This window comes from Maniola hyperantus, chromosome 9, assembly GCF_902806685.2.
Source record: "Maniola hyperantus chromosome 9, iAphHyp1.2, whole genome shotgun sequence".
Taxonomy (NCBI): Eukaryota; Metazoa; Arthropoda; class Insecta; order Lepidoptera; family Nymphalidae; genus Maniola; species Maniola hyperantus.
This window is the reverse complement of record NC_048544.1, coordinates 1114761-1374597: the sequence shown is the minus strand read 5'-3', so window position 1 is coordinate 1374597 and position 259837 is coordinate 1114761. Positions and strand designations below refer to the sequence as shown.

General features: G+C 38.5%; 10 protein-coding genes and 1 long non-coding RNA gene across 20 annotated transcripts; 5 read left to right on the top strand and 6 right to left on the bottom strand.

The window, feature by feature from the left end:
- Window positions 1–14223: 14223 nt before the first annotated feature.
- Window positions 14224–19726, bottom strand: LOC138402781 (uncharacterized). Its single transcript, XM_069500833.1, has 8 exons — window positions 19406–19726; window positions 18914–19085; window positions 18513–18605; window positions 17838–17972; window positions 17353–17727; window positions 16332–16432; window positions 16108–16151; window positions 14224–16030 (listed from the first exon to the last, which is right to left on the bottom strand). The coding sequence occupies exons 1-8, from the start codon at window positions 19483–19485 to the stop codon at window positions 14634–14636; spliced, it is 2397 nt and encodes a 798-aa protein (XP_069356934.1). The 5' UTR covers window positions 19486–19726; the 3' UTR covers window positions 14224–14633.
- A 3936-nt stretch (window positions 19727–23662) lies between these two features.
- e(r) (enhancer of rudimentary) lies at window positions 23663–27267 on the top strand. The gene is made up of 3 exons (XM_034972402.2): window positions 23663–23826; window positions 23902–24087; window positions 24987–27267. Exons 1-3 carry the CDS (start codon window positions 23824–23826, stop codon window positions 25107–25109), a joined length of 312 nt encoding a protein of 103 aa, XP_034828293.1. The 5' UTR covers window positions 23663–23823; the 3' UTR covers window positions 25110–27267.
- A 1578-nt stretch (window positions 27268–28845) lies between these two features.
- LOC117985625 (uncharacterized) lies at window positions 28846–41551 on the bottom strand. The gene is made up of 6 exons (XM_034972394.2): window positions 39005–41551; window positions 38150–38444; window positions 37510–37684; window positions 36113–36265; window positions 32543–32641; window positions 28846–31546 (listed from the first exon to the last, which is right to left on the bottom strand). The coding sequence occupies exons 1-6, from the start codon at window positions 41406–41408 to the stop codon at window positions 31316–31318; spliced, it is 3357 nt and encodes a 1118-aa protein (XP_034828285.1). The 5' UTR covers window positions 41409–41551; the 3' UTR covers window positions 28846–31315.
- A 1462-nt stretch (window positions 41552–43013) lies between these two features.
- On the top strand, window positions 43014–49698 carry LOC117985627 (uncharacterized protein C1orf198 homolog). Its single transcript, XM_034972396.2, has 3 exons — window positions 43014–43358; window positions 43650–44250; window positions 47233–49698. The coding sequence occupies exons 1-3, from the start codon at window positions 43227–43229 to the stop codon at window positions 47364–47366; spliced, it is 867 nt and encodes a 288-aa protein (XP_034828287.1). The 5' UTR covers window positions 43014–43226; the 3' UTR covers window positions 47367–49698.
- Window positions 49699–50301: 603 nt separating this feature from the next.
- LOC117985628 (protein dj-1beta-like) lies at window positions 50302–56394 on the bottom strand. Of its 4 annotated transcripts, XM_034972398.2 has the most exons (7): window positions 56242–56361; window positions 55383–55434; window positions 54766–54874; window positions 53344–53463; window positions 52409–52523; window positions 51441–51583; window positions 50302–50544 (listed from the first exon to the last, which is right to left on the bottom strand). In XM_034972398.2, exons 2-7 carry the CDS (start codon window positions 55430–55432, stop codon window positions 50440–50442), a joined length of 642 nt encoding a protein of 213 aa, XP_034828289.1. In that variant the 5' UTR covers window positions 55433–55434; window positions 56242–56361; the 3' UTR covers window positions 50302–50439. The 4 variants fall into 4 exon arrangements, with proteins under 4 accessions (XP_034828289.1, XP_034828290.1, XP_034828291.1 ...); XM_034972399.2 differs by lacking the exon at window positions 55383–55434 and having other exon boundaries at window positions 56242–56394; XM_034972400.2 differs by lacking the exon at window positions 55383–55434 and having other exon boundaries at window positions 56238–56374.
- A 272-nt stretch (window positions 56395–56666) lies between these two features.
- On the top strand, window positions 56667–68897 carry LOC117985385 (uncharacterized). The gene is made up of 3 exons (XM_034972082.2): window positions 56667–57006; window positions 58128–59052; window positions 65587–68897. The coding sequence occupies exons 1-3, from the start codon at window positions 56938–56940 to the stop codon at window positions 66921–66923; spliced, it is 2331 nt and encodes a 776-aa protein (XP_034827973.1). The 5' UTR covers window positions 56667–56937; the 3' UTR covers window positions 66924–68897.
- Window positions 68898–87056: 18159 nt separating this feature from the next.
- Dbx lies at window positions 87057–114607 on the bottom strand. Its single transcript, XM_034971866.2, is given in 6 exon segments — window positions 87057–87477; window positions 99602–99747; window positions 100652–100723; window positions 101705–101827; window positions 113776–114361; window positions 114363–114607. Coding segments are annotated over 6 exon segments (1419 nt in total). The 5' UTR covers window positions 114495–114607; the 3' UTR covers window positions 87057–87117.
- A 6899-nt stretch (window positions 114608–121506) lies between these two features.
- Window positions 121507–139258, top strand: LOC138402721 (wee1-like protein kinase). Of its 4 annotated transcripts, none has more exons than XR_011237064.1 (12): window positions 121507–121883; window positions 126074–126183; window positions 126372–126557; window positions 126808–126893; window positions 128447–128664; window positions 129224–129370; window positions 129990–130141; window positions 130973–131098; window positions 131541–131668; window positions 132589–132755; window positions 133817–134377; window positions 134440–139258. XR_011237064.1 is itself a non-coding variant. In XM_069500521.1 (11 exons), the coding sequence occupies exons 1-11, from the start codon at window positions 121642–121644 to the stop codon at window positions 134052–134054; spliced, it is 1800 nt and encodes a 599-aa protein (XP_069356622.1). In that variant the 5' UTR covers window positions 121507–121641; the 3' UTR covers window positions 134055–139258. The 4 variants fall into 4 exon arrangements, 1 of the variants encoding a protein (XP_069356622.1); XR_011237066.1 differs by having other exon boundaries at window positions 133817–135326; window positions 135386–139258; XR_011237065.1 differs by having other exon boundaries at window positions 133817–135355; window positions 135386–139258.
- A 5145-nt stretch (window positions 139259–144403) lies between these two features.
- LOC117985172 (SID1 transmembrane family member 1-like) lies at window positions 144404–186078 on the top strand. Of its 2 annotated transcripts, XM_069500840.1 has the most exons (20): window positions 144405–144721; window positions 145306–145375; window positions 145835–145931; window positions 146740–146862; window positions 148649–148919; window positions 158399–158525; window positions 159824–159907; window positions 160965–161134; window positions 162030–162172; window positions 163959–164093; window positions 164745–164847; window positions 165665–165776; window positions 166421–166603; window positions 168811–168931; window positions 170489–170611; window positions 171275–171391; window positions 177338–177470; window positions 178649–178774; window positions 181776–181854; window positions 182435–186078. In XM_069500840.1, exons 1-20 carry the CDS (start codon window positions 144624–144626, stop codon window positions 182609–182611), a joined length of 2592 nt encoding a protein of 863 aa, XP_069356941.1. In that variant the 5' UTR covers window positions 144405–144623; the 3' UTR covers window positions 182612–186078. The 2 variants fall into 2 exon arrangements, with proteins under 2 accessions (XP_069356940.1, XP_069356941.1); XM_069500839.1 differs by lacking the exons at window positions 168811–168931; window positions 170489–170611; window positions 171275–171391; ... (2 more) ...; window positions 181776–181854; window positions 182435–186078 and adding an exon at window positions 147488–147529 and having other exon boundaries at window positions 144404–144721; window positions 166421–167109.
- A 624-nt stretch (window positions 186079–186702) lies between these two features.
- On the bottom strand, window positions 186703–191374 carry LOC138402788 (uncharacterized). Its single transcript, XR_011237123.1, has 2 exons — window positions 187165–191374; window positions 186703–187116 (listed from the first exon to the last, which is right to left on the bottom strand). It is a non-coding gene; the product is annotated as an uncharacterized lncRNA (long non-coding RNA).
- A 3-nt stretch (window positions 191375–191377) lies between these two features.
- On the bottom strand, window positions 191378–245075 carry CdGAPr (GTPase-activating protein CdGAPr). Of its 3 annotated transcripts, XM_034972070.2 has the most exons (25): window positions 244313–245075; window positions 231802–231902; window positions 230697–230776; window positions 229349–229455; window positions 227262–227394; window positions 226034–226193; window positions 225005–225189; window positions 223940–224031; window positions 223496–223553; window positions 222148–222274; window positions 221192–221370; window positions 220035–220230; window positions 219212–219340; window positions 216619–216769; window positions 216332–216421; window positions 214559–214789; window positions 213736–213796; window positions 212973–213079; window positions 211626–211747; window positions 209653–209791; window positions 208193–208290; window positions 202249–202356; window positions 200852–200926; window positions 193909–195876; window positions 191378–192627 (listed from the first exon to the last, which is right to left on the bottom strand). In XM_034972070.2, the coding sequence occupies exons 1-25, from the start codon at window positions 244364–244366 to the stop codon at window positions 192549–192551; spliced, it is 4830 nt and encodes a 1609-aa protein (XP_034827961.1). In that variant the 5' UTR covers window positions 244367–245075; the 3' UTR covers window positions 191378–192548. The 3 variants fall into 3 exon arrangements, with proteins under 3 accessions (XP_034827961.1, XP_069356923.1, XP_069356924.1); XM_069500822.1 differs by lacking the exons at window positions 226034–226193; window positions 227262–227394; window positions 229349–229455; ... (1 more) ...; window positions 231802–231902; window positions 244313–245075 and adding an exon at window positions 225350–226005 and having other exon boundaries at window positions 222148–222292; XM_069500823.1 differs by lacking the exons at window positions 226034–226193; window positions 227262–227394; window positions 229349–229455; ... (1 more) ...; window positions 231802–231902; window positions 244313–245075 and adding an exon at window positions 225350–226005.
- Between the last annotated feature and the right edge of the window lie 14762 nt (window positions 245076–259837).

Below are 259837 nucleotides of genomic sequence, written 5' to 3'. Positions count from 1 at the left end.
TGCGGTTCTAAATATTTCTATTTCTGATAAATTTATCTGACCCTGCTTTGTTTACTGGACTCTGTGTTTCCTTTAACCACCTCGATAACTACCTAAGGATTGATTTACGGACTCGATTCATGCCTGAACGATTGACCACGGCTACGGATTACGGACTTGTTTTTGCTTTGTGAAAAGATTTTCTGTCGATAGATTTGTGCAGGGAAAATGCCACGGAGATCTCGATGTGTGTTCGGATGTGAGCAATTCGGTAAGTTTAAAATCAGCTCACTTGTAATCTAACACAAATCTCTTAAACGAGTCAAACTCTATGCTCCATTAGTACATTAGGTATTTTATCATGATACTAAATAATTCCTGCGATTTCGTCCACGTGGATAACATCCAAAAAACCATTTTAGAAATCCCGTGAGAAGTCCAATTTTCCGTGATAAAAGTAGCCTACAACCGTCTCCGATGCAAGCTATCTCTTCACCAAATAGATGATGCCCGCCACTTTGTCTACGTTGGTTTAGCGTTTTAAAGAATCCCATGGGAACTGTTTGATTTTCCGAGGCAAAAGTAGCCTATGTCCTTACCTGGATGCAAGCTTCTCTGTACCTTCTAACTTTTATCATAAACGGTTACACAAATTGACTGTGAAAAGCTAGCAGACAGACAGCCTGACATACTTTTGCAATTATAATATTGGTAAGGATTATTGACTACTAATTCTGTACATTTTTTGTTTTGTAATTAAGTGTAGGTACGTAGGTACAACATTAGATATTATTTTGAACTTTAATGACTATGGTTTTTTTATATTTTACTAGCTGCCCCAGCGAACGTCTTACCGCCTAGTCGATTTCGGGCAATTCCATAAAAACCATCCTCATACTTCAAGGAATATTATAAAAAAAGAATTAGCGAAATCGGTTCAGCTGTTCTCGAAATTTGCGCTTAGCAACACATTCAGTGATTCATTTTTATATATATATTATAGAGATTAAGTAAATAAGTACAATAAGTATAGATAATACAATAATATATTGCATATTTTATGTTACTACTTTTTCAGATGTTTTGCATCACTTTCCAAAACCTGGCCACTCCTCTTTGAAACGATTTCAACAATGGAAAGAGATAGTAGGACAAGATTTAGAAAGCAAGACTGATGATGAAATATATACGAATTATCGAATTTGCAATCACCACTTTGAAGATCGTTTTTTATACCATCACAGTAAAAGACTAGCAAAGACAGCATTTCCTTCTCTTAACCTTGGTGAGTTTTATTTATTAGTTATTACAGTAGAGAGGATTTTGAGAAATTACATTGATTGACATGTCAATAATAGGTCAAAGCACAGATTGTAGAAGCTTGAAAACACTGGCCAAGTGTGGGTCAGACTTGTGCACAGAGGGTCCCATACTTCAGTCGTATTTTTCGACGTTTTGCACGATAAATCAAGAACTGCTATGTAGAAAATAACTGGCCAAGTGCGAGTTGGACACAGCACATAGGGTTCTGTAATACACAAGAGTAAAACAGATCACTTTTCTTAACAAGCCGCAAAACTGTAGAGGTTTATTGTTAATATCAAAAAAATCGACTTGGCAGCGCTACGGGATACCCCACTTGGTATCAAATGTAATAAGTACAAATGTTTCTATGGAATCTTCAAAACTGAAATCTCCTAATGAAGTTGCAGACAGAAACTAACTATGTATAACTAATAATTATAACATAAACACTTCTTCTAAAACTCTATTTTGCATATTTCAGGTGCCATTGATTCAAGTCTAGATGCTAATACAATAAATCAAACAGAAAGTTCTACACATAATCAATCGGTCGCTCAAAGTACCCCATCTGTGGTTCACAACATCCAAGCAGGATATTCTCAAACTCAGATTCAGAAAAAAATAATTACTAGTAAGTTGTGGCCATAAACAACAAATAATACACATACACACATACACACTGGGAGGTTACCTGGCTGGCACCCCACTAGACCTAGGTCTACTTAATTGTTATTACTTGTTTTTATCTGTATTATAAGTATTTTTTGTGTTCCTTATATGTAATTTAATATGTAATAATATCCAATATATTTAATTTAATTTATTTAAATAAGAGATAAAAAATCTTTACTGTTTAACAAGATTTTAACAAGAATAGAGTATTGAAAATTGTCTAATAGTTAATGTATACTTAATAAAAACACCTTTTTTTTTCAGGAAAAGCTGGTCAAAGACATGTGAATCTCAAAGTTCAGAAATTGTTAAGGAAAATAGTTAATTTGAAAAATAAATTATTCGAACAAAGAAACCAAGTAAAGATAGCAAAAAAAATGTCAAAAACAAAATTATTTAACAAGGTTCTAAAATACTTACCTATGCCTGCTCAAACACTTGTAAAAATGCAATTAACACAGCATAACAAAAAAAGCCGTGGAAGAAGATTTAATCATGCAGAAAAATTAATGTCACTCTCGATATATAAGAAAAGTCCAAAAGGCTATAACTTTTTGAGAAAAATGTTAACTTTGCCATCAAAACGAACATTACTGGATGTCCTTAAACAAATAACAATTAAACCAGGCTTAAACCCTGCGATAATTAAACTTTTGAAAAATGCGGCAGACAAATTGGGGATGGAGCAACGATTATGTGTATTAATCTTTGATGAAATGTCTTTGTCTCCATCCCTACATTTCAATACAGCATTCGATCAAGTAATCGGATTTGAAGATTTTGGGGGAAATGAAATTACAGAGAATATTGCTGACCATGTTTTGGTATTCATGATAAAGGGGCTAAAAGCTAAGTTCAAACAGCCAATTTGCTATTTGTTTTGCAAAAGTGCCACAAAGGCAGTAATATTAAAAAGGTGTATTAAAAACATAATTACACAAATTAATCAAACAGGATTGGCTGTCGTCTCAACTGTCTGTGATCAATCTACAATTAACAACAAAGTTATAAATGAGCTGATAAAAGAGACTAAAGTAGATTGTCTTAGATTAGGCAACGAGCCTAGGGATAGTAGTTTTGCTGTAGAAAATAATAATATATTCCCCTTATTTGATCCCCCACATTTGTTAAAAGGAATACGAAACAATTTACTGACAAAAGAATTAAGATTCACACAGGAGGACGAAGTAAAGACTGCTAAATGGATACATTTAAAGCTTCTGTTAGATATTGATGCAGGAGAAGATGACTTACGAATGTGCAACAAGTTAACAGAAGCTCATGTACTCATAGAGAAAATTCCGAAGATGAAAGTAAAACATGCTGCACAAGTTTTTAGTCAGCGTGTATCAGGAGCGCTACGATTTTGTGCAAGTAAGTACTGTTAATGTTCTGAAACTTTTAAAGACCTGATATTTGAAGACCTTCTTCACTTTAGAATTAATTCATCAGACTTTGGTACTACTTGACTAGCAAGGACTAATCTTATTCTCAATAATTATTTATTAGCAACATATATGGCGCTATTTTACATCTGTAATGTGATGATAGTGCAACTTTAAAACATCCACAACTCCATACTAATATTATAAATGGTTGACGCCAGCTCACTATTGGCTACAATGCATTGTTGCAACAAGAATCGCACAAATTCAGCCAATCACAACAACTGAGATTGTAATAATGATTGATGCCGGTTTTATGAAATCGACCCACAGCCCACCCAATTTTGACGTTTGGTATACAAATAACTTCTTAGGGAAGGACACTACTTTTTTCTCTGAAAATCATAGAGTTCATAGATTTTAAGAAACCTAAATCCACGCGGGTGAAGTCGCGAGCATCAGCTACAAATCCATGTAAATGTGGCCTGACATTTATGTATAAAAAAATATATTTAAGTATTTATTTAAGTATTTAATTTTTAATCTTTTTTCTTTTTCAGAAAATAATTTACTACCACAAGAGTGTGCTGACACAGCCGACTTGCTGCTATTATTTGATCGTCTTTTTGACTCCTTTAATGGAGGGTCTTATAAAAAGACCCATAAAATATATAAAAATTGTTTGAAAATGAACTCTGACCATTTTAAATTATGGGATGAAAGTGTGCCAATATTAAAATCAATGCGATTTAAGATGGAAACAAAAAAAAAAGATGGAACAGTAAGTATTCGTTATGAACAGGTTCCATCAATTAAAAATTGGATCCACAATATTAAAGTTATGAAAGAATTGTGGCTATATCTAAATGAAAAACATAATGTAACTAGTTTGTTAACGCGCTGTTTTAACCAAGATCCTGTGGAAAACTTTTTCTCCTCTGTGAGGAGCCACGGGGCTAGAAACACAAACCCTACCTGCCAGCAGTTTGAAAGTATTTACAAAACATTACTTGTAAATAATTTAAATTCAAGTCACTCATTAGGGGCTAACTGTGAGGAAGATCCTAACAAAATGTTACAAAATTTAGATTGTCTTTTGATAGAAAATGACATCAAAGAGCCCCCGATGAGCAATGAGCCAATGGATACAGATCTAAGTATAGAAAATTTGGCAGATAGTAGTTCAGAAATTGGAGACAAATTAATAATCTCTGAAACTAAAAAGTATGTGACAGGGTTTGTCATAAAAAAGCTAAAAAGGAATGTGTGTAAATCTTGTATAAAATGCAATAATGAATTGTGTGACACCACCCCACCTCAAGCAGATGAATACATACATTCTATCGATATCACAAGGAGATCTCTTTACCGACCCTCGCGTAACTTTTCAAATTGTGTGAGAAATATAATAAAAATAGTAAAAAGCATGTTAAAAAATGATCCTGGGAAAAGTGGCAAAAGTCAAATGATAAATTATTAGTTGATCAGAGTACAAGTTTTGATTTTTTAACATGTGATACACACAAAGTCAATTTGAAAAATTATATAATAAATTTTGTGATCAAATTGATTATTCACAGCTGGTGCAATAATGTAAATAAAATTTTAAAAGGTAAAAATTCAGATACTGAAAATGATAGCATAAAAATTCAGGCGTTGAGATATTATCAAACACATAAAGGTAAATAATCTATTTTATGCAATCTAATGAAATCAGTAGTTGAATTACAGACTTCGTTTGATAAAACTAGCTTATGCTCGCGACTTTGTCCGCGTGGACTTCACAAGTTTCAACCCCCTATTTCACCCCCTTAGGGGTTGAATTTTCAAAAACCCTTTCTTAGCGGATGCCTACTTCAAAATAGCTATCTGCATGCCAAATTTCAGCCCGATCCGTCCAGTAATTTGAGCTGTGCGTTGATAGGTCAGTCAGTCAGTCAGTCACCCTTTCCTTTTATATATTTAGATAAGGGGAATCATTCAAGCTTCTGTCAACTATTGCACATTCGTAAGTCATCTTCTGCATCAATATCTAACAGAAGCTATATCCGTTTGGCAGTCTTTACTAAATTGTTTTCTTTAGTAAATTGTTTTGTATTCCTTTTAACAAATATGGGGGATTAAATTGTTAATTGTAGATTGATCACAGACTCTTGCCAATCCTGTGTGATTAATTTGTGTAATTATGTTTTTAATATTACTGCCTTTGTGGCACTAGTCAAATATAATATAATCTATATATAAAAGGAAAAGGTGACTGACTGACTGACTGACTGACTGATCTATCAACGCACAGCTCAAACTACTGGACGGATCACGCTGAAATTCGGCATGCAGATAGCTATTATAACGTAGGCGTCCGCTAAGAAAGGATTTTTCAAAATTCAACCCCTGAAGGGATAAAATAGGGGTTTGAAGTTTGTATGAAACTCTGTCAGTTTTGAAGTGTCTATAAAGTTTTGTAGTTAATATTTTTGCAATTTGCAGTATGACATATTTTATTAAGCTCATATGTTAAAATCTCATTGTTAAAGATCAACTCTAAGTGTGTGAAACAGGGGTTCAAAATTTGTGTAGTCCACGCGAACGAAATCGCGGGCATAAGCTAGTAAACATAAATTCCCATCAATAAAATCAATCTAGTAGATTGGTTTTATTGATTACTTGATTTAGTATAATTTATGTTTATTATTTTACAGTTTATTTACAGGGAATTTTATTTAATATAATTTATGTTAATTTTTTTATTTTTAATATTACAATAAAACTTAAAGCTAGCTTTATGTTAATTATCTTTGGCTCATATAACAATTATTTTATTGTTTTCTGACTACACAAATACACCAATTGTGGTAATAATTTGAAAATTATTAAAAGTAAATAACCGAAAATGTTAAATTTGAATAGTAATTATTTCACAATCTTGCGGGTCTTGAATTTGGGTATGTATTTTATAGTGTTTACATACACTTCGTATTGTTTTCTATTCTATTGTATTTTATGTATCTACCTAGTTACGAATTTATGATAATAAATATTTACAAAACCTTAAAACCTTTTTCTTTCTATAATATAGTTATAATTAAGTAGCTCAAAGAGTCATAGTCTTGTAATATATATTTTTAAACATGTTTTAAACAAACGTTAATGGAATTATTAATGTTTATTTAAAACGTGTTCCAAAAATATAAAATATTCTAGTAAAGTACATTTAAATAGCATTTAAATTTTCGCGCTCTCGCACGCCTAGCGCGCTTTTAGTGCCCTCTTGATGTGAGTACACGCGTAACTTTGAAAAAGAAATCTAGAGTCGCACATCTATTTCTAGTATATAGTAGATAATCTATGATCATAGGTCTGTGTTCAATATTCATAATCACAGACCAATAACACATAATGTTTTGTCTGTGGTTTTGGCTTTACGTGCTCTCCGAGGCACGAAGTGTGTGTAACAGCATCAACTTTCTACTCTCGGGTTGCCTTTGAGAATTTCTTGTCAGAAAACCCCAATCTTTTATTTCTGGTCGGTGACCCCAATGACTTATGAGGATAACCCGGGACCTCATGCTCCGCCGCCGAGTAGCCACGGTTCCAACAGGGCAGTTAGTTAGTTTTTATTTCGATGACCATAGTCGAGATGTAAGTCCTTGGGGTGCGGGTGGTCCCTACCCCGATTACCATCTCAACTTGTCGCGTAATAATATACAGTCAGTCTACTACTACAGTCAGTACTAATCGGTTTCCTAAGTACATCGCAACGGAAAGCGTCGTCGCTTGGCGGCACGGCTTTGCCGATAGGGTGGCCACTAGGCAAACTCAAATAATTTATTCAAAATATAGGTTAAATTACGCCGTTTGATGTTCAGTTGTTGGATTTGTAAAATATAGTAGTGATAATTATTACGCGAACTTAGAACTAAAGCTACGAGGGTTCCAAACGCGCCCAGGTCTGACAGGAGCCCACAACAAACTAAGCCGGGTATTCTTTTTTAAGATCACCACTTTACAATATCACTTATACTTGTTAGAACTAACACAACTAATTTATTCAGAATAGGTAAAATGTCACGCTTACTGATGGTCAAAATTGTTAATTTGTAAGATGATAAGTTACTTTGTAAGGTGAAATGCTAAATTCCCAAACTACACGTGCGGGGAATCGTACCAACTAGCGGTTCCACTAACTCCACGCTACTACCACTGTGCTACCACTACACCATGGAGGTCGACAAACCTATAAAAACTACGGTAGGTACCTAAAGAATATATCACAAATAATACACAGGTTTAATTGTTAAGTATATTTTAATTATTATTTCACATTAAATCATCTGCAGTGGCGGTCAGATCGTAGAGTTGCTCATTTCATGACACTAACCATATCGTTGAATCGTCAACGTTTGTCAATTTGGCCATAATATTTCTGTACATAACTACATAGTATAAAATAAAGTCTCTTCCCGCTGTCTGTATGTATGAACGCGTAGATCTTTTAAACTAAGCAACGGATTTTAATGCGGTTTTCACCAATGGATAGAGGTTTTTTTTTAAATTTATTTATAACTAGCAGATGCCCGCGACTTCGTCCGCCTAAAATTTCTGGTTTCTCATGAGAACTGAAATTTTCTCGCTGCAAAAGGCCTCACTTACCTACTCACTCAGTCTCACCTTAAGACACGGATTTAAAGCTAATAACCTAAATGTCGATTTTCACGTCTCTAACTCCAAAAACTTAGGACTTTCATACAACCTTCGACCCCCCCTTTCACTCCCTTAAGGGGGGAATTTAGTAAGATCCTTTCTTATCTGATACCTACCCCCTAGAAAGAACCTACCTTCCAAATTTCAAGTAAAAATAACAACAGTTAAAACTTTTCTATAAAAACTTCTCCCCCCTATTTTACTACCCTTAAGGGGGGAATTTACCAAATTGACTTATACAGATTTTAATTACTTAAAGCTAATAACCTAAATGTCGATTTTCACGTCTGTAACTCCAAAAATATATGACTTTCATACAACCTTCGACCCCCCCTTTCACACCCTTGGGGTATTTTTCAAAACCGTTTCTTAGCTGACACCTACGTCCTAGAAAGAACCTACCTTCCAAATTTCAAGTTTGTAGGCTTTATAGTTTCTGAGATTTCGTGATTAGTCAGTCAGTCAGTCAGTGAGTGGTATTTCTCTTTTATATATTATTATTTAGATAAATTACAAGCGTACACCAAATATATACATTATTTTTCTCTCGCCAAACTGGTGAGCCAGTTTGTTGGCGAGCTGGCGCTCCTTAAAAATAATTAGAATCTACGTATTAAATGATATTCTAACTTATAAACTTATATTCTAACTTAAATAGGTACCTACTTAAACTCATAACACTAATCAATACTCAGATTAAGGATTGGTCGCTGCAGCGAATTGAACGCTTCAGAGATCAATCCTCAATTTGAGATAACAAACAAAATAAACTGAAATAAAATACAAATAATAATAATAGATTAAACAGTGATTCAAGAGGAAGGTTTATAGGTACAGTTTAATATTAGTTTGTGTTAATTTGTTGAAATATCACGATATTTGAACAAAATGTCGGAAGAATCACTGATAGACCACATTAGTATCTATATTGCACCCATGCGAAGCCGGGCGAGTCGCTAGTATATGATAAAATCTAAGATCTGGTCATGATATACCTATATATTTATAGCCTCGATAGCTCAACGGTTATAGGAGCGGACTGAAAACCGAAAGGTCGCCGGTTCAAATCCCACCCGTTGCACTATTGTCGTACCTACTCCTAGCACAAGCTTTACGCTTAATTGGAGGGCGAAAGAGGAATATTAGTCAGCAATGTGGCTAATATTCTTTAAAAAAAAATAAAAAAAAATATACACTTCTTACTACTACTACTTGTACTTACTTTCTGACGAATAATAATATTATGTAGCGTCTTCATTAACAACATAGGTATAAACCTTTTGGAACCCTTCGTATGCGAGTCCGACTCGCACTTGGCCGGTTTTTTTATTTAATTATTATAAATAAAATAATCGTTAAAAAAGTATCAAAATGATTCTTGTATGGTTCAACGCTCAAGCACACAGAGACCATCGTATGTGCGTCAATACTTCACCGTTCTACGATCGAGTACATTTTAACATGCGCTAAATGGTTCCCAAAGCGGGCGCGTCACACCCAGACCCTCCAACATACACTCTACACAAAGCACACCACTCGCTGTCTGTTGTACACTTCTTCTCCAGCGCCTTCTCCGGTGGCGGAGTGAGACATGCAGCTCACGAACATGATAAAGGCACACCAGTGGTAGTGTGAGCTCTCATGTGCTTCATTAGATTACTTTTATATGCACATTTGTATTCGCATATCTTACAGGAATATGGCTTATCGCCAGTTTGGGTTCTCATGTGCGTCACTAGAGTACTATTTGTAATACATTTGTAATCGCATAACTTACACGAGAAAGGCTTTATACCTGTAGTTCTTTGCTTTCTCAATGATTGGAAATAACACAAACTACGAAATTAACACAATAACGTTTATTAACTAAGTAACTAGTTAATTACATAGTTTATAACTGTAAATGGGCAGCAAGACGCAAAAAGTTACTATTAATGTCGTTACATAAGTTGTATTAATAACACGCTCGTTAAATGATCGTGAAAGTCTCAAAGACCGAGTAGATGCTCTTAAAATAACGTCGATGCACCAGCGCGCTGGTCGCGACTGGCTCGCACCTCGCGTAACAGTCGGTGCCGGCGCGGGCGCATAACGGGATCTGTCCGCCCTCGCGTCCCGCACCGCGCCCCGTACTGCATTCGCATTGTACACGACGCGCGGCATCCGGCGTAATTGTCGGACGTTATCTATTCGTGTGTCAACCACATCACTCCTCCCCAGAGACCGTGCTACGGGCGAAAGTAATCAGGAAATGTGACCTGTCGTCCCGAGCGTGTGGTTTTAATATTCGCGGGAGGGGTAGGTGTTGAGTTCGTTTGAGGTGGTTCCGGTGTATTATTTGTATCTGATAGTATGTAGGCTGGTTTCAGTCGGTCTACTGATACTGTGACAGATTTGTCTTTAACCCGAATTTTAAAGACCTTGGCACCTCTCTCGATCACTTTATGAGGACCAGTGTATGCCGGTTGTAGTGCACCTCTTAAGGAGTCATCTCGCAGGAAAACATGCGAGCAAGATGAAAGATCTTTATATATAAAAACTTTGTCCTTCGCGTGATTGCTAGTTGGTACTGGGCGTAGGTTGTTGGCAAATGCTCTGATACGAGCTGAGAAGTCCGTTATATCAGTCGTATGATTGTCAAGCTTATGACCGAAAAATTCACCTGGGAGCCGCAACGGTTCCCCGTAAAGTAGTTCGGCTGAGGAAGAGTGAAGGTCTTCTTTAAAAGAGCTTCGTATGCCAAGAAGTATGAATGGCAACGACTCTGACCAACTACTATCAGCATGACACGTGATTGCCGCTTTCAGTTGTCGATGAAATCTCTCGACTATACCATTACACTGAGGGTGGTAAGCGGTAGTTTTACGGTGTATAAAGCCGAGGGTCTTTGAAAGCTGCGTAAATAGTGTGCATTCGAATTGTCTCCCGCGGTCTGTGACCACGACAATTGGACAACCGAATCTTGCAACCCACTCGGACAAGAACGCTTTGGTCACAGACTCCGCCGTGATATCGGTAAGAGGGACAACTTCAACCCATCGCGTAAAGCGATCGATGGCTGTCAGGCAGTACCGATACTCGGCAGATGGAGGTAGTGGTCCGATGAGGTCCAGATGGATATGTTTGAAACGCGCTGGAGGTAAATCGAAATTTCCTAAAGGTGACGAAACGTGTCGGTTTACCTTCGCGCGTTGGCAAGCCAAACATGCCTTAGACCAATCGCGACAGTCTTTCCTCATCTGTGGCCATACGTAGCGTTGTGCTACTAATTTAGCACTAGCGTTAGCGCCGGGGTGGCTCAATGAATGCAGGCTATCAAAGATTTGTTTGCGTAGGGTTTGGGGTATGAAAGGCCTAGGAGTCGCTGTGCTGACATCGCAGTACAATTCAATGTGGCTCCCAGGTATTGTCAACCTCTCTATGCGCAGTGCAGACTGGTCGCCGAGATACTCAGCGAGCTCAGGGTCCGAGCTTTGGGCATCAGCTATCACCGCAAGATCTACGGGGCTCTGCAGTTCTTCGACGCGGGAAAGTGTGTCGGCGACGACATTATCTTTCCCTGCAATGTGTTGTATGTCCGTCGAGAATTGTGCTACGTAGTCTAAATATCTGTATTGACGCGGTGAGCAGTTATTTTTGCGCTCAGTGAACGCGTAACACAGAGGCTTGTGGTCTGTATAGATGGTGAAGCTGGTAGCTTCTAGCCAGTGTCGGAAGTATTTGACATTCTCATAGATGGCGAGGAGCTCTCTGTCGTACGGTGAGTATTTCCGCTGTGACGGGCTTAGCTTGCGAGAGAAAAAGGCTAGCGGTTCCCAGTTGCCATCTTTTAGTTGTTGCAGGACTCCACCGATGGCGAGGTCAGACGCATCAGTAACTACTCCCAATTTACACGCTGTGTCAGGATGTGCCAACATAGCTGCGTTGCAAAGGCTGTCTTTGCAGTCCTTAAAGGCTTTCAACGAGTCCTCCTTTATGTCCACGGGCTGTGAGGCTTTTATGGAGCCAGTCAACAAGGCGTTCAGGGGAGCTTGGATCTGGGCAGCGTGAGATATAAATCTCCTGTAAAAGTTTACCATGCCCAAAAATCTTCTAAGCTGCCTGGCGGTTTTAGGGACTGGAAATTCCTTTATTGCCTGCACTTTGCCTTCCAGAGGTTTGGTGCCATGTTGAGAAATGTGGTAGCCTAGAAACGTTACTTCTGTTGCGCCAAAGACGCACTTGTTGGTATTAATGAGTATGCCATAATCCCTCATTCTGGTGAATAGTTGACGAAGGTGTTGCTCATGCTCTTCCTCATTCTTGGAGAATACCAAGAAGTCATCTAAGTAAGGGTAACAGAAATCTAGACCACGAGTCAGCTCGTCAACGAACCTCTGGAAGGTTTGGCCTGCGTTACGCAACCCAAATGACATAAAAGGGAACTCGAAGAGTCCAAAAGGTGTTGAAATGGCTGTTTTAGGGATGTCCGGTTCGTGCACTGGTATCTGGTTGTAAGCTTTAACTAAGTCAATAGTGGAAAAAAATTTACAGCCAGATAGGTTATGTGCGAAATCATGAATGTGCCTGATAGGGTATTTATCAGGTATTGTTCTGGCGTTAAGCATCCGGTAATCTCCACAAGGACGCCAGCCTTTATCCTTTTTGGGGGCTAGGTGTAGTGGTGAAGACCAGGGGCTTTCTGATGGTCGAGCGGTTCCGCTCGCTAGCATTGCCTCGAATTCGGACTTAGCTATTTTTAGTTTGTCCGGGGCAAGGCGGCGTGGAGAGCACGACACTGGGGGGCCTGGTGTGGTGCGAATGTGGTGTGTAGTGTTATGTTTCGGTGTGCGTGGAGCGCCAGCGGGTCGTGTGATGTCTGGAAATTCCGAAAGTAAATTATTATATTTAGAGTCGCCAGTCACTACCTTCACGCTGGAAATTAGTTTATTATGCGCAGCGATCTTAGCAATCGAGGACAAATTAGTTACACTATCAATTAATCGCTTGTTGCGAATGTCCACTATAAGGTTGTAATACGAGAGGAAGTCCACGCCTATAATGGGTTTGGTGACGTCGGCCACAACAAAACGCCACAGGAAATTTCTCCGTAAACCTAAATTTAACGTGAAGTCCACAAAACCGTATGTGCTGATAATGGTCCCATTCGCCGCGCACAATGTGTATTCCGTCTTCGCCCGTTGTTGTTTGAGCGCAGTTTTGGGGAACACGTATATGTCACTTCCGGTATCGACCAGGAACTGGATCCTTGAACTGCGGTCGGTGACAAACAGGCGACCAGGCGTGGAAGGGCAATCATCGGCCGCCATTACAGACTGCCCCTTGCGTTTCCCGCCTTGAAATCACAAGGCCTTGTACACCTCTTTGCGTTGTCGCCGAACTTATGATGGTACCAACATACCGGGAACTTCCTATAGTTCGACTGAGATCGGTGAGATGGCGTCCGACTTTTTTGACGTGACGTCTGTCGACAGCGGGAACGGGATCTATCATGGCCGGCGGTGGCGAGCGCACTTACTTGTTTGGTCAGCTCTGTTATTTGCCGGGCCATAGTGTCGATTGTCGCTTCCAATCTCGAAACTGATGTAGCTGCTACCTGAGGTGAAGCTGGTGCGATGTCATGGACTCTGTCTGCCAAGTCTGCCAGTTCTTGCAATGACAAGTTCGCTTGCGACGCTATTATGGTTTGCAGGTTATGGGGTAGTCTACTCGTCCAGACGTCTGTTATGAAGTCGTCGGGCATGTTTGGTCCTGCTAATTGTTGCAAATGTCTCAAGAATTGGGAAGGTTTGCGGTCCCCTAATTCCTCCGCTTGCAACAATTGCTTAACTTTTTTTTGTCTGGACAGAGAAAGGCGCTTAATCAGTTCAGTTTTTAATTTTTCAAATTTACCTGTACTTGGTGGGTTTTCTATGATATCTTCCACATTGGCTGAATATTGGCCGTCTAGATGTGAGAGGACGTAATAGAACTTTGTGTTGTCATCTGTTATCCTAGCAATGTTGAACTGAGCTTCAATTTGGGCGAACCATATGGAAGGTTTCTCGGCCCAAAACGGTGGTACACGTATGCCGACGCGAAATAATTCTGCTAACGGATCTGTTGTGCGTGCACTTTTGTGTGGACGTTGTTTTATGCTTGCTCTGTCCGTGTCACTGCCGTCGCTGCTCATTTTTGCGAGTGTTCTTGAGGGTCACCACTTGTAGTTCTTTGCTTTCTCAATGATTGGAAATAACACAAACTACGAAATTAACACAATAACGTTTATTAACTAAGTAACTAGTTAATTACATAGTTTATAACTGTAAATGGGCAGCAAGACGCAAAAAGTTACTATTAATGTCGTTACATAAGTTGTATTAATAACACGCTCGTTAAATGATCGTGAAAGTCTCAAAGACCGAGTAGATGCTCTTAAAATAACGTCGATGCACCAGCGCGCTGGTCGCGACTGGCTCGCACCTCGCGTAACAGTCGGTGCCGGCGCGGGCGCATAACGGGATCTGTCCGCCCTCGCGTCCCGCACCGCGCCCCGTACTGCATTCGCATTGTACACGACGCGCGGCATCCGGCGTAATTGTCGGACGTTATCTATTCGTGTGTCAACCACATACCAGTGTGGGTTCTCATGTGCCTCACTAGATGGCTATTTGTTGTACATTTGTAATCGCATAACTTACACGCGAAAGGTTTTATGCCAGTGTGGGTTCTAATGTGCCTCACTAGATGGCTATTTGTTGTACATTTGTAATTGCATAACTTACACGCGAAGGGTTTTATACCAGTGTGGGTTCTCATGTGCGTCACTAAACTACTATTTGTTGTACATTTGTAATCGCATAACTTACACGCGAAAGGTTTTATACCAGTGTGGGTTCTCATGTGCGTCACTAAACTACTATTTGTTGTACATTTGTAATTGCATAACTTACACGCGAAAGGTTTTATGCCAGTGTGGGTTCTCATGTGCCTCACTAGTAGGCTATTTGTTGTACATTTGTAATTGCATAACTTACACGCGAAAGGTTTTATGCCAGTGTGGGTTCTCATGTGCCTCACTAGTCGGCTATTTGTTGTACATTTGTAATTGCATAACTTACACGCGAAGGGTTTTATACCAGTGTGGGTTCTCATGTGCGTCACTAAACTACTATTTGTTGTACATTTGTAATTGCATAACTTACACGCGAAGGGTTTTATACCAGTGTGGGTTCTCATGTGCGTCACTAAACTACTATTTGTTGTACATTTGTAATTGCATAACTTACACGCGAAGGGTTTTATACCAGTGTGGGTTCTCATGTGCGTCACTAAACTACTATTTGTTGTACATTTGTAATTGCATAACTTACACGCGAAGGGTTTTATACCAGTGTGGGTTCTCATGTGCCTCACTAAACTACTATTTGTTGTACATTTGTAATCGCATAACTTACAAGAAAATGGCTTATCACCAGTGTGAATTTGCATATGTCTCTTCAAATCACTTGGATATTTACATTTGTACTGGCAAATCTTGCAAGTGAACCGTCTTACTTCAGCGTGAGTCTTTATGTGTTTAACTAAGAGCCTTTTTTGTGTAAATATTTTTCCACAAATATCACAAATGAACCCTCCTTCCCCAGTGTGTGAACTATTTCGTAACGAACGTATATTAACGACATTCTTCAAACAATCAGTTTTACTTTGTACAGTTTTCGATATAATTACTTGTACTGTATTAGTGGAGTCTGTATTAGTAGAGACGTCATCGTGACTTGTTGCCTGATAACGGATATCTTCAGATGCAATGTTTTGATTCAAACAAGACCTAACAGCTGTTCCGTCTCGTCTCGGTACAACTTTCGTAGAGAAAACATCATATAATTTGACAAAACAATCTGTTAATTTGTTGTAACGGCAACTGACGGTTGTATCGGCTTCTTCAGTTGGAGGCACTTTTTTTGCTATTTCGCTACTTGTCGCTAGACTCCCGGGCAGAGGAACGACTGAAATGAAACATTTTAATTATTACCTTGTTTATAAATGTCTAAAATGTAAAATGTTAAACAACGCCGTATCTTACCTAAGGTTTGAGCAGAATGTGCCGAAGGGCTGGGGCCTGCCTGCCTGTGAAATAATCAGAATGTATCTAGATTGTACTGGGGCGCTACCAGCCAGCGAGTAGCTGTACTGCATATTATAGCAGGTTAGAGAAAATGAAAGAGCATTATGTTTTCTGATACTAGTACGAGTGTATTCTAACTGTAACTTGAACTAAACGTTATTGGTACTGGCAGGTATACTGACTTGTTCCCAGTGATGAGTGAAGAGTGTGAAGTACTAGAGCTCACAGCTGTATGAGGCTTGCGTACTTGTGACGTGTCACATTCAGCATCACTGTCACCGTTCTGCCAAATAAAAATAAAAGTGCAACTTTAATACACGATTGAACTATGTTTAACTAACATTGCGAGGGATTCCATTTTTAATGTTAAAGCTAGGTTAAGATTAAAAGGTATGGCACTAACTGAAAAGCATCTCTGCCAAGAAGCTGCTGGGAACTGTAAAATGGGGGCGAGCACAATAGATCGGCAACGGTCAACGTGATACAGGGTCTGGAGGAGCCCTGCACAGCCGCCAATCACCGAGAAGAACAAGAATAGCACCAACTACTTGATACCACATCAATAAAAGATAGCAGCCTCAAAACAACTGATCTGTTTGGCGGCCATTTTCAGCGGAAGTGACGTGTGAATGTTACTTCCACTGAAAATAATCTGCAAGCTATCTCTCAAGTCACGCTGAAAGAACATAATAAACTCCAAAAAAAATCCGGCCAAGTGCGAGTCAGGCTCGCGCACTAAGGGTTCCGTACTACAGACGTATTTTTTCGACATTTTGCACGATAATTCAAAAACTATGATGCATAAAAATAAATAAAAATCTGTTTTAGAATGCACAGGTAAATCCATTTCATATGATACCCCAGTTGATATAGTTATCTCACTTCGAAAGTTGAAAATACTAATTATTAGTTCATGACCACAATTTAATTTTTTTGTGTGATCTAACCCTAAATTCACGGTTTTCAGATTTTTCCCCGAATGTCAGCTATAAGATCTACCTACCTGCCAAATTTCATGATTCTAGGTCATCGGGAAGTACCCTGTAGGTTTCTTGACAGACAGACAGACAGACAACAAAGTGATCCTACCGTTTTTCCTTTTGAGGTACGGAACCCTCAAAATCATTCCCGTCCACTAGTAAACAAGCTAACATATGAACTTACAAGTTGATGAATGTGTATAATAATGGAAAACTATCTCACCTCAACATTTGCATTCATATGTTTCATCTTGAGTGCTTTGTAAAGAGCTTCATCAATTGCTCTTCCTTCCACCATAATGCTATAGTCGGATATGTCTTCATCATTACAAGTTACAAACTCATCTTTGATATTGTCTGCATTGTTGTCATCTTCATTGACCACATCTATGTCCTCATCAACCGACATAGAGTCATCACTTCCTTCAGTTTTCACTACAACTTGGTGGCCTGATTCCTCTAATTCGGTTTGTTTGTCTTCTGAGGGGTGTTCTAGTACGTGTAAGTCACATTGGTCAGGTCCTAGCGTTGTCAACACCATATTACTCTTTAGTTGGTGTTTTGTGCGGTTTATCATTTTGATATGTTGTCGTGTTATCTGTCGAGAGACAAGTTAAATGTTCAATGTGTGTTCAAGGATATAGAAAGAATGCATGTTTAAGAGCAAAGGTGGAACTAATAAGTTCACATTATGTATTCAGTACTCACTAATTCATGTTTTTCAACTAAGTCCATCATCAGTGCACGAGCTCTCAAGCTCTTGTCTCTAAATCTACTAAAGTTTATCAATCTCTGAGCACATTGTACACAAAGTGTCTGTTTTAGGTTTCCTAGATCACACAGCTGAAACAACACACAATTAAAGTAATCAGACATTCCTTAAATAATCCTGGTTTGCCGTGCACTGTTTACAGATTTATCAAAAGCACCAGCTGATGCCCGCGAATTCTTCCGGGTGGAGTTGTCTTTTTTAAAAATCCTGTGGGAACTCTTTGATTTTCCGGGATAAAAAGTAGCCTTTGTCATTTTCCAGGTCCTTATCTATAACCATGCAAAAAATCATGTCAATCCGTTGCACCATTGCGACGTGATTGAAGGACAAACCAACAAACAAACACACTTTCGCATTTATAATAAGGGTACTGAATTGACAGTGTACAGCGAGGTAGGTTCAATCTAGGGATTCAACTTTAATATACATGGCTCTATCCTGTGTGTGTATACAATATACATGGCTCTATCCTGTGTGTGTATACAATATACATGGCTCTATCCTGTGTGTGTATACAATATACATGGCTCTATCCTGTGTGTATACAATATACATAGCTCTATCCTGTGTGTGTATACAATACATAACAACATCATAGATTAACAACTTACAGGATGTCCGGTTAACTTTTTATATGCTCCGTCCAATTTGTGTTTATTCATTAGAAACAGCTTGCTGTCAGTGTCTAGGCATATCATGCAAACCTGTAAATACATCTGTAACTTGTTACTTCTACATTACTGTTTCCATACAATGTTGCAACAGGTGAGGAAAAAGAGACAAAGGGCAAACTAAATGTAATCCAAATTATGTAGATGAGTGAATAAATACTGCGTAGGGGCATCATCGAAATTATTACTACTAGTTACTTCTACACTTCTGTTTCCATACAACGCTGCAACAGGTGAGGAGAAAAGACACAAATTCCTTCTTGCTCAGCCACACTTGATCTGATTTAGTTACGTTTGATTTACTTACAACTAACAATACATAACATGACACTATGAGTTACCTGCACCGTTGAAGGAATAGCACCAGTACCAAGTTGCCTTAAGCCACTTTCCGTTTCATAAATGTCGTCATGTAGAAAGTGCTGTGAGCAGACCACAGCAGAGCCTGGTAGGTTATCCTGTTTGCCGAGAGCTCTGAGCCACGCAGCATGGAGATGCGCTTCACTGGGGAAACTGGAAATTACCTTTTAGGTTATACATAACAAACCTGTACCCATAGTATTTGTGTTTCACAGTAAAATACATACTCATGTTTTATGTAAGTACTGTAACATATTTGATAACCACTTGAATGCTCTTGCTTTGCTGCAAGTGGGCTGCAGGACAGTGTTTCAAGGAGCACCAGCGTGACTAGCTGATCTGTACTGACTGACTACTGCTCAGACTGGCTCAGACGCAGTCAGCACAGAACTGACTACACAAGTGAGAACTCGACTATGGTTACGACTACTTGCGAGTTCAAATCATGACTATGACTCAAATGATATACTCACCCATGAAAACTAATCTCCTTCCCTGTTCCCTCTGATACATTGTCGGAAGTATTTTTGCAGAAAGGTACACAACACCGCATTGTCGATGTTTATTGTTTTGCCTTGAATTGAATCTCAAGCTCGAACTATTATAAACTCTGTGAGCTCGATAGATATAAATCACCGACCAGAAAAAAATACTTCAATATTAAATTTTTCTTAATGATTATTTCACTCCTCACTAAGAAATAGAATAATCAAGAAATCAAATAATAAACTTTTCAATTCAATTCAATTGGCTTTTAGGTTTGGTGTGCCATGCCAGCTGGGCACAGAGTGTTTCGCCAGTGTCACGAGGTATACATATTAATCTATGGTGTCACGTTTATGGAGAAGGCACGAAGGAGATTGTTCGGTGAGACATTACAAAGTACTCTGTGGAGCAGGTTGTACCACCGTGTACAGTTAAATTTTGAATAGCTTTTATAGGTAGGTAATAATAACAACGACGCGACCACCCACAGAACACATTTTGCGACCACCGACGGACGCGACCATAGATTATCTACTATATACTAGAGACTAGCTGATCCCCGCGGCTTCGCCCGCGTAGATTTAGGTTTTTAAAGATCCCGTATAGCCTATGTCACTCAGGAATAATGTAGCTTTCTACTGGTGAAAGAATTTTTAAAATCGGTTCAGTAGTTCTAAAGATTACCCCCTACAAACAAACTTAACGACATCGGGCCGTGCAGCAGAAATCGTAATATTTTAATTTCGCCATAACTTCAAAACCAAACGTCCAATTTTAATCATTCAAAGACCAAATATTATCTCCATAAACTGTTCTTAGTGATGAAATCATTTATTTTGATAAGGATTAATAGCATGAGTAAAATAAACGCGTTTAAATGTAGTCCAAAAAAAATTCAAGATTTTTAAATAAAAAAATGGTTGCTGTGCCTCACTCGACATAGATGGGTATAGTGTGTCGCGGACTTTTTTGTAGATATTTATAAGATCTACAATTAATTAGAACATTTTATGGTTCTATCTTTTATAGTTTAGGCAGCGTACGCAAAATAAGTAACTTTTCTGGTTGATTTTTTACACCTTGTGTCCGAAAAACCCAAATATCTTACGGAACCCTATTTTTTTCCAAAATAAAATATAGCCTATGTTACTCATGGATAATGTAGCTTTCGAATGGTGAAAGAATTTTTAAAATCGGTCCAGTAGTTTTTGAGCCTATTCAGTACAAACAAACAAACAAACAAACAAACAAACAAACAAACAAACAAACAAAGTTTTCCTCTTTATAATATTAGTGTAGATGTAGACAACAGGCCGTGCAGCAGAAATCGTAATATTTTAATTTCGCCATAACTTCAAAACCAAACGTCCAATTTTAATCATTCAAAGACCAAATATTATCTCCATAAACTGTTCTTAGTGATGAAATCATTTATTTTGATAAGGATTAATAGCATGAGTAAAATAAACGCGTTTAAATGTAGTCCAAAAAAAATTCAAGATTTTTAAATAAAAAAATGGTTGCTGTGCCTCACTCGACATAGATGGGTATAGTGTGTCGCGGACTTTTTTGTAGATATTTATAAGATCTACAATTAATTAGAACATTTTATGGTTCTATCTTTTATAGTTTAGGCAGCGTACGCAAAATAAGTAACTTTTCTGGTTGATTTTTTACACCTTGTGTCCGAAAAACCCAAATATCTTACGGAACCCTATTTTTTTCCAAAATAAAATATAGCCTATGTTACTCGTGGATAATGTAGCTTTCGAATGGTGAAAGAATTTTTAAAATCGGTCCAGTAGTTTTTGAGCCTATTCAGTACAAACAAACAAACAAACAAACAAACAAACAAACAAACAAACAAACAAACAAACAAACAAAGTTTTCCTCTTTATAATATTAGTGTAGATAGATGTGCGACTCTAGATTTCTTTTTCAAAGTTACGCGTGTGCTCACATCTAGAGGGCACTAAAAGCGCGCTAGGCGTGCGAGAGCGCGAAAATTTAAATGCTATTTAAATGTACTTTACTAGAATATTTTATATTTTTGAACATGTTTTAAAAAAACATCAATAATTCCATTAACGTTTGTTTATAACGTGTTTAAAAATATATATTACAAGACTGACTCTTTAAGATACTAAATTATAAAACACTATAGAAATAAAAAGGTTTTAAGGTTTTGTAAAATATTTTATTTTCATAAATTCGTAACTAGGTACATAAAATACATAGGTACCCAAATTCAAGACCCACGAGATTGTGAAATAGGTAACGCTCAAATCCAAAATTTTTGGTTATTTACTTTTCATAACTTTCATATTACTACCACAACTGGTGTATTTCAACGATCTTCAAACTGGTGATTGCAAATTTGATAATTCGTAACTATATATTATTTCATTATCAGTCTTGCTTTCTAAATGTTGTCCTACTATCTCTTTTCATTGTTTAAATGGTTTCAAAGAGAGGAGTAGCCAGGTTTTGGAAAGCCATGCAAACATCTGAAAAAGTAATAACATAAAATATGCATTAGTCTATACTTACTTATTGTACTTAATTAGTTGATAGCTGATACCTATAATATAAAAATAACTTAGTCAATAAAGTTCAAAACAAATGTTGTAAGTACACTTAATTACAAAACAAAAAATTTACAGAATTAGTAGTTAATAATCCATAGCAATATGATAAATGCAAAAGTGTGTCAACCTGTCTGTATGCTAGCTTTTTACAGTAAATTTGTGTAACCGTTTATAATGAAAGTTAGTACAGAGATAACTTGCATCCGGGTAAGGAGATAGGCTTCTTTTGTCACGGATAACTCAAACAGTTCCCATGGGATTCCCAAAAACCCTAAATCCACGTAGACAAAGTGGTGGTCATCATCTGTTTGGTACAGAGATAGCTTGCATCAGACGGTTGTAACTTGTAGGCCACATTTATCCCGGAAAATTGGACTTCTCACGGGATTTCTAAAATAGTTTTTTCGAGCGGACGAAATCGCAGGAACTATATACCTAGTATCATGATAAAATACCTAATGTGCTAATGGTGCCTTAATGGTGAATAGAGTTTGACTCATTGAAGTAATTTTGAGTTAGATTACGAGTAAGCTGATTTTATACTTACCGAATTAGTCACATCCAGACACACATCGAGATCTCCGTGGCATTTTTCTGCACAAATATATTCACAGAAAAATCATTTCACAAAGCAAAAACAAGTCCGTAATCCGTAGCCGTGGTCAATCGTTCAGGCATGAATCGAGTCACTAAATCAATCCTTAGAATATAGTTATCGAGGTGGTGAAAGGAAATACAGACTACAGAGTCCTGTTATTAAAGCAGGGTCAGATAAATTTAACAGAAATATAAATATTTACTACAGCACACGAAAACATGAAAACTTGGTTATAATTTATTAATGTCATTAAAATTACACCAATGTGCCCGCCATCTATTGACGTCTTTTGTAAACTGTTCTCTATTTGTTTAGCCGTGCTCGCGCTTAGATGGCACCACAAGCGATTTTCAATTTGCGATTTTTTAATGTTCTAGAGTTGCACCCCTATGGACGCGACGTTGACGTCACAGACTATGTATATAGGTTGACGTCTATTTTCAACACCTCGGCCGATTTTCAATCCAAGTTCCAACGTTTACGTTTTAACAAACCTGACATTGGCTAATCTGTGTAAAGCCAGAAGAAGAAAAAAAAAAAAACGTTTACGTTCCATTTTATGAATATGATAAATGATGATAAATTAGTTAAACTTATACATAATTTTAATCTTTTTATCTTCACAGTACAGACTTAATAAACATTGTTCATTTTTTATTGAATTTTACGTTTATGTAGGTAATTATTTCAAATCATGAATGGTTAATTTGAACAAAAAATATATTATTATTTTGAATAATACATTCGCTTTTTGGTAAACTATAAGCAAATAACGAAATGTAGATGAGTTACGTTTAGAAACCACATATTTCATTTAAATCAAAAAGTTAATTTTATTTATTCTTTATTCGAATTATTGGATTTTTCTTATTAATATAGGTAAAAGTATACGTTTTATTTAACGCAATTAATTACCTAGTTCTATTTTTAGTAAGTAAAAACCGTGTGCCTCATTAATTTATTTATTTTCATACATTTCAATTTTTCCATATCAACGTAAACATTCAATGTACTCTGTGACGTAAACTGAACTGAACGCTGTGGGTCGCTGGGTTCACTACAGCCACAGACTACAGTGTAACTACAGCCAACTACAGCTTTTATCGGTGCACTACAGCAAGTGGGAATATTTTTGGAAAATAATAGTTCGGCTGATTTTTTCTAAATTCTATCATTCAAAGTTGTCAGTCGTCTAAGCTTAGATAGATATTTGTATAAAATGGTAAGCAAAACTGATACTTAACATAAAATTTGACTGTAAAAGAAATGGCGCTAATGAAGGTTATATTTTTTTCAGTCTCACACAATTTTGCTAGTTCAGCCGGGTCCTAGGCCTGAAACAAGGACGTATTCGGACTATGAGAGCGTCAACGACTGTATGGAAGGCGTTTGTAAGATATACGAGGAACACTTAAAAAGACGGAATCCAAATACGCCGACGATAACATATGACATTTCTCAATTGTTCGACTTTGTTGATCAGGTAAGCAATTAAAATATCGTTCTCTACAGAAGCAAGTGGGTCACCATATTAAGTGATTACTGCCCATGAACATTTGCAACATTAGAGGAACTGACACTGCAATGCTGGCTTAAGGAATTTGTTGATCTGCCCCTTGGATAATTGCCACTTTTTATTCCAAGAAAACCCTTATTAATGTGATTAATGGGTAGGGGACGAACCCTCAGCCAGGATGCAGAGAGAGATTTTATTGATATTTCGGAGGGTGTACTCAGGAACTTTTCGATCTTGTCCTCATACACCTTTTAAAAATCATACTGCAAGGCTTTGTTGACATTTCATCTACAGCTACATGTACAAAATGTGTTGCATCATCATTTCTCACATGCTTGGCTAAGATTTGGAAAACTCTTCTGCAATCTGTGTTTCTTACCAATTACAACCAGGTATCTTTAAAACTAAGCCAAAAAATAAGCTGTGATAGCCTAGTGGTTAGGACGTCCTCCTTCTAATCGGAGGTTGAGGGTTCGATCCCGGGTATGCACCTCTAACTTTTCAGAGTTATGTGCGTTTTAATTAATTATCACTAGCTTTAATGGTGAAGGAAAACATTGTGAGGAAACCTGCATGCCTGAGAGTTCTCCATAATGTTCTCAAAGGTGTGTGAAGTCTACCAATCTGCACATGGCCAGCGTGGTGGACTATGGCCAAACCCTTCTCACTCTGAGAGGAGACCCGTGCTCTGTAATGAGCCGGTGATGGGTTGATCATGATGATCTTTAAAGCAAGAGTGAATAAGCATCTTCTAGGTAAACATGTCCCATCTTAGACCACATCATCACTTTCCATCAGGTGTGATTGTGGTCTTGATTGGCAATAGTGAATAAACAATATTTTACCCTGTACATTTATATTTACAGTTGGCAGACCTCAGTTGCCTAGTGTACCAAAAATCAACAAACACTTATGCACCGTACAATAAGGACTGGATAAAGGAGAAAATCTATGTATTACTACGCCAGGCAGCCGGACAGAGCGACTGAGTTCACGCCATTTAGTTTACATCTATAAATATTTACCATTGGTATGACTCACATTTTGAATTTTGAATATTATTTTGAGTACATTAAACACACTGATTTTAGGCTTATTTCGTGATTTATGTAAATATTATAATGTATATATTGGGGACGATTCTCTTGTACACAATCACTAAAGTAAATTAACAGGTCTAAATCTGGTGCTATTCTTTTCCACAAGCAATATTATGAAAGGGATCGCAATAGATTTAGAGGTGACATTTTAGTATAGTTTAGATCTTGTGTACAATGGAATTAGCCACAATAGGTACATAGCATTATTAATACGATGATTTCGAATTATCTATATTTTGACCCACCACTGGCTTTTGGTAAGATGTTTGCATTTTAGACTCCCCGCAAATGATACTGACCACAGCCACTGGTAGCTGTCGCGTCCCACGTCCTTTCGTACCACGCAAACGAAGGTGGTCGGTGGCAGCTACAATTTGTAACACTACTACCAATTAGTTACTATTTGTAATTTGCTTCTGTTAAGTAGCAAGTGGCCGCCAGTCGCCACTGACGATGACGTGTCACGGACACGCAGTCGCTAGTGGACGCCACACGTTACACGTTTACAGCAATTCAGCTGGCCGACAGACCCTACAATTTCCCCTGGCCCTTGCCCTATGGTGACTGATTGACTGACTAACTGACTGACTGATCTATCAACGCACAGCTCAAACTACTGGACGGATCTGGCTGAATTTTGGCATGCAGATAGCTATAATGACATAGACTCAGCTAAGAAAGGATTTTTAAAAATTCAACCCCTAAGGGGTTTGAAATTTTGTACGCGGACGACATCGCGGGTATAAGCCCGTTAGAGATATAAGAGAAAAACAAATTCACGCGGAATTTTGAAAAACCCTATATTCGCGCCAACCATTTGGGCTAGAATTCGCGATATTACGAATCATTTGCCGAATTACGATAGTGGAACCGTACCAATAGGTATAGGAAATAGCACTGTACAAAAAACTTGATAAAAACTTTCCTTCACATGAAAACTTGTGATTAATGAAACTGAAATGTACAATACGATTTCAATTATCAAATTGATAGAAATTAAAAATTTCAATAGTCCAATGATATAAAATTAATGTACATCGACTTTTAGAAGGAGATAGCAGATTTGTAGAGCGTTGTCTCTGTCGTTGTAACCGACAAAACGTCATATATAATAAATAAAATCTTTTTATTCAAAGCAACTATGGCTCAATTTGTTAGTAGACTAACTTAAACACTAATGTTAGTAACTACTACTATATTAGTGGCAAAAAGACAGGTTTTTTTTTACATTTACATATAGGTATGAGTGACAATGCTCTACAAAGCCGAAATGTCAATCTAAAGGCCGATGTACATTAATATCTGTGTGTCCATAGTTAAGCAAAATACCTAACAGAGAGTTTCCACTATGCTGCACTCTAGCAAATAAAGTTTGACAAGCAAGCTTTTCCTGCGGGGTGATTCGCTAACTCAGTGTCTAACACTATATGTGTGTGTGTGTATATACTTTATTGCACCACAGAAACACAAATGACAGGTTACAAAAAGAAATCTTAATAAGTAGGTACAAAAAGGCGGTCTTATCGCTAAATAGCGATCTCTTCCAGACAATATGATAGCCACCGGGCTAATTTGACATTTATTTTTAATCCATTGAAGGTTTTCTATGAAAAAGCATTTTACTATCACTCGGTGAAACAGCAATGTAGAAACAACTAATGTCGAATGAGATTGGTGGCTATCATTCAGTGTTAGACACAGAGTTAGAGAATCAGCGCATTGGGCTGAGTAAGAGGAGTTGATTCGTAGTGTGCTCTAATCACGTTTTTTAGCTTTCATTCAAATATTAACCAATCAAATTCCAAAAAGACCACTATAAAAACTCATTTTCAAATGAGAGCTAAACTACGTTTTTATGGGGATATGCCTATAGGGGGAAGAGGGACAGAAACATTGGTCGATGCTTTTGTAAAAGTAAGACAGAAAAACTTTTTTTTTTTTCAAAGTACAAACATGGACTTGTGCGTTTCTGTTACTTTCTTTTCAGTCTGTTGATTCTAATAATAAGTTAAAGAATTAAGATTAAGAATAAAAAAATTACTAGTAAGTTTTGGTTTTTTATTAAAATCCGCATAAAATATTCTTGATTAATAACCAATTACGAAAAGACGAAATATAAGGCTGAGATCTATAGAGTGCACTTTGACTTTGCTAAGACGAAGACACGAGTTTTAAAACGAGACAGAGTTATATCACTCACATAAATCTGTCTCGTTTTAACACAATCTTAAGTCTGGGCAAAGTCAAAGTGCGCTCTATAGATCTCAGCCTAAGCCTTTGTTCTCCAACAGCGCCCCCCTGTCAATGTCATTCAAGTGCCAAGAGAGCCGTGTCGCACTGTAAAGGTGTTTAAGAATGTGAGTAGGTTTTCAAAACTAGAAGGAAACAAAATAAAATACAAGACAAGGAGTACACATAAAACAAATATTTATTTTCTGTGACAAAGACAATTAATTTTTTTGTTGAAAATTTTGGTAAATTCTTAAAATACCTAATAATAATAATAATAATTTTAATTAATTGTCTATAAACTTTACATTAGGTACAGCTAATTAATAAAACACACGACGTAACTTCTACAACTACCTTTTCCTTTTCTTATAAATTATAAAATAAAGTGCATCTATAAATGTTTAAGCATGTAACTTAAATATACATATTTTTAAGTTACAAATTGTAACAAATGGTTCTTAAAATCTAAGTACAGGACGCGGCCTAAAGTAATATACATCGCCCTTTAGAAGGAGATAGCAAATTTGAAGAGTACTGTCTCTTTAGTTGAGACCGACAAAACGTCATATAGATATAGGTATGAGTGACAGAGACAACGCTCTACAAAGCCGTAATGTCATTCTAAAGGCCGATGTACATTACTTTCGGCCGCGTACAGTAATATATTATTTTAATATATTTTTTACAAAGTTGGTTTTATTGATACTCATGCAGTCCCAGATTAAAGAAAAAACCTAGACGGAACGTGTGTTGAGTCAATTCAAAGTGTGGTATAAGACTGCAGACCTGTAACTAGTGCTATCCTTTTCAAAATGGTTCCTGAGGAAAAGGATAGCACTGGATAGGTATATATTTATGAAAACCTGTTTAGTTTAGAGATTTAGATACAAGTAGCACAAATGGCACGATTTACGTACTTTAGTTTTCCTGTTTGATTGAAAGTTAAACAAATAGCAGAAACCCTTTCGGAGAAACGCGTAAGCGACGGCGGCGGCCTGTCGCTTCGGACCTTCCTGAGTTAAGTTTTTCACTCGCATCGCGATATCGTCGTCAGTTCGCGGCAACAAGGTACAGTAGCCGACAGGAAATATTGTACATCGACCTTTAGAAAGAGATTTCGGCTTTGTAGAGCGTTGTCTCTGTCACTCTACCTATGTGAAGTTTTGTCGGTCTCAACGACAGAGACAGGCTCTACGAAACCGTTATCTTTTTCTAAAGGTCGATGTACAATATTTCCTACCGACTATTGTAGTATTTACGCATTTCAACAAAGAGCTAGGTATAGGCAGAAAATATTGTACATTTAGAGTTACCTTTAGAGTGAGATAGCGATTTCGTAGAGCGTTGTCTCTGTCGTTGAGACCGACAAAACGTCACATAGGTATGAGTAACAGAGACAATGGGGCTGATTCTCTAGTACACAATCTCTAAACTAAACTAAATTAACAGGTCTAAATCTAGTGCTTTCCTTTTCCGCAAGCAACATTATGAAAGGGATAGCAATAGATTTAGACGTGATATTTTAGTTTAGTTTAGAGGTTGTGTACAAAGGAATTAGCCACATTGCTTCACAAAGCCAAAACCTTACTCTAAAGGTCGATGTACAATATTTTCTGCCGCCTACTGTACTTGTTTACCTTGTAAATAAACTATGGAAAACTAAAACAGAGAAAATGCGGCATTGGTGTAATGTGAAAACACTATAAAACAAACAAAAGGCAAATTAAAAATTTATTATAACAACACCTATAAACTAACTCTGCCAAATATCTAATAGATCCAATGTATAAATATATTACAACATGATATTTATCAAGTATATTTTAAATAACTACATAGGTACATAATAACTTTAAAATTATTTATCTATTCGATTATACACCACATGACTTTGAAAAAAAAAATGTAGGTATAAGTCCGTCAAATTGCTATTTGACGGATTTTTATTTCGACGTCAGCCGAAATAAAAATGTACCATCCGCTCGAAACTTCAGTCTAGTGCTGAAGTCACTAAAATGCGCATTAGAAATTTGCGGGGACTTATGGCGCCGTGTGCTTCGTATGGGATTTCACATAATAAGTATTATCACTAACGTTGATAAAATTCGAGTATCGAAGCACAATAGCGTCAGAGTAAAATAGACCTAAAGCTACTTAATTTAAAGTCAAAAATTCAGTACCATACATATTTATTTCAAAATGTTTCCGCTTGGAGCGCTAGCTGTGATGTGATATATGGGCGAACTTGAGCCTTAAAATAAGACATCGAAGGTTCATTTTACTTTAACACTGAAGTTAGATGGAAAAAGAAGTAAAAAGGAAATATAAAAGTTCAAAAATAATTTTGGAATGGCGCATAATTTTATATTAGAACATTTTTCCCGAACGCCAAAGTGGCTTGCACAAGTCAATAGTTATCGGTTAGATTAATAATTTTTAAGTTATCATTCAATTTAAATTCAGAAGAATAGAATTAGTATTTAATTTACTACATATTTATTTTATCGACTTACCGCCGTACGCAGAGTCGTTAATCGTTGCTTAAGATTGAGTTAAAACGAGACAGATTTATGTGAGAGATATAGCTCTGTCTCGTTTTAACTAAACTTAATTAGTAACGATTAAGCAACTCTGAGTATTGTTTTCCAATATTTACCTAACACCTAGAAAACTTGTTAATAGGCGTGTTATACTAGCAAGATCAAAAACTTATTTGGAATATTCGACTTATATTATTTTATATTATTATACCTTCTTCACTAAATAATTAATTATTTAAACCCTTATTTAATTTTGTGTAAAAATTCGGGAACTAACTTTTTATTTTGACTTTCAATACTCTTGTGTAGATTACGATTTGTGATAATCGATTACAAATTTTACCTATAAAAATCGGATATTAAATCGATTGCATAAAAACAGAATATAATCCAACGAAAATAATATAACTACATACAATGGAAATAAATCAAACTCACATACGTTATGAAAATCAATGTGATAACAAATCGATCATCCAATAACTGATTCGCATAAATCGATTCCTAACAATCAAGTATTACAAAAACGAATAATAAAAAATCGACTTACTAAATCGATTAATAAAAAATTTATACATAACAATCGATTTTATATTGCCCCTTTTTCTTCAAATCGCATAAGGAGTGTACTTGGCGTTTATCTAAGGTTGAGATCTATAGAGCGCACTTTGACTTTGCTCAGACTTAAGATTGAGTTAAAACGAGACAGACTTATGTGAGAGATATAGCTCTGTCTCGTTCTAATAATGTCTAAGCAAAGTCAGAATGCGCTCTATAGATCTTACCCTATGTCTTGAGATTTTCGCAGTCAGCATTTGACTTTGAAGTCCTCGAGATTGCTATGGTTCGATTATTATTCTACAAATAGTTTATTAAAAATCAATTTTCAACAATAATAAAATTACTATTGAAAAAGCGATACACAAAATCGATTTAAAAAAAAAAACGATTTTAAACAATTTATTCTGAATAGGATTATATTTTTCTATTTTACCTTTGTGGTGTACTTTGTACATGATTGTTTTCTAGTCTTTCAGCCGTACTCAGTGTCGCTTAATCGTTACTTAAGTTTAGTTTAAACGAGACAGAGCTATATCTCTCACATAAATCTGTCTCGTTTTAACTCAATCTTAAGTAACGATTAGCGACTCTGAGTACGGCAGTTTACCTTGCATCTTGCAAGGGGCGCGAATTTGAAATCCATCACGTTGCCACGGTTATGATTTTTATACAAATCGACTATTAAAAATCGATTCTTAGTAATCGATTCACTAAATCGATTAATAAAATATATTGATGCACAAAACTCGATTGTAAAACGGTTTATTCGGAATCGGACTGCCCCTTTTTCTTCCTCTTGCCTTTGGGGTGTACTTTGTACATGTGTTTTCTCAAGTCTTTGAGCTTTAGGTACTTGCAAGGGCACTGTTTGCAGACGAACTTGAAGTCCTCCGGGTTGCCATGGTTACGCATCGCGTGGCGGTCGCGGATCGCCTCCGAGATGAACGAGCGGTGGCACGTCGAGCACTCGAACGGTTTTGACGTACTGTGCGACTGCAAAATGACAAAAAAAAACCGGTCAAGTGCAAGTCGGACTCCGTTCTGTCGAAGGGTTCCGTACATACGTCCATTGAATAAAGAAATAACACTTTGATCCCACACCTAGCCCACTCGTATAGTGCACTCGTGCAAGCTAACGATGGACAACGCCATCTATAAGTGATTTAGTAAACTAATTATTCGGGAACACATTTTTTTGTGATGTAACCACAAATTCACGGCTTTCGGATTTTTCCTTTGCTATAAGACCTACCTGCCTGCAAATTTCATAATTATTTTATACATGTCTCACACCTGGCTTTACTCATGATTCTTGGACAACGGGAAATACCCTAAGTATAGGTTTTCTTGACAGACACGACGGACAGACAACAAAGTGATCCTATAACGGTTCCTTTTTCCTTTTGAGATCATCATCATCATCAACCAATAGACGTCCACAGCTGGACATAGGTCTCTTGCAGGGACTTCCACACGCCACGGTCTTGCGCCGCCTGGATCCAGCGGCTCCCTGCGACTCGTCTCATGTCGTCCGTCCACCTAGTGGGAGGTCTTCCAACACTGCGTCTTCCGGTGCGAGGTCGCCATTCTAGCACCTTGGGACCCCAACGTCTATCGGTTGTACGAAATGTGCCCTGCCCAACACGCACTGTTCAAGACTTTGGTCTTCAAGCACTGAGGAATTTAGGACAAGAAGACATCTCGAAGCTTCCTGAACGCAGCCGAACCGAGTTGGATTCGGCGGTTGACCTCTTTCTTGAAATTGGACCTACCCAACTGGATTGTGTGTCCTAGGTATATATACTCGTCTACAATTTCGAGTGCAGAGCTCTCAACGATTACTGGGTGGGGCCGGACATAAGCGTTAGATACGTTAGACCTTTTGAGGTACGGAACCCTAAAAAAGACCTTGGCGACGCCTTGCGGTTTGTTAGTAAACTGGCGAGGGGGGAACTACCGAGCTAGCTTTAGACGGATGCAGATACTCACGACTTTCAAATGTCTCTTCAGGCTGGAGTTGGTTCCGAAGCTCGTGTTGCAAATCTCGCACAGGTACGGTCTCTCGTTGCGGTGCGTTCTCTCGTGCACCTTTCGAGTACAACCACAGGGTATTATAGCGCATTCAATATTAACTGGCTGTTAGAAGCTGTGGCAGCCTAGTGGTTAGGACGTCCGCCTTCCAATCGGAGGTCGGGGGTTCGATCCCGGGCACGCACCTCTAACTTTTCGGAGTTATGTGCGTTTTTAAGTAATTAAAATATCACTTGCTTTAACGGTGAAGGAAAATATCGTGAGGAAACCTGCATGCCTGAGAGTTCTCCATAATGTTCTCAAAGGTGTGTGAAGTCTGCCAATCCGCACTTGGCCAGCGTAGAAGACTATGGCCAAAACCCTTCTCACTCTGAGAGGAGACCCGTGCTCTGTAGTGAGCCAGCGATGGGTTGATCATGAATATTAACTGGCGTGTTTCCACTTGAGGCCGCGGCTAAGTGAATCGCGGAACAAAGGGGTAGAAGGGTCAGAAAAATTATGAAAGTGGTTAATTCTTGCTGAAAACAAGCTGTGACAGCCTAGTGGTTAGGACTTCCTGATCGGAGTGATAGAAATTAATTTATTTCCTTTGCCTTTAAAAATATCTAGTCTATCTAAGCGAATCTATGGTAATAGAGTAAAGAGTTAGTTTAAGATATTTAAGAAAAATAAAGTTGTCTGTGGTCTATTGGACGCCAAGTAAAATGGTTTCATTTTAATGATCCGTAAAATTAAAAACTAATATACAATAAAACTCAACATGGTAGCAGACCAGTGGTTCCGATAAACGTAAAAATAAATAATAAAACACCTATACCGTAAAAATAATAAACATAAAACTGTGTAAGAAAAAGTTGTGAGTTGTGAAAACTCGTGAAAACCAAAATGGAGGAAAAAGACGAAATTTCTCGTATACAAAGGCTTACAAATGAAAAAACGTTTACCTTATGGAAATTTCAAATAGATATTCATCTCCGAAGTACTGATTTGTATGAAATCACACTTGATCCGACAGACAAAACGTACACCTCCAAAGAAGAAATAAAAAAAGATGCCCAAGCTAAAAAAATTATCACCAGTACAGTTGACCGTAAACACCTACCATTATTACTATCATGCAGTACTGCATCTCAAATGTATAACAAGCTATGCTTTATCTTCGAAAAGAAAAGTGACCAACAAAAATGTAATACTTTACAAGAATTCTTCCAATATTCTTATAACAAACAACATGATATGACCTTCCATATTAGCTCGCTTGAAAACATAGCATACCAACTGAATTGTCTTGGTGAACAAATAAATGAAAACATGCTCATTTCAAAAATTCTGTCCACATTACCTGAGCAGTACAATAGCTTCATAACAGCATGGGAATCAACTATAACCTCTGACAAAACTATTAACAATTTAATTTCAAGAATATTAGCTGAAGAAAAGCGCTTGTCAAACACGAATAATACTGAAAATGTTGCATTTAAAGCCTATAATAAAAACAATAACAATAGAAAGTTCAAATCTTGCAAATTTTGTCATAAAAATAATCACTTAGAAAAAGACTGCTTTCATAAAAACAAGAAACCTTTTTGCACTGTCTGTAAGAAGAACAATCATCAAGAAAAAGATTGCTTCTGGAAAAAGAAACAAGTATCTTTTCTGGCCGTCAATGAAAATTTCATAATCGATTCAGGCTGTACCAGTCACATGACAAATAACGACTTAATATTACATAATAAAAAACAATGTGAAATAGAAATAAAAACCGCAGAAAAGAATAACACAATAACAGCAAGTAATATAGGCACAATAGAAACTAAAAACTGCAACTTTGATGATGTGCTTTATGTTCCAAAACTTGAAAAAAACTTACTGTCAGTTAATGCTATAACGGAGAAAGACGGAGTTGTCATATTCACAAAAGATAATGTTATTATTAAAAAGGACGATGAAATAATACTACAAGGCGAAAAAAATATTAAAGGTTTATATAACATAAATATCAACACAAATACTGAAGAAAATGTCTTGATTTCATATAAAAAAGAAACAGCTGAAAAGTGGCACCGTAGATATGGCCATCCTGGAAAAGAAACATTGAAAAATATTATTAAATCAGTAAATGGCATAAATATAACAAGTCAGGAAATAGATACACTTACCTCTACTTGTGACATATGTATGAAGGCAAAACAAACAAGAATACCATTTCATACTAGACAAAAATCTGAAAGAAAATTACATACAATACACACAGATGTGTGTGGGCCGATTTCACCCATAACGTGGGATGAAAAGAAATATATATTAACATTTATTGATGACTATACAAATTATACTCAAGTCTATCTATTATCTAATAAAAGTGAAGTATTTATGTATTTAAAACAATACGTTCAAGAAATGGAAAGACACACAAACCAAAAAATCAGCATCATACGCTGCGATGGTGGTGGAGAATATTCTAGTAATAACCTGAAAGAATGGTGTAAAAACAAAGGTATAAAAATAGACTATACAATACCCTACAGTCCACAACTTAACGGCAAAGCTGAACGTTTTAACCGCACCTTGATGGAGAAAGCACGAGCTATGCTATATGAATCTAACCTAGAATTTGAAATGTGGGGCGAAGCTGTACTGTCAGCAACCTACTTGTTAAACAGAACTCCACGAGATAATCAAACACTAACTCCAATAGAAATGTGGTCAAATAAAAAACCAAATGTGACAAATATTCAAATATTCGGTTCAGAAGTCTATACAAAAATATTAAAACCCCTAAAAAAATTAGACGAGAGAAGTGAAAAACTTATAATGATTGGATACGCTCCGACTGGATATAGACTCTGGAATTCTGAAAACAGAGAAATAATAATAAGAAGAGATGTCAAATTTGTTCAAAGCAAAAAAGAAGTAAAAAGTAATAACCTAGAAAATGATGAAGATATAGTTGAATTAACTCATAGCTCATTACAAAATAAAGAAAATATGGAAAAAAGAAAATTGTGTAAAAGACAAAGGAAACAAAATTAGGGGAGTGTGATAGAAATTAATTTATTTCCTTTGCCTTTAAAAATATCTAGTCTATCTAAGCGAATCTATGGTAATAGAGTAAAGAGTTAGTTTAAGATATTTAAGAAAAATAAAGTTGTCTGTGGTCTATTGGACGCCAAGTAAAATGGTTTCATTTTAATGATCCGTAAAATTAAAAACTAATATACAATAAAACTCAACACGGAGGTCGGGGGTTCGATCCCGGGCACGCACCTTTAACTTTTCGGAGTTATGTGCGTTTTTAAATAATTAAATATCACTTGCTTGTGAAGGAAAACATCGTGAGAAACCCTGTGTGCCTGAGAGTTCTCCATAATGTTATCGAAGGAAGCAAATCGTTAGCGAGGGTGGTAGGTAGACGGTTTTCGCCCAAAACCCTAAGCCTTTTCACCCTAAGAGGAGATCCGTGCTCTGTAGTAAGCCAGCTATAGGTTGATGATAATGATGGTTAATTGGGGTTAAACTGCAGAATACCTGTAAGCTGTAGGACTCGAAGAACCCTTTCCCGCAGTAGGTACAGCGGAACGTGGCTCCGCGCAATGCGCGCTCGTGTGTTTTCGAGTGTACGTTGAGCAACATCGCCGACCCGAACTTTTTGGGGCATTGCGGGCACGCGTGTGTTTTTTCCTGAAACGTTACATCACTTTAGAAATATAAGAAACTCGCTGACCCGCTGGGTGATTACGTATCTCGTGACAGGCTTGCGACAGGCGTAAATCTCGCGATCATTGCTGTTAAACATCCGGCTAGAGAGAGACAGCAATAGCCACAAAGCAAAATAAGAAGAAAAAGAAGAGAGACAGCAAATGAACTGTCGCATTGCTACTGCTGTCGCTACTGCAGCGTTTTACGTAATCAGCCCGCTGGCCTGACTTCCCTCAAGTGGATTTTTTGAAAATCAGTGAAGGGATAAAATTTCCAAAAATTCTTTGTTTAGACACATACTTTATCATTTTAACCGAAAGCTCAAATACCAATTTTTATCGATATAACTTGAATAATAACGAACTTTCATACAAACATTCACCCCCGATTTAATTCCCTTAAAGGTGAAATTTCAAAAAAAAAAAACTTAGTGGGTGCCTACATCACAAAAGGAACTTCCTGTCAAAATTTCAAGTTTCTAACCTTAGCAGTTTAGGTTGTGTTGATAGATCAATCAGGACAAGTCTTTTTATATGTAGAGATAAAGCTAACACCAACAGTAGGTACCCTGCTTTATCGCTGGATGAAAGCAGAGCGTAGTTACGAGTGGTAAGTATAATATATACTTATAAGTCCCGCAAATTGCTAATGCGCGTGGCCGCCATTTTAGTGACGTCAGCACTAGACTGAAGTTTCGAGCTGATGATATATTTTTACTTAAATATTCGTCAAATGACGTCATTTCGTAGTTGAGACAAGGTTCCAGCGCAATAGCAATTTGCGGGACTTATACCAGATGCGTGTCGCGATGTGTGGCCGGCGAGTGAGGGTTCTTGAATCGCTTAGGGCAGTTTGAAACTGATAGTCATTGTCGCATATAAATTGCTGCGGTAGTCCACATTCTCAACATTCGTAACGCGTAGATGTAGCAATACTCAGCAGATGCGTGTCGCGATGTTTAGCCAGCAAGTGAGGGTTCTTTAATCGCTTAGGGCAGTTTGAAACTGGTGGCCATTGTCGCACATAAATTGCTGCGGCAGTCCACAGTCTCGACATGACGCATTACATATGTAGCAATACTAACCAGATGCGTGTCATGATATTTAACCAACGAGTGCGGGTGCTTGAATCGCTTAGGGTAATTTCAAACTGGAAGCCATTGTCGCACTCAAATTGCTGCGGCAGTCCACATTCTTAACATAACGCGTAGATGTAACAATACTCACCAGATGTGTGTCGCGGTGCTTAGCCAGCGAGTGCGGGTGCTTGAATCGCTTAGGACAGCTGTCGCACTGGTAGCCAGACTCGCACGTATGAGTTGCCATGTGAGCGCGCAACGCCATCCAACCTAGCATGGTCTTGCCACAGATCTTGCAATCGCGGACTCGTGTTGGGTGGTATCTATGATCGTAATAAAAGCAACATTACAAAAAAATAAACCAAGCGAAACAAGTGTTACATTTTTGATACAACTTTTGGCCTTCATAAGTCTCTGGTGTCAGAACGACTTCAAAGATCCCCCTTTAATAGTATCTACTAAGATGATCCCCTTTAATATCTGTCATGAAAAAGCGCTTTTAGCACCCCTGGAGAGAAAGCTTTCGGCAACCCTCTGTCCCCCCTCTTATCCTTATGCAATTCTATTCTTCTGTTTGCTCAGTACAAAGATAAATCATGCTAAATCCAACCATAAGACCATAGCGGTACAGTTCTTGTTCACAAAATTTGGAACAAAGCAGAAGACTTTTATGAAGTGTAGTGCCCTGAAAGCTTCAAACACAATTATTCTGGCAGATGACTCTTTTCATCTTGCATAAGCCAGAATTGTGTAAGGTTAGTCAGAAAAGAGGAATCAAATCAACTTACCTCTGCCGATGGTTCTTCAGACTGGCCTTGGCAAGAAACACCTTGTCACAATCCCTGCAGTTGAACTTTCTCCCCGGCACAGACACGTCACTCACTTCACTCAGATTCATCCTCTCTATCACTCTCGCCTCTTTTCGTATCTGCTTTCGCAACTCCTTTTCTTTCTGCAACTCCATTCTCTTCTCATTGGTCAGCCCAAAGGAGTGCCATTTTGTGTGAATTAGGAACCTCTTTGGGTGATTGAAGTAGAGATTGCAGTGAGGGCATTCTAAATACGCTCCTTCGATTGCTGCTCCTACAAAAGAAACCAAAAAAATATGGGTTGTTAAAAGGGCTAACTATAACTAGCCTTTCTCTTGAAAAAAGCATATTATAAAATCGAAGATCATAATGAATGATGAAAAGGCGTGGAATTGACTTGCAGCTCGCTCCAGGAATGCACATGACTGCAATTGCTTGTATCTATACTAATATTATAAATGCGAAAGTTTATTTGTTTGTTTATCCGTCCTTCACACCCTAAATAAGCAATCAATCGATTTGATTTTTGGCATAGAGATAGTTGAAAAGAGAGAGTTGAGAGAGTACCATAGGCTACGTTTTATTCTGGAAAATTTTGATTTCTGGAATAAAAACCACTCTTTGGTGTACCCACGGAAATTTTAAAAACTTAAATCCACGTGGACATAGTCGCTGGCATCAGCCAGTACGGTATAATATTGTACGGCACGCGGACAAACAGACAGCAGAGTAACATTAATAGGGCTCCATTTTACCATTTGGGTTAAAGCACCCTAAGGCACCTTAGTAACAAATGAGGAACATGCAAGCAAACAATAAGTTAATAATATTTACCATTCCTGATAACTTCCTTGGCAACTGTAATACTGGTCTCAGAATCAATAATATCATGATTCTCCATATCCTCACTTTGGATTCCAAAAACATCCCTGTAAAACGGATTCAAATGTTCCACATCAACGAGATTGGGTACAATCTCAACTTTCACGACAACTCCCTCGTCAGACTTATCTTCTGTTTTAATATCATTTTCATTTAACAGATCCGTTGGTTTGACATCCTCATCTGATGAGGATTCTTCACTCTCAGATTTTACATCCTCAATTACTACATTATTTGTTTTTATTGTTGGTTCCTGACTTTGGTTAGTAGCTTCATTATTAACATCATCAGTTTCAATTTCTGATTCACTCTCATCATTACTTTCATTTTTATCATCCATTTCCTCATCTTCATTTGCGTTATCATCCAATTCGTTGCTAGTGTTTGCATTGGATTCATCAGTTTTGTCGCAATTTGATAAATTATCAATACTGGAATCGCCTTCACCCGTTGTGTTGCTGTTGTTGATATCACTTTTATTTAAACTGTCATTCTCTGCATCTTTTACTTCCGGCGTGTCTTTTACTACATTCTGTTCAGAATCTGTAGATTTACTTGGATATGAGTTTGATGAACTTTTTCTTGAATTTGACGAATGTGAGAGTATATTTTCAATCATCTTGACGGTATTCTCCAAACTTCGGCGCCTAGAATCTTGGTCTTTATAGAATCTTAATTCCGAGTTAACACTTTGGTAATTCGTTATTAAATTTTCAGGTTTTGGTAAATCAGTGTTTGCGTTTTCAGGTTTTTGAGTCTTAGACAAAATGGCTTCTAGATTTTGTGACCTAGCCTCTTTGTCCTTATAATATCTTAGATCGGAATTTTCCAACCTTTGTGGTTGTGGGTCATTCTTATACATACTCAAGTCAGAACTAACTTTTGTCAAATTTGCTGTTATATCTGCATGTGTTTGTGGGAATTTTTGCAATGCGTCTACATCAATTTGTGGTCTTGACTTTGTTTCACTAAGAAATCTATGTTCAGAAGTAGGATTCGAGAAATTAATGTTCAAATTCTCAGGTTTTGAGAAGCTAGTGTTCAAATTCTCAGGTTTTGAGAAACTAGTGTTCAAATTCTCAGGCTTTGAGAAACCAGTGTTCAAATTCTCAGGTTTTGAGAAATTAGTATTTAAATTCTCAGGTTTTGAGAAATTAGTGTTTAGATTTTCCGGTTTTTGAGTTTTAGCTAATATCATTTCCAGATTTTGTGACCTGGATTCTTTGTCCTTATAATATCTGAGATCTGAATTAACACTTGGAAAAGATGCATTTAAGTTTTCAGGTTGCGGCTTGACAAGAATCTTTTCTAAATTCTGGGGTAGTTGGCTTGAATCCTTATACATTCTTGGATCTGATGTCATGCTTGCGAAATTGGTGTTTAAGTTACTTGGTAGATGAAACCGTGGCAAGGCATCATTACTCTGGGCCCTTATCTCGTGATCCTTATAAAATCTATGATCTGCACTTAAATTCTGGTAGTTACTGTTCAAGTTACTATGTTTTAGAGACTTGGATAAATCTAACTCACTCTCCCGATATCTACCGTCCAGACTCAGCTGTGATTTTATACTGTTTGCAGTGTCATAGTATGGATGCTTGTCTTTTGTCCTCTGGAGTTGCACACTGAGATCGTTATTTATATTTACACCGCTAGTATCATGTTTTTGAGGGATGAGAGATTTTGCCGTGGCAGTTTCTAAGTATGGTCGAGTGAAATTATGCATTTTCTGCTTATTACTCAAGTCAATTTGTTCCGAGTAGTGCGGACTCAGCGCTGCACGCTCTTTACTGATATTTGGATCAAGAAAATGCCGGACATCATCAGTTTTGGGTTTTGCACTCAAATCTAAATTGTAGTCAGCGTACGGTCGGTAGCTAGGGTTCAAGTTGTAGTGATAGTTAACGTCCATACCCATTTGTTTGTGAAAAGCCTTTGTGTGCACTTGAGGTACATTTAGCATGCTCTTATTGAAACTCTGTTCGCTCACATCAGGTTTGCCGTATTGAGCGAAGCCTAGCATGGCATGCTCGCTCTGCATATTCAGATTCATAGGCAACATATTATTCTGCCAGCTGTCGGGGATCGAACTTTGGGCAATCGAATTTTGTTGAAAACCAACATGGTGAAAATTTTGAAATGGGCTCAAACCTGCGTTCATATTCAACCCGTAGGTCGGATAATCCGGTAAGTGAAAGTGCGGGTTCGCCGTCTGAGGCGACTGTTGCGGGATTTTTGCCAAGTTGTTCAAGTTATTCCCGATATTCATCCTTCCACTCATAGAGGTCATGTTTGGTTGCGGATTCACATTCACCGGCACGTCGTTCGGCCCGAACGGGCCCGTGTTATGTAACATTTTTGATTACAAAACGCTCACTGGAAACTTTTCACCTTAAATGTATTTTATGAGTTAAATTCACAATATAAACAGCTCTGACGAGAGCCATTTTGACATTTTCTATTCGATTACCACTTTGCAACGCCTGTAGAAAAATATTAACCGGCTGCAGAATTAGTGCTTTGCTGGTCCATAAAAAATAGGTATTCACATCCTTTTCTAATCAATACGATAGGTGTTAGAAAGAAAGAAATAGCACAGTTTGAACATTTGTCTTCTAAAATTGTTCAGGTTATAAGGCATAGGCCATAGACAATTTTAGTTCTCAAACCTCACAGTGTAAAAAATTACGGGTTTTGGTTATGGAGGTATCACATGCTTGCAACTACCTTGCGATAAACAACAGCAATCTGAGGGCTGGGCCATAAAAGTACCAAAGAGTTACAATCAAGGTACAATCTAGGGATGTCAGAATGTATCAATATTGATTTCGATATATCGAATAAAAAGTATCGATGTAGTAACTGGTAAGATTTTATAAGAATATTGCCTAGTCTAGCACATTATTAAATGAATAATTAGTATCTAGTTAAATGGGTCTTTTTCTTCTTCTTATTTTGCTATAATATGGCTTTTAGTAGTGCCACACCAACACAATGCCAATGTCACGTAAAAAGGAATTTGTTAGTTCACCCCTTGAATAAACCCATGTTGTAATCAAGTTGGTTCCACAGTTTGCGTATGTGCGTGGAGAAAAGGATCTGTGCCACAAGTAGTCGAACTGCACCAGGCACCCAGGTGGTGAGGGTGATATTGCTTATGGTGGCGTACGGTGTGGTTGTAGGAAAAGGAGTTTGCAAGGTATTATAATTTTACTATCGCCAATATAATATTCTTAGTAATAAGTTTTGTCTACATGTAAATAATATATATACTAGTCTACCAATCCACACGTGGCCAGCGTGGTAGACTATGGCCAAAACCCTTCTCACTCTGAGAGGAGACCCGTACTCTGTAGTGAGCCGGTGATGGGTTGATCATGATGATGATGAAATATATATAGATTAACTACCTGTATCGCCAAAAAACATCGAACTATCGAAAACAAATATCGATATTTCTACACAGCGATATTTTACAAGCCTAGTGAAACCACAGTTGCACAGCTATGAAGCCTCAACAGCTCAACCGGTAAAGGAGTGGACTGAAAACCGAAAGGTCGATGGTTCAAACCCCGCCCGTTGCACTATTGTCGTACCTACTCCTAGCACAAGCCTGACGCTTAGTTGGAGAGGAAAAGGGAATATTAGTCATTTAACATGGCTAATATTCTTTAAAAAAAAAAATAAAAAAAAAAGCTGCTCGATTGCGGGAAAACTGCATCAATCATTATTACAGTCGCAATCGTTGTGATTGGCTGAATATATGGCATTCTTATTGCAACAATGCATTGTAGCCAATAGTAAGCGAGCATTAACAAATCAGAGATGATTGCGATCGTGGCATTTAGCTGTCATTCGACCGCAATCGATGATGAGATGAGTGATGACATGACAGAGATTAAAACGTAGTGATTATATTCTCTTTGACAGAGATGACAGATGTCAGTGTGTACTGTTGAGGTTTAGGTAGTTTAGATTATTTTAATGCATGTGCAGGGTGCAACTTTTTTCCTGCATTTCTCAATTTGCAATTTGTAATCGCAAGTCTTGATAAATGCGAAACAGTACCCACTCTTGCGATAGTTACGTGCATAGATAATATACTAATACGTGAGTACATAATGTAACAACGATTGAATTTTTTTTTATAAAACTCTAAAATTACCACGCTATCATGGCGTTGAGCGCTATAGCGGAAGAGTATTTTCGGTCAATGAATCCAATAGCTTCCAAAATTCACGAAGATATCACGGAGGCTAAAAATTCATACGAAAATATTTGGGATACACTCACGGATAAGGAAAAGGTAAACTCAGTTTTTGTTTTATGTTTGAAATTAAAATACCAGCTGTACCTAGCTTTGGTTTGTATTTAAACTTTATCTATTTGTCCAATCTGTTTCAATAATTAATCAGTTAACATATTTTTACTTTGTATTAAGAAATTAGCAGGAAATAGAATTGAACGAAATGATTTTACTAAATAGGTACCTAATGTAATTTACTAATTGCAATATATGCACATTTTTCCTGTACATTTTTTATCAACATTTACTGACTAGCATTAATTATTACAAAATTTATTTTGTTTGTTACAGTCGGAAATAATAAATGAATCGATAATCAAACCCGAAATTGTGTTAAAATATGCCCTGCTGGACTCGCTAGACTTTGATATAAATGATCCGCCTGTTCGCAAAGACAATTTGATGTCTTTCTTTGGTCGCGAACATGGTTTGAGAATCATACAGGACGAGAATACGTCTTACAGAGATGAACATTCTGCTCCCTTCTTATATCAGACAAAGAGTCAACTTAATTTATGTATATTAAGTGAGCATAGAGTGTCCAAGGACGTTAAATGTACGTCACCACCACCTATTATGACCGAACTGGCATTATCACACTCAAAAGTTGTGAACGAACTAAAAAACGCATTGAAATCTCATGAATTAAAAAGTACGCACAAGGAAAAAGATAATCATGAGAGAGATATGATCTCTCCGACAGGCTTTATAAGTAAATTCATGGGTAACTTCAAGTGTAAAGATGAGGAACGGGAGAGTTTGGTGCCCATACTACCACAGACTCAGATTGTGGCTTCATCGGAGAACTTCTTTAGAACGAATTTCAAAAGTCCACACAATGAAAGCAAGTTTGATAAGGATTATAGGAGCAGCGTAGCTAAATCTCATAGTGGTGAGTTTAACTTTTCCTAAAATAGCCCTAATCACTACCCCTATTATAAATGTGGGAGCTGTGTTTGTTTGTTGGTTTGTCATTCAATCACGTCGCAACGAATCGACGTGATTTTTTGAAAGGGTATAGTTTAAGACCTGGAATCAATCAAAGAGTTCTCGCAGGATTTTTAAAAACCTCAATCCACACGTACGAAGTCGCAGGCATCAGCTAGTCTCTACATAGTATGAAACAGTCGCTTCCTGCTGTCTGTCTCCCTGTATGTTTTAGATCTTGTACTACAAAACAGATTTTATTGTAGTTTTGATCAATAGATAGAGTGATTCAAGAGAAAGGTTTATGTGTATAGTTTAATATTGTTTTGTGTTAGTTTGTTGATATATTAGGGTTCCGTTCTCCAAAAGGAAAAACTGAATCCTTATAGGATCACTTTGTTGTCTGTCAAGAAAACCTATAGGATACCTACTTCCCGTTGACCTAGAATCAAGAAATTTGGTAGGTAGGTAGGTCTTATAGCACAAGTAAAGGAATAAATCCGAAGACTGAATTTGTGGTTACATCACAGAAATAAAATTAAAATGTGTTCATGAACAAATATTAGTATTTTCAATTTTCAAAGTAAGATAACTATACCAAGTAGGGTATCATATGAAAGGGCTTTACTTATGCATTCTAAAACAGATTTTTATTTATTTTTAGGCATAATAGTTTTTGATTTATCGTGTCGATAAAATACGATTGTAGTACGGAACCCTCAGTGCGCGAGTCTGACTCGCACTTGGCCGGTTTTTTTGTATGAGAACATTCCTAAGATCTAAACTCATAAAGTGACTAAAGAACAATGTCACTGATTAAACAATGATAGGACGCGATGACCCACACTAATTAAATAACGGATCTTGTGGGTACAGTTACGAGATGCACCGTTTAGTTAGTTTCCATTGTATTATAAAACTAGCCTCCGCCTGCGGCTTTGCCCGACGTAAACATAAATCCTCTTCATTTCCTATCCCGTGAGAATTTCTAACAATTCGGTCTTATTCTTTGTCTGACGTTATGAAGGGAACCTTTGGACACAAATTCAGCCGATCCAAAACCGATGTAATTTGGTAAAGAGTTAGTTTACATAGGCTAAATTTTATCCCGGAAAAGCAAAGTTCCCATGGGATTCATAAAGACTCATGAGTTTAACGATATTATATTATATGAAACTAGAGAATGCCCGCGATTTAGGTGTTTAAAAATCCCGTGGGAACTCTTTGATTTTCCGGGATAAAAAGTAGCCTAGTAGCTTTAGTTTTAAGTTTGCGTAATAATTATCACCACTATATCTTAGAAATCCAACATCTGACCATCAAAAAGAGTTATTTATTACCTATTTTGAATAAATCATTTGACTTTGACTTTGACCTATGTCCTTCCGCGGGATGCAAGCTATCGTTGTACCAAATTTCGTCAAAATTGGTTGAACGGATGGGCCGTGAAAGACTAGCAGACAGACAGACACTTTCGCATCAGTACCCTTATTATAAATGCGAAAGTGTGTTTGTTTGTTGGTTTGTACTTCAATCACGTTGTAACGGTGCAACGGATTGCAACCTAGAGAGTGACATAGGTTACTTTTTATCCCGGAAAATCAAAGAGTTCCCACGGGATTTTTAAAAAACCTAATTCCACGCGGACGAAGTAGCGGGCATCAGCTAGTTTATAATATTATAGTATGGAAGTATGCATTAAGCACGCTTAATCAATGTTTATCTAACAATGGAATGCACTGTGTGCGTTACAAGACGCATGTAGTTAAACAACGCTAGGACACGCTATGACTAACGCTTATTGAATAATAATTGCTCATCATTCTAACAATTAGAATAGAACGCGATTGGAATACTAGCAATTTGTTATGCTGCCGCTACATAAAGGTTAACACAGTTAAAGGAAACCCATAACCCCTTATCGGTTTCTACACGGCATCGTACTGGAACGCTTATTCGCTTGGCGGCACGGCTTTGCCGGTAGGGTAGTAACTAGCCACGGCAGAAATTTGGAAATTTTAAAATTCCTAATCCCTACCAGGAATCGAACCAGACCAGAGACAGTTTTACGCTTTACACATTACCAAATCGCTCCAGCCGGGAATTGAATCATGGACCTCCCGTTTATAAGACGATGTGACGGCGCCCCTGCACCAGGGAGATCGTACATTAAAAAAACGTATTAGCCAAGCCATGTTAATGATAACATTAACATGGCTAATCCCTTTTTGCTTTTCATGCATGGGATGGCTTTTCCCTTCAACTAAGCGAAAACTGTGATAGTGATGCCTAGTGGTTAGGACGTCCGCATTCTAATCGGAGGTCGGGGGTTCGATCCCGGGCACGCACCTCTAACTTTTCGGAGTTATGTGCGTTTTAAGTAATTAAATATCACTTACTTTAAGGGTGAAGGAAAACATTGTGAGGAAACTTGCATGCCTGAGAGTTCTAAATAATTTTCTCAAAGGTGTGTGAATCTGTGTCTACCAATCCGCACATGGCCAGCGTGGTAGACTATGGCAAAAACCCTTCTCACTGTGAAAGGAGACCCGTGCTCTGTAGTGAGCGTGCTATGGGTTGCGAAAGCGAAAACTTGTGCTACGAGTGGGTACGACAACGGATGAGGTTTGAACCCCCAACCTTTCGGATTTCAGTCTGCCCCGTAACTGTTGAGCTATTGAGGTTCATTGTTTCAAATATAGTGTTGTATAGAAGCAGGCGTTACTTTGCGGAAGTCCATGATATACAGTGAACCAAAAGCTTGCTATAATCCGCTGAAACTGATCTGGCTGGCTGCTTCTTCTTGCATGTTTAGCAGTGGGAGGGCGGGCGGTGCATTTCGCATGCTGCATGTTGCACCATACAGATTCGACCTGTTTCAGCGGATTATAGAAAATTAAGCTTTTGGTTCACTGTATATCAAATATAGTGTTTTATTTTGTTTCAGATCTTTCCGAAGAGAATCGTGGTCTGCTATCTTCAAGCCAAGCCTCATCAGGAACAGATTTCCAATCCACGGAAACCCTGACAGACAACACTAACCTACCAAAGACGGGATACGATTTCTTAGATAATTGGTAAAATTCCAAACTGAATCTCATAGTTCTTAACTAAACTCATATTTTATTGTTATAATTAAAAGCCGAATATTAATAATTTATTAATATCAGGCTTATTTAGTAGAGCACGATTTAAAGTTGAAGTAAAGTGATTGTATCGATTTCGAGAATCGATTTTCAAATAGAATAGAATGTAGAAAGTTTTTAGGGTTCCGCAACTCAAAAGGAAAAATGTCTGTTTGTTAAGAAACGACGGTGGCGGCATGGCGGTCATTTTGAAATTTTTATAATTTGTTGTTATAGGGGAAATAGAAATACCCATTCTGTGAAAATTTCAGCTCTTTGCCTATAACGGTTCTCGAGATACAAACGCCAAGAGCAAGTACCGAACGAACGCCCTCCCGCGATTCGGCCCATATAACCGAAAGGTTGGTGGGGCCATGGGAGGTAGAGGGTTGTCCCAGGTTCTCGAGATTCAGCCCACTGGCAAACAGACATCAGAGGCTTAGTAATAGGGTCCCGTTGGCACCCTTCTGGCGTGGAACCCTAAAAAGGCGTGACAGTAAACTTTTTACTTCTCTATGGCTCTTTGTACTGCGGTTTTGTAGTCCGCAATAATTCTGCCAATGTCAATTCAGTTGGCTCTTGAATTCCTTTCATGAGAGACCTTTCTTTCAATCCTAAAGTAGGCTGTACACTCGCCCGCGAATCGCGGCCAAAGTCCGCAGCCGCGATTCACGCGTGAAATATATGCCCTGTACACTCGTAACGTTCACGTTCTCGTTCGTAATAACGTTCGCGCCTTTGATAGAAATGGACGTTGAAGTTGCTGCTGCCGTGACTCTGTGCGCTCTAGCGTGTTACAATTATACGCATATTAAAAATACTTATTCTCATCCAAGCATCATGCACCTTACTTTTATTCTTATGGTCTTTGTGTTTTGACTGCCAAATCACGGGTTCTGCTTGATAACATTCAAGGAGTGCTATTCCACGAAACACTCATGAGTCACGTCCGCTCGTCACTACGTGTCGTATGCTACTGCGAAAACAGTGCGAGTGTAGATGCGCTCGCAACGTTCGCGTTCACGCAGTGTGAACCAAGCGCGAATCCTTTGTCGCGGGACAAAATACCGACATCGACCGGGGAACACCGCGAAGCGCGATCGGGAAGCCGCGAAGCCATCTACACTCGCGTTTCACGGCATTCGCGGGCTTTCGCGCCGTGAGTGTACAGCGCGCTTTACGAGAAGAAAAAATATTTTTCGGTGCTGACTCAAGTATCCCTCATTAAATTTAATAGTAAGTATTTTAAGCCAATTCGAGTGAAAATGCGTTTTAGAGAAAAGAGACCATTTACGCTTTGCTTGTCTAGAGAAGTGTATAATGGGGCAGACTCTCTTGTACAATCTCTAAACTTAACTTAATTAACAGGTCTAAATCTAGTGCTATCCTTTTCCGCAAGCAACATTATGAAAGGGATATAGCAATAGATTTAGACGTGCCATTTTAGTTTAGTTTAGAGATTGTGTACAACGGAATTAGCCACATTGTTCTCCATAATTATTGATAACACAAAATACTCGATTACTAGGTTAAAAAGTATGTTTTCATCATACAGACCATCCTTACTGGATGTAATCATTGTATTAATTATTTATTGGCGTCTCGCATGAACTGACAATTAATATTGTAACTTTACTCAAGTAAGCGAAAAGCATTGTGATTTTAGTTGATTCGAATAATTTGTACTCCTTAATTTGTTAGCCACTCTGTAGTTTAGGAAAATAAGTAGGTAGGTACGTATGTAATTATAAATACATATCAAAAATTGTGTAACCGGCAGGAATCGAACCTGCATCTTCTGGGTTCGCGCCCGATGCCTTGACCACTCGCCCACGGTCTCGCTTACTGCCAGTGACGAAATTGGTGATATGTATGTGAACTCAGTACTACACTTAGTACAGCAATTTTTGATATGTATTTAAAATTATTTAGTAATTTCCTTGAAGTGTAGGTAAAACACTAAAAAATTATAAAAATATAGGTACGTATGTGATGTCAAGCTGTGGTAGCCTAGTGGTTCGGATGTCCCCCTTCCAATCGGAGGTCGGGGGTTCGATCCCGAGCACGCACCTCTAACTTTTCGGAGTTATGTGCGTTTTAACACGAAATATTTTGCAAGAATGCAAGTTAAAAGTTGTTCATAATTTATAACAAAAATTTGCATGCTCTCAAGTAAAAATGCATTTATTTTTATTTAATTAAAATATTCTCAGTCATTATTATTATTTAAAATGTGCTATTACATAATATTGTTTTTGTATTGTAACTTTGTAATAAAAATTAATTACACATGAGATTTTCATTTAATGTTATATATTCCACATCAATAAAGTTGTTAATGTGTTTGCAACTTTTTCACAGCTAAACCACGCCCCCGTAACACTGTGACTCAACGGGAATTTTTTGGATTTGTTGTCCCGTTGAGTAACACTGTGATGTGACTCGATGGGAATTTTTGAAATTGTTTTCCCGTTGAGTCACACCCAAGTTTGGGAACTAAAAAAGGAAATGCCCAGTCGAAAAAGTAGTTTTGGCCAAGGTACGTCCACCTATGAAATAATTTGTAGGCATTAAAGACTGAAATCATAGGTATAACAAGTATATATAGGTAACTAAACGATACCCGCGACTTCGTCCGCGTGGATTTAGGTTTTGAAAATCCTGTGGAAACTCTTAAATATTCCGGAATAAAAAGTAGCCTATGTCCTTCCTCGGGATGCAAAGTATCTCTGTACCAAATTTCGTTAAAATCGGTTGAACGGTTAAGTCGTGAAAAGCTAGCAGACAGACAGACACTTTCGCATTTATAATATTAGTATGGATAGAGCTCTGGCGAATTTTTGTAAAGCATATTGTATAAACATATTCAAGTTGCTATAAAGCAAACAGAGTTTTATTGAATTAAATCTTTATTGTGATTAAATCAAATATCACAACAATATTATGCAAGTAATTAACAAGCCAATTTATCACTTTTCACTTATACATATACTATAAGATTGCTGTATCGTTTTTGACATGGTTCCGGGTTAGTAGCCTGAGATAATCATTCCTTTCTCGACCTGGTCAGCCTTCTCCTTGCCAGTCAGCATCTCAATCAGCTTCAAGCCAAACCAGTAAGCTGTTCCGGGGCCCTGGAAGGTAAAATTCAGTTTTAAAATACAGCAGCAGCTTTAACTCTAATAGGACTTCGAATGGGTACAAAAGCTTAAGACCAATTTTTTTTACTTCATTGTTTTTTAGGGTTCCGTAGTAAACAAGGAACCCTTATAGTTTCGCCATGTCCGTCCGTCTGTCTGTCCGTCCGTCCTCGATTAATCTCAGAGACTTAGTGCTAGAAATCTGTTATTTGGCATGGGTATAAATATTAATCACGCCAACAAAGTGGTGCTATAAAATTTTGATAAATATTTTTTTTAGGGTAGTTCCCCTTACCCCTACGTGTAAAGTGGGGATTAATTATTTTTTCTCGCCTACCCCATAGTGTGGGGTATCGTCGAATAGGTCTTTTAAAATTACCATGGGTGTGGGAACATCATTTTTCGATTTCTAGATCTGTTTGTAAAATATGATGTTTTAAAGTGCTAATTTTTATTACAGTCAAGTGTGTCCGTGACGTACAGACGTACAGAAGTAGGAACGTGAAAAAATTCACAGCAGTAGTATATATAATCAATTTTAAAGGAAAACTAATATGGCTAAGTAGGGTTCACAGGTTAAGGAGTTATATCTGTTTTTCGAGGATTGTGACTACGGAACCCTACATTTACACACACCACCATTAAATGTAAAATTAAATTTAAAAGCATAGTTCTTTGAGCGGCGTTGAACCTTAAGCGGCATAGTGGGCGAAAGTTGGCGAATCCAAGAAACAAGGCTCGACTTATCAACCAATGGCGTGCGCCCGCGCCGACTGATCAACCAATCGCGTGCGTGCACCCGCCAATCGGGTCTATGTTCAAGTTGTTTGCCGAGCACTGTACTTGATCAGGTTAAGGGGTAAAATCGTCACAACTCTGGCAACACTCACTCGGCTAGTAACAATGTTGCCATCCACAACCACTCGTTCTCCCTCGACGTAGGTGTAGTCTGACGTAATCTTCTCCTTGGTAGAGGGGTAGGACGTCACACGCTTGCCTTTACCCACGCCGTGTGCCACGAACGCAGTTGGGGCTGGAAAAATATGGAAGTGAAGCTGATCAACCACTGACCTATTAATACACACTGGACCTGCGATTGCCGACCTGTTTTTGAAGCAACTTGATTTCATCCATTTTGGCGCTGATAGCAGCATTGAACGTCATGCGAGCGTACTCGAAACTATATATTAGTGAGGAGACATCTACCAACTTAAGTGTCAGTATGAAGACCCTTTGAGACAAAGAGTCAATTTTAATTCCTGGTACGCTCAGTGGGGCGCTTCGAATCAATACAAAAATAACTCATTAACCAACTTCAAAAAATAGAGGAGGTTTTCAATTCGTCGGAATCTTTTTTTTTTGCACATCTCTTTCAGTGTACTTGTATATTATGTCCGTTTCAGCCTTATCAACGGACATTTGACAACTTGCAAAAATGAAATTAATTGATGCAATGAAAAATTAATGAACGAGTCGTGTAATTTCTTGGGCTGATATGGGTAGTGATGCGGAAGAAGCTTCACTTCTGTCAGGTGTCTCTAAACGAGTGACTAGTTTTTTCATGTCTTGTATTACTTAGTTATTATTGTCATAATCTGTTTGTCTCTGATCTTCTAAATATATAAAAGGAAACGGTGACTGACTGACTGATCTATCAACGCACAGCTCAAACTACTGGACGGATATGGCTGAAATTTGGCATGCAGATAGCTGTTATGACGTAGGCATCCGCTAAGAAAGGATTTTTGAAAATTCCACCCCTAAGGGGGTGAAATAGGGGTTTAAAATTTGTGTAGTCCACGTGGACGAAGTCGCGGGCATAAGCTAGTAAATAAAATCAAACGAAATGCCACCTTACCAGCGCATATGGCAGCCACAATCTTGCCAGTTTTCTCGTGATCTTTGAGAAGAGTTCCCACCACATCAGACTTAGAGAGACGGTCCGAACCTTCTAGACCTCCTGGCAGTATTACCTGCAATACACATTGATTTCATTAAAGATTCACGATTCATTTACTTATATGGAGAAGCGTGTATCTAATGATGAGTGAATGAACGAATGATATATTTATTCAATAAGATGCAGGTACAATAGGTTGAAACAATGTCTGATGAGCCTAATACATTTTGACGACCTCCGTGGCGCAGTCGTGAGCGCTGTGTCTTATTAGTGGGAGGTCCCGGGTTCGATTCCTGGCAGGGGTTTGGAATTTTATAATTTCTAAATTTCTGGTCTGGTCTGGTGGGCGGCTTCGGCCGTGGCTAGTTACCACCCTACCGGCCAAGCCGTGCCGCCAAGCGATTTAGCGTTCCGGTACGATGCCATGTAGAAACCAAAAGGGTACGGGTTTAATAAAAACTGCCATACCCCTTCCAGGTTAGCCCGCTATCATCTTAGACTGCATCATCACTTACCATCAGTTGAGATTGCAGTCAAAGGCTAACTTGTATCTGAATTAAATTAAAAAAAAAAACCTTTGTGATAGACAGGTGGTACAATCACCTGTCTTCGTTTTTGCTAGCGTTCTACTTACACCATGTATTTTCGATTTCATGGGCGGTCGTTGGTCTTTAAATCTAAACGCATATATAAAAGGAAAGGTTGACTGACTGACTGACTGATCTATCAACGCACAGCTCAAACTACTGGACTGATCGGGCAGAAATTTGGCATGCATTTAGCTATTATGACGTAGACGTCCGCTAAAAGAGGATTTTTGAAAATTCAACTCAAATTTGTGTCGTCCACGCGGACCAAGTCGCGAGCATAAGCTAGTGAAACATAACACTCACCGCATCATATTGTGATTTCTCGGCCAAGGCATCAGACAGTGACCGGTCAGGCACCAGGGTCACTTGTCTTGAGCACAGCACTGGCTCAGATCCATCCAGACCAGCTAAAGTCACTGTCACCTGAAATTTTTTTATCTGTTGCATTACAAACTAAAAATTTGAACAAAATATTTGTTGTGTTTTAGGCAGTTTTTTTTTAAATTTTTACAAGTATACCCCAGCTGAGTGCAGCAGTGTTAGCCTAGAGTTTCTTGTGCAGCAGTGTTAGCCTAGTGGTTAGGACGTCCGCCTTCTAATCGGAGGTCGGGGGTTCGATCCCGGGCACGCCGCACCTCTAACTTTTCGGAATCATGTGCGTTTTAATTAATTAAATATCACTTGCTTTAACGGTGAAGGAAAACATCGTGAGGAAACCTGCATGCCTGAGAGTTCTCCATAATGTTCTCAAAGGTGTGTGAAGTCTACCAATTCGCACATGGCCAGCGTGGTAGACTATGGCCAAAACCCTTCTCACTCTGAGAGGAGACCCGCGCTTTGTAGTGAGCCGGTGATGGGTTGATCATGATGATGATGATGAGTTTCTTGTGGGCTCTTCTCAGACCTGGGCGCGTTTGGAACCCTCGTAGCTTTAGTTTCAAGTTCGCGTAAAAATTATCACCACTATATCATCTTACAAATCCAACAACTTCCAATCGGAAGTTTTGACGAACTCCCTGGCGCAGTGGTTAAATGCTGTGGTCTTATCAGTGGGAGATTCCGGGATAGATTCCCGGCAGGGGAAATTTGAATTTTTTTTATTTCTTAATTTCCTCTGGTCTGGACTGGTGGGAGCCGTAGGAGACTTCGGCCGTGGCTAGTTACCACCCACCCTCTCGGCAAAGCTGTGCCGACAAGTGATTTGGCGTTCCGATACGATGCCACAAAAACTGCCACACCCCTTCCAGGTTATCCCGTTTCTATCTTAGACTGCATCATCACCAGGTGAGATTGCAGTCAAGGGCTAACTTTTATCTGAAAAGCTGGTATCAGTACCCACATTAAAATTAAAAAGAGCAACCGCCGAGTTTCTTGCTGGTTTTTCTTGGTAAGGAACCGCATTCCGAACCAGTGGTAAATTAAATTAGAACTACCTGACTATTCATAAGCACTTGTAAAAAGTTTACATGAATAAAAAACATATTCTATTCTTTTCTATTCTATTATAAATTCGAAAGTGTGTTTGTTTGTTGGTTTGCCCTTCAATTACACTGCAACGGAGCAACCGATTGACGTGATTTTTTGCATGGGTATAGTTAAAGACCTGGAGAGTGACATAGGCTAGTTCCTAGAGTTCCCACGGGATTTTTGAAAACCTAAATCCACGCGTATGAAGTCGCGGGCATCAGCTAAGCTAGTAATAATATAAGAAGCAGTTAGTCTTACCCCAGCCCTCCTCAGCATGTCCACCGTGATGACAGTCTCCATCTCTTCAGCACCGTGCGCCAGGATCACGAGCGCCGACTTAGACATTGTTGCAGAGGTGGATAGACACCTACAATTAGATCATTTTATTTAAAGTAGGTACAGTAGAATCTCCTTTATCCAGCACTTCCAGAAAACAAATAACAGAAAAGAAGATTTCAGTGTACATAGGTAGAAAAAACAACACTTCCTTTTTGAAAGTTGGTTAAAAAGTAGCCTATGTTACTCCTTTAATCCTCTACTTGTCTGTGAAAGTCCCGTCAAAATAGGTTCAGCCGTTTCGAGGATTAGCCCGTTAAGACAGACAGAAAAAAATTTAAAAACTTAACTGATTCATTTATGGTACAGTTTTAATAACTATATGAGCTTAATTTGTGGTAGTTATTTTGAAATTACAGACCTATACTAAGTATGTATATGTATGTATAAGTATGAATATAGATTAGACAAAGTGAAAATGTTACATCATACTTTGAAGAACTTAGGTTTTAGTCAGCGTTAAGTTTGTGCTTTATAAGAGTGGTAGGTAAGTATTGTTAATATACAAACAAACTATTGTCACAGCCAAAAATAGTGACCTGCAAATAAGTTGAGCAAAGAGCAGCGTAGAGGGAGAAAATTGGCGCATCGCTGGAAAGAAGGGGTGGCTATCAATTAACCATATATGCTACTTCCGCAAGGTGAAAATAACCTCGCTCTTCTTGAATCTGCTAGAGTACCAGACAACGATGGTTGCTGCTAGCTGTACATGAGACTGTAGTATACTGTGAGATGACTACTCAGGCTGAGATCTATAGAGCGCACTTTGACTTTGCTCAGACTTAAGACTGAGTTAAAACGAGACAGATTTACGTGAGAGATATAGCTCTGTCTCGTTTTAACTCTGTCTTAAGTCTAAGCTAAGTCAGAGTGTGCTCTATAGATCTCACTATAAGTAATTACTGAGTAAAATAACAAAAGTTTCCCTACCCCTGTCTGTTTTGCTGTCTGACACTGACTGTATGAAGTTTACATCTTTAGCCTGTGCTATTGTGCTACAACACTGCTACAAACTACAACACAAAGCGATCAGAGTAATTTTCGCCAACCTTGACATGTTCAAGCTTCATAAACTTCAAAATTTATAAAACGATAACCCATCATGAACCGGCCGGCAAGAAACATATTAATCTCAGAACAAATACCTTATAATAATATTTTAAACAATCGGCTTTTATCAGGTATGTATTCATTCAAAATAAACCACTATCTATCTCCTTGCAATCTTTTAAATTGGACAGTAATTATTCATCGGTGGTAATTACTAAATAATCAAAGATCGCATAAATCTATTTATTACGAAAATATTATTTAAGGTTACCGAGATAACTAAAGTTATATTTAGAAATAAGTAGTCTATTATGTACAATGATTCTTAGATAGTAAGTACTTACGTACTTTGTTTGTAGATTCCAGGAATTTATGTGGGTAATTTTTAGAGGAGAGTGTTAAGAACACGGAATTGAAGTTTTTCGTGAAAATATTTTTGTTTACACACCACAAGAAAACATCTATGGGAAAAACAAGGAAGGAAGATGATAATAAACGTCAAAAAGTCAAGACTTGAGGTCATGCCACGATGAAAATAATGCATTCAGATTTTACGTTTCGATACTTGGATGTATTATTATATTTCTATGGGTTCACCTTTAAGATAAGAGTTAAGACACACAAAGTTAAAAAGGTGCGTGAGCAGTAGTTTTTTACGAATTATATAGTATTAATTTAATATTTAATTTTTATGATTTGATCAGATAATTTTAATCACATATTTTTACAAATAAATCATAGATAAATAGCGACAGATGTTCGTTGACGGAATTTCTACTTTGTCTCTGACCAGCTTCCTTTCTTTCTCGATAACGTCAAGCGAGTAAAAAATATTCTTTTTTGTTTTATTAGTTTTACGAATAAACTTGACCTTTATCCGTGAAACATGTAATTTCGTAACCCCGCTAACATTTGGTTTTTTCCAACAACTTTATGTGATTGTTTTATGTTATTACCAAGTGTAAATAATATTGTTAGGTTAGGAACTAAACGTTTTAAAATATAAGTTTTACGATTAAATAATTCAAAAATTACGCAATAAATATGGATTTCGTGAAGCGAGAAGAAAGCAATATACTGGATGAGGAGAACTACAAAATTTACATGGAAAACGTGAGTCCAAACAACTTGTTTTTTATAATAAAGGCCTTTACTTTTTCGTATAATAGCTTAATTTAAAACTTATTGTGCTTTTTTTCAAATCACTCTTCCTAATAGTAATTAATTATATATTAATTTTCATAGTGATTTACAATAAGACCTTATCATTTCTGATCAAGAGTATGACCTCCTCCTATGATGTAACTTTGTTATTAGAAGATTAGGTAGCATGTTAAGTAGAAGTTTCAGAGTGGCGGAGCGGAGGTCAGATTCTTATCACTAAGTGTAAAAACTGTCAAATATGGATTTTATAATAATAAACCCTGCTACTGAGAAAATGGAAGGATTAGGTTGATTAATAGAATTTAATTTGTGAACTCTAAACAATAAGTGTTATTTTGTTACTATTTAAAATTAACATTAAACTATTTCAGTAAAATAAATAAGTGCTTAAGCACCATTAAAATCAGGATTCATTATTCATAAAATAAAATTGAATTGAATCCATTATTCATATTCAAGCTAAGAAATAAAACTTCTGTATTTCAAAGTTCATCAGTTGGTATTAGATTTGATTTCAGACCTTCTAGTTTTATAGGAGTAGCTTTACTAGCTTCTACAATTTCAGTCAAAAATATTAACATAAGACAAAAGTCAGAGACATAAAACTGTCTTGTTTTAACTCTAAGTAAAGTTTGAGCAAAGTCACAACATTTAGATTTTAGCCAAGTTTAATCTTGAAAAAACATTATATAAAGCTTCCCATGACTTTGTCCACTTGGATATTTATTGGTTTTTAAAAGTCCCTCGAGGGGAATTCTTTGATAAACTTGCACATTTAGAGCTAGCGTTCACCACGTTGCGGCGAGTTACTGTGCGTTATAAAATCCGTAAATTTGAATTTAAATCTATCAAAATGCGGTGCGGAATTAATTCCGCAGTGCGCGTGATTCTATGTAATTCACAGATTTTGCCAGGAAAAAACGTATGGAAACTTACCGTGGTGCGCGCTAGCTCTTATAATAATATTGCTTACTAAGATTTCTTTTTTAAATTTTGTTTTTGTTAAAACTGGACTTTTACCAACATGACAATTTGATTATTATTTTTTGATACATGATTATTTTTTGCAGCTACAAAAGTCGCATCAAATCGACCCAACAGACTACCAACACACAATATCAATGGAGCAACTCCACCAAGCAGTCGTCCAATCTTCCTTAAACTCCAGCACCATCATGCACAACTTCCAACTGCCCATATCACCTCGACAAATGTCCACACTCATGCTGAAGACCAACCATCTGACCCGCTCCTTAAATTTTAATGAACTACCCACCCATTTACCAAAAAACTTAGCAATGGATATGGAAATACTCGGACTGCCCAATGATCTATCGCAGAATTTAAGGCACGAAGACTTATTAACTCAAAACCTGTCTAGAAACGTAGATAATATAATGCTAGCGCGTACCTTGAATAACGATTTAGAACTACAGAATAGTTTAGCTCACATACAGAATTTGCAGGAACAAGAACTAAGTAGAAACTTAAGCACAGAAATGACCCATAATTTAAATAGGATAAACAATTTATCCCATAATATTAATCGTGAAATATCCCATGACTTGGGCAACGAAATTGATCTGACACATCTAAGTCGACAGAATTTAGAGCAAGATATTATTATGAACCAGGAAGAGTCACGGAGGAGTCCGTTGTGTCAAAATGTTGATAGTAATTTATTGGAACAGCATATAACACAAAGGTTGGAGCAGCATATGGCTTTAAAGTTGGATCAGGCTGTGGAAAGAATTGACCAGAATCAGAGGTTTGATCAAACATTGGCTCACAGGTTGGACCAGTCGTTGGCTCAAAGGTTGGATCCATTGTCACCAAGGTTGTTGAATGGGAGTGTACTGCATGATCAGAGAGTGCTGGAACAACATGAACATTTGTTTCCGTTGCCGATGCATATAAAGTCGGAGCAAGAGGATGATGGTTATTTCTATGACAATATCAATCAAGGAATGAGCAGTAGCAATACAGGAATTAATGGTGAGATTTTTGAGTTTTTAATTTCATAAAATACTACATTGTCTGAGTGCATTTAGATTTTAAGATCTCATGGGAACTTTTTTCTAGATAAAAGTAGCCTATATAACTCTCTAGGTCTTTAATTATATCCATGCAAAAAGTTACATCAATCCATAGCACGGTGATTGAAGGACACCAACAAAGAAACACCCTTTCACATTTATAATATTATAGTACTTATGCTAGAAACTTAAAATGAAATAGGTGTCAGATTTACAAAAGAGATATAATATGGGATACAATCAAGTTAAAGTACCTTGGCACTCTTATAGACATTACTGACTACATGACTATCTGGACTACACAAAGGAGAATGACAGATCCTGGCCCACCAATTTACACACGATATAAATTAATGATAATTATCCTAGTGTTAAATAACCACTTAAAAATTAAAAATTGTGATTTTGAACTTGCAGATGTTTTCATTAGTTTCCATTTAGTTTCACAAGATTATAGGTAAATTGCATATAATCAATAATATAATTGAATCATTGTGACTTAAACTTAGATTTAATGAAAAACCGCAAGTTCTAGAGGTGTTAAATCCTATGTTTAGTTATCAGTGATGAAACAGCAACAAAATGCTCCATAAAGCATACGTGTAAATGACTTTTATATAATACTAGCTTATGCTCGCGACTTCGTCCGCGTGGACTACAAAATTTCAAATCCCTATTTCACCCCCTTAGGAGTTGAATTTTCAATAATCCTTTCTTAGCGGATGCCTACGTCATAATAGCTATCTGCATGCCAAATTTCAGCCCGATCCGTCCAGTAGTTTGAGCTGTGCGTTGATAGATCAGTCAGTCAGTCAGTCAGTCAGTCAGTCAGTCAGTCAGTCAGTCAGTCAGTCAGTCAGTCAGTCAGTCAGTCACCTTTTCCTTTTATATATATAGAAAATGGGTCACAGTTCTATAGAAATTCTGTCATTGTCCTTTGAAACTCCTATTACACCCCATCTGAATTTAAAAAAATGTTTTCAAAAGTTAGGAAGTGTGGTATCCACACTTGGTCAGCGTGTTGGACTACACCCTTCTCATTTTTGAGAGGAGACAGTGCTGAGTAGTGTGTCGGCGATGTGTTGTGATGATAATGATAATGATAAGAGCCTCAATAGCTCAACGGTTAAGGCGCGGACTGAAATTCGAAAGGTAGGCAGTTCAAACCCCACCCGTTGCACTATTGTTGTACCTACTCCTAGCACAAGCTTTACGCTTAGTTGGAGGGGAAACGGGAATATTATTCATGATTACCATGGCTAATATTCTTTAAAAAAAAACACACGCAACTTAGCACAGAGGTACTCGAAGATCTACGTGACCTTGTACCTAAAGGTCACATCTCATGCCTAAGATCATAATATTTTGAGCATCAATTTCTATGGCGGAGTGAAAACATGACCTTTACTGAATACAGGATAATTAAACCAGTGATATTAGAAACTTGTTCACATCTGACCTTTCAGACTTGGCGCTAAATATTCATGATGTTTTTAGGGTTGTCACTCATATTTTGAAGTAGAACTTTTTTAGTTTTTTATGACTTGAGAGATTGTATGAAATGAGAGTAACTGGGATCTGTTATTATAGAATGGAAGTAACGTTCATAAATTATATCCGATGAAAATGGCCGCCAAACAAACCCGTTTTGAGGCCGCAATCTTTTATCGAGGTGGTAACCAAGTAGTTACGTAGATTAAAAGCTCTATTTTTCAATTTAAGAAAAGTTAAAAACTTTTGTGATTTATTTTTTAAAAATGATTGAAAACGCGAGCGCGTTTATTTTTTTCCAACCGCCCGTGGTTTCAACCACGTGTCTTTATTGTTACAAATCTATACTAATATTTTAAATGCGAAAGTATGTCTGTCTGTCTGTCTGCTAGCTTCTCACGGCCGTTTTCAAACCCGGCCGGGAAGGGGCCGGTTTCAGTTTAACAGATTTAGATGAAATTTTGTACAGAGTGAGAGTTAGCTTACATTCCGGGGAAGGAGTTATGCTATTTTTATTTTATGCTATATCCCGGAAAATTGAAGATTTCCCACAGGATTTTTAAAAACCTAAATCCACGCGGACGAAGTCGCGGGCATCAGCTAGTGTACTATAAAACATAAATTGACAACCCTAGCTCCTATTGACACTATGTATAAAAGTTAAAAAAAAAATCACGTTTGATAGCAATTAATTACCATTGGCTCCATTATAATTACACTTTGGTGACCATTTATGGCACGAAGGTGCGGATGCTCGTCTATTTGTGCTGAATGTTCCGGGTTCGACGTCCGATTATGTATATTTTTCAATGTGAAGGTTACTTTTCGGTTGTAAACGAATTTTTGCTATTTGCCACAAGGATAGATTTATAGTCGAATAACAATTGCATATAGTCTGTTTGTTTTAACTGGGACAGTGTGGCTAATTCCGTTGTACACAAATTCTAAACTAAACTAAAAGTACACTATTGTTAACCCTTTCATAATGTTGCTTGCGGAATAGGATAGCACTAGATTTAGACCCGTTTAGAGATAGTTTAGAGATTGTGTACAAAAGAATCGGCCTAAGTATGTGGAAATCCAAAACCATAGGAGATACAGGGAAACTGTCTTTAGAACCTTTAGGTCTTTTCCTAAGACCATCTCTTATAGTTTTGGATTTCCCCATACTGTCCCAGTTACAAAAAACACACTGACGCCGATTCTCTAGTCTCTCTCTAAACTGAATTTAAAGTATCTGCATCTTTTTCTTTTTAATATTGCTAAAAAAGGACGGAACATGAATTTTACATTTAAAGACTCTAAATTTTAGTGCACGCTACAAATTTAAACAGCAGGCTCGCGACTGTGCGCTAAAATCACGGGTTTTAACATCTAAGAATTAAATTTAAAACTGTTAAACTGTTTTTTACTTTTCATATTACATTAGTAAGAAGAGGATGCGAATACTCTAAAATTAGGTTGTGCTCAGAATCAGTACCACTGTATATATAAATCCTGCCCGATGATAGCAAAGTGGTGAAGACGTCTGCCTCTTATTCGGGGGGTATGGAGGTCGATCCCGAGCATCTCTAACTTTTAGGAGTTGTGTGCGTTTCAAGCAATGAAATTATACCTCTTGCTTTAGCAGTGAAGGAAAACATCGTGAGTAAACCTGCATGCCTCAGAGTTCTCCATAATGTTCTCAAAGGTGTGTGAAGACTACCAATCCACAATAATTGGTCAGCGTGGTGGATTATGGCCTAAGGTCTAACCCCTTCCCATTCTGAGATAATACCCATGCTCACAGTGGCGTGCACAGGAGTTCAAGCCAGGGTATGCATTTAGGTATGAACTTATTTTACGGCAGGTTATAATGAAAAATAAGCATTGTTTTATTACAATGAGGGTAAGCAGTGCGTTTATGCCTCTATGAGCTGCACGCCACTGCATGCTCAATAGTGGGCCAGTTGGTTGATGATGATGATGACATGACATACATACAAACTGAAATTAAAAAAAAATTAAGAGAATGTGTTTTGATAGTGGTGTGACCTTGTTGACGCAAGATCTCAAGAAGTAAATTATTATAGCTAGTCTGGATCCAGCTTTTTGTTTTCGACGAGCGACTAAAAGCCAAAAGAGTCCAAAAAAAACCGGCCAAGTGCGAGTCAGGCTCGCGCAACGAGGGTCCGTTCTACAGTCGTATTTTTTCGACATTTTGCACGATAATTCAAAAACTGTGATGCATAAAAATAAATAAAAATCTGATTTAGAATGCACAGGTGAAGACCTTTCATAAGATACCCCACTTGATATATGTATCTTACTTCGAAAATTGAAAATACTAATAATTAGTATTTTCAATTTTCGAAGTAAGATTATTATTATTAGTTCATGACAACAATTTAATTTTTTTGCGTAATGTAACCACAAATTCACGGTTTTCAGATTTTTTCCCGAATGTCTGCTATAAGACCTACCTACCTGCCAAATTTCATGATTCTAGGTCAACGGGAAGTACCCTGTAGGTTTCTTGACAGACAGACAACAAAGTGATCCTATAAGGGTTCCGTTTTTCCTTTGGAAGTACGGAACCCTAAAAACCGGCCAAGTGCGAGTCAGGTTCGCACACCGAGGATTTCGTACTATAGTCCTAATGTTAGCTAACGTATTTAATAGGCTAGTTGACACTTTTTTTAAGTTGGTCTTAAATGGTTAATATTTGTCCTATTAGATCAAAAAAATTAACACTATATTTTTTTGCGCCCTAAAAACCGTAAAACTTTAATTTAAAAATATATTTTTCTTAGACAGGTGAAAACACTGTCGGCCATGTTTGGCCCATAGATTATCTGTGCTCTGACGTCATGCATTTGTAAACAACAGCATAACCTCCCAAAGTTTAATAAACATGACTTCTATACTAGTTTACATGAAAAATATAGTAATTATCGTTATTGTATCATCCGAGAATGTAAAAAACGCATCGATAAAGACCACAGGAAAGTTGTGGATTAGAGTGCCCAGTGAAATAAATATACGTAACACGCGAAGACTTGCTTAAAGGGATCCTATATGACAAAGACTTCAACCCAAATTTATTTTTGCAAAGATCAGTTTGTTGTAAGTCTTACTTAATAACTTATTCAATTTATAAAGAGAAAACGATATTTTTTTACGTTTACTATGAGTTTTTAGAAATATATAAAAACTAGCTTATGCTCGTGACTTCGCCCGCGTGGACTTCATAAATTTCAAACCCCCATTTAACCCACTCAGGGGTGGAATTTCAAAAAATCCTTTCCTAGTGGATACCTTCTCTTTACCTACAAAGAACACACCCACCAAATTTCATGTATCTAGGACCAGCTGTTTAGATGTTTAGGCTGTGCGTTGATATATAAGTTAGTCAGGACTTTAAATTTTATATATATCGATACTACGTTAGTCCCCGCGTGACATAGGGATGACATTTCTTTGTTTACATATTTAATGACGTCACATCATGGCTGACAGCGTTTTCTGCGTTTCAAATAAAAATAAAAACTGTATTTTTTTAAATTGGTTTTATATATCCATCCTGCGTTTTTAAAAATTGTTATTGATATATTTCGTTGTCTTAAGCAAAATACTATAATAAATAATCATTTATTGGACGAAATTAGATATGAGTCAAGTAGCCTATTGAAACTAGTCGAGCTAACATCGACGAAACACGTGAATAAAGCCGGTTTGTCATACTTGTGTAATGGAAATCACTCACGATAGTTTAAACGCTAAAATATTTAAAACACGTCCACACGGATGAACTTACGGGCATCATCTACTTGATAGCTTGCAGCCTGGAGACGGACCTATAGACAAAACTTTTTATCCCGGAAAATCAAAGAGTTCCCACTGAATTTTTAAACCCTAAATCCACGCGGACAAAGTCCTGGATATCATCTAGTTAACTATAAGTATATTTGCACCCTCACCACCTGGGTGTCTGGTGCACTTCGACCGTCCGCTGCGCCAGATCCTTCTTTCCACGCACATGCAAACTGTGGAACCAACTCCCATCGGCGGTGTTCCCACTAGATAACATGGGGTTATTCAAGGGGCGGACCAACAAATTCCTAAAAGGCCGGCAACGCATCGGCGGTTCCTCTGGTGCTGCAAATGTTCATGGGCGGCGGTAATCACTTAACATGGTGGCCCGACTGCTCGTTTGCTCGCTATATCTATTAAAAAAAAATCGTGAATGTTTGACATATAGAATGTACTATGCCTTTTAAATATACAGGCAAAACTACTTTCATAACAAGCTTCTAGTATGTTTATGTTGTTTTATTGTTGGCTGAACTTTAAGATGGGTGGCGACTATAGGTATCTCCCCATAGGCTGCTTTATACTTTCGAAAAACTTTATGTAAAGTTTAGCAGATTATGTCTGGGCTCGAATCGATGGTGAAGCGCTGATAATTTTACTCTGGCAAATGACAAAATTCTAATTGGTCAACTATACACATCTCCGCTCCGCTTCGCTTCAGTGGACAGGCACCCTAAAACTGCCCTTACTTTGTTTTCCTATTAAGACATCTATAATATAAAAATGAATCACTAAATGTGTTGGTCATCGCAAATCTCGAGAACAGCTGAACCGATTTCGCTAATTCTTTTTTTATAATATTTATTTATTTATTTATTTATTGACACTTTATTGCACACAACACAAAGTAAACATTGAAAAAACACAATACAGGATCTTATTCTAATAGATGTAGCATGCAAAGGCGGCCTTATCGCTAAAGCGATCTCTTCCAGGCAACCGGCGAAACGAAAGGAACGACGAAAGGAATCACGAAAGCACGGGTTGGTGCGGCAGCCGAAAATGGCCCTAGTAATATTCCTTGAAGTACGAGGATGGTTCTTACGGAGAGAAAAATTTAAAAAAATTGAATTGACTGTTAGGCGGTACGAAGTTCGCCGGAGCAGCTAGTCTCTAATATAATTTTCTTTTTTTCTTTTTTCTTTTTCAGGTGAAATCCCACCACACCCAGACCACTCCACCCCACAGCCGAATACCAACATACACCAGGACTCGTTATATACACATCCAGTATATAATAACCACAATATATCAGTACCAGCCCTCAACCCTATAGACTTATACTCACGCCCCCAAAACTACGTACAGAATTACGTAACGGAAAACCCCCAAAATCTAGTCGTTCACAGACAATACGACAACTCCAGCCCTTACACGGAAGATTTGAAAAAATTACGTCCAGATTCCGTAAAAAAAGATATCAAAACCGCGCAGCCCAAAGAGAACCTGAAACCTACGGATCAGAATAAAATGTACTATGAATACGCTAACGATTATGTCCTCGTTGGAAAGAACGAAAGTGATTCCAACAGTAAATTGAATGAAGAACTCGCTATGAGTATAAAAGGGGAGTATATATGCTACAAATGCAATGAAGTGTTCCCTTCTAAAAGAGTGCTTAAACAACACGCGAAACTGTGCGAGAATACAGATGGTACGGACGCAGAGAAGCAAGGGAAATTCAGTTGCAGCCAGTGTCCTTATCGATGTCAGTCTCCAGCGATACTGAAAATACATGAACGCACTCATACCGGCGAAAAACCGTATGCATGCACCTTCTGTGAATATAAATCAGGCCAAAAGAACAACGTAGCAAAACACATACTAGTACACATGAAGGCTAAACCATTCGGTTGCCAGTACTGTGACTATCGATGTGCACAGAAAAATAATCTCGTAGTTCACGAACGCACCCATACCGGTGATAAACCGTTCGCATGCCCGTACTGTGATTACCGAACTGTGCAAAAACCCAATTTAGTCAAACACATGTATTTGCACACGGATCAGAAACCGTTTAGCTGCGATCTGTGCAATTATAGATGCGTGCAAAAAGCTAACTTAACCAAACATAAGCAAAGGCATATGAATGAAAAAGATGGGGACAAGATCGATATTAAAACCCAAGTTAAACCATACAAGCCTAGACAGAAATCCGTCAAATGTCCCCTCTGTCCGTACAGATGCGTTCAGAAATCCAGTCTAGAAAAACATATGCAATATAAACATATTGATACTGAGTGTCAGGATAATTTAGACTGTGGCCTCAATTTGATGAAAAGTGTTTGTGATAGCAAAACTGTTATAACTGATCATCACAGTGAAGCAACTCATGATCATCATAGTGAGGCAACTCATGATCATCACAGTGATGATCACGGCTTGAACCTGATGAAAAATGGTCATTTGACTAACAATGAACACGTGTCAGTTTTTCGTAAGTGTGGAAAAGATTCTAGAAGTGAAAATAGTGCTGGAACATTTTAGATCTAAGTTTCTTTGAATTGCATGAGTTTTTTTTTTTTTTTTTGTATATAATGTGAATCTAGTGATGATTTTGACGTAAATATAAGTTTTTATAGGAAATCGTGTAGTCCGAAACTATTAATTGTATTTTTTAATGAAATGGTGCAACAGTTCCCTACATTAATTATGTTACTTGTAAATATTATTTTTAATGCATAAATCATTATTTTTTTACCATCTGCGACGTAAAAAGAGGGGTGTTATGAGTCTGGCAATCTGGCTTTCAAACGACTGGATCTGATTTCATGGTTCTTTTTGAATTTTTTATTCCAAAGTAAAGCTCTACTGGGATATTTCTTAGCAATTTTAAAGTCTTGTATAAACACAGAATTCTAAGGTAATAGAAATTAAATCTGGGAACTTGTAGAAACTTATAGAAAATTGTACAAAAACAATTGGGTATTTGGCTACATCAAAAATAAATCATTTCTCAATGATTATTAAATAGAGGGTCTTCCAAAATATGTAAAATCCGCATCCTTTGTTGGTTTTAAGTGTAATAACCATTTTAAACTATCGATTAAACTAAAAAAAGCACGTCAAATGATTGTGACGTCACACACCGGTATTTCATAGAATCTCGCATACTAAGCGCGCGTTTTGACGTTTGATAAAAAGTTACTGATTTGACTAGGTGTCAAATACCGTATTCAAAAGAACAATCTATAGCATGCAAAGCAACCTAAATTAAATTGTAACTCTATACAATTAAGTCTACATTTACAATAACAACATTCTAATTTATGTGCGTGTAACATAATTAATGGATGGTCCCATATAAAGACAATTTAAAACTACTAAAATGTGGGTAGTTTTAAATCTTCCTATTAGTAGGCTAAGATGCGTTTACGCATGTAGATTGTAGATACTTTAATTTTTTTAAAAATAGAAATAGCGAGCCGATGTGCAGGCGGGTCACCTGGTGTTAAGTGATTACCGCCGCCCATGAACATTTGCAGCACCAGAGGAACTGCCGATGTGTTGCCGGCCTTTTAGGAATTTGTTGGTCCGCCCCTTGAATAACCCCATGTTGTAATCTAGTGGGAACACCGCCGATGGGAGTTGGTTCCACAGTTTGCACGTGCGTGGAAAGAAGGATCTGGCGCAGCGGACGGTCGAAGTGCACCAGACATCCAGGTGGTGAGGGTGAAATTGCTTACGTGGCGTGCGGTGCGTTTATAGAAAAAGGAGGGTGGAATGAGGTCAAAAAGCTCTTCAGAGCACTCCCCATTATAAATTGCCATCTCGACCAGTCGCGTATAGACAGTAATGTGGTGTCAGTGGTGGTTATTTTGTTATGTTTCAAAAGAATAAAACAGCATTTTCGATGAAAGTTCTCAGTCGGCTTGATTTCTTCCGACATCTTGAACAATTATTGTCATATTTCAACAATATTAAACTATACGTATAAATCCTCCTCTATCTATTGATGAAAACCGCATTAAAATCGGTTGCGTAGTTTAAAAGATCTAAGTGTACAGAGAGACAGACGGCAGGAAGCGACTTTGTTTTACACAGTGCGACAAGGCTTCTCTTGGCACTTGAATGACATTGACAGGGGGGCGCTGTTGGAGAACAAAGGCTTAGAATATTCAAACCAAAACAAGGGGGGACACTTGACGGCAACATTAGTTCCGATTTTCGCCACGCGCCAAGATAGCCTTGTCGCGCTGTAGACTAGTAGAAGGTGCTGTAGAGAACTACAATAGAGTCCCATTACGCATTTAGCTGTTAAGGATGCCTTTAGGCTGTGATGGACTTTCCATAATATTATAATAGTAATAAATAAATGTGTTACCAGAGATTTGATTGTACCTAATGTAGGTTTTACATCACGTTTTAGACTTTAAGTGTAAGTTTTTCTAGTGATATTTTTTAATGTTAATCATTTTTGTATGTTCTTTTTTTGTAATTAAATGCCGCTTACCAAAGTGACTGTATTTTTTATTTCGAAAATAACGACACCAAACACTGCTTTATTTACTTTGGTTTTCGTCTATTTTCTTCATTATACCAATTATAACCGTATGTTAAAGTAAATAAAGCTGAGTTTAGGTTGTGGAAACATAATGGGCCTCAGCTGTACCTATACTCCACTATTCAGTGTTTGCGCCTCAAGCGGAAGAGGGCGGTAATACTAAATACCAGCTAAATACACAAATATTGTAGTATATAAAATGTCTTTGTATTTAACTGAAAAAAGTGTAGGCCTTCAAGTTCAAGGTGAAAGTTCTTATGAAAATGAATTATAAAAAAAAATCATACATAGTTTTTAGCGGCATGTATTTAATTTTAACTTTTACTAAGTACTTCATCTATTCGTCAATAGATGGCGCTTATGAAATTGTACTGCTACCACCCAATAGATGGCAATGTATGTAATAAGTGGCAGTGGTAGGCTATGCATCCGACTATTGTGAAAGTTTACTTGAATAAAAAAGATTTATTATTATTATTAATGTATTGTTTTATTTCAAAAATTCACAGTTACCTACATGGTAGCTGTGGTTATGGCTTTTACGTACATTGTTTATAATACGTTTGCTTGCAATACTTGTTTTAAAAAAAAAATATTAAAAAAATAAACAGTTTTAAACACGTTTTTACCATGTTATAAACAAAAATATACTGTTTTTAAACATTTGTTTAAAACAATGCCAACCCTGCATACCTACAGCCAACGATCCAGTTAACTATAATATGAACGCGAAACGCAGAACTCGAGAGTTCAGATGGAGATCCCATCCCACACCTAATGTTGGATCTATTTATTATATAATAATATTGTTTTATTTTGAACCGTTTGAACAAACTACCGATGTAATTTTATTCAGGTAATAATTCAGTGAATGTATTAAACATTTCAAACAAAACAAAAACAAACCGTCCATCCGTCGCAAACAGAAACGATTGTTATTACAATTTACAGTGTTCAGGCAAATTGGAGGCTCCCTGATTGACGTGGCCCGAGGCGCGGTCACGGACAGCTTCCTACTTTAACCAAGGCATCCGATTCCGTTGTCTTCCTCTAAACTAAATTTAGAGTATCTGCATCCTTTTCTTTTTAACAAATGCTAAACTAGGTACCTATATTTTGTTTGAATTAGATTTTAAGGAATGTTTTTTTTTTTTGTAAATATTTGTGTTTGTGTTTATAGTGTGTTGGATCAACCAATAAATTGATTTCTATTCTATTCTATTCTATTCTATTCTATTCTATTCTAACATGAACTTTACATTTAAAGACTCTAAATTTTAGTGCACGCTACAAATTTAAACAGTAGGCAGTAACAGTAGTAGGTAGACTGTGCGCTAAAATCACGGGTTTTACCATCTAAAAATAAAATTTAAAACTGTCAAACTGCGTTTGTTCTTTTCATATTACATTAGTAAAAAGAGGATGCGAATACTCTAAAATTAGGTTGTGGTCAGAATCAGTACCAAATGTTACTGTAAAAGTCCGAACTATGGTAGATCCTAGGATTTTCCAGTGAAAAGTCAGATTTACCAAGTCTTATAATGATAAAATTCTAAAAAAAATTGTATGATTCTGTTGGTGGTTCAATAAAAAAAAAATGTTTTGAGATAATTATTATTTACCTTTTTAGCTTAGAGAAACGTAAAAATCTGAATAGTCATATAACTAAACAAGATAAAATTCAAAATTTAAATATGACTACGATCCTCTTTTACTATATTTCAGCGTTTATAAGCGTAGGATAAACGCTGAAATATAGTAAAATTGATTTAATTTAATTTATTTTAGTTTTAATTTAATGTTGTTTATTTTACATTTAATTTAGTTTTAAGTTTTTTTAATTATAATTGTCTATCCCTTTTTAAATAATATAATAGACACAATAAATTTTTGTAAAATTGTATTTCTGTCTGTGGTATATTATTATATTAATGCATATAACTACTAGGTATCAGATATTAAGATGTATTAGAGTTTAGATTAAATAATATAGCATACTAGATGATGCCCGCGACTTTGTCCGCGTGGATTTATATTTTTAAAAATCCCGTGCGAATACTTTGATTTTCCGGGATCAAAAGTAGCCTATTTCCTTTCCTGGGATACAAGCTATCCCTGTACGAAATTTCATCAAAATCGGTTAAACGGGTGAGCCGTGAAAAGCTAACAGACAGACAGACAGACGGATAGACAGACACACTTTCGCATTTATAATATTAGTATGGAAGTATGGGACCCCCCACTAAGTGGACGGACGACATCAGACGAGTCGCAGGGAGCCGCTGGATCCAGGCGGCGCAAGACAATGGCGTGTGGAAGTCCCTACAAGAGACCTATGTCCAGCAGTGGACGTCTATTGGTTGATGATGATGATGATGATGATGATGATGATGGAAGTATGGATAGTATGGATAGCATAATAATGCATTTTAAGTGATGGCTAAAGAAATACCATTGCAGGGTTAGTAACCCCGGAACAGTCATATAAACAGATGAAAGGCACACAGATAAGATAATGTGCGAGTGCTTTTGACAGCCGCGAACGAGGACGCCTTTACTTCACCCCGTTCTTTATGTAATACCTTCCTACCCCCATACCTACCTACCGCCTACCTACCGCATGTCGAGGCTCGAGATACCGGCATTTTGAATTTTTAAAAAGAAAACCTTCAGGCGCATTGTTATGATTTTATGAAAGAAATAACAATTAGTTTACCCTTTTTCATCTTCCTACTTTAAAAATGTAAAAATAGCTTCTTTCGTGTTTCGGCTTTAAACAATGGTTAGGTATTTTTGAAAATCTATATCTTAGGCCTCGTTTACGGAGACGCGGGGCGTCGCGCGTCGCGTGTGGCGTGGCGTCTCGCGGCGCGTCGTACGTTTCTTTTGTTTACGGTGAGGCGGCGCGTGAAGCGGCACTGATCATCGCACTCGGAATCACAAAAATATGGCAATATACGATGTTGTTCATAGAGAAGAGTGGCGGCGCCCGCCGCTGCGCTCGCGGCGTTGCACGCGGCGGTCGCGTCTGCGTAATGCGATTGCCAAATAAAGACTGGCAGAAGGTTCCGCTGCGGGCATCGCTTCATCGAGAATTGCCGCCGCGTGCGCCGCCACGATGAACGCCGCGTGGGACGCGTCGATGCCATCCGCGGGCTCGGCCGCAAAAAACGCTCCATCTCAAACAAACACGTATAAAATTGCTTCTCCGTAAACGCACTCATACAACGCCATATTATGTTTAAATTCAGTGCGGGCCGCGCCGCCGCCCGTCGCAACGCGCGACTGCGCGCGACGCCCTGCGTCTTCGTAAACGAGGCCTTAGTGTGCCTTAGAATGCGGAAGGACAGACACATCACATTATCCGCAGAAAACTCCATATCTTTTATTAATCTACGCGAGTATGTACAGTTATTAGTTAAGGCTAGCTTTAAGCCGTGCCGCCAAGCGATTTAGCGTTCCGGTACGATGCCGTGTAGAAACCAAAAGGGGCATCCCCCCTTTCAGGTTATCCCGCTTCCATCTAGCCTGCGTCATCACTTACATCCAGGTGAGATTGCAGTCAAGGGCTAACTTGTGTCTGAATAAAAAAAAGTTTTATTGCAACAAATTTCAATAAAAATAAAATAAGTAAATATTTTGTGTACCTAGCCAATAATGTTTGATTTCCATATTATGTACCTATTTAAAAAGCCTGCTTTGAAAATAAATCTTTAATCTTTGGTTTTAAAGTTGCTGTTTGTGACAAATCTAGGTTTACAAAATTCCTTTTGCAGAACGCTCAGCTCAGAACTTTCCTTTACCATTACGCCTTTTTAAACCCTTGTTGTCCAAGCATTAGACTGTTGATATTGTGTAATAGGTTAAAAATAACTGACCCCTATATGTTTGCTGAGCACTTTACTGAGTGTCCAGTGTCGAATATCGTGTTACGAGTTAAGAGCAAACCATCCCTTTTTCATACAATCGATGCATGTATTCTTCGTTAACAATTCACGTGCTACTCAGGCTAAGATCTATAAAGCGTATACTTTGACTTTGCTCAGACTTGAGTTTCGGTTGAAACGAGACAGATTTATGGCAGTGATATAACGCTGTTTCGTTTTAACAGTGTCCTAAGTCTGAGCAAAGTCAAATCTGAATTTATATGATTTTCTGATCTGAATCCATACTATAATATTATAAATGCGAAAGTGTGTCTGTCTGTTTGTCTGCTAGCTTTTCACGGCTTAACCGTTCAACCAATTTTGACGAAATTTGGTACAGAGATAGTTTGTATCCCGGGGAAGGACATAGGCTACTATTTATCCCGGAAAATATAAGAGTTCCCACGGGATTTTCAAAAACCTAAACCCACGCGGATGAAGTCGCGGGCATCATCTAGTTTATTATAATACCTTTATATTATTTTTCAGCCTGGGGCAAATTTTGTCCATCTCGTTTACGTTCTCAAGTTTTTTTGTTAATTAAGCAATGTTCAGCTGAAACTGATTTGGCTGAAAGAAAATTGGTTAAAGCATTTGAATTTCATGACTCTTAGGTATGTTTATTGATTCCGCATTGAAGTAAATAAAAGTCCATTTATACGACTGCTACATGCGAGTGGAGTAGTATCGAATGTTAGCAAATTGCTGCGAAATATAATATCTTTGCAGTTTAAGAGGAGGCAGGGCCGGATTCAGACGACGGGTTACCCTACGTCACTACGTATCAAATCAACACTGCTTATCTAACATACCTATGGCAACAAGTGTGGTCCCAAGGTGCTAGAACGGCACTGCATCGGAAAGCAAAGTGTTAGATGGACAGACAACATCAAATGAGTTGCAGGGAGACGCTGGATTAAGAGTTTCTGACGCAAGAGCGTGGCGTGTGGAAGTCCTACAGATAAGTGAATTACAAGAGACCTATGTCCAGCTGTGGACGTCTATTGGTTGATGATGATGAAGATCATGGGCTACCTTACATTATCAATACTGCTTGTCTAACATACCTACCTATTTTATCTATAACAACAAGTATGGTCTCGAGGTGCTAAAACCGCACCGCACCGGAAAGCAAAGCGTTAGGTGGACAGACAACATCAAACAAGGCGCAGGGGGCCCCTGGATTCAAAGCCACTGATGCAAGATCGTGGCGTGTGGAAGTCCTTACGAAAGACCTGTGTCCAGCAGAGGATGTCTATCGGTTCATAATGATGATGTTGAACAAGTATGGTAAGTCTTCTTCCTGCGTCGCTCCCTCAATTTTGAGGATCGTGGCTCCCTTTTGATATAATCTTTGCTACGATGTTTTTCCATTTTCCTCTGTTTCGCGCCGCGTGGATTGCATTGCAGATAGGTGTGTCGACCGCCTCTTTCATTTGGTCTACCCAACTTCTCGGGCTACGTCCGCGGGGTCTCTTTCCTTCGATCTTCCAAGTGACCATGATTTTTTCAATATTGCTGGTGTCCTTTCTTGCGATGTGACCGAAGTACTCGAGGGTCCTCCGCAGACAGATGTTAGATAGCCTCATTTTTATTTTTAGCTTGTTGAGTATTGTAAGTAGCAAACATTAATATTTTTGTTGATGATGATGTGGTGATTACACCGGACCGGCCTCACTGGATCACGTGACCCCAAGAAATATAATAACAGCTGTAAAAAGAGAGTTCGTTCACACAGCTCTGGTATAAAGACATCAAACGGCTCGCTTGAATGCGGCACTGTGCATGTGAAGCCGCATGTTTACAAGCACTACACTCCGCCTGTCTGCGTGTGTATTGATGGCCGCCACGAGAGACGCGACGCGAGGATGTGGCAACCGACAAGCATTTTTGACGACCTCCCTGGCGCAGTGGTAAGCACTATGGTCTTATTAGTGGGAGGTCCCGGGTTCGACTCCTGGCATGGGTTTGAAATTTTATAATACTTATCTAAATTTCTGGCCTGGTCTGGTGGCTAGTTACCAAAAATTGAACGTGGAACCTCCCACTTATGAGACCATAGCACTTATCACTGCGCCAAGGAAGTCGTCAAAATAGAGATGATGAATACTAGTCAAATCAGCGACTTTTTACCAAACGGCTTGCTTAGTAAGGGAGCTTGTATGAAATTCACAGTTGTGGCGTCATACACATTTGAAGTAATTTAGTGTAGCTTTGTGTTAACCGTGTTTAACTAAAAAAGTCAAATCGATAATTTAAAATGGTTAACAAACTTAAAACTAACAGTGGACGTGGATTTTACGAATTTAGGCAGACCCTCTATTTAGTAATTCCTAAGAAATAATTTATTTTTGACATAGTCATCATCCCAATTGGCTGCCATGAGCATTACGCCGAGAACAATAGTGATCAATTTAATTTACCGCATCTGAATAGTTAACACTCGGTGTAGGTAGTTATGTTATGGCGTAACGACACTGTACAGACATTCAATTTAACCTATTGTATTATAGTTGAACTGTATGATATTCTCCGGATACCTCCATCAGTACCCTTATTATAAATGCGAAAGTGTGTTTGTTTGTTGGTTTGTTGGTTTGTCCTTCAATCACGTCGCAACGGTGCAACGGATCGACGTGATTTTTTGTATGGGTATAGATAAAGACCTGCAGAGTGACATATTTGACTACCTTTTGCCGCTGGTTTCGCCGGCATACTAATTTTATTTTAAGTAAGTAAGTAGGTATTAAACTTTCGTTGTTTTTGTTTGGGAACGAGCATCTATCCATATTAATATTATAAATTAGAAAGTTCTGTCTGTCTGTCCGTCTGTCTGTCTGTCTGCTAGCTTTTTACGGCCCATCCGTTTAACCGATTTTGACGAAATTTGGTACAGAGATAGTTTGTATCCCGGGGAAGGACATAGGCTACTTTTTATCCCGGAAAATAAAAGAGTTCCCACGGGATTTTAAAAAAACCTAATTCCACGCAGACGAAGTCGCGGGCATCAGCTAGTTTTAAACTATTTTCAAAATTATCACAATATAATATCTATTACCCACTTACTTACGGCCGAAATTATAATCAATCATATTATCTGCAATCTTCTATAAAATATCTAAAACGAAAAGGTGGCTGACTGACTGACTGATCTATCAACACACAGCTCAAACTACTGGACGGATCGGGCTGAAATTTGGCATGCAGATAGCTATTAAGACGTAGACTTCCACTAAGAAAGGATTTTTGAAAATTCAACCCTTAAGGGGTTATAATAGGGGTTCGGAATTTGAGTAGTCCACGCGGACGAAGTCGCAGGCATAAGCTAGTCTGTCGATATATTACTCAGGCATGCAGGTTTCCTCATGATGTTTTCCTTCACCATTAAATCAGGTGATAATTATTTAATTGGTAACGCACACACCTAGCTCTGAAAAGTTAGAGATGCGTACAGTACGCGGCCGAAAGTAATGTACATCGGCCTATAGAATTACATTTCAGCTTTGTAGAGCGTTGTCTCTGTCACTCATACCTATATGACGTTTTGTCGGTCTCAACGACAGAGACAGTGCTCTACAAATCTGCTATCTCCTTCTAAAGGTCGATGTATATTATTTCGGCCGCGTATGTACTGTAACCGGGAGCGAACCCTCGACCTCCATTAAAAGGGCGACGTCATAAGTACTTATAGTGTGTCCAATTATATATATAAGTAAGTATAATATGTGTGAATTTGTATATATTATTAACATATAGAATAGATAGATTAGATAAGTACAATTAAAATAATTCCCGAATCAGGGTTCCTACTGAAAACCAGCGCTGTATGTTTTTGTACTTGTGCAAGACATATGGCATTTATGCTGAGTAGGGACCTTTTTTTTCGGGTTGTGCCACACATAACATGGTTTATTCCGGCGCTTCTTCTACTTGAGGTCTTTTGACTTTACTACTCAAGTATAAGAGGCGCCGGGATAACCTAACCAGGTCTAGCTGGTAATGTGTGGTACAGCCTTAAAAAAATAAACGTTTTTCTTTCTTTCTTTCTTTATAAGTAGGTATTAAGAAGTTAGATATGGTCGCTTTATAGTACTAAGTATTATATATTCTGTGGTAATAGGTAGATGTTGAGACACTTGGCAAAATGTTATAAAAATCAAAGTACCTACCTACCACCCAAGCAGTTTAAAAAGTTTAAGCCATTATTAAAAATGGAGCAAAAAAAGTACGTTCTCACGTCGACGCGCGTAAAAACTGAAAAACTTTTAAAAAGCAATTGAATTGAATTCTTTTAGGGATTAACTAACTCGAGCAAAAACTGCGCAAATCTAAAAAAAGCCTCAAGCGCTTGTAAAAGGCCACACGCAATGTACGAATTAAATTTAAAGTGTCTCAGTAAATAAAATTAAATAGTCATGATAAACCTTTGATTGAGTTCCTAAAAAAAATATTGGAGCAAGTTTTTTTTAAAATATTCGAAGGGGTTCGAAGGGTCGGAAGGTTGGAAAACCCATGCAGGAAGACCTATGTAGAGGTCGGTGGAGGCTTGAGTCATTTATATGGGATTGACTTCTTTCCATGGATGGAGTATAGAGAAGGACATGAGGATGTTGGGAGTTCGGAATTAGTCTTAGATGGACTTAGCTGATAAAAAGTATATTCAAACCGGCCGCCGCGGCACCGGAAAGTTGCTGTGATGATGAAGTTAGGACAATTTTTTGAAAATCATTCGTAAAATAAATTGGCAGGTCTAAATGAATCCTTTTCCGTGGAAAGCAATATTACAACTTTTCCAGTTGTAATAATTTTCAAGCTTTTCATTTCTTTTTCTTTTTACACCTTTTTGTAGATTCCATGTGCTGGTTCTAATGCCCAAAAGTAACACGCAAAGAGGCAAATAGAACTGTAACAGATTAAAAAGGCCGCTAAAATCCCAGACCCCAAAATAAACATTGTGCTCATTGCTCACCCCTTCATATTAAAAAAAAAACCGTATGAACGCGTGAACGCACCCAAAAAGAACAAAGGAGGTTGACAATCGTCAAAATGGCGGGCTAATTTGACATTAAAAAACGCGCGAATTCAATTGTCAGATAATTTATCGATGTTTTGATAATGGTCGACGTTTTATTAATGATGTTTTTTTTGTGAAATTCATTCTTTCGCATTTGCAGACCATAAATAATGTTAACTTTGAGGAGTTTTACGCTACAATTCATTTTAAAGCGGTTAATGTTTACAAATTATCATTGTCATTCCAACTGAACCTAAGGGGTGTTACATACACGGTACATCTCTTGTTGCTAGCCTATAAGTACTATAATCACAGTACATGGAAGTATTTGTTTAAAATCATATTATTTTATAGTATAGGGGTAGGTACTCACCTACTAGGTAGGTACACAAGCATAAAGCAATATAATAAATTAGAGAGAAGCTTACAAACATGGATAAGTCAGGGTAAGTATCTAATAATAATAATATAATAGTGACCTAGGCAAATTCAAAGTCAAATGATTTATTCAAAATAGGTAACATGTTACTCTTATTGATTGTCAAAATTGTTAGATTTGTTAGATGATATAGTGGTGATAATTAATTACGTAAACTTAAAACTAAAGCTACGAGGGTTCCAAAACGCGCCCGTCGATCCCACAACAAACTCGGTCGGGTAGATATATTTTTTACTATCACCACTTTACAAAATCACATTATCACAAAGCTCTTAAGCAACTCATTCCCAAGCTTTCTTATCATTTAAATAATTCTTATTTTGTAATAGGATTTTTCAAGTTTACGTTTTATTACGTAGGCTTTGATACGATTGATGCAGTTTCCAAAATTCAGGTATAACAATATGAACCTATCCTTCTGCAGCTCTTGAACAGCACATAAGTACTTAATTATGGATTTTTCCAAACTTTAAATGTTGATTATTTAATTTTAATTAAAAAACTCAACAGGGCAAGAAATGAAACAAAATAAAACATTTTATTTTAAGTCGTGTGTAGAGACCCTAATGAAAAAGATATAGCTCAATAATAATCTGTTCAAAACTGGTTCTTTTAATATCGTATGTAAAATATTGTTCCACTACATTAATTAATTATTTGTTCCCAATTTGGTTGCATAAAAACATGGATTTGAAGTACATACTAGTACATAATATTATTATTTCCTAATTCCTACATCTATGCTCTAGGTAGCTTGGAAAAGGCCTGCGGCCTTTGTGCCTTTGCTCGGTGGTTCTAAAAAGTTAAATTCGGTTCACGGTTGTTCCATTTTTGAACGTTTCACAAAAATTGAATTTTCCCGACACCTGAACTTTTAGAATGTCAGAAGCGTTCGAAATTTGAAATAGGCGGGAAGCTCAATCAAAGCGAAACGCTGCTCGGGGCAGCTGTCAGTTTGTACCGTACTGTTTCATTTTTACTTTTTTTGTTTTTTTTTTCCACCTGTGTTTCTGGCGCTGACTTTGGCTGAGAGCTGAAAAGCCTTCGTGATGAAAGTTTTGAAGGTTTTTGCTTCCAACACTGCGCTTTTCGGTGCGAGATTGCTAAAAAAACCGATCAAGTTCGAGCCAGACTCACACAGTACCAAGGAAACGTATATTCGTACGGAATCCTAAAAATAAATTGAGGCGTGATTTAATAACATTAAAAGTTTAAGTCATATTGACAATAATTTGCGCAATAAATCAATACATTTACAAATCGAGCTCCAATGTTTATTATAAAATCGATTTCGATCAATTCTGTGCGTTAGTTACGACCCCACAGATGTCGATATTAATATGTCGTAAACTTGCGAACCCTTTCCAATTGTTTGGTATCAATTGGAAATGTAAACAGTTTCTGATATAAGACCTTTTAAGAGCAAAGTTACACGATCGTTGCTTTATAAAACACCTTTTGAGAAAAAAACCGGCCAAGTGCGAGTCAGGCTCGCGCACCGAGAGTTCCGTACTACAGTCGTATTTTTTCGACATATTGCACGATAATTCAAAAACTGTGATGCATAAAATTAAATAAAATCCGTTTTGGAATGCACAGGTAAATCCCTTTCGCCAATGATACGCCACATGACATAGTTATTTTAATTCGAAAATTGAAAATATTATACTAATTATTAGATCATGACCACAATTTAATTTTTTTGTGTGATGTAACCATAAATTCACGGTTTTTAGATTTTTCCCCTCACGCCTGCTATCAGACCTACCTACCTGCCAAATTTCATGATTCTAAGTCAACAGGAAGTACCCTGTAGGTTTTAGACAGACAGACAGACAACAAAGTGATCCTATAAGGGTTCCGTTTTTCCTTTTGAGGCACGGAACCCTAAAAAGTGGTGCGAGATGATATTCCTTAGAGCTTCCGAGACGGTCAAGCGGCTCTTTTATTTTGCGGGACTAAAAATAGCCTATGTCCTTTCCCGAGATGTAAATCTCTGTTTTACTAATTTCGTCAAAATCGGTTTTTAAACGAATATAAACCGTATAAAGCTAGCAAACAGACAGACACACTTTCGTATAATTAATATATATAATTTCGTATAACTCTGTCCTGATGTCTGCAACTTTGTCCGCGTGGATTTAGGTTTTCAAAATTCCTGTGGGAACTCTTTGATTTTCCGTGATAAAAAGTAGCCTATGTCCCTCTCCAGGTCTATTACTGTACCTAGTAGGCAAAAAATTACGACGATCCGTTGCTCTGTTGTGACGTGATTGAAGGACAAACCAATAAACCAACCACTTCTGCATTCATAATAATATGGATTGTGTTAATTAAGTAGCTATGGTTTATTTAGATATTCAATTAATTCAGTTAAAGGTTCGTACGCACCTGAGCGGCGCGGCGCGGCGCTTCAGCGAGCTGCACGTCGCGGCACAGAGCGTCAAAATATCATTTCTATCATTTTGTATGGCGCATATCGCACTAGAGCGGCGCTGCACAGCGCTTCACCGCGCGTTGCCGCGCGGCACGGCTGGAGAGAATATTTTGAAGCGCAGCGAAGCGACGCGCAGTGCAGTGACGCTAGTGCGACATACCCAGCGGCGCGGCACGGCGCTTCGCGCTCGTACGCGAACGGGTATAAAAGTGACGCGCAAGTGACGCGAGGTGCCGCGTACTGAAGTTGTAGTGCGGTAGGCACCGTCGAGCGGCCTGAGGTGACGCGTTCTGCAGTCGGACTGAAGCGCCGCGCCGCGCCGCTCAGGTGCGTACGAACCTTTACTTTTAATTTCCGTTTATCAAACTTACTCCTCCATATCTGCCTGCTCTCTCCCTCGTATTCCCTCTCCCTCGCGCAGCAGATGTCGTGCGCGTGTCGGCCACGTGACCACTTGTGAGGATTTTCTATGCATTTGTGCGTTTTATTTGATCGTCGAAAATTATCGCATTTGCCATGGACGGGCTCATTTTCATTAATGTTTGATGTTGGCTTTAGCAAATGTTTACAATTTTCACCACAGACTAAGTACCACAGGTTGTAAATACTTACCTGTTGTTAATACTTAGCCGGCAAGGTACATCGACCTTTAGAATGTGATTTAGGTTTTGTAGGGTGTTGTTTCTGTCACTCATACTTATGCGACGTTTTGTCCGGTCTCAATGAATTCTAAATTTAATTAAAATATTATGAATTTGTAATTTACAAAATTCTTAGAATTCTTAAACAGTCCTATAAAATATTACAAGGTAGATTTTTTTTTGTTATAAAGATTAAACTCAATAACATAATCCTTACTAATTAACAACGTCGTCAAAAAGTCAGTCCCTGGTCGCCCCTGGGCCAAAGCTGGCACCATTGCCACGCTGAATGGCAATGCACAAAAATAGGTATTAATAATTGTTTTTTAAATTAATATTGGACTCTGGTAAATATTCGTATTCATCATGATCAACCCATCACCGGCTCACTACAGAGCACATGTCTCCTCTCAGAGTGAGAAGGGTTTTGGCCATAGTCTACCACGCTGGCCAAGTGCGGATTGGCAGACATCACACACCTTTGAGAACATTATGGAGAACTCTCAGGCATGCAGCCTCACGATGTTTTCCTTCACCGTTAAAGCAAGTGATATTTTAATTACCTACTTAAAACGCACATAACTCCGAAAAGTTAGAGGTACGTGCCCGGGATTGAACCCTCGACCTCCGATTGGAAGGCGGACGTCCTATCTACTAGGCTACCACAGCTTTTTTTACAGCAATATTCGTATTACATCTGTTATATTCGTTATATATCTGTTATCTTTAGACATATATATACCTATATAGGCTCCGAATATGAATTTGTCCCATTCGGTGTCGAGACCCTTGGTACGTGGGGTCCTAGCGCTATAAGACTTTTTAAGGAAATAGCAAAAAGGTTAGTCGACATCACAGGAGACCGAAGAGCTGGCAGCTACCTCGGACAAAGAATTAAGCCTAGCTATCCAAAGGGGGAACGCTGCCAGTATCTTCGGAACCTTGCCTAAAGGGACTCCTTTTAATAATATATTTTAGTTGTAATATTATATTTTTTAAGGTTTTAGTTTTAGTTTAAATTATTAATTAATATACCTAAATAAAAATAAATATTTAGGTAGGTACAGCTAGCTATTTCATGGTATCCAGCACCCTATGTATGTAAGCCCCTGCAGTTTACACGCGTAATCGTCAGATCAGCCGACAATCTGTCGTGGGTGCCATGCGTCTGACGTTAGTTGCAGCGGCACGTGAACTCTGGCAACCATCGATCTGTTGAAGGGAGCACCCTTGCTGTTCTTAAACGTTGCCTTTTTAAGAGGGTATACAGGAATTCGTGATTTGGTTTCTTTTTTGAGATTTTGTTTTGTGTGACCCACGGGTTTCGGTTTTTAGGTCTGTCAGTCAAGAAAGCTATCACCACTTTACATCAATGGCTAGCTGATGCTCGCGACTTCGTCCGCGTGGACTACACAAATTTCAAACCCCTATTTCACCCCCTTAGGGATTGCATTTTCAAAAATCCTTTTTTAGCGGATGCCTACGTCATAATAGCTATCTGCGTGCCAAATTTCAGGCCGATCCGTCCAGTAGTTTGAGCTGTGCGTTGATAGATCAGTTAGTCAGTCAGTCATCTTTTCCATCTATATTTTTAGATAAATCCAAATCGTAAACAAAATTTAATGGATAGGAAAAATAAAAAATCGATCCAAAAAAATGTAAAGGCGTGACCACAATACTCGGGCAAACAAATAAATAAAGGCACTTTCCTGGCCGTGACGTGTGCCAACACCTTCGCGTAATGTGTGGCCGACTGCCGACCGCCCACTGGCCGTTAATTGTTGTGCAAAAATCTAGAAAAAATCACAAGCACAGTGCTGCCAGTTGAAGGGATTTTTTTTTTACTTTTGTGAATAAATTTGTTACACGTCCCGAAAATTGCTAATGCGCGTGGTCGCCATTTTAGTGACGTCAGTTTTAGTGACTGAAGTTTCAAACTGATGGTATATTTTATAGCCGAAATTTCGATGTTAATGAGACATGGTTCCAGCGCAATAGCAATTTGCGCGAATTATATTAAAAAAGTTTGTTTATTTACTAGTCGATGCCCCCAACTTCGCGTGAAATAAGGTTTTTAACAAGCGCATAGAAGTTTTTCATGGGATTTTTTTAGTTTTCGGAATAAAAAGTAGCCTATGGCCGTCTTCGAGATACAGGCTATTGTTGTAGCGGGCAATGTAGCCACGTTGTAGCGTAATAGACCGTGATGAACCGTAAAACCGGCCAAGTGCGAGTCGGACTCGCGCACGACGGGTTCCGTACCATCTCTATAAATAAAAATAAATCGCCGAATATGTTGTTGATCGTCGAGAACAGCTGAACCGATTTCACTAATTCTTTTTTATAGTATTCCTTGAAGTACGAGGACGGTTCTTACAAAGAGAAAAATTTAAAATATTAAAAAAATTAAAGAATCGACTGTTATGCGGTACGAAGTTCGCCGGGTCAGCTAGTTATCTATAAAAACGGCAACAAAAATCACATCTGTTGTATGGGAGCCCTCTTAAATATTTATTTTAATTTGTTTTTTTGTATTGGTTGTTATAGCGGCAACAGAAATACATCATCTGTGAAATTTTCAACTGTCTAACTATCGCGGTTCATGAGATACAGCCTGGTGACAGACGGACAGACGGACAGACAGCGGAGTCTTGAGTCAGAGCCTGCGATGACCAGACCATCGTTATTTGTATAAAAGCTGAAAGATTCTATGCGTAGGTATTGTGTATCGCGGCAACCCCCTGTCAGACACTCTTAAACTTTATAAAATAACGAAGGTCCGGTCCTCACGGGATCTCTCTCTAGTACTTACTACCACCAAAACCAAAATCGTAGAAAGGCCGATAAGAAAATAAAAGTAAATGCATTTTATAATGTTTATTTTTCACATGAAATTATAACACATTTATAAATAAGTAATTATTTAATTAAATATTTACATTTTTGGTGCATTTTACATACATTTTTACCATAAATATGTGTCTAATGCAAGTAACTTGCATGCAATGTGACGTCATACCTGCACGTAAGAACTTGGTGGCATTACGTTCTTGTAATTGTAATTAGGTATACTTACAGTTACAAAATATGAGTTATGTAGTAGTTAGTAGGTACCTGTACCAAATCGTTAGTGCCATAGATTCTTTTGTTGTCTTTGCTAAGTTGACAAACCTCGAAAGAGCCCCGATAGCTCAACGTTACAGGAGCGAACTGAAAACCGAAAGGTCGCCGGTTTAAACACCACCCGTTGCACTATTGTCGTATTTATGTCTAGGACAAGATTTACGCTATTGGAGGGGAAAGAGGAATATTAGTCAGCATGATAAACTTGGCTATTATTATTTTTAAAAACCGGCCAAGTGCGAGTCAGGCTCGCGCAATGAGGGTTCCGTACTACAGTCGTATTTTTCGACATTTTGCACGATAATTCAAAAACTATGATGTATAAAAATAAATAAAAATCTGTTTTAGAATGTACAGGTGAAGCCCTTTCATATGATACCCCACTTGATATAGTCACTCACTTCGAAAGTTGAAAATACTAATTATTAGTTCATGACCACAATTTAATTTTTTTTGTGTGATCTAACCCTAAATTCACGGTTTTCAGATTTTTCCCCAAATGTCAGCTATAAGATCTACCTACCTGCCAAATTTCATGATTCTAGGTCAACGGGAAGTACCCTGTAGGTTTCTTGACAGACAGACAGACAGACAGACAACAAAGTGATCCTATAAGGGTTCCGTTTTTCCTTTTGAGGTACGGAACCCTAAAAAGCCTTAAAATGGTCCTTAAAGTTCACAGAAGATTTTTAAGAGTCCATTTCTACGATCAGCTGTTAGCAGGATTGTCACGTTGGAGATTTAAACAAATTCTTGAAGTCCTCGTAACTCCCACACTACGAGAGTAATTATTTTTGGTACATCCGGTCCTAACCTCAGTTTACCGTGATGTTATGGATATTATAGTACCTACACACAAATTCTTATCAACTAATATTTTTACAAACTTACAATATTAGATTGAGTAGGTACCTACTTATTATAATACAAAATGTCTTATTAATTTATAGAAAAGGTGTATTTACAAACTATTCGAATCGTACGAGTTATTTTGACGTTAAACTTTTTTTTCTATCTATCTATAGTTTACAGTAGATCTTTATAAAGATATTAGTGCTTACTTAATTAAATATAGTGGTAATAGTAAATACACAATAAACACTCTTAATTTCTATTTTTACAAGTTTTCTTTAGAGATGATTAGTTCTATCAAAAACTAAACATTCAATAATATTATGCAAAATCCTACCGGATGCGCCAAGTCTTAAATTGGATGGTCCAAGACCGTGGCGTGTGGTGGTTTTTTCGGCTAGGTAGTGTAACCTAGCGGAAGTATCTACGAACCTCGCTGAAATGCGCTTCCCCGCAACCCGTTTTTAACCGACTTCAAAAAAAGGAGGAGGTTCTCAATTCGTCGGAATCTTTTTTTTATTTTATTTTTTTATTTTTATTTTTTATGTATGTTCCCCGATTACTCAAAGACGCCTGGACCGATTTTGAAAATTCTTTTTTTGTTTGAAAGGGTATAGTTCAAAGTTGGTCCCATTTAAATTTGGTGAAGATCTGATGAACATCTTCGAAGATAGATACTGGAACTCCTCAACGGATAAGAGTAAATTGCTCGCGATCAGTGTAATAGCTTAGTAAACAGTAGATTTTTAACCAGTCATAGCATAATTCCATGGGGCCACTAAAAATTGTGAAATAAAAATTTTTTACAAAAAAAATAAAAACCGACTTCGATACACAAACACTAAAAATTGAAAAATAATTTAATTTATTACCGAATATATTATGTATACAAGAGTTAATATAGTTCCATAATAATATTTTTTGGGGTCGGTGCCAATGAGGCGCCATTGTGGAGTCTCATAAAAATATGAAGTCTAGACGATTCGCGCAGCTAAAGCTAATTGGCACCGGCACCAAAAAGTATTATTATGGAACTGTATTAACTCTTGTATACATAATATATTCGGTAATAAATTAAATTATTTTTCAATTTTTAGTGTTTGTGTATCGAAGTCGGTTTTTATTTTTTTTGTAATTGTCTATCCAGTGTACGTTGCCAACGCGAGCGCGTTGCATGACGTCACTAAGCCAGGTTCGTAGATATTTCCGCCGGCTTATATTTGCCCTGCCCATTGCCACTTCAGCTTCGCAACCCGTTTTCATTTCTGATTTGATCACGTAGAGAAACTCCAAGCATAGCTTCTCGCCATCACCCGCCGACTGTGAGCTTTATAGAAAGGGAGGGTGAATTAATAGCGTAAGTAGTGAAGAGTAATTAAGACATTGGCTTCGTATTCGGCACTCCAGGATGAATAGTGATTAAAACATTCGTATTCGGCACTCCAGGATTCGATCATGGACACACACCTTTAACTTAATGGAGCTATGTGCATTTTCAGCAATTATAATATTATACCATTAGGTTTAATAACGGTGAAGGAAAACACCTGAGGAAACCTGCATGCCTGGGAGTTCTTCATAATGTTCTCAAAGGTGTGTGAAGACTGCCAATCCGCACTCGTCTATGACCTAAACCATTTTGACTTTGAGAGGAGAGTCGTACTCAGTAGACGCCGGCGATGAGTTGAGATGGGGGAATTTAATTAGCTTAGATTTATTTATAACACTTAAATCTTTCAAACAGGTCATGTCACATTAATTTCCTCATCCGATGCGCTGGCGTCGCTGTCAAAATCGTCGCCATCTTCGTTCGTATAAACGTTTTCCCGCGCGAACAACGGACCGCCCGACATCTTGTCGTCATATCGATAGCTGTCACTTTGACAGTTGGACGTGGACGCGTACATTTTGTTCTTCATCTCCTCCTCCTCATTGTTCCCCGGTGCTGGGGACAGTTTTTGTTTATCCGCCTCCGCGTCTGATAGGTCTGGGTGGGGGTTGTTCTTGTTGGGTAGAGTTTGTTCCCTCGAACCACCGGACGCGAGGAGTTCCCGCTCTTTGGAGTTCCGCCATTTCATGCGACGGTTCTGGAACCAGATTTTGACCTGTAACGGAAATGGGAACGTTAATTTTGTTCATAATCATAAATCCCTACTATCCCTACTTAATATTATAAATGCGAAAGTGTGTCTGTCTGTCTGTCTGCTAGCTTTTCACGGCCCATCCGTTTAAGCGATTTTGATAAAATTTGGTATAGAGATAGCTTGCATCCCGGAGAAGGACATAGGCTACTTTGGATCCCGGAAAATTAATCATCTAGTCATAAATAAAACATTAATTTGCTATTATTTGTCATCATCTCAACCCATCACCGGCGCCGGCCTACTACTGAGCACGGACTTGCTCTCAAAATTAGAAGGGCTTAGGCCAGGCTATGGCACGTAGCCTACTAGGTACTTGTCGGGGAAAATAATGCATACGAAATACGTCTTTTTTATTAGAATTTATTTGTATAGCAATACAGAGTAAACGTTGCCGCGTGACGTCAACTGAAATAAAAATATACTGTCGGAAAAAAATTTTACTAAATTAGCCCAACTAACAGCCGTACTCAGAGTCGCTAATCGTTACTTAAGAATGAGTTAAAACAAGACAGATTTATGTGAGAGATATAGCTCTGTCTTGTTGTAACTTGTAACTAAACTTAAGTAACGATTAACCGACTCTGAGTACGGCTGTAAATCTTCTCAACACGAACTATAAACTGAATCAAACAGGATCTGGAAGCAATCGGATGAGCTTTTAGTTATTTTATGATTTGGAAAGACTAAACTGCTAAGTTTCTCAGTAGAATCTGCTTTCTGAACCGATAATAAGTAGATTCCCAGACGTAACGTAACAGAGACCCTAGGTAGTCTTAGGTAGGTACATGATAAAAATTAATTTTGAATTTCTGAATCCGAGAAGTCTGAAAATTTAACACCTATCGAATCCAGTATCTTTCCTTGGCATGAAAGTAATCAAATAATTGGGTATTTGACTACCTATATCAAAAATAAATTATTTCTCAGTGATTATTAAATAGGTACAGGGTCTTCCAAAATACGTAATGTTAAGTTCTTTGTTAGTTTTAAGTAGGTATAATAACCATTTTAAATTATCGATTAAACTAAAAAAGTACGTCATTATGATGTGACATCAAATTCTAGTATTTCATAGAATATCGTGTAAGTGCGCATTTTGACGTATAATAAAAAGTTACTGATTTGACTACTTCGTTGTCAAATGCCGTGTTGCGCAAGCGAGGTCAAATAAAAAAACAAAAAATCACCGCGTGTGCGCCACCAATACAATAACCGAAAAAAAAAACATTGTCATAATCGTAAAAATTATGGATTATCATGGAAAGGGGCTATTTGCTATTTTTTGCTCGCGCATCGATTCCTCATTTTGGGCATATTTCCGGGCGGTTTTTTCGTGAAATCTAACAGTTTTCGGCAATAATTGGTAGTCGCGCATTGTGCGAGTGACGCGAGGGACGCCGGGGGCTGACGGCTAGTTTATTGATGGTTAGAGGCGTGACGCCTTTGTCGCCAGAAATGTGACATTTTGACACTGAATTTATACTAATACCGCAGTGTAAGGAGAGACACAGTCGTCCGACTCCGACGTCTTGATCTCGTAGTAAATTACGACCACGATGCTAATTATTGCTAGATAGCAGATTTGTAGAGCGTCGTCTCTGTCTTTGAGACCGACAAAACGTCACTTAGTTATGAGTGACAGAGACAACGCTCTACACAGCCGAAATGTCATTCTAAAATCTATTACTTTCTGCCGCCTACTGTAAAAGCGAAAGTGATCCAAGCTCTATGGCTCCAAGATACATTTGCAGAGGGGTATTTAATAACCATAACCTACTAAAATCTTCAAACGGAACGTATTGTACAAAATATGAATTCGAAATGACAAATCACTTTCACCGATTGGCCGAAACGAATCAGTTATTGATCGTTTTCGAAATTCGAACGCGAATCATTTGTCAAAGTTTGAAAAACGAACGCTTTTTGGCGCGCAACCTTTGTTCGGATAATTGAAACGTAAAGACAAATTACGCAGGGCTGTCGAAAATTTGTCTAATCGATTTTAATGATTGATTTTTTCTAATAAAAAGTATCTATATAGTATTTACAGGAATGTAATAGACTAAATGTACCTACATGGTGTACATGCAGATGATGGATTTAGTTTTTAAAAATCTCGTAGGGACTTTTTGATTTTCCATGATAAAAAGTAGCCTATGTAACTCTCTTAGGTGTTTTACTAAATCCATGCAAAAAATCATGTCCGCGTTACTCCGTTTCAGCGAGATTGAAGGACAAACCAACAAACACTATAGTATGATATGGATAGTGATTAAAATCAGAATCGTTGAGAGTCGTATGTTTATTTGCTGAAGACAGAGTACTATATTTCAGAATCAGAGCGGACCCTTCTTGACCGCGTCCCGTGACGTCACGCGCGCGTTTAGCGACAATATGCCGCCGCCAGCTGACGCGACCCTTTCTCACTGTCCTTGCGAACTGCTATAGTGATGTCCTAATCACTATATCGACATATAATAATTAATCGTTAGACCTGTCTCATTGTATGGTTCAGAATGTTGGGCGGTCAAAGGGACGGATGAAAGGCGAGTACATGCAACTGAAATGCGAATGTTGAGATGGATGTGTGGTGTGACAAGGATGGATAAGATAAGGAATGAATATATAAGAAGTTTGAAAGTAGCGCCAGTGGTAGAAAAGGTGAGGGTAATGGGCTGGCATGGTATGAACATAATATAATGCGGAGGGAAGAGGAGAGGACGACCAAAGAAAAGGTGGATGGATTGCGTGAAAGAGGACATGCGTGAAAAAGGAGTGGATAGTACGTTGACGAATGATAGAAGTGAGTGGTAGAAGAAGACATGTTGTGCCGACCCCACGTAGTGTGGGATAAGGTGAGGAAGAAGAAGATAATAATTATCGAGTTCCATTAATATTAAAGTTTCTCATTCTGAGAGGAGACTCGTGCTCGGTAGTGGGCAAATGATGGGTTGAAGACTGACAGTACTACATTTCAGAATTAGAATGACGTCATGCGCTCGTGTAGCGACAAGAGCTAGCAGTAGCTATGACAATTATAGTGCAACGGGTGGGTGTTTTAAACCACCGACCCTTCGGATTTCTGTTCACTTCTTTAACCGTTTGAACTATTGAGGCTTATGTCGTAAATAACTTGTCGGGGCTATGTGCATTTTAAGTTATTAAATCTCACTTGCTGTAACGATAACCTCGTGAGAAAACCTGCATGCCTGAGATCCCTCCATAATGTTTTTAAAGGTATGTGAAGTCTGCCAATCCGCACTTGGCTAGAGATTCTTAAGTACTAGATACGTTTGAAATCTTGCAAATAAATTATTTATTTGATGGAAATGAATAAATCAAACTAGGTAGGTATATCGATACATTTCCCAAGGAAATAAAGCCCAACCCTCGACAAGACAGGGGTGCGAGCGCCTCAGAATTAATTACTTTTTGACATATTCACTTTTATTGCGAATTATGCTGAATAAAGAGACAGCGAGGCACGACTAATACTCGCGGGAGATAGGGGGGGGGGGGCTATTATATTACGATCAATGTTTAGTTTGGCGCAATCAGATGACGTATTGGGTTTTTGATTTGTCATAGTTTGGCAACCTAGAGATCTAATCAAGGCGACCATGGTGTAAAGAAGGCAACTTCTATATAATATTATATTATAATATAAACAGTGTTATTGATTTATCTCGAAAAACTGTGATTTGTTTTGTTATTCAATACGTTTGTGAAATCCCCCTTCCCCTAATCTTTTTCTACCAAAAAAAAAAAGATGGAAAGTTGCCGAATTCATCGAATTAGGTGTATTTATTTCATGTAGGTCAGGTCAACTCTTATGACATGACTACAACCGTGCCAGTTGGGAAAGTAGATTTTTCTGAAATCTTATACAGGTAGCTTATAACTCGAGATAATATTATTAGGTTTTAAATTAGGATATCTTTATGACCCTATAGGTACATACACATAAGTAAAATAGGTCAATCAAGTTTTATATTGATTCGTTCGAGGCTGGAGCGAATGTCCTACAAAATTAACATTTTAGATTCTACGCAAAACCTAGATAAAAAACCGGCCAAGTGCGAGTCAGGCTCGCGCAATTAGGGTTCCGTACTAAAGTCGTATTTTTCGACATGCATTTTATGATGCATAAAAATAAATAAAATCAGTTTTAGAATGCACAGGTGAAACCCTTTCATATGATACCCCACTTAATATAGTTATCTTATCTTACTTCGAAAATTGAAAACACCCACTACCTAATTATTAGTTCATGACCACAATTAAATTTTTTTTGTGTGACTTAACCACAAATTCAAGGTTTTCGGATTTTTCCCCGAATGTCTGCTATCAGACCTACCTACCTTCCAAATTTCATGATTCTAGGTCAACGGGAAGTACCCTGTAGGTTTCTTGACAGACCGACAGACAGACAACAAAGTAATCCTATAAGAGTTCCGTTTTTCCTTTTGAGGTACGGAACCCTAAAAAGTAGGTATACGTATATCGTAGGTGTAGTTATTTGTAGTTATACTTATATTTGCTTTTTACGAATCAATATTCTGCTATGCAGCAAGCAGCCGGGTTCACTTTGTAATGGTAAACAGCTACGAAGCACCGGACGCATCTCTACGTACCCACTACCAATGAATCTGATTTTCGGACGCGAGCGTTTCCAAATTTGAAATATTCATATTTGGAATGAATATTCAAACGGCCCGCTGTTTACATTCACGGCGTTCCAATTTCAAATATTTGCATTTATTTATTTTGAATTCGGAACTTTTTGTTGGCGCGCGGTTTCGCCGGAGTTGTGATTGACAAGCGGCCATGTTTGTTTATGTAATGTCAAGTCAGGAGTCAAATTGGTTACTTTTTGTTTGCGTAGTCAAATTTTTAATTTAAATAGAGCGTATTGTGATTGAATAACATTGTTAGACAACCCTTTTGCAAATTCAAACAGACAGCGATCTGTGGTTTATTATATTACATTTTAATTGTTATATGTTATCACAATAGGATATGAATTATGAAAATATTACAAAATACACGTGTATCCGTGTATCTATTCTATTAAACAGGTATTTGGCGAGCGTAGGAACGAGTACGTTCCTACTCTTTGAACTGAGAATGATTAAAGTTTTCGTGGGCAACCCTAAAAGGACGCAAAAGTTTTTGATAGGTTTTAGTTTTTAGGACGAACACTGTAATAGGAGCTGGGAAAAAATATATTTGAAGCGAAGCTTCTCATATCCACGCACGTTTGAGGATCTAAATAACAAAAGTGAAAAAACTACGGAACAACACGGCGATAAAACGCACTTAATTGGCTGGGCAGCGCATACGTAGTGTATTGTTGCCCATATGAGCGAACGAGACAGGATAAGAGAGACAATTTTCGATAAAAATAAACATCGAACTATTTTTCAAAAATAAACGATTATTTATTTATTGTGAATAAACTCAAAACTCAATTTATTTATTCAGAATTGGTAAAATTTTACGCTTCATTGTTATAAATTTTTATTTGTAAGATGATATGATATAGTGGTGATAATTAAAACGTGCTTAAAACTAAAGCTACGAGGGTTCCAAACGCGCCCAGGTCTGAGAAGACCTGAATAGATGAAAAAGCCTTTTGTACTTTCTTGCTCTCTCATTTGCCCATAAGAGTTAGCTGGACACAGAGTAGGTAGGTACAACATTTTTGTTACAATTCGTAAGAATCCTCACTTCTGTTGAGTGTGTCTCACAAAGCTATAGGAAGCTTCGCTTCTGTCGAGCGTTTCACAGCTTTTATAACTGTTAATATGATTCTCTTCTAAATACTATCAATACAGCAAAAGCCGTCATTGCCAACCCTTGGCACCTACCCGCAACAGATAAACGATAACTTACTCAGAACAGATTATACCTACTATTGTTTGACGCGAACAAAGGTTTGATGCGGAGAAAGATATCGCGGCTTTGATTTAACGTTCCTTAACAATAAATGGTTATTTAGATTAATTAATTTGATAGGTATCTATTTTGGTTGCTCGAGCAAGTGTGCAAGTAGGTACATCATTATTTTATGATGATATGATTAAGTATTACAATTTTTATTTTTCACTAACTTTTGCCAGTGACGTCATCCGCGTGATTATTTATTATTAATTTATTTATTCAGTTACAAATAGCCCTTGACTGAAATCTCACCTGGTGGTAAGTGATGATGCAGTCCAAGATGGAAGCAGGCTAACCTGGAAGGGGTATGGCAGTTTTTAATAAACCCATGTCCCTTTGGTTTCTATACGGCATCGTACCGGAACGCTAAATAGCTTGGCGGCACGGCTTTGCCGGTAGGGTGGTAAGCCACGGCCGAAGCCTCCCACCAGAATTTTTTAACTAATAAAGAAGGAAAAATATAAAAGTTGTATGAGAGACAACCCTATAAAACGAACGTGCCTAGACATTATTCTTATAAATCTTTTTTCTTTAATCTATGGAAGAGTTAGGTAAATTAGGAACTTAGAAAATTTTATCTAAAATATCATCATCGTCATCACACACATCGCTCGCCGGCTCACTACTGAGAACGGGCGTCCTCTCAAAACGAGAAAGGTTTTGGTCATGGTCTCTCACGCTGGCCATGTGCGGATTGGTAGACTTCACACAGCTTTAAAAACATTATGGAGAACTCTCAAGCATGCAGGTTATCTCTCGATGAAAACAAGTGATAGGTACCTACCTACTTATTAAAACTCACATAACTCCGAAAAGTAAAGTTTGCCCCCGGGATTGAACCCCGAACACTTATAAATTAGTTATTTTAGTTAATTAAAAACTTAATTAGGTAACTAAAATATAGAAAAGGTTAAACAAATAAAAATTTAAAATGATTTTTTGTTGCTCTGACGAAAAATCAAGAGTAAAAAACACTTTTTTTAACAAAACAAAACTTTATTTTTAACATTGTAAAAAAACAGTTTAGCGAAGAGTAAAATTCAAACATGGAACGCAACACAAACATAAGGTCGCGCACACACTCACAGGGCGCGGGGTATCCGCAATCTTGGCGCGCTGCTTGCGTTTGACATTAAATAATTGTTGGGCGCCGGCCGTCGGGGCTAGCGCGGTATTGCTCTATTAGATGTGGCGTATATTATAAGAATAGAATTTTGCTTTGTGTTATTTTGTTTGGTAGTTGACCCCGCTGAGCTAGTAGTGGACTTGTTTTCAAAGAATTATTCTGTAACATGATTGACATTTTAGTACCTAAGTACTAATTGTCCACTTTTATCAATGTTAAGTTCGCCAGTTCAAAACATTGAAAAAAAATTTAAGTGCTAAAAGTATAAAATTTTAAAGAACGTCCATATTAAAATTTTTGTATTATTACTAACTATAGCCATTTTTAGTATGCAATAAACATTAATTTCAATACAAGGAAAACGGATTTAATAAAATAAAATATACATTTAGGCGACCTCCTCTATAGCGGGTGCAGCGGCCATCAGCGCCGAACAGGCCAAGAGGCGCAAATATGAAAACCTCGATGGAAGCTTCGTATTCGTGCCTTTTGGTGTGGAGACCTTGGGGCCGTGGGGCCCGGGGGCTCGAGCTCTTTTTGAAGGAATTGCAAAAAGAGTTATCGAGTCAACCGGGGACCCGAGAGCTGGCAGCTACCTTGGTCAAAGAATTAGTTTGGCCATCCAAAGGGGTAATGCTGCCAGCATCTTGGGTACAATGCCTCGCTGCGGTGGTCTCGACGAGGTTTTAGATTTAATTTAATTTATTTTAGTTTTAATTTAATGTTGTTTTTTTTAGATTTAAGTTTATTAATAGTTTATTTGTTAACCATTGATAATAAATTAAATTAATTAATTTAAATAAAAATATTTTTTATTCAATTAAACTTTTACACGAAGGTACCTACTTTTGAATGACTTAGAACTACTAGCATCCATCCGTTGTCAGCTGTGTTATTTTATGATGTTACAAAAAAAGTGTAACAAGTCGTAATTAAACAACAAGGTGATACTGTAACAACAATACCTACAAATAAATCCAAATATGTTCAAACAAATAGAAGTTTTGGTGGAGTAAGGAAAATTACATAGGTACCTATGTACCTACAGTATGCGCCAGAAAGTAATGTAGGTACATATAGAAGGGCCTTTAGAATGACTTTTCGGTTTTGTAGAGCGTTGTCTCTGTCACTCTATGACTTTATGTCGGTCTCAACGACAGAGACATTGCTCTACAAATCTCCAATCTCATTCTAAAGCTTGATATACTTACTTGTATTACTTTCTGCCGCGTACTGCAAGTACATGTACCTACTTAATTCATTCATTCATTCATTCATTCATTTATTGCATGAATGCTGAAAAGATTAGGTATACTCTTTTTGGGCAGTTGTGTAAAAATAAAAATAATTCCTGTCTAATGCAACGCAAAGTCTGCGCGATGGAGGGAGGAAGTCGGAATTTATTTAATGACGCCGTTCGGAGGGTACAGGCGCGGCGATGTGCTCCGGGACTTTTTGTATTTTATCGCGAATTAGGCGCTTTTGTATACTTTGATAGCTGGCAATCTCTAATTGTTACTACAGACTGACCTAACTGAGTAGGTTCCTGCGGTAGTGAAGCGGTGCGGGAGGGGTGTGATGACGTCACGCGAGAGCTCAGGGATTCGTCAACTTGTGACAACTGTCACCCTCCCGCACCGCTCCACTACCGCACGAGCAAATCAAATCAAATCAAATCAAATGGTTTAATCAACATAGGTACTTAATAAATTACACTTTTTGAAAGTCCGTTGTTGCATTTGTAAGATGATATTAGTGGTGATAATTTTTACTCGAATTTAAAAATAAAGCTACAAGGGACTAAAGCTACAAGCTACGAGGGAGCCTACTCGGTTATGCGCTATCATCATCATCATCATCAACCAATAGACGTCCACTGCTGGACATAGGTCTCTTGTAGGGAATGCGCTATAGTACCTATCAAAGGTGATTTTGCATTCCTGCACTTTACGTAATACTTTATTTACGCGCCAACAAAAGGATTTAATTAGCCATACTAGGTACATTTATGTTCCGCCGTGATTTGTTTCTGAAAATCCTGTAGGAATTCCTTAACATCCTGCGATGAAAATAAGTAGGTAAAAAGTGTCTTACTTTTTCTCTGGAAAAGCAAAAGAAATTAGAACAAAATAAGTCTTAAGTAGACCAATCTGTGTTAATGATGGTCCTATATCTAAATGATGTTAAGTAAAAAATATAAACTAGAAATATTAAAAAAAATTGTCATTAAATTAAATGTAGAAGGTTTGAGAATAAAAAGTCAGGTAATCCGTTCCCAACAACAATAGTATGAACCCACCATAATATCAAACAAAATAAAATCTAATAACAAACAGTCAAGTCCATAAACCCAGCCATTCAGCCTATCCGAAAACATTCAATAAACAGTAAAACCTGCTTGCAAGTATCCTATAAAAATCAGATATCATAAAAAGGCCGGTACGAGAAACGGAACGCTGAAAAAAATAAAAGCGCGGCAACCAATAGAATACGTGGATACACTTTTATACGATACAAATCGGCCAATAGAATCCACTTTTAAGACGCAGTACAACCCTTATAACTATCTCTTTCTAACACACGTGTAAGTATATCTTGTGTTCCGCTCGTAACGTTTCGTTGTCTTGACTTCTTGAGCCGTTTAGGAACAATAGGAAAGGAACGTTATTTTGTTTTATAGATGTCATTGAAAGGTACTTTTTGTTTAGTGACGCAATTCTCTTTTCATTTATGTTTTATTGGGTCGAAATGATCGTTTCAGTGGTTTCGGCGGGCAATTTAAATCGGTTTCGAGCAGGTTTTGTTTGTTTCTTCATTATTTCCGAGGAGCGATAGAGCACAGGTAATTTTACAAGGTCTACGCGATGTCTACGAGTCTACGTAGGGTCTACGAACTTTTTATGATTAATTTAAGCTATTTGGGAAAATAACACGTAAAACTGGCTGTGACTGGGTCAGTTAGTCTTAGGGTGGAATTTATAAAAAACCTTTCTTAGTAGGTCTTCGTCATGGAGAGAAAATTCCTTACAAAGTGCTGTCTTATAACTGGAAGGACCCAGGTTCGATTCCCGGCGGGGACAATTAGGGAATTTATAATTTCTAAATTGCCCCTGGTATGGTCTGGTGGGAGGCTTCGGCTGTGGCTAGTTAACACCCTACGATTTGGCGTTCCGGTACGATGCCTCGAAGAAACCGATACGGGGTTATGGTTAAACTGCCATACCCCTGTCAACTGTGTCTGTCAAGTACCCGCTTCCATCTTATACTGCATCATCACTTACCACCACGTGAGATCATAGTCAAGGGCTTACTTGGAAAGGAAAAAGAGATCTACTTGCATACCGGGGGCGGGCATAGGCTTATATCTTACTTATATCCCAAAAAATCAAAGAGTTTCCACGCGATTTTTAAGAACTTTAATCCACGCGGACGAAGTCGCGGGCATCAGCTAGTAATATAATAAATCGACATATCTCCTACCGCGCAGGTACAAGGTCAACGGTCTTTTAAAGCGGAACGAAGTGTAGGTAGTCAATCAGTACCCTTATTAGGCATAAATGCGAAAGTTTGTTTGTTGGTTTTTGGTTTGTTGGTTTATTGGCTTATTGGTTTGTTAGTTAGTTGGTTTGTTGGTTTGTCCTTCAATCACGTCGCAACGGAGCAACGGATCGACGTGATTTTTTGCATGGGTAATAGATAGAAGACCTGAAGAGTGAAAGAAGAAAGAAGAAAGAAAAACGTTTATTTTTTAAGGCTGTACCACACATTACCAGCTAGAGCTGGTTAGGTTATCCCGGCGCCTCTTATACTTGAGTAGTAAAGTCAAAAGACCTCAAGTAGAAGAAGCGCCGGAATAAAAACATAGGCTTCTTTTTATACCTACCGGAAAATCAAAGATTTCAATAATGATATTATAATTTCTAAACTGCCCCTGGTCTGGTCTGGTCTGGTGGGAGGCTTCGGTCGTGGCTAGTTACCACCCTACCGGAAATGCCATGCCGCCAAGCAACTTGGCGTTCCGATCAAGATCCCACGGGATTTTTAAAAACCAAATTCCACGTGGACGAAGTTGCGGACATCAGTAGGGCGATTGTCTAAAACCTGCATCAATCATTATTACAATCTCAATTGTTCTGATTGGCTGAATTTGTGCGATTCTTGTTGCAACAATGCATTGTAGCCAATAGTGAGCGAGCGTTAACCAATCAGAGATTATTGCGATCGTGACATTGTAGCTGTCATTCTCCCGCAATCGCGCAGCAGTTAGTACTTAATAATTGACTGAAAGAGTTTCAGTATCAAAAATTACCTCACAATCACCAACAGAAATAAGGTATTTAATTCCGCCCGAATCACAAAATGCAAATAACTAGTAATTGTTGAGGGTAGGCCGGCGAGCGGCTGCGGGTGACACTCCCTCGTGGCCCGGGGCTGGAGTTTTTTGTAACACCCTGTAGGTAGGCAGGGTGCTCCCCTTTCGGATGGTTATAGTTATGTTACGATTGATGCTATCTTGGAATTTCTGGACGGTTTGTTCTTTGGAAAACAAGCCTTTACTGATTAGAGCCTCAATAGCTCAACGGGTACAGGAGTGGACTGAAAACCGAAAGGTCGACGGTTCAAACCCCGCCCGTTGCACTATTGTCGTACCTACTCCTAGCACTAGCTTCATACGCTTAGTTGGAGAGAAAAGGGGAATATTAGTCATTTAACATGGGTAATATTCTTAAAAAAAAAATTATCTTAAATATATAAAAGGAAAAGCTGACTGATTGACTGGCTGATCTATCAACGCACAGCTTAAAAGTTACTGGACGGATTGGGCTGAAATTTGGCATACAGATAGCTATTACGACGCAGACAACCGCTAAGAAAGGATTTTTGAAAGTTCAGTCCCTAAAAGGGTAAAATAGGGGTTTGAAATTTGTGTGGTCCACGCGGATGAAGTCGCGGGAATAAGGTAGTCAAAATATAAAGTACTTAGTTTTAGGTGATTATATTTGGTAGTCAAGTTACCTGGCTATCCTTCAAGCCCAGCTTCTCAGCCAGTTTCTTCCTGTCAGGTTTGGAGATGTACTTCTGCACCTGGAACCTCTTCTCCAGCCCTTTCCGCTGCAGGTCCGAGAACACAGCCCTCCGCATCATACCACGGCGGGGTTTCCCTGGAGGAAAAGATGACTGTAAAGGCGGATACAAACTATCGGACGTATCCGTAAGCCGCAGCTGAGAGCTGTGAAATACTTACAGTCGTTTGGGGCGCATCTTGCGAGATATTTATCAGACATCCGAGCGCTCAAGGTTACGTCCGCTAGCATCCGATAGTTTGTACAGTTTGTAGCGCGAGGGTGCAGATACTGTATAAAGGACCTTTTGACCTGACATGCAAACTGTGGAACCAACTCCCATCGGCGGTGTTCCCACTAGATTATAACATGGGGTTATTCAAGGGGCGGACCAACAAATTCCTAAAAGGCCGGCAACGCATCGGCGGCTCCTTTGGTGCTGCAAATGTTCATGGGCGGCGGTAATCACTTAACATCAGGTGACCCGCCTGCTCGTTTGCTCGCCATATCTATTAAAAAAAAAAAAAAAAAAAACATGCCCGGAAAGAGACCGGCCCGACGGCTTTACGTGCTCTCCAAGGCACGGGAGTGTCGCACTGCCAACTTCCAAATACAGGGCTAGTAGGTACTGGAAATTCCTGATGATGGGTTGATCATGATGATGACATCTTGACTGGAAATTCCAATAGACTATAACTATAGGTCTCCTTTAGCTGGTCGGACCATCTAGTTGGTGAGCGGCCTCTCGGTCTTTTGCCCTCAGTGTTGCCCGTCACTATGAGCTTTTCTAAGCTGTCGTCCCCCCGCCGTATTCCAGCTAAAGGAGTCTAGCAGGTGTGGATTTCATCACATTGTAAAAATGGCCACCGACAGAAGCCGATGGAAACAGATAAGCCATTCGAGGGCAGTTTGCCAGGACCACGATCTTCAGCAATGAAGGAACGACCGGAGAGAGAGATAACTATAGGTTATTAAAAAAAATGCTTAAGTAAGTCGTAGGTACCTCTCGAACTGTGCGCCCATGGAAAACCTCCGGGAAGTGGGAATACTTGTGTATGTGCCTGCGACGGCCTCACTGCAAAAGAATAATTTATTCAGCAAGCGAAGCGATTACAACCATTTTGGAAAAAAATTGTTACTGCTTAAGTACAAGTACAGTACGCGGCCGAAAGTAATGTAGGTACATTGCTTTTAGAATCACATTTCGGCTTTGTAGAGCGTTGTCTCTGTCACTCATACCTATATGACGTTTTGTCGTTCTCAACGACAGAACTAGTGCTCTACAAATTTGCTATCTCCTAAAGGTCGATGTAGATTACTTTCGGCTGCGTAGGTGTGCTATTTTTCTTCTAAAAACCCGTTTTAGGTCAAGATAACTTTTGTGATAGCGCAACCATATAAAACATAGGATTACTTCGTTGTCTGTCTGTCTGTCTGTCTGTCGTGTCTGTCAAGAATAGGGTACTTCCCGTTGACCTAGAATCATGAAATTTGGCAGGTAGGTAGGTCTTATAGCTGACATTCGGGGAAAAAATCTGAAAACCGTGAATTTGTGGTTACATCTCTATTCTCTAATACAGAGGTATGTTCTAATAACACACACACCCATATAAAAACGATTCAGCCGAACACACAACCTCCTTTTTATGAAATCAGATTTTTTTCATTATGTTAATTTAAAAAAAACGGGCTGAATTGAAAACAACCTCCTTTTTGGAAGTCGGAAAAAAATAAGATCAACAACGATGATATCCACAGCATATTTATGTTTCGGATAAGGTTTGTCCGTTTCTGTGTTTGTGTAACAAATTTAGCGTGCATAAAACCCACACAATACACAATGCGCCTTTGTGTTGTGCGTTAAATTATTTGCAGAGGACCATTAAAAATTTAAATTTTGTAAAGTGGTGATAATAAAAAGAATACCCGTCTTCCAGCGTTGTGCTTTCTGGTATGGGTTTCTTATGAGGGCCATAATTAGCGACCACTCTAAGAGAAGATTTGACGACTACTGGATACCTAAGTAAGTGGAAAAAGGTAAGGAGACACAACTTACCCAAATATGGATGGTGACAGTGCGCCAATAAATGCTGCAAGTGCTGATGCTGTACTGGAATCGGCCTGCTGGCGATCGGCTTCGCGATCGGCCACGGATTGCCGAGCACAGGTTGCCGGTATTCTGGTCACAAAACAGGTAAATATTAGACCACGCACGATCTTTAGAGTTCCCGGAACCTCTTAACGTGGAAGACACGGTCTGCCCGCGAAATTCAAATTTTATTTGGTCTTTCGCAATTTGTAAACTAGTGCAAGTAGACTTATGGTATTCAAATTTCACCCCTAGCAATATCATCTTCACAGGTTTATATAAAAATCTTTACTTAAAAGTGTCCAGTTTAAGAAAATAGTCAAAATAATGACTAAGTAATTTGGGAGTAGCTCACGTCAAACTCATTATTCCTCTCCTCTCCTCTCAGTTTGCGTTTACTCAGTATGTTTTATCGTAATAAGTAAGTAAAATAAAGTGAAATGCAATGTCCTCATAGTAAAGTGGCCTAAGTAAAGAAATCAATATTTTCCATATTATTCAATTAAGTAAAGACGTTCGCGATGAGAATAAAACGATCGAAGCTAATCGTTAAACACCCTAATCGCATCACGCTATTATAAACACTGAGAGCGGATCCTCCATCCTGAGGAGGCTGTGAGGCATAAGCTGACAGCGGGTCAATATAATTCATGGAATTATACATGTCTCACACCTGGCTTTACTCACGTGTTTAGTCGTAGCCCATCTAGTTTCGAACACTTCCGGGCTCCTTTTTCACAGGGGCTGAGTTCGCGCACAGTCTCAACCGCGACGCGTATACGCTAACTGAATCGCTGTGAAGAAGGAGCACGGAAGGGTTCGAAACTAGTCTGGCTGACGTCGACTATACACGTGAGTAAAGCCGGATGTGAGACATGTATAATGGAAATCACTCACGATAGTTTAAACGCCGCAAGGAATTGCTGATTATATTATACGGTGTACCTGCACAAAACTTGAACGAAACTAAACCGAGGAAATGAAAGATTTTTTTTATTCAAACTAGCTGTTCGCGTCCCGCGGAAACGTCGTTTTCCATGGATTTTCTAAAAAAAAAACTATCTTTCCTGACAATAACGAATACAACAAAAAAAGAATTAAGTAAGTATCCAATTTGGTGCAGTCGTTCGGAAGTTAAGTGCGTACATGCAAGAAATCACGTCAATCCGTTGCACCTTTGCGACGTGATTGAAGGACAAACCAACAAACAAACACACTCTCGCATTTATTATAAGAGTACTGATTATTACTTACAACCGTAACATTTTTCCATTCGATCAGCCCCTATGCAGCACGCTCATAGCTTGCACCACAGCCCCAACACCCCAGCTATTTCTTACCACCCCGTCTGTCAAAGCCACGCCGGCCGTTATATATTGTATGGCCTTTGTAATGCCATTAATCATGTTCAAAGTGTTTTGTTTTTGACTCCGCGTATTAATTTAAACCTATAGGGTATGTGTGAGGTAAGGAGCTACCTATTGAAAGACCTCGTATTCGTTGAATCTTGAATTTAAAAGGCAATTAATGTAAGAGATTTGGAGGTACCTACTTATTTAAGAAGATTTAGTGATACCTATAGATGTGACTATAGTAGTGAAGATGGCAGCCTCCTTACCGTGGGGGTAGAGGGGAGGGGGTCTATTTGATCCCGTGCACGCACCTCTATCTATAGAATAGTGAATAGTTAATTACGTTAAAAACCAAGCGAAGGAGAACCTAGTAAATTTATAACACCACATTATTACAAATTGTTTGTGTTAGTTAACAACGTTGCCCCAAGTCTAACGTTGTCCTAACTATGGGGTGCCAGTCAGGTAACCTCCTAGTGTACTTGGGTGCTGCTGGTCCCTGTTGTGGTGTTGTGAGTGGGTCCACAGTGGAGGGTCTGCCTCGGCGGACGTCGCTGGCTGGGTCACAGTCGATTGCTTCGGTGTTCCCGTGACCCAGTGGCCAGGCGACGCGCAGGAGCGCCGCTGGGTTTTAATGGATCCCACATACTTTCCTTTAGTTGGCTGGCTGACCTCCATGGGGGGGATGCGTTAACGCATTTCCCAGCGATAAAAAAAGTCAGTAACTTAACTCTCCAATTCATGGCAAAGAGCTAATAAACCATAAAATTTGAAAAAAATTAGTTCGAAGCGCAGTTTTAACTTAGAGCATCGCACAAAAACGTATCAAAATAATTATTGGGCCACATAAAGCGAATAGGTAATTTTATAATCGAGCCCTGAGGGAGTACCGAGGGCCGAGGAGGCGTCGACGCGGAAACTTCGCCCTCAGCCAACCCCTGAGTGTGATTTTAATTATTTTCACCTATTAATTTGTTGAGGGATGTTGGAGTTTAATTAATATTAACTTTTTGGTTGAACATTTTTCTACATGATATGATACAAAGACTTCGATTAAACTAGTTATGGGTTATACCGATATCATTATTTAATCCCAGGCACCGTCGGGGGAGCTAGCATGTCCAACACTTTTAACTTTCGAGAGACCGTCCAACCTCACGCGAACTAATATTGCGAATAAACTTTGCAACAAAAAAAAATTTGGAAGGAGAACTTATTTTTATAAGTTTTATTGTCTGTTCCTAATATCGATTATTAATTTTTTCTTTGCTCTTTGATTATGTCTATGGCATTACCATTAAAACCCATTAAATCTTCCCCGAACAAACCACAAAAAGATCCTAAGCCATACCAAAAAAAAAAAAAGAATGCGTATTTCGACACGTTCAAAAAGCGCATAGAACCTCGATCCCGGTTGCAACACTTGAGAAAACATTCACCAAATCCTTATTCGCAATTACAATAAAAGGAATAGCAATAAAATAATCCCTAAACATAAATATCGTAAAAAATGGCTGACATGTTTTTGCGTCGGATCACAATAGAGTATTATCTTTTACGATTTTTCGACTTACTGCTCTTTTGTTTGGGGCCCGTATTAAAATAATATTAGGTATAAATTCATTGTTGGTTATTTTATTAATGTTTTGATAGGTGTGGACGTGGGATTTACTGATATAGTTAATTTTGTATTCTATTGAGTTTAACGCATCATAAAACATTATTTGTTTGTGGTCTGCCCACTTTGGTATCTTCTTCTAAACCTAAATCACTACCCATATTATAAATGCGAAAGTTTGTTTACTTGTTGGTTTATTGGCTTGATGTTTTCTTGGTTTGTCCTTCAATCACGTCGCAACACAGCATCGGATAGACGTGATTTTTGCATGGGTATAGCTGGAGAGTGCACAGGCTACTTTGTAGAGTTCCCACGAGATTTTTAGAAACCTAAATCCACGCGAATGAAGTCGCGGGCATCAACTAGTCAGTACTTGTAGGTACAAGAAGCGTGAGTTTGATTTTAGATTGTACTTATAGATTTTGATTTGACACACAGGCAGACAGACAACGAATTGACCCTATAAGCGGTCCATTTTTCCTTTTGAGGTACGGAACCCTAAAAAACACTGCCATTTAATACCATAAGAGCCAAATGAAACGTTGAAACAAAACGCCGGCCGAAGTCTTTTTCAATAAACCCCGTCGTCCCCTCCGGAATCAATTATTTTCACACTTTCGCGCGAAAAATTGGCGCCGAATCGCCGTGACACCGGCGGACTCGATTAACGAATAACGGTTAATTAAATAACGTTATTTTTGTACGGTATACCGTTATACGGTATTTTTTCGGTGTTGATTTTGTTATTTCGATTTTTTCGTACATAGTGCAGTGTTAAAATATGTCCATTATTTACTACATTTCATTTTTTAACAGATACAGATGTACCTAGTTACCTCTTAATTGTGCCTATTTTTATTTTATTTTTTACACATGCTTATGTGTTATGGCAGTGGCGTAACTGCCCAAAAAAGAAGTGCAATGTTTGCAGGGTTTATATAATACTAGCTTATGCTCGCGACTTCGTCCGCGTGGACTACCACAAATTTCAAACCCCTATTTCACCCCCTTAGCGGTTGAATTTTTAAAAATCCTTTCTTAAGGGATGCCTACGTCATAATAGCTTATGCCAAATTTTCCGATCCGTCCAGTAGCTTTTGCTGCTGTGCGTTGATAGATCAGTCAGATATATTTAGATGTTGGTATTGTTTTTTGGTTTTGGTTTTTTTTATTGCACCATAACTTTTAAATGCCTGAATAGATTTGGATGCATGATGTACTTACTTATCTTTAAAATCCTTAAATCATCCGGAGTGATGACTAGTGGCTATAATTTTTTTATTAATCGTGTTTTTATTATTTATTATAGCTTCTATAATAATACCATTAGGTAAATAGATACATTTGAAAAGATGATCTAAAGAAATAATATAGAGTCCAAGAAATTAATTCAATTTTTAAAGCGGCATAGGTACCTAATTATCTTAGTCCAATGATAGCTTCATAAAATAATGTTAGATATTCTTGTATCAGAGTTTCAGATTAATATTATAATATTATAGGTTTTGTAATTAGATACTTAATAACATAGCTCGTCGGTATATTAAATTAACCATTAACCATTTTCAGCCAGTTTAAATGAAGCCACTGGTTTGATAATGTAACAAACATTATAACGTCAGTAGCATGGCCGCCCACAGCGGGTTACGTACGCAAATTGCAATACATTTGCCACAATATTATGCCTGTGCCTACTGTAAGGTGCAACGCACACCTACAGAGTCGAATGGGGATGAAGTACCTACCTACGCCGCGCACCTCTTAGGTTGAAATCTTCAGAGCGCACTTTGACTTTAAAACGAGAAATTTTGGTAACTATACTCCACATAATTATTTATGCAGTGTCTCAAAAGTGTAAGAGCTTAAGTTTATTTAGCTCAACGGTTAAGCTTATTAATTGGCTATTTGACTACATCTCAGTGATTATTAAATAGAGGGTCTTCCAAAATACGTAAAATCCACGTCCTTTGTTACTTTTAAGTGTAATAACCATTTTAAATTATCGATTAAACTAAAAAAGTACGTCATTTTGATGTGACGTCATATTCTAGTGTTTCATAGAATATCGCATAAGTACTAAGTGCGCGATTTGACGTTTGCAAAAAGTTACTGATTTGACTAGTTATCAAATACCGTATTCAGGAAGACTGAGGCGGTGCCCAATACACGCGCTGGGCACCACATGATGCTTTATATTTTTTGTACATATTATGTATTAATTAGTGGCAATAATTGTAAGTTTTTTATTTAATTCTATGTATTTTGATTTGTTCTATGTGTTGATTTTGTGCATATTTTAAAGCTGTGAGTATATTTATTTTATTACTATGTTTATTACTTCTACGTAATAATATATTACTGAGAGGTGATTCACATTTTTAAATGATGCCCATCGTCCGCGTGAATTAAGTAAGTGCTTGAAATCCCGTGGGATTTTTTGCTATAAAAAGTAGCCTATGTCACTCTCCAGGTCCTTAACTACATAGTTATATCCATGCAAAAGCTCACGCTGATTTGTTGCTCCATTGTGACCTGATTGAAGGACAAACCAATAAATGAATGCGAAGCTGTTTTATAACCCCCCCTTTAAATATTATGTTTGTAGCCTATCGTTATCATTCCTCTCTGAAAACCGTAGAAGATAATAGAAAACCAGATAAAACCCGCACCCGAAAGCAGTTCCAAATTCGAATAGCGTTAACTCGCGACCGCATCCCATTGGGTCGTTTAAATTCAGAACGCGTCTGCGGTCGTGTTAACCGTCACCGAGTGTTTCAAAATTAGAACGTGTGTTCAGGTTGTAACGTTAGTGAATTAGTGTCGAGTGTTGTCGAGGCCTGTTTTAGATGATATTTAGAATTATAAGTAATTATAGTTTATACCTGTTGCATTGTACTGTTATTTTTGTCTGATTTACTTTAAGTAGGTAGGTATATCACTTATCAGTTACATAATATCGACATGCACATCAATGTGCAGATTCCAGAAAGAGAAAGCATGCCCAGGCAAAGTTCAATTCGCACAGAACCTCGATTACTGATTATTTAAAAATAACTCTAAGAGTAAAACTCCAACCTCTGTAATGGGTTCAGTATGTTAGAGTTCGAGACGACATAAGACGGATAAGGTAAATAAAAAAACCCAAAAAATACACTCTGATCACTCACACTTCAATAAAGAAATTATTTTAGTAACCTTATACATGTAATGGCAGAGCCAGGAATGATTATTCCTAGAATTATTATTCACGGACGACATCAGACGAGTCGTAGGGAGCCGCTATATTGAAGGCAGTGCAAGACCGTGGCGTGTGGAAGTCCCTACAAGAGACCTATGTCCAGCAGTGGACGTCTATCAGTTGATGATAATGTTACACATAATTTCTAGAACTTCAAATCAATTTTGAACAAGAATTTCACAAGAACTTAGGTATAAAATCTATTTAAAATTGTATCTGGTTGGGTTATAAAATAGCGGCATTCTAATATGGGTTATGTTTTCTATCCTCCCTTTTAACAATAAAAGAAAAAGCGCTACATAAAACCTACCGTTAGAAGTCGATATCGGAAAATTCTATTAGAAAATTATGCATTTCGGCTTCCGGACGCCCATATTAACATGTCATTGGACGCCATATTGCGATAATATTTGAATTCCGAACGACTCGCGCGCTCTTACTCCGTTTTATTTCTACGCGTAACGTTACTTGAGCTCGTTATAACGTTATTTTCAACCTTATCACGTTACTGTACGGCGTTCGGAAATCTTTCGATATGTCACGTTAAGTTTGTCAGAAGTTTATATTACTGGCTGGTTTTTACGGGAAAGCTATAAAGTCGGCTCGTAGATGTAGAAACGATTTATCGGTATAAATCGTTTAGGAAAGTTAGATTCGATTATCGGATGAAATAAAAGGATGGGAGTGATTGTTTTTTGCAGGTGTTTTCAAATGTAGTTAGGGATGTCGAGTTGCTATAGGTACCTACTTGTAGTTATCCATGCCTAATTATTCTGAGCAGGTTTCTGGTATTTGATCATGGTTTTAAGATAATCCATACTAATATTATAAATACGAAAGTGTGTATGTCTGTCTGTCTGTCTGTCTGTCTGCTAGCCTTTCACGGCCCAACCGTTCAACCGATTTTGACGAATTTGGTGTAGATATAGCTTGCATCCCGGGGAAGGACATAGGCTACTTTTTATCCCAGAAAATCAAAGAGTTCCCACCGGATTTTTATAAACCTAAATCCACACGGACGAAGTTGCGGGCATCATCTTGTTAAGAATATTTATCACGTATTACTAAACAAGTTCCTACCTAGGTACATACTGTCTGTGTTACTTAGATATAATGTGTCATTTTTTCACTGATTTGTCAGTCTCAAAGACAGGGACCACGCTCTACGAAGCTTGAGGCGAAGTTGAAGCTACCGATTGTGTTTTTATAAATCTCGATATAGTCCGTATAAAATGAGGACCCACTTGCCATTTTAACTGTATGTGTCAACTGTCATGTCAAAAGTACGGTTCACTGAAATAAGGACTAAAATCGTACTTTTGACGTAGGTACTTAAAATGGCCAGTGAGAAGATAAAATTTATGCATTATACTTACGTAATATTTATTGCTGGGTACTGTACCTTTACATTTTTTTTAAATAGCGATAGCGAGCAAACGAGCAGGCGGGTCATCTGATGTTAAGTGATAACCGCCGCCCATGAACATTTGCAGCACCAGAGGAACCGCCGATGCGTTGCCGGCCTTTTTTTTTAAATCAAATCAAATCAAATTATTTATTTTAGGAATTTGCTGGTCCGCCCCTTGAATAACCCCAAGTTGTAATCTTATTCCTCTTTCACTTTCATTCCAGCTAAACGCAAAGATGTGAACGAAACTAAACAAAATCACTAATGATAGATATTTAGAAACAAGAAAAAGTTCAAAACAAAACCCGACGCTGAAATATTATGTTAAAATTGTTTTTCTGTCACTTGGTATATTAATATTATAGGAAGTAATATTATATTTAAGAACTCAGAATTTTCTCTTCTTTCATTTGACATCCCACTCGATACGATAGCAAAAAAATTGCATCATTATTTATATCGTTGATGATTACTTACGTAAATGAAACTGTCATCGGCAAAAACAATCAGAAGTGGGATACGAAAAATCTCATGAAAAGAATATTAAGCATGCCAGCAGCTCGCTACAGTATTTATTGCTTACACTTTAATATCAACACAACACAGAGAGAAATATATTAATAGAGAAATATCAGGCTTTGACATCAATAATAAAATAATAAAGCGACTTGCGTCCAACGAAAATGTTAAGAAAAAGACATATTAATTTCGCCACGCGTCGTCCCTCTCTGGCGTATTGTCCCCCGTATAGCGCCGTCTCTCTCCCGCCCCCGCGCTTAAGTGTCCGACCAGATGTTGCCGCTTTTATTGAAAAAGTCGGGCGCCATATTGCGACTCTGTTAGTGAATTAAGATGTAGCATAGAGAAAATTGTTATTGGTAACGTTATGTTTGGGACGTTAAACGGTATTTTTTTTCGGTTAATTATTTTTTTATGAGTATTTTAGTACCAGATATTTAATACATACTCGTTATTTCGTTACTTAATTAAATAAAGAGCTTTTGAATGGGCTTTTTTCGCAGTGACCTTAAATAAAACATAAGTAGGTATACCAATAAGCTACCTACTATCTGATGCTCGCAACTTCGTCTGCGTGGATTCAGGTGTTCAAAAAATCCCGTGGGAACTCTTTGATTTTCTAGGATAAAAAGAAGCCTATGTCACTCTTTCTGGTCATTAACAGTACCAATGCAAAAAATCATGTCGATCCGTTGCTCCGCTGTGACGTAATTGAAGGACAAACCAATAAACCAACAAACAAGCACACTTTTGCATAATGGATAGTGATAATATGGGTTGTACCGGGTAGTGATTAATTAATTATGATTCATCAAATAGGTAATACTTAGTTTGTCGTTAGTAAAAATTAACTGCTGACTTTCTCAGTAGAATATACTTTCCGAATCTAGTTTTATTTAAAACTAAATTAATTACTCTAGGTAGGTAGGTACTTAGTAGGTATAGAAAATCAAAGAAAAGAAATCACTAGTTTTGCCAATATCATCAATTTCAAAATCTTTCCTGATCTCTAGATGGCTTTGGTAGGTAGGTTTCCCAGGAAAATAACATCATAATCATTTCAACCCATCGCTGACGCACTACTGGGTATGGATGTCACCACAGAGTGAGAAGAATTAGGCCATAGTCCATCACGCTGGCTAAGTGCGAATGACTTCACATACCTTTGAGAATATTATGGATAAGTAGGTAGTACTCAAGTCGTGCAGGCTCACCATGTTCATACTTATTTGAAAAGTTCGAGGTGTGTGGATCGGATCCCTAGACCAGCGATTCCCAATTGGTGGTCCGCGGAACCCTGGGTGTGTCCTACCTGTGATGACGTATGGAGCGGAAACGTGGACACTGACAGTTGGTCTCGTCCACAAACTAAAAGTCGCTCAGCGTGCTATGGAGCGAGCTATGTTGGGTATCACTCTCAGGGATAAAATCCGGAACGAGGAAATTCGCAGAAGAACAAAAGCGACCGACATAGCTCAAAGGATTAGCGCGCTGAAGTGGCAATGGGCAGGCCATGTCTGTCGCAGAACCGATGGCCGATGGGGCAGACGTGTTCTGGAGTGGAGACCGCGTACCGGTAAGCGCAGTGTAGGACGACCCCCCGCCCGCTGGACCGATGACCTGAAGAAGGTGGTGGGGAGCGGATGGATGAGGAAGGCGGAGGACCGTGTTTGGTGGTGCGCTCTTGGAAAGGCCTATGTCCAGCAGTGGACGCAAACAGGCTGATGGATTGGATTGGATTGGAACCCTGGGGTTCCGTGGAAGGGTCACAACCACAGGGGTTCCACGGTATGTCCGACAGTTACCTAAATAAAACGTTTGTGGAAAAGACACATAACCGCGCCGCACCGTCACGCCTACACGGCAGTCAGATGTAAGCTACCTGGTAAGTATACTCCTAATCGGTTTCTACACGACATCTTACCGGGAACGCTCAATCGCTTGGCGTTACGTCTTTACCGGTAGGGTGGCAACTAGCCGCGGCCGAAGCCTCAAATCGAACCGGGACCTCCAACTTTTAATACAACAGTGCACGCACTGCGCCACGGAGGTAATTAACGTCATAGTATTTCTTTGTCACAATATGTAAATGTTTTGCAACAGTACTTATAATAATAACTAGCTTATGCCCGCGACTTCGTCCGCGTGGATTACACAAACTTCAAACCCCTGTTCATCCCCTTAGGGGTTGAATTTTTGAAAATCCTTTCTTAGCGGATGCCTACGTAATAATAGCTATCTGCATGCCAAATTTCAGCCTGATCCGTTCAGTAGTTTGAGCTGTGCGTTGATAGATCAATCAGTCAGTCAGTCACCTTTGCCTTTTATATATTAAGATTATTTATCATTATCAAAATAGCCAGCTAGGGTTCCGCCAAATTTTTTTTGATCAATTAGGGTTCCATGGCCAAATAAAATTGGGAACCCCTGCTCTAGACCCTCTGAATATAATAATCTATGGTTCAAACCAGATTTACATGATAAAAATTTTAAAACAATAAAACATACAGAAAAACTTATCACTAAAAAATTTATATTTACAAAAAATATACGCCGTCCAAATGGTCAGTTATGGGCATTGTGCCCAAAACACTGGCGCTATTACCTCGCTGAACGGCAAGGCTCAACCGTTGAGCGAAATAAGCACCAGCTCTTGGGTCACCAGACGCGTGGATCAGCTTTTGGGAAACGACGCTAATAAAAGCTTTCGTGTCCGATGACCATGGGCCCAGACCCTCTGAATAGAATGCTGACTTCTTAATCATTAGGCTATCACGCTGCAAGTTCAATTCTTAGTTTTGACAGCGATCAGTCGATGAAGCGGGTTGTTAGTACCTTTTTAGGGTTTCGTACCTCAAAAGGAAAAAACGGAACCCTTATAGGATCACTTTGTTGTCTGTCTGTCTGTCTATAGCATCGTCATCATCATCATCAACACATCGCCGCACCGCGCGGCCTACCACTGAACAGGTTTTCTCACGATAATTTCTTTACTAGCAAGTGCTATTATTTATTACTTTAAAACATATATATCTCCGCAAAGTTAGACGTTCGTGCCCGGAATTCGAACACCCGATCTCCAATAGGAGGTCAACCTTTTGAACCAAGAAAGATTTCGATAGTATATTTAAATATAGGTGTTTAATGGTTCAGTTGTCAAAATATCCGTCGCTAGTTATCTACACGAGGAGAAGAATTAGGTATAATTTCATTGAATCGTGATCCGACGGATTTAGTTTAAATAAATCTGTATGGGTACTTGTATAAGCATATCCTGTATTTTTTAATCTTTGTCATAGGTAGATTCTTTAATCTAAATATATAAAAGGAAAAGGTGACTGACTGACTGATCTATCAACGCACAGCTCAAACTACTGGACGGATCGGGCTGAAATTTGGCATGCAGATAGCTATTATGACGTAGGCATCCGCTAAGAAAGGATTTTTGAAAATTCAACCCCTAAGGGGGTGAAATAGGGGTTTGAAATTTGCGTAGTCCACGCGGACGAAGTCGCGAGCATAAGCTAGTCCATACTAATATTATAAATGCGAAAGTGTGTCTGTCTGTCTGCTAGCTTTTCAATTTTGATGAAATTTGGTACAGAGTTAGCTTACACCCCGGGGAAGGACATAAGCTACTTTTTAGCCCAGGAAATTAAAGAGTTCCTACGGGATTTTAAAAAACCAAAACCTACGCGGACCAAGTCGTGGGCATTATCTAGTTTAATAGTATAAAAGGAAAAAGTGACTGACTGACTGACTGATCTATAAACGCACAGGTCAAACTATTGGACGGATCAGGCTGAAATTTGGCTGCATAATTTGCTATTATAACGTAGCCAGCCACTAAGAAGGGATTTTTGAAAATTCAACCCCTAAGAAACGTGTTAAAATACCACATACCATTGACATTACTCTTGGCAGAGTCCCGGTGTTGGTCCCCCAGTATCGCACTCACACTAAATTTTAGCAACGGCTTTTTCTGTTCAACCGTATAGTCCTCACAACTCCTAACCATGTCCTCAGTGTTAAACCTCTCCTTCCCATCCTCATCACCAGAGTTCTCCTGGTAACTGTGCAAGTTGAACCGTTTTTCTAACTCCTCCAAGCGACGGATCCCTGATTTCTTACACGCGAACGGAGGGCAGTCGAAAGAACCACAGTGACATCTCCTAGCAAGATTCGGAACATTTAACACCTCTTTCTCATTTCTCTCTTCATTTCTGCTATAAAAATCATGGTTGTAGTACCCCGTTTCATTTTTCATATTAAATTCTTCGTCACGACTTTTCGAATCTTCGTCATCAACTTTTTCGATTTCGTCAGTCCTATTCTCTTCGTCATTTTCACCTATTTTCGTTTCGTCAACGTCCGGAGAGTTTTCGCGCGAATAACTTTGGCTTTGCATGTAACTTTCTAACTGCTGATTCAAAAACTGATTGTGGAAATTCACCGTTTTCTGTTGATGTAGTATGTTATCTACCAAAAAAAGGTGACGTCATATTAAACCCGCTGTTAGTTTTATTGTAGCACAGGTTTTGAATAGTTTTCAACATAATGTTGTGATTGGCAGTGAAAGGATTCAGTTTTATCGTTCCATTTTTTAAATCGGTGGGGTACATAACGTTATTTTTGTAACGAATATTTATTTTTTTATACTCATCATTATTGTGTGTCACTTCACTACAAATGTCAAATTCAATGTCAGATGGGCGAATTAATTTTGCGAAAAATAAGGGTGTAAGCGGGTGCAAGACATGCGGTCCCTTTCGCGTCTGGTTTTCGACTAGTGTACTGGGAGTGGTTCTTAAAAGGGGCGGGCATAGGGGTGGTTTTCTACCGTTGCTTTTGTTGGCGTGTCCAATATAAGTTGACCTTTACCACCCCTCGTACTGAACAATAGAATTTACTGTACAAGCGAGATTGCTTGTAATGTCTTAGGTCTTTTGCAGTGGTCACTTGGTTTCGCGTGCAATTTTCGTTTTGCGCTCCGGTGCAGTCGAATTTAACCACTATTTCATTTAGAATAAGAAACATTTTTGTATTTTTGAAGCTATTTTTATGTTTGTAAGGCTCGTATGCATCGCTGTTTATAATATGTGGATTTTATTCATAGGTTAATAGCGAAAGGGTGTAAGTTTGGACTTTGCTGGCATCCATTTTATAAAGATTTGCTTTGAACATCTTCAATTTAAGTATGGAAGATATTATGATTTATGTATTTCATTTTACGTAGCCCTTCGGGCATTTTCCAATAAAGACGCAGATTTTTATAGGTACTAGGCAGGCACTAAATATGAACTTTTTGGAAAACGTTTTTTGAATATTAACGTAGGTACTTAGTTTGATCTGCATTTTCAGATAAAAAATAATGTGTGAAACTAGAGTAATACATTTAAATATATAAACGAAAAGGTGACTGACTGACTGACTGATCTATCAAAGCACAGCTCAAACTACTGGACGGATCGGGCTGAAATTTGGTATGCATATACTTATACAGCTATGGCATAGAGATCCGCTAAGAAAGGATTTTTGAAAATTCAGCCCCTAAGGGGGTAAAATAGGGGTTCAAAATTTGTAAAGTCCACGCGGATGAAGCCATGGGCATAAGCTAGTATAATATAAACTTATCACTGTACAATAATGAATGTTGCCATATTTTTTACCAAAAAAAAAGTATTTATGCACACAGCCAAAGTTTTATCTATTTATTTATTTTTATTCATTATAGGCAAACACTTGACCACAATCACAACTGATAGAAAGTGATAATGTGGCCTAAGATGGGACGCGTTTACCTAGAATATGTAATAAATAAACAATTAACTTAATTAATTAAATTAATTAATATGAAACTCTTAATTATTATCACAATTTTACGCTTATAAATATAATATAAACTATGTTCGTAGTATCGCTACGGACTACGGCTACGGTGACGGTTCTACGTTTTCCCGTAGCGCTCGTAACTAGACGTAGCAAGTTTCGTAAGCGATCTGGCTGATGCCCTGTTTCGCTTATGTGAAATTTGATATACCTACAGTTATTTATACATAATATATTATAACCTATGTTGGTTATAGATAAAGTATTTTTATAACGGTAAAAGAATTAATAAAATCGGTTCAGTAGTTTTAGAGTTTAAAGAGACAAACAAAACAAACCTTTCTTGTTTATAATATTAGTAAAAAAATTATAAACTCGTTTATTTTTAGGGTCCAGTAGTGCAACAAGGCAGCCTTATAGTTTAGTCATGTCTCATTAATGCCCTCCTGCTCGTCTTTTCAATTCTTCGTCTGTCTGTATGACACAACCGTTTAAGTATTTAGAAACTATTCATTACTTAAAGCAGTAATTAGGCACAGTTATAAAAACTTAATACTATAATTTCTTTTCACACCTCATGTACCTACAATGATTAAGAGTAAATAAATTGAGTTACAAACATCCATCAATCCATTGAACCGCTTCGACGGTCCATCGAAGACTGTCTGAAAATTAAAAGGAAAAGCGTGAAGAGAAAAGCGTTCGGATTTTGAAATTAGCCACACCCCTTGCTTGTTATTGGTTTCTTCACCCGAAACTAAAGAGCGTAACTGCCATAAAAACTACGATTGAATTTAAACTTCCACTAGAATAAAATAAGGTGGATTTTGGACTGTGGAGGTCTCAAAAAAGGTTGTAACAAAAAAGGTTTTAAGGTTTAGAATATGAATATATTTTGCTGTATTTGAAGGAGAATAATGGACGACGATAGAGCTTTCATTTTGGATTTTTGTATGAATTTTATAGACTTATTTACGTAGTCATTTAGTCGGCTGGCTATAACGAATAAACTTATTATTTACTATAGGTTTCTTAACCTACTTATTATGACGAGGAAGTTTGGTATCAACTTATGTTCAAAAAAAGTTCAATTACTTACTAAACATCCTTTAAAAAATATCAGTATAGAATAATTTTACCTTTGATTTAAATTTATTTAAAAAAAAATGTTAAAAAGTATATTTCACTTAAAATCTTTCTATTTCTATTTTTTTATTTCATTCCTTTTTCTTTGATACTTTTGGTATATACATATAAATGTAAGTATTTGTAAAACAGAAATGACGTCATTTTGACGTCAGCCGAAATAAAAATAGGTATACCATTAGCTCGCAACTTCAGTCTATTGCTGACGTCACTGAAATGGCGGCCACGCGCATTAGCAATTTGCGGTTCTTATACGTACCTGTATTTTTTACCATTATATCTGCTTCGACGTTATCGATTAATATTTAAGTCCGTTATCATTTTAACACAGATTAAAAAGCTATTGAAAACAACCCTATCCTAACTGGGTCATAACACAGTCCAAACTGTTATTCATCCACCCCAGCAGAATGCTGCGCCGCTATTGATGCAATTACTGCCATTCGACACGGACAGTTGCGGGAAGGGGTGCTGTCATAACAGAGCTTTTCATTATCCGACTGCGGCGAAGCCCAGAGGAGGGTTATGTGTTTGACTTGTATGCATGTCTGTTCCTATGTCCGCTCGTAACTATTCAACGACTCAACCGATTTTAATTAATGGTAGGTACGAGATATATTCGTCTTGATTGAGTGTCACTGGCAAAATTATGTCACTTCTCTTTTTAAGCAATTAATTTCACTTGCGGTGAACGAAAAAATCGTGAGGAAACCTGCATGCCTGAGAGTTATCCATAATGTTCTCAAAGATGTGTGAAGTCAGCGTGTGAGGGCCAGCGTGGCACACTATGGTTAAGCCCTTCTCATTCTGAGAAGAGACGCGTGCTCAGTAGTGGCTCGCAATAGTTTGATCGTGAATATTTTTTTTTTTTCCTTTCCTCTCCAACAGCGTTAAAGCTTGTGCTAGGAGTATCTCCGACAATAGTCCAATAGGATGGTCTGGTGAGAGGCTTCGGCCGTGGCTAGTTACCACCCTACTGGCAAAGCCGTGTAACGTTCCGGTGCGACGCTGTAGAAGCCAAAGGGGGATGGGTTTAATAAAAACTGCCATATCCCATACCCCTTCCAGGTTAGCCCGCTTCCGTCTTAGACTGCGTCATCACTTAACACCAGCTTGCAGTCAGTGGCCAACTTGTATCTGAATAAAAATAAAAAAAGAGCGGGGTTTGGACAGACGACCTTTCGAATTTCAGTCCGCTCCTTCAACCGTTGAGCTATTGAGGCTTGCTTTATCTTTACATTATTATTATTATTATTTATTTATTTATTATTTAATTAGAACGGCCATAAAGCCAATTACACTAATTAAACTACGAGTACAAATTAACATAAACATACATACAAAAATTGTTAAAATAAAGTATAAAATAAAGTGGCTTCCCGCTGTCTGTATGTATGAACGCGTAGATCTTTTAAACTACGCAACGGATTTTAATGCGGTTTTCACCAATACGTAGAGTGATTCAAGAGGATGGTTTATAGGTGTAGTTTAAGTCTTAAAAAATTAGAGATCTCTTGGAAAATTGAAATCTCACTGACACCACATTAGTATCTACACTGCACCCATGCGAAGCCGGGGCGGGTCGCTAGTAATACTATAAATGCTAAAGTGTGCTTCTGTCTGTTAGCGAAATTTGGTACAGAAGTAGCTTCCTGGGGAACGACTTCTATCCCAGAAATCAAAGAGTTTCGTAGAACATCATCAATAAATTCACTACGTACCTACAATAGTCATTTCAGCTATAAGTCCCGTAAATTACTAATGCGCGTGGCCGCCATTTTAGTGACGTCAGCACTAGACTGAAGTTTCGAGCGGATGGTAGGTATATTTTTAATTCGGCTGACGTCAAAATGACGTCATTTCAATGTTAATGAGACATGGTTCCAGCTCAATAGCAATTTGCGGGATTTAGTATAATTAGTATACCAGCATAATAATTATTATACCTACCATTGTACAGAACATAGGACAGGTAGGTAAATTTTATTTTTCTAAATCAGAATCAAATTAATGCTCGCTTAGATGCTCGTCAATTTAAAATTAGACCCATCCACAGATTAATAACAATAAAAAAAGAAATAAAATTATTTATGGGCGAGTGCGGTTGTCATTTGACACAGATTTGCGCGGGAGAGCACGTGACGCCATCTTTTGTCCATTTCGTCACACTCCTGTTTAGAAATTAGTAACGGAGATTAGCTGCGTTTGATGTAACTTGGTTTGCACAGTTCGTAACTATGTAGAATAAAATTAATAGATGGACAAATTCCCTGCGGAAACGCACCGCATCAAATCTGTAGCAAAGTCAAAGTCAAATGATTTATTCAAAATACGTAATAAATTACTCTTTTTGATAGTCAGATGTTGGATTTGTGAGATAGTGGTGATAATAAATATTACGCAAACTTAAGTGGGCTCAGTTCGGTGCTTTCTTTACAAACGTAGGAGGGTAATTACTTACTACATTAGTTGAACAATCTTTATTTTGCAAACATACTTTTAGTATTTTTTTTCTCAAATAATACTTTTCCTAAACCCTTGATTTCAGTGAAAATCATCGTGCCTCTCACCTTTCTCATACAATGTCAAGTGAGCAAACAGGTTAGGTCGAGCGTACTGCGTCACCTTAAAACTAAATCTACGAGGGTTCTAAACACGCCAAAGGTCTGAGAAGAGCCCACAACAAACTCAGCAAAGCAATCTACACAATTTTAATCCAGTGCAGAATTTATTCCATTGTGCGCGCTCTTATATGTAGTTCTATATTTCACAGATTTTGCGAGAAAAAACCATACGGAATTTACCGCAGTGCGCGCTAGCTTTAAAAGGCATAGACACTAGACAGTATTTTTTCGTATTTCATGGCAACCTTTGCGAAAATATGTATTCATAGACATCTATGAAAAGTACAAAGGCAAAGTTCATACAAAACGTGCTGGAAGCTTCCTCGTTGCAATAATGTTTGACGAAGAAAATAATTGTCAGTTCTCGTATAAAAATCTTTTCATATTATGATGGGCAAACCAGACAAATCTAACCTTTGGATCTAAACCACTAGGTATATTTTATGCTATAAATAATTCTTCCTAGGCACCTAGTCAACATTTTATCAAATGCTACATTGCGCGCGAACCGCGTTAGGCTGCACATAAAATCGTAATTTAATATTTTGTTATTAACGACATAAATTAATGAAAAATAAACGTCAAATGACGAATTTTATGCTTTGATTTAATTTAATGTAAAGCGGTCTAATCTCTGGGCTGGTTTTAATAATAACTTAAAGGGTTACAATACAAATTACAATATATTTAACTAATGGTGTCGTCCAAAAAAAAAAGAATAAAAAAATGTTCATTTCGTAATTAAAAGTACCTACTTTATTAGGTAGGTACTAACACATCATCATTTTTGGGCAACAAAATATACCTACTTTAGTACTTTAGCCTATTCATAGCCGATACATAGGTAAGTACCTACCTATATATCCTGAGCAGAGATGAGTCCTCGCACACTAGTCTCTGGCTGCGGCAGGCAATCCGAATCACAGATAATATAGGTAGGTATTCCATGTAGGTACCTACGACCTAGGCTACGTGCATGGAATATATCCGAATCCTTGGATGAACCGAATCCGAAAAGAATCTTATCTATGCAATTTGAGTTAAGTGGGTATGTCACGATGGCTTGATGTCTCAACTCTCAAGCACGTAGATTTGTTTTTCTTGATCAAGCTGCTTGATGCACCCGTCAAGCAGCAAGAGGCACTTTTCTCATTTCGTATGTGATCGTCTGCTAATAGGTAGTCCAGAGGTGGTCATCTCCCTTTATACATTGTAGTCTTGGGGTGGTCAAACAAAGTAGAAACAAACTTAATAGCCTCATCTGGTGACAGAAGGGCTGGCTCATTTTTGCGCAACGGATCAGCCTGGCTGTCCAGCGCGGAAATGCAGCCAGTATTCTTGGCACCATTCCACGCGGTCATGATTTATATAGTACTTAGATAAGGCTAGCTTTAAGTTTTATTGTAATATTTTAAAAAAAACAAAGTGATTTTATCTTCTTTTTATTATTATTGTTGTAATCACGGAATTTCTGTTCCGTGGTTGTAATTAAGGACGTAGCGACATCTATCAGTGAGTAGTTGTAGCAAACGTCTCCTGACATCTAGTGGTGAATAGCACAAGTAAACTGCACAAGGCGGCGAAGTAGGTAATAAATTAACTACTAGATGGCGTTGCATTTTTCCACAAAAAATAAGTTTATACATTTAATCAGAAATAAATAAATAAATAAAATCAGATAAGGTAAATCTGAGTTCTAATAAAATAAAACCATTTATACATAAATTGGGAATATAATGGGGCCGATTCTCTAGTACACAATCTCTAAACTAAACTAAATTAACAGGTCTAAATCTAGTGCTTTCCTTTTCCGCAAGCAACATTATGAAAGGGATAGCAATAGATTTAGACGTGATATTTTAGTTTAGTTTAGAGATTGTGTACAAAGGAATTAGCCACATTGTTTCTTTTGCTGTTATGATAATATTTCTGAACGCAGACAACTACGTTATTTTAAAAAATAACCCTGACCAATACCATCTCAAAATTCATCTCACCGGTTAAATCCGGCGCTGTGATTGGTTGATCAATTAAACAGGTGCAATGGTGGTCTTGTGCGTCATCCGCCATTACTGTTAGAAATTGTGATTTGTGAAAGTGCTTTGTGAAGCTTTTTGTGATTATTTGTGAAAGAGTTAATAAACTTGTGTTAAATGTGTAATAATTGAACATGAATATTTATAGGATGAAAGACGACTTCGAGAATAACCCGAACTTATCGGAAATGTCAGTGGAAAATTCTTCTGAAGTTTCGGATTCGTATGACATGTTTTTGGACAATATTTCGGCACCGGTTTCTATAGTTCCGAGGAAGTTAGATTTTACTAATTTGGACGATGATGATGGCAGCAAGAAAGCTTCGCCGGCTCCATCGACCCTCAGCCCTCCGTACAAACGGGTCAGGGCTCTCAAGTAAGTACTACCAATAAGATATTCAAATTTCGACATAAATACCACGTTCAAGCATTACGAATTCATTAAACGCTTTCGTGTCTCCCCAAATCTATGACCTAGAAGTTTCCGTGCGCTTCGTTGTATGTTTACAAGAACTTGGAGGTTAAAAGTAAGTAATATTTGACTGCTATGGGGCCATGAAATTTTCAAGTGCTGGAAAGTTCTAGGTGTCTTGATAGAAATGCATCATATTGAGGAAGGAACTTTATGGTAGGATCTCTTCGATAATATTAGCAACATAGCTATCCCTTTCATAATATTGCTTGCGGAAAAGGATAGCACTAGATTTAGACCTGTTAATTTAGTTTAGAGATTGTATACAAGTGAATCGGCCCAATGGCACCGATTCCGTTGTCTAAAATTTAAAATCTAAAAATTAAATTTAAAACTGTCAAACTGCATCTGTCCTTTTCATATTACATTAGTAAGAAGAGGATGCGAATACTCTAAAATTTGGTTGTGCTCAGAATCAGTACCAATGTCTCGTTAACTTTGCTGCCAAGTACAACAATATCCAAAAAACAAGTAAGTATTTGATGTGATAGTAACAAAGTCACTTGTTTTTGTATATAAATGAAATATGAGTAGAGTTTATGTCATGTATAAAAACCTACATCATTTGCTTACCTTTTTATAATAAAAGATAATACAAGTGGGTAGATAAAGAATGAACTGTCATGTTTTGCTACTGAGCTCAATAAACACGTCTGATGATTAATTATCGCATTATTTAACATAATAGTTTATGTTGTGGGATTTGTACTGATAGTCCTAAACTTTGATGCTATCAATGCAATGATCACAATTACAGAATTCCTCACGGTGGCACGCGGTGCGGTTGTAGAAAAAAAGAGGGTGAGGTCAAAAAGCTCTTCAGAGCACTCCCCACAGCAGATATAGTATGAGTAATATCAACTAATTAACAAGTTCAGAGTGGCCAACAAATGGTTTCGGAGTGGCCATAGATCAATATCAGTAGTTCTTCAAACTGTGAAGATCCCAATCTTAAAAAATTTCTAAAATCAGATGGCTCCAATACGTTCACAATGTTCATATTTGACAATTTTTGTCTCAGCAATAATTAATATTCCTTGACCCAACATTTTCTGCGTCTTTTTTACTAATTATCATTAAATTCGACACCATTGCTAAAGCAATGCCAACTTTCTGGTGTTTTGATGGTGCCATTATCGTTAAGCACTCTTCGAAAGATGAGGTTTGGACGACGGTCATTACCACTACTACTACAATGAAAGGAAGTTAAAATAACTAAGTAGCTTTGCTAGCTAGTTTAGTGTAATGAGTGAGCTCTTTTTAAATCGCGCTGCAGCACTAGATCTAGCGCTCTGAAAATAGGATAATCTAATGGGCGTTTTAATCATTGGTTCTACCAAATTTTTCTTGTACAAACACGTTATGACATGATTCCAGACAGGATCTCTTTGCCATTGTTCACTTTCTAAACTGGTTTTCACATAGTCATAGAGCATGTTGTTCAAAATACCTAATAGATTATATAACTTTTGTAGGCTACTTAAATACAGGTTTTTTTAGTGTTCCGTAGCCGAATGGCAAAAAACTGAACCCTTATAGATTCATCATGTCTGTCTGTCTGTCCGTCCGTCCGTATGTCACAGCCACTTTTTTCCGAAACTATTAGAGCTATACTGCTGAAACTTGGTAAGTAGATGTATTCTGTGAACTGTATTCGGTAAGTACGGGCGAAACAGATAACTCGACGACTGTTTAAAATGCGTCGACTATAGTACACTACGCCAGAGAGGTCGTCAAAAGATGTCGATCGAAATTTCGGTTGAGAAAATCAGTTAAACTACAGTTATCCTCCACAATAACACATATGATCCGAACAGCTGACATCTGCCGCAAAAACGCCTACGCCGAAAAAAAAACCTGCCATTTATATGTACGAGAGAACACCTTTATTCCAAAAAAAACCTGTCTCGCTTATTTGCACCTTGTTTGTTATCATGTAGGGTGCAGTTTTGCGTGCGTTTTTTTTCGTATGATTAAAAAAATTAAGTTTACTTGCATTCAAGGTGGACAGCTGAGATTTTATGTATTGTAGGTACTGTAAGATCGAATGTGTTTTTTTTTTCATGGCAATTTTGTAGTTAGGTATTTAATGTAATTTCGTTGCGCATAATATTATCATAGTCAATATCTTGGAAATATTGCTAACAAGGACAGTTACTTGTTAGCTTTCATTTTTACAATGACCTTAAAACAAGTAGTCCAATCTGTCCAATCTTGAGCCTCAATAGCTCAACTGGTATAGGAGTGGACTGAAAACCGAAAGGTCGACGGTTCAAACCCCGCCCATTGCACTATTGTCGTACCTACTCCTAGCACAAGTCTGACGCTTAATTGGAGAGGAAAGGGGAATATTAGTCATTTAATATGGCTAATATTATTAAAAAAAAAAAAAACTGAAGTTGAACATGGCGGTCTGCACTGCAATTATTAAAAATCGGTCAAGTGCGAGTTGGACTCGCACACGAAGGGTGCAGTACCATAGTACTAGAAATAACACTTTTTATTTTTTTTCAAAATTTTCATGGCGGCCTATTTGAAATTTTTATGATTAATTATTTGTTGTTATAGCGGCGATTTAAATATATATTCCGTGAAAATTTTATATCTCTAGCTATTACGGTTCCCAAGATACAGCCCACTGACAGACAGACAGACGGACTGACAGCGGAGGATTAGTAATATGGTACCGTTGGCACCCTTTGGCTACGGACCCTAAAAACCAAGGACAAACCGACATCCACGTGGACAAAGTCGCGGGCATCTCATCTCTATATATAAAAATGAATCGCAAAATGTGTTGCTGATCGCAAATCTCGAGAACAGCTGAACCGATTTCGCTAATTCGTTTTTCATAATATTCCTTGAAGTACGGGGATGGTTCTTACGTAGAGAAAATTTAAAAAAATTCCTGTAAAAGAATCGACTGTTAGGCGGTACGAAGTTCGCTAGGGCAGCTAGTAGTTAATAATATACATAAATGCAGATTCCTTTAAAACCTTCTCAGGTGTTTCTTAAGAATCGACACGTGTGCTAGTGTGTCAATACGAACTCGCAAGTGTGTATTCATTGCCTTCGCGCACAAGTGTGCGTGTGAGGAAGCTAGGGGAAGGAACAATTATTATTGGCGGTTAAGATTTTGCAAGGTCTTTTCTGTTGACATTTTATAATTTTGGGTTTGCAAAACTAATTTGATTTTTTGTTATGTAATACTAGCAGTTGCCTGCGACTTCGTTCGCGTAAAATTTCTGGTTTCTCATGAGATCTGAAATTTTCCTGCTGCAAAAAGCCTCACTTTACCTATACTCACTCAGTCTCACCTGAAGGCACGGAACCCAGAATACCTAAGAGCCCTCGCCCACGGCGACTTTTTGTAGCGATACAGTAGCGATGCTGTCGCGCGTCCGCATTGATACAGTCGCGAAGCGGTCGCTAGCTGTGTGCCCTCGCCCACGGTCTCAGATTCAGTCGCGATGCAAACGCGATATTTTCGCGCTTCTGTGTCGATGCAAACGAGAAAAAATGTTGCACTGATGCTCGGTTCTCTATTCACGCGCCACCCTCCCTCCGTTCTTTCCCCGATGTCATCCGACAAAGTCGCGCGTTTGCATCGATACAGTCGCGATGGAGTAGCACGTTGCAAATGCGACTAACACGCGTTAGTAGTGATGCTGGCGTGCGTTTAGTAAACGCGCGACAGCATCGCTACAAAAAGTCGCCGTGGGCGAGGGCTTTAAATGCCAATTTTCATATCTAACTTCAAAAATGTACAATTTTCGTATAACTTTTCAACCCCTTTCACCCCCTTAGGGGGAGAATTTAGTTAGATCCTTTTTTATCTGATAGGTACCTACCCCCTAGAAAGAACCTTGAAATTTGAAACTTAATTTCAAGTAAAAATAAAAATAGTTAAAATTTTACTATAAAACTTTTCCCCCCTATTTTACCACCCTTAAGGGGGGAATTTCCCAAATTGAATTATACAGATTTTTATTATTTAAAGTAAATTACTTTTCATTTATTGAAGTTTGTTCAACATATCCTCCTTCTCTTTTCGAAGTAATTAAAGTATGTACATGTTTTTCGTTTGTTTGCAGACTCTTCGACAGCCCGCACACACCGCACAGTCTTGCCCTCAAGTGTTCGACGCCCTCCCACCCCTCCCCACGGACCAGGCTATTTCCACCCAAATTCAACTTGCCGACTGGTTAGTATTCTTTTTTTTTATAAAAATGGCAAACGAGCTGGCGGGTCACTCGATGTTAAGTGATTACCGCCGCCCATGAACATTTGCAGTACCAGGGGAACCACCAACCCTAAAAACGAACTGAAAAGACTTTTTCACATTTGCAAAAGATGCCATACAGCCCTTATTACCGCCACTGTTTGTTGTAGGCATGCCGTCTGGATCCAGTCACTACCTGCACCCTCCGACGATATTCAGCAACCCACACTCGCTGCTGTACAACCAGCCACAGTCGGACGAGGACAGCGCGCTGGGGAAGAGCCTGCCCGACGATCTGGACGACACGCGCTCGCGGCAACGGACGCTGGCTAACATCAACCCGTTTACGCCGGATGGTAATGACTGATATACATATAACGACGATATTCAGTATAGAGAAGCTTGCCTTCTTGAAATGGAAATTTTTTCCGGAAAATCAAAGAGTTCCCACTGGATTACAAAAATTAAGTCCATTTAGATGAAGTTGCGGGCATCATCTACTTCAATATATTTCTATATTTTGTTTATTAAAAGTAATTAGAACTAAGAATTTTTAAAATCGCCATTGGCATATGGTTAGTATTCATGAAGTGTTTTATTCCTCAGGTCAAGCGTTGAACAAAAAGAGGAAAGCCATGTCAAAAACACCGACACGGGATGACACTCCGCAACAGCCGGCGAAAAGACTAAGAGTAAGCAATTGTCGGTTTTTCTCATTAAAAAAACTATTTTATTTATAATATATAGGTAACATTTTTATACCATGCATCTCATTAATACCTAACAATCTCATTGTGAAATGTTTCCGCAAATAAAGAATCTTTGAATATCAGGATCATCTTTGTAAAATAGGACAGTACAGTTTTGTAAATCGATAAGTATGTTATGTTACCTGGCAGGAAATTTTGCACATCCAAAAAGATATTTGTGTTTCGTAGAGTGTTGTTCTGTTACTCATACATATGTTTCCTCGGTCTCAACAACAGAGAACCGTAACCTCTCTAAAGTTCGTTTCCCGGCTTTTTGTCTTAAGATTTAAAGTTTTCTTTTTAATTTAACATCTGAAAGCTCCCACACTGTGGGAAGAAGGAGATAGTTTGATGTGCAATATTTCTTACCAGATACATTACATTCCTTTTGATTGAAGAACGTCAGAGTAAAAAAATCTTAACCGCGTTTTTTCCATTTTATCATGAAGTTCATGTTCAGAAAGTTTCATTTCGGTTTCGTACTGGTGGTGACATTGTTGGAACTGGCTGTAAACTAAATTGTTTATATTTAAATATGTTCTTATTCTTATTTTTTTTCTAAGAGTTCTTTGTTTTAGATTCGATGACATACACTTACTTCAAATATATATCTCAAACAGGACGTCCAAGTTTTTCTTTTACTGATATTTTTCCTATAAAATCAAAATATCCCAACACGTTATCAGCACGAAGGGCTCTAGGTGGAAAAATAAAAGTGGAAAAGTGGTATTAGTTGTCCTTTGTTGCTTTATTTGTTACGTACATCGATGGTTGTGAACAAGAAAAAAATTTCTTTCCTATTTGGAAGTTTAAAATGCGAAATTATTTCCTACATGAGGACCTGTGGTTTGTGTTAATGGGTATCCAGAAGGAGTAGATATACGACCGCTGCATCAATTGAGGTGATTCTGTTCGTCATGCTTTCGCCCTGCGGTGGACTGTGCAGTGTACATAGTTGATTGTACTGTGAATATTCCACCTACGATGAATAGTGAAGATATTGCGTACGAGGTGCACTCTGACCGTCTGAGCAGGTATCAGCTCTGGCATATGGTTAGGACACTTATGTCGCATAGGCATGAATCAATTGAACTTGAAGAATCATCAGGTAGTTTAGGTCTTAGTTTTTTTTCTCATGTTAATTTTTTTTTTCTTGTTCCTGTGTGTTAATATTTTATGTTAAGTTTTTTTTGTAAGACAATTTAGTTTAAAGGGGGATGTTGGAACTGGCTGTAAACTAAATTGTTTATATTTAAATATGTTCTTATTCTTATTTTTTTTCTAAGAGTTCTTTGTTTTACATTCGATGACATACACTTACTTCAAATATATATCTCAAACAGGACGTCCAAGTTTTTCTTTTACTGATATTTTTCTTATAAAATCAAAATATCCCAACAGACATCATGCTAAATCAGGTGAAAATAGTTCAACAAAATTAATTTGACAGCGATAAAAGTTATGCCATCCATATGACAAGTATTTTTCTATATCAGGAATCAAACATATCGCGATACAACGTGGAGTTTGTGGAACTGGAGGAGATTGGTCGCGGTCACTTCGGCATCGTGACGCGATGTGTGAACAAGCTGGACGGCTGCGTGTACGCGCTCAAGCGCTCGCTGCGCCCCGTCGCCGGCTCCGCGGCCGAGCGCGCGGCGCTCAACGAGGTGTACGCGCACGCCGCGCTGGGCAAGCATCCGCATCTCGTGAGGTACGTGACCAGCTCGACCACTGCGTGTACGTGTTGTATGAGTGCAAGGGAGACTTCCACACAGAGTCAACTTGGTACCTAACAAGCTCAGAAGAAGTCAAGTCCAAAAAACTTATAATTTTGCACTACGAGAGAGTAAGCAAACACAAAAAACTTTGTCAGCAATTTAAAAAATTTATGGTGTTTATAGATAGTTCAATCCACGAAGACGCGGACCACTGTTTTTCGTGCGATGAAACTACGGGTGCGGGGAGTGACCTTTTTTATCTTCTTGTGCGTGTGCCCATATTGTTGTTCGGTGCGTTACGACTTACGATAGAACTCACACTCTAACAGCACATAGCACTTTGCATTGTAACCGATTAGGACAAAGAGTGGCGCGCGTCATCATGGATTCAACTATTATAACAAGGTACAAAAAAGATGCCCAGAACTAATGCATGCCTTTAGTTTGGGGCAAACCACTGGTTTGCAGTAAGGAGTTTATTTTAGAATACCAGTTGTGCAAGAAAAATTTGAAGTTTTTTTTATAATAAAGCCTGTATTAATTTGTTAACAGGTACTACTCGGCGTGGGCGGAAGACAACCACATGATCATACAGAGCGAGTACTGCGACGGTGGCTCGCTGCAACAGAAGATAGAGAAAGGCCCACTGCCAGAGAGTGAACTACTATTTTTGCTGGCCCATGTAGCTGACGGACTCGCGTGAGTGTACTACAATTAATTACATAATATGTTATTAATAGCCACTTTTCTTATTTCATACTCTCGCCGTAAGTTAAAGTCGTATGCAACGCACTGTGGTTCACAAAAAACTCTGAAGTGCATGAATACACAGAAATCCCCACGGTAAAGGAGGAAATAGACAGGTCACTTAAGGCCTACAAACAGAGACTTGAGCGTTATAAAAACAGCCTAGCAGTCCAACTTCTGGATGCCAGTAACATCACGTTCCGTCTTATTTAAGAGAACAAGTTTGGCCAACATAATATAGTATAATAATTATACTTCATCTTGAGGGGATGTCACATCGCTGGATCTGCAAATCCTAAACTGTGAACATTTACGAACCTCCAATCTGTTTATAGTCCAGGGACTGATCGCAGATAAAAGAAAGAGGAAAAAAAATACTCTTGTTAATTGATTTTTTTATTTATCATGTCATAAGAGCCCCATTTAAAAATCTGCTAGCTGTGTTCTTGGTTGCCCCTTTTTTATTTAACGGGGGGAGGGAGTCTTAAGATACCCGCCGTCCATGTACGTGGCGGCCCCTTGGTGGCCACCCTCATCCCCTGTCCCCTCATCAAGTGTATATGCTCGGCAGTTACATCCACTCCCGCCAACTGGTGCATATGGACCTCAAGCCCGGCAACATCTTCGTGTGCAGCGACGACGCGTCGACGACCGTGACCGACAGCGACGACGGCTACGACGACGACGACGCGCCGCCGCACCCGCAGTACAAGTACAAGATCGGTGAGTGCACCATACGCCACATATAGTACCTGCGCAGTGGGTCATTTATCGATGAGGATCTAGCCAGGAGTAAGGAAATAGAGTGTCAGGTGCCAGTGCACTCTTGCTTCGAATTCGGTGCATTGTGCATCCAACTGAACATCAGTTAGACAAGTCTCGTCACTAATAACTCATTTTCCAGCTTCCACAGTATAAAGGAGAGACACAATACTCCTCTTGGAGAGATGTCTTTATTCTACTGGTGCTGGTAAATTACAAACACAACAAGATGTAAGTGTTGGAAATAAAAATAGAAAAAAGCCGGCCAAGTGCGAGTCAGGCTCGCGCAACGAGGGTTCCGTATTACAGTCGTATTTTTTCGACATTTTGAACTATAATTCAAAAACTATGATGCATAAAAATAAATAAAAATCTGTTTTAGAATTTACAGGTGAAAGCCCTTTCATATGATACCCCACTTGATATAGTCGTCTTACTTCGAAAATTTAAAATACTAATTTTTAGTTTGTGACCACAATTTAATTTTTTTGTGTGATGTAACCATAAATTCACGGTTTTCTGATTTTTCCCCTAATGTCTGCTATAAGACCTACCTACCTGCCAAATTTCATGATTCTAGGTCAACGGGAAGTACCATGTTGGTTTCTTGACAGACAGACAAAGTGATCCTATAAGAGTTCCGTTTTTCCTTTTGAGGTATGGAACCCTAAAAAACTACTTTGCCATGACTGCCATATAGGTCCCGAGTCGATCCCTTACCGCACGATTGCTCTAGCTTCTAGGCTTCTACTATCTTTGCTATGTGGTTATACTGAGTGAATGTTGTCGTAGGTGACCTCGGCCACGTGACCTGCACATCATCGCCGTCGGTGGAGGAGGGCGACTGCAGGTACTTGCCCAAAGAAGTTCTGCAGGAGGACCTCACGCACCTCACCAAGGCCGACATCTTCGCCTTCGGTGAGTTGTCACTTGTCACTCATGAGTGCGTTACGCCATATACACATGAGAACAATACTTTCACAAATGACCAAAACATACCTGCAAAAGAACAATATTTTGGCATCTTTGGCCCCGGGGCAACTGGATAGACTTTATTGCCGAATAATAATTTATATTTAATTTTAGTTTCAGTTTTAAGAATTTTTGACATCGTTTATTGTAATTTCATGACATTTTATAAATAAATAAATGTAGTAAATAACGCAATTGCATTTGATTTTCGTTTGGTGAATAATTAATTGAGAAACAATCGATTGTTTTTCAATCAAAATTGTCATCGAATAATAACAACAATCGAATAGTTCGATTTTTATTTAAAAGAATCGTTCATTGCTATTACATGCATACATGAGACAAATGCAATAAAACTCGTGTAAACACGTGTGCCTTGTGTACTCAGGTCTAACACTGTACGAGGCGGGGGGAGGCGGTGCACTGCCAATGAACGGTCAGGAGTGGCACGACATACGGGACGGAAAGCTGCCCGACCTGCCCACTCTATCCCGCGACTTCAATCAGCTGTTGAAGGTAAGATACACTACTTGTTGACTAAAAATCATTCAAGTACCCGGATTCGGCTATTTTTAGGGTTCCGTACCTCAAAAGGAAAAACGGAACCCTTGTAGGATCACTTTGTTGTCTGTCTGTCTGTCAAGAAACCTACAGGGTACTTCCCGTTGACCTAGAATCATGAAATTTGGCAGGTAGGTGGGTCTTAAAGCTGGCTTTAGGGGAAAAATCTGGAAACCGTGAATTTAGGGTTAGATCACACAAAAAAAATTAAATTGTGGTCATAAACTAATAATTAGTATTTTCAATATTCAAGTAAGATAACTATATCAAGTGGGGTATCATATGAAAGGGCTTTACTTGTGCATTCTAAAACATATTTTTATTTATTTTTATGCATCATAGTTTTTGAATTATCGTGCAAAATGTCGAAAAAATACGGCTGTAGTACGGAACCCTCAGTGTGCGAGCCTGATTCGCACTTGGCTGGTTTTTTTTACTAGCTGATGTCCGCGACTTCATCTGCGTAGCTTTACTCGAAAATCGTGTGGGAGAATACTCTTTAATCTTCTGGGACATATACTCTTTCATCGCTTGGGATTTTGGGAGATTGAGATTTTATCCCAGAAGATGAAAGAGTATATATGTCCATCTCCTCTCAGAATGAGAAGGGCTTAGTACGCATAGTTTACCACACTGGCTAAGCGGATTGGTAGACTTCACACACTTTTGAGAACATTATGCTGAACTTTCAGGCATGCAGGTTTTCCTTCACCGTTAAAGCAAGTGATATTTAGTTGCTTTAAACGCACATAACTCGGAAAAGTTAGTGGTGCTTGTCCGGGATCGAATCTCCGATATCCTGTAGACGACTTCACCACCAAGCTATCATAGCTACTTGGTTAGAATTTGGATAATAATCTGTATGTTGTTTTCAGAAAATGGTCCACCCGGAACCGATGGAGCGGCCGTCGGCGGCGCGAATCAAGCGAGACCCCCTACTAAACCCCGGCGGGAACAAAAGCAAAGCGCAGCTCAGGAGGGAACTGAACGCCGCCAGAATGGAGAACGAGTTCCTCTCCAAGAAACTGCAGGAGGCCTCCAAGTAAGTGATTCTTCTTTTTATTTCCTACCAAGGTAGGCTTGATGAGGTCTAGATTTAAGCACGCCTGGATAGAAGGTGCTTATTTGCTCATGCCTTCAGGTACTCGGGTTATACGTGGCAAGAGACACGGGCGCCGCCGGAAGGGCTTTCCATACCTTGAGGGTATGTGTCAAAAACATAATTTAAATCTTTCTCTCTGTCTCTCTCGCTCCCTCCCTCCCTCTTGCTCCCTCTGCCTTCGTTTCTTTGCCTCCCTCTCTGGTCTCACTCTCTTTCCAATAACCTGCTACTGAACCCCAGCGGGAACAAGAGCAAAGCGCAGCCGAAGAGGGAACTGAACATCGCCAGGATGGAGAATGAGTTTTTCTCCAAAAACCTGCGGGGGGCCTCCAAATTAGAGATTCTTCTTTTTCTTTTCATCTGTCTCCATTCGCCTCTTCCTCCCTCTTCGTCGTATCTCTCGCGAAGGGTGTGAATCCTTTTCATTAAAAGGTAGGGGTTTTCTTTGAATAATACCCATCCATTTACCAATCTACTAATTCTTCTCAATCGTTCACTCTTGACAGAGTGGTCGTGGCTATGAACTCTTCACTGCTGCTCGTGCGATCTCCCTCCAGCGACTACTACTAATATTATGTGCTATAACAACTAGGCCCCGCGCACGTCCTACACATTTTTTTTAATTCAAGAAACCGATGTGTCGTCGATAGATTCCATTTAAAGATGGTAAAATTGTATATGCTTTTTCGAGGTTTTTCGGAGTGTTGATTTCGAAAACGATATCCATTTTCAGCTGAAGATAGCGGCGTTTTTTTAATGACATTTTTACCTGTTGCTATTTAAATTGCAACATCTTTAATTCTAATTTACCCTAATTAATATAATTTAAATCTAATCTAACCTTAACTAAACTTATATCTTAGTTTTTTTTTGTTTACCTAGGTCCGGTTCATCCTCTATCGTTGCATTTGCACATCTTACAAATTTTGTATTACCTACTATTTATTATTATTATTTATATAGCGGCGTTTCCCATTTGTGACTCTGGCCTTTATTTCCAGATGCATAAAGTCTTTAACGCCGAGGGCGCCGGCCGGTGTGGCCCAGGAAGGTAAATACCTCACCAGGTCAGCGAAAAGGCTGCAGTCCATCTCCGCGACCAAAACCACCAGAACCACCAGAAAGACGGACGCAGCAACTACAGAAAACGTCAATAAATTAATATTGACGTTTTGTAAAAACACTAATAAAACTAACAATAATATAAATAAGAATAATAAGAAAACCGTTATGACATAATTTTTCATGATAAACAGTTTAAAAAATCTCGTTCTTATTTTGAGAAGAAAATCTAAAAAGAAACCGGACAATATTTTCCTTCTTAATATTTTTTTTCAGATAGATATTAAAATCATTCAATAGCAAAATAATCTTCAACTCAGGGACATAAAGGAGATCTGCAACCAAACCCATCTTTATTTTGAGAAGAAAAAATGAAAATAAACTGGCAAGGACAATTTTTTGCTTTTTAATATTTTTTTCTAGATATGGATTAAAATCATTCAACGCAAAATAATCTTTAACTCAAGGACATAAAGGAGCAGAAAAAAATTAAATAAATTGTCAAGGACAATTTTTTGCTTTTTATTATTTTTCCCGGATAGAGATTAAAATCATTCAGTAGCAAAATAATCTTTAACTCAAGGGAATAAAGGCGAAGAAAAAAAGAAAAAAATTTTTTTGCAAACTAATATTTTTTCCGGATATGACATGGATATGATTATTCCATTGCAAAAAACCTTAAACTCAAGAATATAAAGAAGTTTGCAACCAAACCCACTAGAACAATCAGAAAGACGGACGCTGAGATCACAGCAAACGTTTATATTTATGTAAAAATATAAATAAAACTAACAATAGTATAAATAGTATAAATAAGAAAACCGTTATGACATAAATTACAGGATGTTAGAGTTAAAAAAAGTTGTCGCTCGTAAAAATCTCGTTTTTATTTTGAGAAGAAAAAATAAACTGTCAAGGACAATTTTTTGTTTTTAATATTTTTTCCAGATATGGATTAAAATCATTCAATTGCTAAATAATCTTTAACTCAAGTAACCAAACCCACCAGAACAACCAGAAAGATAGAGTCTACAGAAAACATTAATAATATAAGTAAAAGACGAATAAAACTAACAATAATATAAATAAGAATAATGAAACATTTATGACATGATTTTTCATGATATAGAGTTTAAAAAATCAACCCTTTAAAAATCCATTAATTGAGAGGAAAAATGAAAATAAGTCAATGACAACTTTTCGTTTTTCAATATTTTTCTTACTTGTATCTGAATAAAAATACCAGGTTTCCTGTTTCTAGAAACATGTTACCAGGTTTCCTGTTTCTTAAAAGATTTGCCCAGATTTCCTGTTTCTAGAAACATTTTACCAGGTTTCCTGTTTCTAGAAACATGTTACCAGGTTTCCTGTTTCTTAAAAGATTTGCCCAGATTTCCTGTTTCTTGAAACATTTTACCAGGTTTCCTGTTTCTAGAAACATTTTACCAGGTTTCCTGTTTCTTGAAAAGATTTACCAGGTTTCCTGTTTTCTTGAAACATTTTACCAGTTTTTCTGTTTCTTGAAACAATTTACCAGGTTTCCTGTTTTCTTAAAACATTTTACCAGTTTTTCTGTTTCTTGAAACATTGTACCAGGTTTACTGTTTCTTTCCTAATTTGACTATAATGATATACATAATGACTAGAAGTGCCTTCGATGAGTGAAATAACTGTTATGTGATCTTTATATATTATGCTTTTAAATCGAATTTACTGTACAAATGTGTGATTTTATTGATTAAAAGACTAGCGTTTAAACTATCGTGAGTGATTTCCATTACTAGTAGAGATTGTTACGTACTACACTCGCTCACGTAGTCGGGGTCAACTAGATACGTGAGTGTAGCCGTAACAATTACGATTGAAAGATTGTAACATTGTGATATTCAATCAGTTAGGTTTTTTTTCATAAAAATCCTGAATTTTTCGAACAAATTTTCACTAAAATTAGTTCAGCACTTCTAAAAATATACTTAGTAGTTATTTTTTTTAATTAAAATTTTAGACACATAATTAATATACGTATTTTTTAGATTTTTAATTTTTCTCTTAAATAAAATCCGACTGCATTGATTTAGTTAAACATTCATTAATACGTAGATTCAAAGTCAAAATCGTTTATTCAAATTGGGTACCTACCATTGTAATTTGTACACTCTTCGACTCCCAATCGTAGACAGATAAATTTCACGTAAATGGTGATGAGCCCATAAACTACCGGTACAAAAAATCACGTCACTATTACTACAGTCCAAGACCCTATTACGTAATAAAACAGCTACGAGGGTTCCAAACGCGCCTTGGTCTGAAAAGAAGCCCGCAACACACTCAGCCGGGTATTCTTTTTATTATTATCATTGCACATAATTTATTACGACTATTGATAGGGTGCTGAAATGTGGACACTGACGGAATTCAAAGTCGCTCAGCGAGCTATGGAGAGGGCTATGTTAGGAGTTTCCCTGAGGGGTACGATCCGAAATGAGGAGATCCGCAGGAGAACCAAGGTCGCTGACATAGCCCAAACTATTAGCAAGCTGAAGTGGCAGTGGTCATGCCTGTCGTTGAGGCGATGGCCGTTGGAGCCGGAAAGTCCTTGAGTGGAGACCGCGTTTAAGCAAGCGTAGTGTGGGACGCCCTCCAGCACGATGGACCGACGATATAAAGAGGCTGGCGGGAGGTGCCTGAGGACCGGGTGTGGTGGCGCTCTGCAGGGAAGGCCTATGTCCAACAGTGGACGTCCACAGGCTGATGATGATGACGATGATATTAATAAATGAATGAATATACTTATAACACACATAAAAAGCAAAACAAAAGTATAGACAGGTACAATTTGGCGGCCTTATCTCTACCTAGCGACCTCTTCCAGGTAACCAAAACTATATCAATGCTGTTAAACTATTATTAAGCTGTTAGATTTATTATATTCCGATATCTGTTTGAGTAACACAATCAATTCCTAGAAATAAATCTTCCATATTTTTTCTCTTCATGTGATATTTGTTTGGAAAAATAATCTTATGTAAGTTAGTTGTATAAGTATAATATCTTAACTCAGTTTTTTTCATGTGTAACAAATTCCTTATAGCTATAGAAGGTAATCATTAACATAGTTTATAATTTAATATAACGTATTAGCATGCGAGTCCATATTAAAATAAACTCATGACGCAAGGACTTTTGTTATCTTAACAAAAGCAAGGTACCTAACGTCTCTCCATTAGTGATTAAAAATTGCAGTATCCTGCAGAGAATATACGCGGCCGAAAGTAATGTACATCGGTCTTTAGAATGACATTTCGGCTTTGTAGAGCGTTGTCTCTGTCACTCTTACCTGTATGACGTTTTGTCGGTCTCAACGACAGAGACAATACTCTACAAATCTGCTATCTCCTCAAGGTTACATTGATCTTTAGAAAGAGATAGCGGTTTCGTAGAGCGCTGTCTCTGTCGTTGAGACCGACAAAATTTCACATAGGTATGAGTCACAGACGTAACGCTGTACGAAGTAATCTCTTTCTAAAGGTCGATGTGCAATATTTCCTGCCGGCTACTGTAGATAAAAAAATCGATAGAAAAAAATTATTTATTAAGAAAAAACTTTAAATGGCAAAAGATGTAGTTAAAAAGTCTTAAAATTATAGTGATTATTCCATTTTTTGTATGTTAAGCCATTGATTGCTAAGCCATTTTTGTAAATCAACTGGTATTTTTTAAATCTCTAACGGATATTAGAAATTGGATACATTAAATAATTCGCTTTTGTAAGACAACTAAAAGGTCATGATGTCTCTTATAAAGATTTTTTTTTCAGTGATTACGCAAAAATGCTTATTTAAGGCCAGTGCGAGGGAGTCACTGTCGTCTAAATTTATCTTTACGGCGTTAAATATATAAAAATAATATTTAGTTGATAAAAATATTTATACCTATTAATTATAATGTTATGAATGTATAGAATATAGATGTAAAAAAAATGAAAATATATGCATGGACCCCTTTTCAATTTCGAGTGTAAAGTTATAATATTCATCCATCCAGTACGAATAATTTAAGTTATAAATTAAAGTGAGGGTAGATGTTAAAAATATAATTTAAGATTTAAGTTAATCATTTTTAATTATTATTTAACAGGGTGTCCTAACTAGTAATAATCGACTGTGGGTTTTTTTAAATAAAATCATTCAAGGTCAATTAATTAATTTAATAAAATTGTATTAAGGTTTTTCAAAATTAAAATAATTAAGACGTACTAAGTTTCAAACTATTTGACTCGATACCTTCAAATATAAAAGGGGCAAGATAAAAGGGCATCCAAGGTTTAGGTATAGATTTCCGTCTATTTTTTATTTTCGTCCATTCTGTAAAAAAAATATGATATTAGTTTTAATATTAAATGCCATATTTAATAGTATTTGTCACTCATGTCTATTCAATTCTACATAGATACCGTAGCTGGCAAGAAATATTGTACATGGACCTTTAGAACGCGCTTTCGGCTTCGTAGAGCGTTGTCTCTCTCTACTGTCACTCATTCCTATGTGATGTTTTGTCTCAACGACAGAGAAAGCTCTAAAAAACCGCTATCTCATTCTAAAGGTTGATGTACAATATTTCTTGCCGGCTACTGTAAGCTTGTTGACAGGTCTGATATAGGGTGTAACCAGAACGCCAGCAAAAACTTAGCGTTAATGTGGCTAATTCCGTTGTACACAATTTCTAAACTAAACTAAAATGGCACGTCTAAATCTATTGCTATCCCTTTCATAATGTTGCTTGCGGAAAAGGATAGCACTAGATTTAGACCTATTAATTTAGTTTAGTTTAGAGATTGTGTACAAGAGAATCGGCCCCATTGTTAGACTACCTAAACACAATCCAATACCAATAACCATTTGCCTCATTTTGTAGTTTTAGTGATTTAGTATTTTTCAAACCCGCAATGTATAGCGTGCATAACTCGGGTCAATGCCCCGCCTACGACGCGGTATTGACTTTGAGTGGCCTAGTTAGCAACTTTCGTTGACCTCTAGTGTCAGTCAGATATTTTATTTGCAATATATCGTAAGTTTTTACAAAATTAAGGATTTTTTATATATTTTTTTGCATTCTTTTTTGTGACATCATATCAGTAATCATCAGTACCTATTATCACCTGTTTTCATTTTTGCTAGCGTTCTGGTTACACCCTAGTGCTATCCTTTTTCGCTGGAAACCTTGTGAAAGGGATAACAATACTATTTTACAGATTTGTGTTAGAACATATAGGTATTTAAGAGTCTTTGGATGATTGACTCGTGTGTGGTTAAATAACAACATTTATGTGATTTTTATATACATATTTTTTGTATAAACTAAGATCTAATCAGTTTAATTATATTAAGTTATATTTGTTTCCTTCTTCTGTGCCTTTTAGGTTTATCATAAAACAAGTGTTTTTTTAATAACTTTTTATTGCTAGATGATCACTTATTGACATTAACTAATTTATATGCCATGTAAACGCACAATATATGAAATATCTAAGCATGTGCTAAAATAATAATGGCACCGATTCCGTTGTCTTTCTCTAAACTAAATTTAGAGTATTTGCATCCTTTTTTTTAACAATGCTAAAAAGGGGTAGAACATGAACTACTCTAAATTTTAGTGCATGCTACAAATTTAAACAGTAGGCTCGCGACTGTGCGCTAAAATCACGGGTTTTAACATCTAAAAATAAAATTTAAAACTCAAACTGCGTCTGTGCTTTTCATATTACATTAGTAAGAAGAGTATGCGAATACTCTAAAATTAGGTTGTACTCAGAATCAGTACCATTATCTAAATAAAATGTATAATTGCCCTGTTCAAATTGTAACATGCAAATATAACTACACCCGTAATATATAGTCGTGTTAACAAGAGCTGGAACGTATACTCCGTACAAAATGAGTTCTCACGCGCCATTTTACCTATATGTAACTGATATGTCAAAAGTACAGTTCATCTTTAAAATAACGGTAAAATCGTACTTTTGGCATGACAGTAACACAGAGCTTTTCATGGCAAGTTCTGCATGACACCAATCCCACCGCCATATTAAAGAAAATACCTTTAGTAATGCTTATTATGTTGGACGCAAATCTCTACAAACTCTGCAGGACTAAGGCTGAGATCAATAGAGCGAACTTCGACTTTGCTCAGACTTAAGTTTCAGTTAATATGATAGAGCCTTAGAGATTTGCGTAAAACCACCAATATAATATAATGTTTGTAACAATACCTCCGAGGGAACCAATAGCGTTTTATATTATAGTGTAAAATGTTAAATATTTATGGCTTTCCTACTTGGTGGGTTGTCTTAGGATCTCAAGCTTTGTTTAAAAATCTTTTTAATATTAATTTCTATATTATTGAAGGATGATTGAAATGTGAAGGTCAAATCTTTTGTTTCGGCTTATAAGCCCCAGCTCACATTGGTCTAGCGGTCTCGACGAAAGTGTACAGAGCCACTTACTGTATATTTCACGCATGTGCTCAGTGTGCTTTAGATTTGTGGATTTTACATCTGACTCAACATTGATACAATTCGAGATCCAAAACACAATAGCGCCAGAGTAAAATAGACCTATATTCCTTGGTTTAAAGTCCAAAGTTCAGTAACACAGTTAATTTCACTATTTCGCTTGGAGCGCGGGCTGTAGATGTATGGGCGTATGTATGGAATTAAGTCTCATTTTATTTGAACAATCAAATGTTATACTAAGCACATAGCCATGCACAGTGTTTCATTTGACCAAAAAAATTTCCCTCTTCGGTTTTCAGTATTAATCGATTAAGGGATGCATTTTGAATGCACGAGTAGAACACCCACGTGTCAATTTCAAATACTTTTTTTTATAAAAAATATTGAAATTTGAGTGATATTTTCATGAAAAAAAATTAAAAATATTCCTGTAACTTAACTATCCAAGATATTTATTTCAGATAATTATAGGCTGATGAAACATCTTTGGGCGCATTTTTTTCAATTATTAATTTCGGAAAATTACCTCTGGATACAGAGTAATTTTTTTTTTTCAGATTTTCGTTTTTATTTTTTTCTCCTTAAAAACTCAAAAGTGGGACTTGTGACTAGCACTGTAAGATAGCTCTTAATAAGGCCTATCACTGATAAAAAAACCACGTTCCACTATTGCGGCCCTTGGGAGGAATATATCATTTTATTCTAAGGTCAAATAATACAACACAGGGTTGTCGCTAAAGGTTAACTTCTTTTTGTATGAATAAATATTGATATGAATAAATAAGTTGTCGAGAAATAACGGGCAGTCTTCATCATCATAGAATGGATCATCATCATCATCATCATTGATAATATAAGTAGGTAAAATTAAATTTTTTCTTCAGATATTCTAGAGGAAACTTATGACGTTTGAAACTTAACATTAATTTGTAGGTTGAAAATGCTATCTCTACCTCAACTGACGTTACTGGACCTCTATATGCACAGTTTAACCGGTGATGTTGTAAATGCGTTCACTTACTTTATTCCTTCAAGACCTGGACCTTTTTATATGGAACAGCATTTAATTTGCCTCGGACCTTTTCTGATATAATATGATACTGAAATATGCACTATCAATGAAAAAGCACTAAAATATGCAATAACGCTATGAAAATAGCTTTTTATGCATTTGCATATGCAAACATGCAAATGCATATATTTCGATGTTTAGTAGTTAGGTTCTAAATGAGATAAAATATTGTAATATGGGAAAAATATAGTCCAAAAATAAAGCGAGTAAAGGTCAAATAGAGTGACAACCCTAACACAATTTTTTGAAGTGTAATTACTCCCAAAGGCCGCAATAGTGGAACGTGGGTTTTTTATCAGTGATAGGCCTTATTAAGAGCTATCTTTTAGTGCTAGACACAAGTCCCACTTTTGAGTTTTTAAGGAGAAAAAAAATGAAAACGAAAATCTGAAAAAAATTAATTACTCGGTATCCAGAGCTGATATTCCAAAATTAAAAATTGGAAAACATGCGCCTGAAGATGTTTCATAAGCCTAAAATCATCGGAAATAAATATCTTGGATAGTTAAGTTTCAGGAATATTTTTAATTTTTTTTCATGAAAAGGTCACTCAAATTTTAATATTTTTTATAAAAAAAAGTATTTGAAATTGACACGTGGTTGTTCTACTCGTGCATTTAAAATGCATCCCTTAATCGATTTATACTGAAAACAGAAAAGGGAAATTTTTTTGGTCAAATGAAACACTGTGCCATGTCTGATTCGTCGACTGATGTCAGTTTTGTGTACACGTCAAAGGATTTTGGTTCTACAGTGCGACAAGGCTATCCTGGCGCGTGGCGAAAATCGGAAGTAACGTTGCCGCCAAGTTCTTGTTTGAATATTCTAAGCCTTTGTTCTCCAACAGCGCCCCCCTGTCAATGTCATTCAAGTGCCAAGAGAGCCTCGTCGGACTGTATTCGTAAACAAAGTTCACGTTTACCCAACGCTGAACCAACGCTGAACCAACTGAACGCTGGCCCAACGTGAACTGGTGGCTTGACTTGGTATAATAATCACTAATCAGCTTACAGTTTCAAAGTTTCTTGCTACTTTTGTTTGTTTATTTTTGTATGTAATGTAACCATAGACAAGTTATAGAATAGACATAGTGTTTTGGCGAATAGGTTCGGTAGATTTATTTGTTGTAAAATTATTATCATTGTTTAATCACTAAGTCTAATTTACCTAATTTGTAATTTAAATTCAAAATTATATCAAATGAATCTTTTTCTTGAATCAATTAGACTTAAAAAAATTAACTGTATAAAAATATATAAAATCATTGTACAAATTAAAAATATTTGAAGCTGTATAATTTTAACAACATGTCTTTATTTGGTATAACATTTAAGAGTGTATACATGTCTAGAAGTGAAACTTTTAACCTAGACAGAAAATTTAATTGTACAAACGTAGGTGATGAATTTTTTGTCTGTTTCCAACTGAATAATATTATGCTTGGCTCAAAAGGGCTGAAACCCAGAGCCAATTGAAAAAAAGAACATGCTCATCTAGACAATGTAATTGCTCCTAGTATAAATTTAACGGTTATTCAAATTGTACCCTTGGTTTTGACTAGATTGAGAAGGCTAAGAACTTAAATAAAACCTTACTGTACCTATAAGTTTGGTAATTATTACCAAGGAACATGAACTTACAAACAAACAATACAATTACAAACAGTAAGTCTCGTAGTTGGTTAAAAAAGTTGCCATCGTCTCACAATTTAAAAAATACTTATATGGATTTTTGCCCTGTTTGGCTTGACCAATTTTGATGCAGTTTTTAGTAACATGTAGAAAAGAGGTTTTTTTAGTTGTTTCAATTTAGTTACTTTAGTGTACAATCATTGAAAAATTAGGGTTATAATACCAAATATTGAAAATTTTGTATTTGTTTCTTGGAATTTCTTAGTTAAAAAAAAGTTTTCGATTGTTAATAATTTAGATTTGACCAAAGTTGGTGTCGGTAGCTGTGAATGTATATTTTTGCTAATAAATGATTATTAATAAATGTGCTTGTTTCGATTCATATGCTGTTATTATTATTTTTATAATAAATCATTTCTCCACCACTACTCACTCCAATCTATATAAAATTAGAAAATTCATATGACCCTATTCCCCTATTCAGTCTCCTAAGCAATAAACTGTCTCTTAAATATTTTTTTCAGACTGAATTTGTACCTTATAAGGACCTACATGTTTATTAAGTTCATCGTGATCAACCCATCGCGCGCCGGCTCACTACAGACCACGGGTCTCCTCTCAGAGATAAGGGTTTTAGTCATAGTCTACCACTCTGGCCAAGTGTGGATTGGCAAGACTTCAGACAACATTATGAAGAACTCTCGGGCACTTCGGTTTCCTAACGATGTATTCCTGTAAAGTTTAAAGTAAATAGATTGCTAAGAAGTTAAAACCCCAACTTCGGATTAGGAGGCGGACATCCTAACCACTAGGCTATATTAGTTATAGTTTATCCATATTAAAAATGCGAAAGTGTGTCTGGTAGCTTATCATGGCCTATCTGTTTAACCGATTATTATGAAAAGTGCAGTCTTAGTTTACTTAGCTTACAATCAAAGTATTCCCACAGCATTTTTTAAAAATTTAAATCCCTGTGGACAAAGTCGGGGGCATTATCATATCATCATAATATCAATATGGTCTAGGTATCTACAGAAATACTCATAAGTCGTAGCTTGCATCTTGGACCTTAAAAGTCTTAACTAACATAGGCTTCTTTTTATCTAGGAAAATCAAAAAAATCCTATTGGATTATAGGAGATTTTATTTGCTGGCAGGGCTGGTATAGTGTGTTATCTATGCAGGCAGCCTTTCAACGACCACTACGCCCCCCGTCAATGTCATTCAAGTGCCAAAAGAGCCTTGTTGTTATTGTAAAATGATCACCAATGTAATCCAAGAAACGTTATCTGTGTAAGTTTTCAAGGTTTTCATCATTTCATAATGTTTTCAAAATTCTGTCAATTGTCATAGTTAAATAAATAGCAAATGACACTTGGGAAAACCACAAAAAGCAAAACGGACGGTTTTTCTTGTATTTTTCACTGTTTCCTCAATTTATAATTTCCAAAACAAAAAGTATTATATCAGATCAATAAAGTATTCGGTAATTTAAGCCAAATTGAACAGTAAATGTGTGTTATCAATTCAAAATGGAAGTGGTCTGGTTGAAGTTTATTATATTTTTGTTGATACTTCCTTACACTTTGAGCCAGATACGTGATGAAATAATATTTCATTACAATAACACGTAAGTTCCTTTTGTGTATTGTTTTATCACAATCCTTCCATTCATGGGATATTATGTTTGAAAGTCTATTTCTTAACCAATTGCTTTAATCAAGTTATCTGCAATGTTATACCTACATGCAAGCATTCAAATGCACACCTAATTGAGTAACTTAAGCTCTAACTTCATGAGTGTTTTATCAAACAATAATAGTGTAGCGTGTATTTCCCTGCTGTCTTCTAAACTAAGCAACAGTGAAGTCTTCTGTGTACCTACAAAAAAATTCTGGGTGGTTTAATGCTGATCAGATTATTTATTACTAGCTGGTGTCTGCAACTGCTTGGGCTTAGGTTTTGAAAAATCCAGTTGGAACTCATTCTCTTCGCTTTTCTCTTCATTTGATTAACATAATTATGTTGGTTATACCTTTTGATTTTTGATAGATAAAAATTATTAGCTTATCTTATTTTCTTATTAGTCATTCTTATAAAACATAAGTGTACCTAATATGGGTTATCTAAGTTATGTTCATAACAATAGATCATTATTATTGAATAGGTATAAATATCTTGTCAATATATTATGTATTCTTTTTATGTTTTCAGATATAAATACAATGAACCCTACACAGTGGAAGTTAGTAAAACCACAGAGTATATAATGGAATTTGCAGGAGTAAGTTTTGTGTTTCCCAACTGAATGATATTTAAAAGGAAAAACGGAACCCTTATAGGATCACTTTGTTGTCTGTCTGTCTGTCAAGAAACCTACAGGGTACTTCCCGTTGACCTAAAATCATTAAATTTGGCAAGTAGGTAGGCCTTATAGCAGACATAAGGGAAAAATCTGAAAACCGTGAATTTAGAGTTATATCAATACACAAAAGAAATTATGGTCATGAACTAATAATTAGTATTTTCAATTTTCGAAGTAAGATAACTATATCAAGTGGGGTATCATGTAAAAGGGCTTCACCTGTGCATTCTAAAACAGTCTTTTATTTATTTTTATGCTTCATAGTTTTTGAATTATCGTGCAAAATGTCGATAAAATACGACTGTAGTACGGAATCCTCGGTGCGCGAGCCTGACTCGCACTTGGCCGGTTTTTTATAAAAGATATTTATGTTAACAGGACATAGAGGAGTCTAACACACCTGCCCGGGTGACAGTGGCCAGCGATTTTGCTAATCGCACCTACCCTCTGTTTATTACTGCGAGGCAGCAGAAAGGTACTTACTGTACACGGCAAAGTAATGTACATCGACCTTTAGAAGGAGGCGTTGTCCTATTGTCACCGCTCGTGCGATGATGTCTACTGAATGTCCTATTAAAAAGCGCGCGATAACCACAGGGTTATACTGTTGTTTACAAATGCATGACGTCAGAGCACAGATAATCTATCGGCCAAACATGGCCGACAGTGTTTTCACCTGTCTAAGAAAAATATTTTTTTAAATTAAAGTTTTACGGTTTTTAGGGCGCAAAAAAATATAGTGTTAATTTTTTTGATATAATAGGACAAATATTAACCATTTAAGACCAACTTAAAAAAATTGTCAAGTAGCCTATTATGCGATGCGTTCATATTGTATTTCATCGCACGATGAAATCGCATCGCATCGCTCGCGCGATGACAATAGGACGGCGCCGGAGATGGCAGATTTGTAAAACATTCTCTCTGTAGTTGAGACCGACAAAACGTATATCAGAGATCTGGGTTCAGTAGTGAGCTGACAATGGGTTGGTGATGATGAGTACACAAAAATAATTTTTCAACACACTTGCTCATAAAGTGGCTCTAATTTCACCGCAATTAGGAACATAATGACATCTATAATCAAACTGACTTTTTCATTGCTATTATTCACAAGTGAGTTGAGATTTTTTTTTGATTTTATTGGTTGAGTTGCTCTGTTCTTTAAATAGTTTCGATACAAAAAAGATCGTGTTCAATAGTACAAATGACCGAACACTTGTACCATAATGTACTATTACACTTCTTTTAAGCATGTAATACACAAAAAGAATGTTTTTCAGGTGTGTTCTCATGGCAGTTGCCGATGCTGGTTCAAACTCTGGATATGCTGGAGCAGTTCAGCAACATCTCTCGCACGCTGTGCCCACACAACAACATATTCTCCGAAGACGAGGACACGTGCGGTAAGTGCTCCACACATACAGGGTGTAACTGGAACGCTAGCAAAAACCGGCCAAGTGCGAGTCAGCCTTGCGCACTGAGGGTTCCGAACTACAATCGTATTTTATCGATATTTTGCACGATAAATCAATAACTATTATGCCTAAAAATAAATAGAAATCTGTTTTAGAATGTACAAGTATAGCTCTTTCACAGGATACCCCACTTGGTATAGTAATCTTACTTTGAAAATCGAAAATAGCAATATTTGTTCATGACCACAATGTAATTTTTTTTGTGTGATGTAACCACAAATTCACGTTTTTCAGATTTTTCCCCGAATGTCAGCTATAAGACCTGCCTACCTGCCAAATTTCATGATTCTAGGTCAACGGGAAGTACCCTGTAGGATTCTTCACAGACCGACAGACAGACAGACAAAGTGATCCTATAGGGGTTCCGTTTTTCCTTTTGAGGTACGGAATGAATACGGTCAATAGTACTGATGATTACTGATGTGATACTACAAAAAAAAAACGCGAAAAAATATTTAAAAATCCTATACCTATTTAAAAACTAGTATGTATAGGAATATATTAGCGGTAGGTTTTCCCTAACGCTTGATGTTTTTTGTTCACGCTTTCTTAGTAAGTGGGAATCGGATCACCGTCTACTGTGGTCCTTTGATACGTAAATACCTACTCTTTATATATTGTTTCTTCTATATTTTGTTACTTTTTATTTATTTTTACCTTATTGCATACAATACAACACAAGTAAACAAAATAAAAACATATAAAGATCTTAATATAATAACTGTAGCATGCAAAGGCGGCCTTATCGCCTATCTATATTTTATAAGCCTTAATAGCTCAACCGGTAAAGGAGTGGACTGAAAACCGAAAGGTCGACGGTTCAAATCCCACCCGTTGCACTATTGTCGTACCTAGTCCTAGCACAAGCTTTATGCTTAATTGGAAGGGATAGGGGAATATTAGTCAGCAATTAACTTGGCTAATATTCTTTAAAAAAATCTATATTTATTTATCTAATCAAAAGTAGAAACTAACTGACTGACATAGACTAAACTAAGCTAAGATATGTTGCATGTTGGTTTTCTCGTAACGGACTCCCGCTAAAAAGAAATCAGATCGCTTCAGAAAGGGGTTTGAATATTTTGGTATGCAGCCTGACCGACCTACATGTCTGCCATTTTCTTTTTTTCAAAATAGCGGTTAGCGTAAAACCTGGATGAATCAATAGCTGGTATCAATACAAGCAAGTATTGTATAAGACCAAATCTTCCAAAGTGTCACGTTACCGAGATATAAGCTATCAAAGTTGTAATGGCATAAGTCCCGCAAATTGCTAGTGCCACCGTTTTAGTGTCGTCAGCACTAGACTGAATTTCCGAGCTGATGGTATACATATTTTTATTTCGGCTGACGTCAAAATAACGTTTTTCGATGTTAATGAGACATGGTTCCAGTGCAGTAGCAATTTGCGGGACTTATACTCCACCAGAAGTACAACTATTGAGAGCCTCAATAGCTCAACGGTTAAAGGAGTGGACTGAAAAACCGAAAGGTCGACGGTTCAAACCCCGCCCGTTGCACTATTTCGTACCTACTCCTAGCACAAGCTTGACGCTTAGTTGGAGAAGAAAGGGGAATAATAGTCATTTAACATGGCTAATATTCTTATTAAAAAAAAAAAAACTATATCTCGGATTTTTTTAACCACATTTTTGCTAACAAATCCTCTAAAAAGAAACAAAGTACTATTTTCACCCATTTTCTTTTGTTCTAGACATATCATCACTAAACACGCCCATAGTCCACCTGACCTCGTCCTCACCTGACCCCATAAAGGTCACAATCACAGTGGAGACGGTTGAAGATTTCTACATCAACCTCAACTCGGTGACCAATCTAACCAGCACCCCGAGTCAGCCCAAATACTACTTCTTTCCCTTCGACCAGGGGCCAAACAAAATGGTCGACGTGAATTCGCAGAGTATAAAGAAGAAGTATATTTGTAACAAGGGTTTGGATTTTGAGGAGCAGAAAACTTTAGAGAGGTTAGTAAGGTTTTTTTTTTTTTGTGAACAATTTATTTATTTTCTAGCTGATGACTTCGTATGCGTGGATTTAGGTTTTTAAAAATACCATGGGAACTCTTTGATTTCCCGGGTTAAAAAGTAGGTTTTTAAAAATACCATGGGAACTCTTTGATTTCCCGGGTTAAAAAGTAGGTTTTTAAAAATACCATGGGAACTCTTTGATTTCCCGGGTTAAAAAGTAGCCTATGTCACTCTCCAGGTCTTTATGTACCCATGCAAAAAATCACGTCGATTCGTTGCTCCGTTATGACGTGAGTGAAGGACAAACCAACAAACAAACACACTTTCGCATTTATAATATGGGTACTGATGTACCAAAATTGTAGCAAATTCGTTAGTCGTATCAAGACGGTACTAGAATAATTATAATATGAAAATAAGTATATTATATACAAAAATATATATTATATCGTTGTTAAAAAGGCGGAAACAAAGTATCGGACGTATCCGTTAGCCGCGGCTGACAGCAGTGACAGATAGCTGTGTACAGTCGATTGGGACGCGGCTTGCGATGTGATGTTGCCGTTGGAGGTTCCGTAGAGTGGATAGATGTGTAAATCAAACACGTGTGAGTTGTTCTATGTCCCGTTTATTACTGCTCCTCAATACTAATACATAACCCCACTACATCACCGGGGTGGTTTTGAAAAAAAAAATGTTTTAATACAATTTTTTTTTTTTTTTTTTGATAATATAAAATTATTTCATATAAACTTGTTTGATTTCCTTATTACCTAATACATAGAAATAAGCTGTTCGAAACATTCACAATCTTATAGGTAAGTTACAATATGAAATTTAAAATATAATGTACTTAATAGGTACAATACGATGGTACATACATGTCATCGCAATGAAATATAAAACCATTAGGCACTTATGATACAATGTTAGGTAGTTACCTACCAGACTACAATAATAATATACTAATAATAACAAGCGTAGGTACCTCGCGTATTCATAAGTAAAGAAACATGAGCTAAACACTAATACTAGGTGACATATGGTTTTGTCCTATTTTTATGGACAGTCTCGACATTTTTACCGTTATGCACTGTAACATTAGGTCCATCTTCACTTAACACTGTATAGGGTCCATCGTATAGCTTATCCAGTTTTTTACCTGTTTCATTTTTGATCAAGATTAAATCATCTTTCTGATACTGAATGGGATTACACTTTTTGTCCCATACATGTTTCCTTTTTAATTTGCTTAAAACTAAATTTTTATGCGCTTCCTTAGATGCTAACTGTAGCCTATACTTAAGCTCAAGTGCATAATTATCTTGGCTGTATAGTGGCTCTACTACATTACTTCTTAAATTACTAGGTAAACTACAACTATTGCCAAATACGAGTTCGTACGGTGTATACTTAGTCTGTGTATGGACAGTAGTATTAAATGAGAAACACCAGAACTGAAGCCACTGACTCCAAGTTTCTGGATGTCCGTCACATAATGTTCGTAAATATGCAGCGAGATGCTTATGAGTGTTTTCTAAAGAGCCTATCGACTCATGGTGATAAGCTGTAGAATTTATCTTTTCAATTTGAAGTAGCTTACATACCTCTTTCATCGTTTCTGACTGAAATTCGCCGCCTTTGTCACTCGCGACAATTTTGGGTAGCCCGTAACGTAACACGAAGTTATTAACAAAGGCTCTTGCCACACTTACTGTATCTTTACGCTGCAAAGGGTACGCCTCGACGTATTTACTTAGCTCGCATTGTAAACTTAAAATATAAACATTACCATCTATATCTTTATCTAAAGGACCTATGATATCTAAATATACTTTTTCGAAAGCTTTCGACGCTGTCGTCGTCACGACCATCGGCTCTACTATATTTCTAGAATACTTATTAGTTTGGCATTTGCCGCACTTACTTACGTATCTCCGTACATCGGATTCTAGCCCTGGCCAGAAGTACTTACCTTTGATGTTGCTGATCATGCGTTGTACACCCGCATGGCCACTCGTAGGTAGTAAGTGATAATCATGTAGTATGCATATCTTTTCTTCCTCATTATGGACTCGTTTTACTCCTTTTAATATATTTATCTGCGGTCCGGACCATTTTTCTCTACTTTTTATCTCATTTATTAACTGTTTTATGAACTCTACATTTTTTTCATCTCTAATTATACATAAATTTTTAATATTCAATTCACTACAAATATGCTCAATAAATTCGCAAATTCGACTCGCGTAAAATGCGACATATAATTGAGGTTTATGTAGATAGACTGAGTTGACTCCTCATATGCTAAACATTCTCTTTCATATGATAATTTCCTCTTACTCAATTTACTTCCTAACATAAATTTCAATTCTACGTAATCACTCGGTTTCCTTAGTATCTCTGCGACTCTTGGTTGGCCAGACCTTGATTCGACAGGTATACAAGGATCCCTCATGTCTACCTTCCTATTCAACTCCTCTTTATCTAATCTAGCTTTCTGAGCTCTTGTCATTACTAAGCTAACTTTACTATTCAATGATTTTAATTCTTCCGAACTTATGGTCACCCTACTCAGAGCGTCTGCGACGTTATCACTGCCTTTTACATACTCAATTTTAAAGTCGTACTCCTCTAACTGCAATCTGAATTTTAAAAGTCTTGTTGACGGATCTTTCATGCCAAATAAATAAATTAGAGGTTTATGGTCGGTTTTAATGATAAATTGCTTACCGTATAGGTATGGTCTAAAATGTTTTATACTCCAAACTATCGCCAAAAGCTCTTTTTGAATAATTGGATAGTTTAATTCCGCTTTATTTAGAGGTCTACTAGCGTAGGCTACGGGTTTTAAATCTTTATTACACAAAACTGAACCGATAGCTATGCCTGACGCGTCAGTTTGAAGAACGAAAGTGTTATTATCAGAAAAATCTGGGTATTGCAAAATGGGGGGTGTAATTAATTTATTTTTCAATATTTCGAAACTATTTTGACATTCTTGTGACCATGAAAATATTGCATTTTTCCGGCATAATTTATTTAATGGTAAGGTGATTTCAGAAAAATGTGGAATGAATTTTCTATAATAATTGCAAAACGCTACAAATCGTCTAACCTCGTCTGAATTTGTAGGTATCGGGTAGTGTTGTAGCACTCTTACTTTTTCTGGATCGGGTAGAACACCCTCAGCTGACACCACGTGACCTAAATATAGTAACTGTGTTTTCATAAATTCGCACTTAAGTGGGTTAAGCTTAAGGTTCATTTTTCTGAGCCGTTCAAATATACTTATTAAATTTTTATTGTGAGTTTCCCTGTTTCTCCCAAATACTATTAGATCATCGCAGTAAATAAAACACTTTTCGAAGGTTAATCCTGACATTGCTATTGACATAACTCTAGAGAATGCATTAGGACTAATTTTTAAACCCATGGCTAGACGCTTCATTCTGTATTGCCCAGTACTCGTGGCAAAACTGGTAATATCCCTACTCTCGGGGTTTAAACTGACCTGATAAAATCCTTGATACAAATCCAAATGAGTGAAATAAATACACCCTGAAAGTGAATCTAAGATGTCCATTATATTTGGTAAAGGAAACTTATCGTCCTGAATTGACTCATTAACCTTCCTATAATCTATCACTAAACGCCATTTTTTCCCGTTTTCTGACTTTTTAGGCACCAGTAATATTGGGCTATTCCATTCGCTATTAGATGGTTCTATTATGTCGTCATCGAGCATACGTTGTACTTGTTTATTAATTTCTTGCTTCGATGCCTGTGGCAAGCGATAAGGTTTTGTATACACGGGTTTGGTGTCGGGTTTCACCATAATCGACTGTTCTACAACGTTCGATACACCTAGCTTGTCACCTTCTAAGAAAAATATGTCTGAGTATTTAGAGCATATTATTTGAAGCGATTTTTTCTCGGTGGGGTCTAAATGGTCCAATTTCAATTCTGCTAATAATTTTTTAACACGGCTAACATGTTTTTGAGATTCGCTAAATGAACATAGGTTATAGTTTTCTAAATAGTCAATGTTTCCCGATTGAATAATACTCGATTTAAGTATTTTTATAGGCTTTTCATCCGTATTCATTATTTTTACTGGTATTTTACCTCTATTCGGCTTTACGATACAACCTGCCAGAAATACGTTTTCATGTAATTGTTTCGGATGTATAACACAATCTTTATATAAGCTTTTACTAACACTCAAATAATGAATTGACTCGCTACGTGATGGAATAGTTAAGTATTCGTCCGACTCTACGGTTTTGCTAGTAGACTTACATATTCTTAAGGTACATGTTTCATAATAATTAAATTGTAACGTGAGTCTGTTCGTAGGCAAGTCTATGTTTGCATTATAAGTTCTGAGAAAGTCTAGCCCGATAATTCCATCCGCTCCGCATGGAACGTTATCGAATAGGTATAACTTGTGGCGAAATATGAAACCGTTTGCTGACTGTAGTGGAACATACGCTAAGCATGTCGACTGTATTTTTCCACCTATACCTTTTATAACTGTAGTACTTTGATACTTTTTTACTTGATTTTGAATAATCTGACTATTTATGATAGATAAAGATGCCCCTGTGTCCAATAAAAATTTGCATTTCCGATTACCGATAAACAAATATATGAAATCTAACCCTTCACATACTAAAGCATAATTAGGCTCGAAAAAACTCTGCAAAATTTATATCTTGCTCCTCCTTTTGCTCAGACGCTGTGACGTAAGCATTTCCCTGACGGTGATTATTATTTGAGTTGCCTCTATAAAACCTGGTGTTATTTCTTGGGTATCTGGACTGGTTGTAGTACCTCGTAGGTGTGGTCCTAGCACGATAATTATAGTTATAATAACCTCTCCTTACCTGTGGTGTGGGCTGATATGCGCCTCGGTGAGGGCCACTCGTACGGTGGAAGTTTCGACGTCCCCGACTGTACCTGGGGTAACGAAATGACTGATTCCGGCCTTGCGAATATGAGTAGACCCCGTTGTTGGACGATGTCCCGGCGGTGGCCAGCTCCTCATCCTCCGCTGCGCGTACTGCGTCTTTCAACTCGCTGTAATTCCTGGCTGATATTATGGTGCTCAGCCTTCGGTTACGAAGGCCGTCCGCAAACCTCTTTATTGCTAGTTTCTCGTTTATAGGTCTCAATATATCACGTGCCTTCTGATTTTCTTCGGCTTGTGATATGGTGAGGCCTATAAAGAGCTCCTCCAGCTTTTCACCATAAGCGCTAATAGACATATTGTTCTGTGTTAAATTGTTTATTTGGGACAGCAATGAATTGGCAGACTTTTTTGTAAGCAAATATTTTTTCATGTCTGATAGCAAATTGTCAATAGTGGAATATTCGGAATTAAGTTTTAATTTCGCGGTTTTTGATAGTCTAGTTTTTAATATAAAAGAAATTAGCAACCCCTTGCTGTCCTGACCTTTTAGATAACTGCTATACATTTCGATGCTGTCTATTATCTGTTCTATATTCTCTTGTTTACCATCCATTACCGGGATTAAAGTACTTGCCGTTTTTAGGTCGAAGTTATCCATTTTTTCGAATGATGACTGTTCTATATTCTCTTGCTTACCAGTCATTTTTTCGACTGATGACTTATCATAGCTTAATATTTTAAGAAAAGTTTCCTCAATGTTTTCACACAGTTTTTGTATGACTAATGATGAATATTCTAAATCCTTTTCATTTAATTGCGTGATAAATATTCTATAATTTTCGTATATTTCTAACGCTTTTCTTACCTTGCTTAATCCTATTTCCTCTAGCCTCCTATCTGGTCCTAATTTCCTAATGCTTACTCTTAAGTACTCTAATTCACTATTTATATTACTTAAATGTTTTTCCATTAAGTCTATACACTGTCCATTTTCTCAATAGTTTTTACAATAAATCTATACTGTTCATTTTCTCACCGCACTTTCCGCACTTTCCGCACTTTACGCACTTTCCGCACTTTACGCGCACATCACTTTAATTGTCACACATTATACTCGACTCTCCTCTCGATCTCCTCTCGTAGACATCCGCTCCTGCAGCCTCCTTATAAAGTCCGCTCTCACTCCTTCATTAATCCAGTTCCAGTGGCATTGTCTGTATTTAGTAACTCCTATATAAAGAATTGCTGCGCTACATATCGCCAATATTGCTGCCATCATGATGTTGTTGGTGTACATGGGGTGGTCCATGGTGGAGTCTCCATTCTGTGATATCACCTCTTTGTTCTCGCACACGCACTTGGAGCACTTTGGTCCCATTTTTAATTATTTTAATGTTATTCCCGACACGTGTTGCTATCGCGGTGCGAGCGGCCGCTACTCCCCGTGCAAAAGTCCGCTCGCTGTCACGGTCGCCATGTGATGTTGCCGTTGGAGGTTCCGTAGAGTGGATAGATGTGTAAATCAAACACGTGTGAGTTGTTCTATGTCCCGTTTATTACTGCTCCTCAATACTAATACATAACCCCACTACAGCGAGATATCTGACATCTGATAGTTTGCACAGTTTAGTGTACATCTTATTATCCAGGTACCTATAAAGGCCGCGTCTGATAATTTGTTTCCGCCGTAAGAGTTCATTATAGTATAGGTATTGTTTAGTAGTGACACTGTAGAGGTGCAACCTCTACCGTTACTTGGCTGGCAGCTATTAGGAAAACTTCGCAGCTGCCACACAACAATATTCAAATTTGGAACACAGTGGGGAATCCTCCTGGTCACGCACGTTACAAGATTCCACATTCCCTATCATCCGCTCGTCACGTCAACATCTTCTACCATTGTATTATATAAAGCTCGCGAGCCCGTCTGTATTGTACATAACATATCAATTGTAAAGTGTAAAATAAACATCACTATATGTAGCTGGTTCTTCATTACATCAACCCTTCAGCTACATAATTGGTGACCCATCATTGAGGAACACATCAGCCACATTGGGTACCTGCGTCTACGGTCGAGCCAGCACACTGCTCCCGTACATCTCCGGCGTGCAAGCAACTCAACGCAACAAGCAACGACGTGCGGCCACATTAGCTGCACCCTCTGAACGCGAAAGCTACGAGTTACGACTGCGACTCGACATGGACGCCACAGATGGTGTCCCTCGTGGACGCAATCCAGTCAACTCGACGCGGCACGCTACGCAACCTACCCTGTCCTACATCGCTGACCACAACTCAACCTCCTGAACCCGACGCGAGGTTCATACGTGCATGCCTTGTGAGTACATATCCGAGGCGCCCTGAGGAGGGATCCAGGTTTTATAAGGACATTATTTCTTCTGTGCTGAAAAACAATTTCTAACAATAATATTAGTGACATTGCATTTTGTTTTGTGAAAATTATTTTTGAGTGACGTATTTTTTTAATTTTCAAATTCAGTGAAAAAGAACATTAACATTCCATGAACAATATAGACAATAAGTGACGTCTCATCATCTCATTTTAAAAAGGGAATTTTTTATAGACATTTTACTTTTTTAGAACAATTTTATTTAGTTATATTGTCATGTCATAATTGCCATTGTATTTTGTAAAATTTTCCTGTCATAACAATTTAAATTTCAGCAATTTATAAAGAAACAGTATTTCACGTATGAAGAGGACTAATCTCTCCGTTCCATGGTTCCATTCACAACAAACTCCTACGGACCATGCCACAATTCGTAAGGTTTTCAGCAAAGCTTCCTCCGTGCATTGCGGATCATCTTTTATTTCGAAGTGAAGCAGCTTTTGTGGAGTGCTGTATAGCCTCCGCACACATGTTCCTGTAGTACACTGGGCAGCCTAAGACACGATGTCACTCGTTCGTAAGTCCTTCGACCTTTTCACTTTTCCAGGTTCACTGAGTTTATCGCGCTCAGAACCTCTCTTCAGGTCTGTGTGGACGCGAGTTTGCCAAGGTTCGACGTGAAGAAGATTTGCTCATCATGCGTCTCCTCCGTCATCAACCTTTTTGCACTCCGAACGCTTCATTTATTGTAATTATTTTTTTCCGTGTCACTTAGGCATACAGGTCCACTGCTTATTTCTCTGGTCTTAAGTACTGCCTCCCAGTCATTGTGTACACAATGACCTGAGGTATTACACCATTACCAGATACTGCTACAGAAGACTCAACATTGAGGCAACTTTCAATCCTATTTGCCTTCTCATTTTTATCAATACATGTTCTAGTTTTAGGGTTCTTTTCCTTCATTCTTATGTATATAATACTTGCCTTACTTAATATTTTTTTTTTTCTGTTTCTCACTCCGTAGGGGGGTGATGTAGAGGTGCAACCTCTACCGTTACTTGGCTGGCAGCTATTAGGAAAACTTCGCAGCTGCCACACAACAATATTCAAATTTGGAACGCAGTGGGGAATCCTCCTGGTCACGCACGTTACAAGATTCCACATTCCCTATCATCCGCTCGTCACGTCAACATCTTCTACCATTGTATTATATAAAGCTCGCGAGCCCGTCTGTATTGTACATAACATATCAATTGTAAAGTGTAAAATAAACATCACTATATGTAGCTGGTTCTTCATTACATCAACCCTTCAGCTACAACACGTCCGTCCGTTACTTATATTATAACTGCTTTTCTACACACTTTTTTCTGGAAAGTGACTAGTTTTATAAGTCATGGCTTGTATTACTCAGTTATTATTGTCATAATCTGTTTTGTGTGTCCAATAAAAAAAAAAAAGAGATTGTTTTACAGTGACTGAGATATGTTTAACAGGCATGACTCGAGAGAAAGATCCGAAATAGATCTGAGTTAGATCGTAGCGTACCATACCGTAGTTAAAATGGCTGCCAAACCGAAATTTTACTGCGCGTTATGATTACATAGATTCATATTTTTAGGGTTCCTTTTCTGAATTTGTCCATCTCACTGTCCTGTCAGTGGGCTGTGTCTCGTAAACTTTAAGAGCGATCACGCACTCATCCGATCCGAGTCCGTGAAAATACGGATATAAAAAACTCAGACCGAACTCGGATATTGCTTACGCACTAATCCGATCTCGGATCAATTCCAAGCTATTCAAGTGACATCTTCGGCATATTTACGTCTGTCATTCCTACGCAGAGCCTATAGAGAAAGAGAGAGAGCCAGCGCGTGCCAGACCTTTGTTATTTTATAAAAGCTGAAAGCTGTCAAGCTGCGCCAACGTTACGTCTGATTTGAACCCGAGGCACATCTGAGGTATTCTCAAAGATGACGGAGAGAACTCGGATGACAGAAGTGCAGTGCGTAAACGCCGTAATAGGTAGAGAGAGAAAATTTTCACAGAATTGTATTTCTACTGCTGCTACCTATAACAAGAAATAATAAAAAATTTAAAATGGCCGCCATGCAAATTAAAAAAAAAAAGTTCAGTGTTATATATTGTACGATGACTCGCACTCGACCGGTATTATTGTCATTGATTCATCCTATCATTTATAGGTACTTCGTGAAGAGCAACTCACAAGTGCGGGAGGACTCCGGTTGGCTGTCCCGACCTCAGAGCGTGATACTTATGATAGAGTCAGATGACGATATATGCGCTGTGGTGTCTATACAAAACTTTTCGGTAAGCAGTGGCCCCGATTCTCTAGTCTCTCTCTAAACTAAATATAGAGTATCTGCATCCTTTTCTTTTTACTAATGCTAAAAAAGGAACGGAACATGACTTTCACATTTAAAGACTCTTAATTTTAGTGCACAATACAAATTTAAACAGTAGGTTCGCGAGTGCGTGCTATAATCACGGGTTTTACCATCTAAAAATTAAATTTAGAAATGTCAAACTGCTTCTGTCCTTTTCATATTACAATAGTAAGAAGAGGGTGCGAATACTCTAAAATTAGGTTGTGCTTAGAATCGGTGCCATTATTTATTTAATGCCCGTTTACATTGCTCTAATCGCTCGACCTAGTATAGTACGCAACAGGTCGAGATTGCAATCAGATTGGGAATGCCCCGCACACACGAGCGAGTGCGGGAGACGTCCCCCCTCATACCCCGATTGCCATCTAGACCTGTCGCGTACTATAGTTCTCAAATATATTTTTGATGTTATAAATACTATCTGTCCCGGCTTACTCACGTGTGTAGTCGCTTTTTGACGCTAAGACAAGGGCATCAGTCGTGGGACGGGACACCATTAGCTCCGCGTGCCTGGATTTCGGTGACGGTTCCAGTGATGAAGAACAGCAGGAACTGTCGGGAGACGATCGGCAGCTGTCTCCCCCCCCCCCCCCCCCCAGCCACCCTCACAACGGGCTCTACGGGCAGCGGCACGTGCGTCCCGCAGTCAAAACCGCGGCGCGTGCGCGGACGGACTCCCTTGAAAAAGGACCCCGGATGGGTTCGACTAGTCGGGCTAACGTCGACGACACACGTGAGTACAGCCGGGACAGATAGTATTTATAATGGAAATCACTCACGGTAGTTTTAACGCTAAAATATTTTTGATGATTATGTATAAGTCCCGAAAATTGCTATTGCGCTGGTACCATGTCTATATTAACATCGAAATGACGTCATTTTTACGTCAGCCGAAATAAAAATATTTCATCAGCAAAACTTCAGTCTAGTGCTGACGTCACTAAAATGGCGACCACGCGCATTAGCAATTTACGGTACTTATAGAAGGAAATAGCAGATTTATAGAGCATTGTTCCTGTCATCGAGACCGACAAAACGTCATATAACGCATACGAGTGACAGAGACAACGCTCTGCAAAGCCGAAATGTCATTCTAAAGACCAATTTGCGGGACTTATATCGCCGAACTGGAATGCAATTGGAATTTAGAAGTGGTCACAAGTTGTTTCGTTTCTTTTGTTCAAGTGTGAACGCTGTGAAAACTGTATACTTGTGTTTTAGTGTCCAGTGTTCGACAACGAAAGGGACATATTGTATGACGGCTACTATTTAACTATGACGAGGCGTGGCGGCATCACATTGACGGTAAGTATTTTTAGTGTTCCATAGCTCAAAAGGTAAAACGGAACCCTTATAGGATCACTATTGTTAGAAAAGATATATTACTCGATTAATGATTACCTTGTAGAGAAATTTTAGTTTTATTTTAATTTTTGACATTTGTAATATTATTATTTAAATTTGTATTTTTTTTGTGACTAAGTATTTAATGTGACTAATTTTATCAAAACTATGTACACGTTGTTAGGTATATCATAAGTAACATATTGCATGCGAATAGGCAGAATTTAGCTGTACCTTTTTGTTTTGTAATATCTGCACTGTTTACCCATATTCGCAATAAAGAAATTTGAATTGAATTGAATTGAAATGTTGTTCGTCTGTCAAGAAACCTATAGGGTACTTTCCGTTGACTTAGAATCATGAAATTCCGTAGGTAGGTAGGTTTTATAACATAAGTAAAGGAATAAATCCGAAAACTGTGAATTTGTGGTTACAGTACCAAAAAAAAATTAAAATGTGTTCATGAACAAATAACTAGTATTTCCGTTTCAAAGTAAGATAACTATACCAATTGGCGTATCATATGAAAGGTACATTCTAAAACAGATTTTTATTTATCTTTATGCATAATAGTTTTTGATTTATCAAACTAAATGTCAAAAAATACGACTGTAATACGGAACCCTCGGGGCGCGAACTTGACTCGCACTTGGCCTGTTTTATTATTATACTTTGGGTACGGAACCCTAAAAAGTTGTAATATGTGTTGTGATAATCATATCAAAAATTGCTGAATATCTACTCCATTTAAATAAATCTTAAATCTTCTTCTTCTTCTTCTTAATATATAAAAGGAGAAGGAGACTGACTGACTGACTGACTGATCTATCAAAGCACAGCTCAGACTACTGGACGGATCGGGCTGAAATTTGGCACGCAGATAGCTTTTATGACGTAGGCATCCGCTAAGAAAGGATTTTTGAAAATTCAACACCTAAGGGGGTGAAATAGGGGTTTGAAATTGTGTAGTCCACGCGGACGTAGTCGCGAGCATAAGCTAGTTGCATATAAATTGCAGCAAGACACGTTCCCGCTCGGCTTCTACATAGTGTTCATAGTGAAGACTTCGGACGACGACTGCACGGGGAGCGTCTCGGCCAACGCGAGCGTGCCCAAAATGGCGCAGTTCTTCGGCTGGGACGACGCCGTCAGTGTCGACACCAGTGACGGCCGAGTCAAGAGGTTTAGGTGAGTTCACTAAAGTTGTATGTAAAACTAGCTGATGCCAGCGACTTCGTCCGCGTGGAATTAGGTTTTTAAAAATCCCGTGGGAACTCTTTGATTTTCCGGGATAAAAAGTAGCCCATGCAAAAAATCACGTCGATCCGTTGTTCTGTTACGACGTGATTGAAGGACAAACCAACAAACCAACAAATAAACACACTTTCGCATTTATAATAAGGGTACTGACTAGTTGACCAAGCTTCGCTCAAGTGTAATTTTTGAGAATTGGAGGGATGATGACTAGACTAGTCGAATCAGCGACTTTTTATCAAACGTCAAAACACTCGCTCAGTACATTGCGACATGGCTCTCTTGGCACTTGAATGACATTGACAGGGGGGCGCTGTTGGAGAACAAAGGCTTAGAATATTCAAAAAAAACAAAGGGGACACTTGACGGTTTTCGCCATGCGCCAAGATAGCCTTGTTGCACTGTAAGGGAGCTCGTATGAAATTCACAGATGTGACGTCATAAACATTTGACGTAATTTGACGTACTTTTTAGGGTTTCGTACCTCAAAAGGAAAAACGAAACCCTTGTAGGATCACTTTGTTGTCTGTCTGTCGGTCTGTCAAGAAACCTACAGGTACTTCCCACAGGAACTTGTGGTTACATCACACAAAAAAATTAAATTGTGGTCATGTACTAATAATAAGTATTTTCAATTATCAAAGTAAGATAACTATATCAAGTGGGGTATCATATGAAAGGGCTTCACCTGTGGATTCTAAAACAGATTTTTATTTATTTTTATGAATCATAGTTTTTGATTTATCGTGCAAAATGTCGAAAAAATAAGACTGTAGTACGGAACCCTCGGTGCGCTAGCCTGACTCGCACTTGGCTGGTTTTTTTTCAGTTTTAAAGTGATCCAGACAATTTCGTACCAGGAGTACATGATAGCGGCGGGGGCTGCGTTAGGGTTCTTCCTGTCCTTCTATGTGGCCTTCATACTGGTCGTACTGTGTCAGAGGACTCGACGGAACCACCACGGCGATGGAGGTGAGAAAATATGAATTTTCACAATTTAATAACAAAAAAAAAACAACATTAAATAAAAATAAAAATAAATTAAATTAAATCTAAAACCTCATCGAGACCACCGCAGCGAGGCATTGTACCCAAGATGCTGGCAGCATTACCCCTTTGGATGGCCAAACTAATTCTTTGACCAAGGTAGCTGCCAGCTCTCGGGTCCCCGGTTGACTCGATAATCCATACTTCCATACTAATTTTATAAATGCGAAAGTGTCTTTCTGTCTGTCAGTCTGTCTGTCTGGTTGCTTTTCACGGCCCAACAGTTTAACCGATTTTGATGAAATTTGGTACAGAGTTAGCTTACATCCCGGGGAAGGACATAGACTACTTTTTATCCCGGAAAATCAAAGTGTTCCCACGGGATTTTTAGAATCTAAATCCACGCGGACGAAGTCGCGGGCATCATGTAGTTATAATATAACAATAATAATAATTTACTCGATTTAATAATAATATAACAAGAATAAAAATTTGTTTATTAAGGCAACAGAGACCCATAGTTTGTTAGCATATACAAGACTTGGAAAATATGTTCTAGTATGATGATTTTTTTTTACTACTATGATTCTATACTTATATTATAAAAAAGTAAAGTTATTTTTATTCATACAATATATTACATTATTTATTATTATATGTGATGTAATAATCTGTTATATATAATCCTTATTGTGATATATCCACTCCTTTATAATTTAAGATCCTCAGCCACTAATTTTCCGTGTTTAACCGCTTTAATATAAAAAAGGTAAACCATAGTAAACATTTACTCGGACTTGACGCTACAGGTCGTTTCCTAGTGTAGGGTGGTGTGGGGTCCACTGGTAAAAGTTTACGTAATGTACAAGTAAGCAAGTACATATAATCACTTTACCTTCACCTTATAGTCACTTAATTAGTAGAGACATGGACTATCAAAGCAAGAGAAAGGCAAAGAATAGATGCGTTTGAAATGTTGTGCTGGAGGCGGATGCTACGGATTCCGTGGACTGCCAAGCGCACAAACATGTCTATCCTTTCGCAACTCGGGATCACTGCCCTCCATAATATGTTACCAACGATTGCTCTCATATTTCGGCCACATCATACGGCGGGGGGACGACAGCTTAGAAAAGCTCATAGTGACGGGCAACACTGAGGGCAAAAGACCGAGAGGCCGCTCACCAACTAGGTGGTCCGACCAGCTAAAGGAGTCCAGCAGGTGTGGATTTCATCACATTGTAAAAATGGCCACCGAAAGAAGCCGATGGAAACAGATAAGCCATTCGAGGGCAGTTTGCCAGGACCACGATCTTCAGCAATGAAGGAACGACCGGAGAGAGATAGTCACTTATCACAATTACTTGTGATTTGTAATTGTACTAAATACTTATACTAGTACCAATACTTTTTGAATAATAAACGATTATCTATATATATAAAAGGAGAAGGTGACTGACTGACTGACTGACTGACTGACTGACTGACTGATCTATCAACGCACAGCTCAAACTACTGGACGGATCGGGCTGAAATTTGGCATGCAGATAGCTATTATGACGTAGGCATCCGCTAAGAAAGGATTTTTGAAAATTCAACTCCTCTAAGGGGGTGAAATAGGGTTTTGAAATTTTGTAGTCCACGCGGACGAAGTCGCGAGCATAAGCTAGTTATTATTATATTAAGTTTGTAAGTTTGTTTTTGCTTTTCCTTTTATATATTAAAGAAGATAAGGACTAACAAGTAAACTTCTATCGTTTGTTATGTTCAGATTCCCTGATCGCGCCCGTGATGCCGCACAACAACGAGAACGTGCACACGTCGACAGCGCGGCGACGACGGCACGTCATCAACGACGGCAGCAGCAGCTCAGTTTCACAGCATTTGGGCGACGGGGAACATGGAGGTAAATCATTTTTTTGTATCTTTTTATTTAACACTTTAGCAGTCCTCGGCTTCGCCTCGGCCTTCCAATAATACTCGGCCAGTAATCGCTTTATTTCAGGCCTAGACTGTAATGTACTATTTCTTCCACTCGCTCGGAATTCTCTACTTTACTGAAGAAAGGATTTCACCCTTCTTCTTCTTTGGGGCTATGCAGGTCCTTGATATCCCTGTATCACTGTGATCGTCTCTGATCTATTGTGTTTGCCTCCACTTCACACTTCCCTGTCAAATCCCGTGGCCGCCAAATACAGCAGCACCTTCTTGACTGGACTTGAAGTACCATCCTCAGGATAAATGATATGTTTCCCGAAGTGGACACCACGTTGGTGCATCAGAGCAGAACAGAAGCAGATAATATGCATCGGAGTCTCGGTAATTTTTCACCCTTAAAGTGTACTGTGTAAGTAAGAGCCTCAATAGCTCAACCGGTAAAGGAGTGGACTGAAAACCGAAAGGTTGACGGTTCAAACCCCGCCCGTTGCACTATTGTCGTACCTACTCCTAGCACAAGCCTGACGCTTAGTTGGAGAGGAAAGGGGAATATTTGTCATTTAACATGGCAAATATTCTTAATAAAAAAAAAAAAAAAAAATTTTGTTTTCTCGTATAGGGGGCAGTTCGTCGTCGGACACGGAGTCGGACGACTCCCCGCAGGACGAAGCAAACGACGAGTACCCCAACGGCGGCAGACTTTGCGTCGCCAGTCTGGCCAGGTAGCTTATGGTGCCATTTAGTTCTACACAATTCTAAACACTAGCTTATTTTATTTTTATTTTATTCGTTTATTTGCAATTATGGTGCCATTTAGTTCTACACAAATCTAAACACTGACGTACACCAAAGTGACAGTATAAAGAGAGACAAGTCGTCCGAAGCGACCTCATTGTAAACTAGCTGACCTGCCCCGGCTTCGCTCGGGTGGAATTTAGAAAATCGGTGTGAGGGGTAGAATTTTCAAAAATCCTGAAATAGGTACCTACGTATTTTTTATTTTGTAACCGAAAACTAAAATATCAATTTTCATGGAAAGAACTTGAAAAATGACGGACTTTCGTACAAATTTTCATAACCTATTTAACCCTCTTGGGAGTAAAATTTTCAAAATTCGTGAAACATGTATTTTTTGTTCTTAACCGAAAGCCTAAATACCACTTTTTATCGATGCAACTTCAAAAATGATAGACTTTCATACACACTTCCATCCCCCATTTACCCCCTTAGGGGTGGAATTTCGAAAAATCCTTTCTTAGTGGATACCTACTCTTAACAGAGAACAAACCCTCCAAATTTTATGTCTCTAGGACCAGCGGTTTAGGCTGTGCGTTGATATATAAGTCAGTCAGTCAGGACTTTGAATTTTATATATATATAGATAGATTATATCCCTATTCAATACTCTCGTCTTCGGCTCGAGTATCAAAACTAAACTCTTCGAGTGTAATTTTTCACCATGCCGCACTTATAGCTTATATAAGTATTTCATGTTTTTATGTATTTGAAAATTTTTCTAATAGTTAAATTCTCCCATAGATGTCGGCCGCGCGTGCTGCAGGCTCGCTCTAAGATGTACCTGTGGAACGTGCTGACCGTGGCCGTGTTCTACACTCTGCCCGTCATACAACTCGTCGTCACCTACCAGCGGGTGAGACTTTACCCCCCGTAATGCCCCGCTTACGACGCGGTATTGACTCCGAGTGGCCTACTTACGCAACGTTCGTTGACCTCTGGCGTCAGTCAGATGTTTAGTGTTTGTTTTGTAAGGTTTATCATGATGCCTATACTATAATGATGATGATGATGTATGATTACTCAAACAGGCACACAGATCTGTATTATAGGTCTATTCCGGAAAACCTGTATCCATTCATTATTACAATCGCAACTGTTGTGATTGGCTGAAGGCATTCTTGTTGTAACAATGTGTTGTAGCCAGCAAGGAGCGAGTGTCGGCCAAGCAGAGGTGTTTGCGATCGTCACATTGAAGCTTAGCTTGTGGGCTCTTCTCAGACCTGGGCGCGTTTGGAACCCTCTTAGCTTTAGTTTTAAGTTTGTGTTATAATTATCACCACTATATCTTACAAATCTAACACTATACCAGACAATCAATAAGAGTAATTTATTACCTATTTTGAATAAATCATTTGACTTGACTTTGACTTTGACTTACATTTTACCGTAACCGCGAGCCTCTGAAGTCGACTAAAAGTTTCGATTAGAAAAAGATTCTGACGAATTGAGAACCTCCTCTTTTTTTGAAGTCGGTTAAAAAATTCTCTTTCTCCCCAGTTGCTCAACCAGTCGGGCAACCAAGACCTGTGCTACTTCAACTTCCTGTGTGCGCACCCTCTGGCGGCGCTGTCGGACTTCAACCACGTGTACTCCAACATCGGCTACGTGTTACTTGGCGCCTTGTTCCTGGCGCAAGTGTGGCGGCGACACCAGCAGCACAGGACCAAAACACCCACACAGGTAGATATCACCCCAGTCGCTCAACCAGTCGGGCAACCAAGACCTGTGCTACTTCAACTTCCTGTGTGCGCACCCTCTGGCGGCGCTGTCGGACTTCAACCACGTGTACTCCAACATCGGCTACGTGTTACTTGGCGCCTTGTTCCTGGCGCAAGTGTGGCGGCGACACCAGCAGCACAGGACCAAAACACCCACACAGGTAGATATCACCCCAGTCGCTCAACCAGTCGGGCAACCAAGACCTGTGCTACTTCAACTTCCTGTGTGCGCACCCTCTGGCGGCGCTGTCGGACTTCAACCACGTGTACTCCAACATCGGCTACGTGTTACTTGGCGCCTTGTTCCTGGCGCAAGTGTGGCGGCGACACCAGCAGCACAGGACCAAAACACCCACACAGGTAGATATCACCCCAGTCGCTCAACCAGTCGGGCAACCAAGACCTGTGCTACTTCAACTTCCTGTGTGCGCACCCTCTGGCGGCGCTGTCGGACTTCAACCACGTGTACTCCAACATCGGCTACGTGTTACTTGGCGCCTTGTTCCTGGCGCAAGTGTGGCGGCGACACCAGCAGCACAGGACCAAAACACCCACACAGGTAGATATCACCCCAGTTGCTCAACCAGTCGGGCAACCATGTTTACTCAAAAAAATTGCGCTTATTACGTTATTGATTTTATTCTTGTCGCTTTAGGTACATATAATCATTTTCATGTGAAAGGTCATATAAAATCATGTCAAATCAAATAAAGAAATGGATGGAAGGATGTGGTTATATAGTCCTGTTAACCAGTTCAAGAGTAGATTAGACAAACATTTGAAAAACTCGAAGCACTTCTGATATATCAGCGAAAGGTCTATTAAAATATTGATAAGTCTTGAATGTGTTTTTATTTTAAATCTGACATATTATTTCCCATACAAAACGTCAATTTAGCTATTAAGGTGACGCAGGACGCTCGACCAAAATTGGCCGCGCACGTGGGTAACGTTTTTGCTTTTCACTTGACATTGTATGAGAAAGTTGAGAGGCACGATGATTATCACTGAAATCAAGCGCGCGAAAAAGGTTTAGGAAAAGTATTTTTGAGAAAAAAAAAACTACTGAATTTATGTTTGCAAAGTAAAGTTATTTCAACTAATGAATAAATAAACTACGTCTAATGATAAATTGTTTTAGAATTTTCATATCCCTAATCTTATTTATTTACGCCCAAAGTTGTCATAAATTTAGTGTTAAAATAGGAATCTTTTGAGGCCCGTAACTTTTAAATCAATATTTTTTTCAATGTTTTAGATATCATTGAACCTAGATAATGACGAGATAAATCAATGTAATTCTTAGTTTTGTGCGTACAATATCGAATATTGTTGTATTTTCCCTCCTACGTTTGTATGGAGAAAGCACCGAACTGAGTCCCCTTAAATGTTATGTTTTGTATCGGTTCGAAGCGTCTCGCCGCGCTACCGAAAATTAAAATTGACACTTTGTATGCAAATGGTCTTCGTGTTGACAATGTCTCTTACTAACATTTAGTTCCGAGAACATTAATATGACGCTCACTGCTGCTATTAGCGCAAAATCGTGAAAATTAAAGGCCAGACCGCATTACAGCGGCGCTGCCCAGCGCGGCACAAAGCGTCAAAGTTTATTTTAATCATTTCGTATGGTGCATATACTAGAGCAGCGTAGCGCATTGATGCGCGTCATGGCATACAGACTGTTTATTATAACTTGTACTCTGCTGTCATGATGGCACAATTGTTATGTTTGCTTTATTCCTTAGAATTTAGGGTTTATTTTTGTGTGACTTGCAATGGTGCCAACTTAACGTCAGGGGTCAAGTTATAGGGAACAGTCTGTCGGGAATATCTAGACGCGCCGCGCAGCGTCACTGTAATGCGGTGCGGCCTTAAACTACTTCTAGACCAGGCCCCCGATTGTGTAAGAAAAACGTATTCATCGTTATCGTAATCGTCAACTAATTCAGCCCTTTGATTGGTTGATTCGCTGTTTACATTTTTTCACACAGCCAATCAAAGGGCAGAATTTGATGACGATTTCGGTAACGATGAAAACGTTATTCTTACACAATTGGGGGGCTGGTCGGTAGGTCGGTCGGAGGTCAGCTCAATTTAGGCATCAGTTCATTTTTTATCTAGGGGAAGGGTATTTAGGGTCTAATACAGATGGTGGTTTGTTGTCAGAAAGAGCTGGGTATACCGCAGCACTTCGGGCTACTGTACGCGATGGGCATCGCGCTGGTGAGCGAGGGGCTCCTGTCCGCCGCCTACCACGTCTGCCCCAACAGCATGAACTTCCAGTTCGGTGAGCTGACCTACTGTACACTTGTCAGAACTGGTCGGTACTACAGACTCATTTCGAAGATTAGGATTTGTACTACGCAACTCTCGGGAGTTCCATAGTCCTTTGGTAATACGATTACTATATTACGCCTTAGTCCGAAGCAAGCTCGAAACAAGCACCTGTGTCTGGCATCCGTACGAGGCAAAGTACGGGCTTATATTAGAAAAAGTACAAAAGGCCTTCCTAAGATACCTGTATAAACGTTGCTATGGATATTACCCTTTCCTATACCCAACCAAATTTATGTTAGGTTGCTTAGGTTTCAACTCCCTGGAGGTCAGACGCATTTGCGACCAACTTAAAATTATGTGTCAAATTTTGCGAGGAGATGTTAATGCTCCAGAACTTCATGACCAACTGTGTCGCATACGTGTCCCTGAATCCAACAGTAATCTTCGTCCACGAAAAAATAAACTTTTCGTGGTCCCACATCATCGCACTGTTGCTAGATCTATGTCACCTATACCCCGTTCATTAGCTATATTCAACGCGCTTTTGGACAATAATGCTCAATGGGACCCATTTAATGATGGGTCTATAATTAAATAGTGGTTCGGGAGTTACTGAAGTACGCTGAGAGCATTGCATGAATATGTCATTCAATGTTCTCAGCGTACATATTCAAAATTCTTTGATCTTTTATCGTTTTGCATTTTATGTCTTTTTTCTTGTACCTTTATTTGTATTTAAATTTATTATTAATCATCTAGTTAGTGTAAGTGGCACTGCCGTTCTAATTAGATATAAAATAAATAAAACAATAATAATAAATAAATAAAATAATACAGTTTGTAACACCGCGCGCTTTACCTCACCCCGCGCGAGTGGCTCGGAGGGCGGCCGAAGATGAGACGTGTGAACGCAGGACGCGTAAAACAGTTTAAAAAATTGTGTAATTACCCCTAAAATACTAGCTACCTAACAAAATTTTTGTGTCAATAACCCTGTACTGGAGTTTTTTTCACCCCCTTTGGACAGCGTGCTGACGTCTGCCCGTTTTCTCATTTCCGACCAAAACTAGGACACTGCTGGACTCTAAAGGTTAAGAGAGCTGTGATTGTGTTGCGTAACCCGGATGAGTGAACCACTTTTACTATCGTTGATGGAAGGAATATAGTTACAAACCGTACAATTGTGTTTCATTGTAAACTCCATGTATGGATAAATGTAACAAGTTAATTTGAATTACAAAAACACTATTGTTTCATAGTTTTAAGCTTTCATTTCTGTCGGCACTTACTGTAAATTTTTTTTAATACTAGCTTATGCTCGCGACTTCGTCCGCGTGGACTACACAAATTTCAAACCCCTATTTCACCCCCTTAGGGGTTGAATTTTCCAAAATCCTTTCTTAGCGGACGCCTACGTCATAATAGCTATCTGCTTGCCAAATTTCAGCCCGATCCGTCCAGTAGTTTGAGCTGTGCGTTGATAGATCAGTCAGTCAGTCAGTCACCTTTTCCTTTTATATATTTAGAATATGATACTTATCTTATTGTACATAATATCTGTGGCCAGACACATCGTTCATGTACGTGACGTCAGTGCTGTGCATGGTCAAGATCTACCAATCCCGGCACCCCGACATCAACGCGCGCGCGCACGCCACGTTCGGCGTACTTGCGCTCATCATATTCATTGGTAAGCTATCGCCATCGATTCTGAGTTCTGTATTAAGAACTAGCTGATCCCCGCGACTTCGCCCGCGTAGATTTAGGTTTTCAAAGATCCCGTATAGCCTATGTCACTCAGGAATAATGTAGCTTTCTACAGGTGAAAGAATTTTTAAAATCGGTTCAGTAGTTCCAAAGATTACCCCCTACAAACAAACTTAACGACATTACCTCTTTATATAATAGTATATAGATAGATAGTATAGATATAGATTATTCTGCATCTTTTTCTTTTCAACATTAAAAGCTAATGAAAATATTACATTAAATGGGATCGCAAAGGCGAATATATGGAAAAGTCTGGGCAAATTTGTTGCACGCATTTTATAAATATTTATATTTAAAATTCTGTGTGCTCTGTTACCATAAAATAATACCATAATCCTCGTATCGTAGCTCAACGGTTAAATGAGCGGACTGACAACCGAAATGTCGCCGGTTCAAATCCCACCCGTTGCACTACTATCGTACCTACTCCTAGCACAACCTTAACGCTTAATTGGAGGGGAAAGGGGAATATTAGTCAGCAATTAACTTGGCTTATATACTTTTTTTTTAAACGTTCTAACCTAGACCTCATCTTTGCTTATCAAGCAATAAAAAAATGATAAATAGTGTAATTTATGTCTAGGGCTCGTGGGAGTTCTGAACGCCAACTTCTACTTCTGGGTGGGGTTCACTGCGCTGCACCTCGTCACCTGCCTCATCATGACCTTCCAGATCTACTACCTCGGCAGGTTCCGACTCGGTAAGTTCTGTCCAGGGCTCGTGGGAGTTCTGAACGCCAACTTCTACTTCTGGGTGGGGTTCACTGCGCTGCACCTCGTCACCTGCCTCATCATGACCTTCCAGATCTACTACCTCGGCAGGTTCCGACTCGGTAAGTTCTGTCCAGGGCTCGTGGGAGTTCTGAACGCCAACTTCTACTTCTGGGTGGGGTTCACTGCGCTGCACCTCGTCACCTGCCTCATCATGACCTTCCAGATCTACTACCTCGGCAGGTTCCGACTCGGTAAGTTCTGTCCAGGGCTCGTGGGAGTTCTGAACGCCAACTTCTACTTCTGGGTGGGGTTCACTGCGCTGCACCTCGTCACCTGCCTCATCATGACCTTCCAGATCTACTACCTCGGCAGGTTCCGACTCGGTAAGTTCTGTCTAGGGCTCGTGGGAGTTCTGAACGCCAACTTCTACTTCTGGGTGGGGTTCACTGCGCTGCACCTCGTCACCTGCCTCATCATGACCTTCCAGATCTACTACCTCGGCAGGTTCCGACTCGGTAAGTTCTGTCCAGGGCTCGTGGGAGTTCTGAACGCCAACTTCTACTTCTGGGTGGGGTTCACTGCGCTGCACCTCGTCACCTGCCTCATCATGACCTTCCAGATCTACTACCTCGGCAGGTTCCGACTCGGTAAGTTCTGTCCAGGGCTCGTGGGAGTTCTGAACGCCAACTTCTACTTCTGGGTGGGGTTCACTGCGCTGCACCTCGTCACCTGCCTCATCATGACCTTCCAGATCTACTACCTCGGCAGATTCCGACTCGGTAAGTTCTGTCCAGGGCTCGTGGGAGTTCTGAACGCCAACTTCTACTTCTGGGTGGGGTTCACTGCGCTGCACCTCGTCACCTGCCTCATCATGACCTTCCAGATCTACTACCTCGGCAGGTTCCGACTCGGTAAATTCTGTCCAGGGCTCGTGGGAGTTCTGAACGCCAACTTCTACTTCTGGGTGGGGTTCACTGCGCTGCACCTCGTCACCTGCCTCATCATGACCTTCCAGATCTACTACCTCGGCAGGTTCCGACTCGGTAAGTTCTGTCCAGGGCTCGTGGGAGTTCTGAACGCCAACTTCTACTGGGTGGGGTTCACTGCGCTGCACCTCGTCACCTGCCTCATCATGACCTTCTAGATCTACTACCTCGGCAGGTTCCGACTCGGTAAGTTCTGTCCAGGGCTCGTGGGAGTTCTGAACGCCAACTTCTACTTCTGGGTGGGGTTCACTGCGCTGCACCTCGTCACCTGCCTCATCATGACCTTCCAGATCTACTACCTCGGCAGGTTCCGACTCGGTAAGTTCTGTCCAGGGCTCGTGGGAGTTCTGAACGCCAACTTCTACTTCTGGGTGGGGTTCACTGCGCTGCACCTCGTCACCTGCCTCATCATGACCTTCCAGATCTACTACCTCGGCAGGTTCCGACTCGGTAAATTCTGTCCAGGGCTCGTGGGAGTTCTGAACGCCAACTTCTACTTCTGGGTGGGGTTCACTGCGCTGCACCTCGTCACCTGCCTCATCATGACCTTCCAGATCTACTACCTCGGCAGGTTCCGACTCGGTAAGTTCTGTCCAGGGCTCGTGGGAGTTCTGAACGCCAACTTCTACTTCTGGTTGGGGTTCACTGCGCTGCACCTCGTCACCTGCCTCATCATGACCTTCCAGATCTACTACCTCGGCAGGTTCCGACTCGGTAAATTCTGTCCAGGGCTCGTGGGAGTTCTGAACGCCAACTTCTACTTCTGGGTGGGGTTCACTGCGCTGCACCTCGTCACCTGCCTCATCATGACCTTCCAGATCTACTACCTCGGCAGGTTCCGACTCGGTAAGTTCTGTCCAGGGCTCGTGGGAGTTCTGAACGCCAACTTCTACTTCTGGGTGGGGTTCACTGCGCTGCACCTCGTCACCTGCCTCATCATGACCTTCCAGATCTACTACCTCGGCAGGTTCCGACTCGGTAAGTTCTGTCCAGGGCTCGTGGGAGTTCTGAACGCCAACTTCTACTTCTGGGTGGGGTTCACTGCGCTGCACCTCGTCACCTGCCTCATCATGACCTTCCAGATCTACTACCTCGGCAGGTTCCGACTCGGTAAGTTCTGTCCAGGGCTCGTGGGAGTTCTGAACGCCAACTTCTACTTCTGGGTGGGGTTCACTGCGCTGCACCTCGTCACCTGCCTCATCATGACCTTCCAGATCTACTACCTGGGCAGGTTCCGACTCGGTAAGTTCTGTCCAGGGCTCGTGGGAGTTCTGAACGCCAACTTCTACTTCTGGGTGGGGTTCACTGCGCTGCACCTCGTCACCTGCCTCATCATGACCTTCCAGATCTACTACCTCGGCAGGTTCCGACTCGGTAAATTCTGTCCAGGGCTCGTGGGAGTTCTGAACGCCAACTTCTACTTCTGGGTGGGGTTCACTGCGCTGCACCTCGTCACCTGCCTCATCATGACCTTCCAGATCTACTACCTCGGCAGATTCCGACTCGGTAAGTTCTGTCCAGGGCTCGTGGGAGTTCTGAACGCCAACTTCTACTTCTGGGTGGGGTTCACTGCGCTGCACCTCGTCACCTGCCTCATCATGACCTTCCAGATCTACTACCTCGGCAGGTTCCGACTCGGTAAATTCTGTCCAGGGCTCGTGGGAGTTCTGAACGCCAACTTCTACTTCTGGGTGGGGTTCACTGCGCTGCACCTCGTCACCTGCCTCATCATGACCTTCCAGATCTACTACCTCGGCAGGTTCCGACTCGGTAAGTTCTGTCCAGGGCTCGTGGGAGTTCTGAACGCCAACTTCTACTGGGTGGGGTTCACTGCGCTGCACCTCGTCACCTGCCTCATCATGACCTTCTAGATCTACTACCTCGGCAGGTTCCGACTCGGTAAGTTCTGTCCAGGGCTCGTGGGAGTTCTGAACGCCAACTTCTACTTCTGGGTGGGGTTCACTGCGCTGCACCTCGTCACCTGCCTCATCATGACCTTCCAGATCTACTACCTGGGCAGGTTCCGACTCGGTAAGTTCTGTCCAGGGCTCGTGGGAGTTCTGAACGCCAACTTCTACTTCTGGGTGGGGTTCACTGCGCTGCACCTCGTCACCTGCCTCATCATGACCTTCCAGATCTACTACCTCGGCAGGTTCCGACTCGGTAAATTCTGTCCAGGGCTCGTGGGAGTTCTGAACGCCAACTTCTACTTCTGGGTGGGGTTCACTGCGCTGCACCTCGTCACCTGCCTCATCATGACCTTCCAGATCTACTACCTCGGCAGGTTCCGACTCGGTAAGTTCTGTCCAGGGCTCGTGGGAGTTCTGAACGCCAACTTCTACTTCTGGTTGGGGTTCACTGCGCTGCACCTCGTCACCTGCCTCATCATGACCTTCCAGATCTACTACCTTGGCAGGTTCCGACTCGGTAAATTCTGTCCAGGGCTCGTGGGAGTTCTGAACGCCAACTTCTACTTCTGGGTGGGGTTCACTGCGCTGCACCTCGTCACCTGCCTCATCATGACCTTCCAGATCTACTACCTCGGCAGGTTCCGACTCGGTAAGTTCTGTCCAGGGCTCGTGGGAGTTCTGAACGCCAACTTCTACTTCTGGGTGGGGTTCACTGCGCTGCACCTCGTCACCTGCCTCATCATGACCTTCCAGATCTACTACCTCGGCAGGTTCCGACTCGGTAAGTTCTGTCCAGGGCTCGTGGGAGTTCTGAACGCCAACTTCTACTTCTGGGTGGGGTTCACTGCGCTGCACCTCGTCACCTGCCTCATCATGACCTTCCAGATCTACTACCTCGGCAGGTTCCGACTCGGTAAGTTCTGTCCAGGGCTCGTGGGAGTTCTGAACGCCAACTTCTACTTCTGGGTGGGGTTCACTGCGCTGCACCTCGTCACCTGCCTCATCATGACCTTCCAGATCTACTACCTCGGCAGGTTCCGACTCGGTAAGTTCTGTCCAGGGCTCGTGGGAGTTCTGAACGCCAACTTCTACTTCTGGGTGGGGTTCACTGCGCTGCACCTCGTCACCTGCCTCATCATGACCTTCCAGATCTACTACCTCGGCAGGTTCCGACTCGGTAAGTTCTGTCCAGGGCTCGTGGGAGTTCTGAACGCCAACTTCTACTTCTGGTTGGGGTTCACTGCGCTGCACCTCGTCACCTGCCTCATCATGACCTTCCAGATCTACTACCTCGGCAGGTTCCGACTCGGTAAGTTCTGTCCAGGGCTCGTGGGAGTTCTGAACGCCAACTTCTACTTCTGGGTGGGGTTCACTGCGCTGCACCTCGTCACCTGCCTCATCATGACCTTCCAGATCTACTACCTCGGCAGGTTCCGACTCGGTAAGTTCTGTCCAGGGCTCGTGGGAGTTCTGAACGCCAACTTCTACTTCTGGGTGGGGTTCACTGCGCTGCACCTCGTCACCTGCCTCATCATGACCTTCCAGATCTACTACCTCGGCAGGTTCCGACTCGGTAAGTTCTGTCCAGGGCTCGTGGGAGTTCTGAACGCCAACTTCTACTTCTGGGTGGGGTTCACTGCGCTGCACCTCGTCACCTGCCTCATCATGACCTTCCAGATCTACTACCTCGGCAGGTTCCGACTCGGTAAGTTCTGTCCAGGGCTCGTGGGAGTTCTGAACGCCAACTTCTACTTCTGGGTGGGGTTCACTGCGCTGCACCTCGTCACCTGCCTCATCATGACCTTCCAGATCTACTACCTCGGCAGGTTCCGACTCGGTAAGTTCTGTCCAGGGCTCGTGGGAGTTCTGAACGCCAACTTCTACTTCTGGGTGGGGTTCACTGCGCTGCACCTCGTCACCTGCCTCATCATGACCTTCCAGATCTACTACCTCGGCAGGTTCCGACTCGGTAAGTTCTGTCCAGGGCTCGTGGGAGTTCTGAACGCCAACTTCTACTTCTGGGTGGGGTTCACTGCGCTGCACCTCGTCACCTGCCTCATCATGACCTTCCAGATCTACTACCTCGGCAGGTTCCGACTCGGTAAGTTCTGTCCAGGGCTCGTGGGAGTTCTGAACGCCAACTTCTACTTCTGGGTGGGGTTCACTGCGCTGCACCTCGTCACCTGCCTCATCATGACCTTCCAGATCTACTACCTCGGCAGGTTCCGACTCGGTAAATTTTCCTATCATAACTTGAAAAATGTTTTCTTAGTGAACACCTTCATCATAAATGTAATTTAAAGTTTCTATCCTCAGATGAGATTGTGGCCGTCATTCTAAAGGCCGATGTACATTATTTTCTGCCGCGTCCTGTACGTTTTAAGTAAAGTAAGGAAGAAACAAGCTATGATAGCCTAGTGGTTAGGACGTCCGCCTTCTAATCGGAGGTCTAACTTGCTTGCACTTGCTTTAACGGTGAAGGAAAACATTGTGAGGAAACCTGCATGCCTGAGAGTTCTCCATAATAAATACTATCTGTCCCGGCTTTACTCACGTGTGTCGTCGACGTTAGCCCGACTAGTTTCGAACCCATACGGGGTCCTTTTTCAAGGGAGTCCGTCCGCGCACGCGCCGCGGTTTTGACCCACCCCAGCCACCCTCACAACGGGCTCTACGGGCAGCGGCACGTGCGTCCCGCAGTCAAAACCACGGCGCGGACGGACTCCCTTGAAAAAGGACCCCGTATGGGTTCGAAACTAGTCGGGCTAACGTCGACGACACACGTGAGTAAAGCCGGGACAGATAGTATTTATAATGGAAATCACTCACGGTAGTTTAAACGCTAAAATAGCCGACCGTTCTCCATAATGTTCTCAAAGGTGTGTGAAGTCTACCAATCCGCACATGGCCAGCGTGGTAGACTATGGCCAAACCCTTCTCACTCTGAGAGGAGACCCGTGCTCTGTAGTGAGCCAGCGATGGATTGATCATGATGATGAAGGAAAAGTAAAGTATAAGTATGTTGCGTGGCACACAGGCGCCAGCGTGGTGTACCGCGCCGCGCGGGAGTTGCTGCGGCGGCCGCTCGCCGCGGTGACGCCCACGCACTGCGGACGGTGCGTGCTGCTCGTCATAGCCAACTTGGCCAACTGGGCGATAGCTGGCTACGGGTCAGTACACTCACAGTTCAACTATATTAAGTCCAAGTCAAAGCCAAAACTAAAAATTCAAAACTAGATGACGCGACTTCGTCCGCATGGATTCTTGATTTTTTTTTTTGCTTTGATTGATTGGATTTTAAAAAATCCCGTGGAAACTTCTTTTAGACACAATATTATATTCTTATCTGATGTACTGCCTACTTTGTCAAAACATTTGTACGTCAGGGTTTCCTGACTGGATATGTTGGCAACTCTCTATTGTGAACGCCACAAATAAATTATTTCATTTCATTTCATTTAGATATATCTTCTAAATATCTATATATATAAAAGGAAAATGTGACTGACTGACTGACTGACTGACTGACTGACTGATCTATCAACGCACAGCTCAAACTACTGGACGGATCGAGCTGAAATTTGGCATGCAGATAGCTATTATGACGTAGGCATCCGCTAAGAAAGGATTTTTGAAAATTCAACTCCTAAGGGGGTGAAATTGGGTTTTGAAATTTTGTAGTCCACGCGGACGAAGTCGCGAGCATAAGCTAGTATAAAATAAAAGGTGACTGACTGACTGATTGACTGATCTATGATACGCACAGCTCAAACTACTGGACGGATCGAAGTGAAATTTAGCATGCAGATAGCTATTATGACGTAGGCATCCGCTAAGAAAGGATTTTAGATAATTCAACCCCTAAGGGGGTGAAATAGGGGTTTGGAATTTGTGCAGTCCACGCGGACGAAGTCGCGAGCATAAGCTAATTGTAAGCATAAGTTTAACTACATATTTTGCACGCCATACATAAATGACAAAATGTGAAAGAAAAGAGATCATATCATAGAGAATAGAGATCTATGAATGTACCAACATTTATTGTTACTCACATTTGGCGAAATTAAAATCATTTCATTACAAAGCCGAAACCTCTTTCTTTCGACCTTTTTTTTTTTTTTTTTAAAGAATATTAGCCATGTTAAATGACTAATATTCCCCTTTCCTCTCCAACTAAGCGTCAAGCTTGTGCTAGGAGTAGGTACGACAATAGTGCAACGGGCGGGGTTTGAACCGTCGACCTTTCGGTTTTCAGTCCACTCCTATACCGGTTGAGCTATTGAGGCTCTTTAGGTCGATGTATAATATTTCCTGGCGGCTAGTGTATTTGTTGTTGTCGTGGGTGCAGCATGTCGCAGCACAGCCGCGACTTCGCGTCGCACCTGCTGCTGGTGCTGATGTCGAACCTGTTCCTCTACACGCTGTTCTACATCGTCATGAAGCTGCTGCACCGCGAGTCCATACGGTGGTACAGGTTAGTGCTCTCCCTAATTCTCTTTATCTCGATATATAAAAATGGATCACTGAATGTGTTGCTGATCGCAAATCTCGAGAACAGCTGAACCGATTTCGCTAATTCTTTTTTTATAAATCCGCATATTATAGCTCGCACTCACGCATACTCTCTCTCCCACACACAAACACACACCCACACACATACACTCACACATACACACACACATACATATGTTGTGAATCACCTACTAGGTATTTTTACTAGTTAATTGACTTTTATATTTTCATATTATTATCTTATTGTAAAGCTTGTTTAAATTATCAACGTACTGTTATAAATTTATAATTAATATCTATTTAAGTAATCTGTAAAAAATTGTCATCCTATTTGGCTTTTTTTTTTTTTTAGCGGTTTTTTTTATTATTACAATAAAACTTAAAGCTAGCCTTATCTAATTACTATATAAATCATGACCGCGTGGAATGGTGCCAAGAATACTGGCTGCATTTCCGCGCTGGACAGCCAGGCTGATCCGTTGCGCAAAAAATGAGCCAGCCCTTCTGTCACCAGATGAGGCTATTAATCGCGGTGAAATGTCTCGTAATTTGGCCTTATTTTCAGTCTGTTATTATGTAAAATTATATTGTATATATCGCTGTTGATTGCAAAAAACGAATAAAATAAAATAAAAAATAATATTCCTTGAAGTACGAGGATGGTTCTTACGGAGAGAAAAATAGGCTACTTGACTCATATCTAATTTCGTCCAATAAATGATTATTTATTATAGTATTTTGCTTAAGAAAACGAAATATATCAATAACAATTATTAAAAACGCAGGATGGATATATAAATCCAATTAAAAAAAATACAGTTTTTATTTTAATTTGAAACGCAGAAAATGCTGTCAGCCATGATGTGACGTCATTAAATATGTAAACAAAGAAATGTCATCCCTATGTCACGCGGGGACTAACGTAGTATCCATATATATAAAATTTAAAGTCTTGACTAACTTATATATCAACGCACAGCCTAAACATCTAAACAGCTGGTCCTAGATACATGAAATTTAGTGCGTGTGTTCTTTGTAGGTAAAGAGAAGGTATCCACTAGGAAAAGATTTTTTGAAATTCCACCCCTGAGTGGGTTAATGGGGGTTTGAAATTTATGAAGTCCACGCGGGTGAAGTCACGAGCATAAGCTAGTTTTTATATATTTCTAAAAACTCATAGTAAACGTAAAAAAATATCGTTTTCTCTTTATAAATTGAATAAGTTATTAAGTAAGACTTACAACAAAGTGATCTTTGCAAAAATAAATTTGGGTTGAAGTCGTTAGTCATATAGGATCCCTTTAAGCAAGTCTTCGCGTGTTACGTATATTTATTTCACTGGGCACTCTAATCCACAACTTTCCTGTGGTCTTTATCGATGCGTTTTTACATTCTCGGATGATACAATAACGATATTTACTATATTTTTCATGTAAACTAGTATAGAAGTCATGTTTATTAAACTTTGGGAGGTTATGCTGTTGTTTACAAATGCATGACGTCAGAGCACAGATAATCTATCGGTCAAACATGGCCGACAGTGTTTTCAGCTGTCTAAGAAAAATATATTTTTAAATTAAAGTTTTACGGTTTTTAGGGCGCAAAAAATATAGTGTTAATTTTTTTGATCTAACAGGACAAATATTAACCATTTAAGACCAACTTAAAAAAAGTGTCAACTAGCCTATTTAAAGTATTAAAAGAATCGACTGTTAGGCGATACGAAGTTCGCCGGGTCGGCTATTAATATATAAAACTAGCTGATAACTAGCGCCCTAGAAGGAACCTACCTTCAAAGTTTCAAGTTAACAATAACAATAATTATAAATTTTCCCATACGCGAGTATATTGTAGATTTATGTTATATGTGTGTTTGTTATATAATTTTGGCCATAATTTTATTTCGCATCAATTTTGACGCTATTAAATCCCTCGCCTGCGGCTTGGGCTGCGCTTTGACTCAAATTGGGTACCTACATCAAAAATAAATTATTTCTCAGTGATTATTAAATAGAGGGTCTTCCAAAATACGTACAATCCACGTCCTTTGTTAGTTTTAAGTGTAATAACCATTTTAAATTATCGATTAAACTAAAAAAGTACGTCATTATGATGTGACGTCACATTCCAGTATTTCATAGAATATCGCATACTGAGGCCTCGTTTACGGAGACGCGGGGCGTCGCGCGTCGCGTGTGGCGTGGCGTCTCGCGGCGCGTCGTACGTTTTTTTTTTGTTTACGGTGAGGCGGCACTTAGCATCGCACGCGTAATCACAAACATATGGCAATATTCGATGTTGTTCATAGAGATGCGTTATGCGATTTCCAAATAAAGACTGGCAGAAGGTTCCGTGGCGGGCATCGCTTCATCGAGAATTGCCGCCGCGTGCGCCGCCACGATGAACGCCGCGTGGGACGCGTCGATGCCATCCGCGGGCTCGGCCGCAAAAAACGCTCCATCTCAAACAAACGCGTATAAAATTGCTTCTCCGTAAACGCACTCATACAACGCCATGTTTAAAGTCAGTGCGGGCCGCGCCGCCCGTCGCAACGCGCGACGCCCCGCGTCTCCGTAAACGAGGCCTTAGTGCGCGTTTTGATGTTTGATAAAAAGTTACTGATTTGACTAAATGTCAAATACCGTATTGCTATACAAGCAAACTCATGATAATGTACTATTGGCGCTGATTCTGTTGTTTTTCGCGAAACTAAATTTAGAGTATCTGCATCCTCTTCTTTTTAATATTGCTAAAAAAGGACGGCACATGAATTATACATTTATAGGCTCTAAATTTTAGTGCACGCTACAAATTAAAACGATACGCTCGCGACTGTCGCAACGGGACTAAATTAAACTTAAAACTGTCAAACTATGTCTGTCCTTTTAATATTATATTAGTAAGAAGAGGATGCGACTGCTCTAAAATTTAGTTGTGCTCAGGATCAGTACTATTGTTTACAGCTGGATCTTCATAGCGACGACATACACGATCTGGTTCGGCTCCAGCTACTTCTATCTGGACCTCAGCACCAACTGGGCGGTAAGTTATTATGACACTATTTATATTGCTTTCTTAGATACAAACATGTCCGACCATCTTGGTTTTGCAAATGGCCGTCATTTTTCTATCAGTCAGCACCCCGTCATGCTTAGAAGTTTTACCCATATTGATATCTTAAAAAAAATTACCATCCTGGGTTTGAATCACTAAGTTATCAAGCAAGCCGAAAATCCCAGAAATGACACTTTTTCAAAAATTTACATTTGTGTTTTATGCTGGTGTCTAAAAGTGTCAGCATTTGAATTTTTTCTTAAGAAGTAGAATATTAGTCATCTTTATCAAAAGTCATAACTAATATTCCCTTTCCCCTCCAACTAAGCGTAAAGCTTGTGCTAGGAGTAGGTATGACAATATTAGTGCAAAGGGTGGGGTTTGGCTTTGAACCTCCGATTTCTGTTCACTCCTTTTCGCTTCAGTTTGTTGAGTTATTGAGGAATTCGCACTTTTAACTTATTAAGGTAGTGCTTTTAGTCTGGGAATTAGACTTGTGTATGGGGAAAATCTCGCTAGCGCGATGTAGGGTCGCAAGAACGTAACCAGCGCCACCTGTTGTCGGCAGCTGACACCGGCGCAGTCGCGGCAGAACAACCGGCAGTGCTCGCTGCTGCGGCTGTACGACGCGCATGACGTGTGGCACTTCCTATCCGCCACCGCCATGTTCTGCTCCTTCAACATGTACCTCACGCTCGACGACAACCTCAGCGACACGCCGCGCCAGCACATGATGGTGTTCTAGACCTTACAACATTCTATTGTGTCTAGCGAATGATGAAACATAGAAGCATTCCTTTTTTTTAATTCAGATACAAGTTAGCCCTTTACAATTTTACCTGATAATGATGCAGTCTAAGATGGAAGCGGACTGACCTGGAAGGGGAATGCCAGTTTTTATTAAACCCTTTGGTTTCTACGGGGCATCGTAGCGGAACGCTAAATCGCTTGGCGGCACGGCTTTTCCGCTAGAGTGGTAACTAACCACGGCCGAAGTTTTCCACCAGACATAAACTATTTATGCTCCATTATAAGAAAACTTGTAACAAACGTGACGCTTCGACGTCACTGGGAGGCATTAAATGTTCCTACATAAAAAGATGTAATGGTTGAAGTTACGTCTTTTGTGGCCTCTATTTCCGAATGTCAATAATTGTTAAAAACGCGTCTTCTATCATCATTCGCTGACTATGTTGTCCAAAGATCTTTATGTATTAAGTGTATCATTTCACGGAGGTCGCTGTCCCTCTCGCAACCCTCACCCTGCTCGACGAGCCGTCTCAGTCAAGCGGTACACCTATATAATCGTCTCTCTTATATTATTACTAGATGATGCCCGCGACTTCGTCCGCGTGGATTTAGGTTTGTAAAAATCCCGTGGGAGCTCTTTATTTATCGGGATAAAAAGGAGCCTATGTCCTTCCCCGGGATGCAAGCTATATCTGTGCCAAATTTCGTCAAAATCGGTTGAACGGATGGGCCGTGAAAGGCTAGCAGACAGACAGACAGACACACTTTCGCATTTATAATATTAGTATGGATGATATGACAACTAATAAAAACGCTTCTACTCTAGTCTGAGCGAAGTATACTGTGCCATGTTGGCATATTTTAGAAAATAAAACTTCGAAATTAATAATAGTACTAATATGTATGGCAATAAATTGCCTTCAAATTTCTTTAATTTGTTGATTGATTAAATGTTGAACTTATGCCATTTAAATTGGACCAACTGACATTTTGCCCCTAAGTAGAAGCTAGCTTGTGACAAAACCTGGCTTGTAAATTGAAATAAGTATAATATTTTATTAATAAGGTATACAGTGCGTATATTTTGAGAACTCACTCGCCATATTTGCTCTGTGTGTCAACTGTCATGTTCACCTTATTAAGAACTAAATTCCTACTTTTGACAAGATAATTGACACATAGAGCTAGAATGGCGAGTGAGATGTCAAAATGTACGCGTCAGAGCTAGCGCGTACTACGGTAAATTTCTGTACGTTTTTTCCGCAAAACCTCATAATCATAATCATAATCATAATTTATTATTGCAAATACACGTTTTATAGGTGGTATAGTAGTCAGATTACCATTTACCATTATAATGGTGTGCAATAGTTACCTAGCAATTATTATGTTAATTACATGAATGACAATGACAATTACGATAAACGGAAACTGAAGAGTATTATTAACGTAGAAAATATATTATTAAATCTGTGAACTATAGGACTACATAGAAGCAGAGATTATTTATTAATAAGTGCAGATCGCTCACTTTCTATTAAAATTTGTAACTATTTCAAGGCTATTACTAGATGGCGTTACTTGGCTCGTATGAAATAAAAGTTTGATGGATTCGATGAAATATCATATTTTACTCCTCTGGTTTACCAAATTTATTTATATTTAGTAATAAAATACAATATTTTCAGAACATCACCATTGAAAATAGCAATTTCATAATTTTAATTAATGACTTATGGAACTTTATGAAATCTGTATTTAGTTTATAGTTTTATTTTAGGATGCTTTGGATAGCTTAAGGAGTTTTGCGAAATTCCAATAGATGGCGTGACCAAAATTGACACTTTAAAATAAAATTACTCTTTTGTTATCCTCTTGTGTTACACTTTTTTGTACGGTAAAAATGTAATTAGCTTGATTCGAACCCGGGTATTGAGATTTACAAACCAAATACCTTGGGGTTACCTTACGCTGAGGGAAGGTGTCATACTTGAAATTTAAGTTTTATCAGCTGTTTGATAGATGGCACTAAATAGATTCGATAAATCACATTCCAGCTTGCACAGTAACGCCATCCCATTATAAGGAGTCGAAATACGAGGTACCGGCGACTTTAAGGAGTTTTACGCGAGCTTCGAATGAATGTATGACGTTAGCAATCTGTACTTGTTAATATATTATCTCTGATAGAAGCGTGCGCACTGCGGAATTAATTTCTCACCGGATTTTCATACATTTAAATTCAAATTTACAGACTTTAAAACGCACCGCAACTTGCCGCACCGTAGTGCGCGCTAGCTCGTATACATAGGTTACTAGTGATAATTAATCAATCGCATCTGCAATCTGTCGATAGGTTACTTAGCAACGTTGTTATTTGTCAAAAATTGTATCGTCTTTTTGACAATTAACATCATGCTCATCGAAAAATTTCGGATAGATTGATTATTATTATTAATTACTACTGTAAGACAATCCAGATGCAAAAAATATGACAATATTACGGTGAAGCGTTATGAAATTGTATGATTTTTAAAGATGCTATTAATATAAGAAATACGTAGTAAAGACGAATTAAGGTATTTATTTTGTGTTCTTATGTTCTATGTGATTTTATATTTCCTATTTTTTTTTTTTGTAATTTCTATTTAGTTGTACAGGGTATGTCTGATAGTCACTAAACTAGGCTTATAATTTATAAACGTAGGTACTAGCTGTCAACTGATGCCCGCGACTGCGTCCGCCTGGAATTAGGTTTTTTAAAAATCCCGTGGGAACTCTTTGATTTACCGAGATTAAAAGTAGCCTATGTCACTCTCCAGGTCTTTATCTGTCCCCATGCAATCCGTTGCGACGTGATTGAAGGACAAACCAAATTAAAAAAAAACAAACACACTTTCGCATTTATAATTAGGGTACTGATTATTCTATAGACCTGAGTTTTTACTTTTAAGGATCAATGGTCAATGAGAATGCTTTTGCCTTCATAGCTAATCTAATCATTGAAATGGTGTAGATGATAATAAATGAATTTTTACACCTACGTATTTATATTTAGTACTAAAATGCTTCTTATGGTCACAAAATGAATTCGTTATGAATTTCTCAAAAGTTATATTTAATTAACTACGTAATTCAGACTTCAAAAATTGAATCATTAAAATTTTAAATAAGCCGTCCTTTTCGAGTTTCGACAGAATTAAAACTACACTGCTTTTAAAGTACGTAATTTCAATTTTCCTTTGCACTAATATTTCTAGTTAGGTGCTAAAGTTATTGTTTAAAATATAATTGTAATACAGAATATAATATTATAACATTCAATGATCTCCACAGAAATTATGGGGTTTTTTCAAAAAGTAAACCGCTATGACATGGCTGTGTAATTGTATGTAATATTGTTGTTGTACAGAAATGAGTTTATTGTAACTAGGACTGTGAATAAATAGCTTTTTATATGAATCTTTGTTTTATTCATTATTATTTTCCTTAATACAGCTTCTAGAGATTGCGTTACTTACATATTACTTACTATTTTAGACTTTGCATTACTTTGATATCGAAACGTCAAAAACGCAATCACTTCGCGATTGCGGTGGCCCTACCGCGGTTGTTTGACAGCTACAATGTCACGATCGCAATCATCTCTGATTGGTTAATGCTCGCTCACTATTGGCTACAATGCATTGTTGCAACAAGAATCGCACAAATTCAGCCAATCACAACAATTGAGATTGTAATAATGATTGATGCAGGTTTTAGACAATCGCCCTATCAAGACTTTTGTTCCCTAGTGTGCGTTACCCCCCGTTCCCACTTGTCGTTTGTCGGATGTTCCAGTAGCGGAACATTTTATATGTATTCATTAGTCGGAAACCGATTTTGTGTCAAAATGTACTGCCTCTGGAACATCAAGCGATAAGCGACAAATGGGAACGGGGGGTTATTGGATACAGTGGAAGCGATTTATTTTGACGGACAAAGAAGTACCCCGACGACTGTATTTCGTCTGTGAAGACCTTTAGATTTTTCACAACCCTCCATATTTCTGGCCTTGGGTGGGGTAAAAAAAGAAAACGATAGCAATTCAGTAATACCTTTTTATTGTGTATAATCAATTTCCATGGTCGTCTACTCAAAGTTACAAGCCGGTAGAATTTGTTACTCGTTAAACATCGTACAATAAATTACACTTTATTTTGTAATTAATATTAATACAGCAAGCTCCCGGGGAGACGCTTAAAGCTCAGTTTTTTTTTAACATTACTACCCTCGACTGCATTTAGACAAAAATAAAAAAAGTGATTTTTACTCTAAGGCGCAACTAAACCTTATTATTAATAGTTAGTAGTGACTTAGGGTGAGATCTATAGAGCGCACTCTGACGTTGCTTAGACTTAAGACAGAGTTAAAACGAGACAGAGCTATATCTCTCACATAAATCTGTCTCGTTTTAAGTCTTAAGTCTGAGCAAAGTCAAATCTCAGCCTAAAAGTCAATCTAATGGCCATAAAACACCATTTTACTGACAATTTCTTTATGACAGACATGAACATGATTAAAAAATTTAAAAAAAACGCACCGAATTGAAAACCTCCTTCTTTTTGGAAGTTGGCTAAAATCAAAATAAATAATTTCGTGGTTTTTTTAAAGAGTAGGTACTTATTTTAATTAAAGCAGAAACGTAACAAATCTTAACCTAAAATTTTATATCAATCATTTCTTTTAGCAATACAATTAATTTCAAATAGAGAGCGTCTAAAACTGCAATAACTAGATTAAACTGCAATAACTAGATTCCAAATGCAGTCTCGTAGCGATGCCAAAGTTATATTTTTCACATAATTTACATACAAATAGCCTTACATGTTAACAATAATTCTTGAAAATGGATACAATGTATAGAACCTTAGATTACTAGTCTAGTACATCGGAATATAATAGACTTGACTGTTATGGTAAGTAATTATGCTAGGCATTTGACGGTTTAAAAAAAATGTAATAATAACTTATTTATTTGACTGCGATTTCGCATACTAGGTAATTGGCGACCCAGTTAAACTCTTAAAGTCAAGCGTTCAATAGGTCGTCGGACCAAAGTGAACTATTCGCCTCAAGAAACTGTACCTAGGTACCATTAAATGCATCGCATGACTGAGATGGCTCGTGGACTAAGGGTGAGATCTATAGAGCGCACTCTGATTTAGCTTAGACTTAAGACCGAGACAAAATGAGATAGAGCTACATCTCCCACATTAATCTGTCTCGTTTTAACTCAATCTTAAGTCTGAGCAAAGTCAAAGTGCGCTCTATAGATCTCAGCCTTAGTCAACTGTCATAATGTCTTCCCGCCCGAATTTCGGTCATGGGCAGCGGGCCATTCTGCATATCGATTAGCCAACAGCGCGGGGGATGTTATCATCATCATGATCAACCCATTACCGGCTCACTACAGAGCACGGGTCTCCTCTCAAAGTGAGAAGGGTTTTGGCCATAGTCTACCACGCTGGCCATGTGCGGATTGGTAGACTTCACACACCTTTGAGAACATTATGGAGAACTCTCAGGCATGCAGGTTTCCTCACGATGGTTTCCTTCACCGATAAAGCAAGTGATATTTTAATTAATTAAAACGCACATAACTCCGAAAAGTCAGAGGTGCGTGCCCGGGATCGAACCCCCGACCTCCGATTAGAAGGCGGACGTCCTAACCACTCGACTCACAGCTTTTTTGCTAGGGGATATTATAGTGCATAATTATTACAATTATCCAAGTCTTTCATATTCCGATGCGTAAATGAGTATTTTTACAAAATGGAGGAAGTATACAGTAGGTACTTATTTGGCAGATTTACAGTCCGTTACAATCAATGAAAGGTCTAGTGAAATGGTTTTTCATCACAAGCATTAGGGAGTAATCGCACAAAGCAGTCACAATCAAGATGACCCGTCTTTGACAGTGTCAATGAGATAATCGCAATCCTGCAGTTGTCTGACACTTTAGCCTAAAATACACAGTTACAACTGTGAATTTCTTTAGGCAATAGTGCAAGAATAAATTCAGACAATTATAGGTAAAAAAAAGATAATTGCAATATTTCTGGATTAAGGATACTTAATGGCGCCGATTCTGTTGTCTTTCTCTAAACTAACTTAACTTAGTATCAGCATCTTTTTCTTTTTAATATTGCTAAAAAAGGATGGAACATGAATTTTTCATTTAAAGACTAAATTTTAGTGCACGCTACAAAAAACAATAGACTCGCGACTGGCAGCTAAAGTCACGAGGTTTGACAGCTCTAAATTAAATTTAAAACTGTCAAACTGTGTCTGTCCTTTTCATACTACATTAGTAAGAAGATGATGCGAATACTCTAAAATTAAGTTATGCTCAGAATCAGTACCATTGTGGCTAATTATTTTCAACACATCTCAAAAGTCAAAACTAAATTGACTGGTTTAAATCATGTGCTATCCTTTTCCGCACGGAGGTATAAGAAAGAGATACAAATACTTACTTGGATAGAAAAACTCGTCATTTTATTTTATAAATATTATTGTTTTCAACAGAATTAAAAGAAAATAATGTAGGTACATCGACCTTTAGAATGAGATTTCGGCTTTGTAGAACGTATTCTCTTTCTAGAGGTCGATGTACATTATTTTGTTTTGTTATTGTTCAAAACCACTTCACTAAACTGTAGGTATATTATTAAGAAAAATGTTAAGTCAAAGTATTTACTTTAGTTCTAATATACCTAACTAGTTAATTATACAAGAATATCGAAATATTTTCCATTTATATTTCCATAGTCTATGAGAGTCGAAGAAATGAGATTTATTTTTAAAAAGGGATTTTTTTAATCAATTCATAATTTTATTGTCAGCTTAATTTTAGAAAAAGTATCGAAATTATCATATTTATTAGCGTGGCGCTTAAGTTTATAATTAGGTATTTGTATTTCAAGGTTTGAAAGTATTTTTTTGTAGGGCACAGTGAAGTGGCGACGTGGCGGGGAACAGTTAATCGTAGACAAAGTAAAAAATCTAGACAAAGGAACGTTTGCTTTCTCATTCACACTAAAAAGAGAGCACAGATAAAGTTACTAATGTGATAAACAGAGACGCAGCTAACCTTTTTTTTGTCCCTTATCGTGTAACCCATTTATTTCAAGGACTACAACTTTAGTTGCAAAACAAAACTTTGAGAATTCGTGGCATCATTGCATTTCTCATTAGTTATTTACTTGTTTTCACATAAAAAACGTTTAATACAAATATTGTTGATCGGTTAATACAAATACCGACTACCGTGTTATTCATCGTTACGTCGTGCTATCGCTATCTCAGTCGCGGTTACACAGTACTTTAGTCTAGCTATTTTACTCAGTCTACGCAGTTAATACTATTTAGGAAGTGTCAAAGGGCATCTGCTCACGACTCTTAAACACTTTCACAGTTTTCACCTTTAGAAGGCCTAAAACTGTGTAAGCACAGTTTTAGGCCCCCTGAGATTCGGTTGAAATAACGAACTTTGATACATAATGTGGCTAATCCCGTTGTACACAATCTCTAAACTAAACTAAAATGGCACGTCTAAATCTATTGCTATCCCTTTCATTATGTTGCTTGCGGCAAAGGATAGCACTAGATTTGGACCTGTTAATTTAGTTTAGCTTAGAGATTGTGTACAAGAGAATTGGGTATTTTCCTACTTTTGAATTTGATAAATATTATTACTTTATTATAAACTAGGAAAAAAATAATGACGTACGCTGAAAAAAATATTAAAATCCAACAAAGATTTACAAAGTTACAGGCATTTTAATTTTGGAGTGGGAGAGTCTTCTATCCCTTTCTCGCAAAACGAAAATTTGTATGAAACCGCACGAAGCTACTATGGCATTAGAGAGGTGTGACGTCAAAATTCTATATCGCTATCTCTGTCTAATCAGAAATATTTAAATGCTTATAACTTTTTTGTTATTTGATCGATTTAATTAGTTTTTTCAATTTACGTCATTATTTTTATCCTAGTTTATAATAAAGTAATAAAAAAATTGGAGTCAAATACCCAATTGGCCACATTATTGAGTTTTTTTACTCCTGTTAAATTTCATTTCGTGCAATCACACAGTTTTCTTCGCCTCAACTATTTTCGCATACTTTATACTGGCCTAATAATAAGCTTTACGAGTCAACAACGAGATTCATTCAAACTGCACATGTATTCACAATTCACAACTCGGTACAAATATAAAAAAAACTTAAAAAAAAGCACAATCTTCATAATACTTTAGTGTGATGTTTTAGTTTTGTTGGTGATCAGACAAAATACTGCACAATTATAGCAAAAAATATATATATTTTAAGCTCAATATCCTGACTACGCGCATTAAGACTATACTTTTATTATGTTTTTAAGGTTCCGTACCTCAAAAGGAAAAACGGAACCCTTATAGGATCACTTTGTTGTCTGTCTGTTTGTGAAGAAACCTACTTTCCGTTGATCTAGAATCATGAACTTTGGCAGGTAGGTAGGTACTATAGCAGACATTAGGGGAAAAATCTGAAAAACGTGAATTTGTGGTTACATCACAAAAAAAATTAAAAAGTTTTTTGAACAAATAATTAGTATTTTCAACTTATAAAGTAAGATTACTATACCAAGTGGGGTATCATATGAAAGGGCTTCCTGTACATTCTAAAACAAATTTTTATTTATTTTTATGCATGATAGTTTTTGATTTATCGTGCAAAATGTTAAATTAAAAGGTTAGATATCTTAAAACATTTTCAAAATAAGCCTCCATTAAGATTGCACAGTATTTTTCTGTTTTTTTTAAAAACTAATATAGGTAGTTATAGTATATTATGTACAATAAAATAAATAGAAACAACGTAACAAAAACGATCACTCTCCGTTCGCCAACATTACCATATTTTATCATCCGTGTATAGCACTACCACTTTGTAATATATAAAGTTGCATCGGCAAATTTGTTTACGCAGAAAAGCGCAACCCGACGCCGACTAAAACCGAATGTACACCACTACAATCGTAATCGTAATAATTAAATAAAATACAATCAAATTATAAGTCCCGCAAAGGCTGGAAAATAAATCATTGTCAAAATATCCAATAATGTGCTAAATAAGCTTTACACCAACAACTAACGCAACACAAATTGCAACAACTACCGTCAAATAAACTTAAAATAACAGTTTATTAAATAATTTAAAGCGTTACAAATATTATCCACATTCGTAACGGAATAACGATACACGTTACGATTATAATGCAATGTTCGTTATAGTTATAACGTTATAACGGTTATTATCGTTATCACGGTTATTATCTTTATAACGGTTATTAATAACGTTTATTATCGTTATAACGGTTAAATCTTTTAGTTTTACTTGGATTGTACACCAAACAAACTAATCAAAGTTTTATGTAGAATCGTATATTTCAAAGCGTCGCACATATGCTGTCGTTATTTTACGTTTACTACGCTTACATAGCGTTTTAATCAAATAAGAATGTTGACGAAGTGATAGCCCTGCGCTGTGCGCATGAGGAACTTTCCAGCTCATATGCCATACCTTTTCAAGGAGATCGGAAAACGCTACTTTGCGAAGCTGCACTTAATCGTACATTAACGGCGATTACGCACTGCACTTCGTGTTCTATCCGTCATCCGTGAGAATACCAGCGATCTACGACATATGTCATAAGCCAAAGTCCCATACAAAACAAAAAGGAACGTATTTTCTGAGTGCGTAACCGCCGTAAGCGTAAAATGACGATCACGCGACAACGATTCGACGTTCAATCGGCGGGAAACTCGTTACAACGATAAAATATAATAACGTTATACGTTATAACCGGTCGCTCGTTATAACGGTTACTCGTTATAACGAGGCGAGGGTCAGCCTGTGCCTTGTGACTTCTGTTCGAACATGGCGGCCATGTCGCGTATGTTGTATGATGGTGACACTTTTTCTCTCCTGCAAATTGAAAAAAATATTAAACACTACAAATCTTCGCTTGACAAACAAATACACGACAAGAATTTTCTTTTAAACATTATTCCCTCATTTATATTTAAAAACTAGCTGCCCTGGCGAACGTCAATTCAAATTTTTAAAATTTTTCTCTATGTAAGAACCACTTCAAGGAATATTATAAAAAAGAATTAGCGAAATCGGTTCAGCTGTTCTCGAGATTTACGATGACCAACACATTTAGTGATTCATTTTTATATTATAAGAGGTATATGTATATTGATACTAATATTGTCAATGCGAAAGTATGTGTGTCTGGCTGTCTGCTGGCTTTTTACGGCCCATCCGTTCAACCGATTAGAATGAAATTTGGTACAGAGATAGCTTGCATCCCGGGGCATTACCCGGGAAGGCCTACCTTACTATCACAGGCTACTTTTTATCCCGTAAATCACAGAGATCCCACGGTATTTTTAAAAACCTAAATCCACGCAGACGAAGTCGCGGGCATCATCTATTTCATATATAATAAATAAATAAATAAATCTTTATTTGTTCCAAATATACTCCTTGATTGTGCATGTTTTGATTTAATTCGTGCGCTTGAGTTTAACCTCAAAAACTTCAATTTGCGAAATGTTTACAAAAATTTATAACAATATTTTCCAAATCAACTTATATTCTACCACACAAAAATCAAATTGGAGAAAAATGAATATGGTAAATGATTTTATTAATTTCAAATGTTAAAATGAGAATGACTGCAATTTCAAACAAAATCAATCAACATTTAAGTGCTCAACCGTGGCGATAAAAATCATTTGTAATCCTAAATATTTATGTACGTAGAGCGTTGTCTCTGTCGTTGAGACCGACAAAACGTCATTTGGTATGAGTGACAGAGACAATGCTCTACAAAGCCGGAATATCATTCTAAAGGCCTATGTACATTACTTTCTGCCGCGTACTGTATTTATTACATTACATGACTCTCACCACTATACTCTATCCGAAAGAAGTTAGTGTAGCACTCTCTCTGTTACGTTATCCCATACTAACCATTTTGAGTCACCAACCAATCACAAGCGAAAGTATGTTTTCTAACTGAATTCCGAATGTTTTCTGACAATATTTCTGAATTGAATTTCGAATTTTATTGGTTGGTGCCTCAAAATGGTCGCCAATTGAGTTTTAATCTCTATCATTTGTATGGATTACGTAACAGAGAGAGCGCTATACTAATTTCTTTCCGCGGACAGAGTATAGAAAGTTTTGAAGACATACCTTTCCTGGTGGTTTCTCTCAGCGGCGTCCCCATTCCTGGGCATCTCATCTCCAGGACTAATTGGAGATGGAATGGTGTCCAAGTTATTGGCACTTCTCGCCAAAGAGAACCTCATCCTTTGCCCCAAATCAACCGTGTTCCTCCTCTCGAACTTAGGCAACTCCTCTTTCAGTCTCTCACAGTCTTTTTCATCCTTCTTCAGCTTGATCCTCGTTAGTTGTTCAGGATTACTTCTAAAGGATTGCGAACTATACTTTTCCCTTAAAAAATTACGTCTTTCTTCTTTGTATTTTTCGATACGCTCCCTACTCAACTTCTTTTCTGTATCGAAACCGATTAAGTTTTTTAAGTCGGTAGGCCTTTTCACATCGAATCTTTGTATTAGAGATAACTTATTTTCCGTCGTAGGCGTAATACTTTCTAATTTGGTCTCCGGTTCCTCCATATTTAAGTTCAAATCGGGCAAATATTTAGCTTGTCGCTTCACATCTTTTACTTCTAAACTTTTTCTCCTATCTTTTTCATTGCCAAACTCTTTGACAAACGCATTCTCATCCAAGGATCTGGCATTAGAATTTTTTGATAGTTTGTAAGTTTTCGGAGAAATCGGTGGCGGTTTCGTATCTTTCTTTCTTTCAGTTTTTTCCTCTGTTCTTTCTAAAGTGGGATACTTAACTTCAGTTTTGAATTTATCGAAGTTAAACGGTCCCTTTTGTTCCGTGGGACTCTCGAAGCGTATCGCCAGTTCCCTAACATTCAAGTTCTTAGTCGCAACTGGCGGTTTTATAACGTTTCCGTTCTCTTTTTCCAAACTTTCGTTCTCTTTATCACTACTTATTTCTACTTTATCACAGATTTTTAGAGTATCAACATTAATGTTTTCGTAATCGCGCTGTCTAGTTTCCTCGAACTCTATATTTTCATACACAGAGCAAATCTCCTTTTCCGGAGATTCTAATAACATAGCATTTACTTCTTCTATGCTTTTCCTAAAGAATTTCACTTGACTGTACACATCTATGTTGTCATCTACAGTGGATTCCGTCGGAGTTTCCAGAATGATGAGATCGTGGTTAAAATCGTCGGGTTGACAAGCTTGCTGCGTCGGCAGACTCGCATCTGTCTGTGGTATAGTAGCGTCTTCAACTATAGACAAATTTTTATCAAGATCTATATCTTCGTATACGGAATCTCTTTCGTTCGTTGGAGTATCCATATTCCCGATCGGTTCATAATCATCTGTTTTAGATTTTACTGGCGATCGGAATGTTATACTTATGGTCGATTTCAAGGGACTTTTTAACGGACTACCGGGGGAGCTTTTTGATGTGCTGGAAGATAGGTTTATATAATTTGGCCTCGTAAAATTGTAGCATTCGTACAATTCGTCCTGTTTGAAGCTCACGTTGGAGTAGCTGGACGAACTTTCGTGTGACGACGTCATTATTTTCATGACTTCACTCTCCTTTTTGTGGGAATTCTGATCGGAATTTGATGATGTAGAAACTGCTGAAAGTCTATTGAGGTTTTGGTAGCTTATATCAGTGGAATGCAAGGGACTAGCTTCGAGGCTATCGTGTAAGTTCTGTTCTGAGTAATCTCGCGCGTTGACATTTTCGTAATCTGCCGCTTTTAGTTCACACTTGAGACACTTTTCCTCGTCACAGTTGTCACAGTCGTTGCTTTTGATAGTGATAGTGTGTCTATTGTCGCTGACTTCAGAATCGCTTTCTAATGGGTCGTAAATTGGAGTAACAGGAGTTACGGGGCCCGAATTTAAAGTGCTCGTAGTCAGATTACTTATAGAAGAATTTTCTGCAGGCCAGTCTATTTTGATTAATGTTGAATGTCCGTCTTTGCCGTGCCACGTCAGTCTTGTAACAGATTTTTCTGGATCGTTTAGAACCGGGTGATGCATGCCGCTGTACCGGGCCGAGTTTTTTTGTTTTCGCGGTGAGTTCCGCTCTCTGCAAGCGGTGTTAATAAGCGTTGTTTAGTTCGTGTTAATCGTAAATATGTCTCCTAGCACCAAACTTGTGATTAGCACATCGCACCCCTAAATTAAAACTGTTTCAACTCAAAAACCTTGTCTTTTGATGTAATCTGCCTCTGTGGCCCTACCGCGATTGTTTGACAGCTACAATGTCACGATCGCAATCATCTCTGATTGGTTAATGCTCGCTCACTAATAGCTACAATGCATTGTTGCAACAAGAATCGCACAAATTCAGCCAATCAGAACAATTGAGATTGTAATAATGATTGATGCAGGTTTTAGACAATCGCCCTGCTGATCTCGATTATCTATGCGGGAAAACTGTAGTTAACTATGCTTTATGTAATATTCAAACAGTAGGTACGTGGCAGAAAATAATGTAAAAACCTTTAGAAAGAGATAGCGGTTTTGTAGAGCTATTGTCTGTTGTTGAGACCGAAAGAACGTCACATAGGCATGAGTGACAGAGACACGCTCTACAAATCCGAAATCTCATTCTAAAGGTCGATACACATTATTTTTTTGCCGCGTACTGTAAATAATTTTAATATATTCTGTAGCCACAAACTACCAGTTTTCTAAGTTTCTGAAAAAAGTGTTTTTTTCAGTTGAAAGTTTAAAACAGTTTCGACTTAGGGATGCGATATTACGATTCTCGCAATTTAAGGCTGCAATTATGACACTTCAATTGCCTTAGGTCAGGAATTTTAGTCTGTAGTAAAAGTTGCAGCCAATCAAATTGCGATGAGCCATTGATTGCTATCAAAGTTTGGTGCTAGGGGTGTTGATTTAGGGGTGGTTTAGAATGACGTTTAGTGTTGTGGTGTCGTCAAGCTTTTGTTTACCTGTGGTAGTTTTTCGGGTGTAAATATAGTAAATTTGACTATCCTGAAATAGGAATGATTGTTTCATTTACAGCCGTACTCAGAGTCGCTTAATCGTTACTTAAGTTTAGTTAAAACGAGACAGAGCTATATATCTCACATACATCTGTCTCGTTTTAACTCCATTTTAAGTAACGATTAGCGACTCTGAGTACGGCTGTTAGACTCGAACAAGGGCGATTAAAGTGGTTTATTTAAATTTTGTAATGTTGTCACTTTTGACAAGAATATAATGCGCTTGCCAAAAGTGACAGCATTAATTACTAAAAATGTGTGCTTGTACAATTGGGTATTTTCCTACTTTTGAATTTGATAAATATTATTACTTTATTATAAACTAGGATAAAAATATTGACGTACGCTGAAAAAAATATTAAAATCCAACAAAGATTTACAAAGTTACAGGCATTTTAATTTTGGAGTGGGAGGATCTTCTATCCCTTTCTCGCAAAACGAAAATTTGTATGAAACCGCACGAAGCTACTATAAGGCATTAGTAGGTTTGAAGTCAAAATGCTACATCGCTATCTCTGTCTACTCAGAAATATTTAAATGCTTATAACTTTTTTGTTATTTGATCGATTTAATTAGTTTTTTAGTTTACGTCATTATTTTTATCCTAGTTTATAATAAAGTAATAAAAAAATTGGGGTCAAATATCCATATTGGGCACATAAATGTAATCTGTAGGAATAAAATAAAAAGAAATAAGAGTTACATCCTACATTTTAGTTATGAAATTTTTATAGAGATATTCTAGACTATCAAATAATAAGTTATAGTACACATCATTCTAAAACACCCACGATTTAAATTATAGACTCAAGTTTTTTTTTACGGAAAAAGGACAATTAAAAACATACAATTTATTTTTATGAAATGATTCTCAGAGCATGCTAAATATTTTAAAGTTTTGTACATAAGAAATTATTTTCCAAATGTTTCGAAACTACATTTTTATATCTAAGATGGGAGATTTCAATATTAGGAACTAATTCTCTACGTAAAGATTTAATCGACTACTACTATGGAATGTAATATTGGTGGAAACTTCTTTTGTAAAAGTGAAATATGACGGAAAAACAAGCTTACCACGCCACCACACCCCACTTGAATAAAGTCCTTGTCTTCTTCTTCTTCTTCTTCCTTACCTTATCCCACGCTACGTGGGGTCGGCACAACATGTCTTCTTCTTCCACTCATTCCTGTCATTCGTCAATGTATAATCCACCTCTTTTTCACGCATATCCTCTTTCACGCAATCTATCCACCTTTTCTTTGGTCGTCCTCTCCTCTTTTTTCCTTCCACATGCATACTTAACATTCTTCTAGTGACATGGCTTTCTTCCCTCCGCATTATATGCCCATACCATGCCAGCCTATTACCCCTCATCTTTTCTACCACTGGCGCTACTTTCAAACTACCCCTTATATATTCATTCCTTATCTTATCCATCCTTGTCACACCACACATCCATCTCAACATAAACTCAAAATAAAGTCCTTGTCTAATAACTAATTATTGTAAAAAAAACATTCATTCATTCATTCACACTTTCGCATTCATAATCAATATCCTTAATGTTTGTCCTTCAATCACGTCGCAACGGAGCAACGGATCGACATGATTTTTGCATGGGTATAGTTTGAGACCCGGAAAGTGACATAGGCTACTTTTTATCCCGGGAAATCATTGGATCATCGATATAGAAGATTAGATGGTGGTGTCGCATTGGTGGGGTGGCATGTTAATAGTGTGTAACGTTCATGGCATAAATATATGGGTATCGACATAAAATACAGTTAAAATGAATTTCCACTGTACCTAAAATTATACTTTAGGAGCTTGAAAGGTAAAGTACGCGACAGGTCAAGATAGCAAACGGGGAGGGGACCCCCGCTCCTACGCTAACCCGGGTGTGCGAGGCGTCCCTCCGCTCATGCCGCGATTGCCATCTCAAACTGTCGCGAACTATACAATGTGGCTAATTCCGTTGTACACAAACTCTAAACTAAACTAAAATGACACGTCTAAATCTATTGCTATCCCTTTCATAATGTTGCTTGCGGAAAAGGATAGCACTAGATTTAGACCTGTTAATTTTGTTTAGTTTAGAGATTGTGTACAAGAAGAGAATCGACGCCATTGTGAGCTCAAAAAAAGTTATAGCTTTGCACACTAACAAATCAAATGATGCAATGGATTTGAAAGAAACGATTAAAACGGTATCTATGAATGATCGAAATGAGAATTACTTGAGATCAAAAAATTGTGAAATTAGCTACATTTTCAATAAATACAGTCTGGCTAATGAATGATACTAAAATGATAAAGGGTGAGACTGCTTTACTCATTAAGTATAAAAGAGCAGAATTATTTTTAAACTTAAAGATTAAGTAAAAAAAGAATTCGTCTGCTTTTTGCCGATACCCATATTTGTTTATTGTCTAAAGTTCTACAGAGTTGGTCTAAAGGGGGGCGAAAATGTGGTATCTCATTGCATTATCTCACCTCCTCTTACATTGTCACACTCTAAATTGTCGGACCTATTCCAAATAGTAAACGTTTGTTAGTACGAGTCCCGCAAATTGCTATTGCGCTGGAACCATGTCCCATTAACATCGAAATGACGTCAGCCGAAATAGAAATATACCATCAGCTCGAAACTTCAGTCTACTGCTGACGTCACTAAAATGGCGGCCACGCGCAATAGCAATTTGCAGGACTTAACACAGAGAATTCAACCTCAAGAGTACGCATATACAAGGTTTTGCATGAAAACAAAATGTCGTAAAATGTTGGCGGGGGCAGGGGAGAATGCTTTGTTGTGATTGGTGGACTCAAAAGTCACGTAATCAAGACAATGTGCGGAATGAGGGTACCGAACGGGCGTGGGCAGACTTTTATGCTATGCAACTGCCTAAGCTTGGAGATCGGGGGTTTCCGGCTTTATTAGGCGTCTAGGTGGTGGTCTGTGGTAACCATTGGATTGTCTTTGGTGGTAAAGCGCAATGATTAGCTCAAAATGCCAGAGAAAATGGTTTGAATATTTTAGTATGGAGCCTAGTCTACCTATAGTACGCGACAGATTGAAATGTCAATCGGGAAGGGAACGCCCCGCACACCCGCAAAACCCCCCGCTAACGTCTCCCCGACTCATACTGCTATTGCCATAATACAGTACCCGTAGTACAAGATTTTACGTCTCACCAAACCAAACCAAATTCGAGAGTCGAAATACTTCCGCGTTACAGTAAAATGGACCTAAACAGCCTTGAATTGAAGTCAAATATTCAATGCCACTGATTTTAATTTCGCAATGTTTCCGCTTGGAGCGCTGGCTGTAGAAGTGTAGACAAACTTAAGCTTTAAAACAAGGCATTTAAGATCCAGTTTACTGTAACGCGGAAGTATTTCGACTCTCGAATTTGGTTTGGTTTGGTGAGACGTAAAATCTTGTACTACGGGTACAGGTTTTTATAGGCCGCTATTTTGGAAAAATATAAAAATGGCGGACTACTAGGTAGGTAAAAATATTCCAAGGAGGAGTTAAAAGCTAGAACGTTTGGTTTCCCATTGGCATGAAAATGGAAAATTGAAGATTTTTCAAGCCTTTTTGCACAACTACAAAAAATGGCGTCGATTCTGATGTTTTCTCTAAACTAAACTTAGAGTATCTGCATGTTTTTCTTTTTAATAGTGCTAAAAAAGGACGGAACGTGAATTTCACATTTAAAGACGCTAAATTTTAATGCGCTATACAAATTTGAACAAAAGGATCGCGACTGGCACCTAAAGTCACGAGGTATGACAGCTCTAAACTAAATGAGGTTTGTCTGTCCCTTTCTTATTAGTTATTACAGTGGTAAGAGAAAGATGCGAATTCTCTAAAATTTAGTAGCGCTCAGAATCAATATCGCAAATATTTAGCATACTATAAGATTAATTTATATTTAAAACACCAAAAAATATTATAATACGACATAGAATGCTTTTATAATACAAGAGGAATATGAATGAGTCAAAAACTAATGAATTATGCGATGAAAGTAAATGCGTACCTGAGTTTTACGTTCGCGAGTGCCGTTTGGAAATCCGACGTGGAGGACAGAGGACTGTCCCGGTCTTTGCAAAGCCTGTGAAATACAACAAATACTATAAATATAAATAATAGGAATAGTTATGATAACTACTAGTGAAATCAGCGACTTTTCATCAAACGCTTGCTTAGTAAGGGAGCTTGTATGAAATTCATATAATGTAAGACATCACAAACATCCATACTATCTATACTAATATTATAAATGCGAAAGTGTGTCTGTCTGTCTGTCTGCTAGCCTTCACGCTTCACGCCTAGTCACGGCCCATCAGTTCAACCGATTTTGATGAAATTTGGTACAGAGATAGCTTGCATCCCGGGGAAGGACATAGGATACTTTTTATCCCGGGAAATCTAAGAGTTCCCACGGGATTTTTGAAAACCTAAATTCACGAGCACGCAGTCGCGGGCATCATTTAGTTTGACATAATTTGATTAATTTGACGTACTTTTTTAGTTAAATGGATAAATTAAAATGGTTAGCAGACTTAAAACTAACAGCGGACGTGGATTTTACGAATTTTCAAGACGCTCTATTTAATAATCTAATAATAAAAATTATAAAATAATGTATTTTTGACATAGGCATGATCCCCATTCTACAGTGCGACAAGGCTATATTGGCGCGTGGCGAAAATCGGAACTAACGTTGTCGTCAAGTGTCCCCTTTGTTCTTGTTTGAATATTCTACATCTCGTGAGGACACTCCGGTATCAGATTGAACTAATTGAAAAATCCTATTACAATGTAAAGGATTATTTAAATGATAAGCAAGCTTGGGAATGAGTTGCTTAACGACTTTGTGATAGTTCTAATAAGTTTCAATAATTTTGTAAAGTGGTGATAATAAAAAGAATACCCGGCTGAGTTTGTTGTGGGCTCTTCTCAGACCTGGGCGCGTTTGGAACCTTCTTAGCTTTAGTTTTAAGTTTGCGTTATAATTATCACCACTATATCTTACAAATCTAACACTATACCAGACAATCCTGTATGCTCCTAAAAAAAGCATATTATACAGTCGCAGACTATGTAAACGATAAAAAAGCTTGGATTTGACTCGCTCCAGCAATGCACGGGGCTGCAATGGCTTGTATAGTACGGTATGATAACATTGTAAATTGAAAAATTAAAAAGAGCAACCGCCGAGTTTCTTGCTGGTTCTTCTCGGTAGGAACGGCATACCGAACCAGTGGTAAATTAAAACTACCTGACTATTCATAAGCACTTTTAAAAAGTTTACATGAATAAAAAAACATTCTATTCTATTCTATTCTAATCAATAAGAGTAATTTATTACCTATTTTGAATAAATCATTTGACTTTGACTTTGACTTTGATATCCCTTGTATATTATATTACCTCTTGGGCGCAGCGGGGCGCTTGTCGGGCAGCGCCGTGTCGGGGTCGCCGTCGATGTAGCCGAGCTGCGCCACTTGCTGCTCTAATTGCTCTAGCGCCACGCGTTTCCTGATAAATGACCATTTATTAACCGACTTCAAAAAAAGGAGGAGGTTCTCAATTCGTCGGAATCTTTTTTTTTTTTTTTTTTATGTATGTTCCCCGATTACTCGAAAACGCCTGGACCGATTTTGAAAATCCTTTTTTTGTTTGAAAGGGTATACTTCAAAGTTGGTCCCATTTCAATTTGGTGAAGATCTGATGAACATCTTCGAAGATAGATACTGGAACTCCTCAACGGATAAGAATAAATAATTGCACGCGATCAGTGTAATAGCTTAGTAAACAGTAGATTTTTAACCAGTCATAGCATAATTCCATGGGACCACTAAAAATTGTGAAATAAAAAATTTTTACAAAAAAAATAAAAACCGACTTCGTTACACAAACACTAAAAATTGAAAAATAATTTAATTTATTACCGAATATATTATGTATACAAGAGTTAATATAGTTCCATAATAATATTTTTTGGGGTCGGTGCCAATGAGGTGCCATTGTGGAGTCCCATAAAAATATGAAGTCTAGACGATTCGCGCAGCTAAAGCTAATTGGCACCGGCACCAAAAAGTATTATTATGGAACTATATTAACTCTTGTATACATAATATATTCGGTAATAAATTAAATTATTTTTCAATTTTTAGTGTTTGTGTAACGAAGTCGGTTTTTATTTTTTTTGTAAAAATTTTATTGTTACTAACACCTACAAGTCTCGAAGCTTCAAGTACCTACGTGTTTGGGTCCCTTGACACTTTTTTTTGGACATCGGCATCATCGCCATTCTACTCGTTCGGCACGTTTTCACCGTTTTCATTGTTTCGTAATTTTCGAGTACATTCCGTTGTTTACATCATGGTACCTAGTTATGGTTCGCCCATCTGTGTTAGATTAAGACGTACCTATAGTGTTCCACGAATGTAAATTGCGTGGTCAGCGTCTAGACGCGGTGGCGATCTGCGCGTCGCCCGATTATTATTTCATTATTAAAGCAGCCTCAATATCGGCTTTACGTGTTTTAATTAATCATTTTCCCTGATGAAAAACTCAGGGAAAACCCTAAAAGCTCCCGTAATCAAAAGTGGCGCAGCCCGGGACGGATTTTCCGACTTAAAATCGTAAAGGAAAATTCGTAGAACCAAAACAAATAAATTTTCTTTTGTGACGAGTGTGAAAAAGGGGCCAAGTATGGAAATAGCGAAGCGGTGAGTTATCCTTTCGCCAATCCTTTGTCCTACAAATATAGAGACTATTAATATAAAATGTATTTTTTTAATTGTTGCAAAGATATTAAGTATAAATTATAAATTAAAATGAATTTATTTTAATTTAAGTTTTATTATAATCAAAAAAATAATTTGCAAATAAAGTAATATTAGAAATTAAAATGAAATTATTTTAATTTCAAGTTGAATTACCTACCTATTTACAAAAATATATAAGTTTTAACGGTAATGTACTTTTTACTTTATTAATTTATAACTTATACAAATCTTATTTCTAATTCCAATTTATTTTTATTTTTACATTACGCTTTTATTGTGTTAAGGGCCCATGTGTGTCTATTTTATTAAGGGCGTATGTGTCTATTGTGTTAAGTTAAAGTTTTTTTTTTAAAAGAAAGCCAGTTGCATCCTCATTTCATTACTATTATCATGGCAACCACGTCAGTCTTGTCTGTACCGAAGGAAATCGTGCAATTAATTCCTTTGTATGGTGGTGATAAAAGACAGTTAAATCTTTATTTGCGAAAATGTCAGTACGTGATTGATCGGTTTAAAGGAAATGATGAACAAAATTTTTACATTTTTAATGTTTTAACGAGTAGATTAAAAGACGATGCAGCTGCGCTCCTGTCCGAACGAGAAGACATCGTTACATGGTCCGCATTAAAAGCTTTGTTAATCCAACATTTTGGAGACCCTCGCAGTGAAGCGTGCATTAATATCGAGTTAGAATCTTTAAAAATTAATCCAGGTGAAAGTTTTCTTGATTTTTGCAATAGAATCCAAAGTGTTCGTTCGTTATTAATGTCGAAGGTAAATTCAAGCGATAATTTGGAATTAAAACATTCTAAGGCAGTTATATATAATAACACAGCTCTTAACGTGTTTCTGTATAATCTACCCGAAAATATGGTGCGTATTGTTAGGCTGAAGGCACCCACTACTTTAGAGGCGGCTTTAAGTATCGTACTCGAAGAAGTAAACTTTTTAGAGCAATATAAGACGCGTAATCGTGTGCATGGTAATAACCCAATAATGAGTTCGAGTTCAAGGCCAATTAATATTAATAACCCACAAATGAAGATGCCTCAATTGCAGGGTCAAGGTCAACCACCAAACCCAGCGTTCGGTCATAGACCTCATTCAGGTTTTCAGCCACAACAGTTAGGGATTAGGTCCTCACAACAATTTGGGTACATGTCCCCACAACAATTTGGGTACATGCCCCCACAACAATTTGGGTACAGGCCTCCACCACAATTTGGGTACAGGCCTCCACAACAATTTGGGTACAAGCCTCCACAACAATATGGGTACAAACCCCCACAGCAATTTGGGTATAAACCACCACAACCCCAGCAACAATTCGGGTACAAACCACCACAACAATTTGGGTACAAACCCCCGCAACAATTTGGGTATAAAACACCACAATCCCAACAACCAACTAATGACGTATCTATGAGAACAGCACAGCCGAAAATGCAACAAAATTTTCAGTTGAACGAATTAACTTTGACTAACGATGAGGACAGCTTTCCGAGCTATGACGATCATTATAAGTATGACAATGACTCTTCAAATGACATTAACTACGGTTATAACGTTGACATAAATCAAACAGAGAATTCTAACTCTAACGTATCTTATCATAAATCAGTACCACTAAATGATATTGAAACCCCAATTCCGGATTTTCAGAAACCAGCCTCTGAGAATAAACAAGAAGTCATAGAATTAAATTGTGACCCCAATTTAAAACTTCCCTATATTTATTTGGAAGAAATAGACGCAAAAATGATGATTGATACAGGCAGTATGAGATCTTTTCTCAGTCCTCGAAAAGCTCATGAGTATTTTAGTGACTCTATTAGAAAAGAACAATTTCAGGTAGTTAGCACTCATGCTTCTAGTAGGCATGACGAAGTGATAGAAATTCCTCTCTTACCTAGTTTCAGAAATGAAAATTGGCATAAGTTCTACTTATATGACGTAGACAACCGTTATGACGGACTTATTGGTAATGATCTTTTACAACAATTAGGCGCAATCATAGATTTGAAAGACCAGTTATTGAAAACTAGCACTACTTGTATTCCAATTATAAACGACAATTTAAATTATACGATTAATATACCTGCAAGGTCAGAACAGCAAGATAAGTTACCCATCGATCAAAAATCAGGCGATGCTGATGCTCTGTCTACAATTAAAATTATTGCTCTAAATTCAAGCGAAGAAAATTTGTCACTAAAAGTTAACGTAGATCAAAATTTGAGTAGCAAAGATTCATCGACATTAACTATATCAGATTTGAATCGAACAGCAACCGCTAGTTCCATAGAATTTAATGGTAAAAACGTTAATGATTTCCCAGTACGATCAGAATCTAGTAAAACAGATACAATTCATTCAGATATAAATCCAGATTTAACTGGGATACCGAGTTTGAATGAGGTCATAGACAGAAAACCTGTTTTACAGCTAACGAAAACCCAGAATGCCCCGTTTCAGGAATTATTCATTGATCTTTTTAGCATCGAGGGAATAGAATTAGAAAAACAGTCTTTCCAAAAAATTATTAAGAGTCATGCAAAACGAACTAGAGTATTATACAAACATCTAGCTGATAAGATAGTGGGAATAAAGAAAAAGGTTAGGAAAAAGAAACGTGGTGAAGCTTATATTGAATTTTCTGAAGGAAACATTGTTTTCGCAAAGGATGTTAATAGCCGTAAAAGTAAAGATAAACCAAGATATATTAAAGCGAAAGTTATATGTCGTTCTGAAGGAAATATTTTACCAATAAAGGTAGGAGAAAGGAAATTCAAAACCCCCATTAAAAACATGAAACGTCCTCCGCAGGTTCTGCTATGTCCGGCTAGTAGTGATGCAGTCACAGGCTTTTCATCTACAAAACTCAATATAAAAGAAACTGACTTGATTGTCTCTGAAATGTTTGATCGTTTTATTGATGTAATTAGCTGCTAAGCAAAACAATTGGATTTTTGTAACTTTTTACAGGATTATTTAGAAGTAGTTCTCGTACTATCTTTGTTAGATTAAGTGAAATTGAAACAGCATTAGCGTTAAGTAAAATCTCTATTTTACATTAATCAATTGTAAACTCTACAGAATTACTCTATGTATTATTTAAATGTAATTTCTAACCCTAGAACCCTAGCTATCATTCCTAAATATCCTTACCTTTTGGCGAAAGGAACCAAATACTTACCGCTTGTTAAATCATGTCAATAATTTTCCACCGGCAATCAGTTTCTATGCACTGCAGATAACCGAGCGTTATATAATGAACTTACCTGTATAGAGCAGCTTATGAAATTCGAAGATGAGCTTACTTCATGCAAGCAACACCAGGTCCAGATTGAAAAGGTTAAGATCCAGCAAGTCAACACAAATAGCTGGCTCCTCTTTAGTAGACTGAGAACAACACTGACGAAGCAATGCGGTCATGAGGTCAGTAAACAACTTGTATTTGGCACTTACCTGGTCACAATTGACGAACCGTGTGACCTGGAAATTTATGGAATTCATCTCCACCATCGCACTATGGTAGAATCAGATAACATGAAGAAAATTCCAATTATTACACTACCTCAATTAAAAGCAAATGCGACTCTATCTGGCGCAAGTGTAGTTAACATGGAAGCAATTAGTTTAGACGAAGTGAAATACATGGCCTTTTCATTGAAACATAGTGCTGTTGTTGAAAGTGTTATAAACGATCAAAAGGACAGTAAATTCAGTGTAATTTTAGGATACCTGACATCAGGTTTCGTAGTTTTAAGTATTTTTGTCTTCTTATGTTACTCCTGGCTAAAATCGCCAAACTGTTCATTAATTAAGAAAAATCATCGGAATGAATCTAGAATCGATCCTTCCGATAATTTTCCTCTTAGGGATGGAGGAGTTATGGTTCGCCCATCTGTGTTAGATTAAGACGTACCTATAGTGTTCCACGAATGTAAATTGCGTGGTCAGCGTCTAGACGCGGTGGCGATCTGCGCGTCGCCCGATTATTATTTCATTATTAAAGCAGCCTCAATATCGGCTTTACGTGTTTTAATTAATCATTTTCCCTGATGAAAATCTCAGGGAAAACCCTAAAAGCTCCCGTAATCAAAAGTACCTTCTTTTTGACTAATTGAAAGCTTCGAGGGTTGTTTACGTTTTGTCGAATTGAAAAGAACGTTCGATAAAAAAAGGGTAACATAGCCTATTTTGACTTACAGTACGATTCAAACTTAAATGCGTCTGCGTGAAGTTAGCTTTGCGATCTTGCGCATGGTACACTCGAGAACTAAACCACTTAACGGGCGGCGGTAGGTTCCACCTCAGCTTAAGCAAGCTTAAACAAAGTAACTTCTCAACTCGACTGTACTAACAAGACACGTATAGCGAGATAGAGACGCATCAAAGAACTGGCGGGAATGTAGGAGCGAGACGTGCGCTGTTACCCTCCCCGCTACCTCCCCGACCTCGGACACCCAAAATGTGTGTTCTGCGCAACGTCGTGCGCAAACTTCAGGGGCGCATTTACGTTCGCATCGTACTATACATGGTGTTAGAGCTTATGTGACGATATTGAGTCTGCATACCTTTCGGCGAGGTCTGTGTCTGGGCGCGGCGGGCGGCGCGGGCTGGGCGCGGCGCTGCACGCGCCCGACTCGGGCGGCGACGAGCACAGCGAGTCGTCCTGGTAAATTAAACCTGACTATTCATAAGCACTTTTAAAAAGTTTACATGAATAAAAAAAAACATTCTGAAAAAAAAAAATCTTCACAATTGTTGCGTAGAGTCCGGTCCAGCCCCAACGGCCTCCTGAAGGTATTTTCTGACAGGATCGACTGCCAGTACTTGAATCACTGTTGTATGATTCACGTGCTGGCAAATCGATCCTGTCCTAATTTAAATAGTTATAGATTTTTTACTAACAAATAGGTTTAAGTTTCGTGTAATTACTAACACCAATATGATCCTTGTTGGTCGAAATAAAAACATTTTATTTATTATTATTATTATTAATAGACATACGAGTAATAATCACCATCCTGTGTTACCACGCTAACGCCCGTATTCACAATCATTACTATGAAATCGCACAGTGTGCTCGAACGCATAGTGTGGATTCACCAATCAGATTCTCGAAAAGTGACGTGACAAAATAATCTGATTGGTGGAACCACACACTGTGCGTTCTAGCGCACTGTGAGACCTCATAGTAATGATTGTGAATACAGGGGTAAATCTTCTTCTTCTTCACCTTATCCCACGCTACGTGGGGTCGGCACAACATGTCTTCTTCTTCCACTCACTTCTGTCATCCGTCAACGTATTATCCACCCCTTTTACACGCATATCCTCTTTGACACAATCCATATACCTTTTCTTTGGTCGTCCTCTCCTCTTTTTTCCTTCCACATGCATATTTAACATTCTTCTAGTGACATGGCTTTCTTCCCTCCGCATTATATGCCTGTACCATGCCAGCCTATTATAGAACGCGGCCGAAAGTAATGTACATCTACCTTTAGAATGACATTTCGACATAGATATGCCGTTTTGTCGGTCTCAGCGACAGAGACAGCGCTCTACAAATCTGCTATCTCCTTCTAAAGGTCGATGTACATTACTTTCGGCCACGTACAGTACCTACCCCTCATCTTTTCTACGAGGTTAAATCGAAATGTACTTTGTTACCAGTGACTCTACCGCGGTTGTTTGACAGCTACAATGTCACGATCGCAATCATCTCTGATTGGTTAATGCTCGCTCACTATTGGCCACAATGCATTGTTGCAACAAGAATGGCACGAATTCAGCCAATCAGAACAATTGAGATTGTAATAATGATTGATGCAGGTTTTAGACAATTGCCCTACAGGTTAAATCGGATATGGATCACACATCATCATTATTATCAACCGATAGAAGTCCGTTGATGGACATAGGTCTCTTGTAGGGATTTCCACGCGCCACGGTCTGGCGGACTCGTTTGATGTCGCTGTCCACCTAGTCCACCTTCCAACCCAAAATAAATTGTCTGTCTCCCTCATACCTGCGCGTTGTGCACTTGCACGGCCGTGTCGTCCTCCTCGCTGAACATGTTGTGGTCCCTCTCCTGCGGCGACAGACGCAGACGCATGCCCGCCAGCTCCGCCTGCCACGGCTCGAAGTACGAGTCGCATGACGACGATCTACAAAGGAAAATTACTGTCAACATTTTCCTTGGTTGAATCAGAAGAGAAAATTGAGAATTTTTAGAATCTCTAGTGAATTATGTAGGGCGCCTTCAAATTTGGCGCAAAGTGCCACACGGAGGCAGTCTTGTTAATCCACTGGAGCGCTACAGCCACGCATCAGTAGCGTTGCAGTCGCGCGTTTTGGCACTTTGCTGCAAAGGTGATCGCCCGTGAAAGGGCCCTCTTTTGTGGCGTCGTGTCAAAACTTAAATAATTTTTTTTTTAAAAGTGTTTTTTTTTACGATTATGTTTTATAACGACTTTTTTTCACTCTATTATTGAAAATATCCACAATTACAGTTAGAATCGTAAACATGCATTTATTTTGAAGAAGTACTATTAATTAAATATAACCTCAATATCAGCAATATAAAAAATAAGATTTCTTTATAACCAGGGTGAATAAATAGAAATCGTTTGCAGAATATAAAGAGTTAGTTATTTGTCTACAAAATAAAATGACATAACAATTATATTAGGGGGGGGGGGGGGGGGGGGGGGCAAAGCTCCTAAGAAAATGGGCAATCTCTTTTGAAGGCACCCTTAGCGCGGGGGCACACGATGCGTTGCGGCGGCCGTGCGGCACCGGAGCGGTGTCGCTGCTACGGCACCGCACCGGACTTGCAAGCAACGAGACGAGGCGGGGAGGGGTGAATGCGTTGCCATGTCGAAGCGGCACCGCTCAGTTGTTTCTATTAACAGACTGTCCAACGCTGGTACGTTGCCGCTGCGACATAGCAACGTTGCGGCGCCGCACCACTCGTGTGCCCGCTGATACGGTGAAATCTTTGCGGTGCGGCGCCGCAACGCATCATGTGCACCATAGAGCAGAAACAAAGAGGAGATGTTGTATTAAGATTTCCCTATGAAATATCGAGTGACATTTTGCGGGGTGAGGGGTTGTGGAACGCCGCCCACTTCTCAATTTTCCATCTGCGGGTTAGTAGCAAAACTACTCGCTTAGCGACCTAACATCGATATATTGATGTCACTACATAGTTCAGCTATCTCACACTAGATGTCAATAAGTGTAGAAATTACGTATAAAATTACTTACAAATGAAATTTGATACCATTCATAGCATCAGAACGTCTGTCTGAATAACTTTGACACGATAAAACACAACACTTCATCCTTTTGTTCTTAAAAACGCGAAAACACACCGATAATACGAGTCTCAATATATGTGAACCTGACGAACGCAGACAGCATACTAACTAAGGCCCCGCCCACTGTGATGACGTCAGGACCTAGTTGAAAATCACAGTGCACAGTTGCTTAGGCCAACTCCTCTTTGTTTCTGCTCTATGGTGTGCACCCAGTCTTATTGTTTCAATAATGTTACAGCCAAAATTAGGTTGTAGCTTCTGTTACCTAAGATAAGTTGTAGACCCGTGTTTTATGCATCATGGCTTCGAAATGTTAAAACCACCAAAAAATGACTTACAGTACGTGGCCCAAAGTGATGAACATCGATCTTTAGGAGATAGCAGATTCGTAGAGCACTGTCTCGGTCGTTGAGACCGACAAAACGTCATATGGGTATGAGTGACAGAGACAACGCTCTACAAACCTGAAATGTCATTCTAACGGAGAAAAATCATTTTGAGCGGGGACCCTGAGATACAGGTTTTGCAAACTTACTTCAGGGTCCCTGGCACCATTTTAAAAAAGACCTTTGTAGAACACATAAATCATTTCATTTCATTCTAAAGGCCGATGTTCATCACTTTCAGCCGTGTACTGTACGAGGTATTAGAAGTTGAACGGCGATGAGATATGATTCACCTGGTGTGATGTTTCAAAGGAGCGGCCGCCGTGACGGCCAGCGGCGGCAACGCGTCCGTCTCCGAGGTGAGCGACTCGCACGACTTGGCGGGCCGCAGCGCTGACGGACAGACGGACACCTCCTAGCGGAAAACAGTTGTTCCAATTATTATATATGCCAATTATAGCGAGCCTCAATAGCTCAACCGGTATAGGAGTGGACTGAAAACCGAAAGGTCGACGGTTCAAACCCCGCCCGTTGAACTATTGTCGCGCCTACTCCTAGCACAAGCCTGACGCTTAGTTGGAGAGGAAAGGGGAATATTAGTCATTTAATATGGCTAATATTCTTTAAAAAAAAAAAAAAAATCTATCTATAGTACGCGACAGATCGAGATGGCAAGCAGGGTGGAGACGCTTGTAAATTTTGTTACGTAATCTTATATATATAAAAGGAAAAGGTGACTGACTGACTGATCTATCAACGCACAGCTCAAACTACTGGACGGATCGCGCAGAAATTCGGCATGCAGATAGCTATTATGACGTAGGCGTCCGCTAAGAAATGATTTTTTAAAATTCAACCCCTGAAGGGGTAAAATAGTTAGTAGGTTTGAAGTTTGTATGAAAGTCTGTCAGTTTTGAAGTGTCTATAAAGAAGTTTTGTAGTTAATATTTTTGCAATTAGCAGTATGACATATTTTATTAAGCTCATATTATGTTAAAATCTCATAGTTAAAGATCAACCCAATGGGTTTAAAATTTGTGTAGTCCACGCGGACGAAGTCGCGGACATAAGCTAGTATATATATATAAAAAGGAAAAGGTGAGTGAGTGAATGAGTGAGTGAGTCCAATCCGACCACTAGTTTGAGCTGTGCGTTGATAGATCATTAGAATAGAATAGAATAGAATGTTTTTTTTATTCATGTAAACTTTTTACAAGTACTTATGAATAGTCAGTTTTAATTTACCACTGGTTCGGAATGCCGTTCCTACCGAGAAGAACCAGCAAGAAACTCGGCGGTTGCCAGTCAGTCAGTCAGTCAGTCATCTTTTCGTTTTATATATCTAGACTAGCTTATGCTCGCGACTTCGTCCGCGTGGACTACAAAATTTCAAACCCCTATTTAGCCCCCTTAGGAGTTGAATTTTCAAAAATCCTTTCTTAGCGGATGCCTACGTCATAATAGCTATCTGCATGCCAAATTTCAGCCCGATCCGTCCAGTATTTTGAGCTGTGCGTTGATAGATCAGTCAGTCAGTCAGTCAGTCAGTCAGTCAGTCACCTTCTCCTTTTATATATATATAAGAAGATTTATATAGATTTATATCATGTCATTAATCTGTACCACAATTATTACCATACCTGTGCCGGCGGCGTGTCGGGAGGCCGGGCGGGCGCGCGCTGCAGCTTGCTGCGGCTGAACAGGCCTCGCCAGCCGGACGGGGACCGCTTTAGCGCTCGCTTTGACCCTGCACACAACAAAAACCGGTCAAGTGCGAGTCGGCCTAGCACACGAAGGGTTCCATACCATCGTACAAGATATAACTTTAATTTTTTGTGATATATCCATAAATTTGCGGTTTTCGATTTTTCCCTTTACTTGTGCTATAAGACATTGCTACCTGCCTAATATCATAATTGTAGCCTGTAGGTCAACTGCCTAATATCATAATTGTAGCCTGTAGGTCAACTGCCTAATATCATAATTGTAGCCTGTAGGTCAACATGAAGTACCCTCAGCCTTCGAAAATGGAAACCTAAAAAGGATACAAATGACAGTGGCACCGATTCCGTTGTCTTTCTCTAAACTAAATTTAGAGTATCTGCATCCTTTTCTTTTTAACAATGCTAAAAAGGGACAGAACATGAACTTTACATTTAAAGACTAAATTTTTTGACTAAAAATTTAAACAGTAGGCTCGCGACTGTGCGCTAAAATCACGGGTTTTACCATCTAAAAATAAAATTTATAACTGTCAAACTGCGTCTGACCTTTTCATATTACATTAGTAAGAAGAGTATACGAATACTCTAAAATTAAGTTGTGCTCAGAATCAGTACCTGTATCATACTAAAAAAATAAACGCTGAATCAGGGTATGAAACAAATGAAACAATAAGCCAACCTGCAGCGGGTAGGTCCAGGACTGTGTGGTACTGAGGTAGATTATTCGGGCCCGAACCCACCTGTACAAAAAGAACACTTATTGCCCGACTAGTTTCGAACCCATACGGGGTCCTTTTTCAAGGGAGTCCGTTCGCGCACGCGCCGCGGTATTATTTAGAATGGAAATCACTCACGGTAGTTTGAATGCTAAAACACTTATTGCGTTAATTTCAGCAACAAATTGAGTAAAGATCAGTATGGACTTGTGTAACTACTGCATTCGTCGAGGAAAAAAAAACAATTTTTTAATCGACTAGCTGATGCCCGCGACTTCATCCGCGTGGAATTTGGTTTTTTAAAAATCTCGTGGGAACTCTTTCATTTTCCGGGATAAAAAGTAGCCTATGTCACTCTCCAGGTATTTATCTATACCCATGCAAAAATCACGTCAATCCGTTGCACCGTTGCGACGTGATTTAAGGACAAACCAACAAACAAACACACTTTCGCATTTATAATAAGGGTACTGATTTTTAAATTCTGCGGAGAAGTGCCGGCAAGAAACTCAACAATTGCTCTTTTTACCCGACTACTGCAAAGCCAAAAGGAAGGGTTATGATTTCAGCAGTCTATGTATGTATGTTTAAAACTATTTTTTTTTTTAAATCATTTTTCAGCAGTCTATGTATGTATGTTTAAAACTATTTTTTTTTTTAAATCATTCAAACTTACAATATGTAACAATCCACTATACAATCTTGTAGGCAACTGATAGTTCAGCCGGTTTCTTCGACGCAACATGTCAATTGTTGACTCTCAGCTTTCACTAGAAAGTAGCGTACCTCAATGTACTTGGGTTTGAGGTGCCCCGCAGGGCGCAGGGTCTCCGTAGCGGCGGCGGCGATGGCGCCCGAAGCCCCGGGCGCGGGCGAAGTCTCCGCGCAGATTATAGACTTGCCACGTCTGCGGGCTTCCTCCAGACTTAACAACTTGGTGGGCGGGTGAAGAGGTAAACTTTTAGGCCTCCTGCCTGCTTCTAGGCCTCTTAGTTCCACGTGAGAGTCATATTCATCCTGGAACATATGTAAATCGTCATCAATAAGGAATATGCGTATGGTTTAAATTTACTTCGTCATATGCGTCGATTTTAGTCGTAAATTAAAAAGTTCAGTTCATAGACTATTATCTATGGACTGAAGTCTGAACTTATTAATTAACGCACTATTTTCACTGAATAGTGCGTTCTGTCGACATATTCGTGTACGAGAGACTGACTGCGCCACATGACTGCTAAAAATAGAGAACGACATGAATTGAAGTTAGATCTAAACGAATCTCCGATAGCAGCGGTGGGATAGTCCGCAATCTCTGAAAGAGCTTGAGATGAGTTAATTTATTTGTTAACATTATTTCGCTTTGCAAGAAAAACAAAATGATTTTTATGCGGTTTGAGAAATGTTGAAGATTGGTGTGTGTGTTGAATATTTTCACCTTCTGGAAATGCATCCGAAAAGTGTTGAAACCGTAATTTTCATATGGTGAATTCGATGAGGTTTGCAAATTATTACTTTAAGGATGGCTTCACGGGTACTTAATTACAGTTTATTTTTAATAAAAGGATAATTAATCGTCGATAAATGTTTAAGGAACAAGATGGCGGCCTAGGAATAAAACGCGTAATTAAAATCCAAATGAATCTCCGATAAATAACGTAATAAATAAATAAATAAAATAAATAAAATAGCCTTTATTCACTGATACACTAGTTTTACATCTTATATTACTAACTAACCGTATTACTAATTTCTTATTTCCTATTATTTAATTATCCTATCCTCCATAATTTATTCTAAAAAAATTAGTAACACCAGCAGTTTACAGTTCAGGTTGTCCTCTTTGGACATAGGCCTCCTCTAGACTTCTCCATTTTTTCCTATCTAACGCTAGTCCGCGCCAACCCTTTGGCAGGTCATCCTCCCATCTCCTCTGTGGCCGTCCTCTCGCTCTCTTCCCATCTCTGGGGTACCAGAAAGTGACCTCTTTGGTCCATTTATCGTTTGGGGATCTGATCACATGGCCAGCCCAACGCCATTTAAGTTTCTTGATTCTTGAGACATCTGTCACACCTGTGATCTTTCTAATTTTGGTCAGTCTCCATTTGTCTTTCAGTTTGATGTGCAGCATGCTTCTCTCTATCCCTTGTTGGCATACCTTTATTTTCTGATTGTAAGCTTTTGTCAGACCCCACGTTTGACAGACGTAAGTAAGTATTGGTAGGATGCACATGTTAAATACTTTACGTTTAGTTGGCATTGGGATTTCTTTGTTTTTTAGTATTTCTTTCAGCGACCAGTAGCGAGCCCAGGTGTTATTAATTCGTCTTTGCAATTCTATTTCCATCTGTAAGTATGGTGCAATTACTTTTTTTTTTTTTATTATTATTATTAACACACAAGAAAATTTACATATAATAGGTATTACGCATTATAAAAAAACCACAGAGGTTTGACCCTCAATGCGTACGTAGACGTACGCATTGAGGGTCTACTTGGCCTAGGTAGACGTATTCATTCACATACTCTATAAATAACGTAATAGCATATAGTAATAATGACCTGTTCCAGTGATTGCGGGCCCGAATCAGCGCCCTGCTCGTGCGCAAATAACTCTTCCGCGTAGCAAATCAAGAATTCCGTCACCACCGCCTGCAAAAAGTAGAAATCTCTGTTTAGAGATAAGCATTTCCGATGTAACTTAATTTATTATTACTTTGTAACTACAATTTTTGGTACATAAATTAAAAAAAAAAAAAAAAAAAAAAAAAAAAAAATTTTTGTACTAAAACGTTTCTGCAAGAAACGCGGAGCCCGCCCGCATGTGTGATCACAAAAGTGATGTTTACCTGTACAGCGACCCCCTGCAACGCATGCTGTGGTTTGGGCGACCTCAAGAGGTTGGGCGCCCAGACGATCGCCATGTTGCGCGCCGTCATGCCCGTAGACTCGCTCAGTAGCGACACCCTACGAAGGTGACGCATTAGGTACGCTAACGTCCTGGAACAAAAGTTTAGTATTGTAATGAAGTTTTTTATTTTTATTTTAGTAGGCAATAAATTTATAAACTTAAATCTAAAAAAAACAACATTAAATTAAAACTAAAATAAATTAAATTAAATCTAAAACCTCATCGAGACCACCGCAGCGAGGCATTGTACCCAAGATGCTGGCAGCATTACCCCTTTGGATGGCCAAACTAATTCTTTGACCAAGGTAGCTGCCAGCTCTCGGGTCCCCGGTTGACTCGATAACTCTTTTCGCAATTTCTTCAAAAAGAGCTCGAGCCCCCGGGCCCCACGGCCCCAAGGTCTCCACACCAAAAGGCACGAATACGAAGCTCCCATCGAGGTTTTCATATTTGCGCCTCTTGGCCTGTTCGGCGCTGATGGCCGCTGCACCCGCCATAGAGGAGGTCGCCTGAATGTGGGATGCAGCTAAAGTGTCTACACAAGTTGCATCCCAAACAAGCGACCTGCCCATCTTCCATGGTACGAGCGTCATACCATCAGGTCTCTTGCCATCGCTACGTGCCAAACCAATAGGTTCTAGTACAGCTGGCACATGGGCGGTGGCAAGGGACCTCCGGATGATGTCGTTAAGGGTACTATGGCGGGAGAAGCGTCCAGCGCTTCTCGAACAGGAGAGCTGATTTGAGACTTTATTTTAGTTGATTTTTATATTATAGAGAACACTTTCGTTGTCGGGTCGTGACACTAGGGCTCTGCCTGAAAATCAGCGCTGCAGTAGTCAAATACTGCAGCATCATGCTGAGGCAGGAGCCTTTTCAGCTCAAACAAGACATCATTTTTCTTTTTAGTACTGTCGAGCTCGTAGTTTTAAGCTTACCTAGTTTTAATTTTTTTAATTTGTAACATTTGGTTTGTATGTTTTGCTTTTTTTTGTCTTTTCTTGTTTTGTGAGCTGAATAAACTTTTATTTATTTATTTATTTATTTAACAAAAACGAATTGTCTAGATCAGGAAAAAATTTTTACAAAAAAAATAAAAACCGACTTCGATACACAAACACTAAAAATTGAAAAATAATTTAATTTATTACCGAATATATTATGTATACAAGAGTTAATATAGTTCCATAATAATATTTTTAGTGCCGGTGCCAATTAGCTTTAGCTGCGCGAATCGTCTAGACTTCATATTTTTATGAGACTCCACAATGGCACCTCATTGGCACCGACCCCAAAAATATTATTATGGAACTATATTAACTCTTGTATACATAATATATTCGGTAATAAATTAAATTATTTTTCAATTTTTAGTGTTTGTGTATCGAAGTCGGTTTTTATTTTTTTTGTAAAATTTTTTTATTTCACAATTTTTAGTGGCCCCATGGAATTATGCTATGACTGGTTAAAAATCTACTGTTTACTAAGCTATTACACTGATCGCGACCAATTTACTCTTATCCGTTGAGGAGTTCCAGTATCTATCTTCGAAGATGTTCATCAGATCTTCACCAAATTTAAATGGGACCAACTTTGAACTATACCCTTTCAAACAAAAAAAGAATTTTCAAAATCGGTCCAGGCGTCTTTGAGTAATCGGGGAACATACATAAAAAAAAAAAAAAAAAAAAAAAAGATTCCGACGAATTGAGAACCTCCTCCTTTTTTTGAAGTCGGTTAAAAACACTCTGGCCTACCGGCGGCGGCGGTGATTACGTATCTCGCGACAGGCTTGCGACAGGCTTAAATCTCGCGAACATTGCTGTCAAACGTCCGGCTAGAGAGAGACATCAAAATAAGAAGAAGAACAGAGACAGCAAAGAATTATCGGATTGCTACTGCTGTCGCGTTGCTGTCGCTACTGCAACGTGTTACGTAATCACCCCGCCGGTTTATAGTGTTTTTGTGAAGCCGCAAGCTCGCGAAGTGGGTCCTGAATGAAGCGAGCTGCGAGCAGGTGAAGTAAGGGTAAGTAATATGGGCCTTTGAAAGTAGTTTCGATAACTGCAAAAAGATGTCGCTACTAGATGGCAGAAACAGTCGCTTCAGTACTGAGTGAGCATACACATCACAAATTTCGTCACTGGCAGTAAGCGGGCGTAGCTTAGTGGTTAGAGCGTCGGGCGCGATCCCAGGAGACGCGGGTTCGATTCCTGCCGGTTCGCAATTTTTGATGTGTATTTTTAAATTATTTAGAAAATTTCCTTCAAGTGTAGGTGAAACACTATAAAAAAAATTATAAAAATAAGGGCACTACCATCCATAGCAAAAAAAAAGATTCCGACGAATTGAGAACCTCCTCCTTTTTTTGAAGTCGGTTAAAAAGAAGGCTGAGTATGTGAAGCTAACTGAAAGGGCGACACTAAAACCGACATAAGCCATCCAGCGGGTTCCGCAGTCGTCTGATGTCGTCTGTACACCTAGTGGGGAGTTCTTCCAACGTTGCGGTGCGGTTTACGGTGGATATTCACCTGTAATGCGGCGGCGGTAGTTTGACCACTGTGTCCCTCATGGCACGCAACCGCATCTCTTCGGGCGCCTGCACCGACGACACGAAACTGTCGTACAGCTGGTATGTGCACAGCGGGTTAGGGAGTTCACTGTAACAATTCAAAAATTATCTATTAAGGAACAGTTAACTAACAGTCGATTAAATTCACGTTAGACTGGGGACACATGATGCGTTGCGGCGCTGCACCGCAAAGATTTCACCGTATCAGCGGGCACACGAGCGGTGCGGCGCCTATCCATACTAAAATTATATATATGTATATTTAAATTTTTTTTTATTCAGATACAAGTTAGCCCTTGACTGCAATCTCACCTGGTGGTAAGTGATGATGCAGTCTAAGATGATAGCGGGCTAACCTGGAAGGGGTATGGCAGTTTTTATTAAACCCATACCCCTTTGGTTTCTACACGTCATCGTACCGGAACGCTAAATCGCTTGGCGGCACGGCTTTGCCGGTAGGGTGGTAACTAGCCACGGCCGAAGCCTCCCACCAGACCAGACCAGAAATTTAGAAATTATAAAATTCCAAACCCCTGCCAGGAATCGAACCCGGGACCTCCCACTATTAAGACCACAGCGCTCACCACTGCGCCAGGGAGGTCGTCAACTGCGAAAGTGTGTCCGTCTGTCTGCTAGCTTTTCACGGCTCAACCGTTCAACCGATTTTGACGAAATTTGGTACACAGGTAGCTTGCAACCCGGGGAAGGCTACTTTTTATCCCGGAAAATTTAAGAGTTCCCACAGGATTTTTCATGTGATTTTGCAAATGAAATGTGCTCACCGGAAGTACATCTTGAGCAGGCTGGCGAGCGCGTGCGGGTCCCGCTGCAGAGGCGCCGCGAGGTCGACGGGCTGCCCCGCGTCGAAGGCGGCGCGCAGCCGCTGCGTCAGCGCCGCGCCGCCGGACAGCCGGTATATCCCGTCCACGGCGCCGCGCCGCTCGATCGCGCGCGAGCACTCCACCAGCACCAGCGGCACTGCGGACAAATCAAACAGATATCATCATCATCATCATCATCAACCAATAGACGTCCACTGCTGGACATACGTCTCTTGTAGGGACTTCCACACCAGTAACCAGATATATTGGCACCGATTCTAAGCACAACCTAATTTTAGAGTATTCGCACCCTCTTCTTACTATTGTAATATGAAAAGGACAGAAGCAGTTTGACATTTCTAAATTTAATTTTTAGATGGTAAAACCCGTGATTTTAGCACGCACTCGCGAACCTACTGTTTAAATTTGTATTGTGCACTAAAATTTAGAGTCTTTAAATGTGAAAGTCATGTTCCGTTCCTTTTTTAGCATTACTAAAAAGAAAAGGATGCAGATACTCTAAATTTAGAGAGAGACTAGAGAATCGGGGCCAATGACTCGTCACGCGCCATTTTAAACTGTCATGTCAAAAGTACGGTTCACCTTTAAAATAAGGACTAAAATCGTACTTTTGACATGAGATTTGACACAAAAAGTTAAAATGGCGCGTGAGGAGTTAAATTGTATGCGTTATATAGTCAAACAGCACTCATGGAGTGTAGAGCTAAGGAGCACGATATCCATGTATAAAGTTTTAAAAAACAGAGAAATAAACTACGTAAGTACGTAATAACTACGTAGAGCATAGAGCATTGAGCCTCAATAGCTCAACGGTTAAGGCGCGGACTGAAATCCGAAAGGTCGGCAGTTTAAACCCCACCCATTGCACTATTGTCGTACCTACTCCTAGCACAAGCTTTACGCTTAGTTGGAGGGGAAACAGGAATATCATTCATGATTAGCATGGCTAATATTCTTTAATAAAAAACTACTTCACTCCGTTAACAACTGCTGCAACTCCATTGAGAACTGCCAGACAGATGGTGTCTGTAGTATGAAGAGTTGCCCTGACCAGATTTCTCCATCATCGAACCTGGGCCTTCCCGTCACTCACTCACCATCGTGTCCACAATTAAGCAGATGCTCGCCCAGGTCGCAGCCGAAGACTCTCTCCCGCAGGATGCCCTGCTGCTTGAGGCTCCTGCGCGAGGGTCGGGAGAGGATGAAGCTGCGGAACAGCGAGATCAGCTTGCCGTGTTTGCGGAGAACTGGCTTTATTGGAGCCACGGCCACTGACCTGCAAATGGACGTGAATTTTAATAAAAACCGGCCAAGTGCGGGTCGCGTTTCGCTCTTTTAGGGGTCCGTACACAATACGGTATTTGACAACTAGTCAAATCAATTACTTTTATCAAACGTCAAAACGCACATATGCGATATTCTATGAAATACTGGAATGTGACATCACATCATAATGACGTACTTTTTTAGTTTTATCGATAACTAGAGGATGCCCGCGACTTCGTCCGCGTGGATTTAGGTTTTTAAAATCCTGTGGGAACTCATCAATTTTCCGGGATAAAAAGTAGCCTATGTCCTTCCCAGGGATATAAGCTAACTCTGTACCAAATTTCATCAAAATCGGTTGAACGGTTGGGCCGTGAAAAGCTAGCAGACAGACACACTTCGCATTTATAGTATTAGTATGGATTTAAAATGGTTATTACACATAAAACTACAGTGCGACAAGGCTCTTATGACGCGTGGCAAAAATCGGAACTAACGTTGCCGTCGAGTGTCGCCTTTGTTCTTGCGTCCCCTGTCAATGTCATTCAAGTGCCAAAAGAGCCTTGTCGCACTGTAACAAAGGACGTGGATTTTACTTATTTTGTTTTGGAAGACCCTCTATTTAATAATCACTGAGAAATAATTTATTTTTGATGTAGTCAAATACCCAATTATGTACACAAAAATACAAGTACAAAAACGCACAACTTCCCCCACCCAATGACTGGTTCATTGGGTGGGGGAAGTTGTCTGAAGAAACAGCAAGAAACTCGGCGGTTTCTCTTACCCAACAATCGGCGGCGGCTGCGTCATATGCCGCGGCACCTTGTCGCCGATGACCGCGACGCAGTGGTGCGGGAAGAAGCCCACTCGGAAGCCCCGCTTGCCGCGCCACCATATGGACTCTTGAGGACCTGCCGAAAATGAAAACACTATTGGCATTTTATTATTTGTTGTTTCCAAAAAAAAAAAAAAAAGATTCAAAATAAAAGCTAGAAACTCACGAAGAGGTCTTGGATAAAGCGAACTTACGAGGCCGAGTGGATGTGAAGGGGGAAGTGGCGAGCGAAGTGAGCCGGCTATCCTTAGTGAAATGAAGCTAATGAAGGGACAATGGAGCCGATCTTCTGGCGTAGCTGTCAGTCGGTCAGTCTACACTCTACAGACTAGTTAGATAAATACGACTAATTGACATACTATATACAAAATAATATATTTTTGAAATCTGCACCAATAAGACCTTTCATGCCACGCAACTATAGACCAGTGGCCCTACCGCGGTTGTTTGACAGCTACAATGTCACGATCGCAATCATCTCTGATTGGTTAATGCTCGCTCACTATTGGCCACAATGCATTGTTGCAACAAGAATCGCACAAATTCAGCCAATCAGAACAATTGAGATTGTAATAATTATTGATGCAAGTTTTAGACAATCGCCCTGCTGTGTAATTCCATTTTTTGTTGGCATATATTCGTTAATCATAATAAAAGTATAGTACGCGACAGGTCGAGATGGCAATGGGGTGGGGACGCCCCCCACGTCAACCGCACTATCCCACACCGGGTTAGTGTTCTTCACCCCTCGCCTCATACTACCTCGACATGTCGCGTACTATATTCATACGTTTAGAAAATGTGGCTAATTCCTTTGTACACAATCTCTAAACTAAACTAAAATATCACGTCTAAATCTATTGCTATCCCTTTCATAATGTTTCTTGCGGAAAAGGAAAGCACTAGATTTAGACCTGTTAATTTAGTTTAGTTTAGAGATTGTGTACTAGAGAATCGGCCCCATTGGCACCGATTCTAAGCACAACCTAATTTTAGAATATTCGCACCCTCTTCTTACTATTGTAATATGAAAAGGACAGAAGCAGTTTGACATTTCTAAATTTAATTTTTAGATGGTAAAACCCGTGATTTTAGCACGCACTCGCGAACCTACTGTTTAAATTTGTATTGCGCACTAAAACTTAGAGTCTTTAAATGTGAAAGTCATGTTCCGTTCCTTTTTTAGCATTAGTAAAAAGAAAAGGATGCAGATACCCTAAATTTAGTTTAAAGAGAGACTAGAGAATCGGGGCCACTGACGAGTAAATTAAAATGTATAATAATTTAGATGTCCTACCTGGCATGTCAATGATCGAAATCATATCGCCAACTTCAAAACTTATTTCATCTCGAGCCTGCGAACAAGAAATCATAAGTTAGGATTCTTTTACTTATTCTTTTTAATTTGATGTAAAGTTTAGTGCTTGACTCCTAGATTGATACTGACAAGAATATCTCTATTAAAAAAAACCCAGTCAGCTGCGAGGCGGATTCGCACACGAAGGATTCCGTACCATCGTACAAGAATATTTTTTTGTGATGTAACCACAAACTCACGGTTTTTGGGTTTATTTTTTATTTTATAAATTAGCGCTTGGCTGCAATCAGACCTGGTGGCAAGTGATGATGCAGCCTAAGATGGAGCGCGCTTGCCTAGAAGATGCCTATTCACTGTTGATTTCCCTTTTATGGTGTTATAAAACATTGCTAAATGTATCTTAATAACTATAATACTGTTTACCTGTGAAACATATTTTCTGACGGAATAAGCGGCGGCGACGGCCGGAGTGTTGATAGAACTCGAGTCTTCATTCGACACCAACAATTTATGACCTGAGACAAAATTATAACACCTAATTAGGGCACTTTTTTGTAAAATAGTTCAATTTTAGATTCATGTGCAACATTTACACCGTTGAGGATGTGTGTTTTGTGATTTGTGTTTTAGACACCAGTGTTGGAGAGAGACGCGCGTAGTGTGTTTTAGAGGGTTTGTAAAATGTGTTTTGTGTTTTTGTTACCAGTGTTGGAGAGAGACGTGCATAGTGTGTTTAAGAGGGTTTATTGACACTAGTGTTGAAGTAAAATGTGTGTTTTATGTTTTAGACACCAGTGTTGGAGAAAGACGTGCATAGTGTGTTTTAGAGGGTTTGTTGACACTGTTGTTGAAGTAAATTAATGTGTTTTTTTTTAGACACCAGTGTTGGAGAAAGACGTGCATAGTGTGTTTTAGAGGGTTTATTGACAGTAGTGTTGAAGTAAAATGTGTTTTGTGTGTTTATACACCAGTGTTGGAGAGAGACGTGCATAGTGTGTTTTAGAGGGTTTGTTGACACTGGTGTTGCATTGAAATGTGTGTATTGTGTTTTAGTGTTGGAGAGAGATATGCTTCGTGTGTTTTTGATTCAGCGGATTTATTGACACCGGTGTTGGAGTGATCAATTAATAGTGTGTTTTAGTGGGTTTGATGATATCAGAGCATGCTCACCAGTGTAAGTATTAAAGTGAAACATCCAGAGTATTTAAGTTGGTTTTAGGTCACCAAATCTTCTAAAACACACTTTACATATAGTCCGCGACAGGTTGAGATGGCAATCTGGGTATCGGGGGGGGGGGGGGGGGTTAGGGGGGGTTAGGGGGGGGGACGCCCTGCACACCCGCAACGGGTTAGCGCAGAGGCTGTGCGGGTGTGCAGGGCGTTCCCTCCCCGATTGCCATCAAGACCTGTCGCGTACTATACATATCCCTCAAAAACTGGAGGATGCCCCATTGATGAACGAAACTTGTATTTCCTTTGCAGACAGACCTTTGTTGTCCATCTGCAGCCAGTTGAGCGCGGGTCCACAGTTGATGGAGTCATCTGCTATGATGGACAGGTGATGCACGTAGTCTGCGATCAGCTGTCTGTACTCCGCTTCATCCTGCATCAGCTCTGCTGTCATGCACTCTTTGAGGTTCGGAAGACCAGACACTTTCCGGTCGTATATACACCTGGAAGCAAGTATTTGAATCATTTAACCATATTCGATGTCAATACCAGGTTTGCACCTCTAACTTTTTGGAGTTATGTGCGTTTTAACTTTTGAGTAATTTATCCTCTGTAGAGTTCACGTGTGACCTCACCTTTACACACTAACACAAACTGTCTCACCTGTGCAACATTTCATCCAGCTGTAAGAAGTTGTCCTTATTCCTAGTGAGCGTCCACTCCCGGACGTCGCTCGCTTCTGTCCAGCTCGCGCTTAACGCTCGAGACTCGGTCGACTCCTCTGTAGAGTTCACGTGTGACCTCACCTTTACACACTAACACAAACTGTCTCACCTGTGCAACATTTCATCCAGCTGTAAGAAGTTGTCCTTATTCCTAGTGAGCGTCCACTCCCGGACGTCGCTCGCTTCTGTCCAGCTCGCGCTTAACGCTCGAGACTCGGTCGACTCCTCTGTAGAGTTCACGTGTGACCTCACCTTTACACACTAACACAAACTGTCTCACCTGTGCAACATTTCATCCAGCTGTAAGAAGTTGTCCTTATTCCTAGTGAGCGTCCACTCCCGGACGTCGCTCGCTTCTGTCCAGCTCGCGCTTAACGCTCGAGACTCGGTCGACTCCTCTGTAGAGTTCACGTGTGACCTCACCTTTACACACTAACACAAACTGTCTCACCTGTGCAACATTTCATCCAGCTGTAAGAAGTTGTCCTTATTCCTAGTGAGCGTCCACTCCCGGACGTCGCTCGCTTCTGTCCAGCTCGCGCTTAACGCTCGAGACTCGGTCGACTCCTCTGTAGAGTTCACGTGTGACCTCACCTTTACACACTAACACAAACTGTCTCACCTGTGCAACATTTCATCCAGCTGTAAGAAGTTGTCCTTATTCCTAGTGAGCGTCCACTCCCGGACGTCGCTCGCTTCTGTCCAGCTCGCGCTTAACGCTCGAGACTCGGTCGACTCCTCTGTAGAGTTCACGTGTGACCTCACCTTTAGGCATACCCATCCTGTAAAAGCAGTCATATATTTTAACATGTACGTCACCCATTTTACTAAAGAAACTCAGTTAGCGTGATTGAGGTTCGTGTAGCGACATCTAGTTTGTTTGTTGTAAGTTTCTTCCCCGCTTCGTGCGATTTCTGCAGATCCTTTGTGTTCGGTCCATATAGAACTAGTCGGTCTTCAAAGATTGATGGATGGATGAAGAGGGCGCAAGAGAGGAGGAAGACGAGAAAGGAGGTGAGGAGGAAGAAGTGACGACGAGCGCGGGGGATGGGAGCCAGAACGGGAGCGAAAACAGTGAGGAATAAAAAGAGAGGAAGTGATACCACAATCGGCGAAGGGAATCTCCTGTAACCGTGACGTCTGCCCCAAAAAGGGGCGAGTGACATATAGGGCGTCAAGAAAGCGCCCCAAAAAACACTCCAAACAGCAAGTACCGAACGGGCGTCCTACCGCGCTCGGCCCATATAACCACGAAGTTGGTGGGGCCAAGGGAGTGGGTCAGACTCCTTAGATGATCTTGTAAACGTCTCGGGTCATCATCATCATTATCATCAACCAATAGACGTCCACTGCTAGACATAGGTCTCTTGTAGGGACTTCCACACGCCACGGTCTTGCGCCGCCTGAATCCAGCGGCTCCCTGCGACTCGTCTGATGTCGTCCGTCCACCTAGTGGGGGGTCTTCCAACGCTGCGTCTTCCGGTGCGAGGTCGCCATTCCAGCACGTTGGGACCCCAACGTCTATCGGTTGTACAAACTATGTGCCCTGTCCATTGCCACTTCAGCTTCGCAACCCGTTGAGCTATGTCGGTTCATCATTATCATCAGGATCAACCCATCACCGGCTCACTACAGAGCACGGGTCTCCTCGCATAGTGGGAAGGGTTTTTTGGCCATAGTCTACCATGCTGGCCATGTGCGGATTGGTAGACTTCACACACCTTTGAGAACATTATGGAGAACTCTCAGGCATGCAGGTTTCCTCACGATGTTTTCCTTCACCGTTAAAGCAAGTGATATTTAATGATTAAAAACGACATTCCACGTCTCGGGTAACCAGTAGGATTTACCTTCGCAGGGCGAGTCTCCGCTGGTATCGCAAGGCACGAGTTCGACGGACAGACCGCCTAACGACACTCTCTCATAGTGAAAGTGTGCACACTCCTCCAGTTTCGGGAACCTGCACGCGGGCGGTGGGGGTGGCTGTAAGAAAAATAGTCATTTTATTGCCAGGGAATACTTTATCTTAGTTTAGAATAGTTAAATAATACTAACTTAGAGTATCTGCATCCTTTTCTTTTAACTAATGCTAAAAAAGGAACGGAACATGACTTTCACATTTAAAGACTCTAAATTTTAGTGCACAATACAAATTTAAACAGTAGGTTCGCGAGTGCGTGTTAAAATCGCGGGTTTTACCATCTAAAAATTAAATTTAAAACTGTCAAACTGTGTCTGTCCTTTTCATATTACATTAGTAAGAAGAGCATGCGAATACTCTAAAATTAGGTTGTGCTCAGAATTAGCCCCATTGTGGCTAATTCCGTTGTACACAATGTCTAAACTAAACTAAAATGGCACGTCTAAATCTATTGCTATCCCTTTCATAATGTTGCTTGCGGAAAAGGATAGCACTAGATTTAGACCTGTTAATTTAGTTTAGTTTATAGATTGTGTACAAGAGAATGGACCCCAATATACTACGATAAAATTATATCTTCGTCTTGAAATTTTAAAACGGAAGGTATAAGGTACCTATAGTTCGCGACAGGTCGAGATCGCAATCGGGGTATGAGGCGGAGTGAAAGAAAAGAAAGAAAGAAAGAAAGAAAGAAAGAAAAGACGTTTATTTATGCAATTGTGCCACACATTACAACTTAAAGCTAAGAGCTGGTTATTCCTGCGCTTCTTCCACCTGAGAACAAGCAAAAGAAGCGCAGAGAGCAGCAGAGAGACGCCCCGCACAACCGCACGTCACTCGCGTTCTCCCGCACCGCGTTCGCGCGGGGGCTGTGCGGGTGTGCGGAGCGTCCCCACCCCGATTGCAATCTCAAGCTGTCGTGTACTATAGTTATATAAAAGATTCGATTTCACTCATACAATTTTTGCCAACTAAGTAATCTATCGACAGATTACAGGTAGGATAGATAGTTTTATTATAAGCGGTAAGTCAGCTAAGAAAAATAGATTGTATAGTAGACATGTGTCCGCTATAGCTTAACTTAACTGAAAACCGCTGCCGTGCCTATAGCGTACCATAGCGTTATTGTCGTAGCTAGCAACGGTTTTCAGTTATCATCTATGACGAACCACCTGACAACGCAACACTGCCAACTGGCAACTGACAATGCATTGTTTGGTTTTTTGGTAACTAGAAACGCAATAATTATGCCTTCTCTTTCTTTCTTTCACTGAAAGCTGAGAAGGAGCGGTTATTGGCTACCGGCTTAGTAACTAAGAACTTGGTAAACCAAAGCCGACCTTATCTCTATTACGCTAAGGCTTAACTGTACAAGTACTTGTCCATTACACTTTGATCTATCATTCTAAATACAGTTAGCCTTAGAGTAATAGAGATAAGGTCCTCTTTGGTTTATCAATCTTCATGAAATGTTTTTGGTTAACTGGACTGTGGCAAACTATTCGTGCAGGCGTCCACTATAGTTTGACCTATGTCAATGATCAAATTAAACTTTACTGCTATGAACTTAAGGTTGTGATTACTTCACGATATTCATGAAAGTAAAATTGGTTTTATTTTAGTGAATATGCGCGCGCTAGCTATACAGACGGTATTGATACGGCAGCTAGCTTAGTTACTACTACGGAAACCGCTGCGCGTTGCGCATATTAGATTAGTTGAAACACAACTCTGATACCGATATTCGGCAACGGTTAACAATATCGGTATTGAAACTAAGTAACTGTTGATTAACCGTTGCCGTAAATAGCCAATAACGCCCATCTTTATTGTATAGTACGCGACAAGACAAGTTGGCAATCGTGGTATTAGGCGGGGGAACGCCCCGCACATCCGCACGTCAGCCACGCTATTCCGCACTGAGTTGGCGCGGGGGGTGTACGGGGCGTCCCCACCCCGATTGCCATCTTGACCTGTCGCGTACTGTAAATACCAGATAGTTGACTACTACCTTACCGAGTCAATGTCGATGTCGAACGTGGTGGACGCCGTTGGGGCGGACTGGCTCATGGCGGAGTCTTGCGACATCGGCGTGACGGACAGCGCGCTGAGCGACATTGACCCTGGAACCAGCAGAATACAATAGGCTACTTGACAATTTTTTTAAGTTGGTCTTAAATGGTTAATATTTGTCCTGTTATATCAAAAAAATTAACACTATATTTTTTTGCGCCCTAAAAACCGTAAAACTTTAATTTAAAAAAATATTTTTCTTAGACAGGTGAAAACACTGTCGGCCATGTTTGGCCGATAGATTATCTGTGCTCTGACGTCATGCATTATACCGCCGCCGTATAACCACAGGGTTATACTGTTGTTTACAAATGCATGACGTCAGAGCACAGATAATCTATCGGCCAAACATGGCCGACAGTGTTTTCACCTGTCTAAGAAAAATATTTTTTTAAATTAAAGTTTTACGGTTTTTAGGGCGCAAAAAAATATAGTGTTAATTTTTTTGATATAACAGGACAAATATTAACCATTTAAGACCAACTTAAAAAAATTGTCAAGTAGCCTATTGTTTATAGCACTGGGAGAACGTGGAAAGATTCAACCCATCCGCGGCCCACTAGTAAGAACAACGCGCTGGCGGGTCGATTTCTTAAAACCTGCATCAATCATTATTACAATCTCAATTGTTGTGATTGGCTGAATTTGTGCGATTCTTGTTGCAACAATGCATTGTAGCCAATAGTAAGCGAGAATCTGCGGCCCTACCGCGGTTGTTTGACAGCTACAATGTCACGATCGCAATCATCTCTGGTTGGTTAATGCTCGCTCACTATTGGCCATAATGCATTGTTGCAACAAGAATCGCACAAATTCAGCCAATCAGAACAATTGAGATTGTAATAATGATTGATGCAGGTTTTAGACAATCGCCCTACGGTTGTTTGACAGCTACAATGTCACGATCGCAATCATCTCTGATTGGTTAATGCTCGCTCACTATTGGCCACAATGCATTGTTGCAACAAGAATCGCACAAATTCAGCCAATCAGAACAAATTGAGATTGTAATAATGATTGATGCAGGTTTTAGACAATCGCCCTACTGAGGTGATTGCGATCGTGACATTGTAGCTGTCATTCTACCGCAATCGAGCAGCTAAGCTTTGGTCTTATAATATGTTGGAGCTTATAGGTTGACCAGGAGATCGTCAAAAACTACTCGGAGCTAACCTCACTAATAATTTTACAGCTGACTGAAGCCATTGTGACAAATATACTTATTTTCGATTAAGGAACCTTAGTTTTCAAGTGACCAGCAGCAAGTTATGTGTGAATAGTGGTACAGTACCTGGAGTGTCCCGCTTGCATTCTGTATCGTTTGACGTCCTCGTGGTTTGACTGCGGGAATCTGAACTGAACCGCACCGTTCTGAAACCGATAACAACTTAAATTAAACTTTGCGCAGGATTAACGCTCCTTAGTCAGGTGGTCAGATTATATTTACGAGCAAAAAGGGACGTGGCCGCAAATTTTTTGATTAAGCTTTGACCGTCACCACAGATGTTTCTTGAGTAATTCTAAGCATATCTAGTCCGGGAAACAAGAAGAATTAATATTCTTTTGGCAAGAGACAGAGCAGAATAAAGGTTTTTTTTTTTTTTCCTACCATAAAGCACCATTATAAAATGGCAGCTTTATTACTACTACCATCTAGCCTATGGGCTAATAAGTAATATTATTCTAGCTTAAACTTCTACGTATGATTAATTTTTAAATCTAATTTACAGTCCAATAACTGTCCTTAGTTTATTCTAACACGTACTTACAGTTCACCATGTTCTTGTGACCTAGAAAAATAAAGTAGCACGAGCACTATTACACAAACGCTGCACTTAAGTACTTTTTAACACTAATTCGAACGGCTTGGTTCTTTTGAGCCTCCTTTTGATATCCATGTTATCTAGAAGCTTCACAGCCTCCAAATTAACATGATGGCGAAGTCGATGTTGGTGAGCTTCTGCGTACTTTTGGATGATTTTGTTTACGAACTCTATCTTAAGGTCCCTGTGGAGATCGTGATTTCTTACATACCAGGGTGCATTTGTTATTTCCCTGAGTACTTTGTTCTGGAATCTCTGTATTTCTTGAACATTGGTCGGTTTAGTACACCCCCAGAGTTGTATACCATACGTCCATACAGGCATCAGAACTTGCTTGTATAGCATAAGTTTATTATGTAATGAGAGCGTGGAATGCCTTCCAAGCAGCCAATACATTTTTTTGTAGCGTAATTAGAATAAAGGTGGAAAAATCTCTACAACTACCCATTGTCACTGTGGCAGACACCCCCACATCCACCGCGGTAACCCGGAGCGGAATAGCGCGGGTGATGTGCGGGTGTATGGAGCGTCCCCCTGCCTCATACCCCGATTGCCATCTCGACCTGTACGTACCTGTGGAAGGTGGTTCTGGTGCAATGCGAGTCCTTGTCCGGCTCGGCGAAGGCGCGCGCCGCCAGCGACTGGCAGGACATCACCGAGCCGTGCGGGGAACCCTGCAATAGACACAACATATCTCATCAATGATGGAAGAGTATTTATATCTTTTTCATATCAGACAAGAAAAGGAAGACACGGCTAATTTAATTGATAACTGTCAAACCTCATTACTTTAGGTGCAGTCGTGAGCTTATTGTGTGTGCACTAAAATTTGGTCTTTAAATTGGAAGTTTATTTTCCTTCCTTTTTTAGCAATACATATTAAAAAGAAAAAGATGCAGATACTATGAATTTAGTTTAGAGAAAAACATCAGAATTGACGCTAGTGGTGCTGATTCTGACGACAACTAAATTTAAGAGTATTCGCATCCTTTTCTTACTAATTAAGTAATACGAAAAGGACGGCCACATTTTGACAGGTTAAAATTTAATTTAAAACTATCAAACTTCATGACTTTAGCTACCAGTCGCGAGCCTATCGTTTAAATTCATAGCGTGTACTAAGTCTTTAAATGTAAAGTTCATGTTGTCCTTTTTTAGCAATATTGAAAAGAAAAAGATGGCAGATACTCTAAATTTAGTTTAGAGAAAGAACAGAATCGACGCCAATATCAGCAAATTGGAAGTTATTTAACCTATTTGTTGATTTGATTGTGTATAGTCTCTACATAGTATAAAATAGAGTCGCTTCCCGCGTCTGTATGTATGTATGAACGCGTAGATCTTTTAAACTACGCAACGGATTTTAATGCGGTTTTTATATAGTGTATTAATAGTGATTCAAGAGGAAGGTTTATAGCTATAGTTTAATTCGCAAAAAATTAGAGATCCCTAGAGAAATTGAAATAATGTGAATTAGGTCGGAAAAAAATCCTCTCATTTGAGAGTTTCCGAGGCAGTGACACCACATTAGTATTTACATTGCACCCATGCGAAGCCGGGGCGGGTCGCTAGTTTAGTTATATATACCTATCTTGTCAAGTTGTCATGTACACTTGTCGTAGAGATAAGGCCCTAAGACGCGTGCCACACCGTCGCCGGGCCCGAACCAATGAATCACGGACACTTGACACTTATCTGAGCATGCCTGGTTATCGGCTTGTTTACGAGCTAACGATGCATTTCACACTTATCTCTCAGGTTTTTATTTATTTATTCAGATACAGATTTGAGATGTGGATCTACAGGAGAATGCTCAAGATAACCTGGAACAGCTTTACAAAGAACAATCATCATGATCAACCCATCACCGGCTCACTACAGAACACGGGTTTCCTCTCAGAGTGAGAAGGGTTTTGCCCATAGTCTACCACGCTGGGGCGGGCTGGCCATGTGCGGATTGGTAGACTTCACACACCTTTGAGAACATTATGGTGAACTCTCAGGCATGCAGGTTTCTTCACGATATTTTCCTTCACCGTTAAAGCAAGTGATATTTAATTAATTAAAACGCACATAACTCCGAAAAGTTAGAGGTGCGTGCGCGGGATCGAACCCCCGACCTCCGATTAGAAGACGGACGTCCTAACGACTAGGCTATCACAGCTTACTTCAAAGAACAATAAGGTACCGGAAATGGTCCACAGAGACAGAGAACTCATGTTCACTATCATACGAAGGAAGCTCGCTTTGTTTGGACATTTACAAAGAAGAGCCCAATTCTCATTTCCAAGATTAGTTTTGGAAGGATAAATTGAAGGCAAAAGGGCTCCAGGTCGCCAAATACGCAAATGGTTGGACGATATAAGGGGGTGGACAGGGCTTAGTTAAGGGTTCCGTACCCGAAAGGTGCCAACGGGACCCTATCGCCTATCACTAAGCCTCCGCTGTTCGTCCGTCTGTTTATTTATCAACAGACTGTATCTCGTGAACCGTAATAGGTAGAGAGTTGAATTTTTCACAGAATGTGTATTTCTATTGTTAATAACAACAAATAATAGCAAATTTAAAATGGCCACCATAAAAATTTATTAATATTAAAAAAGTGTTATTTATTGTACATTACTTAACTGAGTGAATAGGCATTTTCTAAGTAAACGCGTTCCATTTAGGCCACATCATCACTTTCCATCAGGTGTGATTATAGTCAAGCCTATAATGAATAAAAAAATTGGCCCTACTCTGGAATCGATCCCAGGACCTCGTATTCGCATTTCGAACATATTAACCACTAAAAGTAAACGCAGGTACATACTGGATGACACAATGTTCTTAATACGCATATCGCATGGCTACAATTAACTGATCAATTAATATGAAGCGCTTGCTAGATTAGCCTCAGAAGTATAGAGACAATAGAGTCAGGAATCACCTACTGAGAGCCTAAACCTTAGTTCGTTATCAAAAAGCTAGGGCGTGGTTGAAGGTAGAAAACAAAATAAAAGATTGTATAAGGAAATAAACTGTTTTATTCAGGGAAAAGTCCCTCCAAATCAAAGTTTATCTTTACCATTAATTATTGCTTTATCATTATATAATTTATTATTTCCTTTAAGAAAAATCTACCGCCAGTTCGAAAAAGCATATCTACCGAGAGAAAGAACTGGCAAGAAAAAACTCGGCGGTGTCTATTCACAATTATTGAAAAATAGATACAACTATGGTAGGTATTACCATAACATATCCAACCCACATAGGGTATAAGCATAAACTATTACAAAGGAATACCAGATGTATAACAAATTACACATTAACCAACACATAAAACAACATACATAGTATAACAATAGAAATATAAAATCAACAATATTCGTACCTGTAGGTATGTCACAGCTTCTTATTAAAAATAGGAAAATTAATCATCTCTACAGTCAAAGCAGAGCCATTTATAGGCTGGGATTAACTCCCACCCTCTGTATACAAATATAGTGATACCATGTAAATATTAAATTCAATAGAGTCAATAGAGTTTAAACTCTACTAAATATATATACTTTAAATACCACATTATACTCTATTTAAATCCACAATTACTTTATTTCTAAAATATAATAAAATCTTTATTATGTTTTGCCATGTAAGTACCATAGATTTGCCATTTATAATCTGTTAATTGTTCTGTCACGTCTGTAGTATTTCTTCTATCATTTTGACGTGCCTCTGTTTACAAATAAAATGTCTATGGTTTAGAATTAATTCTTAAGCAAAATCTAAAGAGTTTAGTAGCAATTTCAAGAAATAAATAGCAACTCTAACCATATATCTTATACGGCCAAACTGACAATTGCTTCGTTCTCGAAGCAACAAAATAAAAACAAACAATTCGTAAAGTAAATAAAGTTGTTAAACAACATCAAAACATTTATTTTCAAACAACATGTCTGTGGCTTCCAACAAAATTAAAAAAAACATTTTAAACATGTGTGTGACATACAAAATTACCACACAGTTTACTCTCAAAAATACAAGAAATATTTTTCTCGCCACAGCACATATGTTTCCAAACAAGATATCCTTTAACCCCATTGGTTTTAAACCAATATCAAAAAATATTTTTAACACCACTGGTATTAAACTACAAAATATCCTTCAACACCATTGGTTTTAAGGCAACATCGTAAACATCATAAAATTGTCCCTTAACACCATTGGTTTTGATCCATATATCACTATACATTTTTTCCTTTGATCGAACATTTGATCAAAGTTTTAAATAAATTCCAATAAATAGAGATGAATATTAAACAAAGAAAAATTGCAACTGAACAAAATGTAAATTATCAGACTTTAAAATAATATTTGTTTCATAAAAAGAAACCATCAAAATGAAAAAGTTACAAAAATAATAATATTTCAACATAAGTTAAATCTTGAGAACATTTTTAAAAATTTCAAGTTAATAATTTTGCAAGAATAATAAAATACCATCGACTTTTACTCCTAAAGTACCAAAGTCAAAAACAAAGGGTAGGTATATAAAAGTAATTATATGTAAGATATATCAAAACAAAACTAACTACTATGTTAGAAGAAGTAAAAATAATCAAAGAGTAAACTTATCTAATTATCGTTATTTACTTTCAAAAATATTTTCTATTCAATCTCTTTTTGTCTATCTGCAATCAGTCCTTGGACTATACAAAAACATTTGTTGCTTCCCACATCCAATGATGTGCCAACAACCTTCCTTTTTAAATAAATACCAAAACATTTTTCCACAATAAAATATAAAAATCCAAAAAGATCGTAAATAAAAACATAAAGGTAGGTATCAAAAACTAAAATGTCAAAAAATACCACAAAAATAATTTACATTAAAAAGATCGTCAAAGAAGTAATCAATATCAAAAATAGTTAAACACTTCAAACATCAAAAACGTCAAAAAATCAAAAGTATTATTCAAACAAAACAACAAAATACGGCATTAAAAAATATTAAACACAAGTGGGTAGTCAATAATCTCTAAATTCCAATATTCTAAATTTAAGTTTCAGGTTTAACCATAGTCCACCACGCTGGCCAAGTGTGGATTGGCAGCTCCATTACATCACATTACGTAACGGTGGGTATATATAAAAAAACAATGACATCAAACAATCAGTAGCTACTAGACTTAGCGGCATAGCAACAGGATAAGACATCAGCAGCCTAACCTATCCTTATATAAAAACTACAAAAATAAACTCCAACAAAATTTCTTAATTATTGTAGGTAGGTATCACAAATCTTTCATCTCTACGTTTCGCGAGTGAGAACTCCGATGCAAAGTCAATAGCAAATTTACAAAAATGGCCACGCTAATCGCGTTTCTGATCAATGAATCATCAATATTTAACGAATGATGCAATATGTATTTCTGTATTGTTCTTAATTTGAAACAAAATTACAACAAAAAAAAATTATTTTTTCTTTTTTTTTTTGGTTCTTTTTTTTCCTTCTTTTCTCTCTGTCATTATGTAACACATAAATAAATTATATACATCTATTCGGCCAACCTGAAAAGTACTTCGTTCTCGAAGTACTTACATAGGAAATGCCTCAAGAACATAACTAAAAAAAAAGTAAGATGACTCATCACTCGTAAAACAATATTCAATGATTCAATGTCAACATCACTATCATATAAATTACGAATATACGGCTAGACGTCAGACGTAAATTAAAATAGAACACAAATTAATCATCAGTAAATATTTACTGACAAACTTGCTTTAGTTTTTCACCGCTCGGTCAGTCTGACATTTAACCACATTTTATCGTATGATCATTTAATAAAAATTTCATACCAACTAACTACCTGCAAATTTTTAACATTAATTTACGTAATATCGATTTGTGTTACTAGCTGGGACATCATGCGATTAAACACCTTCAAACATTAATCTGAGTCATTGAAACAGAACATCTATACTGAACACAAAATTACCCGCAAAAATTTTATTTATTTAGTACCCACATCTTTATTTCTATAATACAATTAGTTTTAAAACAAATAAAATGACGACAGGTACTATGAAACTGTGTTACTACATTACACAGAGTATTAATAGGTCCATGATTACGCAATAAAACTTTCTAAGGCCTACCTGCCTGAAAAATTGTCTTGCAAAAAAGTTTTAATTCACTTTCACTTTTTTTTTCATACCATATTTTCATATTAAGATTTCCAGATTTAGGGTATCCAATGTCCATTGTGGTACCTCTCGTGGACGTCAGTCATCACAACGCCTGTTGGAACATCTTTGATGGCTTTTCACAAAGCCATCCGAATTGGCCGGTATTTCTGAAACTTGTACAATTGCATTAGAAAAGGCACAATTCAGCCATATCGTATCCCACTTCTGATGCTAGATTAGCCTCAGAAGTATAGAGACAATAGAGTCAGGAATCACCTACTGAGAGCCTAAACCTTAGTTCGTTATCAAAAAGCTAGGGCGTGGTTGAAGGTAGAAAACAAAATAAAAGATTGTATAAGGAAATAAACTGTTTTATTCAGGGAAAAGTCCCTCCAAATCAAAGTTTATCTTTACCATTAATTATTGCTTTATCATTATATAATTTATTATTTCCTTTAAGAAAAATCTACCGCCAGTTCGAAAAAGCATATCTACCGAGAGAAAGAACTGGCAAGAAAAAACTCGGCGGTGTCTATTCACAATTATTGAAAAATAGATACAACTATGGTAGGTATTACCATAACATATCCAACCCACATAGGGTATAAGCATAAACTATTACAAAGGAATACCAGATGTATAACAAATTACACATTAACCAACACATAAAACAACATACATAGTATAACAATAGAAATATAAAATCAACAATATTCGTACCTGTAGGTATGTCACAGCTTCTTATTAAAAATAGGAAAATTAATCATCTCTACAGTCAAAGCAGAGCCATTTATAGGCTGGGATTAACTCCCACCCTCTGTATACAAATATAGTGATACCATGTAAATATTAAATTCAATAGAGTCAATAGAGTTTAAACTCTACTAAATATATATACTTTAAATACCACATTATACTCTATTTAAATCCACAATTACTTTATTTCTAAAATATAATAAAATCTTTATTATGTTTTGCCATGTAAGTACCATAGATTTGCCATTTATAATCTGTTAATTGTTCTGTCACGTCTGTAGTATTTCTTCTATCATTTTGACGTGCCTCTGTTTACAAATAAAATGTCTATGGTTTAGAATTAATTCTTAAGCAAAATCTAAAGAGTTTAGTAGCAATTTCAAGAAATAAATAGCAACTCTAACCATATATCTTATACGCTCGTCCACGGCCGCGCAAGGTGAGCGGCGTTTCTTCAATGGCTCGTTATAACAATCGTTTATTGTTTCATTTTTTAGGGTTCCGTACCTCAAAAGGAAAAACGGAACCCTTATAGGATCACTTTGTTGTCTGTCTGTCCGTCTGTCTGACAAAAAACCTACAGGGTACTTCCCGTTGACCTAGAATCATGAAATTTGGCAGGTAGGTAGATCTTATAGCTGACATTTGAGGAAAAATCTGAAAACCGTGAATTTAGGGTTAGATCATACAAAAAAAAACTGGTCATGAACTAATAATTAGTATTTTAAACTTTCGAAGTGAGTGACTATATCAAGTGGGGTATCATATGAAAGGTCTTTACCTGTACATTCTAAAACAGATTTTTATTTATTTTTATGCATCATAGTTTTTGAATTATCGTGCAAAATGTCGAAAATACGACTGTAGTACGGAACCCTCATTGCGCAAGCCTGACTCGCACTTGGCCGGTTTTTGAATTCCACTACAAGTTAGCCCTTGAGTGCAATCAAATGGAAGCGGACTAACTTTGAAGGGGTATGGCAGTTTTAATTAAACCCATACTGGTTTTTACACGACATCCTACTAGAACGCTAAATCGCTTGGCGGCTTTGCCAGTAGGGTGGTAAGTGGTAACCAGCCACGGCCGCCACAAGCCTCCCGTCAGATCAGACCGGACACAATTTTCAGTCAAAGGCTAACTTGTATCTGAATAAATAAATAAATAATTTTTGTCATAGAATAAAATAAGAAGGCACTGCCGCTGGTGCCGTTGTTTTCAGATTTCAGCCAAACAGAACAATTTGTAAAAGAGTGAAAAGATTCAGCGTAACGCAATTATGAGTCAATCGATGTATAAATAAATAAAATAAATAAAATAAAAATCTTTTTTATTCGAATAAACTTTTACAAGTACTTTCGAATAGTCGGATGCATCTACCACTGGTTCGGAATGCCTTTCCTACCGAGAAGAACCAGCAAGAAACTCGGCGGTTGCTCTTTTCAAATATTTGATATAGGTACAAGATTATGCCATGTATAAAATAGTATTTGCAGTCTTGTGCGTTGCTGGAACGAGCTGCAGGTCAAATCCACGCTCTTTTATCATTTAGATAATCTTCAATTGTGTAATATGCTTTTTTCAGGAGCATATTTTTAATAGATTTTTTAAACTTGTGCAAATAAAATTAGTAGGCTTAGTGATATCATTTAGGTACTAATTAAAGTGAGTAGGTATAATGTTATAAATATGGATTTTCCTTATTTATTTTCCACGGAATTCGCGAAGATGGCGCAAAATGATATTTACATACATATTATATCAGATAAAATGATGGTATGACTATTCGAAATAGAAATATATCTGAGTCGTGAGTAAAATAATACCTACTTGAGTCAGTCAAGCCAATTGTAGACCACGTGTGAGACCAAATATGGTAAGAAGTCAGAACACCAATGGCACAAGATAAACGACAGAAATTAATTAGTAACTAGATAGATCCTACTAAGAGATGGTTTGTTCATTAGCTTACAGACAGCCAGTTACAATAAATTGAAGATCCGTCCAATAGACAAGCTATGTCTGAGCCGAACTTTATAAAGATCGCGGTTCTACAAACCGTGTGATTTTTGGCATGAATACAGTAGTTTAAGACCTGGAGAGTGACCACATGCTACTTTTTGTCTAGGAAAATCAAAGAGTTCCCACGGGTTTTTGAAACCCAAATCTATGCGGACGAAGTTACGGGCATCAGATCAGCTAGTAAACTATAAGGCCCAAGCATTTGACCTTATAGGTAACCGCCTTTATGGCCCTTAAGTCGTAAAAAGGTGAAGCAAATCTAAAGCAGGTGAAGTGACTGGGACACTTAAATGCATTAATTTAAAGGAAAAGCTGAAAGATCAATCTGTCTGTCATTATCGCACAGCTCAAACTACTGAGACGGATCAGGCTGTTTGGCGTGCAGATTTCACATAGCTGTTTTGACGTAAATATCCGCAAGAAAGGATTTTTGAAAATTCAACCCCTAAAGGTGGTTACGCAGTCATCCGATCCGAATCCGTGAAAATACGGATATAAAAAATATCTACGACATATTATGTCATAAGCTACCATACAAAACAAAAAGGAACGTATTTTCACGGACTCGGATCGGATGAGTGCGTAACCGCCGTAGGTTTAAAATTTGTGTAGTTCACGCGGACGAAGTCGCAGTCATAATCTAGAACTAGAATTTATTTATAGTAATTCACTAGTATTTTAGTGTGGAATGCGAATTTCTATAAAACAATGCCATAAATGTAGCATAAAGCATATTTGCGTTAAATAATAATAAAGCATAACGCACATTTTGATGGCACTGTAAATTTTTACAACATCTCTGTCATGGGCCATAAAGTGTTGTTATGTCTTTTGTAGACGCAGGAATGGGCGTTTAACCCAGTTTAAAGTATTTACGCTATGCGCTGCGAGCCTCGTCATGGGGAAATGCAATATGTCTGTTTTCACCGTTTTTCTGTCTTCTTCCTGGTTATAAAAGGTGAAAGCGTTAAATATAATATATTAAATATAAAACGTAGGTGTATGTCGCCGCAAACGACTTGCCTACTTAACATTTTAAATCATTTGGAAAACGCATTTTTATTTATTTATTTTTATTTATTATATAATGAATCAGTACCCTTATTATAAATGCGAAAGTGTGTTTGTTTGTTGGTTTATTGGTTTGTTGGTTTGTCCTTCAATCACGTCGCAACGGTGCAACGGATTGACGTGATTTTTTGCATGGGTATAGATAAAGACCTGCAGAGTGACATAGGCTACTTTTTATCCCGGAAAATAAAAGAGTTCCCACGGGATTTTTGAAAAACCTAATTCCAAGTCGCGGGCATCAGCTAGTAAAGAATATTTTCTTCGGAAAAAAATAAGTACATAAGTAAAATAAATTAGTAAAGAGCTGGCAGCTACCTTGGTCAAAGAATTAGTTTGGCCATCCAAAGGGGTAATGCTGCCAGCATCTTGGGTACAATGCCTCGCTGCGGTGGTCTCGACGAGGTTTTAGATTTAATTTAATTTATTTTAGTTTTAATTTAATGTTTTTTTTTTTAGATTTAAGTTTATTAATAGTTTAATTACTTCTTTGATAAAAATAAATAAAATACGTATATCTAAATAAATTTAAATAAAAAACATATTATATAAGTTAACACGGAGTGATCAAGTAGCGCGCAGAAGTGGGAGCACACTACACAGCAGCTCACAGCTGTCACGCACGTGTACAAAAACCCGCCTTTTTGTGCGCAAGCGCGAAACTCAGTTCCGTGACGACTGACGATCCGGAATAGCTATCATCTATAATCTATGCGGGCAATGACCTTTGATAGTAACATGGATTCTATTTTAATTGATTAAAACGCACATCACTCCGAATTAGAGGTCGAAACAGCGCAGGTCAGCTTATCAGAGATCAAATAAGCTGACCTGCACGGTAAAATGATACGGACCCTTCCTGTGCGAGTCCAACTCGCACGTGACCGATTTTTTTTGCTTTAATGGTAAAGTAAACAGTGAGGAGAAACCTGCATGCCTGAGAGTACTCCATAATATTCTCAAAGGTATGTGAAGCCTAACCCGTCTTATTCTGAGAGGAGACCCATGTAAGCTGGCGACAAGTTGATCATGATGATGATATGTGTATAGACAGGTTCAAAAGCAAACTTAGTACATGATCATGATCAATCCATTGCCTGCTCACTACAGAGCACGGGTCTCCTCTCAGAGTGAGAAGGGTTTTGGCCATAGTCTACCACACTGGCCATGTGCGGATTGGTAGACTTCACACACCTTTGAGAACATTATGGAGAACTCTCAGGTGTGTAGGTTTCCTTACGATGTTTTCCTTCACCATTAAAGCAAGTGACATTTAATTACATAGAACGCACATAACTCCAAAAAGTTAGAGGTGCATGCCCGGGATCGAACCCCCGACCTCCAATTAGAAGGCGGACGTCCTAACCACTAGGCTATCACAGCTTTTTTTAAACTTAGTACAAGTAGTAGTTAATTACAAAAGTAAATCTAAAACTGTGAGTCAATCAAGTTGCGAAGCTGAAGTGGCAATGGGCAGGGCACATAGTTTGTACAACCGATAGACGTTGGGGTCCCAAGGTGCTGGAATGGCGACCTCGCACCGGAAGACGCAGCATTGGAAGACCCCCCACCAGGTGGACGGACATCATCAGACGAGTCGCAGGGAACCGCTGGATCCAGGCGGCGCAAGACAGTGGCGTGTGGAAGTCCCTACAAGAGACCTACGTCCAGCAGTGGACGTCTATTGGTTGCTGATGAATATGATGATGATGATGATGATGATGATGATGATGATGAGTTTATCAAGAGTGAGTTAGATTAATTACAAACACAACCAATCAAAACCAAATTAGTTTCTAAGTAAAGATAAACCACAAAAACAAAATTTCATACATGCACACTCGCTTCTTCAGCTTTTCACAAAGTATTTTGACCCATATCACATCGGTAGGGATATTTTAAAATGTCCACTAGCAGTATAACTGTGGAACCATTGTACTGCTCCTCGACCTTTCTCAAGACTTTCGACAACCTCCCTGGCGCAGTGGTAAGTCCTGTTAGGTGGGAGGCCCCGGGTTCAATTCCCGGTAGGGGTTTGGAACAGAGAGTGATAATATGGTGCCAGAAATAAAAAAAAGCTTTACTAGGCTATTATTTTAACTAACTGTTGTACGAGTGCATATATGATCCATACTTAATATTATAAATGCGAAAGTGTGTCTGTCTATCTGTCTGTCTGTCTGCTAGTTTTTCACGGCTCAACCGTTCAACCGATTTTAATGTTTGGTACAGAGTTAGCTTATATCCCGGGAAAGGACATAGGCTACTTTTCATCCCGGAAAATTGATGAGTTTCCACAGGATTTTTAAAAACCTTAATCCACGCGTACGAAGTCGCGGGCATCAGCTAGTAATACATAATGATGATTTATGAATTGTCTCACTAAGTACCAAATAAAAAAAAACCAGCCAAGTGCGAATCAGACTCACGCATCGTATTTTCTCGACATTTTGCATGTTAAATCAAAAACTATGATGCATAAAAATAAGTACGAATTTGTTTTAGAATGTACAGGTAAAGCCCTTTCATATTATGATATCCCACTTGGTATAGAAATCTTACTTTGAAAATTGAAAATACTAATTATTTTTTCATGAACAAATTTTATGATTCTAGGTTAACCGGATAGGTTTTCTTGACAGACACGATGGACAGATGGACAAACAGACAACAAAGTGATCCTGTAAGGGGTCCTTTTTGAGGTACGGGACCCTAAACGAGGTTTTTTTTTTAGCCATAGTAAAACTTTTAAATATTAGTGGCATGACCACGAACCTATGGACAGCGGCACTCATAATAATACCTATTTTAAGCAAATACCGACTTCAACTGCCTACGAAGGTCACTGGGGTACAACCTCTTGCTCTAATTTGTTAGTCAAAGTGGGATAGCAATAAGTAGGTATTTGCTCTAAGTAGGTGTAGGTGTAGGTAGGTGAGGAGCACCTGATCCACCTTTATTATACATTCATGCTCATAACTCATTAGTTAAATTATTAAAAAAGGAACATAACTAAAAACAACCAACATACAGACAACAAATAGAAGACAGCCACTAGCCGCTCACATTCTGTCCACAAAGGAGCCACCCGTCAGAGCACACGCCGAAGACCCTTCTCATGGCTGAAGATGGAGACGAAACATTCCTATTTTATCTGCCATTTAAACTGAATCCACACTACAACTTAAGTTATACCTTTGCCTTGAACACTCAATTAAAAAAATAAGAGCTACAAAATTATCTGTTCAGTCTTTTTAAAAATGGAATGTCACAACCATTCTCATATTTAGGTTTGATGGTACACTCTGCTCACTAAAAACGCACAAGTTCACTTTACATGTAAAATGGAACAAAAAATAAAATTAACACCGCATATTTTAGACGGCATCGATCAGAAAAGGTATCAATTTACATTAACATTTGGTTTTGGCACTGCTTTTAGGGCACTAGGTACCTACTCCGTACTGGCACGATCGTTTGTACTGACACAAATTCATGGATTGCGAAAGTCTTATTTCAGCATTGCTGCAACAGTTTTCACGCTCCACTGCTACGGCAAGGAAGAAGTAAAAGAAACCACTGCACCAATATTTCGACACAAGAACAATATTTACTGTGGCACTGGACTACCAAACAAAAATAGCAGGTTACTGCGTGAGTTAGGAATTTGGAATGAAATATTTCGTATTTCTGTTAAAGATTTCCGTGCTCGCGCGTCGTTCGCCCGAGTTTAAATTGGAAATAGCGAGTAAATTAATTCAGGAAAAAGCTTTTCGGGAGAAATTAACGTGAATCGTAACTCGGGGCCGTAATTCGATTTGACAGCCGCCCTGCCCCCTCCGTCCCGCGCCGTAATTGCACCCGTGCGCGGTCGATTATAGTGTTGCCAATGGAAATATTTTACCACCTTTTAGTGGAAAATAAGGTATGAGTTTTTTATCATACGTTTACCATGATAATTCATTCATTCATTTCACTTTTCCTAAGAACACTTCTATGTAATATTATAAGAAATACTAGGTGATGCTTGCGACTTCGTCCGCGTGGAAATAGCTTTCTAATAATCCGTGGGAACTCTTTGATTTTCTGGGATAAAAATATATCAAATATTGTATAAAATATTGCAAGTAGCCTATATCCTTCCCCGGGGAAGGATATAGGCTACTTGCAAGCTATATCTGCATCAAATTTCGTCAAAATCGGTGAAAAGGATGGGCCGTGAAAAGCTAGCAGATAGACAGACAGACACACTGTCGCATTTATACTGTTGTTATAATTAACTGTGCCCAAAAAGCTAAACTATGACAAAGACAAAAAATTTGTTTTTGTCTTTATCACTCTTCAGAGCTTTTTTATACACCTAGCTTGCTCTAACAAGATAGGTATTATTATTTTGATACCAAGTCTCCTTGATCTTAGTCTGAGGTCAAATCACAATCATCATAGTAAACTATTGGTCACAAACAAAATGCCAAAGTTGAAACTACGCAACAACAACAAAGGATGTGTGAATGAGTGTATTGGTATTTGGTGTACGGCAGAGACAAGACGGGAAGTAAAGTAATTAAAAAAACCAGTCCGGCATCCGTCGGGGCTGGAAAGTAACGAATCAATTTGCAATGGCTGGCTACTTGCAGTGGTGCGATTGCGATTACCGAATGTGAATTCAGTTAGTCATAGCTCATTAATATTATCAATAGTGGTAGTAGGTGTAGTTCTTGTAGATTGCATCGTCATTCATCGCAAGGTGAGATCGCAGTCAAGGGCTGCTTTATCATCCAATTGAAAAAAAACCGGCCAAGTACGAATTAGGCTCGCGCAATGAGGGTTCCGTACTACAGTCGTATTTTTTCGACATTTTGCACGATAATTCAAAAACTATAATGCATAAAAATAAATAAAAATCTGTTTTAGAATGTACAAGGGAAGACCTTTCATATGATACCCCACTTGATATAGTCACTCACTTCGAAAGTTGAAAATACTAATTATTAGTTCATGACCACAATTTAATTTTTTTTGTGTAATCTAACCCTAAATTCACGGTTTTCAGATTTTTCCCCAAATGTCAGCTATAAGATCTACCTACCTGCCAAATTTCATGATTCTAGGTCAACGGGAAGTACCCTGTAGGTTTCTTGACAGACCGACAGACAGACAGACAGACAGACAACAAAGTGATCCTATAAGGGTTCCGGTTTTCCTTTTTAGGTACGGAACCCTAAAAATACTCAACTTAAAACCTTAATTTACCTACCTAATTGATTTGGAAGGTCAATAAATCGTTCAGTGCATTTTATAAATTTAAATTTTTATCTTTTGATATCTATGTATCTAAGTACAGTACGCGGCAGAAAATACTCTATATCGACTTTTAGAAAGATATTTAGAGAGCGGTTTCGTAGAGCGTTGTCTCTGTCGTTGAGACCGACAAAACGTCACACGCACAAGTATGAGTGACAGAGATAACGCACTACGAAGCCGAAATACCTTTCTAAAGCTCGATGTACAATATTTTCTGTAGGCTATTATGGAAGAAATCACTAAAATGTTTACATTTTAAAGGGCAGGGCAAGAAGAAGGAAGATAAAGAATAGAGGCAGATAATATTTTATGAGAGAGCTGCATTGATAAGATCTGAACTTTAAAATTAAATGAAGATTTTATTGTACAAACTTTGTAAAAATTGCTGACATCTGCGAAGAACAAAAAAAATCTCCCAAAGCATCTGACCTCTACCATATCCTTCCCATCTGCATGACACACGTCTCAAATGACGCAACGATAACAATTGTCGGTGGGAGTAGCGAGTGTTCCGTATAATTTGCGTAGACAAATCCATTCAGCGCGACCCTGAAGCTTTATTGTGTGCCTAGGATGAAAATATGCGACCTAGACCGACAGACGTTGGTAAAAGTTATTCCGGCATGAGATATAATAATTTCTGCTGTTAAATGACTAATGATTGCTTTAATGTATACGAATGAACCGCTATTTAATAAACATAATAAAAACCGGCCAAGTGCGAGTCAGGCTCGCGCATTAAGGGTTCCGCACTACAGTCGTATTTTTTCGATATTTTGCAGGATAATTCAAAAACTATGATACATAAAAATAAATAAAAATCTGTTTTAGAATGCACAGATAATGACCTTTCATATGATACCCCACTTGATATAGTTATCTTACTTAGAAAATTAGAAATACTAATTATTAGTTCATGACCACAATTTAATTTTTTTTTGTGTGATGTAACCACAAATTCACGGTTTTCAGATTTTCCCCCAAATGTCAGTTATAAGATCTACCTACCTGCCAATTTCATGATTCTAGGTCAACGGGAAGTACCCTGTAGGTTTCTTGACAGACAGACAGACAGACAGACAGACAGAGAGACAGACAACAAAGTGATCCTATAAGGGTTCCGTTTTTCCTTTTGAGGTACGAAACCCTAAAAAATATGAGAAATAACCTATATATTTTATACTCTAAACTATAATATGCAACGGCCTGGCTGTCCAGGAAATGCAGCTAGTTTTCATGGTATAGTAATTAGATAAGACTAGCTTTAAGCTTTATTGTAATACTAGCTTATGCTGCGACTTCGTACGCGTGGACTACACAAATTTCAACCCCTATATTTCTCTCTCAGGGGTTGAATTTTCGAAAATCCTTAGTAGATGTCTCCGTCATAATACTCGTAGCTATCTGCATGCCAAGTTTCAGCCCGATCCGTCCAAAAGTTTGAGCTGTGCGTTGATATATCAGTCACCTTTCCTTTTATATATAATATATAGATTTTCAAACGAAGACAATAACAATTTACATAATTTTTAAGCAACTATATTTGATAAACATGTCTTCCTAAGAAGAACAGTTTAGTTCCCCGATCGTCAACCATTTAACCGTATCCCGTAACGTTGGATCAAAGACCAAATTAATTTTATGCCTCTCATCCTCCGTTTAGATTTAATAATCCATGAAACAGCTAAACGGATTAATACAAACATTCTGTTTCATGAATATATCTTCTTTAGTACGTATTCACGAATTCTTTGCGTTCATCCAACGTCCATCCCACGCTCAAACTGAATTAAGTTTTGATTTACGTGTTAATAAATTCGATACTTAAGTAGAAACCTACCTATGGCCGTGACCGCAAAATTCAAGAATAACATATTCTGATGTTCTGAAAGTATTATGCTTTGAATCCACTAGGGGCAGGCAGTTTTTTTTAAATCCCTGGGAAATGCGTTTACGCATCCCCCCTAGAAGCCAGCCAACTACCCAGCCAGCTACCCAACCAGCCAGCCAACTGGGAAGAAGGTATGTTGGACTCGCCGGCCGAGAGGCGACCGGAATACCCACTAAAACCCAGCGGCGCTCCTGCGCGTCGCCTGGTGACTGGGTCACGGGTGGTCACGGGAACAATCAGGTGGTGTATGCCCGGGATCGAAACCCCGACCTCCGATTAGAAGGCGGACGTCTTAACCACTAGGCACACACAGCTTTTAACTTCAAACAACTTATTGGCAATTAATGTGAATTCTTCACAATGAGTTAACAACTGATTCTGAAATACCATCGTCAAGCCTCAAGCATTCGTGTTCAAATTAACGTTTATCTAAATAGCTTAGCTATTGACCGCAAAATGGATGAAACTCACTTACTTAGAAGATTCCTACATACCTTCTCTTTAAGGTATCTACCTACCATTCCTTTTGAAATCTTGTCAACACTGCCTTCATTCACACAGCCCACTTTTTCTTTAAATTTTACATCTACTTTCTCAGTACTTTAACACTAATATGGGCACCTACCTACACATACACACAAGATTTTGTTTAATTGATTTCTCAAAGGTGATAACATGATTTGATTTCTCGGAACTGATAAATAAACCAACGCAACGCAATGAACATAAAAATAAATTTAGATTTCACTAGATCTGTCATTTGGTCCACGTGTATTCAGATCTTTCAAAAATTCCGTTAGGAGCTCTTTGATTTACAGCGATGAACCCCTAGAATAATGATGAACCTATGTCTATGTCTGTCCCCGCGATTCAAGCTATTACTAGATACTGCAAATGTTCATACACGGCGATAATCACTTAAAATCAGGTGACCCACCTGCTCGTTTGCTCGCCATTTTTATTTGAAAAAAAGCGATCTCAGCATTGACTTATAACTTCGTATGGACAGGGCTATTGAACAAACAAAATGGCAAACCCGAGTCAGTGGTGGTGGTGGTGGTCTGGATTTCAAACGGGTCGTTCCTTGGACGATCTATAGGTTAGATCGTCCAAGGGTCGTTCATTAGTATCTAAGAGGTTGCGCTTATTTATTTCGTTCAAAAACCGTGAAAAATTTTGTTCGCTTGACTATATCTTGTCATTTATATCGATGGATCTCAGCCTCTATTAGTTAATAGTTATGGACTATAAATGTGAGAAAAGGGATTCTTTCCATTGGTCATAATAACGTAGCTTTTAAAAATTAAAACCAAGTCCTTAAACGGTGATATTCCGTGACCAACAGTCATCAAGCCAATTGAGCAGTTGAGTCGTTAGCAGCAGCTTGGTGTATATCACACGTAATTAATTAGCAAGGTGACGACGGTGTAATGGCTCTGTGAATTGAGATTAACATTAACGGAGGATCCGATACAAACATAAACGGAATATTGAACACGTTTCACACAACACCAATTTTTTTCGAGTTAAAAGTGTCACTATGGGCTTCAAAAGAAAGCTCAGAGAGATATGCTTGGAGTTTCTCTATATACGTGATCCGTAGAAGAACTAGAGTTGATGTCGTCTATCGATCCAGTGGAGGTGTCTTCCTGCGCTTTTTGATCGTCATTCTAGCATCTCGAGACGTCAACGCCTATCGGTTTTACGAACTACATATGTGCCCTGCCCATTGCCACTTCAGCTTCGCAACCCGTTGAGCTATGTCGGTTACTCTAGTTCTTCTACGGATCTCCTTATTTCTGATTTGATGACGTAGAGAAACTCCAAGCATAGCTCTCTCCATCGCCCGCTGAGTGACTCTGAGCTTCCTTATGAGGCCCATAGTTAGCGACCATGAAAATCAATATAAAATAGGGGAATCCAATAATAAAGTGAAAAACCCATAGAAACCCTTTGTAAACAAAACATAGATAACGATCACAGCGGAAGGTCACTGGACACGATACTGTAAGCACCATAGAGCAGAAACAAAGAGGAGATGTTGTATTAAGATTTCCCTATGAAATATCGAGTGACATTTTGCGGGGTGAGGGGTTGTGGAACGCCGCCCACTTCTCAATTTCCCATCTGCGGGTTAGTAGCAAAACTACTCGCTTAGCGACCTAACATCGATATATTGATGTCACTACATAGTTCAGCTATCTCACACTAGATGTCAATAATCTAGAACTATTTTAATAATTACGTATAAAATTACTTACAAATGAAATGTGATACCATTCATAGCATCAGAACGTCTGTCTGAATAACTTTGACACGATAAAACACAACACTTCATCCTTTTGTTCTTAAAAACGCGAAAACACACCGATAATACGAGTCTCAATATATGTGAACCTGACGAACGCAGACAGCATACTAACTAAGGCCCCGCCCACAGTGATGACGTCAGGACCTAGTTGAAAATCACAGTGCACAGTTGCTTAGGCCAACTCCTCTTTGTTTCTGCTCTATGGTAAGCACCACTTTACCCCTACCTACCTAATTGGAAAATTAGCTTCAGACTTCACGAAATGAGGAAGTTGTTATTTAAAGAGGAAGTGAGGCGGAGATTGTAATGATAGCCTAGCGGAGTACTTCACATGACGATTTCGGCATACAAAGACAATTCCTCATAGAAACACAGAAATTAGAGGTTAGGTTAGGTTAGCTCTCTGTTTGACTTAATTTTTATAAAGCAAGCTATATCAATCAGCAAATTTTAAAGTCAAATTATTGTCGTTAAAACAAATCAAACCCAGACCAAGTCCAGACGCACTTTTGTATTTACAACTCAATGCATAATTATTACAATATATCTTGCTCCTAAATAGAGCTGGTACAGAACGTGGCCAAAAGTGATGAACATCGATTTTTAGGAGACAGCAAATTTGTAGAGCACTGTCTCGGTCGTTGAGACCGACAAAGCGTCAAATGGGTTTAAGTTACAGAGACAACGCTCTACACAGATGAAATGTCATTCTAAAAGCCAACCTTCATCACTTTCTGCCGCGTACTGCACTACGCTTGAATAAGATATCCGTTCGATCTTTTACAAAACCCCTAAAAATATGATCCCACTTTTACAACAATAATATTTAGCTACTAATAAATTTAATATAAAATAAATATATAAATTTAATTATTGATTCAGTAAGTTCCGGAAAGTCATATCTACTAGTTGACTTATAAACAAAACAACTAACTAACCCAACGTGAACAGGTGGATTCCATGCGATTGGGTCAGTAACCTCGCATTCAGCGGGAATGCAGATTAGCCTGATCCTATAAGGAACTACCTATTAGGTTTCATTCTCAACGTTAAAGCGATGACATGGCAAGAGATTATTGTACACGAAGGATTTATTGAGTGGATATTCGTTCGATCGGATATAAATTATACAGAGAATGCTGAGTCTTCTTCTAAGCTGACTGATTGACTTATCTATCAACGCACAGCTCAAACTATTGGATGGATCGGGCTGAAATTTGGCATGCAGCTAGCTATTATGACGTAGACATTAGCTATGAATGGATTTTGGAAAATTCGATTTCTAAAGGGGTAAAAGAGGGGTTTGAAATTCGAGTAGTAAACGCGGATGAAGTCGCGGGCATGTGCTAGTGCATAATATAATTATTAAATTACAAAATTGACACCACGATAAAAGACCGACAGAACTAAATTAAGATGTAAGAATCATCACGTGAAAGAAAATGACGAGAGAAGTGAAAACTAAGAATGATAATAAAATAGAAGAAGGATGTCAAGGATAGAAATTAATTTCAACAAACAACAACAACTAACAAAACAACAAACAAACAACAACAAATGAGCAACTTAAGAATTTGAATATAACAATGGGATAAACATGGTTTTAAATCTAGACATGCTACCAGTTTACGCGCAGCGATAACAATCTAGCCTCTATAACACCAGACCAGAACTAATCAAAATATGATCTAGTAGAGCCTCTGACCTCTATAACACGTTTCTATTACATGTTACATAATGGCCATGACATCATACTTGATGGAAAGTCTGAGATGAAACATATTTGATGATGACGATTTCGATACAATAGACATACGGAAACAATACCTACTACACTTTAAAAAAAACAGCCCGCAAATTAATGTACCAGAAGCACATAGCAAAATATCGTCCGATGTTAGTGATAGAATATATCTTTATTAGCTGATGTCCACGACTTTGTCCGTGTGGACTACACAAAATTCAAACCCCTATTTTACCCTTTTAGGAGTTGAATTTTAAATTTTTTTTTTAGCGGATGTCTACGTTATAATAGCTATCTGCATTTTGCATGTCCAACCCAATCCGTCCAGAAGTTTGAGCTGTGCGTTGATAGATCAGTCAGTCAGCCAGTCAGTCAGCCTGTCAGTCAGCCAGTCAGTCAATCACATTTTATATATTTAGACTAGCTTATGCTCGCGACTTCTTCCGCGTGGACTACATAAATTTCAAACCCCTATTTCACTCCCTTAGGGGTTGAATTTTCAATAATCCTTGCTTAGCGGATGCCTCCGTCATAATAGCTATCTGCATGCTAAATTTCAGCCCGATCCATCCAGTAGTTTGAGCTGTGCGTTGATGCGTGCGTTGTGCAGTCAGTGTGTCACCTTTTTCTTTTATATATTTGGATGAAACCGGCTTAAAACAGTTTTTAAGAATGAAGGTAAATGTCCAGTTTCAGTGCCGTCATCTCTCGAACTTGACACTTTACATTACAAAAAAAATAAAAACCGACTTCGTTACATAAACACTAAAAATTGAAAAATAATTTAATTTATTACCGAATATATTATGTATACAAGAGTTAATATAGTTCCATAATAATACTTTTTGGTGCCGGTGCCAATTAGCTTTAGCTGCGCGAATCGTCTAGACTTCATATTTTTATGGGACTCCACAATGGCACCTCATTGGCACCGACCCCAAAAAATATTATTATGGAACTATATTAACTCTTGTATACATAATATATTCGGTAATAAATTAAATTATTTTTCAATTTTTAGTGTTTATGTAACGAAGTCGGTTTATATTTTTTTTGTAAAAATTTTTTATTTCACAATTTTTAGTGGCCCCATGGAATTATGCTATGCCTGGTTAAAAATCTACTGTTTACTAAGCTATTACACTGATCGCGAGCAATTTACTCTTATCCGTTGAGGAGTTCCAGTACCTATCTTCGAAGATGTTCATCAGATCTTCACCAAATTGAAATGGGACCAACTTTGAAGTATACCCTTTCAAACAAAAAAAGAATTTTCAAAATCGGTCCAGGCGTTTTTGAGTAATCGGGGAACATACATAAAAAATAAAAAAATAAAAAAAAAAAAAAGATTCCGACGAATTGAGAACCTCCTCCTTTTTTTGAAGTCGGTTAAAAAGCATTTACAACGACTTAACAGTATTTAAAGTGACCTGTTTTTGCGACAATTACCAAAACGACTTTTTCACTTAGTCATATAGCGTGCTTGTGTGGTCGTTCACAGCTACGTTTATTTATGTCACAAACGTTTTGATTCAATAAAGACCTAACATGTTTTATTATCAGTTTAAGTAAATAAACTTATAATGCCACCGCTATAGAATATCAGTGAATAGAGATTGATTCGAAGCTAGCAGCATTGGGATATTTATTTAACTGTATTTAATCATAATTCTTTCAAGGTAGTTACAAGTAACATAAATAATATTGTCGTATAAAATCTAGACGCTCATAGCTTTGAACACATAAAAGCAAAATAATAAGCATACACCGAAAACATGTTTGATTCGGTGACAAGTTAGCCCTAGATTACGTCATCTTGATGGTAGAGTGATGAATTGGTGATTCAGTCAGATGATCTAGGTATCTAGGGAGCAGGCTAATCTGGAAAGATGTATGGCAGTTTTATGAAACCCATACTCCAAAGGCCTCAATAGCACAACGGGAAAAGGAGTGGACTGAAAACCGAAAGGTCGACGGTTTAAACCCCGCCCGTTGCACTATTGTCGTACCTACTCCTAGCACAAGCTTGACGCTTAGTTGGAGAGGAAAGGGGAATATTAGTCATTTAACATGGCTAATATTTAAAAAAAAAACCATTGCTAAGTAGTTAGTTACATTGGGTCGTTACTCGTTTATAGTCAAAAATTAAATATCTATAGTATTTCTGGTGTTGCCATGAATAATTTTACAGTTTTCCCCCAGTGTGACCATGACTTATCTGTGCTTACATTAACTGTTTTTGCCCTCATAACCGTAATGTTTACAATACGGTCACTTAAACACTTTTTGCTGTATGTATACGCTTTTTATTAGGCACGAAACAGTTAGGCTGTGAAAAAATACGTTTAACATTGTTAAAAGTTAGAAAGTTAATTAAGATTTTCTCGGAAATAACTATATGATGTGTGGCACTCATATTAAACTTTTACCTAAGGCTAAGTATTTACCTATTTACTCTTTTTTCGAGTGAAACTTGGCGGGAAATGTCAGTTTATTACTCTGATACTACATGAAAAACCGGCCAAGTGCGAGTCAGGCTCGGGCAATAAGGGTTCCGTACTACAGTCGTATTTTTTCGACATTTTCAAAACTATGATACATAAAAATTAATAAAATCTGTTTTAGAATGCGCAGGTGAAGACCTTTCATATGATACCCCACTTGATATAGTTATCTTACTTAGAAAATTGAAAATACTTAATTATTAGTTCATGACCACAATTTAATTTTTTTTGTGTGATCTAACCCTAAATTCACGGTTTTCAGATTTTTCCCCAAATGTCAGCTATAAGATCTACCTACCTGCCAAAATTCATGATTCTAGGTTAACGGGAAGTACCCTGTAGGTTTCTTGACAGACACAGACGGACGGACAGACAGACAGACAGACAACAAAGTGATCCTATAAGGGTTCCGTTTTTCCTTTTGAGGTACGGAACCATAAAAAGGTCTACATATACTCGTATTCACAAAATCCACATCGTTCCGAGAATTCATCGTTGCAAGTGTGAATTCTAAACATTCGTAGTCAATGAAAAGAACTATATTGTTCCTGTATGTGTGTATGTTTTGTCTCATATGTTTACTTATACTCGTACATTGTGCAAGCTAGACGTTATGTCAGCAATTGTTTAATTGACAAGCTTTCTAAAAATAACAAGACAAGCTTATCGCTTGAACGAGGTGTCGTCTGACTTTTAATGCTATGCTTCAGCCTTCAGAGTTTTTCGATACCTCCATGGTGATCTCCTTCTTCTTTCTTCTTAACTATTGTATAAAAGCATTGACTGACTGACTGATCTATCAACGCACAGCTCAAACTACTGGCCGGATCGGGCTAAACTTTGGGAATTGGCATGCAGATATTATGACGTAGGCATCTGCTAAGGAAGGATTTTTAAAAATGTAACCCCTAATAGAATTAAATAGGGGTTTAAAATTTGTGTAGTCCACGCGGACGAAGTCGCGAGCATAAGCTAGTTAGGTATAGAATTACAAATTATATCAATCAAACGTATCACTCATATATTTTAGGTGTGTGAAATGATATTGTTTATCATTTCTCAAGTGTGCACTTATCTCTTACAACAAATCATCCATGCAAATCAAGTTTTTGCATCCCACCGACCGTGAACGAGATGCGAATGAGCCTGAATAATGCATTTAGTTCCGTAAACAAACGTACTAGGAATTATAGTAGGTATGGAACTATGCGGATTGGCAGACATCACACACCTTTGAGACCATTATGGAGAACTCTCATGCATGCAAGTTGCCTCACGATGAGTATATGATTGTTAAGCTGTGATAATTTGGCACACACAATCATACAGTTAGGGGTCGCCCAGGGTCACCACAGGTGTGACAAATGTATGTTGCAATGCGTTCTTGACAGTGGCAGTCATGACCATTATCTCGCTGCTTTGTCCAATTCTGGCCGGTCGTTAGCCCAGATTCCATAGGCCATAGGTCTCCAAACTTTTTAGCTTAAGGGCCACACTGAAGATCTATATCATAGAAAAATTTTATAGCTTATTGTTATGTATTACTTCTCTACATCTATGTAAATAAAATGAATCGCCGAAATGTATGTGCGCGCATACAGTGCGACAAGGTTCTCTTGGCACTTGAATGACATTGACAGGAAGACGCTGCTGGAGAACAAAGGCTTAGAATATTCAAACAATAACAAAGGGGACACTTGACGGCAACGTTAGTTCCGATTTTCGCCACGCGCCAAGATAGCCTTGTCGCACTGTAACTTCCAAACGACTGCACTAAATTGGATAATTCTTTGTTTTACTGTCCGGAAAAGGTTTGCGTGAAAATTTTTTTTGGAAAAAAATTATCTTATTATGGTGCATGAGATATAATATAGCCCGCTGACTGACAGAATGACGGACGGACAGCAGAAACTTAGTAATAGAGTCCCGATGGCAGCCTTCGACGGATTACGAAACCCTAATAAAAGTTAGACGTATTAATTAGACCAAAACTTCGGGTACGGATTACGAAACTCTAATAAAAGTTAGGTATTAATTAGACCAAAACTTTGTAACGAAATGTTTCATAATTTGAAGCGGAGTACATCGTGAGACGTAACACAAACGCAAGTGAAATCATAATTACTCGTCCACAGAACGAAACCAAAAGTTTACGACTCCCATTAAACAATCATTGACAGCGTATCGTATGCATGCGATGTTCAATTACATTTTACGATTATGAAGTGCAAATTGAGTTTCGTAACTGGCAACACTATTCTTAACTGTCATTCGTTCTAAAAGGCTAGCACCCAGAACTATGGCAATGAGTATTATTAAGGTATTCACAGATGTGCCAACTGCCAACCGATCACAGTCAATCTAATTCGATCATGTTAAGGCGTATGAAAGCCAATCAATTCGGTTTTCCTTTGAAGCTATCATTGTACAGCACTCCTAATACATACCTTCTTGAAGCAACCTCAACCAAATCCTTTCATGACACTCCTCCTTTTAAATGAGAAAATATGTATAATTTTGTGAATGGCTTCACTCTTCACACATGGGGGTAATTAGTTCACACGCTGGCAACACCGTTACCGCGACATATTAATTTCACGGATTGGTCGCGGCGAAAGTGAATAATAAAATTATGAATTGCATGTACGGATCACTTTTGTGAATCATTTTTAAGCGACTTAAAAAAAAATCGGTCAAATGCGAGTTGGATTCGCAAACGAAAGGTTCCGTAACATCTTACATGATTATGTGCTTACTTTTTATTTATTTTTAACTTACATGGCCGCCATTTTGAAGTTTCTGTTACAGTGCGACAAGGCTATCTTGGCGCGTGGCGAAAATCGGAACTAACATTGCCGTCAAGTGTCCCCTTTGTTCTTGTTTGAATAGTCTAAGCCTTTTTTTTTAAATAATATTAGCCATTTTAAATGATTAATATTCCCCTTTCCTCTCCAACTAAGCATCGAGCTTGTGCTAGGAGTAGGTACGACAATAGTGCAATAAAATAGTGCAACGGGCGGGGTTTGAACCGTCGACCTTTCGGTTTTCAGTCCACTCCTCTACCCGTTGAGCTATTGAGGCTCCAACGGCTTTGTTCTCCAACAGTGAGTTCAGTCAATGTCATTCAAGTGCAAATTCATTCACAAAGAGCCTTGTCGCATTTACCTACTTGATCTTATAGCGGCAATAGAAATACACAGTCTGTGAAAATTTCAACTCTCTGCAAAGACAACCCCTGCCAGACACCCTTAAACTTAAACTTTAAGAGCGTCTGGCAGGGGGTTGCCACGACACTTAGTATCTGGCAATGCATGACGTGATTTATAATTCAGAAGAAAATATATATAAAAAAATTTAGACTAAACTTCGACGTAGGTAAGATTTTTTAATTATCTGTGATTTTTTTAATTTCCTCCCAATGTTGGGGACAGTGCGCAGAGAAACTTTCAGCTTTTATAAAATGACGACGGTCTGGCATGCGCTGGCTCTCTCTCTCTATATGGGCTATGTCTATGGCTTCATTATACCTAAGTGAGATTTTTTTTTTTTTTTTCTCGACGCACGTTTCGCCCCGACACCGGAGCATCCTCAGGAGATGTAGACCTTACAATGCACAATTGCAAAGTAACGCCTGCTTCTATACAACATCTAAACCTGTTAGCTATAATAGCTATAGTTACGAACTCATCTTCCCGCCTGTGAGTTACTGGTCGGCAGTTACCGAGTTGCCTCGAGTGCCAATTACTCTTTAATTAATGAACGCGATACCTACAATATACGAAGTACCTACTAACCTATCTCACATAGGTACCTACTGAATACTGCGGCCCTACCGCGGTTGTTTGACAGCTACAATGTCACGATCGCAATCATCTCTCACTATTGGCCACAATGCATTGTTGCAACAAGAATCGCACAAATTCAGCCAATCAGAACAATTGAGATTGTAATAATGATTGATGCAGGTTTTAGACAATCGCCCTACTGATTGACTAATGACACTCTCACCAAACTTTTAACTTACACCAAGAATGCCACACATATGACATAGGTACCATTCATCCAATTTATTATGATGTGATGATCCGAAGTCCGAACGTCTTTCGGCGTTAGTATAGACTATAGAGACTGTATAATGTATATTATGTATATAATTGTGTACCTATACTGTTTTATTTTATTCTAGTACCGTACCTATTCCACTGTTTAATACGCCTTACTCACCACCTTGAATGGGAAGCTGGAAGAAATCTCCATTTAGAGCTAAGCATTTCCAATGTAACTTAATTTATTACTACTATGTAACTACAATTTCGGTACATGAAAAAAAATAAAAAAGAAATAGAGTCGCATACTGAAGTTCTTCGGACACGTCTCTCGGCGTTGAGAGTGACTCCAATGAGCGTCTTGTAGTGAAAGGCAAGGTGGAAGGTACCAGAGGGCGAGGAAGGTCACCTACGCGATGGACCAACCAAATTAAGTCCGCTGCGAATGAACCAGACTATCAGCCAGCAGGGAGAAGTGGCGAATGCTCGTGAGGCGTATAACATCTGCTCCCAAAAATGTCACTTCGTGATGACCAGTTGCCCACTCTGCCAAGAGTGTTACGACGAAGAAGAAGAAAAAGAAGATGATCCGAAATGTGTGTCCCTAAAGTACAACCTCGGTGCCAGGTCGCCATTCTGCCACTTTGGGACTCCGATGCGACGTCTATCGGTTTTCCGATTATGCACTGCCCTCTGCCACTTCAGCTTCGCAACCCGTTTTGCTCTGTCGGTTACTCTAGTTCTCCTACGGATCTCCTCATTTCTGATTTGATCATGTAGAGAAACTACAA

Coding starts and splice junctions, on each gene's coding strand:
- LOC138402781 (XM_069500833.1), bottom strand. CDS start 19,485: ATGCGGTGTTGTGTACCTTTCTGCAAAAATACTTCCGACAATGTATCA. Junction 17,973..18,512: donor AAAAGTTAACCGGACATCCT/GTAAGTTGTTAA, acceptor GTGTTGTTTCAG/CTGTGTGATCTAGGAAACCT. Junction 17,728..17,837: donor TAGTTGAAAAACATGAATTA/GTGAGTACTGAA, acceptor GTCTCTCGACAG/ATAACACGACAACATATCAA.
- LOC117985625 (XM_034972394.2), bottom strand. CDS start 41,408: ATGTTACATAACACGGGCCCGTTCGGGCCGAACGACGTGCCGGTGAAT. Junction 32,642..36,112: donor TCGAGTCCTACAGCTTACAG/GTATTCTGCAGT, acceptor TGTACTCGAAAG/GTGCACGAGAGAACGCACCG. Junction 31,547..32,542: donor TGAAGAGACATTTGAAAGTC/GTGAGTATCTGC, acceptor GTCATTTTGCAG/TCGCACAGTACGTCAAAACC.
- LOC117985627 (XM_034972396.2), top strand. CDS start 43,227: ATGGCGTTGAGCGCTATAGCGGAAGAGTATTTTCGGTCAATGAATCCA. Junction 43,359..43,649: donor CACTCACGGATAAGGAAAAG/GTAAACTCAGTT, acceptor TGTTTGTTACAG/TCGGAAATAATAAATGAATC. Junction 44,251..47,232: donor CGTAGCTAAATCTCATAGTG/GTGAGTTTAACT, acceptor ATTTTGTTTCAG/ATCTTTCCGAAGAGAATCGT.
- LOC117985628 (XM_034972398.2), bottom strand. CDS start 55,432: ATGCGCCAATTTTCTCCCTCTACGCTGCTCTTTGCTCAACTTATTTGC. Junction 53,464..54,765: donor ACATGCTGAGGAGGGCTGGG/GTAAGACTAACT, acceptor AAAAAATTTCAG/GTGACAGTGACTTTAGCTGG. Junction 51,584..52,408: donor TGTGGCTGCCATATGCGCTG/GTAAGGTGGCAT, acceptor ATATTTTTCCAG/CCCCAACTGCGTTCGTGGCA.
- LOC117985385 (XM_034972082.2), top strand. CDS start 56,938: ATGGATTTCGTGAAGCGAGAAGAAAGCAATATACTGGATGAGGAGAAC. Junction 57,007..58,127: donor ACAAAATTTACATGGAAAAC/GTGAGTCCAAAC, acceptor TATTTTTTGCAG/CTACAAAAGTCGCATCAAAT. Junction 59,053..65,586: donor TAGCAATACAGGAATTAATG/GTGAGATTTTTG, acceptor TTTCTTTTTCAG/GTGAAATCCCACCACACCCA.
- LOC138402721 (XM_069500521.1), top strand. CDS start 121,642: ATGAATATTTATAGGATGAAAGACGACTTCGAGAATAACCCGAACTTA. Junction 126,184..126,371: donor CAAATTCAACTTGCCGACTG/GTTAGTATTCTT, acceptor TGTTTGTTGTAG/GCATGCCGTCTGGATCCAGT. Junction 126,894..128,446: donor AGCCGGCGAAAAGACTAAGA/GTAAGCAATTGT, acceptor TTTCTATATCAG/GAATCAAACATATCGCGATA.
- LOC117985172 (XM_069500840.1), top strand. CDS start 144,624: ATGGAAGTGGTCTGGTTGAAGTTTATTATATTTTTGTTGATACTTCCT. Junction 170,612..171,274: donor TGCGCTCATCATATTCATTG/GTAAGCTATCGC, acceptor ATTTATGTCTAG/GGCTCGTGGGAGTTCTGAAC. Junction 177,471..178,648: donor TGGGCGATAGCTGGCTACGG/GTCAGTACACTC, acceptor TCGTGGGTGCAG/CATGTCGCAGCACAGCCGCG.
- CdGAPr (XM_034972070.2), bottom strand. CDS start 244,366: ATGAGAAGGGTCTTCGGCGTGTGCTCTGACGGGTGGCTCCTTTGTGGA. Junction 219,341..220,034: donor CTGCTCAAGATGTACTTCCG/GTGAGCACATTT, acceptor GAATTGTTACAG/TGAACTCCCTAACCCGCTGT. Junction 211,748..212,972: donor CCGACACGCCGCCGGCACAG/GTATGGTAATAA, acceptor GTTTTCCGCTAG/GAGGTGTCCGTCTGTCCGTC.